General features: G+C 34.4%; 1 protein-coding gene across 4 annotated transcripts; it reads left to right on the top strand.

Annotated features, from left to right (window-relative positions):
- Nucleotides 1-112031: 112031 nt before the first annotated feature.
- On the top strand, nt 112032-220393 carry LOC118185324 (uncharacterized). Of its 4 annotated transcripts, XM_035355161.2 has the most exons (4): nt 112039-112296; nt 159140-159184; nt 174425-174514; nt 219353-220393. In XM_035355161.2, the coding sequence occupies exon 4, from the start codon at nt 219389-219391 to the stop codon at nt 220058-220060; it is 672 nt and encodes a 223-aa protein (XP_035211052.1). In that variant the 5' UTR covers nt 112039-112296; nt 159140-159184; nt 174425-174514; nt 219353-219388; the 3' UTR covers nt 220061-220393. The 4 variants fall into 4 exon arrangements, with proteins under 4 accessions (XP_035211051.1, XP_035211052.1, XP_035211053.1 ...); XM_035355162.2 differs by lacking the exon at nt 159140-159184; XM_035355163.2 differs by lacking the exon at nt 174425-174514.
- The last annotated feature ends 28198 nt before the right edge of the window (nt 220394-248591 follow it).

Here is a 248591-nt window from a genome sequence, read left to right as displayed (position 1 = left end):
GCGGTAATGTCGGTGAACACTGGTAGTTCGGTCCGAGGTTCGAATCCCGCGAACGGGTTGGCTGCATGGGTGTTTTCGTGGTTTTCCCCATGTGTAACGTGTATACGAGCCAGTTTCCTTTAAAAAAGTCCTCCACGAAGGCATCCCTCCCTTAAGGCAGATAGCCATCGAGGGCTTTGCCGTAATCTAATAAACCAAACCTATTCTGGGTTCCAGAACTGACCTGCATGTTCAAATTGGAACCATGACAAGCCAAATCTATCGGGACGTCATTCTGGAACAACATGTACGTTTGTTTCGAGGCGCCATGGGCGCACAATTTGTGTTTATGGATGACAACGACCGTCCTCACCGTGAAAACATCGTAAGCGAATGCCTTCAATCGGAAGATATCACCCGTGTGGACTGGCCAGCATTCTCACCGGACTTGAAACCAGTAGATCACGTGTGGAACATGCTTGGCCGACGAGTTTCAGCCCGTCAACCACCTCCTACATGTTTACCGGAACTTCGGAGAGCATTGCTTTTTGAGTGGTGTAATATCCCCCAAGATCAGATCGATAATTTGATACTCAGCATGCCTAGGCGTTGCACGGACTATTGCATCGTCTGGGAGACACCAATGTATTAACAATCATACCAACCATATAATATTGGTTTTTTGTAAATAGTGGGTGTTTTTTTTTTTTTTTTTTTTTTTTTTTTGTAATTTGTTCCAGGGAGAAAAAATCACTAATTTTTTTAATAATATCAAACTTATAGCATCTTTTTTTGCTCTTTACCTTTTTTTTAATAAATAAGCTTTACAAATAAGTCAAATTTGTTTTGCTTCTAACTCTTCCTTTGCTTGATTTTGCATTATCCTTAATTTATGGAGATGAGAGTAGTTATGTTTGAGTGCCAAGCAAAGCATGCGATTCTTCATCAATCGGAATGGGTTCTGCTTTATTGACAATTTTGCCAACTGACGCAGATCAGCTGATTTTGCAAGAACCAGAGCATCAGGTTTATGACTACGCTAGTCCAGAAAATATTCGCATCAAATTTACGGAATCCGAGAAAAATATTCAAACCACTTGGCGAGATTTTGCATTTGAATTAAGGAATTATTTTCAAGAATGGATTGCAGGTGTGGAAGTTACAGATTTTGAACATTTAAAGGTTCTCATGATAACAGACCAAATGAAGCGTTGTGTAAATGTCGAAGTGCGGCAGCATTTTATTGACGAATGGTCGAAGATAACGACTCCAGATAAATTAACAGAAATGCTAGAAGAGTACGAAAATGTGCGTGAACCCCGGAAGAAGATCTCTTCTGTTCATAGTTCGGAGTCACCAAAGGGCAATAAAAATCATTCAAATTCAAGAGAGTCGCAAAAGTATCACCTGTCTGGAGGAGAAGCTAGCCTCTGAAAAAAAAGGAAAATCTCCCAAATCAGAATGAGCGTCATTTTCATGTAAGAAGACCACGTAAGTGTTTTTCTTGTGAATCAGCCGAACGCTTAAGGCTTCAATGCCCGAAAGTTAAAAAGGATTTCAAATCACCAGTTATTGTCAATAGGGTTCAGGAGATTGAAGAAGATTCTTTATACCAGTACCTAACGATGGCTAAAGTGAACGGGTTCGATCTCCCAGTGTTGAGGGATACCGGATTATGCATTGACATAATATGCCACAAATACATCACTTCTTCGAGGTTGACGGGCGAAACTATCTGTGTAAAACAACCGTTTGATGCCGCTTCAATTTGCTTACCTTTAGCACACGTCAAAATAGAATGGGAGTTTTCGTAACGAGGGACGGTATGTCCTAGGAAATCGGACCGCAGCAAAAGTAGAAGCAGATCAACTCCATAGATCTTCTTTTCTAGTAAACGCGGTGGGAATTTGAGCTCAGAAACTCGGACAGTCGAAGAAGGAAATCGGGGGGTGGAGCTATCAACAGTAGTCGGAACGCGACGGGTTAGAAACCCCAGGCGAAAATTCTCCCCGCATTATCGAAAGTAAGATTTTGTCTCAAATAAAAGAAATGGGGAGGCCAATTTCGCCCTGCCTGAAAGAGAGGTGAACGAACTGTCACTGCTTACAATAGACAAGACGCAGTTAGCTGATCTACAAAAGAAAAGTGACGTCTACAAAAGAAAATCATCTTTTTACCTAGCCGCGTTAAAAGATCAAAGTAACCATTTGGAAAATGCTTGCAAATTAGAAGTTTCCTTTTCTGTTGCAGAAATTCGGCACGAACCGGGAAATGTAGATATGTCAAATAAGGCTTCATACCAACCAGACTCGGTAGGTTTCAAATGCCAAAAAATTCCATAAGAGAATTGCCCAAGACACCAAGGAATATAAATTTACCAGGAAGAGTAGAAGAACCCCCAATTTATCATTTATTCTTTGTTTGTGAATTATACTGAAAGGTCAAAAGGGAGTAAATATAGCTACTTCAAGAATGATATAAATCCAACTTGTAATGAAGTAGTTTTTTTTTATGTTAATGCCAAATTAAATGTGCTTGACGTCAAGTGCAGTAATTCTCGATCAGGCTTCGGAAAAGATTACCAGAAACTAAAAATCAAGTATATGCAGGGTTTCCTTTTTCAGCTGGGTTAGATATATAATTAATATTAGATTTAAGAATGTATACTGTATATTACATATTTCAGATAAATGTAAGTTCTATATTGTATGTGAATGATTAAGATTAATTCTTAGTATTATGTTGTTTATATATTATTTACTAGCCTCAATATAAGTTCCTAAAGAGTTATCCTTGGTACTTAACCCAGCGTTGTGGACATATATATATATATATATATATATATATATATATTAGTGTTAATATTTATTAATTAGTGTTGACTCTTTGAAAACTTGCTGTGGTTTAAAAAAGGATACGAGGAATTGGAGTTCTGAAACCCCCTCTTGGAAAGGAGAAGGGTTGTGACGATATGCACACCTCTAATAAACATTTGTTTAATTAGAAGAACTTCCTGTTTGTCCAGAGACTAATTGTCAGTTCGAACTTTGTGAAAAGGTGTTACGGAAATTCCCTGGTGCGGTTTCCGGACACAAAGGATGTAGTAATTGGCCCTCTACTATGGCATTTTCCGAAAAGGCGTTTAACAAAAAGGAAAGATAGAGGCTTTTGTGTGAGATTTTATGCAGTGAGTGACTTGAGAAAAGACGCAACTAACGTTGTAAGCGGCACCCAGCGGCCACTGTGTTGTATGATGGCTGTAATGTTTTGTAATGTTTTGATTATTTTACTTAGGATTATTCAAGAAATTTTTAAGTTTTAGAATAAATATTTAAAAGACAACTTCTCTTTCCCTTACATCCAACACGTGTGTTCATACGTTGCAATGTTCAAAAAAAAGATAAACAGAATTTAATCTTATGAAAATGCAAACATTTCGAATGAGATAAGCAAGTCGATATCTGATATAGGCCATGTATATTATACTCAATGCAAGGAATCACTATTACGGGACGTTGTTAGATGCAACCCCATGCCACTGAAGGATTTTACTTGCTTCAGGGGTTGAGAGTCCTGTCTTCTAGGTCAGGTGGAAACACTTACGTAAAGAAAGGTGGAAACACTTACGTAAAGAAAGCTAGCAATCTGAGTACGCGTAAGTCACTCCTGAAGATGTGTCCGTTATTTCCACATTTGAGGAATTACTGCATTTAAATGTGGAATTTTTTGTATTCTAAATCATTGCAAGTACTGTTGTGTTAGAACTCTGGACGTTTAGGCCCGGCTGTCCGCTTGCAGACTAGTTTGGAAAAACAAAGTGTCTGTTGATGGTCCTTTTCATTCTTGAACTCCCTTGTATTCTTGTGGACTGAGCGATTGGCCAGCGAATCAGATGTCACCGACCTTGTGAATGATTAGTTCTTGTGCATTTTCGTTTTATTGTAAAGACTTCTGAAGTTTAATTTCTGAGAAATGAGCAATCTTTTTTTATGTTTAAATATTACTTAGAAATGTGACTTAAATTAAAAATTGAGATTGACTAATGTTAATGTTTTAAATTTTATATATTTGCTTGGATTGGAAGATATTAAAATAAAGAAATTTCAGTAACAAATAAATTAAAGTATGCCTCTTATGAAGATAAATCAATAAACTTATTTAAGTATTTAAAAGGGTAAATTGTTCAATGTTCAGAAGAAGAATATCTTCTTTAGAAACTTGAAATGTGTGTTATATTATACTTTTGAGAGAACAAGACGCTCGGAGCGCCACCTAACGGCGCGAGCTATCAATTTATAACAAAGCATTCTCTCAAAAGTATAATATAACACACATTTCAAGTTTCTAAAGAAGATATTCTTCTTCTGAACATTGAACAATTTACCCTTTTAAATACTTAAATAAGTTTATTGATTTATCTTCATAAGAGGCATACTTTAATTTATTTGTTACTGAAATTTCTTTATTTTAATATCTTCCAATCCAAGCAAATATATAAAATTTAAAACATTAACATTAGTCAATCTCAATTTTTAATTTAAGTCACATTTCTAAGTAATATTTAAACATAAAAAAAGATTGCTCATTTCTCTCTCCCCCCCCCAGCCCATCCCCAAGGCATTAGCAATTACTGCGGTTTTCCGTATTACCTAATTTACCTTTCCCAGGCCCTGGAAAATTATGTTTCCCGGCTGATTGTCTTTCAGTCTTTACGATTCCATTAATGCAATGCATTCAGGAATTCGCCTTCATTCATCACCTCTCTCTCTTTCAATCTGGTAAAACAGGTTGAAGGAAGAAAGAATTTTTTTCGTCCTTAGAGTGGACTCCTAATTCACTTCTTTCCCCGTAAACCCTTAATGGTCTCCTTCATTACCCTTCAGCCAGTGCTTTGTCTTAATCACCTCTGTTTTCCTTAACGAAGTTGTGGAGGTAATTGCATTAAGTTGCAAAGGTACTCCGGAAAATATCGCCTTGGGCCTTGGGCCAATGTATTATATATTGTAAATAAAACGTGTGTGTATTAATAACGAAGCGGGTTATCACTTACCTCTGGAATTAATGCTCTCTGATGTTAACGGAATTAGTTACTACACATTCCTGATGCTAGAAAACCCGGGGTTCCAGTGAAAGAAGAACAGGTAAGTGAAAATTTTGTATGTGATAATGAATAGACTTGAGAAAAATATAAAGAAGCGCACGCCGCTAAGAACAGCAACAACGAGAATTATTAAAAACATTAGAAACAAAACTAAATGTTATTACTCTGAATATTGAACTGATTAAAGAATTACTTTCAGTGTTAACGGAGAAAGAATGCGATATGTTAGAATTAAATAAAGAAATAGATGATGATATATCAGACGCGAATTAATTAGAAAAGGACATAATGTCTACTAAAAATTATAAAGAAGAGATTTCAATTTGCAAAACACGCGTAAATAGATATTTAAAACAGGATACGTGAAAATAAAGAGCAGGATAATTCTACGCATTCTAATTCCACAATATCGGGTTTGAATTCTGCTTAGGTTAAACTTCCACGTTTAGTAATCGAAAAATTCGATGGCGAAATACCAAAATGGCCAAATTTCTGTTCACGGTTTAAAACTTACTATTCATGATAACAAATCGCTAAATGATACAGAAAAGTTTAGTTATTTAAAAACATATTTAACAGGTGATGCCGTAACTTCCATAGGAAGTCTATCATTGACTTCAGAAAATTATAATAAGGCGATCGAGATATTAAAATCTCGCTTTGGTAAAAAAGAATTACAGATAGTCATTCGTATGTCTAGATTACTCAATCTGACGCCATGTAAATACTCAAAAGACATACATTGAACTGCGGTGCTTAACCACCAGGGTGCCTGGGCACCATAGCCCTACCTCTCATCGAATAACATGATAAAAGTTTCGAATTATGAGAAATATAACTGAATGTGCTAAATAATTAAATGAGCAAGAGTTTAAATTCATAATTGCTAATAGTTAAATACATATTTTTTCCCTTAAGTACCTAATTACTAATCCATACATAATTAACTATTTTTTTAAACAACTATTTCACAGAAGAATACATGTACACACAAGAGAAACAAAATACGAAGTGCGACGCCTTAGTGCCACTAGTAAAAAAAAAATGCAATCAGGAGGAAAAAAGAACAATATACAATAAAGAATCTGAGCAACAATTTGCATAACACATATACAAAATTACATATTACTAACATTTATGATCTCCCTTGGGCGTTTACTGAAATTGGGATCCCTAGTATCATAACAATAGTTAACAACCACAGGATTGTCCAGAAGTTCCTATTTATCATAAAATGCCCTAGATAGGCGGTAATAAAAATCACGAAGATCCTCTATTCTTAACTCTTTACGAATTTGGCTATTCCGAATGTACCAGGGGGCATTACATATCATACGCAATACCCCGTTTTGGGCAGCTTGTAACTGCCTTCTCAAACTTTTGCACGAGTATGCCCAGACGAGGCATGCATAACTAAGAATTGGACGCAACATGGTTTTGTAAATGAGCAACTTATTATCAATAGATAGAACACTGTTTCGAGCAATTAAGGGGAAGAGTGAAGCTTTACTAGCTCGAAACTTCCTGAGAATATGTGTAACGTGTGGGTTCCATGTAAGAGATTTACTGAGGATCACCCCAAGTTAAAGGACCTGCTTGACCCAGGGAATGTCCACACCATACATTTGCAGGTGAGTCGGGAAATTCTTCTTAGTAGTAAACAGTATGGCATGTGTCTTGTCGACATTCACTTTGACTTTCCATTTGGTCAGCCAAGTCTCTACCGAGTGGATGTGGTGTTGTAGCTGTTGTATTGCTGAACTAACAAATGCACTTTGTGTAAGGATCGCTGTGTCGTCTGCATACATGGCTAGTGTTGTGTTGTGTGTAGTGGGGATGTCGCTCACGTAAATATTGAATAAGGTAGGGCCCAGAAGGGATCCCTGTGGAACACCAGCCCGTATAGGCCGGTTTGTGAATAATGAGCCAGAAACATGAACGACATAGTGTCTACCGGTTAGGTAGGATTTAATTATGTTTGTGATGTAGCCTGGCAGTCCCAGGTTGTGTAATTTGTATATGAGGGCATCCAGCCATACTCTATCGAAGGCCTTGGCGACATCTAAGAAAAGTCCACCAATGACACGATGTTGCTGCATCCCACTGCACTCAACAACTCTGTAGAGTTGATGCGTTGTCGAGTGCTTACGCCTGAACCCAAACTGATAGGGTATGAGGATCTTCTGCTCATCCAGGAAGATCATTAGTCTATGGAAAATAACTGCTTCCACGATTTTGCTAATTGAGCTTAGCTAACTGATTGGTCGGTAACTCTCAGGAGCAGTCGCAGGCTTGTTGGGCTTTAGCAGAGAGACAATCTTAACAGCTTTCCAACAGGTTGGGAAGTATTGCCATCGTAGTATGATATTCACTAACTTGGTGAAGTAGAGTATTATCTTGACAGGGGAGTGCTTGATCATCTCATTTGTGATCCCGTCTACTCCAGGGCTCTTCCTTTTTGCAATTCGCATGATATAGAGACAGACCTCCGATGGCATGGCTGAGATAATGTTGTCTGTGCATGGCTGTGTTGTAAGATTGGAGTGGAAGTCAGCAATAAGCTGTTCAGTGTCTGAGTCTGAAATGTTGTTAATGCAGAACTGAGATTCCAGATGCTGAGCTAATAGTTCTGCTTTCTCAATTCCGGTGTAATGGATCCGTTGAGGGCCGTGAAGGGGCGGAATGACGTTATAGCATTTTTTTGTACCTCTTCACTGCTTTCCACAAGGAGTTATCCTCTGCAGAAAGAGATATGAGGTAGTTAGTCCAGCGATCTTGTGACAGTTTATTTGTAATAAACTTGACCGCTTCGCACAGGCGAATGAAGTTCCTTTTATCATCGCGGTGTCTGGTACGTTGATACGATCGTTTTGCAGCATTTCTCTCTTTAATCAATAATCTGAGCTCTTGAGGCTTGTGTTCCATACCAGGTTTAACTTCAACTTGTGCTTTCTCATAAGCATTTTGTATATTTTCAGTGAGGTCCTTGACCAAACTATCAATGTCACTCCCCTTGTGTATCGTGGGTAAAGTGTACTGGGTGTTGGAGAGGGCTTTGGCAAAGACCTGCTAGTCTGTACGAAAGGCCCTGGTGTCTGATGTAGTATATCTGCTGAGGTCCAGAATAATCCTAACAGGATTGTGATCACTTGAAAGTTCGTCCAGTATTGAAATATCCAGTGGAGAACTGGTGTTCTGCAACAGGAAAAATCAATAATTGCGGTGGACCCAGCAGCATACCGTGTTGGGGTACTTGGAACTGCCAATTTAAACCGTGCCGACGCGGCCAAGAAATAAATCAGTCTGCCTGTTGCATTAGAAGTGTACCAGTTCCATGCGCGGTGTCTTGCGTTCAAGTCTCCACCAATAATAACATGTGTACCAAGTGTGAGTAGAATTTCAAAGTCTGCCTGAACGACAGCCACAGGTCTCATGGGAGGAACGTAGGTGGAGACAAAAGTGTATGGAGTGTTAGTGTCTGTTGTGATGCAGATAGCTGTGGCCTCTACGGCAGAGAGCTGTAGAATGTTCACGTGATAATGGGGAATGCAGCGTTTGACAAGAAGTGCAGTGCCACCTCCACGTGGGCGAGGAGCAGTAGTACTTCTGTGCGACTTGTAGGTATAGTAATTTGCCACACACAATGATATTTTAGGGTCAAGCTTGTGTTCTTGTAGGAAAAATAAGTCGGGACTGTGCTCACCTGCAAAATCCCGGATTTCATTAATCTTACGGAACAAACCATTTGCGTTCCAAGTAATAATATTTAAGTACCTATTGTTTACACTATACATAATTATTCAACATTGGAAAAAACACTGTCAAAAACATTAAATAATATAAACAACTTATCGATTGAATGCTCCGCAGCCCGCAATTCAGGCATGGCTGCCGAGGATTTTGAAAAACATTCATAAGAAGAATTTGCGATAATGTTAACATCGAAATACAAGCGTTAGTGAGCCTTGGCATTGAGCCAAACTCTTATAGAGTACTTCTTTTCCCCATTTTAATTAGAGCATTGCCAACTGATATAGCTTTAGAATTTAACCGACTGCATGATGCCCTGGAAAATAAAATAACGGATTTAATAAACTTTTTAAAGAAAGAAATTGAATCTAGAGAACGTACATTTCTTTTAACTAAATCGATGGATTGCGATAATATTTATTCAGAAAAAACAAATAAGTATGTTCGCGCGAATAAACAAAATAAAGAAAAGTTCGTATCATACGAAAATAAAGATAAAAATCCAAGAAAACGGTCAATAGCTGCGGCTTTAAACGCATTTGTTGATGATTTATGTGTTTTTTGTGATAAAGTAACAGATCATTTATCAGACGATTGTAATAAATTTAACATAGCACAAAATAAGGCTATTCCGAAAAGAAATGGTAGACGTTTCTTGTGTTATGAAAAGTTCCAAATTAAAAAATTATGCAGAATTAAGGTTGAATGTAATGTATGCCATAAAAGGAAACAACACAGAAAAGGGTTATGTGAAAAGACTTATCCAGTTATAAATGATTCTTTATGTGAACAGGTTAATTCTATTAATAACTCTGAAACAGTATTGACGTCAGTAATGCCAGAAAAGAAAAAAAAATTACAAATGGTAAACAAATTGTTTTCCTACAGACATTTCGAGCCATTGTTCGTGCCACAGGAATGAAAACGAAAGTTGGTTGTTTACTTGATTCAGGAAGTCAACGAACACTTATTCATGAAAATTTATCGAAGAAATTAAATTTGCCAGTCGTAGGTAAAGAAAAAATAAATTTACACACTTTTGGTAATAATGCTGCAGTGAATATTATAAGATGTAGGGTTAAATTTCAGTTATGTAATATCGAAAACGAAAATAAACATTTGACTATTGAAGCATTAGAATCCCCAGAAATTTGTAATGCTTTAATAGAAATTTCTAGCCATGAACTGTATGACCAGATCCAACCTTTAAATATTAAATTATCTGCTTATGAAGATGGTGAAAGTAATCATCATAAAATTGACATTCTAATTGTATCAGATTATTTTGGGGAAATAGTTTTCCGTAAAATAAAACGTTTAAACTCATCGGTGATGTTAATTGATACACTGATGGGATGGTCAATTCAAGGACCAGTTACACATTCCTCTTTAAGCATAAAACCATCATCCGTTGGAGTTCTTATGAAGGATTTGTATGAGGATCAGTTAACGTCGTCTCAGTTAAAAGCGTTTTGGGAATTAGAATCGCTAGGTATACATAATGACTTAAAAGTGTCCACTTCTGATGAAGAAGCTCTTCAAGGTTTCGAGTCAAGTTTGACTTTTAAAGAAAGCCGTTATGAAGTACAACTTCCTTGGAAACATAACTGTGATAATTTGGAAAATAATTACGATAATGCTAAGAAAAGACTTGTTTCGTTCGTTCGAAGATTTTATTAGGATCCATTCTTGTATGCTGACTATAAATCTGTGATAGCAGAATACTGTAAGTTGGGAATCGTAGAACCAGTAACTGAACAAAATGATACAGGTCAGAATCCGATATATTATTTACCATATCACCCTGTAATTCGAAAGGATAAGAATACAACGAAATTGAGGATTGTTTTTGATGCTTCTTCGCATCCTCCTCATGCTCCTTCGCTAAACGAATTGTTACATCTTGGACCAAACTTCTTGAACCCAGATCTCTTAAAACTTATACTTAAATTTCGAATTAACCGAATCGCATTTATTGCTAATATTGAGAAGGCATTTCTGCAAATTAGTTTAGTAAAAACTGATCGTGATGTTATACGATTTCTGTGGATAGATGATTTGCCAGATAATATATCTCATATTCAACCAAAAATTCTACGAATGACTAGAGTCCTGATTGGTATTACTTCCAGTCCGTTTCTTTTAGCTGCTGTAATTAAATTCTACTTGAAGCAATATTCAGATACAGATGGAGGACAAAATAACAGGAACACCTGTGAAATAATGGAAAATCTTTATTAATAGGGAGTTGGACCACCCTTTGAGTGAAGTACAGATTGAATGTGACGTGGGATAGATGCACAAATGTCATGGACAATATTTAAAGGACTATTAAGCCATTCCTCCTGCAGAGCGGTTTCTAATTCCAAAAGTCCGGATGGAGGTGGAAATCGGGAACGAAGTTTGGACTCCAAATATGCTCATAAATATTCAATAATATTCAAGTCCAGAGACTGAGGGGAGCCAAGCGAGATGTTCAATTGCTTCGTCATGCTCTTCGAACCAATTAATACTTCTTGAATACACCTAGAAGTGTGGATAGGAGCGTTGTCGTTTTGTAAAAGCAGTTTCTCTCCAGGGAATACAGTCTGAACAAAAGGATGGACATGATCCCCTAGAATGCTTAGATAGTGATTGGATATGATCCTCCCATTCAGAATAACTAGTGGTCCAAGACCGCGCCAAGATATCGCATCTCATACCAGAATGGCGCCACCCCCATACTTCACAGTCGAGAAGAGGCAGTCAGGAGGAAACGCTTCTTCGGGCGTTCTCCAGACATAAACGCGTCCGGTCGTCTGAAATAGGGTGAATGACGATTCATCTGACCAAATTACCTGTTTCTACTGCTGTGGGGGGCCAGCCTTTGTGATTTCTGCACCATTGGCGTCGCTTGAAAGCATTAGTTGCTGTCACCAAGGGTTTATGAATTGCCACTCAGCCATAAATGTTCGCGGCATAAAGTTCCCTTTTTGACAGTTTTTGTTGAAACGGGGTCCTGGAGATGACTGTTCATTTCGGATGTTATCTCGAATAACGATTGCTTGTGCTTTTGGACTACTATGCGCTTCAAGACCCGTCTCTCCCTATCAGCCAGCTTTGACTTTCGGCCACTGTTGTGCTTTTAAGACGTAGTCTTACCTTCTTTCGTGTACGCTGTCATAACGGCTGATACCCTACTCCTTGCACACCCCACAAGGTTTGCTGTTTTCGTAACCGATGCTCCACTTGAACGCTCTCCAACTATCATTCCTCTTTTGAATTCTGACAGATCTGACATTTCAGCTTCTCACAGACAATTCGATAGAAGCATGCAACGCAGGTGACAGCTGTTGAGAGACTGATACCTTCCTCTTCACGCTCACTAGGTGGCAGATTTCTGTTGCAGGTGGCGCGGCTGTACTTCAGCTGTGAAATATGTCATACTTTTTCACAGGTGTTCGCATTATTTTGTCCTCCATCTGTACTTGTTTGATGTTAAATTAATCGATGTACATCGACGATTTGTTATAAGGAGCTCCGAATGAAGAAGAAGCTTTCAGAAGATCTAAAGAAACAGACTACATAATCAAAGAAGCAGGAATGAAACTCGTAAAAGGAGAAGTAAGTCTGTAGATCTTGAAAACCTATGGTCTGATTATGGATTTGAAACTAGTACATCAGAAGATACAGATATTTCATCAAAAATATTGGGAATGTTATGGGATACTCAAAAGGACGTATTTAAATTCAACGTCAAAAACCTATTAAACTTTATTTTGAATTCTGATGATACTAAACGTACAATGATAAGAACTGCGAGAAGAATATTTGACCCAGTGAGTTTTCTTTCCCCCTTAACTCTCAGGCTGAAAATAATTTTCCAAGAATTATGGGAACGAGGAATTCATTGGGGTGAAGAATTACCTCAAGAATTAACGGAAACCTGGAAGAACTGTTGCTCTGAAGTAGAACTAAACGCAAATTCCTTCCCACAAGATGTTGAACATTTCTTATCCTCTCCATTTGTGAGAGACGTACAATATACATCCATGAGCGAGGTAAGTGAATAAATTACCAAGCTCAAACCCAAAAAAGCACCAGGTATGTACTCTATTTCTAATCGTATGATTAAAAATTTACCCACCAGTTATCTATTTTTCCTAGTAATGCTTATAAATTATATGATAGAGCATTGCTATTCTCCTCAAAGCTGGAAACAAGCACTCATTGTGCCTATTCCAAAACCAGGCCAAAGCCTTTCCAATCCTCAAAATTATAGACTTATCAGCCTCTTATCATCGTTATCTAAGATATACGAATTTGTGTTACTTAAACACCTGAATGATTTTCTCCGAAATCACAACGTTCTTATCGATGAACAATTTGGATTTCGAATAAAACACTGCACTACGCACCAGCTGCTGAGGACAGTGGAGTTCATTCATGAAGGGTTTCGTAACAAAAGGCTTACTGGCGCTTTATTTCTTGATATAGCCAAAGCATTTGATAGGACTTGGCATATAGGAATTATTATAAGCTCATACGACTTGACCTTTCGGCCCATTTAATTCACATAATTAACTCGCACCTCAGTAATAGATCTTTTTCTGTACGAGTTAATTCTTTCATTTCGGCGCCCCGTCCTATACTCAGCGGCGTCTCGCAAGGGACACTTTTGGGACCAATTTTGTTCAACATTTTCATTAATGACATACCAAAATCACCTAGTATCACTCTTGCACTTTATGCAGATGATACGGCCATCCTAGCTCAAAACAGACACCTTGAAAACTTGGTTCACATCATTCAGAGATATCTCTCCAGCCCTTGAGCACTGGCTCATCACTTGGAAAATTAAAATTAATGTTGCAAAATGTGCTGCTATGATCTTCAAACGTAGCCCCCTCCCGTACCCTTCCATTAATTTAAAGTTTTTCAGGTCAAATTCTTACAAGTACCTTGGAGTTGTACTTGATTCCAAATTACGCTGGCACCTTCACATTGAAAATACACTCAATAAAGCAAAAGGTGCTTTACCCTTTATTAGCTTGTAACTTTACCCTTTATTAGCTCGTAAGAGCCATCTGTCAATTAAAAACAAAATTATTCTCTATACATCAATTATAAGACCAATCGTAATGTATGCATGTACAATCTGGGGTACTGCTGCAAAAACTCATGTGAAAAAACTTCAATCTTTTCAAAGTAAAACCCTACGTATGGCCCTAAATGCAGCCTGGTACGTCCGTACAGATGTGATTCATTCGGACTTAAACATTAAACCTGTGGATTATCTTATCAAAAAACTTAGTCAAAATTTATTCCTCAAAATTGAACAGATTGATAACCGAGCACTTCAACAGATGCCCGCCTACGATCCATCTATTCGCAGCTCACAGAAGAGACCGAGAGCCGTGATTGGCCGAGAGTTCGGCATCTACCCGCCATCTATAAGGGCAAGACACGCCCTCTCAACATCATTTCCAGCTCCCGCGCCATGAAGGAAGGACGTCTCTTCGCCGAGCTGCCTAACACAGCCATACAATTGCTATATCATTGCTTATTACCATCTAACAAGATCTTCAAGCAAAGTTATCAGTCTGTTCGCTTAGAATCACATCTCCCACAGATTTTAATCTGCCTATCAATATTTTCACCGCGTTCTCTTATTTTATTTGCACTTCCAACACGCGCCATATGTCAATGAGCCTACTAATCTTAAACTCTTCCCTATCTGCATTTTGTTTTAGTGTTTGTATCGTGTATAAAAATTTTAAAAAAACCAAAAAAAGTATAAAATATAAAAGTACAAAAAAATTATAAAAACCTAAAAACTTATAAAAATTAATGATGTTTAAGTTTTGTTTTTCTTACTATCCCTAATCTTTCTCGAGCCTGTAGCTCCCTCTATTGAGCATCAAGTAGTTTTCTATATAGAGAGAACTAGGAAAAATTGCATGCAATTTTTCCTATTTCTGCTCACTTTTATTAATTCTGATATGGAGGTACATGGTTTTGAACCATAGGCACTCCGAAATTTTTAAATCATCGGCATTGGAAGTAGAACAGCACTAGTTTTGTGATGGCTAAAAGCAGAATTTCTCTTTTAAAGAAACTGACACTACCGAGATTAGAATTAATGAGTGCAATGATTGCAGCCAGAATTGCCGATTACCTGAAAGATGTATTTAAAGTGAGCAATATTTTACTTTGGTCAGACTCTTCCATTACATTATATTGGATAAAAGGAACGGTAAAGGATTGGAAACCATTTGTATCCAAGAGAGTAGCTGAAATAAAGAACTATACCGATCTTCGAAACTGGAATCATTGTAAGGGATCGGATAACCCAATCGATATACTCACGAAAGGAAAAAGTGTTTCAAAATTAATGAAAGACGTTAAGTGGTGGCAAGGTCCTTCATGGTTAATGTTACCAGATTGTTTATGGCCTCGAAGCAATTTGAATGAAATTAATACAGAAGACTTGAAAACTGAAAATAAAACTACAGTGCAGTTTGCAAGTAATGTCACACCGACATCAAAATCAGTTCTCTATATAGAAAACTATAGCAAATTGTCAAGATTGTATCGAATTTCAGCTTAGATAAAACGCTTTATACATAATACGAGAAAATTTGGTGAGAAGAAAAAAGTCACAGGCTACGTGAGCGTACACAAAACGTGTATGGTCGGCGCGCTCAAGTCGAGATTACCATAAAAGGAAGGATGGAGATGCAATTAAAGACATTCGCTGCAAGTCCAAGGAGTTCTTTCGTGAAATATTATAGCTAGAAGAAATGATCCGGATGAGATCACACGTGGAAGAATGATCGAAAATCTGGAGTAGGGGCGAAGTGTGACCAGTATAGCTGAAGAGTTCGGAATCAACAAAAGTGGCATTTCGCGTGTTTAGAAAGCCTTTCATACCATAGGTACAGCTATTAGAAAGGTTGGTGGTGGCCGTCCCAGGAAAACAACTTCAGCAAATAACCGATATATAGTCCTGCAGACGAAAAGAGTCCGAAACCAGTCAGCAAGCGCCACAGTTCAACAACTGTGAACAGAAACGGGGGACAATTATCGTGGTTTACTGTGTCCAAACACCTTCACAAAGGTGGCCTATGTGACTGCCGTCCTGAACGCTGCATCCCTTTGAAAGTTGACCATCGGCATCACCATTTACAGTGGTGCAAAGAGCGCAAAAACTGAGCATCTCATCAATGGAGTCGTATCCTCCTTGCGGATGAAAATCGTTTTAGTGCCACAAGCGATGCTCAACACAAATTGATTTGGAGAGAAGTCGGGACACGATTTAATCTCAGTAACATTACGGAAAGAGACCGTTACGGTGTCCTGAAGATCTTGTCTGGAGAGGCATTATGCTGAACGGGCGGACGGAGCTCCACGTTTTCGACAGAAGTTCTGTAACCGGAGATCGCTATCGTCAGGAGGTGATCCTTCCACATGTGCATCTGTTACGAGGTGCCTTTGGAGCAGACTTCGTTTTTATGGATGATAATGCACGGCCACACCGGACTCTTGCTGTTCAGAAGCTATTGAAAAGTGAAGATATCACTCGAATGGATTGGCCAGCGTGCTCCCTTGTTTGAAATCCCATAGAACATTTGTGGAATGCTTTGAGGAGACGCTTGTGACACGATTACATCCTCCAGGGAACACCCAGCAACTGAAACAGATGCTCATTGAGGAATGGCCACTCTTACCTCAAGATCTGTTGGACAATCTGATGCTGAGTATGGAAAGACCGTTAGAAGCAACCATTGCAGTAAGGGGAAGGCATATCCCATACTAAGGAACACCTGCTTGTTGTTCTTCCTTTTGTACATACAATCATGTGTAACGATACTATGAGTTCAATAAATCCTGTTTTTGTTTGATTCCATACTGTGTGCATTTATTCATTTTTAGAGCAATTATGCTTTCGTCATCGTTTAAATACAAAATGCTGTCTCTTAATTCTAAATTTCATGTCTCTCAGATTATTTCTCGTGGAGTTATGCCAAAAAGAACACCTGTCGCTCAAGTTTTGTACACCAGTGTACATTCAGGAATAGCTGACACAATGGCTGAACTACGGAGCAAATTTTGGTTTCTCGGAGGCGGCTTTTATGAACGTATAGTGAGAACAGTGAAAACATGCATCAAGAAAATAATTGGAAAGAAAATAATAAGTCGTCTCTTTCAAATGAAGAACTGAGAACTGTCTTAACAGAAATAGAAGCCGTGATAAATTCAAGACCGATTACCTATGTGTGCAGTAATTCACAGGCGTTGTCTCCTTTAAGTCCTTTGCATTTTCTTCTAGGGAAACGTTTGATTTCTTTACCACTGGTAAAATATAATGGAAATGTTAATTCAGATAGAAATAATATGCTAAAGCGATACAACTATCGATAAAATATTTTAGATCATTACTGGAAAAGATGGAAAAGCGAATATTTGCTAAAAATCTGCAAACACCAACAAAGGTCAAAGGAGACTTTAAGGTGAATGATGTAGTTTTGATGGGAGACAACAAGTTGCTTAGAAATATGTAAAACTTAGGCAAAATTGTTGAAACGTATACCGGCCGCGACGGTAAGATACGATCGTGCAGTGTAAAACTTAAATCTGGTATAGTGAAACGACCAATGCAACTTTTGTATACATTGGAACTTTCAAAATAGAATATATACTGATAAAATAACACAATTTGAACTTTAATATTTCATTTAGAATTCTATATATTATTCTTATTAGTTATTATTGTTTTTTTATCTATTATTATAGTATTAATGTAGTATTTTCATTATGTTTTTTTATATTAATTGTAGTATTGATAATTAATTATTATTGTAATTGATAAGTATTGTATAATATTGAGTAGTTAGATTTAATTGATGAACTTGCAGTTTATGGGGGGGCAGGATGTTATAAATTGATAGCTCGCGCCGTTAGGTGGCGCTCCGAGCGTCTTGTCTCTGTTGATATTCTATAATTTACTTTAAATTTGATGGAAGATTGAAGGTGTTAAACCTAAAATTATGAAGGCGTTTGCCTAATAATAATGCTTGTAAGCAATGTATTATATATTGTAAATAAAACGTATGTGCATTAATAACGAAGCGGATTATCAGTTACCTCTGGAATTAATGCTCTCTGATGGTAACGGAATTAGTTAGTACATGCTTCTAGAGAAGCCTGGTCAGTTAACATCTCTATCTTAATGTTAACCTAGAATTAATAAATGTCTTTAAAAAGTAAATTAATGTTTGTTTATTTTATTGGTGGATTACCATATGTTTTATTTGGAGGATACTAAGAAACATGGAGTTCTACGTTCGAAACTAGGATTAACCGTCCAGCACGCGCGCTTGGCAATTTTACATGAGCACGCGCGCATCGTATTTTTTATGACACCCGTTATTTTGCCGTTTTTCGCACAGAAAACTACAGAAATGAGTGAATATTGATAATAAATTTGTTAAGAAATAAAATATTGTTGCGTGCGTACGGGTTCGTTACGAAATGAATGCGCAAGTCCGATGAAAAATGAACAAAATTTATTATTATCACTACAAAAATGCTTAAATTTTCTCAGATATTCGTGCAATATTACAATATCTCGCAGTAGTTATATTTTAACTACTCAAACGTTCAAGAGAACTTAATTCAAAACAGCTAAAAAGAAAGCTAATCCGCGAATTCGCTACAGCCAAAAAGAGCAGTTTTTTAAAACAAACTCTTAAAGCAACAACAAACTAACTAAAATCACCTGAACTGAGAGGTTTTCCTCCTTTTATAAGATTTTAAATCGCGCTCGAGAACTTTCTGGAACTTTCTCGAAAGAGATATTTATTAAATGTTAAATTCACGCGCTCTTGTATTTTCAATTTTCCGGCTTAGCTTCCTTTTAATATTCGTCACGCGTTACACTGCACGGGGAATAAAACAATTTAATTTATAATTCAACTAACATTAACTATTTAGATACCAAATCCGTAACACTGCCCCCTTCCCAAGGACTGCACGTTTCGGACAGTACAATCCCTGGACAGGAAGCCAAACTTACAACTAAGGCATAAATGCAATAATAAAAATTACATTACAATAAGAAACAACATGAACAATAAATGCAATCAAATCCACATTTAGAAACAAAAGGACCACGGTCTTAAGGCCCGTCCACACGAGGACGCTCCCGACGTAGTTGACGTAACTTTTTTGACGCCGGCGTAAATTCGCAGGACGCAGAAAACGTAAAACTGAGTACGCTCCTGTTCAGCTTTTTCGCCCGCGACGTGCGCGTATAGCCAATAGCCGACCGAGTTCTTATCACGTGTCATAATCAGAAAACCTTCTTGCTTACCCGTTTCAATATGGCGTCAGAGCCACACAGAGATGAGGTTTTGCTTAGAAATATAACTGTATACAGCAATAAAATAATCAGCATTGTTCACGCCATCTTCAGATTTCTCAAAGAGTACATATTAGTATACATTTAAAATTCTCATTAAAGGGAAAACTGTATACTTATAAAGCAATGATCCGACCAGTATATCCATATGCTTCACCTATTTATAACACCGTTAGTAATAGGAACCTAAATAAATTACAGTTTCTACGAAATCAAAGTTTCTGCCTTACAAAATTCTCCTTTATTATTATAAATATTGGCTATATCATGTGTAATAAAAAGCTCTATAAATATCCCAATATTAAATACACCAAAAACTAACTTCAGCAATATAATAACTTCTAAAATAAAGCAGTTAACTGTGAAAGAGTATTCAATAAAACACGATTACGAAATTTTGGAGGAAAGTTACAACTTGTGTCATACAGCAATCATTTATTTAAGTTTAATTACCTTTGCAGCGACTTCTACTTGTTACATTATTTTTCACAAATATTGCTATCACAGATAGCTGAGTGGTCAGCGCGCTGCTTTGGTGTGGAGGAATGGAAAGGTGGCAAGTTCGAACCTCACCCGTAGAACGTATATAATTCAGTTAGCTTTTCTCATTTTGAAACGTGTTTCTTATATTTAATCATGAATCATTATATTCTTATTTTACCTATTATTATTGTTTTCATTTCTTATTTTATTCATTATTATTATTGTTTTTAATTTAGTTTAAAAATGTGCAGTGTAAATAGAAATCCTTATGTAATAATATATCTGCATCTCTTTATCATATATCATCTATAAATTCTCTCTTTATTTTTACTTTATTGCATATTTTATCATGCACATAATTTCTCATAAACTGTCCAAAGTTTGAACCTCATTCTAAATTCAAAAATAAATAAAAAGAAAAACAAAAGATCAAGGGAGAGCGAGTTAAAAAGATATGAAGTTGGTTTTATTATATGGTGGATGGTGAATAAAAGAGAATTAAGTAATTTAATTCTCTTTATATACTGTATTCCAAACCAATTTTATAAATCCTAATTTTCATACGATATAGAATCTGCAAGTCTGTCAAACTGGTCGATACTCATGCCTGAAGAAATTAAAAAACAAGTAATATACCCCCCGAAAAAAATTAAGTCAATTCCTACTTAGGTCCACAAAGAAAAGTTTAAAAATACAAAAATAAATAAATAAATAAATAAAAATACAAACAGAATTTTTTTAATTAAAAATTAAAAAAAATTTAATATGTGAAAAAGCTGTATTAACATCAAGTGTCATTCAGTACAAGTTTAAAAAATTGTATTTGAACTTGAGTGGATGAATAAAAAGCATTTTATGTACTGAAAATTTGAACAAGATATAGGGAGAGTGTGAGCTAATAGTAGGAATTTAATAATTCCAGATATTCCTTTCGCAAACAAGGCAGTAAAAAAAAAAAAAAAAAAAAAAAAAAAATCTCTTTGAACAGGTCCCTCTAAATAAATCTTTCGGACCCATTCTTGCCATTTTTTGCGGTTTTGCCTCTGCTTAATAATTGTACATAATAATAAAGTTTCAGCTATAAAAAAATCATCTGATTCGGACAACTTGCCGCAAACATACAGAAGAACAGCGAAGTAATAAGATACGGCTCTGTTGACGCTATATTACAGCGTCACGTGATTTTTGCCCAAAATAATTCTATTGGTTAAATGCACTCTTCGCAAGCGTACTCGTTTGGACGCTTTTACGCTGGTAACGTAAAAGCGCGTTCGTCAGCTACGTTTCGAGCGTACTCGTGTGGACGGGTCTTTACACTATTTACAATTATTTACACTATTAATTATTATGGCCATAGTAATGAGCTAACCTGTCGTAATGAACGACTTTAGGTTTAGAGTTCAAAGACTTATGGATCCGAACCACGACATCATTCGGCCTGTTTAGGACTGTGTACGGACCATCCCAAGGTGACTGTAATTGAGGCCTGATTCCTTTCCGTCGAATCGGATTCCACAACCACACCTTGTCTCCTTTGTGGAATCTATGTCCAGTAGCTCTCGTGTCGTATCTGCTCTTCACTTTCTCCTTCGCCAAGTTAACTCGCTTTCATGCGGAACGGTGCATCTCTTCAAACCGGGCCTGGACATCTTGGATGTATTCCCCAGGCGATGAAGGCGCAACCGTAGGGCGACCGAACAGGTGGTCACAAGGCAGACGAAGGTCTCGACCGAAGAGCATCTGGGATAGAGAATAGCTGGTAGACTTGCGTTTCTTTTCGACCTTAGTATGATTTCGGCAGCTTCCTGAACTGGGTCTTTCGGACAAGGCGTCGGCATTTCCAGGAGAGGATCCCTTCTGAGAATGGATAGTCATGTCCTCAGATTCTGAAAGCAGTTTGTTGTTTTTGAAGTACAAAGAAAAATTGTACTTCCTTAAAAAGTTCGATCCAAGTATGCATGGATCTGTTATATCCGCCACATAAGCCGTGTGATGGTAGGCGGCACTTCCAAACGTGATGCTCACGTTTAACTTCCCAGCCATAGAGATTTCTTCGCTAGACGCAGTCTGGAGGGTAACACAGGATGGCGTCTAAAAGTGCTTATCCTTAAATCGTTGAGCTAAATCTTTCCGAATGATAGTAACGTTAGCTCCTGTGTCAATGATCATATTGCAAGGAACTCCCTCGATATTCCCATTCATGGACAGTCCGTTAGTGTTGCCATTCATTGTAGAAATCTTAAGCGCTTTAAAAAGAATTTTTCATTATCTAGCAACCTCCGTTCCTTGCTATGGTAATTAATTTGTTTCTTGCGTCGTTGCTGAGAAATGGTCTCAATTTTCGTACCCTGAGGTGTTCTGCAATTCTTTCGTACGTGGCCTTCAGCTCCACAATTCCAGCACTTTGGTTTCTTGTCAATCCTTTTCCGTCCCATGGCATTTAATTGTCTGTTTAACCCGACTCTCTTATTTTCCGTGCTCTGGGGTGTTCTGCAGTTCCTACGTATGTGGCCTTCAACACCGCAGCTCCAGCACTTTAGGGTTGGTTTCTTCTCACCAATATTCCGTCTCAAGACACTCACTGATCTCATTAAATTATCCGCTTTATTATCCGTGCCCTGGGGTGTTCTGCAATTCTTTCGCATTTGCCCTTCAATACCACATTTCCAACACCTTAGAGCCACTTTGTTCTCACTCCTACTCCGTATCAAAGTATTGACTTCTCTGACTAAATCATCTAAACGAGACATCAATTGATCCACTGGCTCGTGGACTCGCACAGCTCTGACTGGGTAGCGACCTCTACCAGTTGCTTGCTGGGCTGCGTCGAACTTCATGGCGTACAGCAAAGCGCTTTTTATGTCCTTCACATCCGCCATTCGCAGAACTTTCTGTATTTCAGGATCCCAGATGCCGTCGATGAAGTATTGCAAAGACAGGATTTCCCTTATTTCTGTCGGGCGAGATGGGATAGCCTTTCAACATTAGTGCGCAGTCCAGCAGCGAATCAGGAGTAGAACCACAACAGTGGGCGTGGTGAGATCACACAATACCTGAACTAAGAGGTTTTCCTCCTTTTATAAGATTTTAAATCGCGCGCAAGAACTTTCTGGAACTTTCTCGAAAGAGATATTTATTAAATGTTAAATGCACGCGCTCTTGTATTTTCAATTTTTCGGCTTAGCTTTCTTTTAATATGCGTCACGTGCTACACTGCAAGGGGAATAAAACAATTTAATTTATAATTCAATTAACATTAATTATTTAGATACCAAATCCGTAACAATATTAATCTTATTATTGCAAAATACAAATGATATCACATTCAAATATAAGTAAATTATTTTTAAGTTCTTATGTTAGTGAGATGCAATGATGTATTTCATTATAGAAAATTTTAAATTTATTATTTAATAATTAAAGTCTAAGCTAATTTTAATATTCACCAAAGACAAGTATAGACAATACAAAAAAGGAAAATACCTTGTTAGGAAAAAAGTAAGTTTAGCATTACTTCCTTCTGCAAGGAAATTTACTTCTTACTGGTTACAAAAACGCACTTTAAACTAACTTTAATGTTTTTATTTATTTCTAAAAAATAGAAATAAAAGAAAAGAAGGAATGGAAATCGCTATTATTCTCCCATCCAAAAGTTTCCTTGTCTTTCTTTTCTTCATCAGATAATTCTTGAAGAATTCGAGCAAAATCAGCTGGTTGCACATATTTTTTTTTTTTTTTTTTCCATAAAAACCGATATAAAATTTACAGAGCCAAATGCATTCAAATTAAAATATTACATGGCAATTAATAACACACAATCAAAAATATTTGAGAAAAAAATATTTTCCGAATTTTAAAACACGACCACGCGCGTGTCGTAAATTTTATGAAAAAGCTTTCACGTAGCACAAAAGCCCAGTTAAAAAAAGTCAAATGACTTCCTATTGGCACATTCCATGATGTGGGGAAGGGTAGAAAGGAGGAATAGAAATGACCTTCAGACGTCTCAGCTTCGATATGCGAAAAATGTGCATTAAAAACTGAATTTCTTGTAAATTTTGCGCATACGCGCGTGCTGGAAGGTTAAATTTAAAGTTGGTAAATGCAGTGTAAAACATTAGTAGAGTTATATTCTGGAATTAATTAATTGCAGGTCATTGCGGTAATCTAATATTAGAGGGTGCCATTGAAATAATTTATTATTTTTATTTTCTGTGAACTGGTGACTGATTTTTATGTGTGGATAATCCTAAAGTGTGGGTTTTTCTTTTTGTTTAATGTTGTTGTTGTTTTCATTTTTAATGAAATGAGTTGGTGCGTTGGCGGCTATCTCTAAACTTTAAGAATTATTGTGTATCGGGTTTTGGTGATTTATGTGTTTTCAAAAAAGAAATCTCTGGAAAGTCAAGTAATTTTAGAAACTTTAACTTTCTAGAGAGAGAGACAGATTTTTTTAAAATTAAATTAAATTAAATTTTTTAGGATTTTGAAATGAAATGCAATTTTATTATTAGTGGAAAATATAAGTTTTGATATTTATTTCAGGGCATCAGAGAATATTTATTTCGTTTTAGTTTCAAGCTATTGATTTAGTAAGATTGAAATTGAATGAATTGATTTATCTTTTTTAAAGATATGCATTCTTTTTAATTTTGGTTTTAATCTCAATCATCATTTTCACAAGGTTAAGGATTTGGATTTATCTTTTTTTGTTGTTGTTGCTGTAACTTGTTTGTTTGTTCCGGCACCAGTTATTCAGATAATTATCAGAAAACGGTTAACTATCCATATTTAAAATTAATTAATGATTTTTTTTTTATGAAACACCTGTTAAAGTGGCCATTCCGTAACTTATTGGGCGACATCTGAAATTTTCTGTTGCAGAGTGGATGATTTTGCGAATTATGGCAAATAAGCACAGTGGCCACTTGACAAGGACGTGCCAAGGAGACAATGGATAAACATGCATTATTTTGGAACTGGTGAAAAATGAACTTGCAGCCTGAAGACTTCAAATAATTAATGCCTCAAAAAGAATTTCCTTTTATTTTTTTAAATGCATGCTTAAATATAAAAAAATTTTAATATGAAAAACTATACAAATGTTTCTCCTTTTTTTCAATACAAAAAAATCTTACAAATTCATACAACTAAATCTTTATTTTTAAATAAAATCAAAGCTCAGTTCAAATAGAACTTCAGTTAAAACTGTTTAAAGTTCAGTTTTTAACAGATCTGGCTTTTGTTTCTGCATTTCGTTTTAAGACATAAAATACTACATAAATAGAAGCGTATGGAAACATTTACCGCATTTAATAACGTTTGAAGAAAATTTAAGAGTCAATCTGCATTTCAATCAGTGAATGTTATTTTGAATGCCTACAATAAATTTTACAATCAATCTTTTTACAGTGTGTTAGAAAACCTGTGACAATTATCTATAAAATAATACATGTTGCGAATGTTACTGAGAAGTCCAGATAAAATAACTTTGAACGTTAATAATTGACTTTGCGTTCTTGTTCAGCAGCGCACGTTTATATTTCTGAAGACGACGATCTTATTTATCGTCGTGATTTTGCTGAAATTGAAAGAAAATCATGCTGAACAGTTTTTTTTTTTTTTTTTTTTTTTTTTTCCCAAAGTATCCAAAGAAAAAAAAAAAAAGTGCCTACTCGCGGCCGAGAGAATATGAGGGATTTTAAAAAATCAAAAGTGATTAATAAATTTCCTTTTACGTTTAGAAAAGGTGCTGTTTTCTGACAAAACGTTTTGAATTCCTCTCAGTAAGTTAAATATTTCACCAAAGTTATTTTAAAATTAAACACTGTTTTCCACCGGTACTCGAAAATTTGAGAGGGAGGCGGATGTGCGATCAGTAGCCATTTAGGGAAAAAAGTGTCCTCCAACGAATGCATTTGGTAATTAAGGAAGAAGAAAAAGTGTGATGTTCCAAAGCCTGGTTTGTCTAAATGAGTCAGCAACATTCTGAACAGGTTTCACCCACGCGTGAGGAACATGTTCTAACCCGAACTCCAAAGGCAATTTTTTTCTCACCTTAATCCTAAGTTTACTGGGAATCCAAAGTCGTCAACACGGTGTCGGAAACAAAGAAATTGCAATTTTCTGAAACCTGAAGTAGTACGGAACACTCCTTTATCAATGGCTAGAAATAATTCTTTCCACTAGAATACGGAAGATGCAATTTATTTGTTCATTTGTTTGTTTTAAATGTTTTTTCTCTTTTACTAGCCAAACTTTGATTTCGTAGACTTACATTTTATTTAGACGAGGAAACAGTAACAATTGTGTTGTTGAGGGCCGATAGAAAGCCTTCACTCCAAGATTGCGCCATTCGATGATTTACAGACAACAACCAGTCATATAAAATTTTATTATTAATTGTGAATCTGTGAAAGAAAAAAAATTAAATAAGAAGTGGCATCACTAATGCAGAACATATCGAACATAAATATGAAATGTTTTCACAATGAAATTGAGCTTTACTGCATCTCAAGTATAGTTGAAATTCGAAAGTTAAAACTTGATACTATGCTATTTTGTTATGTACCCAAGACTATATGTTGGTTTTATTTTGAAAAATTACCTCTGCTACGCCCCCCGGCTTGAAATTGAGCATTTAAAGCTTGAGTGAAAAATAAATAGCGAATGCGTTAATGATCTCTCGAGTAATTTTAAACATGTGGAGTTTATTCTTCCGTTTTGCCATGTAAAGACAAAAATCTACGAATATTGAACATTTTAAAAACGTAAAATTTTAGTTACGTATTATACAATAGAACCACGATTATTCTAAATATCAGTTACCTTTATGCTTACCTCAAAACATTTGACGCTTATCAAGTTTATCAAGAGACTATAAACTGCATCTGACTTAGACTGCAATCGTAAGAAATCACTAAAAATGAAATATGTTCATGAACAAAATTAAATCACAATATTGATAACTACCAAACTTATGCAGAATTAATAAATCAATCAGACTTTAAAGAGTTATTGAAAAATAATTCGAGTTCCAGGTGAAAGTAGATTTAGAGAAACTAACTAGGTATAGACTGTAGAGTATCACCGAAGTTTCTAACCTGTTATGTTATGGTAATTTTGTTTTCCATCAGCCCCTTTTCCATTTCTGTGCCAGAATTTAAATTTCTAGCTTGTGTGTTATTCAAATGAATTAGAATTAGAGAGTATTTAAAGAAAAGTTTTGGAGGGTGAAATCAGAGCGCGTTCTGCTTGCTTGAAGGTCACGTTGCTAATTTTGACTTGGATTAGCGATTAGTATTGTGCGGCGTTCAGTTTTTCTTGCCATTATGCTTGCATTCGCCGATTTCGGTCAGAGCCAGCTTACGCACTAGTTATATTGTGAAGCCTTAGACTTCTATACTTAAATTTCATTAGGCCATACGCTATTTTTGAGTTAAAGCCAAAGCTGCTTGCTTCTGTAAGCACGATTTGGTGCCGTCTGTTAAACTTTATTTGGATTAATAAAATATTGATAACTACCAAACTTATGCAGAATTAATAAATCAATCAGACTTTAAAGAGTTATTGAAAAATAATTCGAGTTCCAGGTGAAAGTAGATTTAGAGAAACTAACTAGGTATAGACTGTAGAGTATCACCGAAGTTTCTAACCTGTTATGTTATGGTAATTTTGTTTTCCATCAGCCCCTTTTCCATTTCTGTGCCAGAATTTAAATTTCTAGCTTGTGTGTTATTCAAATGAATTAGAATTAGAGAGTATTTAAAGAAAAGTTTTGGAGGGTGAAATCAGAGCGTGTTCTGCTTGCTTGAAGGTCACGTTGCTAATTTTGACTTGGATTAGCGATTAGTATTGTGCGGCGTTCAGTTTTTCTTGCCATTATGCTTGCATTCGCCGATTTCGGTCAGAGCCAGCTTACGCACTAGTTATATTGTGAAGCCTTAGACTTCTATACTTCAATTTCATTAGGCCATACGCTATTTTTGAGTTAAAGCCAAAGCTGCTTGCTTCTGTAAGCACGATTTGGTGCCGTCTGTTAAACTTTATTTGGATTAATAAAATATTGATAACTACCAAACTTATGCAGAATTAATAAATCAATCAGACTTTAAAGAGTTATTGAAAAATAATTCGAGTTCCAGGTGAAAGTAGATTTAGAGAAACTAACTAGGTATAGACTGTAGAGTATCACCGAAGTTTCTAACCTGTTATGTTATGGTAATTTTGTTTTCCATCAGCCCCTTTTCCATTTCTGTGCCAGAATTTAAATTTCTAGCTTGTGTGTTATTCAAATGAATTAGAATTAGAGAGTATTTAAAGAAAAGTTTTGGAGGGTGAAATCAGAGCGCGTTCTGCTTGCTTGAAGGTCACGTTGCTAATTTTGACTTGGATTAGCGATTAGTATTGTGCGGCGTTCAGTTTTTCTTGCCATTATGCTTGCATTCGCCGATTTCGGTCAGAGCCAGCTTACGCACTAGTTATATTGTGAAGCCTTAGACTTCTATACTTAAATTTCATTAGGCCATACGCTATTTTTGAGTTAAAGCCAAAGCTGCTTGCTTCTGTAAGCACGATTTGGTGCCGTCTGTTAAACTTTATTTGGATTAATAAAATATTGATAACTACCAAACTTATGCAGAATTAATAAATCAATCAGACTTTAAAGAGTTATTGAAAAATAATTCGAGTTCCAGGTGAAAGTAGATTTAGAGAAACTAACTAGGTATAGACTGTAGAGTATCACCGAAGTTTCTAACCTGTTATGTTATGGTAATTTTGTTTTCCATCAGCCCCTTTTCCATTTCTGTGCCAGAATTTAAATTTCTAGCTTGTGTGTTATTCAAATGAATTAGAATTAGAGAGTATTTAAAGAAAAGTTTTGGAGGGTGAAATCAGAGCGCGTTCTGCTTGCTTGAAGGTCACGTTGCTAATTTTGACTTGGATTAGCGATTAGTATTGTGCGGCGTTCAGTTTTTCTTGCCATTATGCTTGCATTCGCCGATTTCGGTCAGAGCCAGCTTACGCACTAGTTATATTGTGAAGCCTTAGACTTCTATACTTCAATTTCATTAGGCCATACGCTATTTTTGAGTTAAAGCCAAAGCTGCTTGCTTCTGTAAGCACGATTTGGTGCCGTCTGTTAAACTTTATTTGGATTAATAAAGGGTCTTATACACACCTTCCCTGCCTCTGTGGAACTTGCAAGACATATTGAGAATTCTCTACTTCCCTTTTAGAGTTCTGGTCTAATTTTATGCTGTCTAAGAAGGCCAGAAGCTATAAGATGATAAACTATGAATAGCTGTAACTATAAAAAAGACCTGATCAAAAGATGAATATACCCGAAAGATATACGAGAAAGAAAATTTGAAGAAACTTAAATTATGAAAAAAGGAGGAGAACGCACCGTTGATAATTAAAAGAGGAGAGCAAGATTTATAAGAATCTTACTTTTACTAACGTTTATTTTATTTTAAAACTTTACTGTCCTTTCTTATTTCTGGCTAGAATAAACGTGTTAGTTTGGTTATGCAAATTATGCTTGCAAATTTTTAAGTTGTGGCTTTTCAGGAAGTCGAAAGAGGGTGACCTTCTGGGCAGTTTATTTCACGCGTGCTTTCAATCAGTTGCTGTCCGCCTTTAAGGCCAGAAGCTTAGTTCTCTTGATATTGAAGAAGTATTGCAGTTTTCCGCAGTTTGCGTATTACTTATGTAAAAATCTATAAGGCGAATCTTAGTGTTATTCGTCTGTGTAAAGTTTTCGAGTTTAGCTCTTATTTAAATTTCGTTAGCTAGTAGTTCTCATTTTCTTACGTTCAGACTAAAAGTGTTTGTTTTTTTATCCCGAAGTGCGGGAGCACCTGTAATTCGTGGAGAATTAATGGTAATTAAATCCTTCTCATCTTTCTTATCTCTTCTACAATTTAACTGAACTTAGTTTTCAGTAAACTCACTATTCTACTCAGGACACTCACATGTTTTCAAAACAGATAAGGAGGAATAGTAGTCCTGATATTGGTGCCAGAAAAAGAAGACCCATGGCCGAGTTTCAAGAAGAATTTGAGGTAACTGCAGTATCGGCTTAGAATCTAGAATTGCCAGCCGCCAGCCTAGAAAGATTTGGATATATCGTCTAGACCATGCGGGCAGCAATGAAGCCAGCAGCAAGCTTCGATGGAAATTCACCGGTGAATAACGTTTTGGAGAAATTAGATGACCATTTTATGTTGTACTCACTCCATGAGTTCCAGAAGCTACCAGCTACAATTCCTTAGCTACCAGCGCTTCAGGGGTTAAGCGCTTAATTGATTCAAGTGCTTCGTGAAAAATCTCTTGAGCCAACCGGGAAGTCCCACTTATACTTACGGAAACTTCTAAGCCGCTTTAGTAAAGGCCTTCCTAGTAGTAGGAAATAGAGCGAAATTAAATGCGGAACTCTTCAGTATATACCAGAAAAGAATTGAGGAACTCTTAAGTTTTATTTTAAGGAAAATACAAGTACTTAAACTCCTGTATGGAAGCCGGCTGGATTCTGAAATAATCCAGATGATTTTGCTTAGGTTGTTTGCTTCGCTTCCCTAGGTACAATACAAGACTTTATTGAACTTAGAAACCCTATGACATTGGAAAAATTATTCGAGCTCGCAATCCAGTTTGAAAGCAGAAGAACGGCGGACAACGAAAGAGGACGCTAGTACAAGCAACGAAGACAATTTGCTGCGCCAAGGCCACAGCGGAGGCAAGATAACGGATACGGAAGCAAGTCGAATCAGCGGTCAAAGAAACCCGAATATTAAAAAACAACCGGTGAACGTCGACAATTTAATAATAAGCCAGACAGAAAGTATGAAGTTCAGTGGAAAAAGAAGGTGTGTGTGTGTGATTATGGCAAAGCCTCGAGGGCTATCTGCCTAAGGGGAGGGATGCCTTCGTGGAGGACATTCTAAGGGAAACTGGCTCGTATACACGTTACACATGGGGAAAACCACGAAAACGCCCATGCAGCCAGCCCGTTCGCGGGATTCGAACCTCGGACCGAACTACCAGTGTTCAGCGACTTTACCGCTCGGCCGCTGGTGGGCCCCCGGAGAAAGAACAAAAAAGAAGATTTAAACTGAAACGGATTTCTACTGACTGTAGGGTGCGGAAATCCAAAGGCCGAGAAAATCCCTCTACCATCAAGCTCAATACAGTGATTGTAAAAAATTTAGTTCTACCGAAAATTGAAGTTCTAGTGAATAATATCCCAGCTACCGCCCTCCTGGATACAGGAGCTCAGTGTAGATTCGTGTCAGAAGACTTTTTTAAAAAAATATTTTCGGAGATATAAGATCTACAATACGGAGGATACGACGGTGATAGCCACCCAGGGTGACAGATGTAAATGTATAGGTAAAGTGCCATTATACATCCAGATTAAGGATGAGCAGGTAAAAATAATGTTTTTTGGAGGGGGTAAGAAATCTTCAAGCTTGCATCATTTTAGGGATAGATTTTCTTTCAGCGTCCGAAGCTGATAAATGGATTGTTATTTTATAACTAGATTTCAGTCAATCATCTCTTAAGCTGTTCATGAAGCCAATTCCAAAAGTGAAAACGGAGCTCCCTCCCACATTAAATCTTCAACACCTGCCAGCCGAAGAGCAAGAAAAACTACGCCAAGTGAATTTTCTACCTTGTTTAGTGATATTCCGGGATTTACTTAAGTAACGCACCATGAAATAGATACTGGAGATTCGCAACCAGTTAGGCATAAGCCTTATCGGTATGACAAATGTAAAGAAAAAATTATAAAGTGGCACATCAAAGATATGTTAGATAAAAAAAATAATAACGCCAATTTCGAGTAGTTATTTGAGTCGACTTCAGATTGGCTCAAAGACATACAGTACCTGGACGAAGAGATCCAATTTCTGAGGCACCTTGATTACACGTCCAAATCTTGACACTTTAGCCCCTTGCAGGATGTTACTAAAGTCATTTGAAGAGTCATTAGAATCTGAATGCTCATCACTAGAAATAGAAGAAATAGGATTAGTAAAAGAGTTATCGTTTATGGGATCAATGGTGTGTCCGTTAACTGCACTTCCAATGGAAAGACTCGCTGAATAGGACGAAGCAGCGTACCAGCTTGAGTTCTACAGTTTTCACTTTGCCATCTTTCCCAGGAATTAGCCGAATGACCTTAGCTAGAGGCCAGTGCATCCGTTTTCTGATGTCATCTCCTATTAGAACATTTTCACCCAACCGTAGCTCTGACGATAGATCCTTCTTATTTTGGACCAGAAAGCTAAATATTCTTTCCTAAATCTATGCCTTAAATCATTAAGCAGTTTTTGGAGATGTCTGTCCCATTTTTCGAAGACCTTTCGAATCGCAGAAATCAACATCGGGAACACCTAAGCTACGATTCTCGATGAGAAACATGGCTGGGGAAAGTGGGATTAAATCATTCAGATTTTCGGACAGATAGGTAAGAGGTCTAGAGTTAATTATTGACTCGCAGTCGCACAATACTGCGTACAACTCCTCGGTTGTAAGAAACGCGTTACCGACTGCCCTTCTCAACAGTTCCTTTACTGCACAAACTAACCTCTCACACCAGCTTCATGAAAGCATATCTGCCGGGTTTAAATAACCTGGTACACGGCGTCAACACTGAGAAGGAATCAGACTGTTTTATTCTTTTACTCTGTTCGCAACGAAAACTGACCAATCACCACGGTTCTTAATCCGCCAGAGTGTTACCATAGAGTCACTCCATGAAATAATTTTCAAATCAGGCAAATCTGAGGCGGCGTATACTGAGTGAACCAGTCTCGCGCCAATGCAACAGGCCAACAATTCTAACCAGGGTATTGTCAGAGATTTTAACGGCCTACCCTGGACTTGGCTCTGATCAATCAAATTTTGACTCTCATGGGGGTTACAGTTCTAATGTAGACACATGCACCGTAGGAGCTCTTACATGCATCAACGAATATATGTAACTCTGAATTCTCATTTATCTCTACATATCGTGGAATACTAATTTTCTCAAGATATTTAATTTCATCCTGCCACTTCTGAAAAGTTTTCTGAATGTTATCTGGCAAGGGGTCATCCCATTTTAATTTCATAGTCCAAACTTCCTTTAATAGTAACTTAGGTAACAAGGTAGTTGGACTCAAAAAAACCCTGTGGATCAAAAATTTTATGTACCATAGCCAAAATATTACGTTTACTTATCTCATTATGCATTGAATAATTAAGATTACATTTTAATGTATCGTTATCCAAATCCCATAAGATTCCAAGAAGAGAAGTTATACCTGAACTACGGGAAATACAATGACCTGGAACATTACTTTTCCAACCCCGTAGGTTAAAACATCCCCGAGCCATTACTTCTGTCGCCTTAACTATAAAATTTTCTTTCTGTTTGATATCGTTAACCGCAGTGACACAATTGTCAACATAAAACGAATGCTTTAATTTTTGGGTCACATGGTCAAACTCGGCAGGGGAATTATTCAAGAGATGCTCTATCGATGCAGAGAGTTAGAACGGAGACGAACAAACACCGAACACCACTCTGCAGTGTCTGTAAATCATAGGTTCTTCAAGAGTTGGAAGAAAAAAAAACTCAAATAATCTCTATGATCTGGGATAATACTCAGCTGAAGAAACGCTTTCTCTATATCCGATGATAAACCAACGGAATACAATCTAAACCTGTCAATTATATCAGATAGGAGTTCAATTAAATTCGGCCCTCTATTTAAACAATAATTTAGGGACGGTTGATTTCTCTCTCGGGCTGAAGCGTCGAACACCGGCCTTACCTTCATTGTTTGGCTAGTATGCTTTATAACAGGTCTACGGGGCAAATAATAACTCAAATTATCAATTTCAGTTTCAGGAACCTTTTCTATTATATACAATTTAGGTCTTCCCATTGCTTAAAAACTACCTTATAATCATCTAACTGATTTTCCTCATTAATTCGTTGACACATTCTTTGATGCCTTTTAAAAGTCATAGACTTATTGTTAGGTAACAGAATTTCAGATTTAAAGGGTAGTGGCAATTCATATCGGCCATTAGGAAGAACATTTAAATTCTCTTTAAATTGCTTAACGGTGTCAGAGTGAGCAAGTTTACGTTTAACATCTTCAGTTGGGTCTGTTATGCCAATGGTATCTAAATTCCAGAGTTCGGTTACGCTAAGATTAGCACAATGCAACGAAACTACATTATTGCACAAATTATTTTCTAGTAATGCTGGAATAGTAGCTGAAGTAGGTTCTTTAGATAAGCTGTATACATTACCAATCACAGTGTATCCGAATTTAGCCTCAACTACAGTTACACCAGAGTTCAGTTTCAGAGAACTGCCAGTAATAATGTCTTCGATGGCATCTGCTCCTAAAAGCAACTCAATGTCATAGTCTTTAGCTTGCAAATAAGACAAGGTAATATTTCTTTCTTTTAATTCTTTCAGGGTATTGCGATCAACTACTTTTGGAACACATCCACATATTTTGTTTTGAGAAAGTACTTCAAAGTTATGGTCATAAATGCCCTCAAAATTTCTTAAATTAACATCCAAACATTAAATGGGAATGAGGACTTGTCTATATTCCCCCAAACAAACAGTGTATAATGGTTTGTTTCGATTTAGGACGCAGTTGCAAAAACGCGATGACCCTTTCTGAGAGATAAGATTTCTGAGAACCACTGTCCAAAATCGTACGAAATGTAAGTTGTCTACCATAGAATACTATTTTTAAAACAAGTGTTTGCAATACACATTTTCTTTAAAAGTTGACTGATTAGACAATACATTACTTGAAATAACAGTACTGTCAGTTTCATTTGCCTTTACAGGTTCGCCATTTGAGCAGATAATGGTATAGTGAAATTTATCATAAGTTAAACATTTTACTTTATTTTTGCATGCCCGTGAACTATATCCAACTCTTAGGCAGCGAAAACAGGCGCGCGTTTGCACCAAAAGTTTTCGTTTATCTTCTAAAGACATTTTGCGTGCAGAAAAACATTCGGCAGAATTGTGGGATTTCTCACAAAACATACAACGTAAATTTCGCCTACCTGTATTGTCTTGAACATTTACCAAGGCAGCAGCTGTAGGGGAATCCGCGTCATCGGAATGTGGACGCGAATGTGCAGAACGTGAAGCTCCCAACCCGGTATGAGCGAGCTTAATGATTTCCTCACTTTGCACTTCGTTCCGAAGAAAGCATAAAATTTTATCCAAAGAATGCATAATCTTCTATCAAGCGGCTTCTTCCCCACGCACGAAGAACAGTCTCTGGTAAACAGGACTCAACAAGCGGTTCCAAAAATTCTGCAAATTTTTCCTTAGTTCTACCGAGGCTTTGGAGTGCCATGAGCTTGCTCTCAAGTAAATCATAAAGTTCAGCTAAATCTACTTTAATCCGACCAGCAGCATTTTTCATTACCATGGAAAGTAGATTCCGTACATAAGTCTGAACCAAAAGTTCATCTCTGCCGAAACGTTTTTTTAAGTTGTGCAATCACCTTTGAATAGTTTTCTTTAGTTGGCGGAAAACTTGTTACCCGTCTTGACGCTTTGAATCTGCTACCACGCATTGTAACAGATATTGAAATTTGTGTTCATCCACAATAGAATCATCTTTGTGAATTTTTTCAAACTGGAACCAAAAGTCTTTCGGTTCTCCACTAAATTTCCTCAATTCAAGCTTCGAAAGCTTGAATTTCCTTTTTTGCTCGGTTGTTGTTCCTTGTTGCAACAGACAACGTTCATAACCAAGTCTGGCACTTATGCATTTTTGCGTATGCCATTTGGTCTTTCAGGCGCACCAGCAATATTTCAAAGATGAATGGACATTGTGCTAAGATCCGTCCTGGGGAAGAGCACATTTATATAGTTAGATGACATTATTATTACAAGTGATAATTTGGATCAACACATAAAAGATTTAAGAGAGGTGTTTTCGTTATTAAATGAGCCGGCATAAAAGTTAATGTGGAACAGTGCAAATGCGCAGCTACAGAATTACGTTATTTGAGGTATAAAATTTCTCAGAAAGGAATTGAAACGCATAAATTAAAAATAATTGCGATTCAAAACTACCCGCCCCCAAATACTGCGACAAAACTATATTCTTTTCTAGGGCTCTGCTCATACTATTGATCCTTCATAACCGCTATTAAAACTAAAACGAAAGAAAGCAAAATTCGCCTGGACGGCCGAAGCTATCACTGCTTTTAAAAAATTAACACAAGCCCCTTGTCATGCACATACTCGGTAAGGGGATGCTACCGACTAAGCCTGCCGGAAGAACAGCTAAGCCAACGACTTATAGCTGAAAGGAGAGAGGAGAATATCTGGCAACGAGAAGAAGAAACGTGCTTGATGCGAGAAGGACGGCATGCTTGCGAGAAAAAATTTGAAATTAGTTTCGCTGTATTCCGAGAGTGGAGATTTTTTTTTTTTTTTTGTTAAGAACTGAGAGATGCAATGTATTACTTGTGCGTTTGATGTAAATGTGAATAAAAAATAAAAGCATTACTTTGTGAAAAGTTAATGTGCATTTACAAAATTAAAATATAGCTCATGTTATTGTTAAACCTGCATAAGTGTCCCAGTTTATTTCCTGCAAATAGAGTTGACTAATAACATTCATAAGTGGATGGAAACGAACCGACAAAGATGAATTGATCAATGGATCGATTTATGACAGTGGCAGCTGGTCGGATGTATATTTGTCGACTCGGAAAAAGCTCAAGTGAATTCCTTACGAATGCTGCGAAGCTTATTAAGTGGAATAGTAATCTTCTACCAGGTTCTCTCGTTAAGTGATTTATTTATGTTTTGTGTTTATGAAAAATTTGCTGTTAATGTAAAGGTACACTTTAACAAGTATTTTATAAGACAAAAATGGCTGAAATTCCATAAGCGGGGTAAGTTGGCGCCAGACTATTATGGCCTTCAAAATTTGGCGAAATTTTTAGGCGCACTAAATGAAAGCACTAAAATGTGATTTCTAAACGTAAACAAAATAGTAACTTTCAAGTTTTGCATTAGTGAAACGCCGTTATTTTATGTAAACAGAATGGTAAAATGAGATGATTAAATACTAGATGAGTAAAACAAAGTCCAACAGCTTTGCAAGTAAAATCATAGTCCTATATATATGTAATTCATCATAAAATAGTATAATGAACAATTCTTGTAAATAATTATTGAGTAAATAAATGTATACACTTATCAGATCAGAGCACTGCGAAGTCAGTTTTAAACGTAAACAGAATAGCAAATTATGCTTATTCAGCATCGTAAACTAACTAAAATATTCAAGTTACTATCGTCGTGGAATTCAACACACTAAACAACTTTCGTTTAAAGCTTTAAATATTCCGCATCTTTCGATTGCCACATGCAAGAAACAAAACTAAAAAAAAAAAAAAAAAAAAAAAAAAAAAACTAAATAAAATTAAATGAAAACATTCATAAATTATAAACTTCATGTCATATGAAATCCAACATTCTCCCACCAACAACAGCTTAACCTTCTGCAAATATTTATATAAATATAATATTAAACATATATATAACAATGATATTAAACAGTAAAACTTTTAAAAACAAACACAGTATTTCAAAATTAAATTAAAAAAAATCCGGTTACACTAAATTCGCGCCCTTACAGTTACCGAAATAAAGCTCTAAGTTTGCCACAAGAAAACATACAGCCGGAAACCCAACCAAATTAAAATAGCGCCAAATAAAAAAACTCTCGCCAAGCTTGGCGCTCACCCCGATTTTGGAATTTTAACCACAAAATTTATCAGTGTGATTATCATATGAGACTTGAATTACCTTGCAAGTGCATTTTTCTTTTATTATATGAGTGAATGATCATTGATTTAAGTAATGCTTGTGTTTTATTTATGAGATATGATTGCATTAATTTTCAAATGCTTATATATAAACATACATGTTTTTTTATTTTTATTTATTGAGTATTTGGATGTTGTGCATATTTAATGCAGATACCATGTGTTTTTGATTCAACAGAAGTTAAAGATTTAACTTGATGTATAATTTTATGTAAGAAGATTTAGTTTTAATTTTCTGTTATTTTAATTAAGTCGAACATAAAGTCGTTTTTGGCCAAATCTAGAAAGGCTGATCTAGTCGCCCTTGCACAAGAGTTTGGTGTTGAATTGTTGCCTACATTTAGGATTTTGGACTTGAGGGAAAAGATTCTTGCTAGTGAAAGCTATGAGGAGCAGGTAGCAAAGGATCTTCTGAGTGTTATCATTACAGATAGGGAGGCAAAGGAGGAGAAGGAAAGGCCGGAAAGGGAATATAAAATAAAGTTAGAATCAGAGGAGCGGATTGCCATTGAGAAGTATAAGGTAGATTTCCAGGATCGTTACTCGAATAGGAGTACTACACCCGAACGGGGGGAGAATGGGAAGGAAAGATCAGTAGAAGAGTTAACGAAGACAATCAGATTATTGACAGTAAAGGTTCCAAGTAAAGCAGATGGCTGGGACTATTTCTTCTCCAGTTTAAAAAGAGCTTATGTCAATGAAAGTGTCCCTGATGAGCATAAGGCCAAAATTTTAATTTACCTTTTAGGAGATAAAGCGGCAAATTTATTAACATTGATAAGCGAGGATAAGTATGGGAATTATGAGGAAATAAAGGAAATTGTGTTGAAAGAATTTAAACATTCACCTCAGGTATGCCTGGAAAATTTCAGAAAAGCAAGCCAGTTTTCTACTACAGTTACTGCCATCTGTAAAATTATGTGAAATCAAGGGGGTGACAGACTTTGAAGATCTTAATCAGTTGGTGGTAGTGGACAAAATCTACTAGACCCTTGATACGGAAACTGCAGTACACATAGGTATAAGGCAGGGAGACTCATGGTTCAAGCCAAGAGAGCTTGGAAAGGAGTGTGACATATCTTTGCCGCTAAAGGGGAGTCCTACAACGTACGTAGGGAAGTTTGTGAAACTAAGATTTTAAATCAGGCAGTAGGTGAGAAACCTAAGGTTGAAGAAAGACGAGGCAGTCGGCATACGTCAGAAACCATAGGGAAAACAACAGGGAACGTTAAAGCTTTAATATGTTTTGTATGTGGTTCAGCTTCACATTTTAAAAGGCACTGTCCTCAGATTAAATGTTATAGGCAGTATAACAGAAATGAGGAAAAGGATAATGCCAGGGTAAACTGGGTAAAGAAAGATCAGGATAATGGTATTCTAGAGGACAAAGTTGTGGTAGCTCGTGTGGATCCTTTGAGGAAGTGAGGGGACGTAAACGACTATAAGCTGTGTGAGTTGAAAAGGGTTCCTATTAGTGTAAATGGAACAATAGGGAAGGCCCTCGTTGATTCAGAACAGAAATTACGGTGGTTAAGAAAGAGTTAACCAAAAGTCTCCAAAGGAAGGATCGATATATATTTGACAGGTATATTTGTTCCAGCTGTTAAATGCCCTTTGGTAAGCATTCCACTGAGTATTACTTTAGGAGAAAGTGCCAATGTTACACATCAAGAGATTTTGTGTGCAGTTGCGGAATCGCTGGCAGAGGATGTGTTGCTTCCTCCGGAAGTATTCACCATGTTAGGAGGTCGGTTATATGACACAGGTGAAGGGGTGGAAAACTTACCTGAAGAAGCCACAAACATCCCAGAGGTTAGGAGAAAGGAAAAGTCTGTGAAGGTAAACACAGGGAAACTAGAAGGAAACGCTAGTATGGGAAGGAATCTCAATGAGAAAGGGAAGGTGGAATCAAATGAAAGTCAAAAACCTCAGCCAGGAGAACTATGTACAGCGGATGTATTTAGAAGAGAGCAGGAGACTTGTGAATCTCTGTTAGGAGCATGGGAGAATGCTCAGAAAGGAAAGGGGAATTATTATACAGTCAATAACTTTCTCTTTCATAAGAACAAAATTCTTGGGGAAAGTGTGGGGCAATTAGTTGTACCTAAGAGTCGAAGAGAGGAAGTCTTGCAGTTAGCACATTGCTCGGTGTTTAGTGGCCACATGGGGGTAAAGAAAACTGTGGAGAGAATTAGATACTCTTTTTATTGAGAAGGTCAGAGGTTAGACGTTTAGAAATTTTGCGAGGCATGTAAAGAGTGCCAGTTGACTAGACCAATTAAAACTGTTGATAGGACACCAATCACCCCAGTAACGAGGTCAGATCTGCCCTTCCAAATTGTAAACATTGATGTGATAGGTCCGATTGATCCTCCCAGTTCTAAGGGTCATAAGTATATATTATGCTTAGTTGATCAGCATACCAGATGGGCAGAAGCAATACCTCTAACTAGCCTCTCCGCTAAGTCGACTTGTGAGGAGTTATTACATATTTTTTCAAGAACATGTATTCCAAATGTAATTGCATGGGACAATGGAACAAATTTTAAAGCAGATTTGACTTAAGAATTTGAGAGACGAATAGGGGCCAGTCCTAAGTTTTCAACCCCTGGATATCCTCAAGCTAATGGATTAGTTGAACGGTTTAATGGTACTTTAAAAAGAATGTTGCATCATGTCATCAGAGAAGAACGTAGAGGGTGGCATCTGCAAATTCCTTATGTGTTGTGGGCCTATAGAGAAGTACCCAACTCAACAACTAGGGTGGCTCCATTTCAACTCATGTACGGCAGGACACCTCAAGGACCTCTGTCGATATTAAAATCATCATGGACAGGGAAACATGAAAATTTACAACTAGATGCAACTCCTGTTTATACATATTTACAAAATCTAAAGGCTAGGTTTGAGAAGGCAAAGCTCACAGCTAAAATTCAACAAGAGAGGACAACACACTATCATAATTTAAGGTCCACCATAAAATCATTTAAGGTGGGAGATAAGGTGATAGTCTTGATTCCCGATTCTAATAACAAGCTTTATGCTAGATGGCAGGGTCCTGCAAATATATTGGAACAGAGAAGTTCTCACTCATTTGTAGTACAAATGCCCGATGTTACCAAAAGACATGTTCATCAGAATAATATTAGACCTTATGTAGTTAGATCCCAAGCAGTAAATGTTATCTTGGAGGGGGGAAGAAGAGTTTGGGGAAATTGAATCTACACCTGTCAACAAGTAGAAAAGAGTTTTTCTGAATCTTTGGAAGGATTAGAAATGTCTAATTTAGATTCAGTCCAAAGCAGTAAACTTTTAGGGCTACTGAGGAAATATCAAAAATTATTTACACGTCCAGTGCAACCAGCACGAGTAGGTACACGCAAGATCGAACTTATTCCTACTGCTATTAGGAAGAAACCCCACTGCTATGGAATACCCATGGCATACCACAAAGCAGTAGATGAGCAGATACGTGAGTTGCTAATTGAACCTTCTGAGTCAAAAATTGCTCATCCTATAGTTTGTGTGGCGAAAAAAGATGCTACAGTTAGAATGTGTATAGATTTTAGATCATTGAATGCTGTAACAAAAACTCCAACATTTCCCATGAAAGACATGCAGGAATTGATTTTTGTGGCGGGTGCAGCAAACTGTCTCACAAGCATCGTTCTGCGAAAAGGGTATTGGCAAATCCGAATGGATGAAAAGAGCAAACCTTTGACTGCATTTGCAACATGTAATGGAGTGTACCAGTGGAGAACAATGCCTTTCGGCTTATCAGGAGCCTCGGGGACATTCCAGAAGGAAATGAATTGGGCTTTGCAGAGTCATAGTGATTATGCTCAGTCATATGTGGTGATTTTCTCGAAAACATTTGAGGAATACTTGAAACACATTTCTCTGGTTCTGGACACTTTACAAAAATTAGGATTTTCTGTACGTTTGGACAAATGTACTTTTGCAGCTAAAAAAATCAAATATTTGGGGCATATAATTGGAGGAGGCAAGCATGGTCCTGATGAAGAAAGGGTCAAAGCAATTAGAAAATTCGTCAGGCCAGTCACAAAAAAAGATGTGAGATCGGTTTTAGGATTAATGGAATTTTATCGGTCTTATATTCCCAGTTACGCAGAAATATCGGCATCATTGACAGAGTTGACGAAGAAGAGGCAAGCCAATATTGTTCTATGGGGGAGTTGGAACAGAATGCTTTTAACAAATTAAAGGATACTTTGTGCCAAGTGACATCTCTGGCCACACCAAATATTGGAAAGCCATTTCAGATCCATTGTGATGCATCCAATTTGGCGGTAAGTTGCTGTTTAACCCAGATAGACGAGAGTGGTAACTATTGTCCTATTGCATTTGCAAGTCAAAAGCTTTCTCAAACTCAGAGAAATTGGGCACGCATTGAGAAGGAAGCTTGGGCAGTCTTATTTGGCCTGAATAAATTTGATAAATGTATCTATGGGGCTCAGGTAGAAATAATAACTGATCACAACCCTCGCAGATATTTGAAAGACACTACTCCTCGAAGTCCCAAATTGACGAGGTGGGCTGTGGCACTACAGAAATGTAACTTGCGGATTAGTCATAGGCCAGGAATCCAGCACCAAAGTGCAAATGCACACTCACATCTGGATCAAATATGATATGAGTAATATAATTTGATTGTTTTTTCTTTTCCTTTGTTTATTTGTATGATTGTAATAATTTATTGCTTGTTCTGTTTTGTTTTATTTAATACTGTACGAGGTTGGTATTGTGTAAGAGTAATGTACAGAAAATTTCCTTGGATATTGATTAATGAAATACGTCCCAAAGAAAGGACAAATTTCATTCTTGGCAGGGGCGTGTCATGCACATACTCGGTAAAGGCTTGCTACCGACCAATCCTGCCGGAAGAACAGTTAAGCCAACGACTTATAGCTGAAAGGAGAGAGGAGAAAATCTGGCAACGAGAAGAAGAAGCGTGCTTGATGCGAGAAGGACGGCATGCTCGTGTGAAAAAAATTGAAGAGGCAATGTATTACTTGTGCGTTTGATGTAAATATGAATAAAAGCAATACTTTGTGAAAAGTTAATGTGTATTTACAAAATTAAAATGTAGCTCATGTTATTGTTAAACCTGCATAAGTGCCCCAGTTTATTTCCTGCAAATAAAGTTGACTAATAACATTCATAAGTGGATGGAAACGAACCGACAAAGATGAACTGATCAAAGGATCAATATTAGGACACCCCTGTTTTGAAATTTCCCGAAAATGATCAAAACTGAGAGGTTGTGGCAGGCGCGTCGGTTTACGCAGTAGGACGGTGCACTCCCAAAATAAGCAGCCCGTGGCATTTTTAGCCGTACTTTAAACAATACACAAAGGTCCACTGAAGGAGTCCACTTAGTCCGTCACTGAAGGAGAAGCACTTGCAGTTCTATTAGCAGTATAGAAATTCCGAGTTTATTTTGGAAGCTCTCCAGTAACATCCGATCATGCGGCGGTCACTAGATTATATTCGGGGAAGAACTTATCCCCAAGGTTAATAAGATGGGCACTTAAAAAACAAGAATAAAACATGTTAATTAAACACACGCCAGGAAAGGAAAACATTGTAGCGGATGCCTTATCAATAATTAAGATAGATGAAAATGGGAACACAGTTAAAGGGGCAATGCTCACATCACAAATAATAGACTCTCGTGAAACCATAATAGCCGAACTGGGCAAAGATCCTGAATTAAAAAATATATATGATTATTTAAGCGATCCCGAAAACTTTAGTCACCAAGATATTGTGGCCATAAGAAATAGTGCGGCTCACTATGACCTGATAAACGGATTGTTATTTTAAACGAAGACTACGAATAATAACCATGAATTTCGACCTATTATCCCAGCTAGTCTTAGATTAAATATATTACAGGAATTGCATGATTCGCCTTTGGCAGATCATTGCGGCATTCGGAAAACAGTCCAACGTGTACGCGAAGCAGTTTATTTTCCTAAACTGTAAAAGTTAACAAGGGCGTATGTTCAGTCCTGCCCAACATGCCAATTAGTTAATTACGTTAATTTCCGCCCGGACGGGTCTCTAAATAACATTAAATCACAATTTCCAAATGAAATAATAAGCGTCGATTTATTGGGCCTTTTCCCGAAAAGTCAGTTAAATAAAAGTCGGTTTCTCTTCGTTATGGTCGACCATTTTAGTAAGTGGATGGAAATTGGTCCCCTAAAACGAGCTTCGAAAATAGTTACTGATTTTATTTTAAATAAATATATTTTAAAGTACGGGGCGCCCATAAAGTTATATCGGATAATGGTCCCCGGTTTATTAGCAATATTTTTGAAGAAATGTGTGAAAAACTGGGCATAATTCATTTAAAAATGGTCCCGTATCGGCCGCAATCAAATATAGCAGAACGGGTCAATAGGAACATAGAATAAAATTATTCGTAGTTATGTTTAAAATGTTCATAAAAGCTGGGATAACCATGTCAATGAATCAGCTTTCGCTCTTAGGACCGCCAAACACGACACAACAAGAAATAATACCTGCTGAATTATTTTTAGGCAGGAAAATTATAACTCCACTCAATAAATTGTTTTATGTTAAAAAAAGACCCCTGAATTTCAAATGGCGGATATACAAAATGTTATTAATGAAGCAAAGCATTTCTGTGACTGAAGCGTCACAGAGAAAACAGAAATTATACTACGATAAGAAAAGACGGGAAGTGACTTATAATGTGAAGGATGAAGTTTTAAAGATACTTTCCTCAGCGCCAGAAGATAAAGTAGCTAAATTTTGCCCACGGTTTGAAGGGCCATATTGTATTGAAAACGTAACGCACGCTGTAGTGGTCTTAAGAGCCAAGAATGATGAGAAAATCACGGCAAATATCGACCGAATCAAGCCGTATTACAATCGAAATAACTTGAAAAATTTTCAAGATCTTTTGCAGAATCTGGCATAGCCGGCACCCTCTCAAGACACGGCACAACAACAACGACTGCCAGAGTCAGCTACAAGTGAGGATAGAGGCAAGAAAAGAAAAGCCAGCCCCCGGCGGAAAAGCGGAGGTAACAATAAGAGAAAGATAGCCTCCCCACACGAAAAAAGAAGACAAGACCAGCTCCAATAAGAGGAAATGAAAAATTCTAATAGTACGAAGCGGGCAAGAAGAAATGGCCGCAGCCATAGCACTTGTGAGAAAAAAATAGAGATTAGTCGGAAAGGACTCAACTCACCAAGTCTCAACGAATTCACCCTGGAAAAGCAGTTCCAGACTCAAGGCAGCACGGAAAATTCAAACAGCGAGCAACCAGGACCGCAACAAACGACAAGAAATGTCCCGACGACTCCAAGGACAGCACCCATCAAGTGACCGGGAAAATAACCAGCTGAGGAGAAGAAGAAGCTTTTCAAGGGCCTTCAAGTACGTCCAAAAAAGAAATTGGATTGAGGAGGAGACTGAGGGTCAGGCCCGAACAAGGCGACGAATGAACCAGACCATCGTCTTCACAACATTCCAGGAGTGGGCGGTAAAACGGATGTCCGGATATCACATAGATAAGTAAAACTTTATGTTACCGTGCTAAGTCAATTTTTCGCTCTTTACTGCAAGTGGCAGAATTTAATGAGAAATGAGTTTTACCTCATGCGGGTTCTATTTTATCGCCAAAAAGGCGAGAAATGAGTTTTACCTATTATTTTTACTTTTTCAATTACTCGCGAGTAATCTAAACCAGGCCCGCGCCGACAATTGGTGCAGGGTTGTGCGGCGCACGACGGCATCGCCTCAAAAAGGCGCCAGGAAGTCATTAAAACAAGAAGTCCGTCTCGCTGCCTGTCTGAACAGGAGCATTCTTTCCTTATTTGAACGCCGCCGCGGGGATCGACTCAGGTAAAACCTGAGAAGCTACCGATTAGGATCTGTACCTACGCAGTCTCGGCCATGGGTGTTTAAAATCAGTCTTCACAGGACTGGTGTCATCGCTGACAATGGCTGGTTCAGGCTCGACAGGGACCATATGGTACTACTGTCTTGTCCGTTCCGTTGGTTTTGGTGGAGCTATATAGTCAGATATTCATGGTTGTCCGAGGCGAAACATCCTCTTCGGTGGAGTTGGCAAATTCAGCTAGCCTTTAAACTGCTTGAGGTTTCCAGTGGGCGCCTGGAGCCTCAAAACTGCATATTCATATCCTTCCTTGGTTTTCCTCTGGAGGCGCCTAAAGCCGACATCTATGTACTATGACGTAGCGTTAGCAGGCCAGATTGGTGCCCCAGTCTGTCTGGCAGTGTTAAATGAATTCTATCTGCTGTCCGGGGTTGGGGCCCCTGTTGATAGCAGATGTTTTTATCATCCCTCCAGAACGGAGACGTGGAGTGGGAGTTGCTGAGTATTCCTGTCGACTCAGCTTAGTCTTAGCTCATCGACTCGATCGATAGGTTAGCGGCTTCTTCGATCGCCTCTAGGAGGCGATCGAATCTTTATATTATATGGGTCATCTTTATATTATATGGGCTATGTATCTTTATATTATATGGGCTCTCTAATCTTTATATTATATGGGTCATTTAACTGTGTTAAGGCAGCCTCAAGTTTGCCAGGTATCATTGCCCCTTCATCCTAGCATATTATCTTATTTGACCGAAAGGCAGGAGTTTCAGGCAGGCAGTGAACCAGGGCAGGAGATCATCTCTGTTGTTCTTTTCTGTTTTATTTGAACATGAAAATGCCTGTTGCCGATACGTATGTAAGGGTAGACGCCGGCGCTGTAGACCCATTCAACAAATTGCTTAATCCTTATTTTGTGCCCACTATAGCCATTTGTGCAACATTTATCTTTTTGTGATTTTTTGGGGTGATTGCTTGTTGTTATTGTTATTCTACATAAAAAAAGGTAAGTGCAGTTACATATTATGTTAAATTATGTTATCATAGGTTAACTTTTTAATTCGGAAAAGCAACGATTTGAGCATAATTACTCGAAAACTGTTTACCTCTCATGTTTGAACTATTGTCGTATCCTTGGCCACTTAAATTACTGATATTTAAACTATTTTCTTCTAAAATCTTTAATAAGAATGTTGTGAGTCCTTCACCGGTCATATCTGTTGTAACACAAAATACTACAAATCTTTCTTCATTACTTACTTACGTCTGTATTTTATAAATTAAGATACCTCATACAAACTGATATCTGCTCTTGATGACTCCCATCAGGGGTACAATCAAGTAAAACAGAAAAAAAAAATGGCCTGTTTGACCTTATTTAAAATAATTTGTTTTATATTATTCCCTAATAAGCTAATAGTTTCATTTTGAATGTTATCCCCAAGGTAATGGAGCATATATGTTTTAGTTTGAATTTTATTAGTATTACAGACATGATAGGGTTAAATTTGGCGATCATTTCTTTACACTTTAAAAAAATTATTTCTTTCGCATAATTTGCTACTGGAACCGCGGAAGGCTAAGTTTTGTTTGGCTGAAAGCTGAATGACATAGATAATTGTTTCAATAACAGTGCGCCAATGCTCAGTCTCCTTTTTTTTAAATAAATTTTGAAATTCCAAATCAACAGGTTTATTCTTTCGTAATCGTTCTAAGAAATCGGATCAAAGGTGCAGATTCCGGAAATGCATTTTTTTCCCCATGAAGTTTTGAGCGCTCATATATGTGGTTCTATTCGGTAAATTCAGAGCTACTCAATTTTACGTTGCTGAAATTCTTAAAAATTTTGCAACAAAAACAGTAAACAGAATTTAGCAACCAATCCCTTTTAATTCTTTCGTTCTTTGGTACAAAAGTACATCTACAAAAATTCGACAAAAATACATCTACAAAAATTTACGTCCATTCTTGTCTTTTGGGAAATTGGAACTGGAAAACAGGTTTTGATAATATCCAGGACCATATTCTATCAAGACTTGAACCTGGGATGGCAATAATGGGTTTATACATAATTTGGAATCACCAGGCACAGGCAAATGCTTACCTACTGCAGAAATTGTAGATTTCACTAGTATTTCTTCTGTTTTTTCCGACCGGCTGCATTGAAGTTAAAGGTAATTCCCGGAGGAAAACGTTTTCTAACTCTTTCTGATTATTAGGTTCCTTTGGTAATTTCATTGGTAGCTGAGACGTTGATGGACAACTAGTGCTAGTAGCGTCAGCTTGAGTATTCTCTAGGTTTGGGAAAAACGTAGTAATTTTAGAGTTCTGGTTTATTGAGTCTTCCTCTCCTTCGGTTTTCCGTATAGCTAAAAATCGGCAAATGGCAGTTTTTAATTTCATAATACCTTGTATATTTTTACTTCACTTCAAATCTCAAATAGTTATATTTTAAATTCAGGGGTACTCGTAAATATTTCAATCCTTTCTTCTCGAAAGATAATAATTTTTAGTTTAATAAACAGATGGTTCATGAAAAAAAAAAATTTTTTTTTCGAGTAATTATGCTCAAATCGTCGCTTTTCTGAAAAGCTAACCTAAGTATAACATAATATGTAACTGCACTTACCTTTTTTATACAGAATAACAATAACAACAAGCAATCCCCCCAAAAAATCACAAAAGTAGATAGATGTTGCACAAATTACTACGATTGCAACAGTAGACACAAAATACGGAAAAAGCAATTTATCGAAGGTGTCTGCGATACCAGCGGCGACCCTTATACGCATAGGCATCATGTATTTTCGTTCACATATATTTACAAGATCAGCTTAATTTATGTCAAAAACTGCAAAATGCATTAACTGATAAAAATCAAAGCGATATAAATTGTGTAGGTCTTATGAATGAACTGCAGTTTTTGCAAACTTTTGCAGAAAATGTAGCATCGCCGGTTGAAACTCTAAGCTATATCGTTGTCAATAACATAGCGGTGTGCAGAAAATAATTTTGGATATATCCCTAGATATTAGCCCTAGAGCATTTTTTGAGCCTGTTGTAATCATAGTTGAACCTTGTCGTAAACGACGCTGCTAAAAACAATTTATTCAGTGCAAACTTATTAGATATGTAAATTAATTTGTTTTTAATTTTAAGATAATAAATAGTGTTAAGCAACATATTTGGTATCTAATGCATTTAGTGTATCATTTCGCTTCACTTGCAGTGTTACATTTTTATAATATAAATATAGGTATAATTCTTCAATAAATATGTTTGAATATGGGTTTCAACACAGCACGAAATGTTTGCACATTTATACAAACTGAAAGATAAGATGTAATTTTTTGATTTCTCATATTATTATGTTTATAACATTTCATTTTAAGTGTTAACCATAAGCACTTTCCCTTTAATATAGTCAACTGCATAAAGGCGCTTGCTAGACATTTGCACGACAACGCCAATTAGGCCTGGCGCGGCCTGATAACTGCTGCTACGAGTGCCCTAATATACGAGTGTTTTGAGATACGAGCCGCCGAGCGAGCGATATTTTCCTGTGAGATGAGAGCAAGATTTGAGATACGAGGAGTCGCACACTACACCGCTACACACGACCGCAACATGCGCGCGCATGTTGATGTCGTTCCAAACACTGTTCCTTTAAAAAAGATCACCCTGTATTTTACTGTGATAGTGACGTCAGAAATGTGAGATAGCCAGTTCCTAACAATGCCCTTCAGGCACCATTTGCCTGCAGAACTACGATGGAAAACCATTGGGAGACTAGAGGCAGGATAAAGTCAAACAGAAGTAACCAGATGGCTAAATGAGAGTCCTTCTGTGGTTCATAGACTTCGGAGGCGATTTCAAACCACGGATTCGGCATCTAAGGAGGTTAAGCCAAGGTCGGCCAACTGCTATGACGAGCGCCGATGACCGATATTTGACATTATGTGCACGCAGGAATAGAACCGATACTCCGACTCTTCTTAGATACCTTGCTGCAGCCACTGGAAGGTTGGTGTGAAAGTCAACTGTGCGTAGAAGGCTTCACGAAGGTGGTCTGTATGCGAGACGACCAGCCATTTGCATGCCGCTCACGTCACGCCATAGGAGGGACCGTTTGCAGTAGGCACGACGACATGTCCACTGGACGCCTAATCAATGGAGGAGAGTCGAGGTTTATCTAGAAAGCGATAGTACGCGTTATTTGATATGGAGAGAACCTAGAACCCGTTATCATCCGTCAAACATCCGTGAAAGAGATGCATACGGAAGAGGCAGTGTCTGTGTTTGGGGTGCATCTCTTTGGGTGGAAGCACAGACCTCCATGTCTTTCCAAGGGGAACCGTGAATACTCAGATTTATAGAGGTGACATCCATGATGTTTATGTGCGCCCATATGTCGGGGCAATAGGTGATGCTTTCCTGTTACAGGACGACAACACAAGACCACACAGGGCTCGCATCGTATACAATTATCTTCAACAGGAAACAATTATGCGCATGGAGTGGCCAGCTCGATCCTCGGACTTGAATCCTATCGAGCACGTTTGGGAGGCTTTAGAGAGGCGTCTAGCTGCTCTCAATCCACCCCTCAGACCCTTGCCGCGCTTGCAACTGCTTTGCAAGAGCAATGGCTCTCGCTTCCTATGGATCTGATAGACCGCATAATTGAAAGCATCGCGCATCGCTGTATGTGCTGTATTGCTTCTAGAGGGGACCATATTCCATATTGAAGGTACTTTCCCTATAGAAACTGACACCTTCGATTTATTCATTTTATACATGTGCTAATTTCTATACGACCATAATTTTCTGGTAATTTATTTTTATGTTATTTGATACCTTACTATATGTTGTATATTGTGGGTAAGTTTCATAAAATTCTACATGTAACTTTTTCAGTACTCATGATTTTTGTGATTTTTCCTTAATTTATGATAACCAGTGTAGTTTCGAAACCGCATTTTGCGCTGTTTCATTATAAACGTCCGTTTCACTTTGCAGATTGTTGCCGCCAAATATTAGCGTCTTGCATTATATTTAAAGAAATTTAATAATGAATAATCTGCATGAATACATGTATGTTTCTCGCACTGTGAAAAAATGACGGTATCTAGCGCCATTAAATTTTGAATAACGTAATCCTCTACCCGAACAGCCAAATTTCAAATTTGGTTTAATCCATTTCATATTTTTTTTTAAACTTTAACGAATTTTTGACTAAGAAACTCAACGAGTTCAAAGCGAGCAATGGCCACACTGTACGGAAAGTAACATTTTTATCTCCAGCACGGGAATTCTAAAGATGTTTTCATATATTTTGTCATACTGCTGTTGAATTGAATTTTGTGGGGTTTACATGCAAAGATAATGATATTCAATAAATAGAGGTAACACATAAAGCATTAAAAAACGTCTGTTTGAGCGTAACCATAAAATCTGAGTGCTTCCAGATTTAATTTATTTATTTTCATTGCACTGAGGAAAGTTTATGCTCCGAATTTTATGAATTATTAAAATAAATAATCATTTTATGATATTAATAATTGATGATCATGTGATCAAATAAATGATCGTCTTGTAATGTTATAATAATTTTAAAAACCACTGCCTGAAAATTATCGGAAAATGTTTTAAATATATATCAGATCTTATTTAATTTTGCTTTATTTGTTTCAAAGCTTCATGTACTATCATTCTTATTTAATTTTACTTTATTTGTAAGGAAGTTTTAAGTAAGTTCATAAATTTTGTGCTTAGAGTTTTTGCTGTTTTACCAAAGTAAAGATGTTTATACAATAATTACGCTTGAAAAAAATGCCCAAAATGCAGTAAAAAGGTGCTTTAAAAAGATATAGTAAATCTTATTTGAAAAAACTGTGACTTTCATATCCTTATATCTTATACAACGCATCACATTTAATAATTAAAAACAATTATGTGATACAAACAGCATAGGTTTCAATGTTAAAGTAAACCAGATCGTCCCTACTCTTTCTTGGGGACATGTGGGTGACCCGCGCCCCACCCACTGGGTTTGTCTATCTCTTATAAGGTCCATGCCCGCAAAACGTTAAAAACAAGCCCCTTTGGGCGTAATGTAAAATCTCAAAGCTCTTAGATTTTAAAAATATTTTTAATTAATTTTTATTATTAATTAATTAAAAATTATTAATTATTCTTATTTTAAATTTATGATGACATTAGGAAATTAAGATTTGCGCCGGATGCGCGTAAAAAATCGACCCCTAATATGACGGGCGAGAGTAAATGTTTCATGACTAAAAAATTAACTTTTGACACCTCATTTTTAAGTTGTACGTGTAGTGCGGTTTTTCCCAAACATACGCACTGTTTGCCTTGGGCGGCAATTACTTTTTGTCCCGTGGCTTTAAACAGTCTGTAACGACGAAAATGCTTCTTGAATAAATCTTCTGAGAGAAATGAACACTGAGCCTCTGTGTCCAGGAGCGAAGTGGTTGGTACATTATTTACAAGAATATGTATCTCTGGCATGGCTAGATTTTGTCCCACCACTGTATTTAAATGAATTTCTGAGGGTCTTTTCTCCCCACTCGGCGACCGTTGCCCCTTCTCGATCACCGGTTTGCGTTTAAATTCTGGTTCCCCGCGGCCCCTTTACGCTGACTTTTCTTTCCGCCACACTTATTTATCCGCGCTCTTGTTATTGAAATTTCCACGTTTTCCAGACTACCGATACGCGTTGTGCTGAACTTGCGGTTTCTTCTGCGGAGTAAACCTTGAATTTTGCCCAAACTGATTTGCACGCACTTTTTCAGAGTTCCTTCTGCTTTAGAATTTCACCGCAAGCTGGAATAGAACTTCTAATTTTTGCGGATTACGGACTTCGAGGAAATCTTGAGCTGACGGTAGAAGACGCGGTAGAATTACTTCAATAAGTTCATTAACGGGCGTTTTCCCGTATAATAAATTGGAAGTATGATCTTTTCTTAAAATGAACTCCGTCAAATCCTCGAAACTGCCTTGGTATTTACGATACAATTTTGATTCTACCTTCGCACGATCCTTAACAACTGGAAATGCTTTCAGTAATGCCGACTTGAAATTTTCACTGTTTCAAGTTCCGATCCTGGGTCCCCCAACAAGAATTTTCCAATGCCTTTGACCAGCTGAGGGCTTGACCTTTTAAGGCTATAGTAGCAGCTGCTTGACTGGATGCAAAGTGAAATGTAGGTCCAGTTGCTCCAGGAATGTCAGAACTGAGCCCTTGCCGTCAAATGTTACGACTAGCTTCACAGAGGCCCGCATCGCTTCCAAAATAAATCCGAATTCTTCCATTGGATTCCACTGGACGTCTGAGGGACCTGAAAGGTTGGAGGGGTCAACGTAAATTTCCCGGATTCTAACGACATGGTCCGTTGGAAACTTTTCGGGCGCCAAATGTAGAGTTCTTCACTTTGTAATTGCTAAGTTATTGTTCAAGGTGAAGAGTCTTAAGAACTGTTAAGCAAATAATCGCTTGAGTTCGTATGACAAGAAAAAACAAGATGAAAGGGTAAATAACCCTTTATTATTCAAATAAGATTTAACAGAACTCCATCTTGGAGTGTACAATAAAAGCCGACACTTAGGCTTGAACTTAAGAGGCTAAGAAGTAAACTAAAACTAATTTAAACTAAAAGAAATATAGCCGAAGCTATAAAGATTCTAACCGAGTTGGCCCCTTAACTCTAGTTGACTGCGAAGCTATCAAGGGTCTGAGTACGGCCGAGCGTAATAACAGCTTTGAAAGAGAGAGTAGCCCAAAAGACAAATGCGCGCTAATCAGAAACTCTGATTCTCTCTAACTCAGCAAGTAGAACTTCGCGGTTAAATACCGCTCTTCCTCATTATGTATTCAGACGTGATTCTAAAACTACGTTCTGGCCGGAAGTAGTAAGTTGACGTTAAGAATCGACAGGAACGGAACTTTAACTCAAAATTTAACTGTTAATAAAATTAACATAATCCTTACTGTACTTCGGCAGTACATATACTAAAATTGGAACGATACAGAGAAGATTGGGCAGTTCTAACGTAAAATATGTGTGTGAGAGTTTAACAGTGTTTTTATCCGAAACATTGCGTATAGTGAAATTTTGATTAATTTCATGAACTAATTTATTTTAACTTTACTACTCTTTGTTGCCCAATGTTAGAATTTGTAAAATAAAACGCCCATATTTGTTTAATTTTTATTTATTATTTAATTTCGTTTAATCTTACGCAAAGTGTTAAAAAATGTGTATATATAACTTTAAAGCTGTACTTAATCTCTAACTTTTTAACTTTATTCCCATATATTTCATATCGTACGCGTTTGCTTATCACTTACAAGAAAATATAGTTACCTTTTTGCATACATAGTTGCTTGATTATAAAAGCGCGCTTACCTCTTTGCCTGAAATGAGAAAATATCTATTAAATATCTAGGTACAGCTGTGGTACTCACTTTTATTCATCAAACAGCAAAAACAAATTGAATGCAGCCTTCTGGAAACTGGTTGTTTTCCAAGCCGTGTGGAAAAGAAAAAAATCTTACGTTTTGTGCAGTGTCGACACATACAACGGCGCATATGTTATGAATGATGTAATAGCATATCGTAACTTAACAGTCTAAAATTTTTTTTAATTCTTTTAAAGGCTTAAAGTTTTTTAAAAAGACTTTGCAAAGGATATATTTTATTACTTACTTTATTCTGAAGAAGATAAAAGTAACAATTGCTAACAAATCGTTTTCAATGCAAAGATTTTTAAAAAAAAGTTTTAAAATGTGAATCTAAACCAAGTGCAGTCATTGTCTGAGCGAGTACACAAAAGTGTCCCATTCGATTTCCGATGCAGATTAAAAGCAAGAATTTTTTTTCATTTTTTTTTGGGGGGGGGGGTCAGTTTTCGTGCTGTTTCACGCGAACTGTTTATTCAGTTGAAGGAAGAGCGTTAATAGTCGAAGGGACGAAGCTCGAAGTCGATTGATTCCGCGACCATGGGCAGGTTGAATGCGAAACCGGGCGGGTAGAACTTGCCGGCAAAAAACCTACGCGAAAACCTGTAGGTATGCAGACTGCTTAAGAAGACGGTCAGCTGATGACGCCAACGACACGAGAAATTGGTTGCTAAGCTTGGCGTATTATCGCTGAAAACTTCCCGTAAATTGTAACGGTAACTTTGCGTCACAGATGCGTAATATACAACACTAGAAAGAACTTTTTTCAGTTCGATATAAATTTTTATATAATTTTTCAAGTGGACATACTATGAAGTATCTAATTTGTTTAATAATGGAAGTGCATGCGAGGGTTATTTACTTGAAGCACTTTTTAAATGAGCGGAATAAATAACATAAAAGAATACAGAAAACAAAAAATTCTGAAAAGCAAATTAATGATATTTTATCTTATATTTTCCAGAGAAAAAAAATACAATGAAATAAGCTATATCCCTCAAATACAAATATTAATTATCCTAATAAAAAAATTAACCAACTTTCCGTTGAAGGAAAAAATCATGCAAAACTTTTCAATATCTCACAAACAGTGAAATAAGCAAAAAATAACATGAAAGAAACTCAAAAGACAAAAAATTCCGTTCAGAATTTTATTCTGCAGAACAACTTTAATAAAACAAAAAAGCAATAAAAATGTATTATATACTATATAACAAAATCTGATGTGTACACCACATGACTTCCTTGTACGGAATATTAAATTATACGCATTTTTTCCTTAAATTTCATTTAAATTGATTGGATTGAATTAAATCTACTTCGTCGACAGCGCATAAACCACAATAGAATAAATGCACTCTTTAAAATTCACTATATTTGTTTACTATAACGACACTCTGAATGCACAAAATTTATATCATATGAAGAATTATCTTATCGTTGCCTTATGTTCTATTCAAATACTATAATAAAGCTAGAACGATGTATGAAAGAAATTAAGCAAACAAAGCAGAAAAGAAACAGTTTTTCACTGACGATTTAGTATTTCTCATTCAATTAATTCAGTTCTCACTTCGCGACAAGGCAAAAATACATAAAAACTCAAAATATCTGTATTAAAAATTACGAAGTAAATCTTAAACACTTATTTCCTCGAAATATTCCAGAAAGGATTAAGCATGATTTAATTCGCAATAATAAATGAAGGCGTAATTTTAGTTGTTAAGAAGCTTAGTCTCTCTAGATCGGCAACAAATCTACAATTCTGCTGTTTCAAATGTAAACAAATATGTCCGCCATGTTATTTAAAACTTAACCGCACTTAAACAGCTTTTAAATTTTTGATAATCGTACAAATATTGCTTCCAGAATTACGAAAGGCATAAAACCTTAACCGGAAGATAAGAACAACATAATTCAATCATTTTTAAAGCAAAAAATGTACAGTTTACAAACATATAAGAGTAAAAAAACTGACATCACTGTGCCGAGTAAGAGTAGATATATATATAAATGAAGTTTTTATATACGTTTGGTGCGGCCGATTGCAACCAAAATACGAGGTGCACATCTACATGTTATAGCAGTCCTATATACAAAATTTCAACGTTCTGAGGCTACTCGTTTTCGAGTTATGCGAGATACGTACGCACGTACGTACATACGTTCGTACAGACGCCACGAAAAATTATCTTCAGAATTAATTTTAAAGCATTTTTATAATTTTTTTGGAGGAAACGAGTCTTTTATTCTGTCCTTACGTACAGATATCACGCAAAACCATCGTTAAATTGCATTCGATAGCGGTCAAAATGGATATTTTCGTTGAAATATGCTGCCTGAAACTTTTCGCGATTACAATACTTCCTTTTTACTTCGTATAAGGATGTAAAAAAGACAATGAAATATGCCAATCTCTTAAAAACAGGGACATAAGAAGTACGATGAAAAATTGTTGCCAAACCCATATTTCTAAAAGAATGAAACTATTCAAAATGATGCTATTTCATCAAAAATCTATTAACAACAATAAGAAAGGAAAATTGTTGCCAAAATCACATTTTTAAAGATGTGAGAAGTGTACTCGGAAGCTTCATTTAAAAATTTTTTTAAAAATACCAAATATTATCATTTTTCCAAAATTCTTTTATAAAAACAGTCGCAAGGCTGAAAGTTTAACGTGTCCAAAAATCAAAGAAAAATAAACTGTACATTTTTAAAAATAAACTTTTTTAGAAAAAATCCTATTGAAAAGGTGTTAAGATCACTTTGTTAAATAAATTGGTATTTAATCGATTTATTGAAACACGAAATTTATTTTAAGTTCGTAAAGCTAAGTGCCTACGTTTCATGACGATGTGAAAATGGAGTGTGTAGAGTAAAATATCGCTTTGCTATAGCCCATTATGTCTCAAAATGACGCGAGTTCGTTACAAAACATAAAATAAAAAAAAAAAAATTCTAATTCCAATTTCGAAAAAATCGCTTCGAGGTGCACTGGCTCATGTCTAGATGCACCTATGTACCAAATTGGTGGCAGCAATAATAAAAGTGATGCAGCCGTTTACAGAGATTCGAAGCAAGATGCCGCTTCGAGACTAATAGCACTTCTGGGCTAACGTCCCTTTGGGTTAAAAAATACGTAAATCAAAATTATAATTTTAATTTACAGTAGACTTTTAGTTCTTCATGTAAATTTGAGTATTTCCTCTTTCTCTCCTAAAAATAGTAAGTGCTTATAATAAATCCCTCTAAGTTGCGTCATTTGAAAATTTCGTGGTACATGATTCTCGCTTAACTGTCCTGACACAGGTTTCATCAATAATGATTTCAGTTTGGGAGACGAAACATTTCACTAACCAACCAAGATTAAATGTGAAATTAAACTAAATCATTCTGAACCCCAATTTCCTCTTAGACATATCGCATTCTCTGTTTGTATCCAGTTTGCTGTCGCTACTTTCCTTATCACAACATCTTAAAGAAGTTTCTTCAAGAACGGGCGCTCTTATTGGCTCAATTTATCAGTGATGCATTAAAAATATTTTCCGTTGAAAATAAAGAAATATTAGATCAGATCGTGACTGGAACTGCTTCCTTATACATCGTGTAATATCATTAACATCTAACTATAACATCAACATATGTCGTCAGTATCAAGATTATTTTATATTGTTGCGTGCGTACGGGTTCGTTACGAAATGAATGCAGATGAAAAATGAACAAAGTCCGATGAAAAATGAACAAAAACTTATTATTATCACAAGAAGTATGCTTAAATTTCCTCAAATTATCGTGCAGTATTACAATATCTCACAGTAGTTATCTTTTAACTACTCAAATGCTCAATAGAACTTAATTCCAAAACAGCTAAAGAAAGCTAATCCACGAATTCCGCTACAATCAACAAGAGCAGTTTTCTAAACAACAACAAAGTAAGTAATTACTCGAACTGAAATCGAAATCGAGTCAATGGCTAGGCGGCAATTAGTAGCCAACCGCTACTTTAACCGTCTCTGTTGATAAATTGCCCTAAGGCGTTGGTACTTAAGTTTTTAATTAAGGCGATTTACGCCGCGCCAACTAGGCGAAACTTCTCAAATTTTTGTGAAATGTAGGAGTGGAGGGAGATGATTGGCAGGAGCCTGTCACGTGGGTGGTCACCCACCCAAGTTCAGACTCCGAGCAAAGCAGCTTACGCGTGCAATGAGAAATATTGGATGTATTAATAATTATCAAGTTTTGGAACAGGTTATCCAGATTGGAATAATTAAACTAATATCGCGATCTAAATGAAGACAAATGGCACAACTAAGTGCAACAGATTAGCTAAAAATATTCAAATTCATCCTTGCTGTAAAACACAGATTGAACAGTGGTAGTCACGTGGGGGTCACCCCTCCCGTGAACTGTCCACAGCCAATGCATCTTGAAATAGTAGATATCACAATTCAGTGAAGTCTTGGTCTGAGAAATTAAACACTAAAGTTCTTGTACAACATTGAGGCACATGAGTTATTGAAACTATACACTATGTACATATAGTGACGGCGGTATTTGAGCGAAGTAGCAAATGGTGAAAAAACATTTTACACTAGCAATAAATAATCAGAGCTTTTAAGATCCAGGTACACGGATCATGTCCATAAGTCCACAATATTACAAAGTCTCTGATATAACAATAAGAAGATTACGAAAATGACAAATATAAGATCAGTGCTTTGAAGATCCAGGTACACGGATCATGTCCATAAGTCTATAAAGTTTCAAAGACACTGGTAAAATGACACAATGAAGATAAAATAAAGATAATAGTACTATGTACAATATATACACATTTCACCATTTGCTGTTATGGAAGATGCCTCTTGGGCGCTTTGCTGCAATTTCTATAGTAGGATCATAATTTATCAGATTACGGATATGTTCGTATTGAGAAAGTTCTATTTTAGAATAGAAATTGTGGCTCGTGGTGAGAATTTGATCAGCTATGGGTCTTGTTTTTAGTTCTTTATGTATCTGCAGGTTACGTACGAACCATGGGGAGTCACCAATTTGTCAGAGTATTTTGTTCTGAAAGACCTGTAGTTTGTGTCTATAAGTCTTGTACACAGTGGCCCAGATAGGCACTGCATAAAGTAGGGTGGATCTTATTAAGCTGGTATAGATCTTCTTCTTGAGACTGATATTTAATTTAGCATTTCTTCTTATTAAAGGGTAAAGAGACATTTTAGCAGCGGTGGCATTGCGCAAGGCATACTTCGTGTGTTCTTTGAATAACAGCTGTGAGTCGAAGACCACTCCTAGATACTTGGTACTTGAAACAATTGCTAGGGCTTGATCATTAATTTTTATATTTACTTCACAGGAGTGAACTTCCGATGACGTCTGAAAAGGAGAATTTGGCTCTTTGACGGATTTACTTTTAATTTCCATGAATCATAATAGTGTGCTATGATATTTACTGCGTTTTCAAGTTTATCTACAGCGAGCTGAGGTTTTAGCGACTTGGTTAAAATTGCTGTGTCGTCGGCATATTTCACTACTTTTGCATTCAAGGGAACCGGCATATCATTCGTGTAGATATTAAACAGAAGCGGTCCCAGAACGTTTCCTTGAGCCACTCCGCTTTTAATTCTTTTTCTTGAAGAGAGAGTGTCATTAATTTTTACCTGAAAGGTCCTGTTTTTAAGATAGCTTTTCATGAGCTTAATAAAACTGATGGACAGATGAACAAGGTGCAGCTTGTAGAGGAGACCCTCATGCCACACCTTGTCAAATGCTTTTTCTAGATCTAGAAAGCAGCTGGCGATTGTGTTCTTTTTTGCGAAGGAGAATGCAATAAATTCTGTAACGTTCAGTAGTTGGTGCACGGTACTATGACCGGCTCTAAAACCAAACTGCTCTTTACATATAATTTTCTTATCCTCTAGATGTTGATTTAATCTCTTTTGGAGCACACGCTCAAATACCTTTCCCAAACTGGGAAGAAGGCTGATCGGACGGTAGGAGTTTAAGTCCTTTGGGTTTTTCCCCGGCTTGACAAACGTAATTATCTGCGCGTGCTTCCACTGTTGCGGAAAGTAATTGAGCCTCATACAAGCATTGACTATGTTTGTAATGAGGACTATGTAAGTTCTTGGGAGAGCTCTGAGAACCGTATTGGTGATGCTATCGTAGCCGGGAGCTTTCCTGGACTTTAAGTTGCTAATTATATTACTTATTTCTGTTGGAGAAGTTGGGTTGAAATGATTATTACAATTTCTGTCAGCTAGGTGGTTAATGAAATTATCGACTTCTTCATCTGTTTCATCATTATTAGAGGCATGATTGGTGAAAGTCTTTTCTAGATGCTGCGCAAAGGCTTCAGCCATGTCATGTTCAGAATAAGCAGTTCCACTACTGGTGTAGAGAGAACCAATATTTCTGTTATTAGTATTCCTTAAGGAATTTCCAATACGCCAGACTGTATTCGGAGAGAAATCCATGGAGTCTAAGAAATCATCCCAACAATTTGATCTGTACTCTAGGAGGAGGGTCTTGATGTTCCTAATTTTTCTGTTCAGATTTCTTTTAACAGTGGTATCGCCTGTTCTTCGCCAGATTTTTGCTAGATTTTTTTGTCTTTTATTTTCTCAATGATATGGCCGGGGAACTTGTCTTTCTTATAATCTTTGAATTTGGTGGAATCATCAAGGGCTTTCTTAATTTTACTATTGATCTTAGTGATATTGTACTCAATGTCTACAATATCGGCAAGAGCCGGGTGTGCAGGTAATTGTTCCAGAGAATTATTGAATTTCTGCCAGTTTATAATTTTCTTTAAAGGCAAGGTCTTCTCAAAGCCATGGTAAGTAAATTTAACAGGGAGATGGTCAGAGGTTAATTGATTAATCACCTGTAGGAAAGGGATTTGCTGGATATTTTTTGTAATAACAATGTCGAGAACATCCGAGCTGCCTGTATGATGATACCTGGTAGGTTCCGTTGGTCCAAAAATTCTAAGGTCATTCGTAAGAGCATAGCTATAAAGTTTGTTGCCATTTGTGTTATTTCTTTGAGAATTCCAGCTATGATGTTTAGAATTCAGGTCCCCTGCTATAATAACAGGGTGAGTGATATTGTTAAAAATTTGCAAGTCCTTGTTGGTGAGAATGTTTCTGGGGGGATTATAAGCCGAGATGATGATAGTCGGCTCATTTGTGCGCGAATGCACAAGATCGCAGTGGTTTCAATGCTGCTGCTATTGGGAATATTAAACTCGTTGGCGTGCAGATGTCTTTTACTTAATATCATAGTACCGCCGCCCCTGTTATGGTCTCTGTCCGTCCTGAATGCGTTGTAACCATTGATCTTGAACTTATCATTAGGTCTGAGCCAAGTTTCATTCACTAGAAACACATCAATATTATGGTGATTAAGGAAGTTTGCTACTTCAACGTTGTTGTGGCGAATACCGTTGGCGTTAAAAAATGCGAGGTTTAAACTGCTGGGGGCAGTGAGGTGAGTTCTTGAGTTACTGTTAATGTGGTTAAAATTCATAATTGATGCTTAATAAAAGTTCAAAGGCTTCCCAGCCGGCTTGGATTTTTTCCAATATTGATTTAGATTTTAAGAACTGCTCGAAGAGATTTTTTCCTTGCAGGAATAATTTCTTCAGCCAAATTATGAAATCGGAAACGGAGCCTAAGTTCTCACTTTCGACAGCTGCGTTCTGATTGGTGGATGAAGCATTCTGCTCATTAATATTTTCATTGCTATTTTGGGTTATGTTTCTTCTTGGCAGAGGTGGGATATTTTCTAAGTTGATATCAGGGGGATTATTTTTGAAGTTTTTCTCGCTTCTTTTTGGAATTCTTTTTCTGCAATTTTTCTTTTCAAGTTATCCGGATGCATGATGCATTTCGCAACCACGGTACGAACTAATGTGGGGGCCTCCGCAGAGGCAACATTTGCCGGGTAAGTTTTAAAAAAAGTATTTCTTAAAAAATACATAACCTAAAAAGGTATTTCTAAAAATAGAGAAAACAAACAGCAGAGCAAAAATACGATGCTTTTTATTGGAATTACAAACTATAGCTATTTTTGAACGACAGTATCGCGAAGCACGATCTCCTGATGACGACAACACTCACTGTTGCCAGAACTTATCTAAACTATATATTATATTATTTTTATTTTTATTAACATACTTTAATACTTCCCCTTGTAAAAAAAATAATAATAATAAATTAAAAGAAAAAAGTCACATCTTAAGTCCCATCTTATCACAAAGAATTAACAGTCTTGGTTTAAATAAAGGTTTAGTCATTATGTCAGCAACTTGCGCCTCTGTAGGTACCTGCTGCACAATGATTTCCTTTTCTAGAACTTTCTCTCGTATGAAAAAGTGCTTAATATCAATGTGTTTTGTGCGTCGATGAAACTCCGGGTTTTGCGACAGTCTCACTGCAGCGGCGTTGTCTACTTGAATTACTGGAGTTTCACGTAACTTGGTTACATCACTAAATAGCGCTTTAACCAAATTATTTCTCTAGAACATTCACTAGCTGCAATTACTTCTGCTTCAGTCGTCGAAGTTGCAACAACTGTTTGCCTTTGGCTAATCCATGATATAGCTCCACCACTATATAATATCACTACTCCACTCGTTGATTTTTCTGTTTCTTGACAGCCTCCAAAATCTGCATCACTATAGCATTCTAGAATTCCTGGTTTGTATTTATTCTTGTATGTAACACCTTTAGTTAGAGAACCTACTATGTATCTGAATACACGTTTCACTTTTTTCCAATCATCTTTCGAAGGATTTTCTAGGTAACGTGATAGAATGCCAACACAGTAAGCTAAATCTGGTCTTGTGCCTAACATAAGATACATTAAAGCTCCTACAGCTTCTATAAGGAAAAATTTCTCTGTTTGATTTATCTTCCTTTTTCTTTTCAGCTAGACCTTCCTTCAGGATAGGATTTGACACTGGCTTGCAATCTTCCATCCCAAATTTTTGAAGAATTTTTCTTGCATAAGCTTGCTGACTAATTTTAATACTTCCATCTTCAAGATGTTTAATTTCAAGTCCAGGAAAGTATACTACTGGTTTCGTTGTGGTTCTGAATCTCGACTTCAATTCTCTGAGAAATTTTTCAGATTCTTGTAGGTCTGTTGATGCTACTAAACCATCATCTACATATAAACATACGATTAGCTTCTTGCCGTTATTGTTTCTTATATATAAGCATGGATCAGCTTCACTTGTCTTGAAGCCCAGCTGTGACACAAAATCTCCAAAATATTTATTCCAGCAGCGTGATGATTGTTTAAGTCCATACAAACTGCGTTTCAACTTACAGACTTTCTTCGAACCGTCACTATATCCTTCTGGTTGCTGCATGTATATAGATTCTTCAAGTTTTCCATATAAGAATGCTGAACCGACATCAAACTGAGAAAGATGCATTTTCTCATTGGCTGCGATGCTCAAAACTGAACGAATATTTCCTAACTTTGTTACTGGACTAAACGTTTGATCATAATCAACTCCAAAACGTTGAGTACATCCTTTGGCAACAAGTCTAGCCTTGAATTTATCAATAGATTCATCAGGATTCCTTTTGATCTCATAAACCCACTTGCATGGTATAGCTTTAGCATCTTTTGGTAATTTTTCTAAACTCCATGTTTCATTCTCTATCAATGATTTCATCTCTGAATCCATAGCTTCTTTCTAATTAACACTTTGCTTACAGTTGATCGCTTCTTCATAAGATTCGGGCTCTTTAGAATCAATAATAAAAGCTTCACTTATCATTATATAATCTTCAAAACGCTTTGGCTTTCTCAAGTCAGCTCTATCTCTTAGGTATCTTGACTGTGCATTATTTTGCAAATTAATATCTTCACATTCTTGTCTTTCAAAATGTTCTTCTGATATATTTCCAGATATTTCTTTGTTGTATTCTTTTTCTGAATTATCTTCTTCACAAAGAAACTTTTCTGACTTATCTTTTTCTGAATTTTGTTGATGTTCAGAGCCAGAAATTAGGCTATCTTGATCTTGAATAGGTAACTGCACCCTTTCTTCACAATTTGTGAGCTTTTCGTTAAATATAACATCCCGTGAACAGATCACACTATTGGTTTCTTTGATCCATAGTCGGTATCTTTCGTCTCCATCATAACCAATTAAATAAGCTTTTGTAGCCTTACTATCCATTTTCCTTCTTCTTTGTTTAGGAATATGGGCATAACACACAGATCCTACTATACGAAGATGCTTAATTCGAGGTTTCTTTTTAAACCATAGCTCATAAGGACTCATGCCTTCTACTGATGATTTGCCAGTTCTGTTTAGTACATATATGGCAGTGTTGACTAGTTCAGCCCACATTGCTGCAGGAAAATGAGCTTCAGAATTTAAGTACTTAAATTTTCTTGCCATTTCGATTATTGTACGTATGTCTCTTTCACTAGAGCCATTTTGTTCAGGAGAATAAGGTGCTGTTAGTCTTTGAGTTATACCTTCAGAATGCAAAATAGCACGCACTTTGTCTTTGTCAAACTGGCCTCCATTATCGCTGAGAAATTCTTTGACTAAATGTCCTAAAATTTTAGCGTGTGCAAGCATGTGTTGTAACATATTTACAACAGCAGATTTTTCCTTGATAAAATACCCATAACGAAACTTTGTGTAGCTATCTTTAAACACAACTAAGTATCTTTTCTTCTGGAAAGATTCATCAAAAGGTCCACAGACATCAGCTGAAATTAATTCACCAGGCTTGCTGGCTGGCTTTCTTATGCCAAATGGTAAACGGTGTGCTTTGCCAAAAATGCATGGTTCACACAATTTTCTTTCAAATGGGATTTTAATTCCTAATTCTTTCTCAAGCATGTTCTTAATGTGACGTTTATCTTGATGTCCCCATCTCTGATCATATAGCTCTAACAAGGAATTGTCTGCTTCAGCAGCATGCACTTCTATAATTTTATCAGGCATAATAGGTTCGATAACTGCCTTGTATAAAGTACCATATACTTTGCGAGTTCCAAAAAGCACTACTTGACCATTAACCTTTAACCAGCATTCTGTAACTGTTGAAATAAATTTACTATTCGGATTTCTATCTTGAGCAGCAAGTAAAGAAAATAAATTTCTGTTTATCTCAGGGACATACCAAACATCTTTAAGGTAAATTCTTTGGATTTTACTACCAATAGTTGTTTTGACACATACTGTACCTTTACCAAGAGCAACTAAAGTTTATTTTCCAGCAGCCTTGATGCTACAGGGACTATCAAACTTCATAAAGTCAATAAAGTATGTGAAACAATTCATGATATGTCTTGTAGCTCCACTATCAATCCAAAAAGATGTTTGATCAGTCTTAGCCTCTTCGTCAATGGACATCAGTATTACACTGCCTGTATTTCCTTCATTGGTTTTCGTTAACCTATTCTTGTGTGGTCTTCCATCAGCAATCCACTGTTTACAATCTTTTACCCAGTGTCCTTTCTTTTTGCAATAATTGCAAATATCTTCTTTTTTTGGTTTTCTTCTGAATTTGTTTTTTTTATATTGCTTTTGTTTTTCAGATTTTGACATTACTAATGCCACTTGTTCATTTCTATTGCTTTTCTCATGACTTTTAAATTCTCTTTCATGAGAGCAAAGCTGTGCTGTTAACTCATCAACTGTTCTTTTGTCTTCACCCAAGAGTTTATTAGAGAGAGTTATTTTCATTTTTCTTTTTAAGTCCTGAATTCAACTCATTGCATAAGTTTTTTAATTTGGAAAGATGAGCCGCCATATTATCATTTTCATTCTACTTGAATTGAAAAAATTGCATGCATATACTATACAATTGATTTTCTGATGCTGCTTCAAATAACTTATGTAATTCCAACCACACTTCTCTAGCAGTCTGAAATCTCATAACTTTTTGCAGAGTTTCTTCCGTCATGGAATTCGTTAATACCATCATAGCACTAGTGTTTGCATTTTGAAACTTCTTAACAGCTTCATTATATTTCTCTTGTTGCGCAATCGGAGCATCTATAGGAAGAATTTCTGGTTTCATTATAGTTCCTTCTACAATTTCTAAAACACCAGGATGATAATTTAAAACAAATTTTATCCTGTATTTCCATATAAGCCAATCGCTTTCACCTGATAAAGGCTTTACTTGGACCTTAGATAATTCCATACTTTGATTTCTAAACAACTTTCGATTGATATAACGAAAACAAAACACTTACTTGATTAAGCTTAACGAGTTCCGTTTCTTCGAGAAAACATCAATTCAAAACATTTGACGCAATATGGGAGCTTGCTTGACCCATAACCTAAAAAAGTATTTCTTAAAAAATACATAACCTAAAAAGGTATTTCTAAAAATAGAGAAAACAAACAGCAGAGCAAAAATACGATGCTTTTTATTGGAATTACAAACTATAGCTATTTTTGAACGACAGTATCGCGAAGCACGATCTCCTGATGACGACAACACTCACTGTTGCCAGAACTTATCTAAACTATATATTATATTATTATTATTATTAACATACTTTAATAGTTTTTGTCTTTTGTGCATGTAGTAGTAATATGGTTTTGCCCGCATTTTAAACACCTGGGCTTGTGCTTACAGTGAGCACGACTGTGGCCATATCTCTGACAGTGGTGACACTGTTTGTGTCCTGGAGTGGGTCTGAAGGGAGTAATGTTAACGGCCAAATCTAGAATATGTGTTATGTTGTATATTTTCTTGCCTTCTAGGCTGCGTTTGACTTCAACCATGAAAGTGGGTAGTTTGACAATTTCATTGTCTATTTTCTTGGTAACTTGTCTGACTGTTTTAACTGGGATGTTATTATCTATTAGTTCTTCCATAATGTCCTCGGGTTTGGTGTGAACAGATAATTTTTTGATTACAACTCTTTTCGGTTTATCCTGAGGGAGAGGGAAGGTATGGTAAGGAATTTCCTTTTCGTCTAAGTATCTCGTTATTTCACGATACTCAGGGTCCGATTTTACTTTAATGTGGATATCACCACCTTTCTGTACACATTCCATGGATATGGTAAATTGCTTAATATTATCTCTGAGGGCTTTCCAGTCCGTGACATCTGAAATGATAATCGGCGGAATTCTGTTAGTCTTTTTGTTGGGCGTAATGAAATCACCTTCATTATTAGTACTGCCTTCTTGTGAGTTTAGCGAACTAACATTTGTAGTGTCCATTTTGTCATCTATTTTTAGTGAAGCGTATTTATTTTTGGTTGACGTCATTGAAGCGTTACTGCTTTCACTAAGTGTGCGCTTGTGGTATTTTTTGGGTGTAATCCATTTTTCATTATAATTATTTATTTTGCTTATTTCCTGAATAACATTTGAAACTGGTTTGGGTTGCTTTGTAGTTTGATTAGATGTCGAATCATTGCTAGTATTAACTAACGGGATGCTACCGCAGATATTTTGCACTGAATCTCCTGCAGCTTGTTTAATCGCTACACACTTCTCAAGCTCTGTATAGGTTTTTTGGAGCCATTGCTCCATTTCTGGGATGATTTTCCGTAAGCCATTTCTAAGCGTGTTAAACGCTAAGTTAAACTCAGCCATAATCTGCCTACAATCCTCAATCGTGCCATGTTTAAGAATATTCTCAACAATATCGCGCTTATTAAGGACTGCTAAATCATTTATCTCATCCATATTTACCAAGTCAAGCTATCCTATCGATATACAAGACAATTCCATAATGAAAGCGTAGAAATCAAAAATATACTCACGGACTTGTCCAGATGAGCTACTCCAAGTACACCTCTCAAAAGGGACCAACGAAAAACACTATTTATAAATAAATTTCCTTCACTTCCTAAATTTTAGAATCACACTCGTAGAGCAAAATAATAATACGAACTCAAACAACTTTCGTATCGAACTGTTTAATCATCTCAATGTCTATTTTTAAAATTATAAATAGAACGCACACTAAACAACTTTCGCTCAAAGCTTTAAATGAAACGTACTCGAACTGAGAGGTTTTCCTCCTTTTATAAGATTTTAAAATCGCGTGCGAGAATTTTCTAGTACTTTCTGGAAATCAACAAGAGATATTTATTAAATGTTAAATGCACGCGCTCTTGTATTTTCATTTTTTCCGGCTTAGCTTTCTTTTAATATTCGTTACGCGCTGCACTGCGCGGGAAATAAAACCATTTAATTTATAATTGAACTAACATTAGCTTTTTAAATACCAAATTCGTAACAATATGTATAATTCTTATTCAGATTGTGAATTTACAGTTTTACTGCTTAGAAAAAGTTAGCAATTTTTGAAGCAATAAGCGTATATTTCTTAGTAATTTATTGTATTGTACCTCATCGTCAATCGTTACGGTGACTATCACTGTTCGGTTTAACTTTATGTTAGCAATATATATAGCTAATATAATTTAAACTAGATTTAATTTATAATCTCGGCTAATGGGCTGGTTCCATGAGCGTTTTTGAGGTTATCACTATATGTGATCTGAATGCGAGTCAGTATCCCTTAACTGTTTTTAAGATGTTGAAAAGTTTTGAGTGAATTTTTTAGGAAACAAAGTTCTTAACCTCCGTTATACCATTTGAGTTCTTAAGATTTTGCAAAGTTGGTTAATTTATTTATTGGGATAATTAATATTTGTGTTAAGGGATACTGCTTAGTTCATTGTAATTTTTTTATATATGTAATACATTTTTATTGCTTTTTTTAATAAAGTTGTTCTGCAGAGTGAAATTCTGCGCAGTTTATAAATTTAATATTTTTCTTGGGCCAATTATTTCCTTATTTCCAATGTTACAAGTTAAATGGCTGCGATGTGACTGCTGACACGTTTTCTCAGAAGATTCCTAAAGTATCATAACATTTCAATATTTCAGAAAAAGAATCATTCAAACTATCGAGTAAGAAACTGTTTAAAAAATTCTAATTTTACTGTAGAATTTTTATGTAATTTTTTATGTAGTTATCGTGGTGGTTAAGAAGGTGGATATAAATTATGCTTTAACAAATGTTTAATGCATATCTCATGCAATCTGTTTGCTAAAAATTCAAGATGTATATGTTTTTCTGGAGATACATCAGGATCGTATGCAAAGGAGGGTTGGAATCAAAAAAGAGAAAAAAGTTGGAAGAATTTACGCGGCCATCGGTCCCAGGTGTGTCTTTTAGGCATTTTTCCGGTACGTTTAAAAGCCAGACGAAGGCTGGCCGCATAGCGGCTAGTTAGATAATAAAGAATCTGCATGAATGTATCTATGTTTCTCTCACTGTGAAAAAACATTGATACCTAGAGCTATCAAATTTTGAAAAACAGTCGTCCACAAGAATACGGGCACCTGGAAGCCTGAATCTTAAATTCTGAATTTGTTTTTTTATCTATTTCATATTTTTTAAACTTAAATTTTTTTTTCATTATTAAACTCAACTATTTTAAAGGGAGCAGTGGCAACACACTGTACGGAATAAAATATATTTATCTCCAGAGCGCAAGACTGTCTATCGGAAATTCTAAGGATATGCTATTTTTAAATATTTTTAGGCCAAAGGGGTGTTTGCCCAAATGCTTTCGAAACGTGTATGCTTTCAGATTTTTATTGCTCAATTTGTTTTATAAAGTGTAATATAATTACTTGAATTTTCAGTATTATTTTAAATATGTATGCGTGTGTAAGATAAAAATGTAAATTGCATATGTTTATATGTAATACATATGAAATAATAGAAAAAGCTGAATATATAGTGCTTTTTTGTTCTAGCAAATACATGATGCAACTCAACTCTTGCTGAGATCCGATGGCTGAGTGACGTCATTTCGAACTATGAACTCTCGTTGAATTGCACGAGAACTCGGAACGGAGAAGTCGCAAGCTGCGTCGTGCCACATTTAAACACTTTTAATTATGTAAATATTCTGCAACCTGTTTGCGTCTTCATTAAATATGTTTGTGTAAAGAAAGTATTTATCATTTATGGATTATTCCCTTCAACATTTTGCAGATAGAGATGCACAGAGGAGACTTCAACCAGTGGCCCTGGCAGAACCCATTGGGACAAGGTAAACAGTTTTGTTTTACCTTGATTAATTAGTTATAAGTAACGATAAGAGGAAATAAAATAATAATATTGTGGCGCCATAACTTGGGGCCATTGGGTTGAATTTGAACTGAAATTTTATAGATTTTACTTAAAGCAAAAACATGGATTTAGAAAAATTAAAAAAGAAACGATCTGCTATAAGAGCAGTAGTTACGAGGCTAATAAATAAGATAGAAACAGAAATTGCTAATGAGGGGGTATAAAAATGTAATTGAATAAATGGTTGCTCAGTTAATTAGTAAAGAAGAAGAACTAATCTTAGAGGATAATGGTATTGAAACTTTAATTGATGTAACAAATTTAGATGGTGAAATAATGTCTAGAGAAGAGCATAAAAGTAAAATTATTGTTTGGAAATTACGCGCAAAAAGATATTTAGATACTAATCCACATAGCGCTAATTCTACTTCATGCGTAACTGTTACTGAATCTCAAAACAGAATTAAACTCCCCGAATTGGGCCTGGAAATATTTTGGGGAAAGTATGTGTGCAGTTGGCCCGGGTTTTGGGTACGATTTAAGACAGCTGTACACGAAAACGAAAGTCTACATGCAGTAGATAAATTTAACTATTTAAAGTCAATTCTTACTTCTGATGCAGAAACTGCAATACAAGGGTTGACATTAACAGCGGAGAATTATGAGAAGGTGTGAAAATATTAAAAGATCGCTTCGGACTCAAAGAACTAATAATAGATACCCACATGAACAATTTATTAACTCTGACTCAGGTTAAAAGGTCTTGCGATGTGACAGCACTTCAAAAATTATATGATCGTTCTGAAGTACAAATTAGAGATTAGAATCGTATAATATTTTACCGGATTCGTACAGTACCTTATTGTATCCGATATTAATAAAGGTGATTCCGAATGATTTAGCACTAGAATTTAATAGGAAATATGAAGATGATAACCAGACAAAAATTACAAATTTGCTAAATTTTTTAAGAAAAGAAATAGAAAGTCGAGAACGTACAGGATTTTTTAGTTAAGCCAACAGGTTCTGAAGTCGCTGAAAGGAAATCCCATTTTGAAAATAAGCGGCAGTTTCGAGAACGTTTTCGAGACAGCGAAAGAAATCGGGATTATAATAAGGGTAGAATTCCTTCAGCGGCAGCGTTAAACACATCACTATCTAATAGCTGTTTATTCTGTTTTGAAAATCATACGTCAGAATCATGTCAAAAGACCGTGCCAGAAAAAAGAAGTGGAATTTGTTTCATGTGTCTCAAAAGGTATCATTTAGCGAGGAAGTGCATATCGAAACTAAATTTTGGTAATTGCGATCGACGACATCATACATTGATACACTCTGACGAAACGAATGCGTCAGACAAGAGTCCCGTCCAAGGGGCCAGTAGTCTCTTCTGTTTCCGATTGCGCAACAGCAAATAACTCATTTCTTCTGACAGTACGAGCTGAAATTATAAACACAGGCAATTGGCGCCAGCAAAGCGTTCGCTTGTTGTTTGATTTAGGATCGCAGCGAACATTTATTAGGGAGGACATCTGTAAGAAATTAAAACTTTCGGCTATTGGAGAAGAAAAAATAAAAGTATTCTCTTTCGGTTGCACTACTTCTGAAGCGCAGAACGTTAAAAAAACCAGGCTCATTTTGCGTAATTCGAAGTATCGATATGAAATCAAAATAGAAGTTTTAATTATTCCTGTCATTAATGGATCACATATTCATTCCCCCCTAGAAATGAAATAGTTAATCTTATTAAAAAACAGGGCATACAACTTTCCGATGAATGGGGACAAGGGAATAAACCGCCGAAAATTTCTTTACTGATAGGAGCGGATTTTTATTGGAAAATAGTTACGGGTAAGGATCACAGACTGTCTAATTTCTTAGTAGCGGTTGAAACAAAACTGGGTCGGACCATTAGTGGAACAGAAAGGGCTTACGGAATTTCACCAACTAATGTGAATACGATGAAGGTTGTGGTTCATAATAATAAAGATAACACAGAACAAATCACTGTCTAGTTTGCTGAAGAACTTCTGGGTGCTCGATTCTATGGGGATAAATTATGATTCGAATAAGGAACTCGAATTAGAAGATAATTTAGTTTTCGGTAATTTCAAAAGATCTGTGAAATTTGAAAACAATCGTTATATCGTGCGCCTTCCCTGGGATCATAATTCAAATGAGCTTGGAGATAATCTGGAGATTGCTAAAATTAGATTTAAGAGTTTAAGTCGTAGATTTCAGAATAATCAACTGTTCTATGACAGATATCGCGAAGTAATTGATAAGAACTTAAAAGAACAAATCGCCGAACAGACTAACATTGAAATTGGACCAAAAACGTATTTTATGCCACATCAAGCCGTTATAAGAGAAAACAAGGAAACTACAAAACTCCGTGTGGTTTTTGACGCTTCGTCACATGCGGAGCATTGTTTATCGTTAAATGACTGTTTACATTCAGGTCCTAAGATGTGTCCAGACATACTAGAATTGCTCCTTCGTCAAAATCGAATTGCGTTAACATCTGACATCGAACAAGCATTCTTGCAAATTTCTCATGCTGATGAAGACAGAAACGCAGTCACGCTTCTATGGAACGATGGTGAATTAAATGGAACCAAAATAAAGGCTCCTCGTATGACAAGGGTCATTTTTGGAGCAACATCTAGTCCGTTTCTTCTCAGAGCTACTCTTAATGTACACGCTAACAAATACAAGTTACAGTATCCAAACGTATTTTCCATGCTAACTGAAAATATGTATGTTGACGACTTAATCGCTGGAGCAGATGAAGAATCAGAAGCATTCGAGGAATCGGAACATATTAAACGCATACCGAAAGAAGATGGATTTAACATGCGGAAGTGGAAAACAAATGAAACGAATTTACAAAAGGTATGGAATGAAGATTTTTCAAAGATTCGACATTGTTCTAAAGTATTGGAATACATATGGAATAGGTCAAATGATACATTTTTGATAGAAATTGAAGATTTGGTAAAAGATGCCAAAAGAATAGATAACATACCCACTAAAAGGGAAATCTTGAGATTTGGAGAGATTTGATCCACTGGGGTTTTTAAATCCATGCACCATTCCAGCTAGGATTTTATTGCAAAATTTATGGGAACAAAAGACATCATGGGACACTGAAATACCAGAAAATCTCAGAAAGAATTGGCAAAGCTGGTGTGATGAATTAGCTTATATTTCTAGTTTGGAAATACCAAGACATCAGTTTGCAGGTGCTGGGATAAAGGATATAAAGAATGGTTTACAGTTACACTGTTTCACAGATGCGAGAGTTAGAAGGCCTATGGGGCTGTTTTGTATTTTCGTTATTCGAAAAATGGAGTCATTCGTACAAGTTTCATTACATCAAAATCACGAGTAGCACCTTTGAAAAAATTATCACTTCCCAGATCGGAATTGATGGGTGCTTTGATAGGCTCCCGCTTGTCAAAATACATCCAAAAGAAACTTCGGGACATTGATTTAATTGTATATGTGTGAACTGATTCTAGTATAACGTTACACTGGATTCTAAGTGATGTGAAAAGGTGGAAGCCGTTCGTTCAGAACAGAGTGAAGGAAATACAGAAGAATTCAGATGTCTTGAACTGGAGATATACGCCTGGTGAACATAATCCAGCTGATTTGCTAACTAGAGGTGAAAATGTCAAACATCTGAAGCAGAGTAGCATATGGTGGGAAGGGCCCACTTGGTTAAAAGAAGAAATGGAACACTGGACAAAACCGAATTTATGTTCCAGAAAGAACATTGAAGATTCCAACAAGGAACTAAGAAAAACATGAAAGAAAGTTTTCGTAAATTCGTGTGTTACCGAACCTTCCGAAGATTTATTTAAAACCCAAAATTACAGCAATTTACACCGAGTTTACCGAATTACTGCGGGGTGCTTAAGGTTCATCAACAATGTTAAAAATACCTCGAAATTATCAGGATGTTTGCAGGTTACCGAATTGGAAATGGCAGAAACTTATTGGATCAAACGTGTTCAGGAGCGAAATTTCACAAATGACATACGGGCATTGAAAAACAACGAGGAATTAGGTTCAAAATCAAAATTGAAGTCCCTCAGTCCATTTGTAGACGAAAGTGGTGTAATTCGTGTTGGTGGATAATTAGAAAATTCAAATTTGGATTACAAACAAGCACATCCAATCGTGTTGCCCGACAAAGATCATTTGACTGATCTAATTATTCTTCACAGTCATCAGGCCCGGAGGAATAGCAGATACTTCAAATCAGATAAGAGATAAATTTTGGTTGCTGAAGGCTGGTCTAAAAATTAAAAGTGTTCTGTACAATTGCAATGTCTGCAAAATATTTCGAACTAAACCTGTCATGCAAGATATGGCACCTCTCCCACCAGACAGATGCCGAGAAGCCTTTCCGTTTGAAAACTCCGGGATAGATTACGCGGGTCCACTGTACGTCAAAAGTGGAAGAGAATTATCTAAGACATACGTTTTACTGTTTACCTGTGCTATAACTAGAACCGTGAATTTAGAACTTACAGCTGACCTTTCCACAGAAAACGTTTTGCTTGCATTTAGACGGTTCATAGCGAGAAGAGGTTTGTGCCGAATAGTGTATAACGCCAAAACCTTTAAAAGAGCGAAAAAAGAATTAGAGCTACTGAACGAGGTGATGAAAAGCAATGAAGTTCAAGACGAGTTCTCTAAGCAAGGAGTCAAATGGAAACTTATAGTTGAGAGGGCGGCATGGTGGGGAGGCTTTTGGGAGCATATGGTTTAGTCTCTGAAGGCTTTTCTGAAGAAAATCCTAGGCAAATCATCTTTGACATTCAGGGAATTAGAGACAGTCATAACAGAAGTGGAAGCTATGTTGAACTCCAGACCTTTAACATTTATATACTAGGATCTAGGAGAGCCAGAATCTTTTATCCCCGGTCACTTCTTAATAGGAAGACGGTTACTGTCATTGCCGTAAGGAAGCTCTAAATTAACTTCAACAAAGGAGAGTCTTACACGTCGATTTAGACAGATATTGGTAGAAAGAATCTGGCGAAAATGGAGGCAGGATTATCTGATGAATCTAAAATCTGCTCATCATTCCAAACTGGCGAAAACAGGAACCTGTTTGAAGAAAGGAACTATTGTATTAGTGCCTGAAGATAAAATTCCAAGGCTGATGCGGAAGATGGGCATCATAATGGAAATCTTTCCTGGAAAAGATGGCAAGGTGAGAGCATGTGCTGTCCACTTGCCAAATGGCCATACGATTAAAAGACCAGTGCAACTACTATATCCAGTGGAGCTGGAATGTAATAAGGACAATTACAGCAATTATCCTTCCAGGCCGGAGGATGTTGCAACTCAACTCTTGCTGAGATCCGATGGCTGAGTGACGTCATCTCGAACTATGAACTCTGTTTGAGAGATTGTACGAGAACTCGGAACGGAGAAGTCGCACGCTGCGTCGTGCCACATTTAAACACTTTTTCGTTATGTAAATATTCTGTAACCCGTTTGCGTCTTCATTAAATATGTTTGTGTAAAGAAAGTATTTATCAATTATGGATTATTCCCTTCAAGATTTTGCAGATAGAGATGCACAGAGGAGAATTCAACCCTGAGAAATGGCCCTGGCAGAACCCATTTTGACAAGGTAAGCAGTTTTGTTTTACCTTGATTAATTAGTTAGAAGTAACGATAACGATAGAAAAACAATAATAATATTGACAATCATAGAACTGTAGATGATCATCTTCATTCACTTACTGAAATAATTTAAACGCTGAAAAGGGTGCACCTGCTATGCAATTATAACAACTGATTAACAATATTTTATTTAATTGGTTGTTTAAGTACCATTTCCTATTTTGACAAATAACTACTTCAACTGATAGAGCGATAAAGCAGCAGGTGACATCAAGTCTTCTATTCTAACTCCTTGGTTAGAATAGAAGAAGAGATTTTCTTCCGCAATCTGAAAATGAAACCTACTGTTAAGAACTGTTCACATGCAATAATACTATTTGACAGCGTATTGAGCATTTTTATTTTAGGTCGATATTTTGAAAAAAAATATTGTTTAAAATGTGATGACAACTGTTTGAAAAATCGTTTTCTTTTTGAGTTGATGGAATTCTGATGAATCTTTTGCAGAGTGTAGAATTCAGATAATGTCTCTGATTCTTTAGTTTAGTTTAAAAGTAGAAAAAATTCTTTCTGTGTAAATAAATCACTTCGTTGATGTTATGAAAATTCTTATTTCTTTCAAGAAGAAGCATATTAGTTTTTACAGATAAGTGAATTATTTCCTCTGCGTTTCATTTAGTAAAATACAGGTCCATAGACGATATCCAAAATAATTGTGTTAATTTTTGTATACATATCCTAGCAAAATTTTTGGCGCCCGAATAGGGACGTTGAATGAGTTTAAATAATTTATAAGATACTTTAATTAATGTGTCATACTGGATATTGAAAAATAAGTGAAATATTTATTGTTTTCTGTTTTCATATTAGAGTGATTACATATTTTATGAAATTACTTGTATATTGAATTTAGTATACAAATATGTCTGTATTCTGAAGTAATTTACATTACGTTTATTAAGAAATTTTTTAAAGAAGATATACTGTTGTTTCGAAAGCATTGTAAGAAAAATAAGTGTTGAAGATTTAAAGATGAAACGTCGAATAACGCGTACTTAAGTACAAAGGAATTTTTTCACTAGAATAGTTAACGGTTAAAAAGAACAGTTAATTAAATGTGAACCTGAGAAAGTTATTTTGAGGGATAAATTCGTAAAATTGCAATGTTTATTGAAAAAACTGAAGGGCTTATAAGGTATTTCTTCCGCCTTCTTAGCACGCCTTCGTGGTGTAATGATCAGCACGTTTGGCGTGTATTCGAGAGGTCCGAGATTCGAGTGCCTGCGAGGACATTGCTCATTTCTTCAGTTTCTGACATCGAAAAAATTCTAAATGATTCTACAATTGCACCCGAATTAAAAAATATGGTGGATAATGATTCTCCACCACCAAGATTTGGCGATTGTGTCTCTAAATCAACAGCCGCCCATTTAAAAGGGGAGTAGATAAGGTATGCCTACCGCCTTCCTAGCATGCCTTCGTTGTGTAATGGTCTACACACTCGGCGCGTATTCGAGAGGTCAGAGGTTCGAGTCCCGGCGAGGGCATTATTCATTTTTCATATCTCCTGCTTCGAAATATCCTAATATTCAGAATTTTTGTTTTTGAGTCTGATTCTTCTGAAGATAATTTAAATGCGGAAGTTGAAGGTACTGAAGAGTACTTTAATGCGTTTAGTAGTATACAGCGCCTCGTCAGTGAAAATATGAATAGTTCTAACATTTGGATTAATGAGAATATCCAAAATGAAGAAGAAAATAAAATCATTGTTAAGGGAAAATGTTACAGGCTCTTTAAAATAGGACTTCAACGGAGACCTGATAAACTGGCTTTCCTTTCGGGCCCAGTTTAAGAAAATTCATGAGGGTGAGGATCTCGAAGAATGTGATAAATTTCATTATTTGTTGCAGTCAATGATGCTGAATATAATAACTTATGAATTAATTGAGCGGTACCTGTTAAGATCAGAAAATTTCAAAATATTATGAGAAAGCTGTTTGTGCTTTAAAAGAAAGATTTGGGAAACCGAACTTATTGACAGAAATTTATCTCAGAGATTTGCTGAAACTGATTATTTCTAATGTTCGTTCACAGGGAGAAAAATCTCTTACCTTTAGAAAAATTATTCGATAAAATTGAGTCCCATCTCAAGGCTTTAGTGTCCATCGGTTTGGACAAAGAGAGTAATGCAGCTTGGTTCCATCCGATGATTGAGTCAAGCCTTTCAGCAGACATTCTCCGTGCGTGGCAGCGACGTCCTGTCTTTAATATAGTCGACGAAAAAAGGAAATCACGCATTTCTCATTTGTTGGAATTTTGAATTTGAAACATAATTTACAGGTTTACAGAATATAAAAGTTAGCGACTTCTGGAAATTGGAAGCAATAGTTGTTACTTATGACGGTCAGATATTGTCGTAATTATCACGAGATAAACTTGCACATGAACAATTTTTAAGAAATTCAGCCAAATTCAAAGACGGACGATATTCTGTAGGGTTATGATGGACTCAGAAACGCCCCCCCCTCATCCCTTCCAATCGTCATATTGCCGAAATTAGGTTATTTACTACAACTAGAAAACTTGAAAAACTAAAACTTTATGAGGATTACTATCAGGTATTTAGAGAATGGCTTGATTATGGAGTGATAGAGAAGATACCTGAAAATGATACTTTACGTGCAGCCGAGACTTGTTGGAAACAGTAATTTCTTATCTTTCTCATGTCTCACAGGGATATATAGACCGGCAGACAAGTTAGTGAAATCTTTTTATATGGTATATCCTCGGTAAAAAACTGTACTGAATTAACTAAATTTTTAACGATATCTACTAAAATAATGGCTGACGTGAAAATGTATTTGAAAATATGGTATTATGCTCCTTTTCAAGATATAGAAATAGACTACTTTCAATTATCATATCGAAGAAGTGAGCACGGTTGTTCCTTTTCTTGGTCTTAAATGGGGCGTGTTGATGACTTTTATAATTTACTCTGAAAATGAGTTTAAAATAGAAACCCATCAAAACGAAGAATTCTTTCTGTGACTCAAAAAGTATTTGATCCCGTAGGATTTTTATCACACATATTGCTACCTACAAAGTTATTAGTTCAACAAGCTTAGGCTGAAAATTTTGATTGGGATCCGCCTTTGCCTTTGGAGATTCAAAGTAAATACTTGCGATGGTATAATGAGCTTAAAGTACTTTCTGAAGTTAAAATACCTCGTAGAGTAGGATATAGGTTTCCAAACAATTGGACAATTCAAGTTTTTTGCAACTCAAGTTCAGAAGCATACCCTGCCGTGATGTTTCTACGTTGCAACAATCATGTGAAATTGTTATAATATTTTTCTCATTCAATCTCATGTTTCATCTTTGAAAATGCTAATTATTTCAAGATTTGAATTACTTGCTTTCCTTTTAGATACTCGCTTTTCAAGATAAATTGCCGAAGCTATGAATCTGCCGATCAGTAGCATAAAGTTTTCGTCAGATTCGACCACAGCAATTTCTTGGATCCATAGAAATGACAAATCTGGAACCTTCGTGGGAAATCAGAATTAAGGAAATGTTAACTTTAACTGAGGCCTTCCAATGGTCGTACATTCCAGAGAAGTTGAATCTCGCCGATTTAGCTTCTCGGCCTACACCCCACGACAGGTTTTGTACAGCAAATGTTGGGAGGTACCAGAGTTCCTGAGATCTGAAGAGAGATGATCGAATGTCAAAATCATTTCAGACGAAAGGAAAATTTCTTTTGAGCGAAAGAAGAATATCTTAGTAAATAGAAATGCAAATATTGAGGCTTACAAAGGTACGAGAAATTTCCTAGATTTTCCTGAATTATTAGAGCTCTGGCCTGGATGAGAAGATTCATAAACTACTCAAAAGACCGTAAAATTTGTTTGTAAAGACCGTCTTCTATCATCTTGCGAAATACAGGAAGCAAAAAACATCTTTTATTTGATCCTTCAATGAGAATAATTCCCTGATAGTGCTTCTACTAATTCAAAGGTAAAAAAATCTTTTTAGAGTTAAAAATAATAGAAACAGATGATGAATTTTCATTCAGCTATCCTATCCTACGTCTGTCAAAATATCATATGGTTGATTGTCTAGTTATGGAAAGTCATTTAAATAACTCTCAAGTAAGTTTTCAAACTGTTATGGCTATTTTAAGAGAGGAATTTTAAATTATATGATCCAGACGTACTATTAGGAATGTTATAAGATGATGTATCAAATGTAAGAGATTTACATGAACGGCTCCTGTCACACTACCCACCCAGTTGCCTTCCGACGGGTTAAGGATCCTTCTACCTTTGAAATAACAGGAATAGATATGTGTGGACCTTCAATGCTTCGAAAAAAAAATCAAAGTTTGGGTGGTCCTTTTTACTTGTGCAGTGTATAGAGAGATCACCTTACAAATAGTTACATCCCTTAGTTCTGCAACTTGTGTTGAAGTTCTGAGAAGATTTATTACCAGAAAAGGGCGTCCGTCAGTAATATATACGGACAATGGTACCAATTTCACTGGTACATTTTCAGTATTGAGAAAATTAAAGCAGGAACACGTGACCATACATGAAGCTTTACAGCCAATCAAGTGGAAATTTATAATTCTCACAGAGGCGTGGTGGGGTAAATGGTGGAAGCAAGTGATTTGCTCACACCCAAAACTTGTCAGTTAGGGTTTTAGGACGTTCGTTGCTTAGCCATGAGGATCTGCTAACTATCCTCTGTGATATAGAAGGAGTTATTAACAATCGTTCTCTTACCTATATCTTAAATGACACCCAAGACTTCCTTTCTCTGACTCCTTGTATGTTTCTTCAAGACATAAAGAAAGTGGGAACATCGGATTTAGACGAAATAGATAGTAATAAATTACGAATGAGGCAGCGCCATTGCCAGGAACTAAGGCAGTAGTTAAGAAACCTAATTCCGAAAGGAATGTTTGAACCAATTAGCTTAGAAAACTAGACAAAGTAAATTTGATCTGGAGATATCGTCCTTATCAGTTCAGATAATAAAAACAGATTAACTTTGTGAATGGAAAGAGTACAAATGATTTTTCCCAGAAGAGACAATTCTTCTCGAGTGGCCAGAGTAAATAGAGTATGGTTCTTTGGTGAAACTGGTTCAAAAGCTCTATCTTCTAGAGGTCTCAGGCAAAGGAATTGGTGTGGTGTATCCTAAAACACTTTTATTCTGTTATTGGGACCAGTATTGTTCTGTTATTGGGACCAGTATTGTTCTGTTATTGGGACCAGTATTGTTCTGTTATTGGGACCAGTATTGTTCTGTTATTGGGACCAGATTCAGGAATGAATGTATATATGCATGTAGGTATTGTTATACATGAAATGAATTGAATTATACCTTCATCACAGGGATAACAGTGTTTATTAAGAGAATGGAAAAGTAAGCAATCACAATACAACAACGATCTACATTACTACGGCTCTTTAACTGAAGTTCAGCGCTTAAAGTTAACAGATTGCTCAAAAACATAGATAGCGTCATTTAATGCTCTGACAGGCGAACACAAGCTAATAAAGAAAAGGAAAATCGTATTAATCATTGCATCTCATGACATTCGGAGGTATAAATTATACAACACCCCTCCTTAATGATTAATCCTTAATAAAACAAAATAACTTATCTAAAGATGCATAAAAACAATAAACCAATATATAATATGAAATTACACCTTTAACATAATCCAAGATTTTGCCTAAAAGGTTTTAATTTGTTTGGTCCTAATGGCTTTGTTAAAATGTCAGCAGTTATTTCATCAGTGCGCAGATATCGAAGTTGGTAATTTTCACTTTTAACAAGATCCTTAACGAAAATGGTATTTAGTGTCTATATGTTTAGTTCTTCCACGATCTCGTTGATTGTTTAACATCTTGATACAACTTTGGTTGTCCTCATAAAAAATGCAAATGGTATCCGTTTCCTGGAAATCTTGCAAAAGTCTTTTGTGCCAAACTATTCCCTTTGCTGCCTCGGCAAGTGCTATAAATTCTGCTTCAATTGACCGCAAAGTCACACACGGTTATTTTCTGCAGTTCTATGTAAATACACTGCCTTGATATTTAAAGAAATATCCGGAGTTAGATTTCCTATCGGTAGGGTCATTTCCTCAATCTGCATCCACATAACATAACAACGAATTGTTTTCCTTCTCGTTTATATTTCACAAAGGCAGTTTAAAATCTTTGGTTAATTTAAAATATCTCAAGAGCCTTTTGACTTTGACCCAATCAGCTTCCGTTGGTTTTGACACTTTTCGGGCTAAGATGGAAACAGCAGCTGCTATGTCTGGTAGGATTGACTGTTAGGTACGGTAAGGATCCTATTGCACTTTTATATTCCTCAACTTTACTATAAGCTTTTGCACCTTTCCTTTGATTATAATATCCTGGATCAATAGGAAACGTAGATGTTTTACAATCGTTCATGTGATACTGTTTCAGCTTTCTCGAAATGTAGTTGATTGGTCTAGGTAGAAGATTCCCTCGTCGTCACGTTGAAAACGCATGCCTAAATAGTAATGAAGATTTCCCAAGTTTTTCACTGAGAAATGTTCACCAATTTCGTTTTCAAAATTTTCAAGTGAATCTTCTGTGCTTTCTGCAACGACCATATCATCCACATGTACAGTAATGTATACAAACCCTTCTTTATCCTGTCTTGGATATACACAAGGGTCATTTTCACTTCGTTCAAATCCTTTGCTTAAGAGAATTTCATTAAGTTTTTTGTTCCATTCATTCACCCTTTGCTTGAGTCCATATAAGTTCTATTCAAGTTTACAAACTTTATCATCTTCTTCAAATCCGAGAGGTTGCTTCATGTATATATCATGAGATAAATCTCCACTTAAGTACGCTGATTGGATATCATAATGTCTTACTGCCATTTTTCTTTTTCCTGCTATGGTAAGAAGCATTAACAAAGTAGTTGGCTTGGCTACCGCAGCAAATACTACTTCATCATAGTCATGACCGTATTTCTGCTGGTATCCTTGAGCAACCAGTCTAGCTTTATAACAAAATACTTTTCCTTCGCAATCTCGTTTGGAGTTGTATACCCATTTGCAGCCTATAATGGTTTTCTCTTCAGGTGCATTTGTCAAAATCCATGTACCATTCGTCTTTAAAGCATTAATCTTTTCTTGCAGGGCTTGTTTACATTTTTCCTTATTGGCAACCGAACAAGCTTCATAATATGATGTTGGATCTGCTGCTTTCTCTGACAGTGCTGAGGATGAACTAATATTATATCTCACAGGCGGTAAACCTTTGTTTTGTCCAGGAGATTGCCTCAGTTCTGTATTTTCAGAGATATACTCCTTTTCCGAATTATCTTTAAAAATAGTTAGATCTTACGTATCCTTCTGTTTATCCTTAAGATGGGAATCTTTTAGTATAAATGTCACATCCCGACTAATTATAATACTGTCGGTTTTTGTATCCAGCAAACGATAACCTTTTGTTCCTTCTTCATATCCAACCATGATTCGTTTAACAGACGTGTCGTCAAGTTTTTGTCTCCTCACTTTCGGTATGTGCACATATGCTGGAGTGCCGAATGCTTGTATATGTGCTAATGATGGTTTCCTTTTATACCACTTTTCATAAGGTGTAACTTTAAGTTCTCTTGTCGGCAAGTTATTTTGCAGGTAGTTTGCTGTAATAACACCTTCGCCCCAGTACTTGTTTGGAAGATTAGAGCTTTTTAGCATCGCTATTGTCATCTCAAAATGTACGATTCTTTCTTTCAGCGATCCCATTCTGTTGCGGAGAATAAGGAACAATTTTCTCATGTATTATTCCATTTTTTTTCAGCAATTTTTCAAAGTCGTTGCTTGTATATTCCCCTCCTCGATCTCATCTCAGTCGTTTTGGTGTTTTCCTAAACTGTGCTAATACTTGTTTGATGAACGGTGCAATACGTTGTTTAATTTCTTCTTTATGCTTCAGAAGGTAAACTGTAGTGTATCTAATATAATCAATCACCAATTACTGTTTATATATATCTTGCACCACCTGGAGTTACAGTTTGCATTGGTCCACAAAGATCTGTATGCACTAAATCGAGTATCTCGGAGGTTCGCGAAGTAGACTTTCTTGGAAATGGTTCTCTGCATGCTTTAGTAGCAATACGATCCTCACATGTCAATATAGTAGAACAGGAAGCAGTATTTATACCTTCAGCCATGGATTCATTGCACATCCTTAAAATATCGGCAGGATTTCTATGACCTAATTTTATATGCCAGTCATGAATGCATTCCGTATGAACTTGTTTCGTACGAAGAGCATGCTCACTTTCCTTAAGAACATACAAACTTCCTCTGACGTAGCCGAAAGCTATTATATTATCATTGTTCACAATATGGCATTCTCCACCTTTAAAGTTCACATCATATCCTTATCAGTCAGCTTCTTCACGGATAATAAATTTCCAGATAGCTGTGGAACAAAAAGCACATCTTTGATCGTAATCCGTATTTCCTCATTTTAATTATTCTGATATTTTACCAAGCAATTATCTTTTCCCTGACTAAACACTGCATATCCGTTAGCTAATGTTATTCGTTCAGGAACAGAATATTGTCATTGCACATATGAATGGTGGCTCCAGAATGGACACACCAGTAATCGTGTAAATTATTCGTACTTGTAAAGCAATGGTGATTAGAGACTTGTTTCGCTTCATCAATGTCACTTGAATTCATAGTTGCGTTAACTTGTTGCTTTTGATTATGCTTAAGCTTCCATTTCGCATATTTCCTGCAGTTAGCCTTTAAATGCCCTAATTTCTTACAAAAGAGACAATTAGGTAATTTATTTTTATTAGTTGGAATCTTACGCGTTAAAGAAGAATATGACTTTAAGCTTTATTCTCGCTTCCTGTACCAGGTTCTTTATTTTCGCTTTCACGAGTATACTCTTAACTAATTCAACAGTAAAATATGCTTCTGGTCGTGTTTCTAAAACTGTTATTAACGTAGCATAATTTTAAGGTAAGCTATTTAAAATAAATGCAACGAATAAAGGTTCTGAAATTTGCTCATCTAGCGCTACTAGTTGATCCACAACAGCTTCCATTTTCATTAGATGATCGTTCATTTGTGTTTTATTGCTGTACTGCAAATTACACAGCTTTTTCAAAAGCCCAACCGACAGTGTTGACTTTTCATGATACTGTTTGAGCGTATTCCGTGCTTCTTTCGCTGTCGTACGCTTTCTAATATGTTCCAATTGGTTATCTTCCAATAAAAGTCCTATAGCTGCTCTAGCTTTTCCATCTTTCGAAACCCACTTTGCAGTTACTGGAGATAGAAGTTCTGTAATAAAAACATCCCATAAATCCTCCTTAATCAGCAAGAGTTCTAGTTTAAATTTCCAAGTATATTAATTTAGGTCATTCAGCTTTTCGATGCAGACGCAGTTTAGATCCATAGCCGTCATTACGTAATCCTTAAGGGCGACAGAAGAAAACGGAAGTAATCACTGTTCATCAATTTTAATCCAAAATGCTGATTAAAAATATTACTATACGCTTTTAGGGAAGACTTCTCCTAATTTGCTGAGCGCATAACCTGTTATTTATATAAAATAAATTGAATTATACCTTCATCACAGGGATAACAGCGTTTATTAAGAGAATGGAAAAGTAAGCAATTACAATATAGCAACAGTCTACATTACTACGACTCTATAACTGAAGTTCAGAGCTTAAAGTTGGCAGATTACCTTAAACTATACATAGTGTCATTTAATGCTCTGAGAGGCGAACACGTGCTAATAAAGAAAGGGAAATCATAATTAATCATTGCATCTCGTGACATTCGGAGGTATAAAATATACAACAGGTATGGATGTGAGTCTTCATGTATTTATATATATACATTTAGATGTATGTGTGTGCATATACACACACAAATGCACATTTATCCATACAGACATGCATTTCTGAATCTGGTCCCGATATCAGAGCAGTACCAACACTTTCGCAGACATTCATTTCGTGCTTTCAGATCTTATGGGAGTATGTTAAGAATTGCTCATAATATTATTTGATATCATGTTCAACACTTTTATTTTAGTTTACTATTTTGAAAACAAATTGTTAAAAATGTGATGGCAACTGTTCAAAAAATCATTTTCACTTTGAATTGATAGAATTCTGCTGATTGTATAATTCAGATAATGTCTCTAATTCTTCAGCTGAATGTAAAAGGAGAAAAAGAATTTTCTGTGTAAATAAATCACTTCGTTGATGCTATGAAAATTTTTGAAATAAGAAGAAGCACATTAATTTTTACAGGTAGATGAACTATTTCTTTGCGTTTCATTAAGTAAAATACCGATTCTTAGACGGTTAGTCACGGTATCTGAAACAATTATTCTAATTTTTCTTGTACATATTCTACCACATACTTAAGAAGCAGCTGCCATGTTTGTCAACTCAAAACATTGCTATACGGCAATGAAACGTACTTGTTTCTGGAATGTTCCATGCATGTATTTTCTAATAAAAATACTGTATTAAATTTCTAATGAAATGCCTCGCTATTGTTAAATTTGTGTTTTAAAGCAATAAAGACAATATCTATAATTTACTATGTACAAGAAATTATCAAGTAATAGTGCGAAATCTAAATGCGTTTGTATAACATTAAAGCCTTTGAAATTATGCGTCTGCAAATTTCAAGGATTTGTTAATGTTTTATTAGCTAACTGATGAGTGTACTTTCCATTTTTTTCTTTAAAAACAGAAATTTCTGATTTATTCGCAATATTATAGTAATTTATTAAAGAATCATCTCTCTATATAAAAATGAATGTTTGTTTTTTTGTTTGTCTTTTATGTAAATCTACAGTTTAATTCGGATCTTAATGAAACTTGCCATACTCGACCTTCAAAACAAGAAGAAGGTCACTGTTTACATAAGATTTCTCAAAAGCCATCCCATGCTGTCCGCATTCTTTATATACATATATTTTACGCTAATTTAACGGAATTTTGATTAAAAACTCAGCAGTTCAAAAGCTTTGCGTTGCTACTTTGCAAAGCGTAAGATGTGTAGATTTCAACTTTAATCAGAAAACTCGAAGATATTAAAAAAAAAGTTGTGTTTACTACTCGGGAAGACGCTGTTATATTAATCTGGCTCCAATTTAATAAACAAACTCGACTCTTTAAAAGAAATGTGTTGCCATTACCCAAATTAAAATATTTTAAACTCTGTTTATCTCAACGTAAAATATTTAATTTTTCACTCATTATCTTTGCTTTCTGGAAGTGAATTTGTAATAGCCGTCATAAAGCATGACATTCGCTGTGAAATCAATTATGCTACCAAAACGAAAATCAATTGCTCAGTCTATACATCAAGCACGAAAGAAAAAAGCATCTCGAACTTCAGAAACAAACGAGCACCGGGAAGTAAGACTGAAAAACGTTCGATTATGTACTGCTCAAGCTTGCTCGTCTGAAACCGACGAGCGACAGGAAGGAAGACTGGAAATAGTTCGAGTATGCACTGCTCAAACCCGTTCGTCTGAAGCAGAAAAGCAACGAGAAGCAAGAGTGGAAAACGTTCGAGTACGCATTGCTCAATCCAGACGAACAATGCACACTGATTTAAATCTTGATGAATTCCATTACGATGTAAATTATGATTACAGTCTTCCTGTAAGTGTGGTCATTGGAAAGGTGGATAAATTATGAATGTATTGCAGGGCCCTCAAATTTAAGAACAAGAACCAGGAATATGCTGCAGGGATAGAAAAATGAAATTGCAAAATTAGGTTCACTACTGAACCATTATAAACCTTGGTGTCAGGTGACACAAACCAATCGAAGCATGCAAATTACGCATAAAGAAAAAATTTCATTACACAATTAAAAGAAAAACTCTTTCTTTCCTTTAAGAAACATTGCATCTTATAACGGGGAACAGCTAGTATCATATAAAAATGTTTCTGAAATAGAAAAGAAAGTTATTTTACTTTAGTATGCTTAATGTTTCAGCTCTAAGTTGTAATATACTAAAACATAATACATATATTTCTATTGGCTAATAGCAATGTCACTGAAACACCTCATTACTTGAGCTAATTTCAGGTGACTGGTACTTGATACAAATGATATTTAATTGTTTCTTTTTTTAATTTATTGGGATGTCACGCAAAAGCATCGTTAAATTGCATTCGATAGCAGTCAAAATTTATATTTTCGTTGAAATACCTATGATACCCGGAATTTTCGTGATTACAATACTTCCTTTGCTTCGTACAAGGAAATAAAAATACAACATAGGAAAAAATAACGCCCATTTTTACTTTAAAGTAGTAAAGGAAGTATTGTAATCACGAAAATTCCGGGTACGGTATTTCAACAAAAATATCCATTTTTACCGCTATCGAATGCATTTTTTTGCTTGACATTTGTACGTAAGGACAAAATAAACGACTCTTTTCCCCAAACCAATTATAAAATTGATTTAAAATGGATTCAGAAGATATTTTTATGGCGTTTCTACGTGCACGTATGCATGTATGTATTTCGCATTACTCAAAAACAATTAGTCTCAGAAAGTTGAAATTTTGTATATAGGATTGTTATAACGCGTAGTTGTGCTCCTCCAATTTTGGTTGCAATCGGTAGCGCAAAAAGTACATATATATATGGCTCAGTGAGTTCAGTTTCTTTATTCTTATATGTTTGTAAATTGGGCAGTTTCTACTTTAAAAATGATTGAACTACATTGTTCTTAACTTCCTGTCAAAGTTATTTGTCTTTAGTTAACATACATGCAATAATTGTGGAATTGTCAACAAGTTTATTTTAAGTGCGGTTAAGCCTAATTTTTGTTTACCATAGCAGCCATATTTGTTTACATTTGAAACTTGGCAGAATAGTGGATTTGTTGTCATGTCAACCTATAGTAACTAAGCTTCGCAACAACAAAGTAATGTTTTCTTTTATTACTGCGAATTAATTCTGGAATTATCATTTAAGTTATTAGCTTGTTTTTGCTTAGAAACTGTAATTTTAATTGCAAAATTTTTTTACTTCCTTGTACGAAGTAAAAAGGAAGTATTGTAATCACGAAAAGTTTCAGGCAGCATATTTCAAAGAAAATATCCCATTTTGACCTCTTTCAAATGCAATTTAACGCTGTATTTCCGTGATATATGTATGTAAGGACAGAATAAAACACTCTTTTCCTCCAAAAAAATTATAAAACTGCTTTAAAATGAATTCTGAAGATAATTTTTCGTGGCGTCTGTACGAACGTATGTACGTACGTACGTATCTCGCATAACTCAAAAACGAGTAGCCTCAGAACGTTGAAATTTTGTATATAGAACTGCTATAACATGTTAGATGTGCACCTCGTATTTTGGTTGCAATCGGCCGCACCAAACGTATATAAATATATTTATATATCTATCCACACTGTTACCCGGCTCAGTGATGTCAGTTTCTTTACTCTTATATGTTTGTAAATTGTACATGTTTTGCTTTAAAAATGATTGAATTATGTTGTTTTTATCTTCCAGTTAAGCTTTTTATGCCTTTAGTAAATCTGTATGCAATATTTTTAGAATTATCCACAATTTTAAAATTGTTTAAATGCCGTTAAGCCTAATAATGTTTTTGATGGCAGCCATTGCTCTTGTTTACATTTGAAACAGAAGGATAGCGAATTTGTTGCCAATCTAGAGAAACTTAGCTTCGCAACAACAAAGATAACACCTTCATTTATTATTTAAATCATGCTTAATCCTTTCTGGAATTTTTTCGAGGAAATAAGCGTTTAAGATTTACTTCGTAATTTTTAATACAGATATTTTGAGTTTTTATGTATTTTTGCCTTGTCGCGAAGTGAAAACTGAAGTGTATGAGAAATACTCAATCGTCTGTGAAAAACTGTTTCTTTTTTGTTTTGTTTGCTTAATTTCTTTTATACATCATTCTAGTTTTGTTATAGTATTTGAATAGAACATGTGGCAACGATTAGATAATTCTATTCTTTAAATGATATAAATTTTGTGCATTATGAGTTATAATATGAACGAAATATAATACTGTTAAGTGAATCTAGCGCCAGAGTGTCGCTGTGGTAAACAAAGTGAATTTTAAAGAATGCATTTAATCTGTTGTGGTTTATGCGCTGTCAGCGAAGTAGGTTTAATTCAATCTAATAAGTTTAAATGAAATGCAAGAAAAAATGCGTATAATTTAATATTCCGTACGAAGAAGTCATGTGTTGTACACATCAGATTTTTTAAAATTGTTTTAACTGTACTTGGTGTTTAATGGTTTTCTATATCTTTCAATTTTTAATGAAAATATTTTGAATTTTTATGTATTTTTGACTTGCCGCGAAAGTGAGAATTGAATTAATTAGTAGCGCAGGCGCATTAGGTAAGCGGCGCTGAATTATCTGTGAAAAACTGTTTCTTTTTTATTTGTTAATTTCTTTTGTACGTCGTTTTAGATTTATTATAGTATTTGAATAGAACATGTGGTAATTCTTCAGACGATATAATTTTTGTGCATTCTGGTGGTCTTCCTTGGTGTCTGAACTTTGGCGTCAGGTGACACAAATGAATGAGTAATGGCATAAAATGAATGAGATGTTGTAACTCTGTTAAGTGAATCTAGCGTCAGAGGATCAGTATGGTAAATGAATATAGTTGTAAGCACGAGTGTAAATTATTTAATTGTTATTAGACAAAATATCCAAAATATCTATTGAGAAATGGCAACAGCTAATTTCTGAATGTCGCTCTATTTATAATTTTAAAGATATACATTGAGCTGATGTACGCTTGAAATGTTTAATGGTACGATGCAGTAAGTACGTTTGTTATGTTATGTACGTTTACGAATATGTTACGTGTAGTTTATTAAGATTTATCTTTAAATAAATGTTTGTCTTTTACAACCATTTTACGAGTGATTAATTTAACAACAAAAGTAAGCTAACATAAATCAGAAGTGGGATTATTCTGAAACCTAAGCCTAAAGCTACAAGAATTTGCTATACGTAGTAAATAAATTGAAACGAATTTGAATTTCAAGGTATGTGCATTGATTGATGTAACATATTTATTATAGAATTTAATTTTGTTATTTTTATCATTTTGTAAAGAGAGTTTATTTTTTTTTCTTCATTTCTTTAAATTTTGAAATATATTTAGAACGTCAAACAAACTTTAAGTTGTCTAATAGGAAGTTAATAATAATAGCATATATATATATATATATATTTGCATTTTAATAAGTACGAAAATGTCTATTTTCGGTAAGGCAAAGAAATGCGATTTAAGAATATTAGCTGAAGAATTGGGATAAGATATAAATGAGAGTCATAAAATCAGCGATTTGAAAAAGATAATTTTGGCTAGCAAAGAGTACGATGAAGAATGCGCCAAAGAATGGTTAAACATTATAATAAATGAAAGAAAAGAAAAAGAAGAAATTGAAGAACGAAAACGTCAAGATGAAGAACGTAGGCGAAAAAAAGAGATTGAAGAACGAAAACGTCAAGATGAAGAACGTAGGCGAAAAGAAGAAATTGAAGAACGTAGGCGAAAAGAAGAAATTGAAGAACGTAGGCGAAAGGAAGAATATGAGGAACGAAAACGAAAGTATGAAATAAAATTTGAATTGCAAAAACTACGATTTGAAGCAGAAAGTAGATCTACAAATTCTGGCCCCAATGAAAATGCTAGTAGTACGCACATGAATCCAAAGTTAGAGCTTCATCGTTTGATGCAAAAATTTAAACCTGACGAGAATGATATCAGTTTATATTTAATCATGTTTGAACGGTTGGCTAAACAAGTTGAAATACCAGAAAATACATGGGTTACTCATTTGTTTGGCTTATTGCTGTATGATATTGCTCAGTTAATCGCCAGAGAAACCGATGAGATTGCAAACGATTATAAAGAAGTTAAAAGGATCTTATGAAAACGGTACAAGATGACACCTGAAAAATTTCGCCAAAAATATTTTACGCACAATAAGAGTGTAGGAAACACATGGAAGAATTTTTCGTATGAGTTAAGAAATTTGTTTAATGAATGGATAAGCGGAATTAAAGTAGATACTTTTGAGAAACTTAGCGACCTTATTGTAGCGGATCAGATAAAACGTAAAGTATCTCCAGAAATAAAAGAGCATTTTATTGACATCTGGTCTGAGTTGATTTCACCAATTGATTTAGTTGAAAAACTAGATGATTATGATACCTTGAAGTCAACTTTCAACAATAAACAACCTCGTAAAGAAGGATCTTACAATAAACGAAACTCCTTTAAAGATGGTCCAGTTGCTACAATCAACGAAAAGAAAAAAACTCTACGGTATCACACATAATGAAAAAGGTGAACCAAAATGCTTCAGCTGTAATAATTTTGGACACATCTCAAGGGACTGTCCGCTGCCCAAACCAGTAATAATATGCCGAAAATGTAATAAAACAGGTCATAAAGCTAAAAATTGTGTTACTAAACCTGAAAATAATCATTCAAATGATAAAAGTTATTCTGTTGAGCAAGTTGGCGAAAATATAGAAGAGAGGAATTCATATTTGAAGAAAGCAAAACTGAATAATTCTGAAGAAGTACAGGCTTTAATTGATACGGGGAATTCTTGTTGTCTCTTAAGGACTTCAGTTGCTCAGAAACTTAAAGTGAAACCAGAACCTGCTATGAATGAATTGTACGGTTTTGGAAATCAAAGGGTGCCTGCAGTGACCTCTATAGGAATGATTAAAGCCGATATCGAAGTTGATAATGTAAAAGGCCAAGGCATAAATATATACCTTGTACCTGATAATGCACACCAGTTGATCTAATCATCGGACGGACATGGCTTGATCTACCTCACATCGCTTATGTCAGAATAGGAAAAAGATTTCACTTCGGGTATAGGGAAGATGAAATATTTAGTAACCTCCAAATTGATGAAAAAATAAATCAAGTCTGCCTTAAAGCTCTTGAGAAAAATGAATTCGAGAAAAGTACGATCAATCTTGTCAGTTCTCAAACAGATTCTGTAGATAATGCATTAATTATGATAGAAAATCCTTCCGAAGGTATAGGCTGTTTATTAGAAATTAAAAATGGCGAAACTTGTATACCAGTGATTAACGTTGGAGATAGAAGTATTAGGCTCCAAAAAGATCAATGCGTTGGGAGAGCAGAAGAAGTTGAACTATTTTTAAATACTGAAATTTCTGAATTGAGCTCAAACTTAGCAAAAACGGAAAATATTAACAACATAAAAGTTCCTATAATTAAGACACAATAACACGCCGAATAAATACTAATTCAGAAGTCAAACAACAAAAATCAGCGTTATATTTACAAAATTTTCACAGGACTAGTTTCGATGGTTTTACCGAACCACCATCTTCAGCTGCAAAACCGCAAATGAACAAGATAGGAAATAATGATTAGATAAGATAAGAAAGCCTGGACAAGAATAAGCAAGTGTATAACGCTGATTTTTGTTGTTTGACTTCTGAATTACGTTCCTATAAGTTTAAGCCAAGTTAAAATTGGCTTGGATCTCGACGTTGATCACCAACAAGAGTTATTGTGTCTTCTGAATGAATACAGAGATTGCTTTGCACTAAATATTTCAGAACTAGGGTGCACAGATCTCCTAATAATGGACATTAAAGAAATCGAAGGTTCAAAGCCAGTATGTATGAAGCCTTATAGAACAAATACCTCTGAAAGAGCTGCGATCAAAGAAATAGTTCAAAAATCGAAAGAAAATGGAATTGTAACAGAAACGCGATCCCCATATGCTAGTCCTGTCATACTGGTAAAGAAAAAGACCGGTGAATACAGATTAGTTGTTGATTACAGACGTTTCAATAGTCAAACTATAAAGGATAAATTTCCCCTGCCTAAAATAGATGATTTATTAGAACAATTGCATGAGTGTAGTCTGTTTACAACTCTAGATTTAGCACACGGATATTTACAGATTCCATTAACTGAAAGTGCAAAATTGAAAACTGCTTTCGTAACACCGGATGAAAGTGGACAATTTGAAAGAATGATTTTTGGCTTGACTAACGCTCCTGCGGAATTTCAACGATTGAAGTATCATGCATTATCCTCATTATGTAATAAAGAAGTGTTGTGCTACCTTGACAATATACTTGTTCCAGCAAGGACTTGGGAAGAAATGATTCAGAAATTAATTAAAGTATTCAAAGCACTACGTGCAGCTAAACTAACCCTGAAGTTACCGAAATGTGAATTTGCCAAACAAGAAATAGAATATTTAGGCTTTATAATCAATAAAAACGGAATAAAGCCGAGATCAAGAAAAGTTGAAGTAATATCAAAATTCCCAGAACCTAAAAATCTTCATGAAGTTCGACGATTTCTTGGTTTAACAAGTTTTTTAGAAGGTTTATTCCAAATAATGTCATTAAAGCTGGACCATTGACTCAACTAAGAAAAATCAAACATTCAGATGGGAAGAAAGTCAGCGGAATTCTTTTACAATGCTAAAAAAGGAACTGACGAATAAACCAATTTTAGCTTTGTACAACCCTAAAGCTCAAACAGAAGTCCATACTGATGCATGCTCAGAGGGTATTGCTGGCATGTTACTTCAACTCGGAAGTGACGGCAAAAGGCATCTTGTCTACTGCGTGAGCAAAACGACAACGGAAGCTGAAAAGAATTATCACTCGAGTAAACTTGAGCTAATGGCAATTGTCTGGACTCTAGATAGACTTCGACAATTCTTACTCGGAATTGAATTTACGGTAGTTACCGACTGTCAAGCATTAGTTTACATGAATGCAAAGAAATCTAGCAATCCCCAAATTGCTCGTTGGAGTATCCTTATTCAAGAATATAATTTTGAAATACGCCACAAACCAGGAATTAAAATGTCTCATATCGATGCAATCAGTAGAGCTCCTGTTATTAATTCATCAACACCATGCATTCTTTGATAGAAGATAATTTAGAAGTTTGTCTGACCTTAAATTTAGACGAACAAGTTCTTATGATACAGCATGCAGATGAAAAGTTAAGAGAATTAATAACAATTTTGAAGAAAGACCCAAGTGAAAGAACCAAAGAAGAAAATCAAAATGTGGAGAATTATATTTTGAAAAGGAATAGACTGTTCCGTATTGTGGAGGATGGAGAAAAGAAGAAGTTATTATACGTCGTACCTAAAAGCATGAGAAAAAGCATAGCTGTGAAGTTTCATGACCTTATGGGACATTTTGCTGTTGATAGGACTGTCTCAAAAATCAAAGAACTGTACTGGTTTTCTGCTATGAAGAGATATGTTCGTCGACATATATCAATGTGTTTCGAATGCCTCATCAACAAAGTTCCCGGTGGAAAAAGACAGGGTCTTCTGCATCCTATACCCCCAGGCCACACACCTTTTGCAACAATACGCACATTGATCATCTTGGACCTTTCATCACAAGTTCTAAAAGAAACAAGGAATTGTTAGTCGTCATTGATAATATGACGAGATTCGTTCGATTGTATGCTGTGAAAAACACATCTTCGAAGAACGTATTGAAATCATTGATGAGTTTCATAGAAGAATTTGGATTACCAGATCGTATAATATCAGATCGAGGTTCTTGTTTTACTTCAAAGGAATTTCAAAATTTTTGCAAGGAAAAGGGAATTCTTCATACATTAAATTCGACCTCCCACCCACAAGGATATGGTATGGTCGAAAGATCGAACAGAACAATTTTATCAGCGATAGTAACATCAATGAAAAGTAAAGATCAAAAGGATTGGGACAAAAGAATTAAAGAAGTTGAGAGAAACTTGAATAAAACAATCAATAAAACTATTGGGAAAACACCATTTGAAATACTTCATGGATATGTACCACGATTTCAAGATGGAGTTTTGAGATTACTTGCGGTTGAAGAAGCAGAAGTTTGGAAGGATCCGGAAAAACTACAAAAAGAAGCTAGAGAAAAGATCGTTAGAGAACAAGGGAAAATGAAAACTTATTATGACAAGAAGAAATCGGGATCTCTATCATTTGAGCAAGGAGAAACAGTAGTAGTTAAAAGAAATTCAAAATCTACACCAGGAGAACCAACCAAAACTCAAGTATCGTGGTCCAATGGTTGTGACAGAAGTACTTCCGGGCGACACTTATAGAATATCACAACTAGAAGAAGCCTGCGATGGTCGCTTTTATGCATCAACTGCTCATGTAAGTCAACTAAAATCTTGGAAAAATGCAGAAGCAAATGATGATGACGACGATGACGATAATGACGAAGACGATGATGAACTTAAAAGGCCCAAGCGAACAGTGCGCAAACCATTGCGTTATAGAGACTTTGTATAGGACTGAAAGAACTTAAGTATAATTATTGTGTTATTATTTGAAAATTGAAGTCTAAGATGGCTTATTTGGCAAGGGGCAAGAAATGTGATTTAAAAGAACTTGCCTTCGCACTTGATGTAGATGTCCCTTCTGATATTAAAATTGTGGGCTTAAGGGATATGATTTTGAATAGTAAGAACTATAATGAAGACTTTACTAAACAAATGCTAGATAGAATTATCGTTTACTAAACAAATGCTAGATAGAATTTTTGAAATTTTTTTAAAAATTATATTTCATTTTTTTTCCTACCTATTATTATATTTTTGTTGTTGTTTATTTGTCCTTTTAATGTATGACAAGATTTGGTTCAATTGAGGACAATTGAAAAGTCAGGATTGTCGAATGTAAGCACGAGTGTAAATTATTTAATTGTTATTAGACAAAATATCCAAAATATCTATTGAGAAATGGCAACAGCTAATTGCTGAATGTCGTTCTATTTATAATTTTAAAAATATACATTGAGATGATGTACGCTTGAAATGTTTAATGGTACGATGCAGTAAGTACGTTTGTTATGTTATGTACGTTTACGAATACGTTACGTGTAGTTTATTAAGATTTATCTTTAAATAAATGTTTGTCTTTTACAACCATTTTACGAGTGATTAATTTAACTACAAAAGGAAGTTAACATAGTAAATTTTAAAGAGTGCATTTATCCTATTGTGGTTTATACACTATCGACGAAGAATCAATAAGGTTAAATGAAATGCAAGAAAAAATGCGTATCTCTACACATAATAAAAGGAAGAGAGTCTTATCTGTGTGTGTGTCTTTCGTTCGGGCTGGGCGTAGTTAATAGACCCAGCGCTACAGAATTTGGTACATAGGTGCATCTAGCCAAGAGCCAGCACAACTCGAAGCGATGTTTTCAAAATTCGAATGAGGTTTTTTTTTTTATTATTATTATTAATTTTATGTTTTTTGATGAAATCGCATCAAATTGATAATTCTCACTCATTATATCAACAACAATGGCACGCAGCCATTTGTTGCTGATATATTTACTGTTGCCACTGTTGCTGATATCAGCACTGTTGACACTCGGGAAAATGAGGGCGATAATTCTGTGCAGTTTTTAAATTTAATGTTTCTCTTGAACACTGGACTTTTGTCGAGTTAATTTATTTATTAGGATAATTAATATGGGTATATGTGTATTAAGGGATGTTGCTTATTTCATTGCAATTTTTTATATGTAATATATTTATTATTATTATTATTATTATTATTATTATTATTATTTATAAAATTGTTCAACAGTGAAAATTTTGTGCAGTTTTTGAATTTCATGTTTAGTGTTGTTCTCTTTAGGCACTTTCCCGGTGCATTTAAAAGCCAGATGAAGGATGGCCGCGTAGTGGCTAGTAATTTAACATTTCGTACAAGGAAGTCATATGGTGTATATGTCAGATTTGTTACTTCTTTGTATGAAGTAAAAAGGAAGTATTGTAATCGCGAAAAGTTTCAGGCATCATATTTCAACAGAAATATCCATTTTGACTTCTATCGAATGCAATTTAACGATGTTTTTGTGTGACATCTGTACGTAAGGACAGAATAAAAGTTTTTTTTTTTAACCCCCCAAAAATTATAAAGCTGATTTAAAATGAATTCTGAAGAGAATTTTGAAGAGAAATTGTAAACTTTTTTTAAATATATTTTCCCGAGGCGCAACAACAGAGTATTTTTGAACGGTAATTTTTTTTTTTTTCTGAAGTGCGCATAGTAATTTGTATTTTCAGTTGTATCGTCTCAGTGATATGTAAGTAATGCGAGAATAAAGATTTATTAACATAAGTGAAGAATATTTCTTAAAGAAAGTAAGTTAAGCTAATATTTCAGAAGTGGGATTAACAAGAATTATTACGAAGGATTTAACAACGTATTGCCTTAATGTACGTTAAGCCTAAACTGAATGCGGAAGCTCGCCAAAACTGAAAGTAGAAAGGGGGGCGTACGTGCAATTTATAAACGGTTTATATTATGTCTAAGTATTAAACTGAAAGAACTTAAGTATAATTATTGTGCTATTATTTGAAAATTGAAGTCTAAGATGGCTTATTTGGCAAGGGGCAAGAAATGTGACTTAAAAGAACTTGCCTTCGAACTTGATGTAGATGTCCCTTCTGATATTAAAATTGTGGGCTTAAGGGATATGATTTTGAATAGTAAGAACTATGATGAAGACTTTACTAAACAAATGCTAGATAGAATTATCGTTTAGACAGGGAAAAGTTAGAAAAGCAAAGAGCATTTGAACTCGAAAAGATGGAAATTTTAGAAAAAGAAAAGCAAAGAACACTTGAAATGGAAATTTTAGAAAAAGATAAGCAAAGAACATTTGAACTCGAAAAATTGAAAATAGAAGCGGAAATCAGAAGTAGTAATGTAAATTATTCTGTTCCTTCTAATGTTAGTAAAAGTAATACTTGTTATATAAGTAAATTAATGCATAAGTATGATTTGAATGAACGTGATATAAGTTTTTATTTAGTCTTATTTGAGAGACAGGCACGACGTTTTGGGTTAGAAGAACAGAATCGGATTTCTCAGCTTTTGGGTCTGCTGGCTTATGAAATAACTCAATTAATTGCTCGTGAATCAGAAGAAAAAGCTAACCACTATAAGCACGTTAAACAACTACTATTGAGAAAATTTAAGTTAAGCCCTGAACAGTTTCGGCAAAAGTTCGTTAATCACATTAAAACGTTGCGTAATACGTGGAGAGATTTCACGTTTGAATTAAAAAATAATTTTGAAGAGTGTCTTGCTGGATTAAATGTAACAGATTTTGACTCTTTAAAACAGCTTATTATTACGGATCAGTTAAAGAAAAGGGTCCCCGATACTATACTGTTGCGTGCGTACGGGTTCGTTATGAAATGAATGCACAAGTCCGATGAAAAATGAACAAAAATTTATTATTATCACAACAAAAATGCTTAAATTTTCTCAAATTATCATGCAGTATTACAATATCTCACAGTAGTTATCTTTTAACTACTCAAATATCCAATAGAACGTAATTCAAAACAGCTAAAGAACGCTAATCCGCGAATTCGCTACAATCAACAACAGTAGTTTTCTAAACAACAACAAACTAAGCAACTACTACAAACTGAGATGTTTTCCTCCTTTTATAAGATTTTAAAATCACGCGCTAGAATTTTCCAGTACTTTCTCGAAATCAAATAATAATTTATTTATTTAACGCACGCGCTCTTGTATTTTTAATTTTTCCGGCTTAGCTTTCTTTTAATATTCGTCACGCGCTGCACTGCGCGAGAAATAAAACCATTTAATTTATAATTGAACTAACATTAGCTTTTTAAATACCAAATTCGTAACACTGCCCCCTTCCCAAGGACTGCACGTCCCGGGCAGTACAATCCCTGGACAGGAAGCTAAACTTACAACTGTGGCATAAATGCATTAATAAGCATTACATTACAATAATAAACAACATGAACAATAAATGCAATACATAAAACAAATCAAATGCTATCAAATACAAATCAAATACACATTTAAAAACAAAAATGGACCATGGTCTTATACTATTTACAATTATTTACATTATGTACTATGGCCATAGTAATGAGCTAACCTGTCGTAATGAACGACTTTAGGTTTAGAGTTCGAAGACTTACGAATCCGAACCATGACGTCATTTAGCCTGTTTAGGATTGTGTGCGAACCATCCCAAGGTGACTGTAAATCAGGCCTGACTCCTTTTCGTCGAATCGGGTTCCACAACCACACCCTGTCTCCTTCGTTGGATCTATGTCCAGCAGCTCTCGTGTTGTATCTGGTCTTCACTTTCTCCGTCGCCAAGTTCACTCGCTTTCGTGCGGAACGGTGCATCACTTCAAAACGGGCCTTGACATCTTGGATGTGTTCCTCAGGCGATGAAGGCGCATCCGTACGGCGATGAAACAGGCGGTCACAAGGCAGACGAAGGTCTCGACCGAAGAGCATCTGAGATGGAGAATAGCTGGTAGTCTAGTGTTTCTTTTCGACCCTAGCATGATTTCGGCTGTTTCTCGAGCTGGTTCTTTCGGACAAAGCGTCGGCATTTCCAGGTGAGGATCCCTTCTTAGGATGGATAGTTATGTCTTCAGATCCTGAAAGCAGTTTGTTGTTTTTCAAGTCTAAGGAAAAATTGTATTTCCTTAAAAAGTCCAATCCGAGTATGCATGGATCTGTAATATCCGCCACATATGCCGTGTGATGGTAGGCGGCACTTCCAAACGTGATGTTTACGTTTAACTTCCCAGTTATGTCGATCTTGTCACCAGACGCAGTCTGAAGGGTAACACAGGATGGCGTCCAAATAAGTTTATCTTTAAACTGTTCAGCTAAATCTTTCCTAATGATGGTAACATTAGCTCCTGTGTCAATGATCATACTGCAAGGAACTCCATCGATATTCCCATTGATGGACAGTCCGTTATTGTTGCCACTCACTGTATAAATTTTAAGAGCTTTAAAACAAGGTTTTTCACTATCTGGCAACCTCCGTTCCTCGATATGGTCACTAATTTGTTTACTGCGTTGTTGCTGGGAAATGGTCTTATTTTCCGTACCTCGGGGTGTTCTGCAGTTTCTTCGTATGTGGCCTTCAACTCCGCAGTTCCAGCACTTTAGAATTAGTTTCTTTTCACTTCTGTTCCGTCTCACGCCACTGACTTGTCTGGTAAAATCATCTGCTTTATATTCCGTACCCTGGGGAGTTCTGCAATTCCGTCTTAGGTGACCTTCACTACCACATCTCCAACACCTTAGAGCCACTTTCTTCTCGCTCCTACTCCGTATCAAATCTTCGACTTGTCTGGCTAAATCATCTAAACGAGCCATCAGTTGATCCACTGGCTCATGGACTCGCACAGCTCTAACTGGGTAGCGATCTCTACTAGTTGCTTGCTGGGCTGCCTCGAACTTCATGGCGTACAACAGAGCGCTTTTTAAATCTTTTACATCCGCCATTCGTAGAGCTTTCTGTATTTCAGTATCTCGGATGCCGTCGATAAAGTATTGCAAGGACAGGATTTCCCTTGTTTCTGTCGGGCATTCCGAAAAGGCGAGATGGGACAGCCTTTCAACATCCGCGGCGAGCTCCTGAAGTGTTTCGGTAGGCTTCTGTTGACGAGATTTTAATTGGAGCCTGCTGTAGTCTTTTAAACACTTCTCCCCAAAGCGCAACTCCAAGGCGCCGGACAGAGCTTCGAAATCTAACCTTTTGTTCTCGGGAAGAGTCTGAAGGATATCCGCTGCGTCGGCTCTTAGAGAAGCGGCGAGATGACAGGCCTTAGCTTGGGAATCCCATCCATTCGCATCCGCCACGATAGAAAATTGTGTCTTATACACCTGCCAGGAGGTCTTCCCATCATATGTGGATAGCTTCAGAGGTGGACGAGCAGGCATTGGTAAGAATTTAAAATCATCACTCCTGCTCCCTGCCGACGCTACGAATTTCTTTAAAGTATCCATTTCTTTGGCAACTGCAGAAACTCTCTCATCAATTTGTTCTTTTACAGAAGAAACTCTTTCTTCTATTTCTTCTTCACCGAAGAAACTCTTTCTTCAATATGTCCAACTTTATTTTCAACTGCGTCAATTCTGCCTTCCATAGCTTCAAATTTATTTTCTATTATGCAAGTAATTTCTCTTTTCATTTCTTCTTGACCAGCTTGAACGGCTTTCATTTCGTCCTTAACGGATTCCTGGCCCAATTTCATTTCTTCCTTAACGGATTCCTGGCCCAATTTCATTTCTTCCTTAAATGATGCTTGGCCAGCTTCCATCTTTTCTTGGAATGCAGCAAAAGCACTAATGAGCTGTCTCAATTGTTCTTCCATCGCTCTTGTTATTGGCATTCAAATCCCACTTCTGACACCAAAAATTGTTGCGTGCGTACGGGTTCGTTATGAAATGAATGCACAAGTCCGATGAAAAATGAACAAAAATTTATTATTATCACAACAAAAATGCTTAAATTTTCTCAAATTATCATGCAGTATTACAATATCTCACAGTAGTTATCTTTTAACTACTCAAATATCCAATAGAACGTAATTCAAAACAGCTAAAGAACGCTAATCCGCGAATTTGCTACAATCAACAACAGTAGTTTTCTAAACAACAACAAACTAAGCAACTACTACAAACTGAGATGTTTTCCTCCTTTTATAAGATTTTAAAATCACGCGCTAGAATTTTCCAGTACTTTCTCGAAATCAAAAAGAGATATTTATTTATTTAATGCACGCGCTCTTGTATTTTCAATTTTCCGGCTTAGCTTTCTTTTAATATTCGTCACGCGCTGCACTGCGCGAGAAATAAAACCATTTAATTTCTAATTGAACTAACATTAGCTTTTTAAATACCAAATTCGTAACAATACGAAATCATTTCATTACTGATTGATCTAAATTCATTAATCCTGAAGAGTTGGCTGAAAAACTAGATGATTATGAAAATATTCGAGCAGGGATAAAAGTACTTCAAAATAAAATAGAAAATAAAACTTTTAGGCATAATTCTAAGCCTAAATTTCGTTCTAAATTTTATGAAGGATCCTATAATGAGTATTCAAGACCCAGAAATGTTAACGATCTATGCAGACAGATGGTAATTGATGGTAATTTCAAGGCACTTTAAACAACTGCTATTTAACAAATTCAATTTAACTGCTATTAACTGCATTGGTAAACAACTGCAACAAAACAGTTTCGATAATAAATATAATTTGAGAGATAAATTTTATAAAATAGACGATAGGAAAACGGAATATAATTCTGGTATCCGCAATGAAAAGTGCAAGCCAAAATTCTTCAATTGTAATGATTATGGACATATAGGGACGTATTGTCCTCAACCTAAAAAAGAAATTATTTGCAGGAAATGTAATGAAAAGGGTCATACTTTTAAAAAGTGTACGTCTAAGAGTTCAGACTTGACAAATGTTAAAAATAATTTATCCGTGAACTAGAATTCAGGTGTTTCACCAACTGCATATTTAAAGTATGTTTGCATCAATAATGGAGAAGAAATTACTGCAATCATACATACGGGTTCTAGTTCGTGTTTATTGAAACAGTCTGTGGCTAGGAAACTGAATCTTATTATAAAACCTGATGTGGAGGAATTGTTTGTCTTTGGAAACCAGAGTAAACCAGCCGCTAGAACATTGGGAAAAGTAACTTCATAATTTTAGTAATTTAGAGATTCATAATGTGTAAGGAAAGGACATTACAATTCTAATTCTGGAAGATGAAACGCAACCTTGCGATTTATTAGTTGGTCGAACATGGATTGATTTACCACATATTGCATACGCCAAGATAGGCCTTGCACATACGCTATGCTAATGATTGTCCATTTTCACAGTTGCAAAATGACATCAACACTCCGCGAATTAAACTGAAGGCTTCCCAAGAAACTGAAATCGAAAGTACTACGGTTAATTTCGTGAAAGTTAAAATTGATGAAATAAATAATGAATATGTTTTAAAAGTGGATCGAAAAATGAGATGGGCTCATTATTGGAAGTAATACAGGGAGAAACAGTGATACCAGTCACTACAGCGATCGAAAATTAATTTTGAAAGAGAATCAATGCATCGGTAGAGCGGAAATAGCAGAATTAGTTGAATCTAGTCCAGATCAGAAAACTGAAATCAAATGGAAATAATGATAATTAATGGAATTAAGAAGTTTAAGAGACCGATTACTTTAGAAGAAATTAAAGTTAATAACAATATTATGTCAGAGAAAACAGGAAGTTTTAGATTTGATAAATGAGTACCGAGATTGTTTTGCATTAAATATGGAGGAATTAGGGTCTACAAATTTAACAAAAATGGATGTTAAAGAAATTGAAGGGAGTAAGCCTATTTGCATGAAGTCGTATAAAACCACTGCCGAGGAGAGTGCTTCTATAAAGAAGATAATAAATGAATAAAAGAAATATGGAATTGTTACTAAAGCAAGATCTCCGTATACTAGTCCAGTTTTACTCGTAAGGAAAAAGACAGGTGAACTACAATTAGTGGTAGATTATAGAAGTTCAATTCGCAAACTGTTAAAGATAAATTTCCACTCCCTAGGATAGATGATCTTCTTGAATGTATTAGTGAGTGTAAAGTTTTCACTACATTTTACTTAGGTCATGGATGTTTACAAATTCCTTTAACTGAAGAAGCGAAACTGAAAACAGCTTTCATCACTCCAGATGATGCTAGTCAATTTGAACGTACGATCTTTGGACTAGCTAACGCTCCTGCGAATTTCAGAGATTTATAAAACAAGTTTTAGGTTCATTGCTTAGTAAAGAAGTATTATGCTATTTGGACGACATATTAATTCCAGTGGGAAGAAATGATGGAAAAACTTAGAAAAGTGTTTGATAGATTGAGAGAAGCAAAGCTGACATTGAAACTGACAAAATGCGAATTTGGAAAAGATGAAGTTGAGTATTTGGGATTTCTAATAAAATCGAATGATATGCAACCTGAACCAAGAAACGTACGAGCCACATTAAACTTTCCTAAACCAACCAATGAACATGAAGTTAAACAATTTTTAGGTCTTACAAGTTTCTTTAGAAGGTTTGTACCGAAATATGCAGAGAAAGCTGAGCAGTTAACGAGACTGATGGGGAAGGATGAAACATTTCGTTGCAAGGAAGATCAGCAAGAAGCATTCAGTACTTTAAAAGACCATTTAACTTATGAACCAGTACTAGCGTTATATAATCCGGAAACACAGACTGAAGTACACACAGACGCGAGCAGCAAAGGGCTGGAAGAAATGCTGTTGCAAAAAAGTGAAGATAAAAAGTGGCATTTAGTTTATTGTGTAAGTAAAGGAACAACAAAAACAGAAAAGAATTATCATTCACGCAAATTAGAATTAATGGCTATAGTTTGGACTTTGACACGACTTCGACAATTTTTAATTGGAATCCGATTTACGGTAATTACAAACTGCGAAGCTTTAGTTTATTTAAACGCGAAAAAAACTTCAAATCCTTAGATAGCAAGGTGGAGTAATCTGATCCAGGAATACAATCTTGAAATAAAGCACAGACAAGGTAAATGAGTCACGTAGATGCATCGAGCCGATCGCCAGTTGATCAACTAGAAGAAAACTTTAGCTACTCTATAATTGAAAACAACTTGGAAGTTTGTTTAACGCTAACGATAGATGAACAAATTCTTATGATTCATCATTCAGATCCAGAATTACGCAAATTAATAGACATTTTAAAGAAAAAGATAAATGATAGAAGGAATGCAGAGAAATATGTAACTGAAAATTACATCTTGAAGAATAATCGATTGTTTCGTAAAGTAAAAGATCAGGAAAAGGAAAAATTGTTATATGTCATACCTAAGTCGATGAGAAAAGGTATTGTAGTAAAATTTCACGATCTTTTGGGACATTCTTCAGCAGATAGAACTGTTGCCAAAATCAAGGAGTCATACTGGTTTAAAGGAATGAAACGATATGTTATGCATCTCATTTCGATGTGTTTCGAATGCCTAGTAAATAAAGTGCCTAGTGGTAAGAAACAAGGAGTACTGCATCCAATTAGACCTGGTAGGAGACCTTTTTCAATCATACATATAGATCATTTAGGACCATTTGTAAAAAGTTCAAGAGAAAATACAGAATTATTTGTAATAATTGATAATTTTACAAGATTTACACGCTTATATCCTATGAAAAGTACTGCAACCAAGTATGTGTTAGTTGCATTGAAGGGTTTTTGATGATTTTGCGTTATTAGAAAATATACCAGCGATAGAGGAACATGTTTCACTGCGAAGGAATTTCGAGAGTACTGTCAAAATAATGGAATCAGTCACACGCTCATTTCAACTCAACATCCAAGTGCTAATGGAATGGTGGAAAGAGCAAATCGAACAATTTTGGCTACGTTTAAAACGAGTATGAAAAATCCGAATCACAGGGACTGGGACAAAAAGATTAAGGAATGCGAAAGAAATCTAAACAATATGATAAATAAGACTACAAATAAAACTCCTTTCGAAATGCTTCAATATTATTCATCAAAATTTAACTACGGATTGATGAGGATGATGACAATGAAGACGCAAATAAATGGGAGAATCTAGTCATCTAAAAGAATGAAACTAGAAAAAGAATTGAAGATATGCAGATGAAAATGAGAGCAAATTATGACAAGAAGAAAAGCAATTCTTTAACATTCGAACAAGGAGACACATAAGTTATGAAAAGACTACCTAAATCAACTGGAGAATCAACCAAAACACAACAAAAGTAAAACACAACAAAAGTATCGAGGACCTTTGGCAGTTACAGAAGTTTTACCAAGTGATACCTATAGAGTGACTCAACTAGAAGAGAAGGTGAAAGCACGTTTCTTTAGTACAACAGCTCATGTGAGCCAATTTAAGTCATGGCAATGTCAAGCTGAATCAGAGGAGGACAATGATGATGGTAATGACATTAGTGTTGCTGGGAATAACGATAACAACACGCCGCATATTACTAAAACTGGGACACGGAAAAAGAATAGAAAACGAGGGGAATCTACACTGGTGAAATAAATTAAGAGAATTTTCATATTTGATCTACGATCTCCAAAACTGCTGGACAGATTTTAATAAAATTTGGTGTGAACATAGGTTGATATAATACAAAGTAAACATTCAACAGTTATAATAGAAACACATGTTCGTGTGTAACACTCATGGGAGTCTGAAGGTCTGAAGCAGCGGTTGCAGAAGACACAAAAGAAGTGGTTTAATAGGGGGTATAGTCTCCTCTTACAGACAGGCCTCGCAGCATGATGTCATACTGGAAATAAGGCAGTTTATCAGTGCCTATGGCAATTGGTCCCACTCATTCAGCAACGCTGTTTTCAGTTCTTGCATGGTTCTCGGAGGTGGGTGGCGAGTTGCAATTGCCCTCCCCAGAACGTCCCAGACATGCTGTATAGGGTTGAGGTCTGGAGACCTGGCTGGCCAATCCATCCGGCGAATACCCTCAATCTCGAGAAATTCGTCGACCAGAAGAGCTCATGTGGCCTCGCGTTATCGTCCTGTAAGATGAACTCGGGGCCCACTGCACCCCGGAAAAAGCGAACATAGTGCTCCAGGACCTCATCCTTATACTTCACACCAGTCACAGAGCCTCTATCAAAGACGTGGAGAGGTGTGCGGCCATCCAACATGATGCCTGCGCAGACAATTACACCGCCATAACTGTTGATTTCGAGGACATTGGAGAGTAGGTAGCGGGTCCATGAAAGTACGGCAAGAATCGGTGTTTGGGCTAAAACGGGACTCGTCGGTGAATAAAATGGTTGCCCATTGCTCCGTACTCCAATAACTATGCTGCCTGCACCATGCTAATCAGACTGTCCTGTCCGTAAACGTGAGCGGGATGCAAACAGGCGGACGTCTGGTACAACCCTCTCTCATTCAGTCTTTTGGAAACAGTCACCCTTGTTACACGGGTTCCTGTGGTTGCATACAGGTCCCGAGAGAGCTGAGAAGTTGTAGCCCCTCTGTTACGCCAAGCTAAAATGGACAAATAGCGATCTTCTCTGGCCGTCGTGGCTCTTGGACGACCTTGCCCAGGCTTTCTCTCGATGGATCCAGTATCCTGGAACTCTTTCCATAGATTACACACGACGCTGAACGTTAAATTAAACTCTCTGCATATCTGGACTTGCGATTGGCCTGACTCCAGCCTTCCCCACAATTCGACACCTCATTCCATCACCTAAACGTTGGTGATTACTCATTTTTACTGTTCCGATGTGAATTTAACCGATTGCTGCAAGATAACACTAAGAAATTCACCGAGGTGTGCTAGCGAACGCAATTCTTCTTACCCTCCACGCGCTTATAAAGACCGTTTTTCTGCTGGCTGCGCCTACACACACGTGTACTCTAACGTATTTGCCGTACAAGACAAGGAGGTTAGTTTTATCTAGAAGCAGTGGTTTTTCCTTCAGTTCAGTTCTTTTCATGAACTTCGGTAAAATGTGCAAATTCTCTTAATTTATTTTACTAGTGTGTATGACAGTTAAAGACTTTCGAACTATAAATTTTAATATTACAGATTTAATTTTTTTAAGTATAAGTTCTTAATGTTCCGAGGTCGTAGCAAAATCAGAATGCCCGAATGTAAACGGTGTTTTTTTAAAAAAAAAAAATATTTTTTTTCCAGAGTGGCAACAACAGAGTATTTTTGAAGGGTAATTTTTCCCCCCTGAAGTGCACATAGTAATTTGTATTTTCAGTTGTATCGTATAAGTGGTATGTAAGTAATGGGAGAATAAATATTTATTAAGGTAAGTGAAGAATATTTCTTACAGAAAGTAAGTTAAGTTTACATACGTATCTCGCATAACTCAAAAACGAGTAGCCTCAGAACGTTGAAATTTTGTATGTAGGACTCATATAACAGGTAGATGTGCACCTCGTATTTGGGTTGCAATAGGCCTTACCAAACTTATATAAACATGTGTATATAATATATATATATATATATATATATATTAATAATTTATTTCCTAAATAATATTCATTAATTGAGTATATTATCTCCTAAGTTTAATTAAAGTAGAATAATTTTAAAAGAGTGAATCCATACTGGTAAGTTATATTTTGAAAGATGTTTTGAAGCAATTTGAAAGTAATATGATATATAAAAATTATTATGTATATATATATATATATATATACACATAATAATTTATTTACTAAAGAAATATTGATTATATTATCTCCTAAGATTAATTTTAGTAGAATTTTTTTAAAAGAGTGAATCCATAGTTAGTAAGTTCAATTTCGAAAATTGTTTTAAAGTGACTTGAATATAAATTGTTAAAAATGCTTAACGGGGACTTGAATTAAATCATGAATAACAAAATTTCAATTGTAAATATATATATCCACTCTCACCCGGCTTAGTGATCTCAGTTTCTTTACTCTTATATGTTTGTAAGTTGTGCATTTTTTGCTTTCAAAATGATTGAATTATGCCGTTCTTATCTTCTGGTTAAGGTTTTTATGCTTTTAGTAAATCTGCATGCAATATTTGTGAAGTTATCAACAATTTAAAAGCTGTTAAATGCAGCTAAGCCTAATTATTTTTGCGATGGCGGACATGTTGTTTACATTTCAAACTTGGCAAAATAGCGGATTTGTTGCCAATCTAGAGACACTAAGCTTCGCAACAAAAAAAGTTAACGCCTGCTTTTATTATTACGAATTAAATCATGTTTAATCCATTCTGGATTTTATTCGAGGAAATAAGTGTTTAAGATTTACTTCGTAATTTTTAATATAGATATGTTGAGTTTTTATGTATTTTTGCCTTATCTTGAATGAGAAAAACTGAATCATCTGTGAAAAATTGTTTCTTTTTTGTTTTGTTTGCTTAACTTCTTTTATACATCGTTTTAGATTTATTATAGTATTTGAATAGAACATGTGGCAACGATAAGCTGCATTCTGAGTTATAATATGAATGAAATGTAACTCTGTTAAGTGAACCTAGCGCCAAAGTCTCGCTATGGTAAACAAATATAGTGAATTTTAATGAGCGCATTTATCCTATTGTGGTTTATACGCTATCGACGAAGTAGATTTAATTCAATCAATAAGTTTAAATGAAAGGGCAAGAAAAAATGCGTATAATTTAATATTCCGTACAAGTCATGTGGTGTACACATCAAATTTTTTTGTTCTTAAATATTGGTAAATTGCGTATTTTTGCTTTAAAAATGATTGATTTATGTTGTTTTTATCTTCCAGTTAAGGTTTTTATGTCTTTAGTTAATCTGCATGCAATAGTTGCAGAATTATCAACAATTTAAACGTTGTTTAAGTGCTGCTAAGCCTAGTTTTTCTTACTATAGCAGCCATATTTGTTTACATTTGAAAATTAGCAGAATAGTGAATTAATTTTTGCTACAACTTCAGCGTATTTTTGCCGAGTGAGACCAAAAAGAAACTTTTAGTTTTGTGCACTGAAAAATCTGTCTTTTTACCTACAGGCCGATTTGCTTGCTTTTGCGCAGAAACCCTAATCTTAATTGTAAAAATTGTTTTAACTGTATTTGGTGTCTTGAGCTTTTCTGTATCCTTCAATTTTTAATGAAGATATTTTGAATTTTTATATATTTATATAAATTTAATGAGTTTATTATGTCTTTATGGGTTTATTAATTTAATGAGTTACTTATGTCTCTCGACTCGCCTTGCCGCGAAGTGAGAACTGAATTAATTGAATGAGAAATACGTATGTAATGAAATTCGAGGAAATAAGTTTAAATGAAATGCAGGAAAAATGCGTATAATTTCATATTTCATACAAGGGAATCATGTGGGGTGCACACCACACTTTTATTAAAGTTACTGAGAAATTATATAGCATCTTTGTAACAGTACATACAATACTGCAGTTGCAACCGTTCGTAACACATTACAAAAAGTATCTAAAGAGTTTCATAAAAAATAAGTGATATTCAATTGCAGTTCAAATATAGCCTTGGACATTTAAGTAGAAAAACAAAATGATGTTTTTAAGTTAATTGAAAAGAATTGTATAAAAAGGAAATAAATATCCTTATAAAATTAAACGGATCTTTTCCATAACGAACAACCATGCAACAACAAGAAAATTAATATTAAAAGAAAGTAAAATAGATTTATGTAAATTTAATGAGTTCATTTTATGCTTGTTTCATATTTATGTCTCTCGACTGCTTCGCTAATATACCTATATACCACATTGTATAGAATTAGCTGCTTTGTTAATATAACGCACAACTACAATGCATAGAATTTGGAATTGTGCTGAATACCGTTTCCTAACTGGGTATTACTAATAAGCTCGGTTTCTTTAGTAAAATATATTTAGCTCGCTGTTGATGAAGCTTTCGAAAACTTTCTTCAACTTTTTCTTGGGAGCATATTTATGGGTCTAATTTTCTGTAAGTTACAGTCCTGGTGTAACATTTTCTGGATGGATAATTTGGAGGCAAAAAAATTGAAATGAGAAATATATTTGTCATTTACGTTATCTTCTAATTGGCTTATAAAATTTGGCAATTAACGCTCTAAAGCGTTACATGCGATCTTACGTTTTACATTCGTCTTATTAACGCCATTTCAATGTATTAATTCATTGAAAACTGCAATTTTTTTCTTTCTTTTTTTCTGTTAGCTTTTAGGGATTTCCGAATTAGTTTTAGTTTAAATCTACTATAAGGACTATAGAGGAAGAATATGTGGTAAACAGATAATGGTTCTGCCCCTACTTCACTGTGACTTACACAATTTTCGAAAAGGTAGAAAAGCATTTTTGTGCACCCAAAGTGGAAGCGATGGGGGGAGTGAAAACAGTTTCAAAAAGCGGTGTTTTCAATTGTTGAAATATTCAGCTAAGAATCAAAGAACAATGTAAAATCTTTTTTGTTAAAAAAAGTAACTTGTTAACGTAATATATACTTTTTTTACGATGTGTTGTATTTTTTCGACTTTCTTTCTGCTTGCATCATTTCGTTTCCCTTTGAAGAACAAAGTTAAAAAATATTTACAATGTATGATATGGAATATACATAAAACAGCGTATAAACTAAAAGTATACGGAATATTGACATAAAAAATCTACTTTTTTATCTTGAAGATGAGTTTCATTCATTGTTGGCGACATACACGCACTCCAAGCACTTGCTTGGCGACAGAAACGTGCTGATAAGAAAGGAGGTAACCCTACTGAAAGCACCTGCTTTACCAAAACACTGAGAATCGTCAGAGCGGTAGTGTGTGATGCCCTGGAGAAGCGTGTTGAAACCAGCAGTTCATGGAATTTAAAACGAACTGCCTGTGTATGTGACTTCTGTTATTTTGTCAGTGATTGCTTAGCATCAAGAAAAAAAAGCGTGAACGATGTTGACAGAATCAGTGTCCGATCCTCGCAGGGCCAATTGGCTAACTATTACGAGTATGTCCGAAGATTTGTGTTGGCCGGAGGAACCGAATACTTCCAGACCCAGCTGGGAAGTAAGTTTATAAATTAAATTTGTATTCTGAATGTTAGTTTACTTCTCAAAGTCATTTGTAAGAATTTAACTTACAAATGACTTTGGGAAGTATACAATTATTTATTTCGATTTATCATTCCGTTACCTTCTAGTTCCGCATAGAGTATAACTTACATAAGGGGAAAACTTATCAATGATTTATCTATTTCTTTTCTTTTAATTATAACTATTATAATGGAGAAATACTCTATTTCAATTTTTTAGCTATATTTTTACGTGAGAACATTTATGTTCCGCAATAAAATTGTTACCCTAGAAATAAATTATAGTACATTATTATCTTTACACTAACAAAAATCATTTTAAAAATTAATTTCACTCGAGTGATCATTGTAGTGGTCGCTTCAGAATATTAAATTCTGGAAAAGAAGATAATATTTTAGTAAATTTGGGAGGTGTCCGGATATATAATGTAATTAATTTTCGAAAATAACCAATATAAAATTGCCTTTTAGATCGATGGTAAAATAACTCGCTAAACTATCAATGGCTAAATTATTTGCAGTTTTTTTTTTTTTTTTAATATTTGAAGTATTTTCGATTTTTAATAAATTAGCGTCCAATTTAAATAGACAGTATAATAGCATATAATGAATTAAAATTTTTCCTTTATCATCAATATTATAAAATTGTATTTCTGAATCAGTATTCCATTAGTCATTTAAAAAAAAAAATTATATATACTTCTAATCAACATTTTGTAACGATTGTTTTATTCTAGTGGGTACCATAATAAATATATTTCTAATAATGCAATGGTCTAATGCAGAGTTTCTTAAACTTCTTTCAGTCACGACCCATTTTTATCACTGAGATTTTTTCGGGACCCCCAGGACCCCATAATATTTACAAAAATTTTGTGGGACTCCGTAAGTATTGCGCAAATCCGACACATGCGTGAGTGAAACTGTCAGTTTTTTCACTTGTACTGTAATATACTATTGCAGTTTTAGGTCATTAACTTAGATTTCTAATTTTAACACATAGGACAATGGGCAAATTTTAAATAAGTAACAGACGAAATGACAGCGTCACGTGCAAAGCAAAGAAAATGAACGTTTATATTATAAAAAGAATGCGTCGAAACGTTTTCGTTTTTTTCTTCGAATGTATTGTCTGATCTTTATTTATTTTCAGATACATTGTGTAAAAATATTTGGTAATTGTAAAATCATTATAATAAGTTAAAGAAATATCAAAACTGCTAAAATTTTTGGCGACCCCCTGCAGGTCGCGACTCACAGTTTCAGAAACTCTAATGTAACAGGTTGAATGCAGATTTCTAAACCTGCTTACTGTATGCTGTATCAGTTGCATTAAAATTGATTAATTATGGAGAATTTTTGCAATTATCTTTTCTTTTTCCGTTTAAAAAAATTATATTATTTTTTTAATTAAATTATATTTTGATACTATAATTTTTAATCAAATTTGTAAATAATATTTTTCTTCTCAGGCTATTTTACATTCCAAAAACAAATGCCAAAGCAGAGGTTTGGAAACTGAAATTCGTTTTGAGTTAAATTTTAATTTTAACAAAATAAAAATTTGTGTCTATAAGTTTGTAACAATAGGCATTTCTTTTATTTAAGAAAAGAAGTAAAATATTGTACTTTTTTATATAATGTTTCTTTTAATTATGAATTCTTTTTTTGAGGTAGTATAAAGTTTTGAGACTGTATTTCTTAAAATTTAAGTTGATTTTATTGAAATAAATTAAGCAATAAAAGAATTCAAATAATATAAAGGCTAAACAAAATTATACAGTGGTTGATTTTGAAGGAAAATATGTATGGAATTTTCAAATGCGCTAAAATTCCGGTTATTCATGGACCGGTACTATCTTAAGCAGTGACTGAATCAGGGGTTCGCAACCTTTTTTTCCCATGCTATCCTTTCATCATTCTCCCCGTTTCTTTCCAAAACTCGAAAAATGTATATACACTTATTTCAATTCAGATTATTTTTTAATGAGTTTTGTAAATTAAATAAGAAAAAGTATATAGAAAATGTTGATACACACCAAAACTTCAACAAAAGTAGTTTTTTTTTATAGTCATAAAGTAAAATTAATTACTTAACAGGCAAATAAAAAGCTGACCTCAATCTATCTCTGACATTAAGAAATGCCCCACGGTTGAGAACCCCTGCAATAAATGCAGCATAAGGTTGCATTTTTTTTTCCCTAAGAGGCTTGAAAAGCATACTTTAATTCACGACCATCCCCCTCCTTTTATTTTGTATAAAATAAATTGAGCACTTGAGGCCCTGAAAGAATGAGGCTCCTAAAGCCTTCAGGATGGTCACCCTAGGGTTTAAGCCTTCACAGTTAGCGGTAGAAATTTTTATCGGATGATGAAGATCAAGGAAGGTAGAAACACACGCACGTATACACGGATTACAGATATAGACAAGTGAAAGCTTACATCTCTACTTGGTAGTTTAACTCGCGCGCAACGCTCTCCAGTTTCCATATATTTACACTTCGTTATTTTTAAAAAAGGTTTTCTGTCTATTATATATATATATATATACCAAAGTATAAATAAATGGATAAATTTAACTACAGTACAAAGTCCGTAATCCGGACTCGTCGGGACTTCGGCGATTCCGGATTAGTGTTTTTTCCGGATAATAGATCATAAATTAAAATCTGGTAAGATGGCATGCAGAAATTATACAATTAAAAATATGAAACCGTAATTTTTGAAATAAAGAGCAATTATGATCTAAAGGGTATCAAATTTTACAAAAAAAGAGCTTAATATTTATTTGTTTACTTTATTAAACATTTCTTTCAACGCGCGCATGTGTAAAGCATAGCGCGTAATGTCTGCGCATTCTTTACGCGCATGAGTAAAGCATACAAAAAAAAGAACGTTTGTGGTTTGAGGTCCGGATTATAGATCATTCCGGATAATGGACGTCCGGATTACGGACTTTGTACTGCATATATTTTTAATGAACTGAAAAAAAAGTATTTTGTAGTTGCATTAAGTTTCGGTTCGGTGGGCAGTAAGGAAATTTTACTACTTACAAAATGGGCGGTAGGTAAGAAAAGGTTGACTACCCTTGCCCTAGACCATCATAATTTGATCCTGGTTAAGAAATTCGTACGGTGTAACTTAAAGCCTCTTTCAGTAATAAGCTAGCCGTGTATAATTTGCATATGAGCCAGTTTTCCGCAGAACGTTCTCCTTCAATGCATTCCTCGCTTAAGCATACAGCCTTTGTGTGTTTTACCTAAATCGATTAAAATAATCAAACATGAGAAGGGAATTATCAAAAAATGGGGGAGGGAGCCACTTACTGGCCCACCAGTGGCTGGGTGGATAAACTGGTATTGCATCTTCTACCTACACTCACTATCCTCAACAAACACGTCCAAAGAAACATTTCCGCGAATTTTCAATTCGGGATATCTGATTGGTTGACTTCCATGAAAATCACTTCTTTGTAAAAAATTTACGCGGGACACAACTTTAAATGAAACGTTTTCATCTCGATTGTAAAATGTACAACGTAGCTAGCCGGGACATCGATTTTAGTGAAACATGCTTCTGCTAGGAGCCCTCCAACAGCCGAAGAAGGAGAAGCTCGGCTCTACCTTCATGCGTCATTAGGTAACCTCATAAAACATGCGTATTGGACCCGGGTTGCAGTCTCGGCGCACAAACCTGCTGCGTGAGGTTTTCATAATTTTTTACCATATTTAATAGGCAGATAGCTCTAGAGTGCTTTGCCATACTCAAGTTTTCCTGACAAAAGATTGCATGAAGGCATAGCTTTTCTTCAGGCAGAGAGCCCTGGAGTGTTTAGTCTTCATTATTTAAACAATCAGCAATATTCAACCAATCAATCTTAATATTGAGTTCATAAAAATACTAACTAAAGAGAAGGGCATTGTTTAGATATGGTAAAAAGACATGAGAACATTAGCAATAGTGTTAAGTATTGTAATCCATAATTCATGCATTTTTGAATATTTAAAAAAAAAGTATGAAACGTATTTCCAAAAATGTTAAAAGTCAGCATTATTATTATTATTATTATTATTATTTTTCATTTTTTAAATGTTGTATCAATAATTGTGGATTCCTATGTTATAGGAATCTATAGATTTTGGAATCTTCTAAATGTGATTTCTTTAATATTGTCATCAAAATACTGAATAGATTTGTAATTATTTACTTAAATAAATATATGAAAGATACAGAAAAACAAGATTCATAATTTAAGCAGTTGTAAATTAAAATGTTTTAAAAAGCAGTAAATACTTCTTGTTATTAATTGCAAATTTTAGATGTCTTATTTATTTGTATCTGCAATTTTGAACTATTGTGTAATTTATGCATTAAGAAAATTCCTGTAGGGTATATTTTTTGGTTAGGTTATTTATTATAAATATTGGATGTTTGAATTTGGGTTTTTTATTTTTGCATTTAGGTGTGCTTCAGTTTCCATGACTTAATTTTATATAGGTTCATAATAATGAAAAATTTCACCATAAATGAAAAAGAATTTCTATCCTATGCTGTTCTGATTTATATAAAATATATTTAAAATAATATTTAGTAACTAATTTTGGTAGTCTTTCATTTGCATCCATTGGTGATAAAAAGATGAGGCTACATTTTTTCCTGTAAAAAAGAAAAGTGTTTTTCAAGAGAAAATTATCTGTTATTCATAGTAAATGATCAACATATCGGAAAGATATATTTATTGAACAACATAGTTTAAACGTGAGTAGCATATTTATTAATAAACCAAATATTTCAGCACAAATAAAATATCGATAATATTTATTTTTATTTTCCGATTTCTTTTCCAGTTTTTCTGTAATAGTGAGATTTCTCTGTCTAGCTGAAATTACTTTGAATCGTTAGCTATTGTCTCATCAATGCTTTAAAATAGTTTAAGCATTGATAATGCAGTTATATTTATGCAAAAAGCTAATTAAAATGTCTCCAGAAAGCCTAAAAGGTGAAAATAATTTATAAAAGCGTTTTTAAAGGTTAACATGAATTAAATAGGCAATCTATGAAAGCTGTTTTTCAAACGAAAAGTGAATGCACTTTTCATTTACAGTATCGGACGGAAAGCGCCACCATGTATGTTTGTCAGTGTCATGGTTTTGCCATTACGGTGGTCATGGTTATATCTTCACAATAATTTTCATAAAATCACCTCATAGAATCTGCATTTGTTTCTTTCAGCATAAAATAAATGAAACAGAAATTATTACAGTAGAACTCCAATCGGAATAAATTGGGACCGGAGCCTATTCAGATAATCAAAAATTCGCATAATTGTATTTTTTCTGAAAAAAGGGTCTACGTACACTTTAATTAATTACTGGCAACACTTTTGCGTACGTGTTGTGTAGCGTACTGTGCAGTACTTACAAGTGCTGAAAGTCATTGCTTGCTGAACATCTCGGTCAAAGTAAGCTGTTTGACGGACATCGTGCCTGCATTTAAAATTTCTTAGAAAGACATACTTGCTTTAAAGGATGAACAGCCAAGCTCCTGAGCTAAGATCTTAGCTTTTTCGTAAAGAATCGTACCTGAAATTGGGTTTCCTGTAGAACGTTGCTGCAAACTCACTTGAAAACATCTTATAAATTTTAGTTTGTTGCTCCATTGATTTTCTTAAAGAACTTTCGTCTGCGTTTTCAAGCAGTGACACGAAGTTTAAAAATGTAAGTTTGCTCATTTTAATGTCTAAAATCGTTGATTGTCCAACACTCATTGCTTCTCTGTCTTAATTTTTTTTCTTAAATTCTGAAAGCGATTCGGATAATTGGAGTTGTGTTGTATTATTTTTTTTTTTAGTCTGAAAGCTTTTAGATTTTATATTGCGCCCAAAAGTATTTTTTTAACGTTTTATGTGCTACCTTTATTTATAAAATATCACGTCCTTCCCACTTAAACCACATCAAATTCAATTCAACAGCAGTATCACAAAATATTTTAAAATCAGGATATCTTCAGAATTTCTATAGACAGTCTCGCGCGCCGATGATAGAAATGTTTGTTTTGTTTTGTTTTTTCGTACCGTGTTGCCGTTGCTAGCTGTGAAATCGTTGAGTTTGTTAATAAAAAATTCGTTAAAATTTTACAAAATATGAAATCGCTTTCCACTATTTAATGGCAACAACTCCCTGTGGCCTCAAGAGTCCACACCGGGAGCTTATTAAGAGCGCAGGAGTTTACATGGCCAAATAGGGCCGACTTATTGACATTGCTTGACTAATTACATAATTATAGGTATGAGACTTGTGGGACGGATTTACAGATGAGTGGCTCAGAGATAAGTACTAAATGTATGAAAACACACAAACATAAAAATGTACAGAAAACACACACACACACAGGAAAAAAAGAAAAAAAGGGGGTGGAGAGGGATGCACTTGATTAACACTTAAGACTTATGACAAATAAAACACACTTAAAAAATAATAATAATACACATATAAAAGAAAAAAAAAGGAGAGGGATGCACTTGATTAACACTTAAGACTTACGACAAATAAAACACACTTAAAAAATAATAATAATACACATATACCACATGTCAGATACATATTTGGCCACATTTTGACCACATATATTGTACATTGTGGGGAGTGTTTACAGACGAGGGGCCATAATATGGGATTAACATATGATTGCTGGACATTGATATGGGGGACACGGAGAGGTCCTGGCGAATATATATTTGTGGAGCGCATAGGTTGCTGAGTGTATGAGCACGCCGAGCGCGGTGACATGTTAGCAGCACAGGGTGATGTGCATGTTGACTTCTGTTAGTGGCGGACGTTGTGGGATTATGCAGCGTCGAATATATCTTGGCCCATAGCTGCGAGCTGGTCGATGACCTTACAGACTTTATTGATTGCAGGTTTGATTTTAATAATGAACCGTTGAAATACGTCTGTAGGAGGAGTGGGAGGCATAATGTGGCTGTCTGCTGTGAGTGGGCTAGAGTAGATATAGTGTTCTGGTGATCTAAGTTGGCCGCACACGCAAGCATCTGTAGTGGAGATGTTGTGGCTTTAATAATACGCTGGATAGGGGCCATGTCCCGATATGAAATAGATAATAAAACTAATTCGAAATTAAAAATTCGTGCTTCCAGCTACCATACCATATTCGGATGAAGGATTACGTCATTCAAAGTTAGATGGCTCTACCGTCGTGTATTCACAATGCGAGAAAAATGCAGACAGTTTTGCAGATTCTTCGTTAATTAATTTCTTTAAATGTAACACAGTGCAATAATACAGGATGTTTTTAAAGTCCTAGACCCATTTTGATGTTTAATAACTCATAAAATAATAAAGATAGATTAAAATTAATAACATAAATGCTTACATAGACTCAAAAAGTTTCATGACCCTTGTCAATGAACTTCCACGTGTGACCCTTCGTCGCACGGAGAATATCAAGTCGATATTCAGTTTCACGCTAGGTACCGGCAAGTATGTTGGCATCCACAGAGGCTATTGCGGTTGTAGTTCTGGCTTTTTAGGTCATCAATGTTCGACACACTCCTCCTGTAAACGTTGTCTTTTACAAATCTTCCAAGTACATAACATTGCAATTGTTGCCAAAACCAAAAGAGAGAAAAATGCAGTTAATAAGCAGACGATATTTAGAAAAGTACAGATATTTAGACTGGAAAATGAAATTATCTGAAATTGACCACACGCGCAGACGATATTTACAAAAGTAAAGATATTCAAACCTAAAAAGGAAAATATATAAGTTATTCCATCAATAAATGCCATAAATTTGTTTATATCTTCATTATTTTATGAGTTATTAAACATCAAAATGGGTCCATGACTTTATAAGCACCCTGTGTTTAGTGGCAACAATTTAAAAAGTGATACGCCGTTTATAGTGGACCTGCGCAAAATGCCGTTTCGAGGCTAACAGCCCTACTGAGCTAACGCTCCTTTGGGCTACATAAACAAACCATAGAAAATAGATTTTGATCTAACCAGCTAAAGATACAGATTTGTTGTTTTGGTATGACGCTTACCTTTTTTAAACCAGTTAGATTCCGACAGTACAATTAGTGCAGATGTTTGAGATCAAGATTTCCATTTAACAGAACGCAAATACTATGCTTTATGTTATACAAATACGATTTTAGGATCTTTAAGCTTTGAAATAATTTAATTTCTCGGTATTTATCGAGGACAGAGGGTACTAGAAAAAATATTAGTACAAAAGAAAAATTAGGAAACGCATACTTCACCGAGAACTCAATTTTATAATTTTAGTTTAATGTTTAAAAATTATTATTATTTTCGAAAGCAATTTTTCTCAACTGGGGTATGGTGAAACGTTTCTGATGCAACAAATTGAGGAAATGGTAACACCCACAATCAAACGCATCTGTCGTCAGGTTTCGCGACTGCGCAATAATACTTCAGATAGCATTTCTTCTGTCGTTATTTTTCTTCTTAGACTCTACATTCTTATCATTCTGTACACATTTGATGTCCTTTTATGGCAGCCGTGGATTTGACAGCTGTGTTTGCTTTGAGAGAGATTTTTCGCTTAGTATTAGTTGCTGAACTTTCCCGACGAAGTGCGGCTTTTTGTTTGTTAGGGCCGTCATAGGTTGAGTTATAATTTACAGAGGTGCTTCGCATAACGAATGTGTGCTCGGACCAAAAAAGTCAAGCATTATGAACTCCTTTCTCGCATTCAGTTTCATCACACATTAAACCCGAAGATAAACTTGTTTTAAGAAATGTTCAGATGACGCCTTTATGCTTACAAATAGGATATATGCCGAACGTCCGTTCCTGAGCAACCAATCATTTCTACGTCGCGGAACGTGGTATAAAGATTTTTGTCTGTATGTTCTAACTATTGAGCTTTATGCCACTTGGTATAAGATCCAACAAATTACAGCGAAGCAAACACCAATTGACACCCGGTCAACGGTTTCGTTTAGTCGGCTGCATATTTGTTTGCATGTATAACTTTACTTCCTCTGATTGGCTGCGACTTAGATCCTGTTCTACAGGCGTGAACGAAGCAAATGAATTTAATGCCCTGTGACAGTTGTGATAGCTATATCACCGTCTGAATGCTCCCATACTTTCTGCTTTAACTGCGCGTAGATGCGAAAATATCATTTACACATGACTTTACGGAATAAACAGAGAAACTGGCAGATGAACATATTTTTATACCATCGATCTTGACCAGGAATATGAGGAAGTATTCTTTATATTTTTTTCTGTTGATGAAAACGCACAGGATCAATGCCAATAGCAGCTGTCAATGATCTTCTTGGGAGGAGGGCGGAAATTAGTCTGATTCCATAGATTAAGCTGAAGTGACAAAAATGGCTGACATGTTCATTGGCATTATCATGCACTATTTCAAAACCATCCAGGAAAAGAAGAAAACTGCTGTAGACAATTTCGAAACTCCTTTATACAACTTTTTGAAACGGGGACCTCTCTTAAAACCAACGGTAGATGTGCAAAAAATTAAAACACATCTAAATGGAAGACAGGAAAGATTCAAAATAAAGTGTTTTTAATATTCTCTGAGATTTTTTCAAGTGGATTCGTGATCGGGAACAGATTAAAAATATTCTCATAGTAATATGCGGGAACATCGACCAGCGAAACGAACGCCGTCGCAGGAGGATTACATTCGGTATACGAACCTCACTGTATCTTGAACTTTATTAGATGCATTATTAAACCTGAAATAAAAAATTAAGTTAATAACTATGTTAATTATCTTTAAATTGTTCAGTTTTTTAAGCAGTACAGTTATAATTAGAAAGATAAATTTAACATTGTATGTGACGTGTATTGCCATTGTAAGAGAACCTAGCTATTTATCAGGTTGAATTAAATATTTTATATTTAATTCAAGGGCTGCGCTTAGCAGCCCTTTTAGGTGATAAAATGAAAAGATAGGAAATCGTAAAGTATGGTCACTTAATGTATATAAAAATTTGGAAACATTCCGCTGAAAACATTTGTAATGTCGAAAAATAACGTTTTTGAGTTTTGAATTATCCTCAGCGGAGTGTACTACATTTTTTCCCCTCAGTTATCTTCTTTGTGTTATGTTGCACTGTCTTGGGTTTATCGTTCACGTTATATTGTAAGTGACTTAAGGTTTTTATTTTATCTGCCAGGTGGCATCGCGAATGTTTAATGTATAGAGTGCTTCCATTTGATGGGAACGGGGTACCGTCGTAATCAGTGTAGTAGGGGTTAGCGATGCTAGCTGCCGTATTATTGAGTTATATTCGAATCTCGGAGAAGGTTTGGGTGTTACTAAGTGTTTAGTGTCTGCGCCGCACGAGATATTTATAATACTGGCGAGCAGAGCGGCCTCACGAGAGGTTGGGAAGGAAAGAAGGATGGAAAACCTTCGGGATACGTTCGCCTGAATCCATTAAATTTAGGATGAAACTTTCCAGTTAATGCGGTGGAGACTATCCATAAAACCACTGGCAAATTTCTGGTGTCCCGCCGAGACATGCAATCTTCGTATTTCACATCTTAATTGCTGTACTTAAAAAATTGCTGATTTAAAGCCAATAAATGCGCTTCTTAATGTATAAAAGAGATATGTAAAGAGACCTGCAATGTATACGCTACTAATAAAACTTCATTATGATCTTTAGATTTTATTTTTAAGGCAGACGATCGAGTGAAAGAGATAAAAAAAGACTTTAAAAAAGAATAAAAGTTAACAGTCTTAAAATTTATTCTACAGAATCGAATATTTATGGCATTCATGGTATGAAACAACGGTTAAGAACGCTGGGTAAAGTAATTCTTAAACATAAAGTAATTCTTAAACGAACAACGCTGCATTCAGAAATGTACTTTTATTATATCGAAGATAAATGAAATGTGTGCTCTCCAATTGTAGAGTGGATGAGACTGCTGTACGCTTTGCAGTTCCGATTAGTATTCGAACAGGCCGAATGGGTCTTCTCGTGGTTTCTGCCATGCGTAACGTGAATACGGTCTATTTTCTATTATAATGTCCTCCTTGAAGGCCTTCCTCCCCATAGGTTGATAGCTCGATTGTGATTTGGTAATATTCATCTAAACAGACAAGTGAGCTTTCTTATTTTCCATCGATTGGCAATAACATGTGTTTAATGTCGACGCAATTTTATTGCAAACTGAGAATTTTGATGTCTTTTCGAAATGTTCAAAATAGATTCTGTTTTATGAAAAATTCTCTAGACATTAGACAATGCAATGGTCCCATTCACATTAAGGTATTCGTAACAATGTTATTTTGATATGTTGCTCTCGTAGAATTCCGTCGGCGGAATAGCCTCAGGCTCGGGCATTTCTGGTGTCCAAGAAAATAGCTGCTGAAGTGTCACTGCCCTGTAAATCATCTCATCCAAGGCCAAGGTTGTCCAAACCTTTTTCCTCCAGCAAAGAAGAAAAAATAACAAATAAAGACAACCATACTCTTCAACTCACTGTGCAAGAACGGTATGGCGGTCGCTTGATTATTTCAACGTCTGAGCTTCGTAAATTCACTTTTTTTGCTTGGGTAATTTTTTTTTTTTCCCAGAAAGGGAATATGTTGTTGTTCGTTATTGTCAATAAGCTTTGGATTAACGAAACCAGTCTACGTGCCTGATGTCGGCAGGCGAAATAAAAAAGGTCATATGGCGTTAGAAATATCTGTTGTTAATCGCAGTAAAGCTACAGTTGTCTGCAAAATTTATCAATAGGGTAGATGATTAAACTAAAATTGCACTAAAGATGACCTTTCAAGAAGTGCAATCAGTGCTGCTCGGTATGTAAAACAGTTACACACAGAATCACTGTAAAGTTGCAGTTGCCTGTAAAATTTATCAGTAGGGTAGATGATTAAATTAAAACTGAACCCAAGATGATCTTTCAAGAAGTGCAATCACTGCTGTTTTAAAGTGCTCAATCTGTAAAACGAATGCGCAAAGATTAATTTGTAAAATAAATTGTAGATCTTTTGAGTTGCCAAATGACAACACGCTTAAAACTGACCATGTACAAAGCTGCCTGGAAAATGAAGATCTTTTGTTTTACGCAGCAGTTGCAACGGTTTATATACATGGTTTAATTATTAAAATTAAGCAAATTCTAACAAACTCAAATATCATATTTAGTTTGGCAAAGTGGAGTAATAATTTGGTACCAAAAAATCCCATTGTAAACAACTATTAATCAAATAAATAAGTAAGTTAAGAACGCTGTTTCTATATCTTAAGATAAGCCAAAGCAGTGAAGGAACAAATTCGTACAAAAAAATCACCTCAAACACATGAAAAATATTTTCAGGGACATCTTCATCAGAAGTTGGTGTACCGAAAAAAGTAAGATACTATTTCTGAGGTGAGAAATGCCAAAATTAAAATAGAAAAATATAAAATGACATAATTTTTTCCTGAAATACTTAATATTCTAGATTTACAGAAATGGAAAGAATTTCTATATTTTTTGCTATACAATAACTATATTAAGCATTCACGCTTACTTTACCTGCAAACACAAGTAATTCCAATGGGAAGTTCATATTCCATTCATATTTGTAACTTATTTCTATTTTCTAAAGAATTTAAATTCCTAGAGAGCCTTTCTGATAAAGAGTTGAGTACATTTGAACACTGTACAATAACAGATGTAGATAAATTGATGACATTATAGCTTTCAACAATTTTAATCCCATCGAAAACAGCAACATCTACCCAAATTTTCTGAAACTAAACAAGACCAATAAACCCAAGCAGAAATAGTTTATTTTTATCTAAGTATTCATAATCTAACAGAAATTAAATTTTTTGATGAAGGAAAAGATTTAAATTTTCTACTAATAAACTTATAAATTGGAACTTCAACATATCTAAAAAAGTTATTGCAAATACTATTATAAACCAAATTAGCAGAATAAAAAAACGTTTACACTGAAATAGAAACACAAAAATAAGAAATTCTAATTCTCACCAAAATTTTAAATGATAATGAAATTTCTTTAAAATTCATTGATAGTCTTTTAAAGAAAACGAGTATCTACACCCTATAATAGTTTTTAAAAGCATGAATTTTTTTATCTGAAAGCTCCAAAAGAGAAGTATGGTTTAAAGGGTTTATAGGATTTTTATTTATTTATTTATATTTATATTTTTCTATTTTTTATTTTTTTTCTCTTAATTACTATTCTGTTACTAAATAAGGGCTACTACTATTCTGTTACTTACTATTCTGTTACTAAATAAAAAATAAAGTCGTCATAATAAGCCCATGACGTCAAGACTTTTTACTTTTTCTAACAATAGTTCCTTTACTTCCTTTTTCAAACTTTTTCTGTAATTTTAAAGAACAATTTTAAAAATATCTAAAATTAAACTTTATGGATTTATATAAAACATTATTTAAAACTTTTTTACCTCTCTTTGGGCACCTTTTTGCGTCTATTTTTTTAAAGAATAATTGATTTTTAAATATAATTAAAGTTTTACACTGAATGATATTCTTTATTCCCATTTTTGCTTTAAAAGAGTCAGAATTTACTTAAATTTCATTCAGTTAATAAAGTAATCTTTTTCTTTGTCAAAATTAAAAATTTTTATTGAAGTATTTAAAAGTTTTTCTTTTGGGTTCCAAAAAAAAAAAAATAAATAAAAAAAAAAAAAAATAAATAAATAAAATTAAAAAAAAATAAATCGCATTGTTGGTGTAACAGCGAAATGTCTCAGTCGTGCAAGAAACAGAGTAAATGCGACCTGTCTAAGATAAAAACCCGGTTTAGAATGATTTAGAGTCGATTCAGCTTTACTCATTATTAAAAGGTTCGGTTGTAAGGATCTTAAGTTTTACTAACGTTTATTTTATTTTAAATCTTTACTATCACTTCTTATTTTCTACTTCCGGCCAGAATTAAAAGCTTTAACTTATTTATGCAAATTTGTCTTGCGAACGCCAAGTACTTAAGTTGTGGCTTTTTGCCAAGCAAGAGAGAGGAAGGAGTGATTAGGAGCAGGCCGCTTGCCATGGCAGTTTTACTCGGTTGCTGGTTGCCTTCAAGGCCAGAGGTTTAATCCTCTTGATAATTTTAAACGTATCGTAGTGTTAACAGTTCTCTGTACTACATACGGCCTTTCTGTTAATATACGGCCAATCTTCAAGTAGACACTTGTTTATTAATCCAAAGTTAGTTTAGTTAGAGTTTAGTTAATATTTTTATATTCTTACGTTCAGACCACAAGTGATTGGTCTCTGTATTCCGAAGTCCGGAAATTATTGTAAAGAGTGAAAAATAAAGGGTTTCGTATACCCTTCCTGTGTATCTTGTCTACTTCCCACATGTATTGAACATAGCTTTAGTAAGCTCCCTGTTCCGAGTCAGGTCATTTAATGTTCCCAAAGCAAGTAAGGAGGAACATAGAACCTGATACGGTTCCCAAATTTAAATTATTATTGGCTGTAGCGGTATGTAAAAGTATCTGTTATTACCGTTTTGTAAGAATCAGATGAAAAGGATCAATTTAGAACTGATGCTGTTTGGATTGACTTTATTTGGATTGATTATACTGTTTTTTTTTTTTTTTTTTTTTTTTTTTTTTTTACAACTGCTGCAAGTTTTTATTTAGATAACTTTTGATGTGTCTAGCTCAAATTCATTTATCTGTTAAATGGGTCGTGCGTTTGGATATGAAAATTCCAAAACTGGAACAATTTCCCTCATGTTACTATGATATTTTTATCGGGTTTAAGTGTGTGTGTGTGTGCACTTTTTCAGCATTTCTTAATTTAATAGGTACGCATAAGGTATTTTTGTTATAAAATTTGTCTCTGACTTTTATCTGTCGTCTGCGTCGAAACGAAATCGTATTATCTCACAGAAAAACACTAAAGCACGTACAGCGTAACAGAGACAAGTATATTAATTTGAAAATGGGTATTCTTCAACATAATCTTCTTTACAGTTGAATGTGATGGAGCTGTGACTGAATCAAATTGTACTGTAGTTTGTAAATTCTTTCTTTGTGAATTGGTTACCAATCATGTTTGACGTATGATTTTAAAATGGGCTCAAAATTACGAGTTCTTATCCCATATTTCCTCTTCTACTAAAGGTTTAACTTAAATGATTTTGCGCATACTAAATGTTTCAATTAAAGGGGAAATTTTTTTCCCATATTATGGTCAATAAAAAAATTTGGGAATGAATGAATAGTGGGTAACTTAATTAAAGAAATAACGTTGTATGTTCATTCAGTACATTCAATCTAGTTCTTGGAACTTCCATTAATCATTTAGACTTTTTTCTCAATTGAAGAAGTAAGAGGAGAAATATATAAATTTATGGGATGAAGTTGCAAAGTAGGCAGTGTTTTCATTTTAGATATCTTTGCTTTAATAAGATTAAATTATGTCAATTTTTTTTGGGGGGGGGCCTTGATGTAATTTTTTTTTTTTTTTTATCCTTAGGTTAAGTACCTTAAGTATAGAAAGCGAGGATGCTCCTTAGAAAACAATTTTCTGCTCCTTTTTCTTCTTGTTCACTTATTAACCGTACTCTAAACTTTGGATCAATCATGTAGGCTAAAATAGTGACATGTTGGCTTAATTGTTTCTTTAATTTGGCTTAACTGTCTCTTTAATACCTCTAAATATTTTTTTCAAATATGGATTTTTCGAAAAAGCTCACCCATGTTTCCACTGCTGTTGACAGAGTAACATTGTCACTTTGCAGTTTGTCTGTACTTCTCGCAATGACTTTTCAACAGATTAAGCAAGTGAACTGATGAGTTTGTCTTTCATGGCTTTGGACATTGCTTGTTCTCAATGTGCTGTCGTTTAGTAAAATTATCAAGTTTAATGAGTCTAATTCATTAAGAAACTAAGCGATTTAAAATAAGGAATCGCATTTCGGTAATAAATAATTATTTTACCTTTTCAATACAATATATTTTTGATATAAACTAAAATACATTTAATTTATAATATATCAGACTTATACTGTTTATGAACATAGGCAACCTTATTGTAATTAAGTTTCTAACGTCTTCTATTGCTTAATTCGTGTAGAATGTTTGTTATAATTTTATTCTCAGGAACAAATTTCGTTTTATGAACTGACAACAGAAGAAATTTTTCTTATTAAAAAACAGAAGCGACGTAGCTGTATGCTTTTTTATATTTCACAAAATTTTCAGACTTTTTAATGATAAACTGTTCTTTGAGGTTTGATACTGTGATCTAAAGTTTTCAGACTGCTTTGAAAAAATCGTTGAAATTATCTCGCCCTGGGTTGGTTTCAAAAAAATTTAATCTTTATAGTAGGAAAGGGTCAGTCCTTAACATCAACTCAGATTATGGGAGTTCGCTAGGCTGCTGTTCTATGGTGAATTCATTAATATCCGTACTCCGGTTGGAAAGAAGAAATGGAGGTCACACCGCTATACGGAGATTAAGAATATCGATAATGCGGGCCTCAGATCTGTGTGTAAACAAACATAACCTTCTCATTTTCCTTATCTCCGCTTCGTAATTCAAAGAACTGAGAAGGCAACGCACCTCAGAGCTAAAGCAAACATTTGTACACTTCTTACTACCAAACTGATATATACTGAACTGGCCTTATAAAAACGGCGGGTATCGCACTTACCAAGCTGTGCGGGTTAAAATGAGCTCAGCTTGTACACACGGACAGTGTAAGAGAAGCAGGTGGACTCTTCAACCCACACGATGCAATAAAAGAATTTTTCAACGCAGTTTGCTGCCAAACAAAAATGATTCTCTCTGTTAAAAGTTACGAACGGGGGGGGGGACTCTTGCAATCTCAAAACTCCAGATTGTATCAAAAATCGGGATTATCTGGAATCTCAAAAAAGTATTTATCATTATGAATTTAAAAAATTTAATAATAAATAAATAAAAAACGTAAGTCGTATATTCCATTTCTCTTCTTCAGTATCAGTAGATATCACGATTTCAAGAAAAGCGTGCATACCCAAACCATTATCTTCTGATGTAACAATTAGCATCGATTAAGGTGATATTCTGACTACTTTCACACCAACAAAAATTTAAAATTTAAACGATCTTCAGGAGACGTCTCGGTGCTAATTATTACACTTGTCTGTAGTTATCTGCAATGAAGTAGAGGGCAGAGCTTAAATTACCCCGGAGCTCATTGGAGCCCGGTTCCGGTACTTCTCAGTTTTTGAGATAAATCATAATTTTAGCTGGGCGCATCGGAACCCTTAATAAACAGGCTTCGACACAATTTCAGCAGTCCATTTGTATTTTAACAGTAAATATATATGCCTTTAAAAATCGATTCTAACTTCTTAATGCTGGCCTGTCTTTCTCTCGGACTCAAGTCTTGGATAGAAGTTGAGACTTTTGAGGAAAGAAAAGCCTCCTCCCACTTGTCACAGGCTTATTTTCCAGAATGTGCAATGAATTTATGAGAGCGGGTAAATTTTTCGTTCCTGAAAGTACTAAAAGTGGTACTCTGGTTGTGCACGTGCCACTTTAATGTGCAGAATACCTGTAGACTTTTTGAACGATGTAACCAAACGCAAAGACCTCTACCGTCACTTGTACAGACAGGTCTGACGTTGTTGTCGAATCGCATTCAGGGAAAATTTCCGCTTGACGACTAGAATTATATCGACAGGGCATAGCGATCAGAAAATCTCGGACTCTACCCTCTTTATTTTCAAAGCTATACTTTTCCGTTAAAATTTCTTTTCATATCCTCATTTTGTTTATAGAATTCTCGCTATTCTCCGTAGTGACGCTTTAATCATTTCATCTTTTTTCATTGGTATGCCGGGTTCCTTCTACGAAGTAAAAAGGAAGTATTGTATTGTAATCGCGAAAATTTTCGGGTATCATATTTCAACGAATATGCTGACCCCTATCGAATGCAATTTAACGATGTTTTTGCATGACATCGATACGTAAGGACAGAATAAAGAACTCTTTTCCTACAAACGAATTATAAAACTGATTTAAAATGGATTCAGAAGAGATTTGTTTCGTGGCGTCTGTACGTATGGATGCATCTCGCATAATTCAAAAACGAGTAGCCTCAGAACGTTAAAATTTTGTTTATAGGACTGCTATAACATGTAGACGTGCACCTCTTATTTTGGTTGCTATCGGCCGCACCAAAGGTATATAAATATATGTATATAAACTTAAAGCATCTAAAGTAAAAGTAAATTGGCGTCAAAACAAGAAGGCAATTCCTCAATAACATAAAGAATTGCATCCTTGTATAAGAGGTTTAACACAATATCTAAATAATTCAAAATTAAAAAAAAAAAAAAAAAAAAAAAAAAAAAAAAAAAACCCATCAAAGTAGGATAAATTCGAAAACAAAAAATGCAAAAGGGAAAAACTATACGAGACAATAGAAATATAACAATTAATCTCCTTTTTTACTGAAACTCCATTTCAGAACACATCAGGGAAAAATAAATTAAAGCTTCATAAAAGTTGATTAATATGCATTAATAGTATTAGAAAACGTTCTCTTGGCTCATTTGAGATCAAAAACCGAAAAAAAGAAACAAGTTTTCATTACATTAAAATTCATACAAAACCGAAAAAAAGTTAATCTCAAATGTAACATAATTTTTTCCCTACGCACCTTCGAAACACTTCGAAAAAAGAATGCAACATAGCATTGTTTCAAATTCACTAGTCACACGCTCACATACACACACACACACACACCATCACACACACACACACACCCCCCCAAAAAAAAAAAAAAAAAAGAAAAAAAAAAAAAAAAACCACTTTACGTTATGTAAAACACCATTCGAATAAAACAAATTGGTCTAAAAACATTATATGTAAATTCGAAATTCAAATTAAAAAAATATATATATACAGCGCAATACAAATATACTTTAAACCAAATAGTCATTTAAACAATAGTCCAAAAATGGGCGGTCCCGGATTATGCGGACTAAACTTTTAATTCTAAGAAAACGAAAAACAATCTGGAGAAACTATAAGCTTAGCAACAACGTTATGTATTTAGTAGCGTCTTCTTTTATTATTGCGAATTCAATTATGCTTAAACCATTCTGGAATTATCATATAAGTTATTAAATTATCCCATATACTGACTCAGCATAGCGTCCACAACAAATTAATCTAGTTTATATTTCATTTTAGGGGGGGGGGCTTAGTGGGACCAAAAGTAAACTTTCAGTTTTGTGCACCGAAAAATCTGCCTTCTTGCCGCTGGCCGAATTGTGTGTTTTTGCGTCGAAACTGTAATTTTAATTGGAAAAAAAAATTTTTTTTAGTTGTTTTAACTGTATTTAGTGTTTTATGTTTTTCAATGTCTTTCACTTTTTACTTCCTTGTACGAAGTACACTCATGTCCATAAATTAAGGATAATTCGGAGTCACGCGGAAGTCGAACTCTAAAATAAATATATCACCTGTAAAATCACTACATACATCTTCAAGAATCGTATGCAAATTTCAGGAAGTAACCAGATGACATCGATGGTACGTCACAATGACGAGAGTGTAAGAAAGTGATACATAAGGAATACAGGCAAAGAAGTAAAATTGTTCGCAGGCGCTTTATAAGCATTTCAGTGCAATAACCGAATAGTTATGACACAAAGGACGCATTTGGATGATTTTTTTTGGATTTTTACGTGGTATAATTTTCGGCCGTCTGGAATGTGGGCGTAACCAACTGGAAGTATCAGACGAACTTGGAATTGCCCAGAGTGTCATCTCCAGGCTTTGGCAACGATTCCAAGATGATGGTAATGTGAGTAGACGTTACAGCACAGGTCGCCCCGAGTTACAACACCGAATGAGGACCGGTATTTGGCATTTACTGCCAAAAGAAACAGGCGGAGCACAGCCTCAGACTTGTCTCGTCAGCTCTCTTCAGCCACTGGTACGACAATTTCAAGGCAGACCGTGTACAGACGCTTAGGGCAGATTGGTCTATATGCTCGTAGATCTGTTAGATGCATTCCACTTACTGCAACTCACTGTCGCCTGCGGTTAGCTTGGAGTAGACAGCATGCATTGTGGACACCGCAACAGTGGGCTTGTGTGATGTTTTCCGACCAGTCCACGTTTAGCTTGCAGTCTGATTCTGGCCGGACTTTCATATGGAGAGCTCCAGGTACCCGTTACTACCAAGAAAGAATCATTGAACGACACCGTTACGGTGGTGCAGGAGTGCTCGTTTGGAGTGGAATTATTCTGGGTTCCGGGCCCACCAGCGGCCGAGCGGTAATGTCGGTGAACACTGGTAGTTCGGTCCGAGGTTCGAATCCCGCGAACGGGCTGGCTGCATGGGTGTTTTCGTGGTTTCCCCATGTGTAACGTGTATACGAGCCAGTTTCCCTTAAAAACGTCCTCCACGAAGGCATTCCTCCCTTAAGGCAGATAGCCATCGAGGGCTTTGCCGTAATCTAATAAGCCAAACCAAACCCATTCTGGGTTCCAGAACTGACCTGCATGTTCAAATTGGAACCATGACAAGCCAAATCTATCGGGACGTCATTCTGGAACAATATGTACGTTTGTTTCGGGGCGCCATGGGCGCACAATTTGTGTTTATGGATGACAACGCCCGCCCTCACCGTGAAAACTTCGTAAGCGAATGCCTTCAATCGGAAGATATTACCCGTGTGGACTGGCTAGCATTCTCATCGGACTTGAATCCAGTAGATCACCTGTGGAACATGCTTGGCCGACGAGTTGCAGCCCGTCAACCTCCTCCTACATGTCTACCGGAACTTCGGAGAGCATTGCTTTTTGAGTGGTGTAATATCCCCCAAGATCAGATCGATAATTTGGTACTCAGCGTGCCTAGGCATTGTGCGGACTGTATTGCATCGTCTGGGAGACTTACAATGTATTAACAATCATACCAACCATGTAATATTGGTTTTTGTAGATTTTTTTTTTTTTTTTTTTTTTTTTTTTTTTGTAATTTGCTCCAGGCAGAAAAAATCTCTAATTTTTTTAATTATATCAAACATATAGCATCTTTTATTGCTCTTTACCTTTTGTTTAATAAATAAGCTTTACAAATAAGTCAAATTTGTTTTGCTTCTAACTCTTCCTTTGCCTGATTTTGCATTATCCTTAATTTATGGACATGAGTGTAAAAAGGAAGTATTGTAATCGCGAAAAGTTTCAGGCAGCATATTTCAACGAAAATAGCCATTTTGATCGCTATCGACTGCAATTTAACGATGATTTTGCGTGATATCTGTACGTAAGGACAGAATAAAATACTCTTTTCCTTCAAAAAAATTATAAAACTACTTTAAAATTAATTCTGAAGAGAATTTTTCGTATCGTCTGTACGAACGTATGTACGTGCGTGCGTACGTACGTATCTCGCATAACTCAGAAACGAGTAGCCTCAGAACGTTGAAATTTTGTATATAGGACTGCTATAACATGTAGATGTGCACCTCGTATTTTGGTTGCAATCGGCCGCACCATACGTATATAAATATATCCACTCTATTACCCGGCTCAATGATCTCAGTTTCTTTACTCTTATGTGTTTGTAAATTGTACATTTTTTGCTTTAAAAATGATTGAATTATGTTGTTTTTATCTTCCAGTTAAGGATTTTATGCCTTTAGTAAATCTGTGTGCAATATTTTTAGAATTATCAGCAATTTTAAAGTTGTTTAATTGCCGCTAAGCCTGTTTTTAATGGCGGTAACTGATGTTTACATTTAAAACAGGAGACTGGTGGATTTGTTGCCAATCTAGAGAAACTTAGCTTCGCAACAACAAAGATAACGCCTTCATTTACTATTTAAATCATGGTTAATCCTTTCTGGAATTTTTTCGAGGAAATAAGCGTTTAAGATTTACTTCGTAATTTTTAATAAAGATATTTTGAGTTTTTATGTATTTTTGCCTTGTCGCGAAGTGAGAACTGAATTAATTGAATGAGAAATACTCAATCGTCTGTGAAAAACTGTTCCTTTTTTGTTTTGTTTGCTTAATTTCGTTTATACATAGTTCTAGCTTTATTATAGTATTTGAATAGAACATGTGGCAACGATTAGATAATTCTTTAAATGATATACATTTTGCGCATTCTGAGTTATATTATGAATGAAATATAATACTGTTAAGTGAACCTAGCGCCAGAGTGTCGCTATGGTAAACAAAGTGAATTTTAAAGAATGCATTTATTCCATTGTGCTTTATGCGCTGTCGGCGAAGTAGGTTTAATTCAATCTTAATCAAGTTTAAATAAAATGCAAGAAAAAATGCGTATAATTTAATATTCCGTACAAGGAAGTCATGTGGTGTACACATCAGATTTTTATGTATGTGTGATCCCATGAAATAGTACATTAATCATATAATCAGGGCTTAAATTCGGATGGAAATTGGCTGAGTTGCAGCTTTGCTTTGGAGTGGAATTTTACTTCCAGCTGGAGCCCTAATAATACAAGAATTTTTTTTAACTATTTTAGGTTTTTTTAAACTATTTAATATAAAGTTAATAATTCATTATATTTCTGTTTATCTCTTTGCATTTTTTTAAAATGTTTCTTATGTTGAAAACGTTAAATGTGGGTTCACTTTTCAAACTGTTGCCACCAAATATTACAGCCCTGTATTATATTTAAAGAAATTAAATAATAAAGAATCTACATACATGTATATATGTGTGTTTCTCGCATTGTGATAAAACGACGGTACCTAGAGCCATCAAATTGGCATCTGGAAGCCAAATTTGCAATTTGTTTTATTATCTACTAGCAGCTTCGCTGCCTGCGTTCGTCTGGCTTTTAAATGTACCGGAAAAATGGCTGAAGGGAACAATAAACGTTAAATTTAAAAACCGCGTAGAATTTTCTCTGCAGAACAACTTCATAAAAAAAAGTTATTTCGTATAACAAAATTACAATGAAATAAGCAATATCCCATATTAAAAATATTAATTATCCTAATAAATTAATTAACCAACTTCCCTTCGCAAAATCTTAAGAACTCAAATGGTATAAAGGAGGTTAAGAACTTTGTTTCCTAAAAAAAATCACTCAAAACTTTTCAATATCTTAAAAACAGTGAAATGAGAAATACATAACATAAAAGAATACAAAAAACAAAAAATTATGCAAAACTTTTCAATATCTTACAAATAGTGAAATAAGCAAAAAATAACAGGAAAGAAACTCAAAGAACAAAAAATTCCGCGCACAATTTTATTCTACAGAACAACTTTATAGAAAAATAAATAAATAAATAAATAAAAATAAAAGTGTATTATATATATAAAAAAATCTGATGTGTACACCACATGACTTCCTTGTACGGAATATTAAATTATATGCATTTTTTCTTGCATTTCATTTAAACTTATTGGATTGAATTAAATCTACTTCGCCGACAGCGCATAAACCGCAATAGAATAAATGCATTCTTTAAAATTTACTTTAGTATTTGTTTACCATAGCGACACTCTGGCGCTAGATTCACTTAACAGTATTATATTTCGTTCATATTATAACTCATAATGCACAAAATTTATATCATTTAAAGAACAGAATTATCTAATCGTTTCCCCATGTTCTATTCAAATACTATAACAAAGCTAGAATGAATGTATAAAAGAAATTAAGCAAACAAAACAAAAAAGAAACAGTTTTTCACAGACGATTGAGTATTTCTCATACACTTCAGTTTTCACTTCGCGACAAGGCAAAAATACATAAAAACTCAAAATATCTGTATTAAAAATTACGAAGTAAATCTTAAACGCTTATTTCCTCGAAATAATTCCAGAAAGGATTAACCATGATTTAAATAGTAAATGAAGGCGTTATCTTTGTTGTTGCGAAGCTAAGTTTCTCTAGATTGGCAACAAATCCACTACTCAGCTATTTCAAATGTAAACAAGAGCAATGGCCGCCATCAAATTAGGCTTAGCGGCACTTAAACAATTTTAAAATTGTTGATAATTCTAAAAATATTGCATACAGATTTACTAAAGGCATAAAAACCTTAACCGAAAGATAAAAACAACATAATTTAATCATTTTTAAAGCAAAAAATTTACAATTTACAAACATATAAGAGTAAAGAAACTGAGATCACTGAGCCGGGTAACAGAGTAGATATATATATAAATATATTTGTATACGTTTGATGCGGCCGATTGCAACCAAAATACGAGGTGCACATCTACATGTTATAGCAGTCCTATATGCAAAATTTCAACGTTCTGAGGCTACTCGTTTTTGAGTTTTCAAGTTACGTACGTACATACGTTCGTACAGACGCCACGAAAAATTCTCTTCAGAATTAATTTTAAAGTAGTTTTATAATTTTTTTGGAGGAAACGAGTCTTTTATGCTGTTCTTAACGCAAAAACATCGTTAAATTGCTTTCGATAGCGGTCAAAATGGATATTTTCGTCGAAATATACTGCCTGAAACTTTTTACTTCGTACAAGGAAGTAAAAATGACAATGAAATATGCCAATCTCTTAAAAACAGTGACATAAGAAATACGATGAAAAATTGTTGCCAAAACCATATTTCTAAAAGAATAAAACTATTCAAAATGATGCGATTTCATCAAAAATCTATCAACAACAATAAGAAGGGAAAATTGTTGCCAAAATCACATTTTTAAAGATGTGAGATGTGAGAAGTGTACTCGGAAGCTTCATTTAAAAATTTTTTTAAAAATACCAAATATTATCATTTTTCCAAAATTCTTTTTGTAGAAGCAGTCGCAAGGATGAAATTTTAACGTGTCGAAAAATCAAAGAAAAATAAACTGTACCTTTTTAAAAATAAACTTTTTTAGAAAAAACCCGTTGAAATGGTGTTAAGCTTACTTTGTTAAATAAATTCGTATTTAATCGATTTATTGAAACACGAAATTTATTTTAAGTTCGTAAAATAGCTTAGTGCCTACGTTTCATGACGATGGGAAAATGGAGTGTGTTGAGTAAAATATCGCTTTGCTATAGCCCATAATGTCACAAAACATAAAATAAAAAAATTCTAATTCCAATTTCGAAAAAATCGCTTCGAGTTGCACTGGCTCTTGTCTAGATGCACCTATGTACCAAATTTCGTAGCCGTGGGTCTATTAGCTTACGCGCTGCGCAAACGAAAGACACACACACACACATGTAGACTCTTTCTTTTATTATATGTAGAGATTTCATATTTTGTAAAACTTAAGCGAATTTTTGATTAACAAATTCAGTGGTTTCAAAGCGAGCAATGGCAACACTGTATGGGAAAAAATACATTTTTATCTCCAGTACGCGAGACTGTGTATCGGGAATTCTACAGGGGTGTACTCCAACTGCGCTAATGAAACTCCCCCCCCCGGATCGAGCTATAGTCCAACTGCGCCAATCAAAAATTTTTTCCCCTGCTGCCTACAGGGTTACAATTTAACTTTTCGAATCCAATTGTAGCCAAGAGGAAAATAAAAATAAAGAAATAGAATTACATATCACAAGAACAAGTAAAAAATATCTAACAAGCAGGCTAATTACTTGAATAACAGTAATAAATGCGAGAGCTAACAAAGAAAATAAAATGTATTGGTAAACATACATATAAGCATTACAAACATCTTTCATTTATTATAATAATATCATAAATTAAATAGTTATAAAGCATACAAATTATATTTTTAATAAATTACATCAATAATAGTCAAGATACCTGAACTAGACCTGAAAATTTAATAGTGGTCACTAGGGTGCAAAAAATTATTCCATATCAAAGTGTGTTAAAGTGTGCTAAAAATATTTTTTGTTAATTAAAGTAATCATGTAAATGATTGCAGAAATTAAATTTAGTTAAATTTTAAAAAAGCTTAGCATGAAATCTATTATAACAACATTACTATGCATTTGGAACACTGACGTATAAATTGTAAATAAATTTAAATTATTATGCTAAGAAGTTTTTTCTATAATTTATCCAGAAGAAAGGAATTAGATAAACAGTTCTGCAAATTAATAAAATCAATCAGGCCTCTCAATAAATAAAAGTTTATTTTTTTAACCAAAAATTAAAAATTGGGATGCAAAAGTTTGAGTAATATACTTGGAAATATCTGAACATATAATTAATTAGAAATGTATTATTAAATTAATAATAAGCTAATTAACAGTAACATTAAGCTTAATTTCATTCAATCTAAAAACAAGCAATCGATGAGGAGCTCCGCATAACTGAAGCTTTAATGCTATTTTACGTAGATTTGCGTATAAAATAAATATCTGCACTTGTGAAAAAAGTGAATAATGTACTGATAGTCAACAGGAATTAAAATACAGTGGTTAAAAATATAACTACTTGTCAGAAAGGTATGCAAAGTTGCCATGGCTAGAGAAATTGAATGATTATAGAAAACTCATAAAGTTAAGCGCTACAGTGCGAAAAGAAAATTCTGGAATAAACATATTAAGAAAATTAGATGGAGAAATAATCCTTAATTTGATATTTATATAAACTCTATGCTTTTGGGAAAATGTTACATATAATTTGCACCGAGGTATCGATCACCGAAACGGAGTTAATTTCTTTCCTTATTTTTTCTTATTAGAGGAATTTGTAAAAAGATATGCTAAGGTAAAGGTGAAAATTTTTGCAATACTTTTAAAGAATAAATTTAAAAAGTATTTTTACTTCATGAACTGAAATTTTTACGCTACATTTTTACACAGTAAATAAGTACAAAAAAAAAAAAAAAAGAAAAAGAAAAAAAGAAAGAAAAAAAAAAAAAAAGAAAGAAAGAAATAGCTGGGGGGATCACTGGGACTAGAAACTCGGGTAGAACTACCAATGTTTAGTGACTTTTCTGCTTGATCATAAGACCTTTTGAAATTAGGCTGAACAATATATTAAAGAAAATAGAAGATACAGCACACTTAAGAACAAAAGTGGGCTGAATTAGAGATTTACATGTTTGGTGAATGAGTTAAACTTACCTGTATGCCATTATGAAATATTAGGAATGTAGCATAAATGTATGAGTGAAGAAGGCAATGGCAATCTAAATCATTGTAATCTAAATGTATAACATTATCAGTATCTGGTATTAATTTCAATACTGCTGAAAACATTATGAATGAATTATATTATAAATCACACGAACTCGTTGCATTATAAATTACAACAGTTAGAAATATTATTAGCGTGATATTTAGCGACCATCTTTGTTAACAAATGATTTCAAGTAATTAATTTTACAAATAATTCTGCCTGAAACTAGGTTAGAAAATAAGCTACATGCTAAGATTAAGCTTTGCCAAGGTGTTAGAAACATCTTCTATTAACTAGAGTTGTGATGCAAGAATTTGTAAAAATTATCATTTAAATATAAATTGGCATAAATACAATACAAAGTATATAAATTCTACATACATGAAAACTTGAGTACAGTGCAACAATATGTGAAAAAGGGGAATGGATTAAAAGGGAACTGAAAATCCCAGGATATGAATATAAGAGAGTTTGAATTTCTTTCTTTCTTTTTTTTTTTTTTTTTTTTAGTTATGAAAATTCTGCTGACGCTAGTAATTATTAATTTAATTTATTAATTAAATGTGTATTAGAAATTAAATGTATGCCAAAGTACATCAGGTGGAAAACAGAATAAATATTTAAACGTTTCTAGTATTAAAATATGGAATTTGTAATAAAGTTAAATAACCTTAAAATAACTGCAATGACTAAAAATAGAAAACTTAATACGGGAATATATTGCAATAATATTAGTGTAAATTTAGAACAACTTAAGAAGTCCAATTTTTAGATTTAATAAAGAGAATTATTTTTTAAATTAAATTAGAACTGTTTACCTAAAATGGTAAAACCATTCTGCTATCTAAGAAGATTTGTTAATCTCTATCTAGACAAGAAACTTTTTTACGGTGAACTACAAATCCGATATTTGATAGGTTGATTATGTATTCGTTTTATGTATGTCATTAAGCTATCAATTTTATTATTCAAAACTGATATATATATATATATATATATATATCAGCGACTAAAATCTACAGCTTGGATAGTTTTTAATTCTTACAGAGAATAAAAAAGATCTGGCTCATCATTCCTTTAAGCATCATAAAACTTTAAAATGAGTGTAAAAGAAATTTATTTTTACTTTAGCACACGTCAAACATTAAATTAATATTTGTTTTGCATGCACAATTTTGACAATATTGATAAACGAAAATAAAGGCTTGCAGTCTCGATAGAATGTCTCATTAATGGCGATAAATGACTTTTTGTAGCACCCAATCTTCTCGGGAAAGAAATAGGGGACAGGAAATGTCGCGCAGTTCGTGGATTAGATAATAGGGGGACGAGGATCTACGATCAAATTTGGCGCAGTTCGTATCCTACCTTCTACAGGATATGCTCATTTTAAAATTATTTTGCGATATTGCTGTTGAACTGAATTTTATGGTTAAGGGTGAGGAATATGTTATTTAATAAATGAAGGTAACCCACGAAACGTTACAAAAACGCCCCTTTTGTCGTAATGTAAAATCTGAAGGCTTCAGATTTTTTTTTCCTTTTCAGTTATTTTATTTATCTTTTTCTTATCGCTCCGGCGTTTCTAATTTTAGAAGTTAAATTCTGGTAGAGGGAGCTACTTTCTGGAACTTCAAAATACCATATATGTTCTTTATTTTTAAAATAAATCATTGATGCTATTATCAACTCGTAAAAGTCAATTTGAATAAGCTCAACTATCTGGAAAACAATTATTCTTTGGCGTCTTGCAATTTATACGATTCTAAAAACTTTTAATCATAAATTTTGCTATCAGCGGGTTTTAAAATGTTAGAATGGTATTTAATTTATCATGTTTATGGTATAAAACGGCTATAAAAAGAGTACTGATAAAGTAACTTTTTTTAAATAATTTATTTATTTATTTATTTATTTATTGCTGATAGCATCACATTTATGATCTTCGATTTGCAACAGCGTGTTGTGTTTCTCATCTTTATTTCTAATGGGTACGACGTTTTCTCTCTAAACTGAAAAGGATTTCCCCTCTCTGTGTTTTTTAATATGAAACGTATGTTTTACATCGTTTTCAAATCTAATACTAAAACTCGAACCTCTGTCAGTATTGAATTCTAGCGGTGTGCTCGTTCTTCGCAGCGATGGAAAATTTCTCTTTTCTAACACATTTTTATCTCTAAGAAAATGAAAACGAAAATGGTGCCATTTCCAGATGGTGTTGAAAGCGTGCTTACTGTGGCCGGTTTGCCGGAAACGCTTCTTGAATTGAGAGAACGACTTATCTTATCAACAACCACATCGCGAATTCTGATGCGACATGGCATCACGCAGGTTATGACTTAAAGAAAAAAAGTCGCGTTCGAAACCAGTTCTTTTATTCTGCCACGCGAAAGAACAGTGCCAGCAAATAAAAAGAACAAAAGTATCACCGGAAATTCCAGCTTCTCGAAGAAAACTTGATTAATGCACGCGCGTTTAGTACATAATATTATTATTATTAATAATGGTTGGGGGGAGAGAATACATTTCTTATTCCAGAAGAAGGCTACTTGTTGATTATTTTTGCCGCTGCCATTGTCTGGCAGAGGGCGTTGTCTTCGTTGGAGGTGTAGTATCGACGGATATAAGGTTTCGTCAGAAGTTTTCTGGAGTAATAGTCTGCATCCGAGGTTAAAAGTTCACTGTCAGAGTTGGGATTTGGTGGGAACTCTATTGTTTGCGAGTGGGTTTGTTTCTCGAAGGCGTCGAGAGTACTTTTCTCTGCCAGAATTGAAAGAGCTAATAAAAATATTCGAATTCATATGAATGTCGGTGCCTTCCCTCACGCACATTAGAAATGTCTGTAGCAGAATCTTTCCGAAATATTTGGACGTTACGTTATATTACCATGCGTTAATAATTTACACGAATCGAGCAGTGTTGCCATTGATGAAAGATAGATTCTTTGATTAATCTTCCATGCAGTTTGACAAGAATCTTTGATTAATCTTCCATCCAGTTTGACAAGAATCTTTGATTAATCTTCCATCCAGTTTGACAAAGAGCCAGTTTCCAGAGTGCCGCTGTCCGATGTGAAGATCTTTATTCCAGTTTAATCAGTTTGTAATTGATTTAGATTTATAGAAGAATTTAAGTCCATTAGTGTACTTCTTGTTATTTTAAATTTTTGTTTATTTTTTAACGATGTATGCAATTAATTTAATATAAACTGCATTTAATTTATTGCATATCCCAACGTTACTTGTATGAAAACTGTAATTAATCAAACTTATTCCTAACGCCATGCATAATACTCTTGCAGACAGTTATTCGGTTTTCACATTAGAATTGCATTTAGCGGAGTCTTTCCAAAATTTTGTACCATTCCGTTCCGTTATTTTACGGTGTGCCAGAGTTTATGGGAGCAGCTGTCAGTATTTTCAGTTAGTTTGTCCATTCGGGTGATTAATGTAATATATAACGTATTGTTGCGAAAAAATTCACTGACGTACCGTAGTCGGCATAGCAGAGATATATATTATGGTTAAATCCTCAACGCATAAGATTTTAATATAATACATTCCTAGATGTCCTCAAAATATCCTTGCTTTGTTTCCACGAGAAAATATGAATATGTTGACATGAAATGATGTAATTTCTGGCATCTAAATATCAGCGAAATAAGTTGAAGATGGTTTAAAACTGTTGGGAAGATGTCTGTAATGTGAAAAAAGTTGCTAAAACTCTCAAAAGTATTGCTGAGAAGCTCAGTGCGAATATCTTGCTTCGCGCGAAATCGACGCACACTAATTTTCATGACTGCTAAAGCAGACTTCCATCCTACGATGAACATTGCAATTTTTTTTTAGTCCAAAGGGATTTGAATCCCGAAGGACTATTAGTTTCGTTTTGGCATTTTGCGTCGGACTCATAAATGTCGGTTCACTTTTCAAACTGTTGCCACAAAATGTTAGAGTCCTGCATTATACTTGAAGAAATTAAATAATGAAAAATCTGCATAAATGTATGTATATTTCTCGTATTGTGATAAAACAACGGTACATAGAGTCATCGAATTTTGAATAACGTAATCCTCCAACGAATATGAGCATGTGGAAGACCAAATTTGAAATTTGTTTTATGATCGATTTCCTATTTTTTAAAACTTTGACGAATTTTTGATTAACAAACTCAAGGATTTCAAAGCGAGCAATGGCAACGTTGTGCAGAAAAAACATTTTTATCTCCAGCGCGTGAGTCTCTGTATCGGAAATTCTAAAGATATGCTCGTTTTAAAACTATTTTGCGATATTGCTGTTGCACTGGATCTTATGGTTTAAGTGCGAGGAACATGATATTTAATAAAGAAAGGTAACACACAAAATGTTAAAAAACGCCCCTTTGGACGTAATTTAAAATCTGAAACATTTCAGATTTCTTTTTCTTTTTTTTTTTTTTTTTCCCCCTCATGCGGACTGGACCTTCGTTAAAGAAATTACTTTTTCAACTATTCGCGTTTCAGGAGAAGATACGAATAGTTGACTGTTACCGTTTGCTTTGGAATGAAATGTCAGTAGGTTAAGCGTCTGTTCTACTCCATGCTGAAAAAAAAAAAAAAAGAAAAAGAAAAAAAAAAAAAAAAAGAACTACTATGGAATTAGAACATTAGATACAACTTTGCTTGTGGAGCGTCCCGTATTAAAAATGTTCTATTTTGAATTCTCTCCTGCCAGCAGGATACTATGGTCTAGCCGCCTTGGGTGTGGTTATACTCCTTCACACTCCTTCCTGTCTGGAGCCTACGTCCTAGCTGAAACAAACAAAAAAAAAAAAAAAAAAAAAAAAAAAAAAAAAAACCGTTATTTTATTGATGCGTAAGGTCGTTCGTTATTCTTGAGATAAGTCGAGAGTAGGGAAATCGTGACAGCTGATGAGAAACTGGGAAAAACCCATACAAAAATTCCAGTCAGAAATAACTCCTCAGCCACCCCCGATTTGAAGATGAACCGGATCAGGTTATGAAAGAGATGGTTCCCCTTTTTTTTTATAGTTATTAGACACGGGACTTGATCATCCGGGAAGGCTTAATGACGCTGTATGCTTTTTTTAAGGGGAGGGAGAGGATTCTTTTTCCTTCTTTGAATATACTCCCGTGCATTTGGTCATATGGAGGGTTACTGCTCATTTGTGGCCTTTATGATCGACATTTTCTATTATGCCAATACAGTATTTAATTCATATAAATTACTTTTTACAGTATTTAATTCATATAAATTACTTTATACTATATAAAAAGGGATAATTTTTAATGAAGCTTTGTTGTAATTATTAGTATTATACTCATTATACTTGCAGATATTTTACTTGTTGTAGCCGCTTTATACCATTTCTTTTATTAAATAATGAAGAATTTATATGTATGTTTGTTACTCGCGTTATGGGAAAACGACTGCACATAGATCGCCAGGTTTTGAACACACATAGCCCTTCTTCGAACAGGTGTACCTGGAACCCGGAATTTCGAATATGCTTTTGATTTATTTCTCATTTTGGGCGAATTTAATGAATTTTTGATTAACAAACTCAGCAGTTTAAAAGGTAGTGTTTTTTTTTTTTTTTTTGCTTGAAATAAAACTTTTGTATTGTAATATCCTGCCTAAAATAGAGTTCCTTGTAAGCTAGAACAGTGAAGAAGTATATAGTGATTATTCTCTGAGTTCTTGTAGCGTAAGTAACAAATCCAAAGAAGGGTTAAAATGCCCTCTTATTCTAACTCAAAACAAATTAACAGTGGGACCCATTGGGGCGTACAAGAAGCCTCCACTTGCTTTTAACTCAGAAAATATAAAACTAACTAATACTAAATAAAATTAATCATGTTCATATAGAAATGCCAAAGGACACCCTATGTTTCCTATGAGTAAATGGGTATAGTCCAATATTACTTCCATTATTTATTAAAATTTAGAGCAGATGAGTTCCATAATACGCAATTAAGAACATATGAATAAAGAAATTACAAGAAATGTTAACAGACGGTGCCATTGTACTTACATACTTTGGATACATATCCAGTAGTTTTATAATACTTAGAATATTTCATACTGATGTTGCTTACACTAAAATTCTGTATTAAAAAAATACTACTAATAATAATAATAATTTGGCGTATAAACAATGAATTATATAATAAATGGATAATAATTAATAATAAATCAAATGGTGTTCGTATTGTTACGAATTTGGTATTTAAAAAGCTAATGTTAGTTCAATTATAAATTAAATGGTTTTATTTCCCGCGCAGTGCAGCGCGTGACGAATATTAAAAGAAAGCTAAGCCGGAAAATTGAAAATACAAGAACGCGTGCATTAAACATTTAATAAATATCTCTTTTTGATTTCGAGAAAGTACTAGAAAATTCTCGCGCGTGATTTTAAAATCTTATAAAAGGAGGAAAACATCTCAGTTCGTGGTAGTTACTTAGTTTGTTGTTGTTTAGAAAACTGCTCTTGTTGATTGTAGCGAATTCGCGGATTAGCTTTCTTTAGCTGTTTTGAATTAAGTTCTATTGAACGTTTGAGTAGTTAGAAGATAACTACTGTTGTATATTGTGATACTGCACGATTATTTGAGGACATTTAATCATTTTTCTTGTGATAATAATAAAATTGTGTCCATTTTTTCATCGGACTTGTGCATTCATTTCGTAATGAACCCGTACCCACGCAACAGTATTAAAAAATCCTAAAAAGAAATAACATTGAAGTGGTTAATTAAAAGAGTTCTTCTCTTCTTGATGACAAATATATTATCGTCTTTTCTATTTTCTTTAACTCTTCTTCACTCTTCTTCCGTGGTGCTATTGATGATGTCTTGAATTAGTTGAGAATTATATTTATTATTTTGAAGGGCACGTATTGCAGATTAGTAATCACTAATAATATTTATGTAATGCATGTTGTTTTCAATTGAATAATTTATTGCTAATTTTATTGCTATTAGTTCAGCTTGGAAGGTGCTATTTTCCTTGTTAAACGTGCTTCGAGTATTTTTTTTTTTCATTTGAATTTATTAATATAACACATGCACTTCCTTTCTATTTTTGAACCATCTTAACTGAACCCAGACTTCAGGTTAAATACTCATTTCTACCTTATTTGCATAAATCGTAGTACTGAAAAACCATGCCAGAATGAGTATTCTGGTAGGGAAAGGTAGGCAAGAAAATAGAAGGTAAAAGAAAGGCTTGTTCCAAAATAAAAAATAAAGGAAAACCGTATACTATCTTCTGCGCGTCAGTTTGTTTCCATCGGGCAAAGTGTGAGATATAAGAACTTAATCAACAAATTAAATTTCGAGTTAGTTCGTTGTTAGGCAAAAAGACCTTCCTACGTCACAACTTTGCTACGAGAAAATCAAACTGGTTTAAGGATTTTTGCCTAAAAGTCTTTAACTTTTCAACTTTATATTCTAAATTGGTATAAGAACCGACCAATCATAACGAAGCAAACACGAAATGACATTCGATACGTATGTGTAGCTTTACCTTCCCTGACTGGCTACATCTTGAACTGTGGTAAACAGTTGTGACCGGACTTAAAGACGTTTAGGCTGTAGTGTCCAGCTGCTTTAACCTCTAGCTGGATACAGGAGTAACAGGAAACTACACAGAAGAAAGGGTTCAAACCCTTTATTAACTCTTTAAAATTTACACTGCGTCAACTTGACGCTAACAAACTTCGCTACCACTTGGGCGGTAACTGAAGAGCAGATAATTTAAAAATCAAAAGTTGAAATGTTTAACAAGTGCTAAACTAATCTAGAGGGCTCAGCGAGATACCGACCTTCGACCTCCTCTATAACTAGTGGCAGCAGATAAATGCATTTTAGCCACTTAAACCAGCAATCAGCAAATTGTACCCTATGGCAGAGACGGCTGCGCGAGCCCAACTCTCTCACTTCCCTTCTAAAACCTCAATATTTAAACTTTTCTCCTCAAGGTAGAATTTGCATTCTCATCACGTGCGCTACCCAATTTAACTATTCTGGCACTGACACTTAGGGGAATGAAGGCTTATAAGAAAGTCTGAACTAAAATTAAATTATTAGTAAAACTAAATATAAATCCCTACAAGGCTTTAAACCACAAAGCCTTATAACCGATAAGTCTTAGCCTGAACGAAGCCTTAGTCACCGAGCGGATGAAGATTGTTAAATAATTGTTGTTTGACTTGGACTTGATTTTCTGTGAACGATTAGTCTACATGGTGACCAGTCGGCATTTCCGTGAACGACTGTTCTCATGACATGTAATGTGAACACAAGGCAGTGAGCTCGAGGAATTTTTCCACGAAGGTGTACCTCCCGTAGGCTGATAACCGTTGTGTACATTAACTTAATTCATTTGATAAATGAATAGGTCCAAAAGCAGCAAGTACATGGATTTTATTACTTCAAAGATTGACTGCATTTAAAATTATATTGAAGATCTTCATTAGCTGCATCAATTCAAATTGCTTGGAAACTTTTTCTGTTCCCTTTTAGGTAACTAGATTAAAGTATACTTCGTTGATTGTCATTTTATGAGCGAATTTTTGAAAGTATGTTTCGTAATTTCATGAAACGTTAACAACGGTCATAGTGTTCTCAGTTGACACGAAACTTACCTGCATACTTGCAGATGAGAGGAATAAAGTCAGATATGTAGGTAAAGAAAAGTTATTTAATTGAAACTTTTATAAAAGTTACTTGCCTAAAGGAAAAAATTTCAGTGCTTCAGCACTTTCATGACATCTCTGGTTGTCAGCATTCTTATATTTGCGAATATTTAAGTAAATAAGTGAAAACACTCAGAAGATGAATATAATTTTCACATAACATATAAAATCCTGTACTTGCACAATAAAATCCATGTACATCATATTGCTCTGAAAACTGAGGAACGGAAAGAATCTAGAAACAAGCTTTAGAAAGATTTGCCATTTCATGAATCATAAGCTCTATAATATTCTTCCCATGCGCCCGCACACATGCTGAATATTTTCTTAAGCGTGTAGAAGTTGGCAACATACAATATTTTTTTTTCTTTCTATTAAGTCAACCTGTTTTTAGTTATAAAAGGAGCGATTTTAAACAATAAACACACTTTTCAATAATTTAAATACTTTTTGAATAATTTATTTCTTAGGAATTAAAATGCATCTACTTTACGTTATATCGAACGGATAATTATTTTAATTATGACTAATTTATAAAAAATTATTGTAATTAATGAAGATATAATAATAATAATAAGCTTTATGAAGCTTTATTTTTAAATTTTTATTTGATTTATTTGCTTATATATTTATTTAGATAATTTTAAAGGTAAAACCTTCTCTAAGGTGACTGCAATCTGATTGCAATTTTATTTTTAAAAAATGTTTTCAGCAATACGATATAGCGTGAAGGGGGTTGGAGAAAAGAGTTGTGTCATTTTTGGACTGATATCTTTTACAAATTTTTATGAACATCTAATATTTTGAAATTGTGGTTGTTTGTTGTGTCTTAGCTTTCTAACCTGAGAGGGTCTCGACCAAGCTTATGAATTCATCATGGTCAAGATGTATGTAAGCTCCTGTCTTGGTGAAGGCCTTGGAAATTCTTTCTCGTTCGTTGTCAGAACCAGAAGACAATATGCTTCATTGATGCTGTAAGTTCGACTTTTGTCTAGCTCAAGGGTCGGCAACCTGCGGCTCTTTGGATGTGAAGCTGCGGCTCTTTAGTTCCATACGCAACTATTATTTATTTTATTTAAAAAAAAAAAAAAGAGAGAGAGAGAGAGAGAGAGATGAACTGAAGAAGAACATCGAGAATTCAATCGGGATTGGACGCAGTCGCTCGCTTTCATATGCAATTCAGATGGCCTTCCGACTTGTCTCATTTGCCACGAAAAACTCGCACACAATAAGAAATCAAATTTAGAGAGACACTTCACTAAAAATCATACTCAGTTTGTTAGTAAATATCCAGCCGGCGAAGAACGAAAAAAAAAGCTGTCGACGAGCTCCAAAAACAAAAATAGCAATCAAGTTCCATGTTAAGTAACTGGACGCAATCCACAAGTAATGTTAATGTGGCAAGCTTCACGGTATCATTAGAAATTGCAAAAAAAAAAAAAAAAAGGCAAACCATTCACAGATGGTGGGTATGTCAAAGATTGCTTCATACGTGCATCTGAAGAACTGTTTTGTGATTTCAAAAACAAACCAGAAATCTTGAAAAAAATCAAAGAATTGCCACTTTCCGCTAAAACAGTACAAAATAGAATAGCTAAAATGTCTTCAAATGTAACATATTTGCAGGTGGAAGATATTCAGCTTTCTTCTGCCTTATCACTTGCTATAGATGAGTCTTGCGACATAAAAGACACGACACAAGTTGCCCTTTTTGTCAGGTATATGTCTTCCCAAGACCCAAACGAAGAACTTATAGGATTGCTACCGCTCTTGGGACAAAATAGAGGGGAAGATATAAGCGAATGCCGTGCAAAAATGCCTTGAAGACAATAAGATCGATTTAAATAAAATCGTTTCAATAGCAACTGATAGAGCCGGAAGTATGACAGGGAAAAATAAAGGGGCGACAATGATTCTTCAGAGCAAAATAAACCACGAAATTCTTACGTTTCACAGCATGATACACCAAGAAGTGCTTTGTGCTTAAACATTTCTGGCCGAAATAGTTGAGGTCATGAATTTGGTAATCAAGATTATTAACAGCATCTTGTCAAAAGCACTTTACCATCGTCAGTTTAAAGAATTCTTAAATGAAATGGAGACTCAGTATTCCGACCTCCTTCTTCACAAAATAAATACATTCCTAAATGAAAAAGGCATTAATCACCCTGAATTAGAGAACGACAAATGATTGCAAAAATTTTACTTTATGATGGATGTCACAGCGAAATTTAATGAGCTGAATCTAAAACTGCAAGGAAAGGGAAACCCACCCTATGTTTCGGTAGAAGAATTGGTTTGTTTTGAAGAAAAATTAATTCTTTTTGCAGAAGATATTCAGGGCGGTAAATTACTTCATTTTCAATTTCTAAAGCAATATCGCGATAAAACCAGTGCAACTGTTGACACGAATTACTTCAGCACAGTTATAAAAAAATTAAAGATGAATTTGCTGACAGATTTGAGCAATTCAAAACCGACAAAAATCACTCTAGCATTCATAGTAAATCCTCTCAACACAAATAGTAACGAAATCCCCATTGAGCCATTTGGAATTCATACTGGATCTCTAGAAATGCAATTGATCGATTTAAAAAGTAAAGCTTTGTGGAGTGGATAATTACAGAGATGAAAAGCAAGTTGGAAGAGTTGGAGGTCCAGAAATGTATGTACGTAACGCAACAAAAAGCTTTGAAAGACAGCTTTAAAAGAAATGCCGCGAGTTGAAGGACTTACATTCGTCGCATGGAGTAGTCTTCCAGATTGCTACAGTGAGGTGAAGTTTTGGAGTGCTGAACTATCTTCGGATCGACATACTTCTGCGAGCTAGCATTGTCTTGCATGAATATAATTAAAAGTACAGTAAGAAAGCCAACTAACAAATAAAAATTTACAGTCGTGTTTGAAACGTAAAACAACAAGTTATGAGCCAAATTTATCCAAACTTTCTAAAACCATGCAAAGCCAACGCTCCCATTGAATTTGTTTGATCAAATGTATGTTATCTTTTTTTTTATTTTAAATACAAGTTACATTGTTTAGTCAAGTTTAAATTTTCTACGTGAATAATCATGCAAAGCCATCGCTCCCATTGAATTTGTTTGCCCAATTGTTTGAAGTACAAGTTAGTGTTGTAAGTAAATGTTTATTTGTTTTAATTTTTTACTTAAATAATAATTATCTAATAATGCCCTATATATATATTATCTAATTTGTTGTGAAAAACACTATTTATATATGAATAAATAGATATTTTTTTCCTTATGAATAAATAGATTATTTTTTTTATCAAAAAACTTTATTTATGCGAGTGCTATTTATTGTTCGCAATAAAAAATTTTGTGGCTCTTTAAAAACTTTGAAATTTTTTAAATTGAAAATTTTTAACTCTTCCGACTCAAAAGGTTGCCGACCCCTGGTCTAGCTGTATCCCAATTTTGATGACAACCCTTCATTTACTCCAATTGGCAGGGCAGTTTACCAACGTCTGAGAGTACAGCTACCGCACCTCATCAACAGCATAATATATTATTAGCCTCCTAACTTTTGCCGAGAGTCATCAGGATGACAGCTCAATAAATGTGTCAGTGGACCTGATCAAAGACTAATATTTAGACCGTAAGTGTAAATGCATAGGTGAGGACATAATACTTCACAAAACAGTTTTAAAAGTGACAATGAGTATAAAATTCATGCAAATAAAATAATGAGGCCTTTTATCCCCCACTTATACCTTCATCCCATGCCATCACTTTTCACATCATGGAGAGGACTTTTGCTCGACAGCATTAAGCACTACTGCGTCACAAAGGTACTATACAATTACAAACATTCATGCCTTATCCGCGATTTGAATCCAGGCCGAAGGATATAGCTACCGTTCCCAGGGCTAGTCCTGAGCCTTCTTTAGCCCTGAGCCGTTTCCCCAATCTACCCAGCTAACTAGGCGGCGTAGTATTGTTACGTTTTTTTCCTATCCCACTTCTGACACCAATTGTTCCGTTTTTCCTAATTCTTCTGACAGCAGTTGTTGCGTTATTTCCTTCCTTCACGTTCGTTCGGGGTTCGTGTAGATTTGGAGTGATTAACGACGACACTTTATGAAGTATCGAAACACACTTTATTTGTCGATATTGTCAGGACAGCTCCAAAACACGTTTTACAGTCGTCGAAGATTTACTATGAACACGCTGACACGATCAGCGACACAGCCTTCAGGTTATCAGGCTATCACGGTGGAGATAGCTTCCTGCAAGGCAGCCGACTCTGCTTTGCGGAGTACAGCTCCCGACTCTGCTTGGTCGTTCTTGGAACTCCACGTACTCGCGAGACTCTCGACGCTACAACTCGCGATGCACTCGACGACACACGAGCACAGCTCCTGACTCTTCGGTTCAGTCTTTCCCGGAGCACAACACGCTCTCTCGACGATGCACTAACCGCGATACACTAACAGACTCCTTCAGTGGACTCGACGACCCACTCGGCACTCGCAGCCCGTTTGTCAACTCGATCGACTCCGCAGGGATTGATTCGCTAGACGAGACACACTCACTCGATGAGAGACGCACACTGACTGACTGCTGACCAGTAGGGTTTATATAGCTTTCGGCTTGAGTTCGAGAACATCCTGGGCTAAACCGGTAAGAATTCGTTCCAGAAGGCTCTCAATCTGTCCATGGGATATCGCCAATTTTGTCGCCAAATGTGGCAACCCTGCCTTTTCTTGCCATTTTATGGCAATCCTAAAACTGCTTTGCGGGGAAGCTATCTTACCGCGCCTGTACATTTCGTAACAGTATTTTGAAGATCCGGGAAGTAGCCTTTTTACTCTGTAGCAGAGTGAGGTATAATAATAGGCAGTAGATTTTCTGTGAAGATTTCAATTTTTCTTTGAAAGAAAGACGGCTAAGTACCTCTTTAAAATGATGATAATATTTACAGAAGCAGAGTTATTGGCTGGCTATACTTGCATTTCATGCGCTCTTGGTTCATTTTAAATTCTGTGCTTCATTTTGCTGTAATTATGGAAGACAGAAAACGCATGAAAGGCAATGCTCTATAAAAGATGGGGCGATTTTTTTAAGTATTATGGCAACCTCATATAATTGTAATAATCAAGTAAAAGTAAGGTAGGTGATGCTTGATTGGCAGCAACAAAAACGAGTAACGGTTGTGTTTTAGTCCGTTGGCAACTTAAAATTTATTATAACATGAATGGCAGCGACAGCCATTCACGCTAGTAGCAGCGTCAAATTTAAAAAAAAAATATTCCGACAAAGAAGCGGTTGTAGCTAAAGAAATGAAATACATTATATTTGCTCTTATTGTTTTCCCCTTCCACATATACACCTACACACACGCATCCCCGCTTTTTTTTTTCTTATTATGGTTACATTGTAAATGAGATCTCATTGTTGTTGTCCTTGATGAGTTATGAATAAATCTTATTTTTTGTTTAAATGTTAAAACTGCTCTTAATCAGTTTTCGAAGTCTCTCTGACATTAAAAAATGTATGTAATTTTTTCACGCGATAATTAGTGTGATCGTTAATAAATGTAAAACACCTTATGCGACCGTTGGCATATTTTTGTTAGGTAATTCAGGACTGGATTTCTAAAATTAAAAGTGTCGGAGCGCTATATAAGGCCATTCACAAGTAAAATAAAAATAAATAAATAAAGTAATAAAATTGAATGATTAAAAAAACAAAGAGTAAATTGATGAAAAATTAATAAATAAAGTTAAATTAGTGGCAAATAATACAATCTTAAATTAAAATACAGTAGCTGGAATTGTTTGGGGCTCCGACTTAAATTACGTTTTTCTTTAAAAACTAAAAAGTGCCGAAACCTTATTTAAGCCCTGGGCACTATAATAGTCTTTGCCACATCTTTCGTTCGATCATGCAGCATAGAATATTCGAAAGGTTGGACACCCTTGCCATGGGTCGCAATATATATATCCAGAGTTCAGTTGTATAAAACTTTTAAACTGAAATCGAAGATCTTAATGCACCATACTATTCTTCTGACAAATCCTGCCGTAAGGGTATTTTTCTTCTAAGTGTTACTTTCTTTAGAGAGGTGTTAGTGTCGATAATATAGCATCTGACAGACTTTGTTTTCATTTGGCTATGAGTAAAACCTTTCTTTTATCTTAGTGTTATGAAAGGGCGTATTTCAGTACAGCTTTAGCTTTCAATACAGCATTTATCTGGATATCTTATTAACCTTTTGCAATATTCTATGCCATTAGTGCAAGGCCAGATTAAGACTTTCAGAGATCTTAAGCACTTAAAAATTTTGGTGCCACCACATATGTTTGCACCAGGTTTTGGTTTCTTCTTCTCTCTCTCTCGGGTTTGGTTTAGCTGCACCGTACATTCCAGTTACCATCAGTGTTATAAACAAAATATGTTTTATGTAATATAAATCAATTGCAAAATTTGTAACGTAACTTCATGTGTACGCCATCGTCTGCATCTAAAATAAAATCTGATCATTTTGATGAAATTTAATAACGGGTAGATTCCAATCGTGTCTATGTTTCATTTTATTCTTCGAAAGAGGTTAACTGTTTTCCACACACACAAATTAGTAAGTTACACAAATTTCCTGTACTGCAAAGTCCATAGGTAACGATCATGCGTCGCAAACTGACCAAAAGAACTGAAAGTATTTAGAATAGTATTTAGAACATCCGACTACGACCTCTTTTCTATTCGACTACGGCTTCTGCAGGCTACTATCCAATTTGTCAGATGTTGTGACGCAGTTCACCACTTATTTGGGAGGGAAAAAAAAAAAAATCCAGATTTACAGGCAAAAATAAAATTTATGAGGGAAAAAGAATTCTCCCCCCCAGAAATAAAAGCAGTACGAGTGATTATCCCCAACTCACCAGTCATTACGAAAAGTTATTGAAATCAAAAGTGCAAGAATATCTCCAGATTTCCTTAGACTTTGATTTTTCAATCATAAAAAGGTATGGGGATTTAAGGTGCCGAGCCATGTCGTTTTCTCTTACAAGTACTCCGTAAAAAACGCTCTGAACTGACTGGAAAATTTAAGGTAGGAGTATACTGAAATCGGGTAGAGTAGACTTTAAGGTACCCCTTGTATTATGGCGAAGTTGTTGTTACATTTATCGCCAAGTTGTTGTTTCATTTATGGTAGCCTGAGTAGTTGAATGTTATGGAAACCCTATTGTGATGTAATCGGGTGCATGATTCTCGGAAATTTTGAATCATGGGATGTTTTGTAAGCGTTTTTGTGGTGTGTGTTGGTTTGATTCTTTAGACGGTAGAATGGCCGAATGTAGTAAGATTAATTTGAAGGTTTCTGTACGATTTGGAGCGAAAGGAGAAAAGAGCTTTAATTGACTGCTGTGTAAATGAAAGTTTACTTAATAGCCATTATAAGTGTCCTGTATGATATGCCTCTAGTCGAACGTAAAAACCGTTTAGATGGATTTGAATAGGTTTGTAGGAAGAAAGGTTCAGATGGTCACTATGTGAAGCGTTCGATCAGAAAGAGTACCTGGTTTGAAAAAATTCATTTGAATATGATTGATATTTTGATTTTTACGTGGCTCTGGGTGTACGAAGCGAACTCGAAAATCATGGTAAGTGAATATTTGCTTTTGGTAGTGCTTAAATGTATAACATATATTTCCTTTTTTATGTTATTTTATTGTTTGGTTTAAAATGTGTTTTATTGAGATTGTGTATTTTTTTGTTTGCCTATATTGTAGAATTTGGTGCTCCTTTGACTTTTTAAGTGAAAATATATCGATTTGTACATGATAAAGTTAAAAGAGGTCGCAATGCCATTTTTGTGCAATTCGGGGATTTTTTTTATGTGAAAATAGGTCGACGTGTACATGGATAAAGTCAAAGGAGTGCGCAATGCCATTTTTGTGCATTTCGGGGATTTTAAGTGAAAATAAGTCGATGTGTACATGGATACCGAGTTTGTGCAATTGTTTTCTTGTTATTTTGGCTTTGTGTGCAAAAATCGCCGCTTCGCAAACCAAAATAACGAGTCAAAGAATTGCGCAAAATCGGTATCCATGTACCGCCAAGTTTCGCCAAGGGGTATCCTAAACTATACTTTTACCTTGAAATCATATTTGGTTTTCCGAGCAAGGAAAGTAAAATTCAGATCAGAAGTTTTTAGAATCATCTGGAACATATATCCCGGATGCTTCTGCACATAGAACTAAACGATATTGAAATTGATTCTATTTGTGAAGCTGTAGGGTTTATATTTATTTTAACTAACATTTATTTTAAGCTATCTTTCCTGTCAAGCCTTTACTTTCCCCTGGAATTGCCAATGCCAGAGTATGTAAATTTTAGTAGAACGCTCAGAGTATTCAAATATTTAGCAGAAGTAATTTGAGTTAAATAGAAGGGAAACGAGTTTGTAGGTGTGCTTTCTTGATTCACGAGCGTGAAGGTTGCTAGGTAGAAATTTAAGAACCGCGCGTTTCCGCCTGTGTGCCTACCTGTGTGCCTGATGCAGTTAGTTGAATCTTTCAACTTCTTATTCAGAAAGTTTGCTGAAATCTCAGCTGTCTCTTAGAACGCGGTTAAGTAGTCACGTTTATAGAGCGTCGTAGGTAGTGACTTGTTATTTATTCATTTTTAGTTGTACTTTCTTATTTTTATTTAAGCGCCGGGTCGGCGTAGTTTGTGAGCGTCAAGTGAACGCATCTGTAACTTCTAAAGTGGTATAAAAAGGGAGTTAAGCCCTTCTTAAGAGTTAGTGTAATTTCCAGTTCATAGCAGTCACTACTACTGTTGTGGGCAAGTTGGGGCCACGCAACACCACAAAGCATTGATTGTTGATATTTATTTTGTAATAAATAAATTTTTAAAAAGTCTCAGAATTTTACCCAAAATGTCTCAAAGCATTCTTCTTTTCATTTCACCATGGACAGCATATGCTGCTGCATTAGTTGTTTTCAAAGATGAAACTCTTAAAAAAACAAAACTGTTTTTTTTTTTTTTTTTTTTTTTTTTTTTTTTTATTTCTTAATGAACTTACATGTGCAGACAAACACTAATTAAAAAAAAATTAGTTCCATCCGTAACATTTTTATGCGCATGAGATTTGCGCATTGACGCTGAAGTAGATTACTTGTAGAAAATAGTTTTATGCTTCATTAATATTAATATGCAATGTTATGGCTCATTTGTACTCTTTTGCTTTTATTTTATTCCCTCTGGAAGACAAATTAAGATATATCTGTTTTATAATCTGCTTCTAATGTTTTTTTATTATACTATTATTGAATCCTCGGCAACATTTGCTTGTAACAGTTTTATGTGTTTGTTCACATCAAAAGATTGGGCTGTCATGGCCCACGGGAAACGTTGCCGTTGCCTGAGAATTAAGATCTTCTACTCACCATCGCACGTAGTGTATTTGTTCTCAGAATACTGCCATTCGGCAAAGCATAAAATCTTAATTTTTTTTTTCATACTTATCAGTTCGTTACTGAATAACAAACCAAGTGATTTAAAAGCAATAAACACATTTCTTAGTTTAATTTGTCTTTTTAATTATGCTTTTAATTGATATAATTTAAATTATGATAGATCTAATGGATAATTTCTGTGAGTATTTGCATCTTTTTGTAATAAGTAAAATATGTATCTAATCCTATATTTTATGTAATAGCCTTAGAATCGTTCATTTGTTTCCTTTAAATTTTTAAGATGTGTTATATTTGAATTTTTTTCCCTAGCACCAGATGTGCCATTAGTTTTAAAGTTCACTTTATGTCCTTATCAGTGTTTGAAACAGTTTACAAATTGTTCCTACCAAGTGTTATCGCCGTGCATTATTTAAAAAATAATAAAAATAATGAAGAATCTGCATGTATGTATATTCCTCGCATTGTGGAGAAACGACGATACCTTGAAGCCACTTAATTTTTAATACTCATATTCATTCACCCGAACATGTGCACTTCGAAGCCCGAATTTTGAATTTTCGTATTTGTTTTTCTTTATTTAGTTCACATTTTATACAAATTTAATCAATTTCTGATTAACAAACTCAGCGATTTTAAAGACTTGAGAACGCTTTTCAAAATAAAACGGTTTTATTTCCAGCATGCCTGACTGTTGTCGTTCGGCAAAATGCTATTTGAAAAGCAATTTGTTGCCACTGCCAGAAGTAAAATACTTTTATTTTTCACTCCCACCTTGTGTTTATTCAGTAAAATCAAAGATATTTGACTTTCATATTTAATCTGAATGGTTACTGAATTACAAACAAAGCGATTTAAAAGCACTTACAGTTCTTAAGAATATTTTTTCTACTTTTTAATGCGATTGGTTTAAATAAAAATCCATTAAAATCATGAGCTATCTAATCATAAATAGTAAAAATTGTTATGAAATTACACTAGTTAGACTACTTAAAATCATTGCATTCTTTTTTAGTTTTTAAAAAAATAATATATCTGATCTAAAGAAATGGCAACCCTTAACACTAAATGCGGAATTCTAAAGATGTGCTGCTTTTAAATATTTTGGTATTTTTCTTTTGAATATTATATAGCTTTAAGTACGAAGAACATAATATTTAATAAATAAAGTTAAACGCACAAAAAATTAACAATCAAATGGCAAAAAAAAGTTTTGCAAGTTATCTTAGTAAGAAAACTGAAAAATGTTATGGTAAGCTGAGAAAAGACTGAAAAAATAATAAAAAAAAAATGTGTTAGTAGAAATTAGTCCAATAAATAGACTGGTAACCTGCGATGCTCAGCGAGAGCATAAAAAATTTACAAGCTCTCTGGTGCGACGTTAAGATCTGAATCTTTTCAGACTTTTATTTTATTTAATTAATTATTTATTTTAGTGAAAAACTCTTCTTTGAGGAGTAAGTAGTGCAGACTGTGATCTGAAGTTTTCAGATAGCATTTTTTTTAGAAATTTTTATTGAATTGTTAATATGCATATTTAATGCTTTGATATTCTTTTGTTTCCATTTTATGCTTCAAAAAGAAATGCGGAAACAAATATCCGAATTTGGTTTTGTAGTTGGCAACAGTAAGTACTATTTTTATTTTAAGAATATAAAGTATTTCTTTCTGTATTGTTTTAATATTTACAAGTTTTTTAATAAAAAAAATTTTCTTTGAGGTATTACGACATTATAATCTAAAGTTTGCAAGTTTTTTTTTTTTTTTTTTTTTTTTTTTAATGCAAGCGGAGCATGTTACCAGGCCGAAAGGACATGTACCGTCAAGAAAAAGATTTGGCTAAATTTTCCTCTAGCAGTTCATTTAGCACGAATTACGAAACGAAACGAGTTGTTGGGAGTACCCAGTCGCTCTTTATGGGCTGTGTAGGTTTTGTTTCTCTTTGCTGTGGGTGGAATTTAATGTGATTTTTTTTCCCCCCGGTCTGAACGCACATTTGTGGGTGGAAAAAATACCTAATGCGTTGGTGTTAAAATGTAGATTTGTTTACTAACATTATTATTTTATTTGCATATTATTTTCGTAATGGTTGAAATGATTATCGGATTATGCATGAGAACATAATTTTCTAATTTTGCTTTTGAATCAGAAAACTAAGGATAGGGGCGATTCCCTTCTTCCCCCGTTGTTTGCCAGTCTTTTAAATCTAGAATCATTTATAAATTACGCTAAACGATTCTGTGCCTATATGTTAAATAGATTGCATTAAAATAATCTTTTACTCGGTAGAACGGTGTTTGATACACCTAGGTGCCTAGGCTAACGACGCCTTACCCCAAATCGAACATAGTTGAAAGTTTCGAAATATTTTACAAAGTAACTTTTTTTAGATGTAGTATTTTTTTTTATTATTATTATTATTTAAGTTTTGAAGAGATTCACGCACTAAGCCTCAAAGCTGTCTAACTGAATCTATGTTATCAAGGTAATTTTGAATCAATAGGTCTCAAGTGGTGAACAAATACATACGATACACACAAGGTATAAATATAAATATACATAAATAAAAACAAAAGAATACCGAGTAACATGACAAAGTAAATATAAATATTCAGACTTCCATGATTACATATGGATTGAGAATGGACATTGACCTTTTTTTTATTAGTATCGTTCATATAATTATAAATATAAATTCTCAGTTCAGAGTTACTTATAGTATGTAAACGAATGTGAAACTGTCTGGCCAGGTGGTAGTAAAAACTTCTCAGTGAAGTTATGCCTAGTTCCGCATGAATTGCATTGTTTTAATATAGTACGGAGCGTTTGTAATTTGCCAAAGAACAACATTCTGAGCAGTTTGCAGTTTTTTACGTAGGTTTTTACATGAATACGCCCAGACTGGACAAGCGTAAGAGCATGGGACGCAAAATGGATTTATAAATGAGTAACTTTTTATCTATAGATAGAACGCTGTTTCGGACAATTAAGGGGTTGAGTTAAGCTTTACGAACCCGAAACTTCTGAATAATAGGGTGTATATGTGGGGACCATGTGAGAAAATTTGTGAGGATCACCGCAACATAAGTGACTTGCTTAGCCCAGGGCAGTGAGGTTCCATAAAACTGCAGGTTTTGTTTAACTTTCTCTTCTTGGTGAAGACTATGGCAATTGTTTTATCTACTTTGACCTGAATTTTCCATTTCAGTAGCCAGGTCTCTAGTGCATGTATGTGATTATGAAGATTATATGACTGGGCTAAGAAATGCATTTTGAGCAAAGATCGCTGTGTCGTCAGCGAACATGTTGTAGTACATGTAGTGTAGTGTTGGGTGTGGTGGGTATATCGTTCGCATAAATATTGAAAAGTATAGGCTCTAGTAGCGACCCCTGAGGGACGCCAGCGAATCAGACGTTTAGTGGAGTAAGTGTTAGAAAAGTGAACGACAAAGTATCTAACTGTCAGGTAGGATTTAATTATGTGTGTAATGTAATTTGGAGAGCCCAGATTGTGGATTTTGTATATTAGTTCGTTCATCCAGACACGGTCGAAAGCTCTGGCTATGTCTAGGAATAAACCCCCAGTATACTTTGTAACGTCTGAACACCCGTGATGGATGAAAGGAAAAGAGCAGTTGTCTTTTATTTAAAACTTAATAAGAATTTCTGGAGTAATCACGAATAAAATAATCAAAACATTACAGCCATAATACAAAACAATGGCCGCTGGATGCGGCTTACGACGCTGGTGCGTCTTCTCTCAAATCTCTCACTGCATAAAAACCACGCAAAAGCCCATTACATTCCCTTTTTGTTAAACGTCTTACGAAATGCTTCAGGAGGGAGTCATTTGCTATATCCTTTGTGTACCAAAACCGCACCAGGAAATTTCCGTAACTCATACAACAGATAACAGGCCTTTCAGTAGTTCCTCCTCATAGGATTTATTTCCATAATCAGCTGTCTTAAATCCAATATCCTAAGTTCAGGCTTAACTTTTCCCCTAGCCAAGGTTTCAGATCAAGCCAATGTTTTAAGATCCTCTTTCCTAACTTTTGATAAGAATGCTATGATAAGCCAAAATTATGATAACAACCTAGCAATTTTAGCTCCCTCACTCTACATATATATAAGACTAGCAGCTTCGCTGCCAGCCTTCGTCTGGCTTTTAAATGTACCGAAAAAATGGCTGAAGGGAACACCAAACGTTAAATTTAAAAACTGCGTAGAATTTTACTCTGCAGAACAACTTTATAAAAAAAAAGTTATTACGTATAACAAAATTACAATGAAATAAGCAATATCCCTTAATACAAACATTAATTATTCTAATAAATAAATTAACCAACTTCCCTTTGCAAAATCTTAAGAACTCGAATGGTATAAAGAAGGTTAAGAACTTTGTTTCCTAAAAAAATCCCTCAAAACTTTTCGATATCTTAAAAACAGCGAAATAAGCGATAAATACCATAAAAGAATACAAAAAACAAAAAGTTCTGGAAGGCAAAGTATAATTAATATTTTATCTTTTATTTTCAAGAGAAAAAAATTAAAAAAAATTACAATGAAATAAGCTATATCCCTTAATACAAAAATTAATTATCCTAATAAAAAAAATTAACCAACATTCCATTGAAGAAAAAAAATCATGCAAAACTTTTCAATATCTTACAAACAGTGAAATAATCAAAAAATAACATGAAAGAAACTCAAAAACAAAAAATTCCGCGCACATTTTACTCTGCAGAACAACTTTATTAAAAAAAATCAATAAAAATGTATTGTATATATAAATGAGAATGAAATATGCGAATCTTTTAAAAACAGTGACATGAGAAATACGATGAAAAATTGTTGCCAAAACCATATTTCTAAAAGAATGAAACTATTCAAAATGATTCGATTTCATCAAAAATCTTTCAACAACAATAAGAAAGGAAAATTGTTGCCAAAATCACATTTTTAAAGATGTGAGATGTGTACTCGGAAGCTTCATTTAAAAAAATTTTTTTAAATACAAAATATTATTGTTTTTCCAAAATTCTTTTTGTAAAAGCAGTCGCAAGGATGAAAGTTTTAAGTGTCCAAAAATCAAAAAAAAAAATAAACTGTACATTTTTAAAAATAAACTTTTTTAGAAGAAATCCCGTTGAAAAGGTGTTAAGCTCCCTTTGTTAATAAATTCGTATTTAATCGATTTATTCAAACACGAAATTTATTTTAAGTTCGTAAAATAGCTAAGTGCCTACGTTTCATGACGGTGTGAAAATGGAGTGTGTAGGGTAAAATCTCGCTTTCCTAAAGCCCATTATGTCTCAAAATGACGTGATTTCGTCACAAAACATAAAATAAAATAAGTTCTAATTCGAATTTCGAAAAAATCGCTTCAAGGTGCACTGGCTCTTGTCTAGATGCACCTATGTACCAAATTTCGTAGCCGTGGGTTTATTAGCCTACGCGCAGCGCGAACGAAAGACACACACGCACACACACACACACACACACACACACACACACACACACACACACAGACTCTTTGTTTTATTATATGTAGAGGAGAGATTGATTTAAACAAATATCATTTCACAAAGAGAGAAATAAAATTGAACCCTTAATTTTTTTTCCCATAACATATTCTATAGATCTAAACACAAATGCAAAATAATTTACACCATAATATGCACATTGTCAATTCAAATATAATTTGTTACTTGAGAGCTTAAGATTACAAATACTATTACCGTTTTACAAACTTAGAATTCAGTTGCGTTAACTCGAAGGCTTATGATAATACCGTATACGTTCATCATAATTTGAGGTGTGTTAAAATATGCATTCAAAGGTACAATAAATTAAACAACACATATCCTCATGTTCATAATTGAACATTGATTTCGCACACACGGTTAAAATAAGATACTGGGGGTTTCTAGCTTCCCCTTTTACCAGTTCAACAGAAAAACAAAAAGAAATGTTCAGTTTTTACTCAAATAAAATTTTACACCTTAACTGAAAATACTAACATTTTAAACATTCAGTTTTATAAGATTAATTTCAGCTTTCAGCACAAAGTTTAACATTTCAGATATTAACTATTTATGAACACAGATTCAAAATTAAAATTCATGCTTCTTAATATAAAAATAAACCAAACACCTTTTTTTAAGTTTTACAGAAAACAGTGTCGACTGAACAGTTAATTTACAGAAATACTTAAACTACTTCACTGCCTCAATATAAAAATCCAAGATACTTACCCGCCTGGATTTGTAGACCCTTGATGCAGTGGTTGATGCTTGGAATGTGCACACGCCGACACAAAATTTTTTAGGTGTTGATGATCCAGACAGCACTTTTATCACAACACTACAACTTCACAAGCTTCACTTTTCGCTACACTTAACTGATGATCTTCGGACAATGGCTGTCCCAAACACTTGGATGCAGTAACCTTTTTCGGACACAAGACGATCACACAAGTTTAAAAAGTTGCTGACTAAATCTGGACACTCTCTGTTCCACAACTTGAGCCGAAATTCAGTAGATCGAAAATCTGCTTCCAACGGACTAGCGTCCGTAACGTTTTCCGTGGATCTGCTAATCCACGTGCTTCGAAGAGCTCTAATCACTTTATTTGGACTGTCGTCGTAACTTATTCGTGGATTTCTAATCACACCTGCTGCCACCGATTATATAAAGCTGTAACGTCTGAACACCCGTGATGGATGAAAGGAAAAGAGCAGTTGTCTTTTAAATATTTATTTTAAAACGTAATAAGGTTTCCTTGAATTAAAAAGGTAAATAATCAAAACATTACAGGCATAATACAAAAAAACTGACCGCTGGATGCGGTTTACATCGCTGGCGCTACCGTTCTCAAGTCTCTCACTGCATAAAATCCACACAAAAGCCCCTTTCATTCCCTTTTTGTTAAACATCTTAGAAAAAGCTTTAGGCGGGGTCATTTACTACATCCTTTGTGTCCGGAAACCGCACCAGGGAATTTCCGTAACTCATTTTCTCAAAGTTCTAACTGACAAATAGTCTCTGGACAAACAGAAAGTTCTTCTAATTAATCAAAGGTTTGTCAGAGGTGTGCATATCGTAACAACTTCTTGCAGTGAATTCCTTCAGAGATGTGTTCCATAACACGATAAAGTTGATAGGATGTAGGCAATGACTTCCGAAATCCAAACTGTTGTGGAACCAGTATATTGTTTGCTTCCAGATTATCACATACTCTTTTGAGAATAACTACTTCCATAAGCTTACTTATGGGAAGTAGACTTAGGGGTGATTTTAGCTGTTTTCCACACCTGTAGAAAGTATTGCCGTCGAAGTATAGTGTTGAAAATGTTGGTCAGCTCGAATATTAACTTGAATGGTAGCATCTTCATCATCTTGTTGTTGATTTGGTCGTTGTTCTTTAAATTCTTAACATAGCCGATAACTTCCGACGGTAGGACTGGAACGATGTTTTTAGTGAGTGGTTTTTTTGTTGTGTAATTGTTATGAAAGTCAGAGATAATCTGTTATGTTGTGTCATACATGTTGTTTATGCAAAACTGAAATTCCAGATGCGAAGCTAAGAGTTCTACTTTCTCAGTTTCGGTGTAATGGATCTTGTCAGGGCTTTTAAGGGGCGGAATATTATTGCAGCATTTCCTATATCTAGATCATGCTCTCCAGATGGAATTAATCATCTTTTATGTATTTGGAGTTACTTATTGGGTACATTGCATACTTGTAACGTTTTATGCTATACTAGTTTAAAAAAATAGTTAAAAAACAGATAAAATTAAAAAATGCTTTTATTGCTTTCAAATTGCAGTATTAATGGCATTATAAATTATTATTAAAAATTAATTTAAATGCGTATTTGAAAAATTTTTAAAGTATTATTTGAAAGATAAATTCTTCAGTTCGTTAAAAATGTTATGACCTCCAATATTTTGGAAAGACTGCTGAACACGATTTTTCTAGAAAATCCTCCACGAAAGTATCCTTCTTTTGGCATATAGTGTATTCATGTTTTGCTTTAATTTCAGTTAAAGTAATTTAAATGTGAACATTTATTTTGTAACTTAAGTATCATAATTTTTTTTGTACAGCAAAGGGAAGAAAACGATTCTGTATCGAGATACTTGACATATGATATTAAAAATATATTTCCGTAATTATAATAATAATGTAAGTGTTTAAATAATTATTAATTATCGTTAATATCTGCCCAACACCAATGGTGATTTACAAAGCAGTATTGTAAACTTGTAGTGATGACCAAACATCTCGACGGGCATTTTTGTCTTTCAGTTTCATTACTTTCTTGTATGAAAGGAAGTATTGTAATCGCGAAAAATTTCGGGTATCATATTTCATTGAAAATATCCATACTGTGCGCCCTCGAATTCATTTAGACGATTTTCTTGCATGATGTCTGTTCGTACGGATAAAACGGATTGTAGAATGGATTTAAAATGGATTCAGAAGGGATTTTTTCCCGTTGCATACATACGTCCGTACATCCAAGTATCTCGCTTAACGCATAACTAAAAAAAGATTAACCATAAAACGTTGAAATTTTGTATATGGGACTGCGATAATATCTAGTTGGGAACCTCCATTTTTTGTTGCATTCGGCCTCACCAAACATGTACCCACCATTTTACATGGTTCAATGAGCTCTATTTTTATTTTTTTTTTTACTCTGGTATATTGGTAAATTACGCGTTTTTTGCTTTAAACGTGATTGAATTATGTTGTTGTTATATATTCCACTTAGGATTTTTATGCCTTTAGCCTAACGCTAGGCCCAATGAAGCCTCCATTTGTTTACATTGGAAGCTCTTAGTAGAGTTAGTCAATTAAGTCAGCTGGTGCACCAAGTCTAGTGTCTTTTTGCGGAGTAGAACCAAAAGTTAACCTTAAATTTTTGTGCGGAAAATTTTGCCTTTTTTTTTGCCCGTTGGCCGAATTGCTTGTTTTTGCGTAGAAACTTAATTTCAGTTGCAATAATTTTTTTTAATACTTTTTTACTAGTCTTTTAGGTTTTCCTGTATTTTGAGATTTTTTATGAAGTTGTGTTTTGAGTTTTTATGTATTTTTACCTTGCCCTGAAGTGAGAACGCAATTGATTGAATGAGGAATATGTATCTAAAATTCGAGGAAATAAGTTTAAATGAAGTGCAGCAAAAATGTGTATAATTTAATAGGCTGCAAAAGGAAGTCGTGGTGTCCACATGAAATATTTTTATTTGCGTGGTCCTGTGCCACAGAATGGGACAACCGCATTGGTTAAATATAAGCCAATAAAAATAGCAGCAATTCTAGTTGCCATTGTCAAACCGTGTATCTATATATATATCCAGTGCATAAAAAGTCTTTGAAAACTTATCCTTAGGTGATGAAATGCAAGAATAAAGTATTTAGAATACTGTGAAGAATCTTGTGCTGTCTCTAACCTTTCAGTAAAGTTTGAAAAGAGAAATGTGCCAGAATAGGACAAGAAAGGAGGCGATCACCATCCACGAAGCCAGAATTGCAGAGAATACTTTGGCTGTTGGAAATTTCAGTCCTGTTCAATCGGGTAGCCAAACACATATGTCTGAGTGCAAAGTCGGAAAGCCGCTAGCTGCAGTGTCTCGAAGGAAGCTTGTAAATTGTCAAAACCCTTTCTCCAGACATTAATACGATTCTGAAGATAAGTAAAACAATTTTTAATCTTGTTAGCTATGTTCTTACACGCTGTTTTAAGTGATGTTTTTTTTAGAAATACATTGCATTATTTTGGTACATTTCTTTGGCAGATTAACTGCCGCCCTATGAGCAGTTATGCTACAATGAGATGGAAACTATCGTAGAATGATTCGCCTTCGAAGTCAGATAAATGTTTCAGTAATAATGAGTATTCTTTAACTTTTAGACGTGAAGCTTGATAATACTGACTGGAATCTGAAAGGACAACAGCTGTTGAGAAATTCGGGTGCGTATATTTTTAAGCTGTGTATCCAAAAGAACTGATAATAAATTCTACTATAAATATTAATACTTGCAGTGTTTTAATACTTTTAATAGAAAGATTTTCAGTTTTGAAAACTGTATAAGGTATTTTATCCCTCCTCCTAGCGTGCGTTCGTGGTGTAACGGTTAGCACACTCGGCGCGTATTCGAGAGGTCCACATTCGAGTCCCGGCGATGGGATTGCATATTTTTCCCATCTCCTGCATAAAACGTATTTCTACAACTAATTTTTTTTATTATGAATCTATAATCAATTTCGATGTGAAAAAAAAAAAAAAAAATGTCTGACCGTATCTGTCAGTGAAAAAAGAGATAACCGAAGAAGAAACTTTAGATACATAAAAATGACTGAGAGTGCAATATTTTTGATTAAAAACCTGCTTCGATTGGCGAACTACTTAGCATAACAATGCAAAAGGTACTTAGGATAAGAGAAAAATAGAGAGTCGTTCTTAAATATAGAGGTAAACGCTCTGTTGAGGGCAAGAATAACATTTAGGAAACTTCTTCCGTTCCGAGAACTGTTCGCTCCAGGCAACGTGGAAGTTGGTGGAAAGTCCATCTTGACGATTTTGTTTTTTTATTGCTGTCGAGCTTATGCGTGATAGGAGTACGTATAAACAGGACCGGCTAGACTTGATCCCAAAACACTTTATCGCCTTGGCGCCCACGGGAGCCAAAATGTCGACCAAAACGCGTGGTTGATCAGATTTCCGATAGATGTGTTTGTATTACCTTAAAAGAACACAGCAGTTCAAGGTTTTTAACCCTAACTAGTAAATGCACAAGAAAGCAAATACGCCTCTATTATGTTATTTACTCTCTTTTTTAAAACATTTAAAAAGTTCATTTGGTTGAGATTAAAAAAAAAATATATATATATATTGCCATTCCAGGCGTCGTATGTATTATTATTGGCATTCGAAATGTATTTAGGTGAGTATAAAATGTTTAGACCGCTGAAATTACATTATATACTGTGCAGTCATACGTTTATTATTAATGGAACTTAGTAGGTGTTGCCAGCTCCCGAAACAAAAGATCTTTGCTTTGTTCGCGATCTATCCAAAAGCCTTACTCGGAGCAGAGCCATTCTCAAAATTTAATTCCTTCAGCCCCAGTGGGGGTATATATGTCCCAGTAGATGCTTAAAGAAGCCTGGGAATTACACGCATGTGGGAGAGATTTGAAAATTATCGCGCGCTTCTTCTTATAGAGGCGTAGTGAATTTGCTTATTATAAGGCGAGCACGTGCTACCTCTTTACATTTAAACAAATAAATTGGAACTGAAAGGGTTAAAACTTTTCAATATATTTTTGAAATTAATTTTATATGTTATTAATTGGCAAACGTTAGTAATATGAAATATTAATGAATACATTTCGTCATAATTAAGGTCTTTATTTTATTTTTAAAACACTATCTAAAATAAATTTAAAATAACACATTCAACTGGTAAAACTTGCATTGTAATTACTAACAGTTGTTCTAAACTACATGCAGTACATTATCTGGTGCAAAATTGTTTAATTTTTTAATAAATATCTTCCCTCTTAACTGTTTTATGTTTTGTAAAGAGTTTCGTATTCAAATTCTCTTGTGATTCTATTTAAGACCCCAAGAATACATCTCTTTTCTCTAAGGTCGGAAAACGAAGTTTTTGCCCTATTACGCGTCATAAATCTTTATAACAGTGCATTGCTTGTCGAAATGTTATACGTTTTCTCCCCCAAAGATTGTGTGAAGCCCAAGCCGTAGTGTTCCGGTAGAAGTCTCAAACCAATTGCTTTAAATGGGAAAGCAGAGAAGATGGAATTAATGTGTGACCTTGCGAACGTTGGTTAAAAAGCGAGCCGTTTAAAAGACTTCGAGTGGAAAAAACTGCGAAACGGTGAGTGTTATTCCAGGTTTTATTTTTAATGATCGAACGGGTTGTGATTGCAAGAGGTTTTTCTCGTATGGAGCATAAATACATTAACATTTTTAAAATTTGTTACAAATAAACTACGCATCTGATACCAGGTTTTTATTTCACTAACGCTGAATATGCACATCCATGCTGATACAGCAGGCATCTGTACTCCATTGGGAAGGTTAACTTGAACGTACTGGTAAGCTGATACCGTGTTGGACATATTGAAAGCACTGGTGATTATTTCTTTATATTACTATAAAGATGATTATATTCTTTGCATACTGATATTTATTATTGAGATATTTTGTGAGAGTATCTCAATTAAAATTCATCACAAAGACAGACCATTTGCAAGAATATCTCAATCAAAATTTGCCCTTAAGGACGAAGACCATTTGCAAGAATATCTCAAAATTTGTCGCAAAGATGAATAGGACACACAGCACAAGTATATAAAGCATTGTGTTCTTCGGATTTAAACCTATGTGACTTCCTGTGAAGGAGTATAAGGATACTGTGCTTGTTCCCACCCTCCCTTTAGTGTCCAAGATGTTTGCAACTGTACCACCCATGTGAGCGATCGTAATATACTGGCCGACATGTGAGATGAAATTATTTATCGCATAGATTTTTACCATGCAAGCAAAGGTGGAGTATAAAATACACAAGAAAATCTTCCCGTTCTCATTTTTCAGTATAATAAAATTTTATATTGTTGTGTACTTTATTATAAGTTTACATAACGTTTCATGGAATTATGTATAATATTGTACAAGCCCTCTTAAAAGTTATGTACTTTTTTCGAAGTGAGCAGAATACTGGAACAAATGGATGACTTTTTAAAATTAGAGCACTGTTTATTAATTTTATGTATTTGAATGCCATTTTTAAAGATAACCTGCCAGTTTTGAAAAGGATTCCATGCATTGCTGTTGCTGTTAAATTTTATTAAATTTAATTTTGCTAATTGCAGGATTTCTCTTTAGCAGTCTAAACCTTTGCATTGTTTTCTTGCATCAAAAATAATATATGATAAGGATAAAATTTTGTTGCAGTGTTTTCTGTGCGTGTTTCTTACTTTATACTGTCGATTTTTATGCTTCAATTCAATTTTAAAAATGATTTTTCAAAACAATCCTGTTAATGCTGAAAAAGTTCCACATATTTTGTTCCCAATAAATTTACCTGAAATTATCATTAGCCCAAAGGGCTATTAATTTCGTTTTGGCATTTCGCGTTGATTCATTTCTCAAATTGTTGCCACCAAATAATACAGCCCAGTATTATATTTAAAGAAATTAAATAATGAAGAAGCTGCATAAATGTATGTATGTTTCTCACATTGTGATAAAACAACGTTACCTAGAGCCATCAAATTTTGAATAACGTAATCCTCCACCGAAAGCTCTGAAAGCTCTAATTTGGAATTTGTTTTATTGTATCGTAATATTTGTTATAATTTGTATCGGAAATTCTAAAGACATGCTCATTTTAAAATTATTTTGCGAATTGAATTGGTTTAAGTGCGAAGAACATGGTATTTAATAAATAAATGTAACCCACAAAATGTTGAAAAAACGCCCCTTTGAGCGTAATGTAAAATCTGAAAGTTTTCAGATTTTAAAACATTTTTACTATTTTATTTGTAAAAATTAACCGTTTGCTTAAAAAAGCGTTGAAAACAAAATTTAGTATTATAATTTTATTAAAATTCATTCATTTATTTGTTGTTTTATGTAAAATTATGTCTCTGTATGAACAGAAAGAATCGTTTATTTGTATTTTCGTCGGCGACGTTTTTGGCATCATAAAATAAACTCCTGGAATGTGTTTACTTAGGAACTAAATGAAATTTCATCAAATAATAAAGAATTTGAAGAACAAGATAGTAAGTTTTGATTCTAGAAGCATTGTTAACAGAATTTCTTGAAAGATTTCGCAACATTCGTTATTTTACGGTAATCATGCATGCAATTAAGTGCTTAACAGTGGCCGATGGGATAAGACGCCTGAGCATTAGTTATTTGAACCGGCTTCGAATCCCGGCTGGCTGCATTGGCGTTTTCTTGGTTTTCTCCGTTTGTAACGTGAATACGAGTCAATTTCGTTTAGAAAGTGCTGTAGGCTGATTGCTCTAATGTGTTTTGCCATAATCAAATAATCCAATCCTGCCAATTAACAACCATGCGTTTTAGCGCTTGTTGCCGCTGAGCGAAAACGTGGTTTTTATCTTCCTCACGTCCTTGAAAATAACCCATGGAGGTAAGAAAGGAAGGAGTGGCCAATCTGGCATTAGAAGTGAAGAAGCATCTCTCCGAAGCTTCGGTCACCAGATGGGGTGTTTTTTGTTTACATTCTGAAGCTCACTTGACAGCGCTCTGATAGTATTTCGACACACGACAGTTCCATATAAATCGAAAAACGGGACACTTCTCCATAAAAGAAAAATTCCTAGTGTGATGGATAACAGCAATTTGTATTTTAGTGACATTTACGCAAAAATCGCATCTTGGTTATTTTTCCATAACTAATAACAGCGATTTTGATTATGAATTAGTTTTATAAAATTCTAAGCTGTTGAACTACAAAAATATAGATTTTAGCAGAAAAGTTATGCTTAAAGAATGAAAAATACCTCACCGTACCTTTAAAATTGTATATATTTTTCGATACCCTTTGATAGAGTATTCGGTACTTTTATTTTATGTTCCAGATGCCAAAATGTTTTAAATAAAATAATTTTTTTCACATCCACATATTACTGTAACATGTACTTTTTTAAAATTAGTGTAAATTACTTTATTCGAAAAATATAGTGAATGCACAGAAATTAAAGATTCCCTATTGCCGGAACTGACAAATTGTATTTATGCATGTGCTTGCATAAAGCATGTATCTGCCTTTAACAAAATACGTAAATATTTATTAAATTATTTATAAATGTATTTGAAATGAAGGATTTATTCATTCATAAACAACTGTGAAAGTTACTGTGAAAAAATCTAATTATTAAATGTATCTAAATTTTTAATGATTATAAATATTATTTAAATATATAATAACCTTAACATTGAATTGTAAATACGTTATAAAACTAGTTAAGCAAGAATTGTTCGTACTGGAAAGCAATCTGTTAAAAGGTACTGTAAAGATATTTCTATGAGATGCGTACTTAAGAAAGTAATAAAGAGGAGTTTTGGAATATGTATTGTTGAAATTAAGGGTAAAAAAATCTGACAAGTATAATTAAAAGAATTATTCCCCTTACATTTTATAATAACTCATTTACAAATTTTAAATAATATTTAAAAAATAATCCTTATTTTATTCTCTTTCAGAAATATTCAGAGAAAGTTAAGTACTATTTAAAGTATTTCGCTATTAAATGAAAAGGTGCTCTAATTTGAAATGGACCGAATAGAACATTAATTACAAATTGACTTATATTTTTCGATTTAAAAGATGCCTCAGAAGATAAAAAAATCATGTCATATATGAGAAAGCATTTTAGGAAGAAGCTCTATAAATAGAAAAGAAATAATACATAATTTTAATAATACAATAAACTTTGATCTTAATTTTTGTAATCCTTAACCGAATCAAATCGAATTACCTTAATTTTTTTTCTAATGTAATATTATACGAAAACTTGTGAAAATATTTCAAATTAAAGCAATCTGAGCAAATTGTTCTGTGAAAAGTATAGCATGTAATTCCGTTCAGAATGAAATGCTGTTTAAAACTGTTTTCTTTTCATATACTTAGGACTTAAGTATTGTAGAAAAAGAAAATATTTACATTTATATGCATATTTAACATGTAATTACATCCGATCATGTCAACACCCATTGAATTCAATGGTAAATGACCCAATGTTTTGGTCACCAAAGAAGGGATCGCCAGTGCTTCAAAGCAGGGTATGGGGAAACCGGTTTAGGGCCACTCCATCTAACTTCCTACCTCCATGAAATAACCACTTAAGAGTGTTGTTATTCAACAAAGCATAAAACCTCTAAAGTTAACTCATTGAGACTTGCTTTACAAACCGAGCAGTTTACAAGCAGTTAATATCCTCCTTCGTAATTATATCTTTGTTTTGCGTTCTTAATAATGTATCTAATGGATATAAATTAAAATTCATTTTATGTATAAATGAAACTGAAAATTTTTGTGAATATTTTTGTAGCATTTTTGTAAATAAATAATAATAAAAAATCTGACGCCACATATCACGTACTTGATATGAAAGATGTATTTATGTATTTGTTATTTATTCTATAGCGTGCAGCACTCCGAAAGAATCCGATTGTTTTTGTCTATATTAAACAACTATAACATTCTTGTATTACTAAAAATGAACTTAAAACTTCCTGCATTGGAATCCATGAACCTACGAATAAGTTGTACTCGATTGTTTCTATGATTTACTTCGCGGAGTTTTCGTAGGAGGAAAATTTGTGTTCTTCCGGAATTTCGTAAATCGCGTGCCGCGAATAATGGATTCGTGTCAGGTTACAGTTAAAATGAGAAAGAGAGAGAGAGAGATGTAACGGCTATCGCAGATCAGCGGCATATTGTTATACCGCTAGAATAAATCTTTTCATTTATTGCCGCAAATGTTTTGCTTTATGCTTTGAATGTAAAAGCTTGAATTATGTACGTGATTACGGTTCAAGTCTACTGCCTCAAAGACCAGTAATTTGAATTGTCAAAATGCATATTCTTTTATCAGCTGTCATCAGTTCTATTATGAACCTGGATTTCGAATGATGGTGTGGAATAAGGAAGCGATCAATTTGATTATTTTATTTCCTCTTAAATTTTGCAATTACCGGTATGTCTGTAACCAGATGTTTTTATTTTGGTTGAAGTGTCATCGAATTCGGTAGGCTGTTGATTTTTTTTTTTTTTTTTTTTTTTTTTGGTTACAGCAGTAACTGCCAATAGGCAGCCCAAGGGTTACTTTTCTGCAACCTGTGGCTAGACTAGCAAATTTTATTCTTACTGACCTGGATTTCAGAGTGAGTATATATTTTTACACTTCAAATTATCTTAAAGCTATTTCCAGATCTTAAATTACAGCAGTATAATTGAATTTGATGTATCTTTCCCATTTCTTGTATTAACGGACATTCCACATAATATTGAAATTGCACTCTTCGTTGATGTTACAGCTATTGTGACACAAGGCCAAGTGCTAAAAAATATTCACATTTTCAGCATTATCCCGATTTTCTATAGAAGCATGAAGCATATATTTTATTGAGAGAATATTTAATAATTTTACCATATTTTTTCTTGTCTTTTCTATACTGTAATTTTGATGAAGCGATTAAAAAGTATTCTTTAAAGTTTAAACCTCTAAGTCTCAGCTAGGCTGTAAGATAAATAAAATCTCGTTTAGAGACATTTTATTGATGAACTCATTAGTGAAACAGCTTTATCATACCGAGTAGTAAATGATGACATAATTAAGGATTGGAGCCGAATAAGGAAATTTTCTCAATTCAAGTTATTTTATTGACTGCGTTAGTATGTGTGTGTAAGAAAAATAAAGAATATGTAAAAGACGTAATTTCCGCAACGTAAATTTCCCTCCTTAATTCTAAAAATAGTAACCCCTTTCTGCACTGCGTCATTTTGAGACTATTCTATGTCATATGATTCTTACGTAATTATGATGATTTAAATGGAACTGAAACTCAACCAGCCAATAGTAATTTTACAACAATATTAACTGTTCAATCAAAATGCTTTGAGAATCAAAACTAACTCAGTTTGACTTAGGATTTCATCTTGAACATAACGCACTTGCTTTCCACGCTTTGGTCTAGCTTAAAGTGACTACGTTTTTTATTGAGACAAAGCGGAACAAATGGAATGAAATGAGAATTGTAATTTAGTTATGAAAACAGACCAATAATTCAAAAAAATACATTTTATTGTATACATTCATATACTTGTCTATAAATATACAGAAATATATTTATTATTAACTATGGTAACTACAAAAGTATTTTTAAAAACAATAATTTGAATATTGTTTTCAATTAATTTAAAATTTTATTAAAAAATATAATTTTCTTTCACGGTCATATTTTTTATCCGAGTGATTCGGATAATTTATTAAATAATAATTAATAGATAGAATCATCGTAATAAATTTGGATCATTTACTAAAAATGTCGTGTAAGTTCTCACATGAATTGGTCAAATTATATTTTACGCTTAGTACAGATTTTAAAGCTTTAATGTTCAACTGCGTTTTTTTCAATTATTCATATTTTATTGACACTAGGAAAAACACATTCTGTTGCTGTATTTGTTCCTGAAAGGGAGAGCGCGTGTTCTGCAGTTTTCAGAATATTTTCATAAGGTATATTATTCTGTTTAAAATGAAGGAATAACTCCGTCTATTTTTGTCTGTTTCTACATTTGCAGACAATCAACATTTAATTTTTTTCATCAGTAACGTATCTTTGTACCAATGACACCTCATCAAAAAGATCATTTTCACAAATATTATTTTTCGGAAAATGGTTATATTAAAATTTTTTTTCACATATTCCCATAAAATCTCCTTTTTTAATGTCACCCAATGAAAATTTTTAATATTCTCGAACTGAGCTGTCCGTTCTTCAAGATATTCCAAGCAGTTGTTATAAAATTTCTGACTTCTTTGAGAAAATCAGGTCGTTTAATTACACTTTGTTCTTCCAACCTAGTGATGTCCTTTCGAATAACTAAATAAACGTAATCGTTATCAATTCTTTCTCGCAATTTTGTTTTCAAATTATTGATTTCATTTGACACTTCCGTAATTGAAATTTTGTCCCCTTCAGTAATTTTCCCAGAATTGTGAAATAATATAGCTTGGTTGTGGATGAACTGAAGTCAGATTTGTGATGTGTCATTTTCAAAAAGGAGCTGCAATATTCTTGGACATTTATCTTGTGATACAATGTATGATTTTTAATGGTTCGTATATTTTTTTAATATTTTCTACAGCTGGTAAAAGAGCTAGCCATCGTGTTTTGCTGCAACCAATAATTCTTTAATATTCGATTTCTGCGCTTTCACAAAAATTCTTCGAACTTTCAACACGCACAGTATATATAAAAATACGAATAAATTTTTGCAATAATATTTTCAACATCCACTGGAAGGAAGTCAGATGCTGTTTGAATAGTATTGTGTAGAATGGGCGCTGCACAACCTACTCCGATAAATTTTTGATTCAAATGTTCGTTAAGTTTTGTAAAAACGTTATTGATACTTCTTTTAGCTTTACCACCAAAATTTGCGTTAGTGTTATCCTCACAATAGGCAATAATTTTATTTTTCAAATTATTCTTTTTTAAAATAGTACTTAATGAATCAAAAATTATTTGTGAAGTTTCACCCGGCAGTAAAGCAAAATCTAATATTCCAATTTTAATTCCTGTTTCTGGATCAAAAAGGTCTAACAATTATGGGAAATAATTTTAAATCTTTGTGGTTGGAAGCATCATAATATATGGATATAAATGTGTATTTATCTAGTTATTTCTGCAATTGCGAAAACGAATATGGTGAAAAAAACATTACAAATAATTGCTTCGGTTTTTGTCTTTGCACATGAATATTTTTGTCGTACAATGGTTTGATCATTTGCGGCATACAATCAATTGATCTGAAACTTTGATTGTGGTTTATGATGTGGAAAGCAAACAGCCCTTCAGCTAATGCTAGCTGTTCCTCCGTTAACAATACATATTCCTTGGCGACACGTAACGACAATGATCGAACACCACCGAGTAAATCTAACTCGTTACATCGCCTAATTTAGTTTACTCTGCATGCATTTTTTAATGTATTTTTTATTTCTTTATATTCACTATAATAATAGGTAATATATTTTTACAGTACATTTAAAATGAGAAATGCAGATGTTTTCTAAAAAGCGGGACATTTTAAAAAATCGGCGGGACAGTCCTCCAAAAATCGGGACGTATGGTCACTTTAGCCTAGCTAGACTGTTTTCTGTCTGCTGCTGCTTTCTTTCTACAAAGTTATCAAAAATGTAAGCCTTTTGGAACAGACACATTTAATATGCCGACATGTTGAAAATAAAACTGAAGATTTAATCTGCATTCGCCTCCAATTTCCTTGCCATTATGGATCAACACTTCTACGCCATCCAAATTCCTACTCCTGAATATATTGCATATATATATTTAAAACTAGCTACGAACATCCCTGATATTATGTCATTGAAAGTTATGTGTTAATTTTAAAATTTAGAATTACCATTAAAATTAAATAATTTGTACTTCGGTAATTACTATGTATTTAAAGCAGAAAATTATGTTTTTTGTTTCTTCATATACAATAACTAAAATATTTTATGATCATGTTTTCTTTGTTTCATAAGTTAATTATTAATTTTATTCTTTTATTATATTTATATTCGAATTTTTCTTTACAATTGAATAGTTGCAAGGTTTATCCTAAATATCTAACAGTTAATTTTAGTTAAAGCTACTTTCCTGTCATTCCTAATTTCAGCTTACAATTTCCTACTAGAATGTGTTTTCAGAATCGCGTTTAATGCAAATGAGTAAGAGTAGTATTTAAGTCTTAAGTTCCACTGACTTCTTTCAGAAAAGAAGAGAGTTTCTGACTAGCGCGCGTTTGCCTTGAATCTAAGCTGTTACTACGCTCGGCCGTATAACAGGCCCTCGATAGCTTCGCTAGCTTATTCGATATTTAGGAGCCAACTGCTTAGAATTTTGATAGCTTCGGCTATATCTCTTTAGTTAAGTTTTATTTCTTATTATTTTGAATTCAAGCCCAAGTGGAGGCTTTGCTGTACGCCCTGAAAAAGGGGCCATCTGTTTAGCTATTATTTTGAGAAATAAAGGGTAATTAACCCTTCTTGAGTTTACGTCTCTGTTCCTGAACGAAAGCGTTTATTCGCTTATCTGTTCACTAGGTTGCTCCACATTTAGCTGTTAGATAAAAGGGTGAATTCCACATAGAATAACGGCCCATCTTCAAATTTTGCTTACGTATGCCAGAAGAAAAGAAAGAAAATTCAAGATAAATCAATATTTAAAGTTTAATTTGAGCAATGGATTGCATAAAATGACTATAAATATATTTCTACATTTTAAAATATAAAACAAAAAATCAATTGAAAATATTTAGATAAAAATTTAGCAAATCACTAAAAATAATTTGTCTTCCACTTCATGTCAAGTCCGTTATCTTGAGATTATTTTACCCCCCCATTAGTTTATAAATCTGCTAAAGAGGGGCAAACATATTCAAAATTAGTCAAACTTCCCTTGACTAGATTATCTATGTCACTGAGTATGTACTGCCCCTTTTAGGTAAACTAATTTTGGGTAAAATAATCTCAAGGTAAGGGACTTGACATGAAGTGGAAGCTAAATTATTTTTCTATTAATTTGTTAAAGAAAAACTTCTGTATGAATTTTTATCATGAATGTAACACACTAATAGTTCATACTTAAAATAATTAAACTTCTTTATTTAAAAAATATATATATATATATGTTGCTAAACAAAGAGGTTGAATAACATGAAACTTAAAAGGGACAGGCATTTTTGCCTACGATCAAACATTTTAAAATTTATATCTAAAAAATTTCAATTGATTTTTTTTTAAATTTTAAATTGTAGAAATATATTTCATCTTTATGCAATGCATTGCTCAAACTAAACTAAACATAATTTATCTTGAATTTCGTTTCTTTACTTTTGGGACAGCATATGTAAGCAAAATTTGAAAATCGGCCAAACAGTATAAAAGAGATTCAAAAAATTCTTATCATTTTAAAACTTTAAGTGCTTTGAACTAGTTTCCCACGTCGACCCTATCCGTTCCTTGATATGAAGGCTCAGTGCTTTGGAAAGACTCCGACACAGACATTCCTAATCTTTAAAAAAAAAAAAAAAAAAAAAAAAAAGTCATTAATGCATACATGTAATTTTTCCTCAACCCCCAAGACCACGTTTGAGCGGTTAAGCTTAATACAAGTCAAAGTGGTCACAGCAGGTCAAGGCAAGTTCACTTCCGACGACAGGAATCGCGATCATCTCCCGCAAAATATTGCTACCTCGCCTGAAGCACTTCCTTCCAGAATCCATCCAGACAGCGTCAATAAACGGTTTCTCGAACTGGTTGTCATTCGGCGGGTTTAACATAAGAAACACGACGAAGACGGATATTTTATGCAAATTACCCACGTGTCGGAAAGTTTTGAAACGGATCCATTGTTACGAAATGTTCTTTTGAAGGAGAATTTGGCACAAAAGAACAATCAGTTCTAGCATTGCAAAGGCAAAAGTGTCTAGAAGAATGTTTATCGCTGTGTCAATGGACTCACGAGTTTTTCATGGAAAAGAAAATTCTATCTTTGTAGGATCATTGGTATGATGTGCTCTTTTTTAAAGAAAACGAAGATTAAAATCCCTCATGAGACGCAACGATAAGGAAATGAGTAGTGGGTGGCAAGGCCGGTACTAGCCATTTTGCTGCCCGATGCAATCTCTAAGGGTTCTAAATTCTCAACTCGGTGTCTCTCTAAATTCTAAAAATTTTGCCACTACTAAATTCTGTTGCCTAGTGCCTCTCATAAATTCTAAAAAATTTGCCATCCGTAAATTTTGCTGCTTCATGTGTCTCTAAATCTTAAATTTTTCTCGCCGCTGAGTTCTGCCACACTGGTTGCATCTCCTCCTGCCAGCCTTGGTGGTATGTACATTTGGTACTACAGACTGGATTAAAAACGCGAGTGGCATAATTAAATGTTATGACAGTCCATGTACAAAATTTCAACGTTCTACGGCTAATCTTTTTGAATTATGCGTGATGCATATATACATACATACCTACAGATTTGTAACATACATACACACACAGAAAAAAAAAAAAAAAACTTTTGAATTTATTTTAAATCCATATTACAGTCTATCTTAGAAAAAAAAGAGTCCTTTTATTTTGTCCTTACGCATAGACGTCGCTCAAAAAATCGTGCAAATGGATCCGGGAGCGGTCAAAAAGGATATTTCCGTTGAAATACGAGACTCGAAATTTTTCGCGATTACATGCTTCCTTTACTTTATGCAAATTCAAAATTCGGATATCGAGGTGCACATGTTCGAGTGGAGCATTATATGTGTTCACAGTTTTATGACTATAGATGCCGCCGTTTTTCCACAGTGCGAGGACCATTCATACATGCATACATGTACGTAGATTCTTCATTATTTAATAATATAGAAAATATGTTTCTAAAGTCATGTGCCAGTTGTAGGATTATTTGTTTTTGCATTAATATTTCTTTTCTTATTGCAACATTTTAAGTGAATAATGTTCATTTACCCGTTGAGATAATAAAAGAAGAATTAAAAATTATTACGCTGTAGATAACTATTCAGAAATAAAAATGTAACGGGTCATAAAACCATGGAATGAAACAAATAGTTCTGTACTTCGATGCGCAATATATATTGTGTTAGATGCATCTTTTATTAACTACAGTAATGCTGCTTATATTCATAAAATTCATGAATAGGCTATATAGCATAGTAAATGCATTTTAATTTATATCAGTTACATATGTTATTAATAGTTAAAATAAAAATTTAAAGTAAAAGTGCATTTATTATTTTTATATTGTTTATGTTTTGAGTAGTTATGCGCTGATAAAAAATTAAAGATCGTATTTTTTATCCAGTTATAATTCTTTGAGAAGTGGCTATTTGCGATGCCATATGGAAGAAAAATGAAAGTACTTTTATTTTGCCCTCGCACAACAATGGTAAAACTTAAAGAAGTGCCGCGAAATGATAAACGCATGGTAGTTAAAAGTTTTCGGAAAGGCTTTGCTGGAATCTTTTCTAACGTCAATGTAAAAAATGTGACACTATCTGTGTATCAACAAATATGCCACACATGTTTACTTAGGTGTAATTTTGCTTTTTAATTAAATAATATAAATGTGTAATTTGTTTAAATTTTGATTTCGATATGCTTTTTATTAAATTATAAAATTATTGCATTCTTAAATTAAAATATAAAATTCTGATGCCATTCATACTTTTTACTGAAATCCCATTTGCCAAGTGTCCCTCTTAATCACCGTTAATCAAACAGTTTAATTAAGTCGAATTAGCATCATTTTCTTGATCCGTATTAACGGATGATGGATGCGGATAACGGATAACGGAAGATGTGATTACACATCTTCTTACTTTGCATTTAAAGAATCATGCACTTTATTATTATCATAATGTTAAATTATGATATTATCGTCCTCCTCAGTAAAGCAAAATATTATGGATTTCAACGAAACATCGTCCTCTTCAGTTAAATCAAAATGCCACGCACTTAAATTAAACCACCATCATATTGTTCGTAAAATTCTTCGTTTACTGATTTCTCTGCATTTAAAGGTGATTTTCATGCTTTATTTCCTGAACTCTGGTTCCTAGGCATGTATTACTTATTACAATGTTGCTCAGATTAAGATCTTTTTATGGAACACTTTCATCGCTGGTTCTAAAACGTATTTGAAAATAATTGCCGTGGGTCTAAATTAAATTTAAAAAAATTCGTATCATTGCGTGCAAAATTCGTAAACGAAGTGAAAAATAAATTTGCTCTCATTTTAGTGTCTGTTTTCGAAGAAATTAAATATTCCGTAGAATTTTCCATAACGTAAACACGTTTATTAAATAACATACATAATTAAAATAAAAATGGCTTACAAAAATTTAATATAACAGTATCTATCAATTTAAGAACATATTTTTAACGTATTTTGAAGTTTCAGGATTCAAGAGATAGTCCCTTCTACTTCTTCGCTGGTACTAAGAAAAGTCAGGTGAAACAAATAGTTATGTAAAAAACTTTAAAATTTTTCATTGTGGGAAAGACGGCACAATGCAGCCTTAAAATGATGTTGATTGTTACCAAAGAACAGTATTGTTTGAGTATGTGGGCTCTCTCTCTTTTTTTTTTTTTTTTTTTTTGGACGTGTATCATGATTTTGGACTGAAATTATAGTGCTTTGATGATGTTTTACATTGCAGCAAAAATTTTTAGCAGTTTCAAAAATAAATTTTTTTATGGTTTTGATTTTAAAATCGGTATGTAATGTGTTGTTCTTTAAAAATCAGGGAATATTGGATATTTCTTTAAAAGGCTTCATTTTGAAAAATTGATATTCGACAAAAATTTGTTTTAGCAGCATGGCCTCATATGGAAGATACTTATCATAAGGTTGGATGGTTTATTATTTGCCATTTATGTTACTATGATGAGAAAGACCAATGATTTTTCAAAAAGATGATGATTTCAGTTTTCGTTGGAAATGTTAAAATATATTTCTGACTTGTCAGGTGAGGTCTAAAATAAGTTTACTGTCAAGTGAGATGCTTAGGTAAGTGACTTGTTTCCAGTGTTTTTCTTTATCGCAGTAGTCTTCAAACTTTATCACCCCATTGTCCCCACAGAAATATAAGGTTGTTTTTCGCTGAATTCTTAGGAACTTTTTAGGAATGTAACTTTTTTTCGGGGAACTGCATCCTACCCTTAAAAACATACATCTTAAAATAATATTTCAGATTAACACTCGTGCTCTATGCGTCATCTGCCCTTGCATTATATTTAGTGACGGGCGTGCTTGCTTTTTCTTACATCTGTAGAAGTCTAGCTGTATTGGTGTTATCTGCAGTCGCATTTCCATATTCTGCATTAAATTTATTTATATATTTTGTTTCTATTGTCGCATATGTTGAGAGAGGTTTTTCACTTGGATGCATAAGAATGTTTACAGCTTATGAGAAGCTTATAGTATGTACTCTTCATGAATCTGCAACCAGAAATGTAGGAAACGCTCTAGCTTTAATTTCGATTTTTATGTCGAATCTGTTGATATATCGACAGTTTGTTCCCTGTTCTTCATTGGCAAGCCTGCTGACGTCTCGTAATATTCAAACGGATTTTTTATCCAGTCATGCTGAGTTTCCTCTTCTGGAAAATATTCTTTTATAGTTTTCTTCAACTGAAAAAAGGAGCTCCATTATATAATTTTTAACACTGTCGTCTAAATGTAATTCATTTTCCATTAGAAAACTTCCTAGTTTTGCAAAGGTCAAGAGATGCTTCCTAGTATGTCAAAGAGAATGACGTGCAAACTTCCTAGTTTGCACTATTTTCACTTGCGGAACCCCAGGGTTTGACTCGTGAAACCCCGGGGCTCCGCGGAACACAATTTGAAGACGACTACTTTATCAGATAACATGGGAGTGGATGGCAAATTGAGTAAATGACTTTTGCAAAGTATAACTGAAATTTGGTTAGTTGCTGTTAATCGAGATCTTTATGCTTCTACGATGCTGAGATAATGCTGCAGTTGCTTATAAATCGTTTCTGTTGTTTGGCCTGTATCAGAATAGCTGTCTTACCAGCGAAGAGTGCTATTTGAATTTAAGGATACTGTGGGATGTCGCAAGCGTATATGCTGTATAATAAGGTGATTAAGACTGAACCTTTAGGCAACCCTGCGTTCTCTGCGTCAAGCACGCGTTTCCAACTCAAATGCCGAATGATTTCGTATGGATAAAAGAATTAGTGATATGAGTTAAATTATCAGGAAAATTAATTTTGGTTACTTTATTAATAACGTCGTATAGTTGCCATACATTGTCGGTGTTTTAGTCAGTTTATTACTGAAGCCTTCTGTACTAATATCAGTGATGTTGTGTAGTGTAATGTTTTACCATAAGTTCAGATTGCGCGTGTGGTAAGAGAAAGGTTTGGCTTATGTGATTATGTTAAAGCACTCAAGAGCTATTTCCTAAGAAGAGGAATGTGGAGGATTTTTTAAGGGTTTGGTTTTGGTTTAGTTTTATGGCAAAGCACACTAGAGCCATCTGCCTAAGGGGAAGGATGCCTTAGTGGAAGACTTTTTAAGGGAAACTGGCTCATATACACGTTACACATGGAGAAAACCGCAGAAACGCTTATGTTACCAGCCTGTTTGCCGGGATTCGAATCTTTAACCGAACTACGAGTGTTTAGCGACTTTACCGCATGGCCACTGGTGGACGGTAAGAGAGAGGAGAATGGGATAATGATTTAAATGTAGTGGAGGATAACCTTTTTCGGCAGTTTGAGCGAGCTGATTAATCGATAATTTTGAGGGGGGACAGATACTGTTTTGATATGGTTTCAGAAAAGTAATTATAACGGCATGCTTCTAACAACTAGGAAAGTAAGTATATTTTAGAATGCCGTTGAAGAGTTTTGTAATGTAGGTGATATCTTTGAGTATGAGATATTTTTAGGGCTCGATTTTTGACATTATCCTTTCTTAACCTTCTCGGTTTTATTTTATTTATAATTTAAAAGAATGTCGGGCAACAAAGACAAAATATGGTCGATGCAGGAATGCATTGAAAATTGCTGTTTTTTTTTTTTTTTTTTAGCATACGTAATCGTATAGTGTTAGATTATGATGAAATGTTGTTTCTAGGGTATCTGCAAATGCCTTGCTTTTGTTTGCTGTATTTATATTGTTTTCTTCATTGTAGGCAAGACTGCAGATCTATAAATTGTTTCAGCATATGACATCACGCAGGAAAAAAGAAATTGTATTTGAAAAGCATAAATTTAACTTCATCATAAATAACTAAAGAAAAAAAAGAAGATGCGTCTCAAATCCAATCCAAAATAACGTGACAACATCGTTGAGAATAAAAACGAAAAAATAGTTGTAATACTTTTCCCGTTACAAAAAAATTGCGAAAAGGTATAACTGGAAAATTGGATTTTAATTCATTCATGCGGTTAAGAGACGATGACGAATGCGAAAATAAAACTGATCTCTGAGAAAAATAAGTAAATAAATAAAATAACAAATCATGCAGCTTGTGCTTTTTTGAGAAATCTCTTTGACACGCCAGACGATGCAAATACTCATTGCTAACCTGTTTCGTAAACAGCGGAAGCATCAAAGGTCAGAAACAAATCTCTGCCTGCGAGAGAAGGTTCTGCATCACCTGCAAGCCGTGAAAACAAGAAATAGTAATGAGGGATACGAAAAAGAATTCTACTTCATCACGTCTAAGGGTGAATGAAGTTCTGAGACAAGTCCAGGGATCGGTCCAGTGGTCTAGGCAGTGTGCAGAAAGTACCGTGACTGTGTTGAACATGCGGTGACCTTACAAATATGAGGGTGAAGAAACTGAAGAATAGTTATGGTTTCGAAACTGAAAGAAGAAAAGTGGCTATGTTTATTCCAGCTATCTTGAGACTTAATTTCAATTTGATTTTAAATAATGTCTGCAATACAAAGATTTTCGCTTTAAAATATTTCAGTTTTAAGTGATGTTAATACTTGTTGTATTGCTCTAATTGTGACATTATAGAAGTACTATGTAATGTTCTTATTTGGGTTATTTCTTAATAAGATTTCCTCTAGTTCTCTCTCTCTCTGTCTCTCTGTGTGAATCAACAGATATTAGTTTTTTACGAATGGTAGCCATCTGTTGTTTTAAGCCAAGTTAAAATGTAAACAGCAGACGGCTACCATTCGTAAAAAACTAACTCTGTTGATTATAATTGATATGTTAAAAAAGATTCAAAAGCATACTCACAAAAAATCGTTAAGTATTGGCTAAAAGAATTTTTCCCTTGTGTAAATGCATGAAGCATGTTAAATTTTCGTGCTGTGATTTCTGCTAGGGAAATCATCGTAGAAAATTTTTTCTTGTCTCAGAGGACGCGTGTAATAGCAGAGAATGCGAGACCCTCGTCAACGGAGGCAATTTCAGACAGACGATTTTATGAGGAACATGGTGATCGCTCTGGGAACGGCAAGTTGCTACATATGACAAATCTCAGTTGACACACACCTGAACGCGTCCACAGTGCACCAGCTGTAGCGACTATGGTTGGAAAAATGCAATGTGGCAATTTTAAGGGGTGCCTGTGCAGCCAGAAGGACGTCAGCACACGTGGATCGACGCATCCAGCCGACAAGCGGTGGCGCACCCGCAAGCCACTTCTACCTCCATTCTGTGGCATGTTCAAGACACTTTGGAGGTTCCCATATCTACCAGAACCATTTGCCGTCGACTGGTGGTGGCTAGTGGCCTGCACTCGTGGCGTCTGTTAAGAAGACTGCCATTGACCCCACATGATAGACGCCAATGTCTACAATGGTGGCGGGTTCGAGCGTTGTGGACGATGGAATGGCATAGGGTCGTTTTCTCAGATGAGTCACGCTTCTGTTTCTCCAGTGATGGTCGCAGCGTACGAGTGTGGCGTCGATGTAGACACAGGTCCAATCCGGCAGCAACTGTGGAATGTCCCAGCGCGCGTTAACGCGGCATCTTTTTTTCGGTTCGCAGCTGTGTACGATTCCAGGTTACCTCCAGTTCTAAGACGGCCGAACGATACGTGAATACTGTTCTACGGCCGGTGACACTCCCCTATCTTCAGGAAGTGCCCAATGACTTTTATCAGCAGGATAACGCCCGATCGCACACTGCTGACATCAGCCAACTTTCTGTACAAGGTGTACAGATGCTTCCCTGGCCACCGTTCTCTCCTGATCGCTCACCAATCGAACACATTTGAGATATGATTGGACGCCATTTGTAGATCCTGCCATTGGCGCATTTAAAATATGAACCGTGGCAAATGTTTGACAGGGAATGGAGAGCCAGCCGTTCCTCAGGACAACATCCGTAGTCTCACTGACTCTGTACCTAAACATGTTGTTTCGTATATCGTCGTCCAAGGTGGTCCTATTCGGAAGCCTGGTCAGTAGCGCCCAACTTACTGACCCAACGCTGTTGTCGCTGTGTATTTATGTATATCATTTCGAAATAAAGATCACGTATTATTCGTTGCTGTCTCTGTTTGCCGAGTTTCATCACTTTCTGGCCACTCCTTCTTGGTGTTGCATTTTCAGTGTCGGGTAGTGCATATGCTTGGAATTATTGCATAGCAGGTGACCCATCGTGGCACTTTCAGTGCTTTATTGTGTTTTTTAGTCTCCGAATTATCCTTAAAGAAAGATGATCTGAAGGTCTTCACGGCTGTCTGTTATTACAGAAAAAATCAGCAGCTTGAGAGCGTCATCTTTATCTTCTGCATCGCCACCCCTCCCTTAATTAATTACGTCTAAAACATGAGTTCTCAATCGTTTTTAGCTCCATGCCTTGCTTTCATCACTACTAGATGATTATTCCCCCCTTCTTTCCGAAATTCGAGAAAAATACACGTACGTTTATTTAAATTTAGATTATTTTTAATATGCTTTTAAAATTAAATAAGAAAAGGTATGCAGAAAATGTTGATAAATACGAGAACTTGAAAAAAAAATAGATTTTTATATTCATAAACTGAAACTAAACACTTAACAGTTAAACAAAAGACTGACCGCATTCCCTTCTTATACAATGAAATTTCCCCCAGGGCGGGAATTTCCGTTTGGTTGAAAACTCCTGATTCTTTATATGAAGAAAAAATGTGCAAGCATACGTAGAGATCTTTCTAAAAATGGTTTTCAACAGTAAAAGATTAAAAATATCCGAAGGGGTGAGGTGCCTCATAAAGTGCTTAAAATTATTTTTGCGATTTAAGAGAAAGTGCATAAAATGTTAAATTTTTTTCCATAATAAGGAAAAAAAAACTGATGTCACTAAAGCTATTATATGATGTCATTTTTTGTTATCTTAAAATTCGCGGTATCTGTAGATAGTATTTTTGTTTTGTTTATTTTTTAAATGCATTTTATATCTTCCCGTACCTTCATGATTAAAATAACAATTAAATCCACAATAACAATTAAATCTACTGGATTCCATATTCTTCAGTGTAGGCTTAACGACGAATCTCTGTGAACTCTAAGCTTGAAAATGAGATAAAACAATAAATTAATTAATATATAATAATTCAATTTATGTGAACTTTGCAACAAGCATTATTTTATGCGTTCTTCCGAGGAGGAAAAAACGAATAGTTTTGAAGAGCTCTGCTTTAAAAAAAAGGGGGGGAGCCTCTAAAGAGCATTTAAAAAAAATCGGCTGGTGTCTTGGTACGCATGTGCAAAATCACGAAAACGCGCGTCCAGCCAACCTATTCATCAGGATTTGAACCCGGGTTGAACTACAAATGTGTGTGGTTTTATCCATACAACATTTGTCGGGTGAAGCTATTTGGTGCCCGAGTGAAATCTATTGGTAATGATAAAGTTTTATAGTAAGATATACATTACAAGCTTTTTCATAATTTCCTTTTTCCTTAATTATTATGTTATTTAGACCATAATATACTTTTTATTTTCATACTTTTCTTTTTGTACCATTTTTTGTTGGAAAAAGTAATGCAGAAAGAAACGTTGGAACTTTTAAAATTGAAATTTTCCCGAGTTTAGTTTCACGTTATTCAACTGTTAGTATTCAGTTTTATGAATTGGAAACAAGCTATATTATTTTTGAAAGAGATATTTGAATTTAAAAAGATTATGATAGATTAATTCATCTTTGCGATTTTATACTGTAAAGTAATATTCCGATTGCAAGTTTTAAAATGTGTTTTCTTTCCTTTCTAAACAAGTTGCGGATCGAGAACATGTTTTATTAACTCTGTGACCTAAAACTGTTGAGTAACACACACACGCACACACAAAAAAGGGGGTCTAAAATGTTTCAAATTTTAACGGTCGCCCAGTAATTGTTTATTAAAGTTTTTACGCTTTCACTGAGCTCGCAGTGTACCAGTCTGCTTATTGCACTCACTTTTGCTAACTTTTTTTTTCCCCCCGTGTGGGGAAGGGGTTCTTTTTTAGCCTTTACTATTAAGCATCGTTTTCTTTGCACGATTTTTGCAGCATACGTTTAAAAATTCCCGATACAGTGTTGGCATGTATTTTTGTACTTTTTCAGTCTTTTCTCATTCTATGATATTAGTGTTGAGTTTCCTTAGTAGGATGGCTTACAAAACTATTTTATTAAATTTTATTATTAATATTTCTTTCGTTAACTTTATTTATTAAGTATCACGTTCTTCGTATGTACTTACACCACATAAAATTCCGTTTAACTGCAAAATATTTAAAATCAGCATATCTAGAATTTCCCATAGACAGTCTCGCGCGGTGGAGATAAAAAGGTTCCGTACAGTGTTGCCGCTACTCACTTTCAAATCATTGAGTTTGTTTATCAAAAATTAATTCAAGTTTTGGAAAATATGAAATAAATAATTAAGAAATATATAACGTGTTTCTATGAAAATATTGATTTTTTAATTAGATAGATCATGAATTAAATGCATTTTTATTATTTAAATCCATCCGATTCAAAAGTAAAAAACGAATATTCTTAAGGACTACATCTATTGCTTTAAAATACCTTAGTTTCAAATACCACAACCAGGGCCGATCCTAGGCCATTGGCTGCCCTCGTACTTTCCTAAGATTGCCGCCCCTATATTTTAAAAAAGTGCTGAATGATTAATAAAGTTTTTATTTCATACTTAAGTACTTACATATGACAAATCGTATAAAAAGTGCTTACATATGACAAATACTTATAATTAATTTAAAATATTTAGGCGTGGTATCGCATGAGTCCGGCTGCCTCTGATTTTAGCCGCCCGCGTACTTTTTCGCGTTGCACCCCCGCTAGAACGGCCCTGATCACGAAACAATTTGAAAGATAAATATCTTGCATCTTGCCAAATGGCAACAGACTCGAATGAAAAATGAAACGACGCATTTATAGCGATTCGGCGCAATATCCCATTTCGAGACAAATAGTCGCTTTCGGCTAAAAAAAAAAAAAAAAAGAAAATTGTAGACACAGTTGTAGACGAAAAGAATTTTAGGCTCGAGAAATTTCTTCTTATGGACTGACTGTACCTCTACGCACGACGAATGATTATTTTAACAAGAGCAGGTGCAAACTTAACCGGATGATTTTTAATGCTGTGTTTTTCCTCCTCACATTATCTGCTAGAGTGACTGTCCGCTTCTTGTTTTCATATCTGGATTCTGCCGGTTTAAAAACAGCGAATATCATATGATTTAAAAAGCCATTAATTGTATTCAAAAGCCGAATGATGATTTAACAGCCATTTTAATATTTAATATTGAAATAATTGAAATGTGAAATGAAATTTAAAGTCATTTAACGTTACCCGTTTTATGAATATGTGCTTAATATTCTACTAAAATTATCTACTCTTCTTAAATAAATAAATGAATAAAAATAAAAAAATAAAAAAAGTAAAAAATTTGAATAATTGTAAAACATTATAAAAATTTTTAAAACAAATGACTCTGTTCTAATAACATTATACGGGGCATTAGAAAAATATTTATTAATGATAACTAATCTCCTAATGCTCATAAGAATTATAGTAATTTGATATGCCAGGAGGATGTTTAAATTTATATGTATTAGCTTTAAAAAAGTGAAATAAAGAAGTTATTAAGAAGTGAATTTATTGATTTTGAAGCATTCAGTTGGCAAAACAGTGTGAGATTTGATTAAGTTTGAGACATAAATGAAAGATGGCAGTACTATTAGAATCGGCTGTGTGTGAGGTCTCGTGGTAGATAAATTAAAGGCATCTACTGGCATGTACTTGCTAAGATGTGTTTTTAGATTCTTATCGTATTTTTTCTCCTTCAGTTTATGGACCACGATTGTATATGTTTTTCCATATTATATGTTGTATGATCTTAAAATTCACTTAGTTCGAAAACAAGTTATTCTAATACTTGCGCAATACTCATAATCTTTAGTCTGTCAAATAGCTCTTTGACAGTGAAAATTACTTTTTCCTTTTCTTAATTTCTTCCTCGTTCTGACACGACCATTAGCCAGAAATTAATTAATTTCCATTCACTAGTTAGTATATTTAGAATTTTAATAGTCGTTTTCACTCACATAAGAACACAGCAACAAACATCCCTCAAGCATTCCTAGTCCCTCCCATGTCCCATAAATTACTTATCACAAGTTTCACCGCCTGAAATAATTCGAAGCTCCCGCTGCCTATAAGGAATTTCGGTTACACAACCCTTCTGAGTAAGACACTGAAGAAAACACTTTGCCCACATCCCACTAGAAAGAACGTAAGTTAATTAATGCTTTTGCTGGCCTTTTATATCTTCATGTACATTCCCTTTTTTTCTTATTATATATATATATATTAATATTTCAATTTTTATTGTTTGATTTGTTTTTGCAAAGATAGCTTTATGTTTCTTAATTTTCTAATGTTTATTTCAATTTGAGTTCTATTTCATAATTCCAATTAAGATTACCAAAGTTTAATTTTTATACAAATAGTTTTGAATTAGCACGCATAACGAGGGTGTGTTTGGGAGGGGGGACAATTACTCAAGTATTTTATCAATTTTACTACATAAATTGCTTCTCACTCAAAATTTGTATTAGCGAAAATGCTTAATTCAGAATGAGTTCCTTGGTGCTCTACTTTGGTTCTAAATACCTTCACTTCAACGGAACTATTTGGCCTAACTTAATTTGCCAGTTTGGCATCCCCATTGTTACTTGAATAAAAGACGAAACACCTTATTATTAATTATTGTTTATTGAACGTATTTATTAATTATTGTTCATTGAACGGGAGTCGGTTTGTTCTCCTTGAAAAGTCAACTAATTTCAGGTCAATAGCAATCAATTACTTGCTATTTATTTAATTTCTTTTTCAAAGTTTGAAATTTTGTTATTAATGATTTAATTCAAGTCCTCGTAAAACATTTTTAACAATTTACATTCAAGTTACTTTAAAACAATTTTCGGAATTTAACTTTCTACCTCTGGGTTCACTCTTTTTAGATACTTCTACTAAAATTAATATTAGGAGATAATATAATCTTTTTCCATATTATATATATATATATATATAATACTAGCAGCTATGCGGCCAACCTTCGTCTGGCTTTTAAAGGTCCCGGAAAAACGTTAAACTTAACGTTAAATTTAAAAACTGCGCAAAATTTTACTCTGCAGAACAACTTCATTAAAAAGGAAGAAAAACCCGTCAAATTTAAAAAAAAAAAAAAAAAAAATTATTACATATAACAAAATTACAATGAAATAAAGCAATATCCTTTAGCACAAATATTAAGTATCCTATTAAATAAATTAACAAACTTCCCGTTGCAAAATCTTTAGAATTCAAGTAGTATAAAGGAAGTTAAGAACTTTGTTTCCTAAGAAAATCATGCAAGACATTTTATATAATTAAAATTATATATAATTAAAACATAATATAAAAAAATTACACTGAAATAAGCAATAAATCTCATATTTTCAAGAGAAAACAGTCAGTAGTCCAGTATCCAAAGCACAACTTCGCCAGACACATGCGCGTAAAAATAAGAAGATTGTGATATGTACCCAAAAATCAAAAGAAGAAAAAAAAAAAGAAAAGAAAAGAAAAAGCAGCATTTTTATCTCATATATTCAACAGTCAGCAGTCCAGTCTACAAAGCATTGAATGAAAAAACTGTTGCCAAATCCACATTTATAAAAGAATGAAACTATTCAAAATGATGCGATAAAATCGAAAAGATAAAATTAAAAAAAAAAAAATCTGATTCGAGTTTTGAAAAAAATCGTTTCGTGGTGCACTGGCTCTTGTCTAGATGCACATATATACCAAATTTCGTAGCCCTGGATCCACTAGCTTACTCGCAGCAAAAGACGCGCAGCGAAAGACACACAGACTCTTTCTTTTATTATATGTAGAGATAAGATTTAAGTAAAAATTTAATTAATTGCAATTAAATTGCCTAATACTTGCAATCACTGTTACTTGAAATTAAGTAACTAGCATATTAAAAAATTGAATCTTGAATAAATTTAAAATGGAAACGTTAAAAAGGTATAGTTAAAAGTGCAATCAATAAACCAAGTAATTATCGTCATTGACCGGAAATTAGTTGACTTTTCAAAGGGAACAAATTAACTTCTGATCAATTAACAGTAATGAATAAATGCAAAAGTGATTCATCTATTTTTACAAAGTTTACATTGAGTTAATATGATTAAAGACGAAAGTGTCGGGGGCAATTTTCTGAAGTAAGAAAATAAAACTCACTTTTATAAAATATATCCCGATTTTAAGATTGATTTTAAAACCTGACTGTGAAGACAATTTCTTACTGAACAGTGGCGTAGTGAGCATAACTGGCGCCCCGGGCAGATACGTTTTTGGAGCCCCCCTCCCTCCCCTAAAAACATATAGTAATATAATACATAAAATATACTCATAATAAGAAGATAATACATAAAACATACTCATAATAAGAAGATGATACAAATAATATTAAAATGCAGTATAATATTAAAATTAAGTATCTGCCTCAAATATATTACGAATAGTCACTACCTCGCAATGCTATACAGTTTTTCGGGATAACAGGCTTAGTTTAGGCTTTAAATTTGAGACAAAAAAGTCTGCTTATAAAATCAAGAATATAAAATCAAGACTGGAATTGGATTCGAAAATATATTTGTATCAGTGGAAAAATAGACATACGCTCATATAAGATTAGTTAAAAAGATTTATTTATTTTACATATTTATATAATTATTTAAAAAAATCTTGGTTTTTAAAAACTGAAAAAAATTAATATCTATTATATATAAGTAGATATGCTTATTAATAATATAATATAATATTGTAATATAATAATATAATTAATTGCTATATGTACATTTTTCTTGCCTTTGATGAAGCAAATTTATCAATTACTTCTTCAAAGTTGATCATTTAAAATTTTTCTCTTCCTACATTTAAAAATTCTAGGTCACTTAGGCGATCTTGTCCCATCGTAGATACGCCCAAGTTAATTTTAATTTGCTGAACGAACATTCACAGCTAACAAATAATAAAGAGTGTTCTGAAGTGCAACTTTCAGGTTTGGAAAAATATTTTCTCCATACGAGATTGTACGGGTAAGACACTCTAATGGAGTTTGAGGTTCAGCTTCTTTTCTACTGCGGAGTAATATCTTGTAGTCACATATTTCGACCTAGAGTTCTGTTGCATTAAAATCTGTATTATAAAATTCACCTAAATTTTTATAGTTGTTTTCAAGATAGTTGCCAACATTATCCCTATTTAATCATTTTTCAACGTCCAGTAAATATCTAAATTTGGAATTAAAATTACTTAGTCATGTAAATCGTATACGTATTTCCTGCCGAAGACGATCAGAAATGCTTTTCATTACGATAAAAATTTCAATTTCTGCGTCTTCTAACGTGGATTGTTGTATCTATAGTCCATTTTTAACAAAGAGACTTTGCCTTTTCTATTATCCCTTTACATGTCTCATCTCCAGTTTCTTCAAGTTCAGTCGCTAATGTTTCAAGATCATGCAACACTTCTCTAAAATTCATTTTAGGATCTTGTAATCGCAGCTGCCAACGATCAGTTCTCCACAAAAGTTCATGAGGACTTAAGGTATTGTTACGAATTTGGTATTTAAAAAGCTAATGTTAGTTCAATTATAAATTAAATGGTTTTATTTCTCGCGCAGTGCAGCGCGTGACGAATATTAAAAGAAAGCTAAGCCGGAAAAATTAAAAATACAAGAGCGCGTGCGTTAAATAAATAAATTATTATTTGATTTCGAGAAAGTACTGGAAAATTCTAGCGCGTGATTTTAAAATCTTATAAAAGAAGGAAAACATCTCAGTTTGTAGTAGTTGCTTAGTTTGTTGTTGTTTAGAAAACTACTGTTGTTGATTGTAGCGAATTCGCGGATTAGCGTTCTTTAGCTGTTTTGAATTACGTTCTATTGGACATTTGAGTAGTTAAAAGATAACTACTGTGAGATATTGTAATACTGCATGATAATTTGAGAAAATTTAAGCATTTTTGTTGTGATAATAATAAATTTTTGTTCATTTTTCATCGGACTTGTGCATTCATTTCATAACGAACCCGTACGCACGCAACAATTTTTGGTGTCACGAGTGGGGTTTGAATGCCAATAACAAGAGCGATGGAAGAACAATTGAGACAGCTCATTAGTGCTTTTGCTGCATTCCAAGAAAAGATGGAAGCTGGCCAAGCATCATTTAAGGAAGAAATGAAATTGGGCCAGGAATCCGTTAAGGAAGAAATGAAATTGGGCCAGGAATCCGTTAAGGACGAAATGAAAGCCGTTCAAGCTGGTCAAGAAGAAATGAAAAGAGAAATTACTTGCATAATAGAAAATAAATTTGAAGCTATGGAAGGCAGAATTGACGCAGTTGAAAATAAAGTTGGACATATTGAAGAAAGAGTTTCTTCGGTGAAAGAAGAAATAGAAGAAAGAGTTTCTTCTGTAAAAGAACAAATTGATGAGAGAGTTTCTGCAGTTGCCAAAGAAATGGATACTTTAAAGAAATTCGTAGCGTCGGCAGGGAGCAGGAGTGATGATTCTAAATTCTTACCAATGCCTGCTCGTCCACCTCTGAAGCTATCCACATATGATGGGAAGACCTCCTGGCAGGTGTATAAGACACAATTTTCTATCGTGGCGGATGCGAATGGATGGGATTCCCAAGCTAAGGCCTGTCATCTCGCCGCTTCTCTAAGAGCCGACGCAGCGGATATCCTTCAGACTCTTCCCGAGAACAAAAGGTTAGATTTCGAAGCTCTGTCCGGCGCCTTGGAGTTGCGCTTTGGGGAGAAGTGTTTAAAAGACTACAGCAGGCTCCAATTAAAATCTCGTCAACAGAAGCCTACCGAAACACTTCAGGAGCTCGCCGCGGATGTTGAAAGGCTGTCCCATCTCGCCTTTTCGGAATGCCCGACAGAAACAAGGGAAATCCTGTCCTTGCAATACTTTATCGACGGCATCCGAGATACTGAAATACAGAAAGCTCTACGAATGGCGGATGTAAAAGATTCAAAAAGTGCTCTAGTGTACGCCATGAAATTTGAGGCAGCCCAGCAAGCCACTCGTCGAGACCGCTACCCAGTTAGAGCTGTGCGAGTCCATGAGCCAGTGGATCAACTGATGGCTCGTTTAGATGATTTAGCCAGACAAGTCGAAGATTTGATACAGAGTAGGAGCGAGAAGAAAGTGGCTCTAAGGTGTTGGAGATGTGGTAGTGAAGGTCACCTAAGACGGAATTGCAGAATACCCCAGGGTACGGAATATAAAGCAGATGATTTTACCAGACAAGTCAGTGGCTTGAGACGGAACAGAAGTGAAAAGAAACTAATTCTAAAGTGCTGGAACTGCGGAGTTGAAGGCCACATACGAAGAAAGTGCAGACCCCGAGGTACGGAAAATAAGACCATTTCCCAGCAACAACGCAGTAAACAAATTAGTGACCATATCGAGGAACGGAGGTTGCCAGATAGTGAAAAACCTTGTTTTAAAGCTCTTAAAATTTATACAGTGAGTGGCAACAATAACGGACTGTCCATCAATGGGAATATCGATGGAGTTCCTTGCAGTATGATCATTGACACAGGAGCTAATGTTACCATCATTAGGAAAGATTTAGCTGAACAGTTTAAAGATAAACTTATTTGGACGCCATCCTGTGTTACCCTTCAGACTGCATCTGGTGACAAGATCGACATAGCTGGGAAGTTAAACGTAAACATCACGTTTGGAAGTGCCGCCTACCATCACACGGCATATGTGGCGGATATTACAGATCCATGCATACTCGGATTGGACTTTTTAAGGAAATACAATTTTTCCTTAGACTTGAAAAACAACAAATTGCTTTCAGGATCTAAAGACATGACTATCCATCCTAAGAAGGGATCCTCACCTGGAAATGCCGACGCTTTGTCCGAAAGAACCAGCTCGAGAAACAGCCGAAATCATGCTAGGGTCGAAAAGAAACACCAGACTACCAGCTATTCGCCATCTCAGATGCTCTTCGGTCGAGACCTTCGTCTGCCTTGTGACCGCCTGTTTCATCGCCGTACGGATGCGCCTTCATCGCCTGAGGAACACATCCAAGATGTCAAGGCCCGTTTTGAAGTGATGCACCGTTCCGCACGAAAGCGAGTGAACTTGGCGACGGAGAAAGTGGAGACCAGATACAACACGAGAGCTGCTGGACATAGATCCAACGAAGGAGACAAGGTGTGGTTGTGGAACCCGATTCGACGAAAAGGAGTCAGGCCTGATTTACAGTCACCTTGGGATGGTTCGCACACAATCCTAAACAGGCTAAATGATGTCATGTTTCGGATCCGTGAGTCTTCGAACTCTTACGACAGGTTAGCTCATTACTATGGCCATAGTACGTAATGTAAATAATTGTAAATAGTATCAGACCATGGTCCTTTTTGTTTTTAAATGTGTATTTGATTTGATTTGTATTTAGTATTTGATTTGCATTTAGTATTTTATTTGTATTTAGTATTTGTTTTGTATTTAGTATTTGATAGCATTTGATTTGTTTAAGTTAGTTATTGCATTTATTGTTTATATTGTTTGATATTGTAATGTAATGTTTATGCCTCAATTGCATTTATGCCACAGTTGTAAGTTTAGCTTCCTGTCCAGGGATTGTACTGCCCGGGACGTGCAGTCCTTGGGAAGGGGGCAGTGTTACGAATTTGGTATTTAAAAAGCTAATGTTAGTTCAATTATAAATTAAATGGTTTTATTTCTCGCGCAGTGCAGCGCGTGACGAATATTAAAAGAAAGCTAAGCCGGAAAAATTAAAAATACAAGAGCGCGTGCGTTAAATAAATAAATTATTATTTGATTTCGAGAAAGTACTGGAAAATTCTAGCGCGTGATTTTAAAATCTTATAAAAGGAGGAAAACATCTCAGTTTGTAGTAGTTGCTTAGTTTGTTGTTGTTTAGAAAACTACTGTTGTTGATTGTAGCAAATTCGCGGATTAGCGTTCTTTAGCTGTTTTGAATTACGTTCTATTGGACATTTGAGTAGTTAAAAGATAACTACTGTGAGATATTGTAATACTGCATGATAATTTGAGAAAATTTAAGCATTTTTGTTGTGATAATAATAAATTTTTGTTCATTTTTCATCGGACTTGTGCATTCATTTCATAACGAACCCGTACGCACGCAACAGTATGAAGACTTAAGTTCCTCAAGAGGACTTATGTTATGAAATTAAAATTCATTGTATTTTCCAACAAAATTGTAGCTTCATTTCTCGTGTCACTTGTGATAAAACTGTCCTCTTCTAACTTTTCTAATAGTTCTACTAATTCTTCCAACTCATCGACAGTAACAATAATTGACTGGAGCTCTGGCACTCCATCTTGTTTCATATGCTTGTTTAATAGCTTTCTTTAAAATTTTTTTAAATTCCCATCGTAATGCTGAACATCAGAGAAAGAGGTGTATGTTTCCACTTATTCCAAAAAATGTTACAACGTCTAGATCTTACTTAGCTGCAGAAACTCCTACTAAATTTAGTGAATGGTTATCACAGTTTGCAAATTTTACAAATTTGTCATTACTTTTTTTCCATAATTCTTTGTTGAACGCCAGGTATGTGAACCGACATCACGGCAGCGTTATCATAACATTGTGATTTACAGTTTGTTAATGAAATCTGATCGGAATTTAATATTTCTAAAATTTTATTTTCAATTGAGACTGTATCTTGAGCATGTATTTCAATAATTCCAAAAAAGATTCTTTGATAGAAACTTTTCTGCTGGTAAAATCAATACCTACGTACCTAAAGACCTGCGATATTTGTTCTTGGTTAGCAGTATCAGGAGTCGAAATTTCTTCTAATTTCTGATTATTAAACGATTATTATACTTGTAGTTTGGTGGTTGAGTTAATAATAGTTAAAAGTCGAAGGAAGGGCTTATAATATAATAAAAGACTGCAGTGTTTTGTTTATTATCGTTTTAAAATAACAAGCGCGAGCTGTACGCACATTTCATTAAAAAAAATTTAAATCAGAAAGAAGAACGTTTTTCATACGGAGATATTTTACTGCAAACATTATTTATAACTATATTATCAGAAAGATCAAGAACGGAAATAATTAACTATATTGCTGCCTGCGTACGGGTTCGTTATGAATTGAATGCACAAGTCCGATGAAAAATGAATAAGATATATTATTATCACAAATAAATAAAACAAAACTCCTCAGACATTCGTACAGTATTACAATATCTCACAGTAGTTATCTTTTCCTTATTCGAACGTTCAACAGAACTTAATTCAAAACAGCTAGAGAAAGCTAATCCGCGAATTCTCTACAGTCAGCAAGAGCAGTTTTCTAAACAATGCACGCGCTCTTGTATTTTTAATTTTCTGGCTAGCTTTCTTTTAATATTCGTCACGCGCTGCGCTGCACGGAGAATAAAACAACTTTATTTATAATTCTACTAACATTAACTAATTAAATACCAAATCCGTAACAATATTATAGTAATTATTAATTTCAAGTGTATTTCCCAGAAATCAATCAAAATAAAAGTTGCAATTTTCCGAAAAATCTCGTTTTCCTTAGGAACTATTTGGCGCCTCTCTGTGAGCGGTGCCCGGGGCATGAGAGAAATCTCACTAATTGAATTAAAGTTCGACTACAATTTTGGCATTAACTAAAATTGCCAGTTTGGCATCATCATTCTTACTTGAGTAAAAGACGAAACACCTTAACATTTATTAATTATTGTTAACTGAACGGGGGTTGGTTTGTTCCCCTTGAAATGTCAACGAATTTCCGATCAATGACGATAATTACTTGGTTTATTAATTTTCATATTTAAAGTTTGAATTTCTATTTTTCATGATTTAAATTCAAGTTCCTTTAAAAATATTATTTTCGGGATTAAATTTCATACTTCTGGATTACTTCATTTAGATACATTCTACTAAATTTATATTAGGAGATAAATACATTCTACTAAATTTATATTAGGAGATAATATAATCAATCTTACTTTAGTAAATAAATTATTATTATCTTACTTTATTTATTTTGACAAGAATGATTTTACATATTAATCGAAAATTGTACATTCCTTTCAAGGTGTAAATATTCAACTAACAAACTAAATTTTCATTATATATTACATATTCATCTTCTTTCGATAACAGTCTAAATTCTAACCGTTAGTTTCCAAAAGTGTTTATGTTACCGGCAATGTATGAAAGCTGACATTCTGTAGAATGCCTGGCGTTTTTAGGCAAAGTATGAAATATGAGAATTACTGTATATTGTCCTTAGGCATTTTATATAATACCTATGTATTCTGCAAAATGACAGATACTATTTAAGCAAAGTATGAAAAAAAATCATGATAAATCTATTATTTAAAGTCGTGCATTCCTCAGAAATACTCATTACTTTTTCAAATGTTATTTTGAAAAATAATGAGAGAATGTTATTAAAAAAAACTTTTATTCAAAATACGTAAAAATAATCAAACTTGTACAAAACACAAGTTATGCTTTGCTTACAAGAAACTTAAAACAATGCATGAAATTTTTTTAATTATTGAATGTATTAAATGTGTGGATTATATATGAATGTATTAAATGTGTGGATTATATATGAATGTATTAAATGTATGGATATTCGAAATGAATCAGAGATGTATTTCATTTTGCACTTTGTCATTTGCCATTCTGTAAAATGTCTGAAAAAGTATGAATTGTTAATCATTTCGTACATTGCCGGCCAATTTTCGGAATTCTATAAAATGTCTAGGTGTTCTAGAACTCCGCTTTTTATAAATTGCCGGTAATATTTATAAAAATTATAGTGTAAATTTATTAACAACTGGAATAGTCTTTTCATTTCATATATAGACTATATTTGAGTTCACGAAACCAATTTGAAGCCCCAAAAGTATTACTACTTTTTACTTGCCATGTGGCATGTATTACTTATCATATGTCGTTAATTATCTTTTAATTTTCAGGTTGTAATAAACAGGCTGTTTATGAATGTAAAACAAAGCAGACAATCTAAAATAATGTCTTATAATTAATTAATTTATTTAAAAACAAGTATTATTAACGTTTATTACGGTTACGTTAATATCTTCTACTACAGAATATCTGGAAACCTTTTGTTGATAAAATTGTGATGCTGAATAAAATACTTTCACTTTCACTTTATAAGTTTTTCCTATCTCGAAAGTTCTAAGATTTTAATTCGGGAAGGTTTTAGCTCATATGAAAAATTACATCCTGATAAAACACAATATGTAGATACGATCATGCATGGGACATTAACGGGCAAAGAACGAAAAGAGTTCTAGAACAGGGCCGGGCAGAAACGTTTCACTGAGAGCGAAATAAGGCCATTTAGTGCATCATGAACATAGAAAAGTAATTAACATAAAGCTAACTATTAGTAAAACTTAAATAATAAATGTCAACTTCATCGTAATCATTCGACGTTAATTTTATTGTAGACGGTGGTGTAATCGAGGAAAAGAATATTTTGCTATGTAAAGAATATTGGAAACCTACTTTATTTATGACACTCATGGTATAAAATAACAGTTGTTCGAAAATATTATTAAAAAATCAAACTAAAAGCACTTTATCAGTGTTGACACTGTATTCAGCAGCGTAATTTTCTGATATTGAAGATAATTAAAAGGTCTTTTTTATCTTTGATTTGTAGGAAAATAAATTTATGTCGTACTCGATTTTATCTTCACATTTTAAATTATAATCGAATTGTGGGTCAGAAAAATTTGGTTTCGCATTTGCCTGAATAATCGAAGCGCAGGAAACCATTTACTGTAAAACAGAAAACAGATTGCTTACTGAAGCAAATAGTCTGTCTGAAAATTTCGTAATTTGTTTTCGTTCGCCTTTGCGTGTTCATTTGTTTCCTTTGTTGCCACCCGTTATGTGATGTAAAGTAAACACGATGTTTCGAATTTTTTTTCAAATGGTATCATTCAATTATTCTCAAGAACTGAAGGACGAATTAGTCGCCTTGTACAATTTCGTAATTTTTTCCTAGAATTATTAACTTATTTATTTTTATTTTACATAATGTTTGCGTTTATTTTGTATTTTGATTGTTTTCATTTTTCACATTCTACACCTTAGAAATGCGACAGATTTTTATGTCTGTACCTTTCACGGTGTAAAATGTATGTACAAGAATTCGTAATGTAATTTTTGTCGTTGTTAAAAAGAATATTTACTCGCATTGCTGTAGATTAACGTAATATATAAGTATACCTCTAACAAACAGTCTCTCTGTGTGTGTGTCTTTCGTTTGCGCTGGCGTAAGCTATTAGACCCACGGCTACGAAATTTGCTACATAGGTGCATCTAGACAAGAGCCAGTGCACCTCGAAGGGATTTTTTCGAAATTCGAATTAGAATGGTTTTTTTTTTTTTTTTTTTTTTTTTTTTTTAATGTTTTGTGACGAAATCACTTCATTTTGAGATATAATGCTATAGAAAATCGAGATTTTACTCTACGCACTCCATTTTCACATCCTTATGAAATGTAGGCACTTAGCTATTTTACGAACTTAAAATAAATTTCGTGTTTCAATAAATCGATTAAATACGAATTTATTTAACAAAGTGAGCTTAACACCTTTTCAACGGGATTTTTTCTAAAAAAGTTTATGTTTAAAAATGTACAGTTTATTTTTCTTTGATTTTTGGACATGTTAAACTTTCATCCTTGCGACTGCTTTTACAAAAAGAATTTTGGAAAAATGATAATATTTTGTATTTTTTAAAAATGTTTTAAATGAAGCTTTCGAGTACACTTCTCACATCTTTAAAAATGTGATTTTGGCAACAATTTTCCTTTCTTATTGTTGTTGATAGGTTTTTGATGAAATCGCATCATTTTGAATAGTTTCATCTTTTAGAAATATGGGTTTGGCAAAAATTTTTCATCGTATTTCTTATGTCACTGTTTTTAAGAGGTTGGCATATTTCATTGTCATTTTTTACTTCCTTGTACGAAGTAAAAAGGAAGTATTGTAATCGCGAAAAGTTTCAGGCAGCATATTTAAACGAAAATATCCATTTTGACCGCTATTGAATGCAATTTAACGATGGTTTTGCGTGATATCTGTACGTAAGGACAGAATAAAATACTCTTTTCCTTCAAAAAAAATTATAAAACTGCTTTAAAATTAATTCTGAAGAGAATTTTTCGTGGCGTCTGTACGAACGTATGTACGTACGAACGCACGTACGTATCTCGCATAACTCAAAAACGAGTAACCTCAGAACGTTAAAATTTTGTATATAGGACTGCTATAACATGTAGATGTGCTCCTCGTATTTGTGCTACTTTGGTAGACGGTTGCACGGATTTTGGCGATTTCTTGGCGATTTTCCTTTGGCGAGTAATACAACTTATGGTAAACCCATTGCTGGATAAGTTATTTATGGTAACCGATACTTTGTTGTCATTTTATTTAAAAAATAATGCGTTTTATTGTGCATAAATTCCGTGTTTAAAATATTATTTATGGCTTCTAAATATTAAAAATCAATTTAATTTTGCATTTTTATTTGAAATAAAAATTTTATTGTTTATCATATTTTATGAAATTTTATTTTGTGGATGATGTAATCAATGACGTCACCTTACTTTAAAAGTAATTCGTTTTAATATGTATAAATTTAATCTAATGTTTTAAGCATTATTTATGGCTGTTAAATATTAAAATACAATTTAATTTTGCATTTTTTTTTAAAAATGATTTTATTATGTATGAATTTTTAAATAATTTTAATTCTAGCCGTGATGTAATAAGCTCTCAGATTGCTTATAGAATATTTGTGCATTAACGAGCTGTAATCAGCTCCCTGATTGGTTACTGTAAATTTCTGCATTTCCGCGCCGTTTTAAAATTTAATTCATATCTTCGAATTCCTTCAAAGATGTTATCTAAATTATGATTCTAATTTTTTGTGGTACTTATCAATAAACAACAGGTTAAATACTCAAAAAAATGTAAGTACATATTTTTCTTTTATTTTATAATTGTATACTTCAATTTTTGTTAAAAAAATTAATACACTATTTTCAGAAATTGCTGAGATAATTATTGTCCATATGTTTTAATGTTAATTATATTCTATATAACGTATTTTAAAGTATTTGAATTTAATAATATTCTAATTCTTTTAAATGTTGGTATGATGTTTTTTAATTCGATATTCAATTTCAGTAATATTTTAATCTAATTAAACGTTGGCCTAATGTTTTTATAGCGGTGTTTTTATTCTCTTCTTTGTTATATGAAAGTAATAATAACCTTACTTTACTATTTTATACTCATAGTAAATGTATTTATTTACACTTGCCTGCCATCTTAAAAAACGACATTTTCAACCAAAAATTAATCCATTACTTTTAACGATATTTATCTTTTTTTTAAAGTTTCAAATACTTTACTAAGCGTAAAAACAGCGTTGTTCAAGATGGCTGACGTGTGTAAAAACCGCGTCAACAATAGCGCCAACGTAAATCGCCAAAAATCCGTGCAAACCTCTACCAAAGAAGCACCCTCGTATTTTGCTTGCAATCGGCCGCACCAAACGTATATAAATATATTTATATATACACTGGTGTGCAAAAATTAAGGACGAAGTCGAAAAATTAGCATATCAGCTGAACGAAGAGGCAGAGCGGACAGAAAGACCAATTAAGAGATTAAATAAGGTGATGTACGGTAGCACATGCGCAGATATGCAGGTAGACGTAATGGGGGAGTGTCTGAGTAGTATAAAGCATGTTGTCGGTGTAAGATCAGTATTTCTGGGAAAGAGATTGCACGCCGTATAGCAGTTAAAATCACACCGAGTTGCTGCCTCAGCGAGAAATGGCGAATAATCAATCTGTTAGACGACATCTGGATGCTTTTACCCGAAGTCGAATCATTGGGAAGTTGGAGGAAGGCCGCAATGTGACAAGTGTGGCTGCAGAGTTCGGAATTGCTCACAGCATCGTTTCACGACTTTGGAGACAATTTCAAACTACAGGAACAGCTATCCGGAGGTTTAGTAGTGGTCGTTCACGAGGAACCACACCCGCAGATGACCGGTATATTGCCTTACAGGCCAGAAGAAACAGGCGGCAGACAACGGGAGAAATCGCTAGACACACGACACAGACGACTGGACGAACGATATCGCGTTTTACCGTGGCCAGAAGACAGCACGGTGGTGGTCTGTTTGCACGACGCCCTGTACGGTGTGTATCTCTAACGCCTGCCCATCGGAGAAGGCGTTCTCTGAGGTGCCGGAAACACCGGAATTGGAGAGACAATGAATGGGGACGAGTACTCTTTACTGATGAGAGCAGATTCAGTCTGAGTAGCGATTCTCATCGCATACTCATCTGGAGAGCGCAATCATCCCTCGAACATCATTGAAAGGGACAGGTATGGAGGTGGCGGTGTTCTCGTTTGAGGAGGCATCATGCTTGGTAGTCGTACAGACCTTCACATCTTCGACGCAGGTTCAGTCAACGGGACCCGTTATTGTAACGAGATTCTTCTTCCATATGTGCGTCTTTTTAGAGGCGCTATGGGTCCGCAGTTCCTTTTCATGGACGACAATGCACCATGTCATCGCACAGTAGCTGCCGAACAGCTCTTAGAGAGTGAGGATATTGAACGTATGGATTGGCCGGCACGATCTCCAGATCTCAATCCCATCGAGCATGTATGGGATTTTCTAGGCAGACGCTTGGCAGCTCGTACCTTACCACCAGTAACGATTCCGGAGCTTCGATTGGCGTTGCAAGACGAATGGGCAGCAATGCCTCAACAACTCATTGACACCCTCATTCTCAGCATGGACAGACGCTGTGAAACCTGCCTAGCAGTCAGGGGAGATCATATCGCCTATTGAAGACCGGATGTTTCTTGCTGGACACCCATTACAGAGATGTTTCGGTTTTCAGTCGCATTGCGCTCCATGCTACTTTTTCAATAATACTTCTTTTTATCCCTCTGATTTCTCTTTTAGTAAGTGTTGCTTACATTACTCATGTCCTTACGTATTGGGGATCTTACGGTATTAAATGTGTTGATTTGGAAAGCTTTTGTACAAAGTTATATTGAAAAAACCGTCTCGTCCTTAATTTTTGCACACCAGTGTATATCCACTCTGTTACCCGGCTCAGTGATCTCAATTTCTTTACTCTTATATGTTTTTAAATTGTACATTTTTTGCTTTAAAAATGATTGAATTATGTTGTTCTTATCTTCCGGTTAAGGTTTTTATGCCTTTAGTAAATCTCTATGCAATATTTTTAGAATTATCAACAATTTTAAAGTTGTTTAAGTGCCGCTAAGCCTAATACTTCTCTTGATGGCGGCCACTGATGTTTACATTTGAAACAGGATACTAGTGGATTTGTTGCCAATCTAGAGAAACTTAGCTTCGCAACAACAAAGATAACGCATTCATTTATTATTGCCAATTAAATCATGCTTAATTCTTTCTGGAATTTTTCGAGGGAATAAGTGTTTAAGATTTACTTCGTAATTTTTAATATAGATATTTTGAGTTTTTTTTTTTTTTTTTTTTTTTTTTTTTGCCTTCTCGCGAAGTGAGAACTGAATTAATTAAATCAGAAATACTCAATCGTCTGTGAAAAACTGTTTCTTTTTTTTTTTTGTTTGCTTAATTTCTTTTATAAATAGTTCTAGCTTTATTATAGTATTTGAATAGAACATGTGGCAACGATTAGATAATTCTATTCTTTAAATGATATAAATTTTGTGCATTATGAGTTATAATAAGAACGAAATATATAAGTTAAGTGTTTTATAATTACTATATAAGTTAACTGTTATATAATTATTAATACTGTTAAGTGAATCTAGCGCCAGAGTGTCGCTATGGTAAACAAATACTAGAGTGAATTTTAAAGAATGCATTTATTCTATTGTGGTTTATGCGCTGTCGGCGAAATAGATTTAATTCAATCCTGTAAGTTTAAATGAAATGCAAGAAAAAATGCTTATAATTTAATATTCTGTACAAGGAAGTCCTGTGGTGTACACATCAGTTTTTTTATATATATAACACATTTTTATTTATTTTTTATTTTTTTATTTTTTATTTTTTATTTTGATAAAGTTGTTCTGCAGAGTAAAATTGCGCGCGGAATTTTTTGTTTTTTGAGTTTCTTTCATGCTATTTTTTGTTTATTTAACTGTTTGTAAGATATTGAAAAGTTTTGTATGATTTTTTTTTTCTTCAACGGAAAGTTGATTAATTTTTTAATAAGAATAATTAATATTTGTATTAAGGGATATAGCTTATTTCATTGTAATTAATTTTTTTCTCTTGAAAATATAAGATAAAATATCATTAATTATACTTTGCTTTTCAGAATTTTTTGTTTTTTGTATTCTTTTATGTTATTTATTGCTCATTTCACTGTTTTTAAGATACTGAAAAGTTTTGAGTGATTTTTTTTAGGAAACAACGTTAACCTCCTTTATACCATCTGAGTTCTTAAGATTTCGTAAAGGGAAATTGGTTAATTTATTTATTATGATAATTAACATTTGTATTAAGGGATATTGCTTATTCCATTGTAATTTTGTTATACGTAATAACTTTTTTTTTTATGAAGTTTTCCTGCAGAGTAAAATTCTATGCAGTTTTTAAATTTAACGTTTGGTGTTCCCTTCAACCATTTTTCCGGTACATTTAAAAGCCAGACAAAGGCTTTGATTTAGTTACTAGCAAAGCTGCTAGTAACTAAATAAAATTAAAGCACTGCCTAACCTATGTAAACTTTAATAAATCGCAATAATAGAGCTTTTTATGTACGCAGGTACGAATAAATATTTATATATTAATTCTTGCCTGCGTATTTCGCATAAAATGAAAAACTAGAGCTGTGACGAATCTTAAATGTTCTCAAATCCGAATCCTGGAAAATTCTTGAATCGTTCAAATATATGTGTATGTAAGATAAAAAATATTTAAATCAAAATTATAATTTAAACTAACAATAGCCTCTAAGTTACCCTTCTCTATTCTAAAAATAAATAAATAAATAACTTTTCTGGACTGCGTCATTTTTAGATCAATCTGTGTCACATGGCTTGCATAACGTTGACGGGAAAGCTAATTCGGAAACTGGACTCAAAATTTCGAGAACTAAAACCTTTCTCTTAATTAACAACCTAAACCAAAACCTTCTGTTGGTGAGCCTCTGCATTGGATAAATGCGCACTTATGCTTCTAGATCAGTTGTCGCTTGGACGCTGTTTTGCACTGCTCTCTTCCTATCTTTGATACTTTTGATATGCCTGTTTCAGCAGGAATTATACCCCGCTATTACAGGCACCTCAAATAACCCGGTTAGGGGAGACATAACATGCAATGCTTCGCAGGAATACCTTGACATGGAATTGCAGGAAGATTGTGTAGATGTGGCCCAGGCCAGCGTAAATGAAAATGTCATGTTTTGATACTTCGAAATTGGCTGGAAGAAGTTAAGATTATTTATGGGGGATTTCGATAAATGTGGGTTGCATAGGACCTTGGCCCTAAATTGATGTCAATTTCTAGGAGCTCGTACTTAAAATTGTCTGAATAATTTACCTCCGCGTTGGTGATGGCTTTGTTGAAAAAAATATTATTTAATTACTAATTTCCGATCAATGACAATGATTACATGCATTTAATTTAATTCTTGCCTTTAATTTATTCCTTTTACAATTGAAATTTCGTTATTCATGATTTAATTCCAGCCCCCGTTAAAACATTTTTAGCAATTAACTTTCAAGTTACTTCAAAACATCTTTCAAAATACAACTTACTAGTATGGATTCACTCTTTTAAGATAATCCTACTATAATTCAACTTAGGAGAATAATATAATCAATTCTTCAATATTATTTAGTAAATAAATTATTATTAACTTACTTTGCAGCAATTGCGCAAGTAGTAGTAACTTACTTGTTTTCGCACTAAATGAATTTAAGATCATACAACATTTTATATATATATATATTTTTATAATTTACATTTTATTTCGCATGTAGCCTAATATTTCACCTTATTCAATGTCATTGTTTAAAAAAAAAAAAAAAACTGTGCTGAACTTTTTCTTGGAGCCACAGCTCCTGGTAACATTTGGTGAGCTGATTACAATTTCTCTTCTCATTTCTTTAATTTTGCAACATATTGCACAAAAGATTTTGACCAAAATTGGTCTTTTTAGTATTGTACTTACAACCTAGCTTATAATATAATAAGAACTGCATCTATTACTTTTAAATAGTTTAGTTTGTTAATTAATAACAAATAACACACAAATTAAACATGAAAGAATAGTGTCCTGGTTTTTTTCGACTGGCAACAGATTCCAATGAAAGAGAAAATCTAGTTCCTATAATTAAGACACAATAACACGCCGAACAAATACTAATTCAATAGTCAAATAAAAAATATCAGCGTTATCTTTTCAAATTTTCACAGGACTAGTTTCGATGGTTTTACCGAACCACCATCGTCAGCTGCAAAAGCGCAAATGAACGAGATAGGATATAATGATCAGCGCTTTTGCAGCATTTGCGCTTTTGCAGCAGACGATGGTGGTTCAGTAAAACCATCGAAATTAGTGCTGTGAAAATTTGAAAAGATAACGCTGATTTTTGTTGTTTGACTTCTGAACTAGTTCCAATATTTTCATTTAACATGTTGTTAAATTAAAAAAAAAATATACTATTATGGTCTTGCCGGTGAGTTGATGTTTTGCTTTCGCTCTAGCGAATCGCTGCATTAATTTTTATGCAATCTACTTAGAGCAAAGTCAAAACAACTGCCGATTCAGTGTATATTTTCATTCTTGTCGTAAAACATATGGGACTTAAGATCTGTGCTATGACATCTGCCGTTTTGCGAGAGTATAAAAAACGGCGGCGAAACGTGTGTGCGCGTAACTAGGAGAAGGCAAGAATTCTAGCCTGTGTACGAGTGAAAGTTGAACTGCTCGGATTACGTGCATTCACGTGCTTGAAACTTCCTACCTCCATGGCTTGAATGTCGTTTGAAGTGTTCGCTGGAGCTTGACGTTATCTTTCGCGAGCATTTTTACGTTCTCTTCTTATTGTCGCCATTTTGGACCACAGGCTGTGGCTATTATATGTTTATTATATTTCAGATGAAAAAGTTTTATATTACTACTCTTCTCCAAAAAATTATTTTTTTATTGCGGAACTGCGGAACTATGGGGGAAAAGGGGGAGTATAAAATGTGTTCTGTAACAGCAGTGATAATAGATGATGTCGTAATATTTAGACATTTTTTTTTTAAATCCATAATACTACATGACTTAAATGTGCATAATCGGATAGACAAAAACATTGTTAAATCATCAATTATTAAAAATAGGTTTATAAATCGCAAAATTAAATAGTTCACAACCAATTAATCTTCCTGTTCCCATTGACTACAAATGGTATTGAAGTGTGTTTTTGTTCTGAATGCTGATTTAATTTACGTAACCAAATGAACTAATTTTCCGAGTAAATCTGGTTAAAAATACAGGTGGTTTGTTACACATTACAAATTCATACAATTATTACACTGTGAACATCGTCCCTTGTTTGTTTTGTTCTAGTCCCAAAATAAAAACTACTGCTGCCAGTTAATAAAATTCAGCTGCACTCAACTGTGAATTTTAAGTTCTGTCTTTTATTCCAACATTTCGGTTTTGAGCATTCTGTACTTTTATATGTGTAAACGAAAGGATATCAAACTGTTAAAATTGTGTATGAGTAAGTACATTTTAAAATGTAATAAAAATAATGAGTACGTATTAAAAATATATATTCGACTAAGAAAAAGAAATATATAAAAGTACTTGTATTCTGTATGTTATTACGAAACTGCCTCTTAATCACTAAATTCAGTTTGGGATGAAGATGTTAGTTGAGCCAAATTAAAAATTCTGATACCTTCTTATATAAATAGTTAGAATTTGTTTTGTGTACGTGATGCCTTTTGATATAAAATAACACTCGTTGCAAAATGTTGTTAAGATGTCCAAATGAAATTATCAACTTTCACTCTAATAAAAAGTAGTTTTATAATATTGAAGATCAAGGAATGGCGAGAATATATGTTTATAGACGTGGTTTTAAATTGAAAACAATAATCAAACTGTGAGAGCAGTAAAAATTTTTAGTTACGGCGTTAAAGAGACGGATTTCAATATGGCGCCTTAAACAGTTTGGCTTTTGAAGCGGACATGCCATCATAACTCGCCTTGATGGGTGATGATAAGGCTTTTCTAGAGGGAGGAAGGATAGTTATTTTTCCTTTCCCTTTGCTTCAGTAAATGAGAGTTGCTAAGCCCGCGGGGATCAAAATTCTTCGGAAATTTTATACCTTGGCGGAACGACTTTTTTTCCCCTCCATTTCACTTTAAACGATGAGGAATGTAAGATTCTGGCATCGTAACACAGTGGCCTGGCTAAATGGACAATTCTTTTAGGCATAAATGGAGTAGAACGTTGAAATTCTCCATGTAGTATATTATTCATATTTTTTGTTGTTGTTGTCTTTTGGGATGTATCTGGGTATGAATACAAATATCGAAAAAAAGTATTAATACTATTAAAAAAATATTTTTAAAATACAAAAGGCAATAGCAGATCTACATTAAAATGTGGAAGCAGTGTTTCTGATTTCTCGACAAAAGAAATTTTACTATGTATTTCTTGTAAAATGTATCAATAAGGCAATTAAACTCTATTTGATTTTGCTACAAATGTATTATTAAACTAATCAAACATCAATCTCCTGGGTGTGCTCTAACTGCGCGAATGAAAATCCCCCATCGTTCTGTTATAGTCCAACTGCGCGAATCAAAATTTCTTCCCCCCGTTGCCCACAGGGTTACAGTTTTACTTTTCGAAGCCACTTGTAGCCAAGAGGAAAATAAAAATAAAGAAATAGAATTATATATCGCAATCACAAGAACAAATAAAGAATATTTAACAAGCAGGCTAATTACTTGAAAAAGAGTAATAAACGCGAGAACTAACAAAGAAAATAAAAGGTACTAGTAAACATACATATTAGCATTAGAAACATCTTTCATTAATTACAATATTACAACAAGGAATATTATAATAGTATCATAAATTAAATAATTATAAAGCACACCAATTGTATTTTTTATAAAGGCCATCAATAGTCATGATGTCTGAACTAGACTGGAAAATTTAGTATAGGTCACTGGCGTGCAAAAGATTATTCCGTATCAAAGTGTGCTAGAAATATTTTTTGTTAATTAAAGTAATCATGTAAATGTTTGCAGAAATTAATAGTTAAATTTAAAAAACGCTTAGTATGAAATCTATTATAACAACATTAGTATGCGTTTGGAACTCTGACGTGTATAAATTGTAAATAAATTTTAATTATTATGATAGCATACATATGAAACTTCATATAGTGCAACAATATGTGAAAAAGGAATGGATTAAAAGGGAACTGAAAATCCCAAGATATGAATATAAGGGGGTTGATTTTTATTTTGTTAATTATGAAAGTTCTGCAGACGCTCATAATTATCAATTTATTAATTAAATGTGCATTAGAAATTAAATGTATGCCAAAGTACATCAGGTAGAGTAACTGGAAAACAGAATAAATATTTAAACGTTTCTAGTATTAAAATATGGAATTTATAAGAAAGTTAGATAAACTTAAAATAACCATAAATAATAAACCATAAATAGTTAAATAACTTCAATGACTAAAAATGGAAAGCTTAATACGGCAATATATTGCAATAATATTAGTGTGAATTTGGAACCACTTAAGAAATCTAATTTTTAGATTTAATAAAGAAAATTGTTTAAATTAAATTAGAACTGATTACCTAAACTGGTAAATTTGATAGTTAAAACCATTCTGCTATCTAAGATGATTTGTTAATATTTATTTAGACAAGAAACTTATTTAAGGTGCGCTACAAATCCAATATTTGATAGCTTGATTATGTATCAGTTTTGTGTATGTCATTAATCTATCAATTTTTTTATTCAAAACTGGTATATAGATATATATATATCATCGACTAAAATCTACAACTTGGAAAGTTTTTAATTTTTATAGAGAATAAAAAAGATATGACTCATAATTCTTTTAAGCATCATAAAACTTTAAAATCAGTGTAAAAGAAATTAATTTTTACTTTAGCACACGCCAGATTTTAAATTAGTATTTGTTTTGTATGCACAATTTTTACAATATTGATAAACGAAAATAGAGGCCTGCAGTCTCAATAAAATGTCCCATTAATGGGGATAAATGACTTTTTGTAACGCCCAATCTTCTTGGTAAGGAAAGAGGGGACAGGAAACGTCCCGCAGTTCGTGGATTAGATAAGAGGGGGGGATCTTCGATCAAATTTCGCGCAGTTCGTACCCTACCCCCCCCCAGAAAGAATATGTTTGAAAGTTGTATATTGTAAAACTTTTTTTTTAAATGAAATTAATCTAGATTTCGGTCCCTACACCTTGAAGTAAAATCTTCTCGAGTTAAGTAATCCTTCCGTCTTTCTTTCCGGTTTGCCACTAAATCGAATACGCGATAAACAGATACTGTTGTCATTTGATAATGCATAAGATTTTTCAGATTTCTTCAGTACTCAAAACATGCGTTACTCTACTCTTGTGTGCACTTGCGTTTGCATAAAAATTGCAAGCATTTGCATTTATTTCTGTTTCTGATTTTGTTCAAACGATGATATTATATATTATAATATTTTTATATTTATTCTATTTCATATTCAGAAGAGAAATACAGAAGCAAAAGGATATTTTACATTTGAAATTTCTTTTTGAGTTGAGTTTGAATTTTATTCAACAGGAAACACCGAGTTTCCTAAATTGGCAATAGTTTTCATATTATATGTTTATTTAAGAATACCAGAATATTTGAATGGTTTTTCATTTTTTAAAACGTTTTGTTTTAAAAATGGTTTAAGAACGGTTTTAATGGTAAATTCTTCTTCGAGGTATTAAATTGCAATTTAGAAATTTCAGGCTGCTATACAAAGAGAAAAATATCGAAATATTAACTAAAAAAACGTTTTAAAAATGATACATTTTCTATATTTTAGAAAAAAACTTCATCATTGCCATAAAATTTTATTTAGGGTACACATGTGTGCAGGCATAAAAAGTATGGCAAATAATTTTGCCATGACCTTTTATGGAGTGCTAAAATCTGTGTCATTTGTAGCACTCATTATTTAAAATAATGCTTGTCGCAAAATATTCTGAAGAAGTCCACATAAAATTGCATTTTGAATGATTATTGAACACGTAACGTACTTGAGCAACGTACTTCGACATTATGTCGAATGCCCATTGCATATATGTATATTGCAGACGTGATTTTTTTTTATTCGAAATGTTAAAAAATCCGAATTTCGAATGTCTTTTTTTAATTTAACTTGCATTTCAAATACTAGCCACTTATTATTTGTTAGAATTCTAACACTTTGAAGGCGAAAAATCTCCGTTTGTACTGTTTGACTCCTTATAATTTAGCAGGAACAGCTGGAACATCTAGATAAGCTAACGATTTTTTTTTTCATTCAGTATCTATATATAGTTTTCATGAAAACAAAAGTTTATTTTAACACAAATCTTCATACCTGCGTAATTCAGCGACGTCATTTACGCGTACTGTTTCTACATATCCAGTATTTCATATTTGTGTTTGGTAAATCTCAGGTTCGGAATTGCAGCTGTCCACATTTGTTCTTCTGCAAAAACATGATTTTCATCTGCAATCTTTAGTTGTATGAGCAATATAGAAAAACACGGTATTAAAACATATCACACTTGAAGCCAACGTGAAGAAGCAAGATCAGAATGAGGTCATTCAAACTGCGTCAAACTCCGTGGCTTGAAGTAGATATACTCAAATTTACTGACCCTGCCCACATTGTGCAGCGTATTCATCTAAATTTCGCGTCACCTGACAATAACCGCTTCTTAGAATATTTCTGTTCATCATGCAAAAGATCATTTAACTGTTTTAATTTTGTTGGAGTGTAGTTACTCACAAACTGAGATTCTTGATAAAATATACAACAGATTTTTGCGTCGAGCCATTGTAATTTTAGTGAAAGGGATTTTAGTTTATCCGCTATTCGGAAATTGACACAACAACTGAAAAGCACTGCTCTAAATAATACGTTGCGAGGATCTGCTTCTTCGAATCAAGCAAATATTTCCGGAATTTTATTTCGCGTAATACATTACATCAGATCATTTTAATCATTCTCCTGTCATTTAAGGAGAAAATTTAAAATTTAGTGTCTGATAGATAGTGGTAATTGAACATTATTTAATGACTAAACACATAAAATTTTATTCCTTAACCAAGATTGAGAAGAATTTTCTTTCGTTTGAAAATCCATGGTTCTCTTCCCCCCCCTCTTAACATTTCAAGCCCCACTATCGGTCGAAGGGTTAAGATTTCTGAATACTGGTAGTTTGACGTCGGTTCGAGCCTGGCTGCATCTATAGTTTCCCCATATGTAACATAAACCCATTTTCCTTAGAAAATCCTCCACGGAGGCATTCCTCGCCTTAGGCACATAGCTTTCATGTACTTCATACGCAGAAATTATTTAATTCGGATGTCTTTCATAAATGGCAGCAGTAATGCAGTATATATCCTTTGATATTTTTCCCTAAACGATTGACTCAGTGATGCATCTAAAAGCTACATTTAGGAGAGACATAAATAAAGCCGGAGCTTTTCTATATCAAATAAAAACACAAGAAAGGGTATTCCTTTCAATTTATGGAAATTTAGCAGTTTCCATCAGCGTCATCTGAGAATAATGCTTCAAAAATTACCATCCCCGCATTCGACATGCTTCATTTTTAAACAAAATCGAAAGGAATTTGCACTGTCAGTGTTCGACGGCGGTAATGATATATTCAAGTGTATTTGTGAATGAATTAAATTTCAGAATTTTCGTTTAAATATAATAAAGGAAATATTTTTTTTTTTTTTTAATTTATTGAAAAATTAGAAAAAGCTTCATGTTTTCACTCCTTTTTTCACTTTTTGGATACTGAGTTGATGTTATGGGGAAGAAATAACAAAGAGCAACAGGGAATTCATTGTTCTGGAGTTTAAACACATAAGTATGCACAATAATTAAGTAAAAAATGCATTGCAGATTGAAAACTTTATTTTGTAGTCTGACATCTCGAAGAAGAGGCCACCAAAAAAAATTTTACGAATTAAAAAATATTACGAAAACTAGAAACTGTAAAACATAAATTATCTTATCAACCAAATGAATACAGGAATCTGGTATTGTGTGATGTACGAAGACATTGTTCAAATTAATATTCTTGCATTACTGCTGCCATCTATGAGCAGATTTCTAAACTAAATCTGAATAAAATCCATAGAGTTAGCATACCTATTCTACTTCCATGTTAAACATACATCCTGTTTTAATTTAAAATGGAACTTTAAAAAAGTGACATGGATGTTCAGGAAAGAGGGGGATGAATTCGAAATTATTCCCTGGACTATTTCAATAATAATTTGCATTGTGTAGTCTGAAGAGCCGAAATATTAAACTTATTTCATTTTCGCAGAGTTTTCTTTTCCATAAAAACTACGCTTAGTAAATTATTACTGCCATCTATAAAAAATATTCTGAACTTTTAGAAAAATTTTAGAGTATTCCTGCTGCCATTTATTTATAGGCATCTCAACTAAATCTGAGTAAGCGTAATATCTTAAATAAAAAAATAACTTGTAAAAGAACGTGCAAGCTCAAATGGGGAAAAAAGTTTTGTTAACATTCCATAAGTTACCTTAAAAGTAAATATCTGAAAATGACATTAATTTACATAGTATGCAGAGAACACCGGAATATTTTAACCATCACTTCATTTTTTATGTTTATTCACAGGTCGGGAACTCAGTTCTCTCTATTGACACCAAATTGCTCATTTACAAGAAAGACCCTTTTGCGTCCTATAATCTCATATGCCTGTCCTGTTTGGGGATACGCTAGTATTACTAATGTTAAGAAACTTCAAACACTGCAAAATATATTACTTAGACAAGCGGCGAACTGTCGATGGTTCATCAGAAACTCGGCAGTTCACCAAGAGCTTGAGATGCCAATGTTATATATTCATTTTGCTAACCTTGCTGAAAAATTCTATAAAAATATTTCAAATGTCAACAACAGCACTATTCCAGTGCTTAATTACGACTATAACACTGAAAGAAATAGAAAACGACCGCTTGCGGTCTTCAGGTACCTCGATCAGTAACTGTCTTTTTAATTCACGCGTACACCTAATTGTCACAACTTAAATATATCTATACACTGTCTCATAATGATTGTTTTCTGGTGTTGCTGTTTTTGTTGTAAATGTTTGACCTGTATATATTTTATTTTTCACTATGCTTTATATTCAATGTTACTTACTACTATTATGTTAACTTCACACACGGACTCTCATCAGTGAGCTTTAGGCACTTTGTTTTTCTTCTTTTTATGCCAATTGCTTATCATGCGCACTTACCTTCGTCATGGCCTGCACCGCAGGGCTGTTTCTGTTGGACTCATTTACGTACTCTCGCAGATTTTTACTACTGCTCTGAACTTTCATTTGCATCGACATGTATTATAAACTGCTCGAAACTACAAAGATTCGAAAGTCGGAAGCATTACGCCGGGATAGCGACTTCACGCGGGTGCCCGTTTTTGCGAACCTCTTCGAGTTTGCCTGAGCCGAGGAAAACTTCTTCGAGTTAGCCCTTTCACGTAACCGCTCTTCTCCGTGCCATTGCTTACTCTGCTTAATTTTGCTTATGATAGAAGTTTATCCGTTTTTTTTTTTTTTTTTTTTTTTAAATGGAAATTACCATGTTTTATTTTAGATTGTTGAACCTGAAGTGAAATATGGAAGTAAAGGCCGCCAGGTCAAAGACTTCTGATACGCCTGATGATTCAAGAGTTAGCTCAGAAGAGCTATTAGTTTCGAAATGGTATTTTACGTTGAATCACTTAAATGCGATGTATCGCATTTCAGATTGTTGCTACCAAATATTATCGCCCTGCATTATATTTAAAGAAACCAATTAATGAAGAATCTGCAATTAATGAACGTACATATATTTCTTGCATTGTGAAAAACAGTGGTAGCTAGAGTGATCAAACTTTGAATAACATAGTCCTCCACCCGAACATGGGCACCTGGAAGCCCGAATTTGGAATTTGTTTCATTGTCTGCTTCATAGTATATAAAATTTAAACTGATTTTTGATTAAAAAAACCAACAATTTCAAAGCAAGCAGTGGCAACACTGTAGGGAATAAAATATTTTTATTTCCAGCTCGCGGAACTGTTTATCGGAAATTCTAAAGATATGCTGTTTTTAAATATTTTTAGCCCAAATGCAGTTGAAACGTATATGTGTCTGTAAATTAAAAAAAAAAAAAAAAAACTCTCGTTTGGGCATAATATAAAATCTAAAAGCTTTCAGATTTTATTTTCTGTTTCATACTTTTTAACACTTGATTAAACTTAGTAATAATTAGCTAACTTTTTTTTCTTTAAGTTTTGATAAAATTGTATCCTCGATAAATATTCCAGATCAGTGGAATTCACTGTCCCAAAAATTGTGAGGTATTTTCCAAAGCCCTCACAGTTCTTCATTTTTTTGTAAATACTAGTCTCAGAAAATTTTTCCGAGATTAAATGATTAAGAATATAATGTTATAAGAAATGAATTCTCAAATTCTACTTTTCTTTTCAGTTGGAAGCTGAAATCCTTCGCTTGACAACAAGATTGATGATGAGGGAGCGGGAGCTTCGGCAAGTCAAAAACCAACTGAAAAGCCAAGTTACCAAAACGCAACAACAAGCAGCCAGCTGGAGGAGGCGAATGGAGGAAAAGGAGGAGCAAATGCGAGTTCTCCTTATCCAGAAAGACTCCGAAATGCAGAGCATTGTATCCCAACTTCTCCTCTTCGAAGCTGAACTTCGCAAAGAACAGTCTAGGATAGAGGACCTACTGGGGGAAAAGGATGCCCAGATCTTGTCTCAGCAAAAAGAGATCGAACGCTTGAGGCGATGTGTTGGTGGTAATCAAAATGGCCACTCTTTAGAAGGCAGTACTATGCCAAGCAGCGAATCGTCCGTGGTATTCACAGACGTTGAGAAAGATGAGCTTCCAAAAATCAACAAGCATCTAAGTCAGGACCTTTCGGGGCAAGATTCTCAGCTGATGAACTCCCATGACGCTGTTCGCAAACTGAAGGATGGTCTTGTTAAGATCAGGGCTATCCAAGACGTGACTAATGTGAAACCGTTAGATTCGTCGTACGATTGCCTAATATCTGAAAAGAAAAGAGTTCCTTACAAAGCGCCACAAAAAATGAAAGATCTCAAAGCCAAAAGGATAAACTCTCATAAAATGCACAGACCTGTTGTCAGTGAGATTAGTGGACAAGCTATTTTGTGATGCTCAAGTGGTATTTTGTGTATTATACGTGACACTTAAAGTGCTTTTAAATATGCCACTTTGCTAGATTTATTTGAAGTGTCGTTTTGTGTAAAGAAAGTAAAATGTGTAATGGAAGTTTGGACAAAAGACATAGTCAGTCTGTTGTTTTATATGTTTTTCTACAGTGTTCTCTTTTGAAGAAATTAAGTTTCAAAAAATATAATACGGTCAAACCAAGAACGAATTTTCTAAATTAAATTAGTATAAAACTGTTAAGAATTTTGATATTATGCTGGTAAATAATATTATGATCAATAAAATTGTTTTATGTGAAAAAAAAAAAGAATATTCTCTGTCTTTTCTGCGCATTGAGAAAGCTTTGACAATAACTTTTAGTTTTCCTTTTATTCTTCTAGGGATAAACCGAACTATTAAATTTATATACATTTATTTGAAAAAGTTTAAGTAGATAAAAATCATTTTAAAACTAGGGTAATAATTGTAGTTATTGCTTAGTTTAAGAGTTACCTGCTTAAAGGAATGGAAGCTTTCATGGAAAAACCTCTAAGGAAAATTAGTTCAGATAAATAAATTACGTTGTTTTTAAATGTAGGCTTCTTACGAGATAAAGCGCACATCAGGCGCCACATATGCATGCAGAAACGACTCAAAGTTTTAACCCACAATTGTTTTCTTTTATTGGCTCTCTTCCACTCTCACATTACAACGAGATTCTATGAGTGGCGATGATACTTTCGAGAATATATTCGATGCCGCCCAACCGGGATGCATATTTCACAAATGCACATCAGCACAGACACTGAGGGAGGGGTTTTGAAAATGGACCAATGAGCTGCTATTGCTCTAGTGACGCTAAATCTTCATACATGTGAGCGTATGTTGTTTACGTTTTAATTTGCACTTTTTTCGCAGTTAAAAATATATGGCGTAATAGTAGAAATCTTGTAGTGCTTTCGTTTTCTGAGTTTAATTAATCGCTGACATTTCACTTTCAAGATTTTTATCACGCATTAATATTTGGATTGATGTTCACGGCATATTATGTGGATTAAAAGAATTCAAGTGTATATTTTTTTTAATTGAGATGAGAATGACTGAAAGTGTTACAATGAATCTAGTGTTTTCTTATTTCAGTGCTTGCATTCTTGTGATTTTTAAAGTGTAAGATTCAGAATACATATGATCTGATTATATACATTGTTAAAAAAGTTATATATGAATAAATTGAATATACTCGTTGTGAATAAGATAAATTCATTCTGCTTGATGAGCATTTCTTGTGTAGACAGTGCACTCAAGAGTGAGCAGTTATTAAATGTGAAATTTAACACACTAAATGTATACGAAAGTAAATTTCACTTTGAATAAAATTCTGCGTTGGTTATTATTATAGAACATCTTTTTCATATTGACTGCAATAAAAAGTGCTGACTTCTATTTACATATATAATTGGTATCAATATTTTTCTCATACGCATAGTTTTATGTAAAGATTGTATTTGCTCTCAGATGTTTATCACATATTTCTTTCTTTATCTCATTACTTTAAACATTCTCGGAAATGTTTGTGAAGTAATATTTCACATCGATATTTTTGCGAAGTATCTATCCAACATGTGTTTGTATTTATTTCAACCAGGTAGTGAAATCTTCATAATTGCCTATATTTGATCTAACTTCGCAAAGAAAAGTTTCAGAAACAATCGGCGATGCTTTAATTATTTTTTACAGAAAATTGCGTGGCAGAATATTTTCAACCATCTTGCTTAAATCTTAAAGTACGCGAAAGGTCATATCATGTGACATGACAGAAATATTACTGAATGTTCATTGGTCCATCCTAGAAGCCACACCCTCGGTGGCTACACAGATGTGCACTTGTGAAATATGCAACCGGGATAGTGATTAGCGACGCTGACTGCCATACCGAAGAGCCCAGGTTCGAATCCTGGAGAAGGCATGGATGTTTGTAAATATATTATTGTCTGTGCGGCATGGGGGACTGTAAATATGCGGCGAGCTGAAAAAGTCTTCTCGAGAGGTTGATGGTAGGTGAAGAGGGTTGGAAGAACATCGGAGTCGTCGCCCCCGGAATTGGGGGTGGAACTGAGCAAAGTCGTACACTGTCACCTGTAAGGCGTTCAAAGCAGTTGCCAACAACAGCCGTAATCTTGCACTCCTTGCCACGATGAATTTCGTAGGCTTGTTCTTATTGAACTGTCAGAGAAGTAAGATAATCACAACAATAACATAATTTCAATATTTTTAAAAGTGATACAGCGGTTTGTTGTTCTGCTATTTCACATTTATAAAGAACAGATGCAACAAAAGTGATATTTCACAAGATAATCACAAGATAATACGAAAATCTCTTCCTTTGGTGAAATTTTCCGACCTTCTCAGTAGCTGTGTGTAAGGTCATGTACTTGTCATTCACAAGCATTTCCGGAATTTAACCCTTCATCTTATCTCAGAAACTGAGTAACCGGGCTTCCCAGGCCCGAGGCGCGCGCTCGCATTGTCATTTAAAATTGTGAAAGAGATGAGGCAGTTGCAAAAAGGTCTTGCTATTTGAGTTATGACGATGAAATGAAAAGACTACAGAAACTATTAGCCGAAGTGTCGAATGATAAAGATACAATTAATGAAGAGGACGAAGAAATAGTTGGTGAAGAACAGTTTAGTGATCCCCAGTCGAATTCTGAAGAGGCGTTAGACTCAAGCGATGAATCTAGTAATGAATTAAGTAATTTTGTGTCCGTCGGCGAATTGTTATCTTGGCAACTATAATGTGACAAAACGGAATAAAAAAGAACCAAGACTTGCTGTGAGAACTCTTGCTCACAACATTGTGAGTAAATTTCTCGGAAATGTTTGTGAAGCAAAATTTGTGACCTTCCCTATGAATTCTTGGCAACTGCTTATGGATAAAATAATAGTAAAAATTCTAGTAGATTGTGCGAACATTTATATCGAATCCATTGCCGTCAAATTTGGAAGATTTGGAAGATAGAGAGATGCTCAATCCACACACATTACAGTAATCAGAGCATTTATCTGTCTTCTTTATTTTGGAGGACTCCACAAGGCTTCTCTCGTAAATGTTCTCTACCTTTGGGTCACTGACGGAGCAGTGCTTGACATTTTTCATCGGACAATGTCTAACAAAGGTTTTTTTTTTTTTTTTTTTTTTTTCTTTAGTCCAAAGGGGCTTTGTCCCTGAAGGACTATTGTTTTCGTTTTGCGATTTTGCGTCGGACTCATAAACGTCGGTTCACTTTTCAAACTGTTGCCACAAAATGTTAGAATCCTGCATTATATTTGAAGAAATTAAATAATGAAAAATCTGCATAAATGATTGTCTATTTCTCGCATTGTGATAAAACAATGGTACATAGAACCATCGAATTTTGAATGACGAAATCCTACTGCGAATATGGGCATCTGAAATCCCAAATTTGGAATTTGTTTTATTATAGATTTTATATTTTGTAAAACTTTAACGAATTTTTGATTTACAAACTCAATGCTTTAAAAGCGAGAAATGGCAACGTTATATAGAAAAAAAATACTTTTATCTCCAGCTCGCGAGACTGTGTATATCGGAAATTCTAAAGATATGCTTAATTTAACATTATTTTGCGATATTGCTCTTGAACTGAATTTTATGGTTTAAGTGCAAAGAACATGATATTTAATAAATAAAGGTAACACTCAAAACGTTAAAAAAACGCCCCTTTGGACGTGATTTAAAATCTGAAACATTTCAGATTTTTTTTTTTTTTTTTTTTTTTTTTTTTTAGTCCAAAGGGATTTGAATCCCGAAGGACTATTAGTTTCGTTTTGGCATTTTGCGTCGGACTCATAAATGTCGGTTCACTTTTCAAACTGTTGCCACAAAATGTTAGAGTCCTGCATTATATTTGAAGAAATTAAATAATGAAAAATCTGCATAAATGTATGTATATTTCTCGTATTGTGATAAAACAACGGTACATAGAGTCATCGAATTTTGAATAACGTAATCCTCCAACGAATATGAGCATGTGGAAGACCAAATTTGAAATTTGAAATTTGTTTTATGATCGATTTCCTATTTTTTAAAACTTTGACGAATTTTTGATTAACAAACTCAAGAATTTCAAAGCGAGCAATGGCAACGTTGTGCAGAAAAAACATTTTTATCTCCAGCGCGTGAGTCTGTATCGGAAATTCTAAAGATATGCTCGTTTTAAAACTATTTTGCGATATTGCTGTTGCACTGGATCTTATGGTTTAAGTGCGAGGAACATGATATTTAATAAAGAAAGGTAACACACAAAATGTTAAAAAAACGCCCCTTTGGACGTAATTTAAAATCTGAAACATTTCAGATTTTGTTGATTTTTTTAATTTTTTTTATTTCATTTCTAATGAGATGTTAGAGATTTGATAACATAAGTGATCACCTTTCTAGAATGGAAATAAATAATATGGCTCCGATAAGATATACCTTTGAAAAGTTCGTCACAAATTTGCTGCGCTATGTGCGAGAAAAATGTTTTTGGTAAACACAGCACGATTAGTATTTGCAAAAAAAAAAAAAAAATAAATAAATAAATAAATAAATAAATAAAAAATAAAAATAAAAAACAAAATCTGAAATGTTTCAGATTTTAAATGTTTTATCACAATACGAGAAATATACATACATTTATGCAGATTTTTCATTATTTAATTTCTTCAAATATAATGCAGGACTCTAACATTTTGTGGCAACAGTTTGAAAAGTGAACCGACATTTATGAGTCCGCAAAATGCCAAAACGAAACTAATAGTCCTTCGGGATTCAAATCCCTTTGGACTAAAAAAAATGAAATGTAAGTTTTATTTTGAAATTATTGTTGTAAAAATTTAATATTGCATAAATGAGTACTAAATTTCATTTGCGCTCAAAAAGAAATCAGTTTACTTTTTGTTGTTAATGATAAATAAGTTCAGTCTTAAAACTGTTTAAAATACAATATTATAATTTAATTAATTAAATAAAAGCATACTTTTACATTTTATACACTCTGTTTTTATTATTTAAAGTTTTTTCTTCAATTACACAAGCAATTTTATTTTTGTTTTGTTAAGAAATAACGCTTCGGGCCTACGGATCCCGACGCGCGTTCTCGCGTAGCTAAAAGTAGCGCGCGTCTTCGCGGGTTAAGCTTCCATGTGTACTTTGTTTTTTTACACATAAATTAATTCTTATTTCCTCCCTTTTTTTTTTTTTTGTGTGTGTGTGTGTGTGTGTGTGCTGATTTCCTAAACGTGGTGGTCACTGTATTTAAAGTATGTGTCTAAAATAATGCTTGAATAAGATAGATAAGAATACTGAATACGATTTTAGATAAGATAATGCTGAATATACCGAATGTAATGTTATTTAAATGCTGTTTCTTAAAGTTTTAATGGATAATATACGTAAAACAATTTATTAAAGTACAGTTAGCTTATGATTATTTGGCAAATTATTCAAAGATGAAAATCTGAATGATTTTATTTACATTACTTTAAATTACTTAAAATTAGTTTTGTGTTAATTAATTTTTAATAGGCAAGTAAAATCAAATAATTTCATGTAGTAAATTTGAGTAATAGCTTGCGGTTTCATCGTCACAAATTTAGAAACTAAACTATGAGAAATATGTTTTATCAAACTGAGAAATCTCAGTATATTGGAGGAAGTGCTTGAGCTGGAAATATGAAAGCCACAGAGTAGCCGAAAATAGTCGTAAGCTGGAGTATGATGATAGGTACGGCGGTAATTACTGAAACAGATCTAGCGCAAGACGCGATGGTAAATTCGGCGAGTTAGCGAACGGTGCATACTTGGAGAATAACTAATCGAGGAAACAATGCAACGAGCCTTAAGGTGAAATGAAAAAGGGGGTCTCAGAAAAATTAAAAAAAAAAAAAAAAAAAAAGCTGCCGCCGAAAGCAATAAGGCTTTGGCACGCTGATTTAGTACGTGCACAAAAGATTAACTAAATAAATAAATTAATCAAATCTTATTAATTGATGCCAACCATAAAGTTAACAACAAAAAATCTGATGTGTACACCACATGACTTCCTTGTACAAAATATTAAATTATACGCAATATTCCTGCATTCAATTTAAACATATTGAATTAACAATTAACGAATTTTGAATTAAATCTACTTCGTGGATAGCGCATAAACCACAATAGAATAAATGCACGCTTTAAAGTTCACTATATTTATTTACCATGACGACACTTCGGCGCTAGGTTTCACTTAACAGTATTATATCTCATTCATTTTATAATTCAAGAGTGCACAAAAATTATATCATCTGAAGAATTACCACAAGTTCTATTCAAATACTATAATAAAACTAAAACGATATATAAAAGAAATTAAACAAATAAAAAAGAAACAGTCTTTCGCAAATGATTCAGCGCCGCTTACCTAATGCGCATGCGCTACTAATTAATTTACTTCGAGGCAAGGCAAAAATACTTAAAAATTCAAAATATTTTCATTAAAATTTGAAAGCTATAGAAAAACATAAAACACTCAGTACAGTTAAAACAATTAAATAAAAAAATTAAATTAAAATTACAGTTTTAACGCAAAAAACAAACTAATAACTTAAATGATAATTCTAGAATGAATGAAGCATAATTTAATTCGCAATAATGAAAGACGCTACTTTGTTGTTGCGAAGCTTAGTTTTTATAGATTGGAACAAATCCACTACTATTGCAAGTGTGATATTAATTTTTGTCACAGTTTCCCTGAGATGTTTTTGAAAAGTCAATTTTTTATCAAGAATGACTCTTAGATATTTAACTTCGTCAACCCAGTCAGTTTCTTCATCAAACAGAAGTTGTCTAGGTGATGTAAAATTTGTTTGTACTTTGCGAAAAATTATTGCTTTTGATTTTTCAGAATTAACTGCAATCCTCCAAAGAGTGAGCCAATTTTCTAGATGATTGAGGTAATGTTGAAGAAGGAGCTGGACAACAGTAACAGTAGAAGCTTGGGTCATACTTGCAGTATCATCAGCGAAAAGAGCAATGGTAATTTATGGGTCTTTAGGAATATCGTAAATGTAAATGTTATATAAATATGATGAAAGTACAGATCCTTGGGGCACTCCAGCGAAAATTTTTCTCGTGAAAGAAACAGAACTGCCAATTTTCACTGCAAAGATTCTGTCTTGGAGATAGGAAGCAATAAGTCTAATGCAATGATCGGGGAAGTTTAATTTGATAAGTTTATATATATGTCCAGGGGACCATACCCTATCAAAAGCTTTCGCAATATCAAGGAAAATGGCTCCGGTAGGGAACTTAAAATTGAAACCGTCAGTAATATAGTTGATGACACGAAGCAGCTGATGATTAGTACTGTGAAGATGACGGAAGGCAAACAGTTCTTCTGGAATCTAAGAGCTCTGTGGAATAATTTGATTAAGATGATATAGAATAAGTTTTTCAGCTATTTTAGAAAGTTGACTGAGTATTCTATGAGTTTCAAATGTAAAAAAACATGGCGGTCATGGTAAAATTAGGCTTAGCCGCAATTAAAAAAAACTTAAATTGTTGATAATTCCACAATTATTGCATGCAATTTAACTAAAGGCATAAAAATCTTAACCGGAAGATAAAAACAATATAATTCAATCATTTTTAAAGCACAAAATGCACAGTTTACAAACATATAAGAATAAAGAAACTGAGATCGATCACCGAGATAACAGAGTGGTATATATACACTCACGTTTGTGAAAATTGCAACACCAAGAAGGAATCGTCATAATTGAATGCAATTTAATACACAGTTGAGTGGTAGTGGTACAAATAAATGATTAAATGTTCAAAGCAAACAAACAATAACAAGAGATCAGAATCAGTATTTTATGTGGCCACCACGCGCCGCAATAAGTGCTGCTACACGACGTGGCATGGAGTCAAACAAAGTTTGAATGTCTGACTGAGGAAGAGCATTCCATATCGTTTGTACGCGTTCCCAAAGTTCGTCTGCAGACGCAACAGGACGAGGATCACGAGCAAGACGCCGACCAATGACATCCCACACATGTTCAATTGGCGACATATCCGGGGAACACGCAGGCCAAGGAAGAAGCTGTACCTGCTGCGCTGCAAAGAAGGATTTAACAATCCGAGCAGTATGAGGGCGGGCATTGTCCTGTTGAAATACAGCACCTGGCAAGCTTTGAAGGAAGGGAACAGCTTCGGGCTGTAGAACTTCACGGATATACCGGTTGCTGTTCAGATTGCCCACAATTCGTAGCAATTGAGATCGTCTATGATATGCTATGGCGCCCCAGACCATAACTCCGGGTGTTCGTCCACTGTGGCGTTCGATAATGCACTCCGGAAGGTGGCGTTCACCGGCATAGCGTCTGACACGAATGCGGCCATCATAATACCACAAATTAAAGCGGTATTCGTCAGAAAACACGACATGCTGCCAATCAGCACGCCAGTCTCTATGCTGATTGGCCCATTGTAGCCGCAGGCGGTGATGGTCGTGCGTTAGGGGGATCCTGTATAAAGGAGTCCGTGCGCGCAGTCCACACTGCAGCAGACGTCTACGAATTGATGAAGCACACAATGAAACACCTGTAGCTATTGACCACAGTGCTGCCAATTGTCTAGAGGAAGCTGTACGGTCCGTCCGCGCCATGCGGACCAGGTGTCTATCATCGCGAGCTGACGTCACATTTCGGGGTCCACTCCCGGATTTCCGAGTTGTCCGACACTCGTCCGTCCACTGCTTCCAAACGCGCATCACTGTGCTGCTGTTACGCTGCACACGAGAGGCTACTGCACGATACGACAATCCAGCTTCACGAAGGCCGATGATTCTCCCTCGTTCAAACTCTGTAAGTTGTTCAAATCTCGCTCTCTTTCGTCGACGAGGCATAAGTACAGATTGAGTTAACGTTTACCACTAGCAGATAACGACCGATAACCATACACGCCTCGCTACAGCCGTCTATTTATTCGGATCCATCAGCCGTTCAGAGGGCGCTGCTCAGCATACGCATGCGCTACGGATTTGCAATTCTAATCATTTGCATATCATGCGCTACTTTGCATTTCCTGAAAATTTTAGCTCACTCGCGTAAGTCTTTCATGGTGTTGCAATTTTCACAAACGTGAGTGTACTTTTCGTGCGGCCAATTGCAACCAAAATACGAAGTGCACATCTACATGTTATAGCAGTCCTATATACAAAATTTCAACGCTCTGAGGCTAGTTGTTTTTGAGTTATGCGAGATACGTACGTACACACGCCACAGAAATTTCTCTTCAGAATTAATTTTAAATCAGTTTTATAATTTTTTTGGAGGAAAAGAGTCCTTTATTCTGTCCTTACGTACGGATTTACAATACTTCCTTTTTACTTCGAACAAGGAAGTAAAAACTTGACGATTTAATAACGATTAAAATTAACAAACACATTATCGAAAAGATTCAGTAGAAGCAAACAGCATTAAGTTGGACAAGCACGTGATCATACGCAATAATCAGTTCCCAGAGCACAGAGTTAAATTAATAAGATCAAAGAAAATGTTAAAGTCGTCCCGCTGATTGGGCCACATGGTTGCTCACCCAATTGGCGAAGTAGTTTTCAACTGGGAATTTTTTTTCTACTGTTGCTATTGCTGTCGGAAGGCGAAAGACGTAGGGTCTTGTAACGGAATGATACGAGCAAGGAGGTAGCGCATTTAATTTATTTAAAATTCTAAGCTGTATGCAAATAATTTACACGATAATGCGTGTGGGTTCTTCATCGAAGAAGGAAAGAGGGCGAACGGATATAAACAAACAGGCGGAAATATAAAATTGTCAAATAAAGTCTGCTGAAATTCTTGTCCGTTAGTCGGGCGTTAAAGTTCTCAGAGACGGTTTTTCCTTTTGGTGCAAAGTGAGGTTCGTGTGTAAGGCAAACAACTCTGTTTCTTCTAATGGTCATTCCGAGCAGATTACTTTCAAATTAAGTAATGAAAAATCCGGCTACCGACTACTGGATCTCTCCGCAGAGATCAGAATGCTCTTGACATAGCCAACAAAACATTCTTCTTGATAGAGAAGAGAGAAGTTTTCTCTCTTTTTACTAACACTAACTCATTCACTAACTTTCTCTTTGGAGCTGCGTTCACTGTTTTTGTTCAAGATTTCCTGGGCGTGTCGGGATGACTTTCTGAATTCTTATTTGCCCGAAAATTTTCAGAGCATCTCTCGAATGGCGAGAGCACCCTGATTGTTTGCGGGCATAATATTGACAGGCCTCGGGGAATTTCCATGAGAATTCCTACTTAATATTCAAAACGGGGTGGTCGGTGACAGGCAGTCGATGCATGACAAAAAGTTCGAAGGACTCCTACGTTCCAGTTTTTCTCAGGAACGGAATAATGTGTCTCCTTCAGACCACTATGACGAAAACGAGGACTTGAGAATGGTCCGTGGTTACAGGTGAAGTTCAGCTTTACAGAGAACTGCTGAGGGTTCTTAGAAGATAACATTTCCGAGAATTTCGGGGCTGCTCGTCAGAAAATAACTAAAAAAGTTACAATCTGTGTAGTGAATGCATAAGTAGTGAGACGTTGAGTATACAAATTAAAAAATAAAAGTATGTTTTATATAGTCAGAAATTTGTAGTGGGTGCATGAAACCGGGATTGAATTTTTTGAAATCAGCCGGTGCGCGCATTGATTTTCAGGAAGAAATTATGGAGCTCTAAATGAGTGGTATAAAGGGAAGAGAAGCAAAACCACTAGCCCTGAATCTTGCAAGACTTGCCACAAGAAGAAAACGAAAAGATCATGAAACTGATAAGCAGTTCAGCGTTTTTTGACAATACCCCAGGGCTGACAGCTGTGGTTACCCGTGAGATAGACAGAGAAGATAATCCCGCTGTTAAATTGAGACCCTGTCGGTACGTTAAGCTGGAAGAAAAAATAGTAGAAAATCCCTTTGAGGAAATGCTTCAGAGTAAAATAATTATCCTCACGAATAATCATTGCGCCAGCCATTAGTTTTGTGTCACAAATAAATAATCTACATTATATAGATCATAAAATCATGGAGTTTCGCTGTTGATTATAGAAAAGTAAATAAGATAACAAAATACCCAGTTTATTCCTTATCTATAGTTGACGAAATTATCAGAAAAATCAAATCCACTAATTATATGACAACTATGGATTTAACATCATGATACTCCCATAGCCATGAAGCCTAAGGACATGCCGCAAACGGCATTTATCGCTAAATAGGGTATATGCGTTTTTAAGATTAACGTTTATCTTATGTTTTGCCTCCGCTACATTCTATAGGGCCATGGACATAATTTGAGGGCTTGCACTATAGGCAGATCAACATTCATGTAGTTAGACCAAATAATTACCAGTAACACGATTGACGAGCATACTGAGCAGTGGCGACTCGTAATAAGCACTGTGGAACTGCAGCACCCCCAATTTCCACTTATTATTATTTTTAATATTTAATATAGTGTGCCCTTTAGTCTTTAATTCTTTCTTTATATTTTTACAATACATAATCCTTAAGCTTTATGTCAGTAGTAGCCATCCCCCAATTTGTCAAAAAGGTACGAAAGTCTTAGGAACTGCGCGCTTCACAGTTCCAGCGACGTGGTGTTTGGCTGTTCTGCGCATGCGCACACAGGAAGCAGCACGCGAGCCGAGCAGAGAGAAGAGCATTGTCACTCTTGCAGTGCCGAAATTCTGGCATGTTGTTCGAAAAGTGATTTCTTTTTACTCTGCGCGTGTGGTATTCCTCCACAAGGTGGAACTTCATCATACGGACCATAAACAGAGTTCATGAAAATTTGCAACCTTTTAAAAAATTGTCTTACTGAAATTCAATCAACATCAAATGCAGAACAACAACAAATGAAACAACTGTTCCTATTGCTTTTGCAATAGGAATTTTAAAATATCTGAATGATGATAATTTCAAGTTTTGGTTAGAGCTTTTTTATCAGATGCCTCATGTTGAAATAATATACAATCAAATGCAATTCAGAGAAATTAGTGTGTTTAAAGTTAACGAATATATAACAAATTCCAAAACTACTATCTTAGAATTAAGAAACTCAAAGTACTGTGAGAATTTTCCAAAGACACCGATGGCAGAAGAATAGAAGAAGGAAATATGTGACTTTATACTATGTATTGATATAATGCAGAGATATTCTTCCACTAATACTTAGCAGCTTCTAAATTGTTAAACAAGAAATGCTTTGCTAGTTTTAGGAATTAATATTCTACAGAAGAAATAGTACTGACCACGGAAGCATATCCAATGATTGGCAAAGAAAAGCTTGAAACTGAACTAAAAGTATTCTATTGTAGGTCTGATATCCATGAATACTGCAAATTAAATGAGCTACTGAAATTTATCTTCGAAAATAATCAAGATGATGTTCTTAGTGGAATTACGAAACTGATAAAAATTCTCTTGAGAGTTCCAATGACTATATCAGAGGAAGAACGCTGCTTTTCAACATTAAAAAGAATGAAAATTTTTCTAAGAAGCACTAGAATTCGGAAAGCGCTTGCATTGCTTTCAATAAAGAAAAATTTCCTCAGTTGTCATCCAGAGATCAAAGAGAAAATTATTGATTGTTTCGCGCAAAGTAAAACAAGAAGAATGGATTCATTTTTAAATGAATAGACAAAATAGTGAACTGTAAAAATTTTGGTTAAAGTAATTAAATGCTTAATTTTTTTTATTGTAAGATTTCCTGATGTTTCAAAATTAATTTTCTTTTTATACATGTTTGTTTCCTTTTACACAATTTTAAACCAAAGGTTAAATTTTTTTGGAACAGCACCCCCACTAATTTTAGCCACGAGCCGCCACTGATACTGAGGATCTTCACAAAATTTTTACATATCTTGAAGCAGGCTTAAAAGTAAATGCGTCTAAATGCAAATTCGCGGACAAAGAACTTCTTTACTTAGGGTACAAAATAACACAGCAAAGGATTAAGACAAACGAGTAGAAAATTATTGCTAAATATTACCCGCTGCATTAATACTATCGTTTTTGAGCTTGTGCTCAAAAACGATGCCAGTCTCTTTGCATTATTTTACACAAATAGCAGAATTCTTATTAAACTTAAAAAAGACAAAATTTAGTTGGTCAGCGGAAACGAATACAGCTTTTTGAAAAGCTCAAAGCAGCTTTGATTCAAACTGCGGTCTTTAAATTTCCTAATCAGCTGGGAAAATTAGAGATAGCAGCAGACGCGTTTGATTTTACTGTAGAAACTGAACTAATGCAAGACAGTAACTTAGCCAGCAGTGCATTTTAGCAAAACCCTTAATCAACTTCTTAAAGTTGTAACTGTTCTATTTTCTTTAGTAAAATTTTACGAAATTATACCTCTACAGAGAGAGAAACATTAAGAGTCATTTTAGCTATTCAGAAGTTTAGAATATATTTTGGAAAAGAGCCGGTAGCTGTATATACGGGAATTTGTCTGTATTCGTGGAAGAAGTTATTGTTAAGATTGATAAGATGTGCTTTTAAACTGTATAAATTAAGAATGAATATAAATTAAAGAATTAAGCATATTGTAGGGAAGAAAAAGTTCTGGCAACGCCCTACAGAGAATTGAATTAGATGACGAGAGGAAAGAAATAAGATGTATTATGTTTATATCAAACTTTTTGGACTCGCAAGAAACAGTAATGAAGGAATTGCTGGTGGATCCCGAGTTCAAAAATATTTGTGCATATGCATAGGAACATGATAATTTTGAACATCGCGACATGACTGATATCAATCAGGCACACGCACGCAAATTATGAAAATATCGATGACATTTCGTTTCAGACGGAGGTTACAAACAAAAGTGTGGAATTACAACTGATTAGCTCAGCGATTTTAAATTTGAGTGAATCCATTGTCGGCTATCTTGGCGTGAGAAAACAGTGTAGATGGTGAGAGAATTTTGAAAAGAGTCATATTTGAATATGTGAAGTCCTGTAATACCTATTGCCGATCACCCGGTATGGTGGCTAGTGATGCTAACTCCCACACCGATGGACTAAGGCTCGAACCCGGACGAAGGTACGAATGGCTGTAAGCATGCGGAGGCAGCACACCAAAAATATACGTATAATTTTGGCAAAATAAGAGTGTGGGATTTTTTTCCACCCTCCTTTTTTTTTTTTTTACGAATAAAAATTGAATATATTGTCAACGTTTTATCGTACTCTCCACACGTTATTTTTACAAAAATTATACGAATTCAAATGTATTGAAGAAATAAAAACTATTGTCATCACAGTATTTTTCATTCGTTACTTTTACTTTCACGAGCAATGTAAATTCTAATTAAACAATTGAAACAAAAGGAATAATCTTAAATTTTCTTACCTTGTCTCTTTGCTCGTAAAAAGATGTTGACGCTGGGAAGGCTGTCTTCTTAAATCCAAAATGCTACTAAAAGTTTACATACATCATTTATTAATCAGTTTTACACACACACAGACTCAATACAGGAGACACTTAACGGAAAAACAACATAGCAATAAATCAAAAAGAAGTTAGAGTCATCAAAGTTTCTGGGTATGCGCAGATGCCCGGAGTTTAAATTGGAAGCACTTCATTCTATACTGTGGAGGTTGCGACATTTACAAATATTATACAGACTTTAAAAAATCTTTGAAAAAATTATGACTTCAGAATATCTACTGAATTTTACTGTTTGTTATTCTTTTTTCTTTCGAACAGACAAAAAAGGAAGAGCATGCCCCCCCCCCCCAAAAAAAAAAAAAAATTCACCAGTATTTCATTGTCATACTTTTCAATTTTATTTATTTCAACAGAATTTTATATCTTATTTTAAAGCAATAATAATTCTATAAAATTGCAAATTTTATCTTGATATATTAGGTAAATGTAAATTACTTGAATCATTATTATAACAATCACATGACCCTAAAATTTGTCAATGGTTTTTAATATATGGCAAAAATTTAAATAATGATTCCAATAATTTTTAATATGAGAACAGTTTTCGATATAAATTTTAATTCTTGGCATGTATTTTATTTTATTTTAATTTATGATACAAGTAATTCAGTTATCAGAACATGATATCGCAATAAATGCTTTAAAATATGTTTAAAAACATTTTACTTTGTTTTCTGCATACTAACAAGAATAAATCAAGTAATTAAAAAACAGAAATACTAATTATAGTATTTTCCTTGAAATACCGATGGACATACTTAGTTTCGCAATCTTCAGAATTATCCATCTTCCCATTACTGAAAGTAAAATTTACGTTTTTTATTGTACTCATCCACTTTAAGGTTATTTCTTTTTAACATTATGGAAATGGGTGGTATGCGAGATATTCTCCAACCAAGCGATGGTTTTGGCGACTAATTTTTATCACCAAATTTGGCGAGAAGACGCCAAACTTGGCGACATTTTGGTCCGGTACATGTGAAGAAATGAAAGCGGACCAAGAATCTGTTAAACAAGAGATGAAATCAGGTCAAAAGAAGATGGAAGGGACCATCAAATGCGTTAATAAAAATGCGAAAGTAGGTCAAGAGAGAAACAAAAGAGAAATTACTTCCAAAATAGAAAACAGATTCAAGGTACACATGGTTAAAGATAAAGTTGGAGAAATTCAAGAAAGAGTTCCTACCGTCGGACAGCAAATCGAAGAAAGAGTTTACACTGTCGGAACAACAAACTGATTAAAGAGTTTGTGCTGCTGTAGCTAAGGAAGTTGACAATTAGAAGAAATCCATAACGATAGCTCGTCACAATTCTAATGCCTTTAAATTCAAACATATGTCGTTCTGACCCTTCTAAAACTCTCCACATATGGAAAGACCTACTGGCAAGGGTACGAGATTCAGTTCTGTGTAACGTTAAACGCAAGCGAATGAGGCCCCGAACCTAAAGCTTGCTTATCTATCCCTTTTTCTGAGAGTAAACACGGCGGATATCTTTTAAACTCTTCTCCCAAAATAGAGGCTAGACTTCGGCGCGTTGGAGTTGCGCTTTGGAAAGAAGTATTTAAAAGACTTCAGTTAAAATCTCTCCAATAGAAGCCTACAGAACACCCCAAAAGCCCACCACGGGTGTCGAAAGGCTGTCTCTTCTCACCTTTTCGGATTTCCCGTTATAAACAAGGGAAATTCTGTCTCTACAGTACTTCATCAATAGCATCCGGGATCCTGAAATACAGAAAGCCCTCCGAATGACAGATTTCACGGAGTTAAAAAGCGCTTTAGTATACGCCATGAAATTCGAGGCAGCCCAGCAAGCAACTCGTGCTGATCCAAGAGCCAGTGGATCAAGTGAGTGCTTGTTTAGAGGATTTATCTAAGCAAGTAAATGCCTTGAAACGGAGTATGATAAGAAACTGACTCTAAAATGCTGGGACTGCAGTGCTGAAGTTCACTCACGAAGGAAATGAAGAACACCCCAAGCCATACAAGCTAAGACCTATCCCAGCAAAAAGTAGTGAAACTAATCAGTGGCCATCTCGTGGGGTGGAGGTTGCCAGATAATGAAAATTCCCATTTTAAAGCGCTTCAGATTTTTGCATTGAGTGGCAGAAGTAATGGATTCTTCATCATGGGATATATCAATGGAATTCCTTACAATTTGACCATCAATATAAGAGCCAGTATTATCATTATCCGAAAAGATATGGTTCAATAATTCGAAGGTAAACTCATCTGGCAATACAGCGACGCGATACTTAGTTTCCGTCATACTTAGCGGCCGGGTGAAAACTGTATAAAGACCGTCGAGAGCATCTGCTCTCAGTTGTTAGTTCAGACCTGAATTCATAGTAGTGAGATATCCGTCAGAGCTTCACCTCTTAGATGCACTTTACATTGCGTTGTATTTAACGTTCTTAGTAGTTTGAAGTATAACTACTGATATTGCTGAGTGATACTGAGAAGAACTGTGCGAGTATTTTTGTGGAAAGCTCCACACATGTAAAATGTTTCTTTGGTAACGTAAATTTTATCAAAGTATCATCGTTCTGTGGTGCATTCAATCCATTACGAATCAGTAGGTTTGCAACAATACAAAAATAAATTTATTTCAGATGCTAATTTAGAGGTTTTCTTAGCATGTCTAATTATGAAGGAAAAAAAAAAAAAACACTGTACTTGATTCGACTTACCATGAGCAAAGACGTGCATGCGCCATTCGAGCGCCGATTTACTTACGAAATAGAAAGAATGGATATGAATCATGTAGTAGAGATTATTTTTCCGTTCTTATTTTTTCTCTTTTAATTTGCACTGCGAGTAATCTAAGATAATATGCTGATCATCATTTGTAATTAACTGTTTAATTTTATATTATGTATAATTTACAGCATTTTTTTATTTATTATATTGGTAAAAATATGGGTGTTTTCAAAACTTAATTTCGATATGTCATTATAATTATATTTTCTTGTATAGTTTTCATTATTATACTATAATTGCAATGAATTTTAATATAATAATTATTATAATTGTTTATTGTAGTTTTATGATGATAAATAATTATTATAATTATAATATAATTAATAATTATTCTACATATTTGAGCTAAAATGTATGCTCACTAATATACACATTAAAAAATTCTTTATAATCAGTTATAGTAATTATACGATCAAAAAAGATTATTATACTTATTTAATTAGTTATAATAGTTACAATTTTTATTATAATAAGTGTTATATTTCTTTCGGATTTTTAGCTAAAATCTTTATGTACATATCTTTGGGGGGGAAGGGAAATTTATTTCAGAAAAAATAATGAAAAAAACTATTTCATAAAAGATCACAATATTGGCTAATGTCACGTGAAATCAATTACGATCGAGGGAAATTCGTTATTTTTTTTAGTCTCAAAACGGCATTTTTCGTCGTTTCACTTTCTGTCCGTTGGTTCACTTCTCAAACTGTTCCCACCAAATATTATCGACATGTATTACATTTAAAGAAACTAAATAATTAAGAAACTACATGAATGTTTCTCGCATTGTGAAAAAACAACGGTACCTAGAGCCATCAAATTTGGAATAACGTAGTCCTCCAACCGAACATGGGCACTTGGAAGCTCGAATTTGTTTTATCTATTTCAAATTTTGTAAAACTTTAACGAATTTTTGATTAACAAACTCAACGATTTCAAAGCGTGCAACAGCAACACTATAAGAAATATATATATATATATATTTCCAGCGCGCGAGACTGTGTACCGGAAATTCCAAAGATATGCTGTTTTTAAATATTTTGTTATATTACTGTTGCATGTGGTTTAAGTGCGAAGAGCATGATGTTTAATAAACAAAGGTAACACATAAAACGTTAAAAAAGCGTAAAATAAAATCTGAAAACTTTCATATTTTCTTTCGTTCCTTCTTTTTTTTTTTAATAGTGATTAGTGATTTTATTTGTGAAAGTTAGCAGTGAAATATACATTCTTCACGTAAAATTTGTATGTTAAAATATTTTTCAACTTCTTTGGTTTCGAGGGTTGGAAATCAATGCGAACCTTCGGGTTTATTTCTGGGAATATGAAACATAGGTTTTCGCGTCTTTGTTTCATATTCGTAAACAACTGACGACAGTTTAGTTCAGTTATCTGATTTAGACAGCATTTAGCAGCCCACCGCTTTAACTGGTGGCATGGCAAATGCGGTCAAGAGCAGGAGACTGACGTTAATTACGGAAGAGGAAAGTAAACGAAATACACCCATATGCGGTCAGGTCGTAAATTTAGAACCCCTTTTTTCCCGGGGGGGGCTGAAAAGTAGGGAATAATCTTGCTCCTGCTCTTGACAAAATGTGGGGGTCGTTTAAACATCTAACTTCTCTACATTCAGTTTTATACAGAGGAAAATACAAATTGAATTCTTCGAATGAATGCAATTTTGTACAATGAAAATGTATTACTTAACGATAAACTGTAAGATAAATAACATTTTTTTTTTTTTTTTTTTTTTTTTTTTTTTTTTTTTTTTTAAAGCCATAGGTGTAGAAAGACAGATATTTGTTACACGAATGAATTTGTAGTAAATATTGAGTTTTTCATTTCGAATGCTATGTTCCATGTATGCGAAGTAGCTGAGTATGTGAGATAATAGTCATAACCGAATGGCTTTCAACCTCTTCACGGCTAAGGACTGTTTCTCAATTACATTGTGGTCGCTGCTTTTTGGTTAATTTTCTAATGACATATAAAGAATAACTGTTTTTATTTGAGACTTAATAAATGAATAAAATAACGCAAACTAGACTGCAGAAAATTCTTAAGATTGAAGTTAAATAATACTAAAAAATACATTATTGATGCACTTTTGTGTTTTATATGTAGTAGTATTAACTACTACTATAATCCTTAAATGGAATCCTTAAATTATATCTATCTATGTATAGGTATATATAAATGGAATCAAATATAGAACAAGGTATAAAATATCTTTATTATACAATGTTTATTACCATACGCAAATTTACGTAATATCAATATAAATAGTTAGTTAGGTTTCGTACATGTATAATTTATTTTTATATTTGTATTTTTTGTATTAGATTCAGTATTGTATACGTATCTGAAGTTTGATTTGTTCTCTTTTTGGGTTACGACTTTAAGTGAGAAAGAATTGTTAAGGCCCCTTCATAGGGATTACATTATATACAATCAGTTAGGATCGGACTTTTCCTTTTTTTTAATCATTATATATATTGAAATACTACTTGATAAGTATACATAAAATATAGCATTTTTTTAAGCTACTTATTTATATATCTATTGTTTGGTCTGGTTTGTTTGATTATAGCAAAGCATTCGACGGTTATTTGCCTAAGGGTAAGGGTACCTCGTAGAGAACTTTCTAAGCAAAACTGACTCTTATGCACGTTACACGTGGGGAAAACCTCGAAAACGCCAATACAGCCATCCCCGTCGATCCGGATTCGAACCCCGGATCGACCTGCCAGAGTTCAACGACTTTACAGCTCAGCCGCTAGTGAACCCCCCCCCCCCACACACATCCACACATATACATTAAATAGTATTTACATGTCGTTTATAAAGTATAATTGAGTGCAATTTAATCATAAAGAGTTAGAAAATATTCTACGGAATTACTTCACTTCGTAGACTTTTTTTTAAGCTTCACCATATTTCTTAAAAGAGAATCTCAATGCTAGTTCCATTTCCAAGCTGTTTATGTACCTTATTTTTCATGCTTTGAATTATATTTAGAAAATTATTTCACTTGGTTATAGCTGAAAATGCAGTTTTTTATTGAAGAATTTAAGGGTAAGAAGAGAATTATGTCCTTTTCTAATTATTTTAATCATGGTATTGCCCTAGGGCTTGGAAAAATGAGAATAAGGCGGTAACCGCCGCGCCTCTATAGGCGGAGCTAGAATAGTACATGAGTACACAATGAAATTTAGAATTTAGAAGTGCATCTGGGAAACTGTTAGAGCTGGCAACAAAATATGAAAATATATTAAGTTATGTAGTAAACTAGTGATGAACAATCATAATTAAATCACTAATACTTTGAATTTCATAATTTAAATCAAATGGCACTTGCCAGGCTGAATTGAAATGAGTTCTACCCAGTGGGTGTGGCTTGAAACGTCGTAGGTCGGCGGCAGTTACGACAGGAGTCACACTCCCGTAAACTGACCTCGGCCAATGTTTCTTGAAAGTTCACACTCCGGTGGAAAAAGAAAACAGTACTTGCAGGTAAGCACAGTCAAATAATAAAGTGAAAATGAAGAATTCACACTTGAAGACACACAATACTTGTAAAGCATAGTAAATTAAATGTATACACAATGAAACAGCAAGAGAACACTTGATCAACCAACAGACAGTGGTTTTAGTCTTGTACTCTGTAGCTGTTATTCTCAAAACGCGAAGTGGTGAATTTCTCTATATACACAATATGTACACAAAAGCAGATACCTATGAGCTAAGCCATTACCCATTTGGGTGTCGCAAAGTCAATCATAAGTAGTAGAAAACAAATTGAACATAAAAAAATATAAAAAGCTACCAAAGAGCAATGCCATTATCCATTAGGATGTCGCAATGTTCATCTGAGGTAGTTGAAAATACGAAGAATAAGTGAGCTTTAATCAAAAGTCCGATGCTATGGGATATTGTACAGTCTCATATAATAAAATTTTTTATATACACTATTTACAATTCACCACTTCACATTATGGAAGATGCTTCTGGGCCTTTTTGCAGCACATTCCAGGGTAGGATCATAATTAATTAGCTCCCTTATATGGTCATATCTTGAGTTAGCTATTTTTTGAAAGACATTGTGGCTTGTAGTGAGTATCTCATCAGGAACGGGCCGGATCTTCAATTCTTTATGAATCTGTAAGTTTCTGACAAACCACGGCGCATTGATGATATCGCGTAGAATTTTATTTTGAAAAATTTGTAGTCTTCTTCTGTAGGTTTTATAAACGGTGGCCCAAACAGGGATAGCGTACAGAAGTATCGGACGAATAAGTGTAATATATATTTTCTTTTTAATTCTCACATTTAACTTGGATTTTCTGCCAATCAAGGGTTGAAGAGCAATTTTTGCGACAGTCGCTTTTCTGAGTGCATATTCGGAATGTTCTTTAAAGAGCAATTGTGAATCAAAATAGATACCTAAATATTTAGTGCTGTTAACCACAGGAACTTCTTGATTATTAATTTTAATGTTCACTTCAACTGGGGTGAATTTTCGATGTCGGCGAAAAAGTAGAATGTTGCTTTTAGAGGGATTAATGCTGAGTCTCCATGATTTAAGGTAATGCACAACGTGATTCACTGCAATTTCAAGCTTATCAACAGCAAGTTGTGGTTTCATTGATCTGGTCAATATCGCTGTATCATCAGCAAACTTAACTATTTTTGAATTAAGTGGGACGGGCATGTCATCTGTATAAATGCAAAAAAGACTGGGTCCAAGAACACTTCCTTGTGGAATTCCGCTTTTGATATATTTCTTCGTAGAATAAGTGTTGTTAATTTTTACTTGAAAGGTACGGTTTCTCAGATAACGTTTTATAAGTTTAATGAAGTTAATTGGCAGATGAGCAAGGTGTAGCTTGTAAATTAAACCATCATGCCACACCTTGTCAAATGCTTTTTCTAAGTCCAAAAATCAACTTGCAATTGTATTCTTTTTAATGAATGAATCAGCGATATACTTTGTTACATTAAGCAGTTGATGAACAGTACTGTGTCCAGTTCTGAAGCCGAATTGTTCACTATTTATGATATTTTTATCTTGAAGGTGCTTTGTAAGTCTTCTTTGTATGACCCTTTCGAAAACTTTGCCCAGCCCATGAAGCAGACTAATTGGACGGTATGAATTAAGCTCTCTTGGATTTTTCCCCGGTTTAAGGAAAGTAACAATATTTGCATGTTTCCACTGCTGTGGAAAATAGTTTAACCTGAGACACGCATTTATGATATTAGTTGTTAGGACAATGTAGCTTTTAGGCAGAATTTTTAGAATTTTATTTGAAATCCCGTCGAAACCCGGAGCTTTTCTGATTTTTAGATTTTTGATTATGTCATAAATTTCATTAGGTGAGGTGGGATTAATATGCTTATTACCAATACGGTCCGAGAGGTGAATATTAAAATTATAAACATCCTCTTCTATTTCCTCATTGTAATAATTGATGTTAGTAAAAGTATTTTCCAGATGGGCGGCAAGAGCTTCTGCAATATCTTTTTCAGAGTAGGCGATGCCATAATTAGTGTTAATAGGACCAATATTATAGTCTTGATTTTTGCAATTTTCCAGACAGTTCCTGGGTTAAAGTCCATGAAATCAAGGAGATCATCCCAAGAATTTGACCTATATTCAGAGATAGCTTCTTGAATTTCACGGATTTTTCTATTTAATTCGTTTTTAATAGTAGGATCTTGTCTTTAATTTTATCAATTAAGTAGTCAGGTAATTTGGGCTTCTGATATTCTTTAAAAGTAGTAGAATTGATAATAGCAGTGTTAATTCTTCTGTTGATTTTAGTGACTTGTTCTTCGATGTGTGAAATATCAGCTAAAACCGGATGTGCAGGTAGTGTTTCAAGGATTTCCTTAAATTTAGTCCAGTTAGTGATGCTTTTGAGAGGGAGTGACCTTTCATATCCATAAAATGTGAAATTGACTGGAAGGTGATCTGAACTCATTTCATTATTCACTTTAAGATATGGAATTTGAAGAATATTTTTCGTAATGACAATGTCAAGAACATCAGCTGTACCTGTATGGTGGTAACGGGTAGGATCAGTAGGGCCATAAATTCTGAGATCGTTATTTAGTGCGAAATTATAGAGTATGTTACCATTAGTGTTCCTGATTCTTGAGTTCCATGAATTATGTTTGGCATTAAGGTCGCCGGCTATGACAACCGGAAAAGCGATGTTGCTAAAGCTGATGAGATCGTGACCACTGATGGTGTTCCTTGGTGGATTGTAGGCAGAGATAAAAACCACTGGTTCGTTGGTACGAGAGTGCACAATGATAGCTGTGTGTTCGATGCTGGTATTGCCTCTGAGGCTAAATGGAGTGGAGCGAAGATAATTTTTAACAAGAATCAAAGTCCCGCCTCCTCTATTATGAGAGCGGTCAGAACGATAAGTTCTAAATCCTTGTATTTTAAATTTGTCACATGCTCTGAGATGAGTTTCGTTAGAGAGAAAAATATCAATATCATGACGATTAATGTAATTAAGTATCTCGGTATTTTTATTTTTTATACCATTTGCGTTAAAATATGCGACATTTAAACTACTCGAGGCAGTGATATGATAACTAGTAACATTAATATAAGGATAAGAATTCATAGTTCATATTGCTTAAGAGTTCAAATGCTTCAAATCCGATTTGGATTTTGTCAATTAGTGATTTTGCTGTCATAAATTTTTGGAAAAGTAATTTGCCTTGGTTGAATAAGTTTTTTAGCCATAATATGAATCCGGGGGCGGAGTTTTGTGCTTCTCCTGAACTTTCTGTGTTCCGATTGGTTTGACTTGTATCATTTTCGTTGTTATTATTTTCAACATTTTGGGTTTGATTTTCAGTAGGAAGCGGCGGAAAATTTTCTAAGTCCCTTGTAGGTGGGGGTGGGTTATTTCTTCTGGTATTACGATTTTCTTCTCTTGATTTCTGCTGGGTTAGCTTCTCTTTTATATTATCAGGGTGCATTTCACACCCACGATAAGAACTTATATGCGGACCTCCGCAAAGGGCACAGGTACCAGATAGATTTTTATATTTAGTACAAGTATACGTAGCATAATTTTGGCCACATTTTAGGCAGCGCGTTTTATGCTTGCAGTGCATTTTACTATGACCGTACCTTTGACAGTTGTGACACTGTGTCGGACCTGGCGTAGTTTTGAAGCTAACAACTTTAATTCCTAAATCTAGGATATGTGTAATTTTATAAATATTTTCCCCTTCGATGCTTCTTTTTACTTCCACTAAGAAGGTGGGCATTTTGACAATTTCGCCATTAATTTTCTTGGTGAACTGCTTAACAGCTTTAACTGGGATTCCTTTTTCAGTTAACTCTTCAAAGATGTCTTCTGTTTTAGTGTGTGCTGGGAGTTTTTTAATCACAGCGCGTATGGGTTTTTCAGTTGGCAGAGGAAATGTGTGATACGAGATAGTTTTATCATCTAAGAATTTAGTGATTAATCTGTAATCATCTGAATTTTTAACTTTGATGTGTATATCAGTGCCTTTAAAGCTGCATTCCATTTGGGAAGTTAGTTTCTTAATTTCATCGCGGAGTTTTTTCCAATCGTTTACGTCCGAAATGATTATAGGAGGTATTCTATTAGCGGTTTTTCTGGGTTTAACGAATCCTTCGCTATCTTGAGAATTCTGAGAACTGATGACTTGAACATCCATATCGTCTTCGTTAGGGAGAGCGGAATATTTATTTTTAACAGATGTGGTTAAATGATTGCTATCTTCGCTAAAATTGCGTTTGTGGGTTTTTTTGGGATAGATCCATTCCTCTTTCTGTTTATCAGCAGTAGCCTTCTGAATATTATCGGGAGGTATTATTATGCTTTGCATATTTTGAGAATCAGTTGGTTTACTAGTACTAGGCTTACTAACAGAAGATTCATTATCAATGGGAAAATTTTTATTAAGTTCATCAACATTTTTGAACATTTTCATGCCTAAGTTAAGGACTTCAGAGAGTTTACAAATTTCATCAAGAATATCAGGAACAACAGTAACCTTTCCATTTAGAATTTGATTACGATGCGTATTTAAGTTAATCCATAATTTATACTTATCCTCCGGAGTGCCATTATCAATAATATCATGAATTAAATCCCTATTCCTAAGAAAATCTAAATCCATAACAAAACCTAAACTTTACGAGATCCTTAACGTAACTCGAAGCAAGGCATTTTTCATCAAAAGAAAACAATCGCTAAGAACAAAGCTTGAAAATGCTTACCAAGAATCCGGATGCGTGAAAGACAACCAGCTCGAAGCAAATCCAAACCAAAAGTGAGCAAGCAGCAGCGAAAGCAACCGCGCAACAACTGACGATGACTGACTGACTGATAACGTATATATAGCCAGAATACCACTGAGATCAGTAGTTTATCTGGCTCAATCAAATTTATGTCGGATGGGCACAATAACATAGAACTATCTTCACATAATGTCCGCAGTAAGGAGGAGAAAGACGGATAAAGAATAGGAAGACCAGCAACGCAAGAGCTCACAAGCAAGTAACCGGCCCGGTAAAGGCGTGACTAAGTGGGAGTCATAAAATGAGTGTAGAATGTGAATAAAACTAGAGAATTTAAGAAATACACAGTACAATAAATGAGTAAAATACAAAATTAAGAATGCTAATAAACACATTGGGTACATCATTTACAGGTGAGCACTAGGTGGGAAAGTTCGGGTCCCTGATAAGGTGGGCCGCAAGTGGGCGCAGTTTGGCGTCCTCATTCAATATTTCGTAGGTAAAGATATCAAAATTTCTCATATGGTCACAGTTCAGAGCTTTCGTGAAGAATTTCCTGTTGATCTTATTCAGGTGCTCTTCTAGAGTGTCCAGTTTTAAGTCACAGTGTAGTGTAGCATTGCTCACAAAAAAGTGAGCATGGGTGATAAGCCTTAAGACTTTGTTTTGCATGATTTGAAGTCTTTTTATATCCTCCTTGGTAGCCGTGCACCAGGCCCGCGACGCATGTCATCAATGGCCTAATTGCCGTGATATAAACTAGCCTCTTTTTCCTGAGGTCTAAGCTAGAATAATTACCCAATATAGGGATGAGACTATTTACAACAGTGAAAATTTTTCTTCTGACCTCTGTTATATGATCTCCCCATTTTAATCTTTCATTTAGCATTACTCCTAAATATTTCGCCTTACTAACTCTAGGAACCTCTTCAGAGAATAAGAAGAGCTTACTGTTAATAGTCAACTATGTATTTTCCCTCCTTATCAATAATAATTGCGACTTGCTGGCATTAATAGCAATTCTCCAAGTCTTACACCACTTTTCTACCACTGGTAGAAGCTCCTGTAATTTCTTGATTGCATGGTGTGCGTTTGCGGACTTTACGGCTAATGCCGTATCGTCCGCATAGCACCCAAGAAAGTAATTTCTGCCAATGTGAGCCCTAGGGAAGTCATGAACATAAAATAAATACAGGACGGGCCCTAAAATGGACCCCTGTGGGACGCCTGCATTCATGGTGCGTAAACTGGAGATGTCCTTTCCAATAGCCACATATATTCAGATCACGTTCTGAATTCAACCTCCAAACTCTTCTTTTAAATACTTTCTTCTTTCTACCTGATCTGAATATCGTGCAAGCTAGAAATTTCCGTTCTGACAGGGAAATAGGAAACAAGGCTGACAGAAAAGAAAATCAACATAAAATAGCAGGTTAGAAATTTAAATTATACTCTATAACACAATGCGAATTAGAAGAAAAAGTTGAGTTACACATGTCATAAACAGAACACAGATCAGTTTTCAAGAATTACTTAAAAATATATCAAGTTACTGAAAAATTAACCATACTTTATGTAACATTTTATACATTTCCACTTATTTCAGACTATAGACTTTTATAAGGAAATTTAGTTCCCTGTAAAAGTCATACATAAAGTCATTCATATATACTTAACTAGTAGTTTATATTAACTTTTCCCCGAAAGTTATATATAAAGTTGTTTGTTAACTTTATAATATATAACTTATAAAGTTATCGATAAAATTTATACTTGGAGGTCTGTTCATTATTTTATCAAAGTTATCTTTTCATACATTGCAAATAAATATGATACTGCAATGCACATTGATCTTCGGGTAGTGTGTCACTTACATAGAATTTTTAGTTCTACCGGAAGACTGACGCACATTGCAGTATCAAATTTAAAATAAGCAAGTATGCAAAAACAAACTATTCACGTTTGATCATATTCTGTTTACGTATCAAAATATTGATTTATTTGTTTACTTTTGTTTTAATATTGGCAACTCAGGGATCGAAATATATTTTATTTTTTAAGTTCATCCTTAGTAGAAGATAGGAAAGATAGGTTTGAATAAATTTGTTACATAAATGTAGGAGCTCTTAAAAAATTGTAAGCAACAAAGCCTCTTCAGTCAACAGATATCTTAGAATCCTATCGCATGAAAAACCAGATGATTGAAAATTTTCTGAAGAAATTACACTTATTCAAAAGATTTGCTCAAAATAAGGGAGAAAAGAAAACATAAATATTTCAAAAAATCTAAAACAAATAAAAATTACATTATATTAATTAAAATTTTCATTTTTTGCAACTATTTATGTTTTTGTTTTATTTACCGATATATTTGAAATCGCCCAGATTTAATGCAAAAGAAATTAAGTGAAAATTATGAAAAACAAAACTCGCTGTTTTTCGAAATTCTTGTAATTACCAATTAGCAAGTCATAAAGTTCAAATGCCCTGTGTTGAATTCTCTTTTTATAACAGCGAAATGGAGAAGAGCATCCTGTAATTGGGAGATGAGGAACTATAAGCGCCAACAATAGTTTCCATGCTTCTTACCAAAAAGAAAAAGTTAGTTGCTATTGATCCTTGTAAAACTACTGCCCCCAAATTGCTGAAGCTTCTATAAAAGGTAAACAAGCCTACCATCCGTAACAGTGCAAAATGGAAATATTAACAGTTTAATGAGCCACTCATTTACATACGACCGCCTAACAGTGTAAAAAAGTACTTAAGTCGGAAAATAGTTTCATTTAAACTGTTCAAACACACAGACACTACAGAAATGAATAGGGGAAATTAAACTTTTCTCACCTAAAATTGTTCCCTCTGGCTCATTTCATCAAGCTTCCTCTTCCACAGAAAGAAAGCAGACAACATACAGTGCACAAATATACATTAGTT

The sequence above is a fragment of the Stegodyphus dumicola genome, chromosome 8 (assembly GCF_044657685.1).
Source record: "Stegodyphus dumicola isolate Sdum_Otavi_A_Nest chromosome 8, ASM4465768v1".
In the NCBI taxonomy this organism is placed as follows: domain Eukaryota; kingdom Metazoa; phylum Arthropoda; class Arachnida; order Araneae; family Eresidae; genus Stegodyphus; species Stegodyphus dumicola.
This window is presented reverse-complemented; position numbering and strand designations above follow the sequence as displayed.

Bases quoted from the DNA above. Each gene is read 5' to 3' on its own strand.
- LOC118185324 (XM_035355160.2), top strand. From the start codon at position 112,183: ATGTTGACAGAATCAGTGTCCGATCCTCGCAGGGCCAATTGGCTAACT. The intron at 112,297-219,352 runs GTAAGTTTATAA...TTTTCTTTTCAG, and splicing joins CTTCCAGACCCAGCTGGGAA to TTGGAAGCTGAAATCCTTCG.